Raw genomic sequence first — 288358 nt, forward strand, 5'->3', positions numbered from 1 at the left:
TCTCGGTAGGGCATTCATTTTCAATATTGCTGCTCTGCCAAACCACGAGAAAAGTGGTTTGCTCCAGTTTTTCATGTCTATCGTCAGTTTGTTCAAGATTGGTATGTAATTCTTCATACATAGATCTTGCAATTTGACTGGGAGTTGTATGCCCAGGTAAGTGATTGTGTCTGATTTCCACTGAAAAGGGAAATTTTCTTTACATTGTGCCACAAGCGGTGAAGGTAGGGAAATGTTAAGAGCAAAGGACTTTGAAAAGTTAATTTTGAGATTAGAAATTGAATTAAAGAGGTTGACTTCTTCTAATAGGACTGGTAGCGTGGTGTTCGGGTTTGTGAGGAATAGTAATATGTCATCTGCAAACGCAGAGGGTTTATATTCCTTATTTTTGGTTTTTATGCCTCGAATGTCGGAGTTGTGTCTAATGCTATTTAGGAGAGGTTCCAAAGTCAGAATAAAGAGAATTGGGGACAGGGGGCATCCCTGCCTCATCCCATTGTGGATGGAGAAGGCATTTGACAGGGTATTGTTCACTCTAATCTTTGCCGAAGGGTTGGTATATAGTGATAGGATGAGATTGAGCATGTGTGGGCCAATACCCATAGACTGCTCTATTGTTAAGTATGTGCAGGCAACATATAAAAAAATGTTGTACAATATATGCACATTTTCCCCTGTTTTATCACAGGACTGACAATGCTTCTTGCGATTTTTTTTTTTTTTTTTTTTTAGTGTAGCAGAGGAGGCATCATTGGCTTACTACAGTAGGTGGCTAGATTTCTGGCAGGATCATTGCCTTTAGGAGGCAAAACATATGAAAATGTGCATGCATTGTAGAGATGTATTATGTTTTTAAATTTTGCCCTGGCATACTCTCGAGCATAGGCGTGCGCAGCCTATAGCATTAGGGAGTGCACCCCAAAGCTCAAACACACATGCCTTTCTCTGTAAGCCTCAGCTGCATTGGACAGTGAATGAATGGAAAGTGCTCTCTGCTGAGTGGTTTCCTGTTCATTCACAAACTGAAGCATAGTAAACAGTTTACTTCAGTTATGATTGAACACAGTGAGTGTGTTAACTGTGTTAATTTAGAAAAGGAAGAGGCTGGTAAATTACATTTATTTATTAGAGGAACTTGTATAGCACCATTAATTTATGAAGCGCTTTACACAATTGTACATTCACATCAGTCCCTGCCCTCAAGGAGATTAGTCTAAAGTCCCTAATTCAAATGCATACACATACTAGGGCCAATTTAGACAGAAGTCAATTAACCACTTCAATACAGGGCACTTATACACCTTCCTGCCCAGACCAATTTTCAGCTTTCAGCGCTGTCGCACTTTGATTGACATTTACGCGGTCATGTAAGCAAACTACATTTTTATCATTTTATTCTCACAAATAGAGCTTCCTTTTGGTGGTATTTGATCACTTCTGGGATTTTTATTTTCTGTTAAACAAATAAAAAAAAGACCGAAAATTTTGAAAAAAAAGGGTTTTTTTTGTTTCATTTACAAAACTTTGTAAATAAGTTTTCTTCTTCACTGATGGGCACTGATGGGGCGGCACTGATGAGCACTGATAAGGCGGCACTAATGGGCACAGATGAGGTGGCACTGACGAGGTTTCATTGATGGGCACTGATGATGGGCACTAATGGGGCACTGATAGGTGGCACTGATAGGCGGCATGGATGGGCACTGATAGGCAGGACTGATGGGCACTGATAGGCAGGACTGATGGGCGCCAATCAGTGCCAAACAATGCCTGCCGATCAGTGATGTCCATTGTGGGCACTGATTGGCATCCATTGTGGGCACTTATTGGCATCCCTGGTAGTCTAGAGTGGCATACCTGGTGGTGACATCCCTGGTGGTCCTAGCAGCATCCCTGGTGGTCCAGTGTGGGCATCCTCGGGGGGGGCTGTGCTAATAATCAATCAGCACAGACCCCCCCCTTGTCAGAGTAGCAGCCGATCGGCTCTCCTCTACTCGCATCTGACAGGACATGGCTGGTCACATGGTAAAGAGTCTCCATCAGAGACACTTTACCTAGATCGTTGTTGCGGTGTGTCAGACAGGAGCCGGGGGTGGGGCAAGAGTCCTGCTGTCTGTGTCAATGGCTGCAACAGCAGGACTTGTTTGGGCACTAGATGAGGAGGGGGAGCTAGGAGCGCCACCGGGGGAACCCCAAAAAAGGAGGATCAAGACGCTCTGTGCAAAACCTTTGCACAGAGCAGGTAAGTATGACATGTTTGTTTTTTTTTTTTTTATAAAACGAGCCTTTACAATCACTTTAACCCCTTTGCTTTTTTTTGGTCTAAATGTTAAATGTCCCTTGCATTGAGAAAAGTGATAAACCTTGGAAGAGGGAATTTTGAATGCAGAACTGTGTTTTTTTTCTTGGACTGTCAACCAAACAAATTCATCCCAGAGTTGTTGTCAAGTTAATTGACTCTGCATACTGGCGCTGCTAAACAGAGGCATAGCTAGAACCTTCAGGGCCCTGGTGCAAGAAATCATGAAGAGCCCCCCGAACTCCAACCTGAGCCATTCCCTCCGAGTCCAAAGCCCTTCCAACTGATCCCATGACCCTTTACAGCCCACAGTGGATCCCTTTCACATGTTGTGCAGTCCTTCAGTCTTGGGTTTCGTCATGGTGGCGGAAGGCCAGGGCCCAGTCACAAGTGTGACCTTTGCAACCCTAGTTCAGCCAGTGGTGTCAGTGTGGACTGGGAATGATGTCAGTCAGTAGGGCAGTGGACGTGGTCAGTAGGGCAGTGGACGTGGTCAGTAGGGCAGTGGACGTGGTCAGTAGGGCAGTGGACGTGGTCAGTAGGGCAGTGGACATGGTCAGTAGGGCAGTGGACATGGTCAGTAGGGCAGTGGACATGGTCAGTAGGGCAGTGGACGTGGTCAGCAGAGCAGTGGACGTAGTCTGTAGGGCAGTGGACATGGTCAGTAGAGCAGTGGCTCAGTAGGGCAGTGGATGGGGTCAATAGGGCGGTGGACGTAGTCAGTAGGGTGGTGGACGGGGTCAGTAGGGCGGTGGACGGGGTCAGTAGAGCGGTGGACGGGGTCAGTAGGGCGGTGGACGGGGTCAGTAGGGCAGTGGACATGGTCAGTAGGGCAGAAAATGGGGTCAGTAGTGTTTTTTTTTTTTTTTTTTTTTTTTTTTTTTAACATTTTATTTTATAATATTTATTTTTTATAGTTTTTTTTTTTTTTTTTTTTTTTTTTACAGTTTTTAATGGGAGGGAGGCAGTGGAGGGCAGTGTGGGGGGACAGCATAATGGGAGGGGGGGTAGTATGGGAGGGAGCAGAGTGATAGCAGCACGCCTGGAACACTATACTCACTGGGCAGTGCATTCTTTTACGCTCTGCTGTGACAGAGAGTTTGTGGCTTACTAGGAGCGGCCTGGGGCAGGGAGCTTTTCTCCTACCATTCTGGGGGCAGGAACAGCCTTGAGACAGGAAGTGGGAGCCATGGTGGGTGAGGCGGAGCTGGCGGTCTTGGGTACGGATGACTGCTTGCCTCTTGGCTGGATGGAAGGGAGGGCGGGGCGGCATATAGGAGAAGCAATCTTGCTGCTGTGGCCATTGAAAGACCTGCAGGAGACAGGAGGAGAGCATAGGAGATCAGTTCTCCTATATGCCGCCCCGCCCGCCCTCCTATCCAGCCTGGTGCTAGCTGCATCCAGAGTTTAAAGTCAAGAGGCAAGCAGTATTCTGTACCTAGGACCGCCAGTTCTGCCTCCCAGCTCCGCCCCCCGACTCCGGCTCACACAAGTGTATACAAAACTGACAGGGGAGCCGCACAGGACCACCGCAGTCTGGGGCCAAGTCACGATCGCAACTCTTGCACCCTCTATAGCTATGCCCCTGCTGCTAAACTTGGTCTGGCATTTAAGTTTAAAAAACTCTGGTCACAGAAAGGTTAACGTAACCCTTCTCACTAAAGCTGGCATCATAACTATTGATGGTGCCATAATTTCCAATTTAACAATAACTGCATAGTGCAAGTACCTCCCTGATTGGATAGAAATTGAATGGCCTGTTTAGGTAGGCCCTTGAGCTACACTGTTGTTGATATAGTTAAAGGAGATTTTTTTTTATCTGTTTTATCAGAAGAAAACAATAATTGAGCTGTAAAAAATCAGCATTCCTCCAACTATTTAATGTAGATGGTGCCCAAGTAACTGGGGCCTAAGCCTTAGATGAAATTTATAATAGGTGTCCTTTGTTCCCATCTCACAAAGTTGGGAGGTATGCTATTAATTGGTCTTTGTAAACCTAAGGAGATTGTACAGAAATATCTGTATTGTACAATACAGGACAAAGGCAAAATATTTATAGACCCTGGGTTATGGGCTCGTACCTTCAGGTGATTGGACACTGGCAAAAATGTTGAACACACCCCCTGGGTGTCTTCCCTATAACTCTACCCCCACTCTGTGAGTACTTAGTCTTTTGCTTGTGTCGTAAGGTGGTAGACCTCTTTTTGAGATTCTTCAACTCTTCAGTCATCTCATTCACTATCTTCTAATATCAAAAATAGAAGCTGTGCATTATGATCAGTGCAACCTAAGTAAAACATTTGGAGCTGTACCCAGACCCAAACGGTGTGTGAGGATGGCCTGTAATGTTGCTTTGGGCACTGGAACCTGCACAGGCGCCACTTGTGCTATACAGGTCCAGGGCCCGCGTGTAAGGCGCTCCATCCGACAGACAGGCTATTTGGCCGGCTTCTGTCGGATGAGCATGCATGAAAACCATCAGTCGACTGACTCCCGATCAGCGCACTCAGCCTTCGGTGGAGAGCACTGAACGGAGTGTTCTGGTGGGGGGCTGTCCCCCTGTCGGAACACAAAAGCTTAGCAGGGGAGATTGCTGTACTAACCTTGGATCTACTCTGACCAGAGCTGTCAGGTTTTTTCCCGGGGTGAACGAAAAAAAACTAGTAGTGTGTACCAGCCATTAGTAAGGTTCTTAATTATTTCCTCCTGCCCTTTCACCACAGGGATTTGTAACAGGACGGTCTACACCCAGGTTGCTGTGTACACCTTCTGGACTTACTTATGCTATGTTCTGCATCCTATTCTATGAATACCCTACAGGAGAATAACTTCACCTGTAGCTATTGTGGAAACCAGGTGAAAGGAAGCCAAGGCTAAACCACAGGTGAATGTTCGCTCTACTAAAGACCCAATCAACACTCATAGTCAGAGTTATGATGCTTTCCTTGCACCAGAGCAGGAGCCAATTTGAACATTGGTCTCTGCATTAAATTTTAGCACTAGCTCAAGCATGCAACAAGCATCCTACCTGGCAAAAGCAGAATTTACTGCATCCATGTCACAATTCCTCTGACAACTAATGGACTTAAAGTAGAAGTCTGGAATATAGAACTAACTAAGCCTAAAATAGCTCCCACCGGACTTCTAACTCCTATACAAACTACCCCGTAGAAGGAAGATGCTTATACTTACCTGTTCTCAGGGTGATGCGATCCGGTCACGTGATAAGCTCCCAGTAGTCAGCTTTAGGAAAGAGGAGGGACAACGAAGAAATGCTGTCCCATAGTAAGCCTATGGGTGGCATCACCATCTAGGCCTTTTCCATTTGTTGTTCCACTCTCTCCTCTCCCTGGAAGCTAGTCGCTGGGGAGATCACATGACCAGACTGGAGCACTCTAAGGCTGGCCATAGATTATATAGGCATTTTTAGGCACTGCTGAGTTTTGATTTTCGATCTGCTGACCGCCTTAAATCGGAATTAAACCCTCTTATCCTTTACAACTAAGAAAGCTGATTGTTTGAACTGCAACTGCCATGGTGCTGCGCATGTGATCAGTTAGGGCAGCAGCCATTTGATGGTTTGACAGTTTGGTTGAGGACCCAATCAAACCAAACTGTTTTTTGAAACTGGTAAATCGATGGGTTTAGTTCTGCTTTACGATTTACAGCTGGGGCTTTGGGCTTTAGCAAAATGTCAGCCTCCAGCAAGAAGAACAGAGGCAATGCTGGAGGCAGAACACACTAATTTTGGTAGCATAATTATTCATGTAAAATGTATGTTCTTTGCTAAAGAACGTTATATTTTTTTTCAAGTTGTTATGGGTAAAGTTCTACTTTAAGTTAAAAGGAATTTTGATTCACCTGTAAATTCCATGCCTTGGAGTACAGTACAGAACACAGTCCACACCTCCTCTCCTTGCTTACTCTGCATTGCTTGCTACAAAACAGAGGGCTGAGTGGGGTAGAGTTATAGGGGAAGGAATTCAGTGGGTGTGTCCTCAAAAGATTTGCCAGTGTTTAACCACTATAAGTCTATAACCTAGGGTCTATGAATTCTTTGCCTGTGTCTGTAGTGTACGCCAAGATATGCAACAGGTAAGTCAAAATTCCTTTTTACAATCAGATTGTATAGTGTACAGCCAGCATGATTTTGAACTCTTTCAAAGAAATGTAATCAATGCTCCTGGCATCATAGGATCCATTATTATCTCCTAATTTTTGTATAGTTTTATAATTTTGTGTAATTTGTTTTATAATTTAAGAGAAGGGGCCAGCCACCCTCACCTGACTGCTTATATAATCTTTCCTCAGCATAGCTCCACCTCAGCCTCTAATTAGGAACACTATATTAACCTGTGCATTGCAAGCCAACCTTGCTGATCAACCATTGTGTGTTCAGCTTTCGTGTGCTACTTGCTGTGTCTGCTACGTCTGATGCCAGTTACCGATCTTGGCCTGTTCTCGACTATCTTTGGCGTGTTCTATGTTTATCCTTGTCTGCTAGTCGTCCCGACCTTGGCTTATCCCTTTACTATCCTTGTTGTTCCAGCCTGCTGCTTCCTTCCTCTTTATCTTGTAGTCTAGTGTGAGCTGTGAGACCCTGGGGGCCGCGACCTGGAGCCAGACTGCAGTGCAGTCCATCCTCCCCACTAGAGACTACGGAGTGTCTACTGGACACTACTGGATTCAGGTGACCTGACAGTTTGAATGGCCGTGGACCCGGCTGATGTGCCACTACCCACAGATGATCCGTTGCAGGGCCTAGTTCGCATACTTGAGACCCAGGAATCGATTCAGACCCAGGTGATGCGATTCCTTCAGGATTTGGCCTCCCGTTTTGAACAGGTTTAGACCTCCCTTAGGACCCCCCGATTCAACAACTTCAACGGCTATCTGCTGCCGCACCTATTACGGTCACAGCCACATCCACAAATTCTTTGCATTTACCTGCTCCATCCCGTTACTCTGGGGAACCCAAGGCCTGCAGGGGTTCCTTAGCCAGTGCACAATTCATTTTGAGCTTCAGCTCTAAAACTTCCTGTCCGATTGGGCAAAGGTAGCCTATATTGTATCCCTCCTGTCCGGCGAGGCGTTAGCCTGGGCTGCCCCTCTGTGGGAACTGAATGATCCAGTGGTATCTAGCCTGTCTGACTTCCTGAAACTTTTTTGGAATATCTTCGTGTCTGCTCAGCGGCCAGCGCCCTTTTACGTCTCTGTCAAGAGTCCGCTTCTGTGGGAGAGTACACTCTTCATTTTCGTATTTTGACTGATGAACTGAGCTAGAATAATGAGGCCTTAGTTGCAACCTTTTTACATGGCCTCTCTGATAGAGTGAAGGATGAATTAGCTGGAAGAGCTATTCCTGCTGATCTGGATGGTGTCATCACCTTGTGTAACCAGATCGATGTTCGCTTTCAAGAGAGGACTCTGGAAAAAAGATGCCAGCACTCCCCATTCTTTAGGCAGCCTGAGCTCCCTGTCCCCTCTCTTCATCCCGAGGAGCACCTCCTGCCTGCTGAGGAACCTATGCAGCTGGGCTGGACCAAGTTATCTCCCGAAGAATGCGCTAGGCGCAGAACTCTGGGCCTGTGCCTCTATTGTGGGGTCAAAGGTCATTTTGTGACACTTGCTCTCTTCGTCCGGAAAAACGCTCGGGGCTAATACATCTGGAAAGTGGATTATTGGACCCTGAAATATCACCTTCTTGTCTTCTTCTTTCTGTGTTCCTTCATGTCGGCTCTTCCTCTCATTCGGTCCCGGCATATCTGCATTCCGGAGCCGCTGGCAATTTCATGGACTGGAGAACTGCATCTTCCATGAGGCTTACCCTTTTGCCCCTCACAACGCCATTGGTGGTCTTGGAGATTGATGGTACTGTTCTCCCAGGGGGCCCTATCCGCTTCCAGACTCTCCCTGTTAAGATGTCGGTAGGGACACTCCACCAGGAGTGGATATCCTTCCTTGTCTTACCTAAGGCTTCATCTCCTATCATTTTAGGTCTTCTTTGGTTACGGCTCCATTCTCCACACGTTGACTGGACTTCTGGACAGATCCTGGCTTGGGGTTCCTCCTGTTCCTCTTCCTGCCTACTCAAGGTTGCCCCAAAAGGGAAACTTCCTGTTGCCACCATTCCAGTATCTTCTGCTCTTCCCGCTGTATATAGCGATTTCTGGGATGAGTCCTGCAATAGTCGGGCCGAGGCACTCTCTAGGTCATGTGGCACTCTGGATGAGGAGCCCACCTGTGAACCTGAGCCGATCTTTTACTCCAGTTTGCATAACCATTTACCCTTGCCTGTCCCTAAACTCCCTTGGACGCACAGCCAGGTTAACTTGTCCGCAAGCTCCAAAGTCGCTATGCCCTGTGATGCAATTGAAGTAGTAGCTACACCTGGCAATGCTATTCAGTCGGCCTTTGCACCAGTTATGCCAGCCCAGCCCATGCCCAGTAAGCTTCCTGCCTTTTCCTATTCAGGGCCTTCTGTAACCTGGCCTCACCCTACTACTACGTCCATTCAAACTTGTCTAAGAGGCTCAATCCATCCTTTGGATAGACTGCCTCATTCGGCCAGGTGGGGTTTTCAACCTTCCTTTCTGGACTCTCTGCATTCTGCTTGTGTTTCAGCTATCCAGCTTGACTCTTGTGACACGTCACCTTCTAACCAACCTGGTCACAGGGATCCACTGACCACTGCCCAGTCTGATGGTCTTCTCATGCCCTTACCCATTCCTAAGAATGTTTATAGTCCTCAATAAGTCCTCTTCTCCTCTTCCTACCTCGGTCTCGGTCTCTGAGGATAATCTAAAGTATGAGGTTAGTCAAGTTCTGGATTCCTGGCATTCCTGGCATCTTCAGTACCTCATACATTGGAAGGAGTTTGGTCCTGAGGAGAGGTCTTGGATCATTGCATCTGAGATCTTTGTGCCTCGTCTGTTGAGGAGGTTTTATCTGGAGTTTCCCTTTAAGCCTGGACCCAGGCGGGGGGAGGGGGAGGCCACATAAGAGGGGGGGTATTGTCATGGTTATGCAGTAATCTTTCTCTGTCAGCTTACCTCTCCTCCATGTGTTCACCTTTAGAGGCCAGCCACCCTCACCTGACAGCTTATATAATCTTCCCTCAGCAAAGCTCCACCTCAGCCTCTAATTAGGAACACTATATTAACCTGTGCATTGCAAGCCAACCTTGCTGATCAACCATTGTGTGTTTATCATTCGTGTGCTACTTGCTGTGTTTCCTACGTCTGATTCCAGTTACAGATCTTGGCCTGTTCTTGACTATCCCTGTCTGCTAGTGACCCTGACCTTTGGTGTGTTCTATGTTTATCCTTGTCTGCTAGTCGCCCCGACCTTGGCTTATCCCTTTACTATCCTTGTTGTTCCAGCCTGCTGCTTCCTTCCTCTTTCTCCCATTGTCTACCATGAGCGTGAGCTGTGAGACCCTGGGGGCCGCAACCTGGGGCCAGACTGCAGCGCAGTCCATCCTCCCCACTAGAGGCTCTGGTGAACACCTGCTGGCTTTTAGACTCCATGCCCTGAGGAATCTATGCTCTAGCTCCCAGTGGGATCTGTGTTGATGCTCCAGTAGACCTGCTTCCTGAACCTCCCAGAGTTCAATCTGCAGCAGTCAGTCCTAGGGTCCACTACCTTATCGGTGCACTCCTGACTCCTATGGAGTACATCTGTCACCTGGACCTGGACTCAGGTGACCTGACAGCCTAGAAGAACAGGATGCATGCACAGACTTTTTCTTTCTGAAAAAAAAAAATAATAATAATTGTATTTTGTTTTACTGTAGGTGGTGATTGACTTTACAACTTTTAAAGACATTATAACTGCAATCAATAACTGTGAGGTATGTGCTGTAGATGCAGTGAGTACTCTTTAAAGTGTATGTCCAGCCAAAACATTTTTTGTTAGATTTGGATACAGTTGAGAAGGGTTAGAACTAATTCCTCTCCTGCTGAAATTTTACAAGGCAGGATGTGAAGTGCACTCTTTAACAATCTTCACAGAAGCAATCATGCTTTTTCCCCTCCAAAAAATTTAGTCAGCAGCTTCAAATACTGTAGCTGCTGACTTTTACTATTAAAGCACCTACCTGTCCAGGCATCCAGCGGTGTCCTCACCACGATTCTTGAATTGGCTCTCGGGTGCTGGCGCTATCATCTCGGCTACGGGAAACCGGCAGTAAAGCCTTGCGGCTTCACAGCCGGTTTAATACTGCACATGCGCAAATCACGCTGTACTCTGTGAATGGGCCGGCTGCAGGGGGAAGGATGGGGCCGAACTTACTGCTCACTTCACTGTGGTGAACTCAGCCGAAAGTGGGAGCGGGCACCTGTCAAATTCAGTTACCCTCTCCCCCCTAAAAGGTGCCAAATGTGGCAGCTAAGGGGGGGTGGAGTTCTGTTTTAAGTAGATTAGGGGAAGGTTAGAACACCTCTTAGATTTATAATTTTGTCTTATGTCCCTGTTACTGCTCACTTTCTATTAAAAACTGTTATCACCAGGACAGGAAATGAGGGTACATCACTTTAATGGACCCCTGGATAGCAGTAAAAAACTGACAAAGTAAAATAGTTAGGCTAACATTTACCAAACCGCAGATGAATTATCCTGGTACATGTGACAGTGATTGATTTCAGCACCAGTGAATGTTTTGTGAAATTCAGTGCTTCATAAATACGCCTTTATGTTAACTGGAACTAAACTGTGATAGTTTTGTTAGTATTGGCCAGTAAAATCATTGTGAATGTGTTTGTTGTACATTTGTAAGATGCATTGTGGAACATGATTACTATGTTTGACTGATGTGAATGTACAAAATGTATGTATGGGCAACAATACAAACTATACTTTCTAATTTGTGACTATATTGCATGAAAACAGCATTGAAAACCTATACAATGCACATGCAGACATGCTGGAGAAAACTTGTGTTATGTGTTTTCATAAAACATTTTAACTGTCTTTATCCTCAAAGCCCTTAGCTTGAAAACTCACAAGCAAGAGCCTATGGCTGACCGAAAGTAGAACACACTATTACAATCTGCCATACTGACATGGATAAGTCCTGCTACTGAATGGAGTTTATGAAGTACTGTATCTGACAACACCTTCCTAAACAATGGCAGGTGTCAGAGATCCTGACTATCCTGATAGCCCTGGTTATCCCATAGAAAGTATAACATTTAGAGCATTAATTTTCAAGAAATTTCCAATATCATAAAGTTGGAAATGTTTATTCTATACTGCAGAAAATTCGGGAGGAACCGCTCCCCCCCATTTTTGTAATCCCCTTGACATGGAAAATTATAGATAGGCAACTCCTATCCTCATATTGATTAGTGGTTCCAAATGAGTAATAGCTCCTGCAGTAAGGAACAGACACAAAAGATACACTCCGCACCTTTCAAAATAACTGTTCTGCTTTATTATATCGCAATTGAAGGTTTTTATACACATGATTACGTAGGTATCACATTTATATTGCAATTGTATGTTTATGGTAACAAGGGGCGAAACATAGGCAGACTAATTCTAATCAGGACTCGAAAAAATGCAAACATGTAATGAAAACATTATTAGTGCCGTGTGCACAGTGAGGGCAGTGTGCAATACATACAAAATAGAATACAATTATATACAGAACTTACTAATTTCCTTTACACCCCTCTTACCTTTTTTGCAGAGTATTAAAAAAAACATACTAACATGCTCACATGCCCAGCCAATCCAGCATTGTCCTGCAGTGGTCCACCACTCCACTGCCCTACATAAGTTCCCAGCACTGCCATCTTCCCTTTCTACACTATCAGGAGCTGGCCCTTTCTTCTGGGTTTGGGAAGCCACCCCCAATGATGTACCCTAGGTCTGCCCTCTAGTCACTGTGTGTCGCTGCTCCAACTGCTTTCTGAGATACATAATGGGGATCTCCAAGGAGGCTGCAAGAGCAGGGATACATTATTCTCGTGTAGGTGAGAATAGAGTCAGGGGGTAGAGAAACATTTTAAAAATAGACCTTTTCAAATAGTGCTAGTGGAGGGTTGCAGTGAGGAAAATTTGATTATGGGAATAAAGGTCTGCTTTAAATTGTGCTTAATTTGTTATATATGCATTGAACTTTTCCATTACTCTATGCAGTTATGCAACTTATCTACCAGCAAATAGGAAGTATAGTTAGTTACACTGTATTCACTATTTATCCTATATAAAAACTAAACGCTGACTTTTTGTTCCGTCTTATACAGGTTAGTGCTTTTACCAATGGATTCAAGCTTCTATCGGTGGAGGCAAGTTTTACAGAAAGATTCTTCAACATGCCCCTCGGAGAGAACTCCTCTTCTGACATCCAGGAAGAAGACTCCAACATACAATCTGAATGAGCAACGAGTAGTCTTTGCCAATAATAAGAAATTGGAAAGCGACCGCAAACGAGTTTCCAGATTTTATACTGGAAACAAAATCCAAACAACAAAATACACCATTTTAACCTTTCTGCCTAAAAACCTATTTGAGCAGTTTTACAGGTAAGAAATTAAAAAGTCTGATGCTGCATCTGTACCCCTCCAGCTCTAACACTGAGAACCGAGCGATCTAACACCGCTATGGAGAGAGCGGGAGTGGCCAGCTCAGGCTCTCAGCGGTCCAGGCAAGTGGGCAGATCCCAACTCCATTGTTGCAATCTTGCCCTAGCCTAGCCTGGCTCTGTGACATCAGCCAACAGCGGACTTCAGTCCGCTGTCTGCTGAAAATGGGTCACAGGAGTGCAGAACAAACTGCACTCCTGTGATCCATAGGAGTACAGCCAAACAAACTTTGGCTGTACTTCTCATTTAACTCTGAAAGCTGTGCCCAAAAGAGGCAAACAAAGGACTAGTCACCAATATTGCATATGGCTCCCTCCAGCTGATATTTTCCTCATTACCATGTCTTGTTCTACACTATGCAGGGGTGGCCATCTTGGCAGGGTTTTTTTTTCCTCATGTCAGAAACCCCATTAAGGAGACCTGTAAACAGCACAGTAGTGACATCACAAAATCTCACTCCAAATTTGCAATCCAATCAAAGGCAGCAGTGTTTTAGATGTCATACTTCAGATATACAACTATGAGGCTGTAGGCACAAGAGTGTCTGGGCACCCTCCCACACCAGGAAATGCACTGCTATTTTTCAGGAAGAATACCAGGCAAAAGGTATATTTTAAGGGTACTTCCCCTAGGCATAATTAATATTTCTAGATGTTCATAATAGCATAGCAGACCTTCGCTTTGAGTGTATTTTCACTTTAACCACTTAAAGGACCGCCCGCCATCATTTTACGTCAGCTGTTTGAAGAGGAATACCGTTATGGCAGCAGCTAACTGCCATAACCCCAGTATCCTCTTCATCAGCGGGTGGTCCTCTTTCAGATAAAAGTGGTCTCTGTGGTGGATTGACCACGAGATCACTTTTATCAAGGGCGGGAGAGTGCTCCCCCCCTCCCACCGTTCTGCGGTGGTCTCCACCGCTTACCAGAGACAATCAGGTCCTCTTCCCTGACAGGCATGGAGCCCAGTGAGGGAAAGATGGCCCCCTCTCACCTCCACACCATTGGATGGTGGAAGCAACATCAAACGTTACCTCCACCCAATGGTCTTAAAGGAGAAAAAACATTTTTTGCAAAAAAAAAATTACATTTCATTCTTCTTTTTTTTTTTTTTTTAATTGAATTTTAGTGTAAATGTTAAATATGAGGTCTTTTTGACCCCAGATCTCACATTTTAAGAGGTCCTGTCATGATTTTTTTCTACTACAAGGGATGTTTACATAAAAGTGACCTAAAAAATAAAAAGTAAAAGTAAAATAAATAAGAAAAAATAAATGAAAAATTAAAGAGCCCTGTCCAGCTAAGCTCGCACGCAGAAGCAAATGCACATATAAATGTCGCTCGCACATATGAAAACGGTGTTCAAACCACACATGATCGTTAGAGCGAGAGCAATAATTCTAGCACTAGACCTCCTCTGCAACTCAAAACTGGTAACCTGTAGAAATTTCTAAACGTCGCCTATGGAGATTTTTAAGGGTAAAAGTTTGTCACCATTCCACGAGCGGACGCAATTTTGAACTGTGACATGTTGGGTATCAGTTTACTCGCCATAACATTATCTTTCAGAATATAAAAAAATTGAGCTAAGTTTACTGTTGTCTTATTTTTTTCATTCAAAAAAGTGTATTTTCTCCCCAAAAATTGCACTTGTAAGAGCGCTGCTCAAATGCGACTGCCATTTTATTCTCTAGGGCAGGGGTCATCAACCTTTCTGCAGCCGGCAGAGGGTGCAAGTGGCCGGCATGAGACACCTGGGTGGGCGGTATTGACAGAGCCGGGCGACCGGCATAAGAGGGCTGGGTGGGCGGCATGAGACAGCCAAGCGGCCGGCATATGAGAGCGGTGGATGGAAGAAGCGAGCGGACAAGCAGAGATGACATCACCTCTCTCCACCCCCCGCATCACCACTCTTCCGCCCTCACAGCCGGTGTCCTGTCAGCCTAAGTGTCTGAGGTGCAGCGGGGAGCAGAGAGATGACATCATGTCTCACTGTCCACCCTGCATCACCGCTCTCCTGCCTTTATTCGGAACCCACCACTGCACAGAGCCTGCCTCTGTGCTAAATGGACCAGTGCTGCCACCAATGCAGAGAAAGAAGAAAGAAATGGCTGCACATCCAAAACTTCCGATTGCGTTTTATTTTGCTTCACAAAGATAACACCAGAGACACCAAACTGTGGTCACGTAGACGCGTTTCACACATTCATCTTGTGCTTAATCGTTACAATGACTGAGATAACTGATAGATCTTACATAGACCACCCCAATAGCTACAGGCGTTCTGGGGACGGTAATAATCAGTGATGAGAACACAGCTCGAGCAATCACCAAACCTCAGCCCAAAGAGCATGCGGCTAGAGACAATGCAGTGGTGGCAGGCAGCGAGGCAAGTGACATTCTGCATCTGGTGATGGGCAGCGTGGCAGGTGGCATGGCAAGTGACATTCCGCATATGGTGACAGGCAACATGGCAGGTGGCGTGGCAAGTGACATTCAACATCTGGTGACAGGCAGTGTGGGCAAGTGACATTCCGCATCTGGTGAAAAGTAACGTGGCAGGTGGCATGGCAAGTGACATATTGCCTCTTGTGGCAGGCAGTGTGGCAGGTGGCTGCATCTGGTGGTAGGCGACAGTGGCAAGTGACACACTCAGGGCTCCCACTGATTCTGCATTATGGTGAGTTGAACTGCCCATGAAATATCGTTTACCCCCCGCGTGATCCCCCCGATCCTTGGCACAATTTTCTTCTACGCAGCCGGTCCCCAGTGCCAAAAAAGGTTGGGGATCACTGCTCTAGGGTGTCTGAAAAAACATTGCTGTGCCTGGTCTCTGTAAACAGAGCAGTTTAGCTGAAATGACTGACCCATTCAAAAGTAAACTGTAATGGTTTTGGGTCTACTTCAGTTTTTTTATTCTAAAGTTTATACTTTTTAAAAATAAATGTATATATTTTATTTTATCTTTATCTGATTAAATATAATTATAATAAACACATAAAACAAATGTCTACATTCCCAATCAAACTGCTACATTGCAGAGATTTAAATTTAGTTTATTTATTTTTTTACTACACCTGTGTGCATTCTGCAAAGGCATATAAATATATTATGGTGCTAGTGAACCATGTGCAGTTGTTGATGACTGCCCTGTAAACTGAACAAGTAGAGGCTAACCATGTTAAATGTCAATTACTGTTGTAGTGCACCCCCTAAGGAGCTGCAAGTGAACTGGGATTCCCCAACCTGCACAGCCAGGCTAACCAAATTTCCACAGGCACACTTGAGTCAGAAAACAGTCCAGCACTTTATTTTCTGTATTTTATTGAGGGGATAAAACCTGGATGGGGATTATGGTTATGGGATGCCCGCTTGACTTTACGGACAACTCTTCCTATATACAGCTATATACACTCTTTTTCTTCCTCCAGCACTTCACTTGCTTGCAAAACAGACTCAGCTGGGACACTTTAGTAAATTTAGCAAACCAAAATAAAGCAAGAGCCCTTTACAGGCAGGGACCCCGGGCCCCTTTGGTTGTATAGCAAAGGCCAGCTTACATTCCTTATGGCTACTGATCCTAGCACCACCTCTTCAGGCACTGCCAGCCTGCCTGCAGCTGCCCCTTTCTCTATCCCTCCTGGCTAACTTCTCCACAGTCCTCCAAGACTGACACTCTTCCACAGTCCTCCCAGACCGCACACTCACCAGCCTACCCGGCTGACTTCCCCTGGACGTGCTGACCTGCTCCTGCTGTCCTCACACTTGCTCCTGTGCCTCCAGGGAAGAGGGTAGAGTGTGTAGAGGGTCCCTCCAGCACCTGAGCCCCAGGCCCGAGGTCACCTCCCCCTCTCAGCACTCCTCCTCTATCTTCCACCGACTACCTCTTTGCTGGCCTGACCCATGAATATTTATTAGTTACCGCCCCCTGCCAGTCCACTTACTGGGTATTGGCTGGGGCCCTCATCAATACCACAGGCAGCTGCTCTTAAACTCTGCCCTCTACTTCTGTAAGCTTCTCCAAGGTTCCAGAGAGCATAGGAAGGTACCAGAGATGCTGCCTGATGAGTCATCCAGCCTTCCTGAGTCACTCAGCCCTGACCCAGATTCAACCCAGGCTGGCTGCCAGCCAAGCCAAATTCACCTACTCTAACAGCTATGTACACTAGCACACTAAGCCAGAGGGTGCTGCATTGCAACGCAAAGAGGAGAAATTGTTTTGCAGATATCAGATTATAATCCAATGCGGAACAAGTTCAGTTGAATGTGACCAAATACTAATTGCTATACTATGAGCTGAATAAATGAGAACCTTCACAGATATATTTCCAAAGTCTCTGTTCCCTTATCCATTATAAAACACTGAATAAGTGAAGACCTTGGAATACCACAGGGAAAACCATTGCTTTGAAAATAACTACTACATTTTTCAATCATTCAATCATTCAATCAAAAACACCACCTGTATGATTCATGCGGCATCTAGGACAATGGTATTTGGGTGAGAAGATGAACTTTACCAGAAATGCACTGTACTGTACTGTGTTTAAAGAACATAAAAACACTGTGCTCTAATGCCAAAATCTCATCCCAGCTGTGAAGTGTGGTGGTTTTGGGCCACTTTGCTGCCTCAGCACCTGGACAGCATGCAATCATAGAGGGGACAAAGAATTCAAATATGCATCATTACATTTTACATATAATATTAGGACAGTGGTCTATATTAACTGACATGTAATAGAAGTTGGGGGATGTAAAAAGACTTTGACCTGAAACACAGGAATAGGAGTGATACATGTATGTTTTTTGAATAACCTTCAACTCTGCAGAGATTAACAATGACTTTAATTAAAAAAAAAAAAGATGTTAATGTATACAATCCTCAAAATCGCAACAAAATAAAATAGTATTGTATGAAGGAATTCAATACCATTAAAGCCTGATCATTACATAGCTAGTTTGATAGCGGGCTCTACATTTTTTTTTCAGTCTGGACTACGAATGTTTAAAGTGATTCCAAACTGAAACATTCCCCGATTTAAGGTAAAAGGCTCCCCCCTCCGCCCCTAAACACTAACCTGAGTCCTCTATGGATTCAGCATGGTCCCCTCTGCAGCTCTTCTTTCCCATCCCTCTGTTCTCACAGGCTACACTGCAAGAGTCATAGGTTCCTGCTGCTGTCAATCAAATCCTGTGAAGATGGAGCAAGGAGCATGGCAGAGCCTTTACTGTGTGCATCTTTGAATGTAGACAGCCCAGCTCACGAGTGCACCTGCACGGGTGCCCCAATAACATACAGCTTACTATGGGGGCACTTGAAAGAAAGGAGGAGAGGACAGCTCTGAGAGGGTAACACCAAAGGAGAGGTAAGGGTTTGCCCTGTACAATATTTTTGCACAGAGCAGAGAAGGATACCCTCTTTTTTATTTTAATAACAATTAGCCTTTACAGACACTTTAAAGATGAATTCTGGGTAGATTTTAAATAAATGTGCAGTTATGTATTCATTAAAAATGAAATGGGTTGTCAAATGCAATTTGTGTAAATACCTGAATCTGGCTTGCCATTAGTGTCTTGTAATCTCCAGTACAGCAGAACTAAGACAAGCAGAGGGAGGGGGCTGCATTTTGGGCTAATCCCATGTCCTGCATGCATATGTTCTAGCAAGTAACATGCACAGGGATGAACTGCTGCTGTTCCTTCACTGTCTGCTCACGGAAGATTACATGCCTTATTACTTAAAGTGGTATTCAAGATTTGGTTTAAAAAACAAACCTACCATACTTACCAGCTCTGTGCAATGGTTTTGCGCAGAGCAGCCCCTAGCCTCTTCTTCTCGGGTTCCTCCGCCGACACTCCTGGCTTCTCCCCATTGACCAGTGCCCCAATAGCAAACTGCTTACTATAGAGCTGTGGCTGTGATCGACAGCAGCGGGAGTCCCGGGACAGCCGATGTTCTTGTGCTCATTGCTGGATCGAGAGATGACTCAGGTGAGTATTAGGCCCAGTTCACTCTGATGCAACAATCGCTCCGACTTTTGGAGCAAGGGTTGCATCAGAAGTCTGACCCCATTCTGTGCAATGGAATAGTTCTTTTCGGTGCAACTTGAGATGCTCCGACTTAGAAAAAAGGTTCCTGCACTACTTTTGGTCCGACTTTGGTATGACGAGCATTGACTCTGTTTAGAGCAGAGTTCCACCCAAAAATGGAACTTCCGCTTTAAGGGAGGTGACCCCCTGACATGCCACATTTGGCATGTCATTTTTTTTGGGGAGGAAAGCAGGTACCCTCTTTTCAGAGGGTCCAAGCTCCCTCTTCCTCCCGACGCACCGCAGCACTGTTAGGGAGATCACCTCACCCCCCTCTCTCTTGGCAATCATCTGGGACACGTCAGGTCCCAGATGATTTCCCGGCCAGTCACAGCGTACGGCACAGCTCGCACATGCTCAGTGGGTGCCCACAGTTACAATGCTGGCGCCACAGAGAGGAGGGGGAGACGAATGGTGCTTTGTGCGCCCGCAATGCTGGACCCTGGGACAGGTAATTGTCTGGTTATTAAAAGTCAGCAGCTGCAGTATTTGTAGCTGCTGACTTTTATTTTTTTTTTTTTTTACGCAGTACTCCACTTTAAGAAGTTCCATACAAGTCGTGCGACTTTAAGATCGTGGGCAGTGTGAACCCAAGCTTGGGGGGGGGGGGGGGGGCTGTGGGGGGAGCAGCACACAGTTGGTTTTTATCTTCATGTATAGAATACATGAAAGTAAAAAACCTTCAGCCTTTACAACCACTTTAACTGTAACAGAGAAAAGTGTGGTCGCTATCATGGCTGTATATTCTGACGAGGCTGTTAAAATCTTAGAACTGAGTGGTCAGAATTACAAATCCTCTTGCAGGTTAAGTAGCTGATATGCTGTATTTTTTTTTTTTTTTTTTTTTTTATGCTTTGCTTGATGTTACTATTTCATGAGTCACTGACCAAGAACAAACATGCAGCCAGAGAAATCCAAAACATCCCATCCTACATTTGGGCCAGGTAATTACTAGGAAGTGAGGATCAAGATACATGCTGGACATTTTTTCTGCTGCCTCTAGTGGCTTTGGGCATATTTTCCTGCTTCTAAACACCCTATATATTAACGTATTTGTCCATGCACACATACAGGCATTTAGACATGTTTAGAGGAGGAGCATAGTTTTGGCAGAAAAAATTTTGACTCGCCTAAATGTGTGTAGGCTCATGTAAATGTATCTAAGTGCTAGGTGCATTTAGTACTTGAGCATTAATTAATTTCAGTGGGTAGAATACATGATTATTCTGGCCAATTAAATGAATTAATGCCCAAGTGCTTGACGCACCTAAACGGGTTACATGAGTTTACAGGCGTCAAGTGTTTTTTTCTGCCAAAACTTTGCTGTCAGGAGGAAAGTAGTCTAGAGTTAGCAAAATGTCCAGTGTACATGAGGCCTTAGAGTCAAATAAATGATGGCAAAGTCTAAATTTCTATCCTTACAATTCACTTTAAGCAATTTGTTTCTGTGGATTTGTGTGCAGTGTACCCCAAACATATCAACTCTTTTGTAATTTGCTCTATTGATTAGCCTAGGTCAGATTTTTCATTATGCTACTGTATGCCACTATAATTCTAAAAGGATTACATTGGTAAATAAGATGAACAGTTTTATCTGCATGTTTAAAACTGGTAGCTGTTTTTCTTTTACAGGTCTGCAAACTTGTATTTTCTGCTTCTTGCTATCTTGAATTGGATTCCAGTAATTGAAGTGTTTCATAAAGAGATAACCATGGTGCCGTTGGTCATAGTTCTCCTGGTTATTGCCATTAAAGATGGCGTTGAAGATTACAAAAGATATCGTAATGATAGGAGGATTAATTTGCAAAGAACAACTATATATAATAAGTAAGTTGTACAATGTTGTTGTTATTACAATTTATTTTTAATGTGATCTTCCTCATTTGTACAAAAGTCTGTTGGCTTTTGCTCACATGTAAAAAAAAACCCAAAAAACAGTTCTAGACTGCTTGCAAGTGACATTAGACTGTCAGAGACTGTTCACATGTAATGGGGCTATTAGGATATGTGCGTGACAATGTACACAATTGTCCCATTCATTTCGAAAATGTTCTGTAGACAGCTCAAGTCACACATATTTTCCCAAAAATAGCCTATGTCATTACCCTGTTCTAAAAAAAACAGTTTGGTACCCAGAAAGCAACCCATAGACAGTTCAATGTCTTTCCTTACAGTTAGCGTTGATGGGGGAATCCCTCTCGCAGTGCTATTTGTGTTCTGCCAGTGGGGGGTGTCACGGGGAGCCTTCCCGACCAGCTGCACTGCACACAGTGATTGCTGCCAATGACTATATAATCCAACAGGCAGCTTGTGCCCAAGTCGAATAGCAAATTATACTAAGTAACATGGTCAACAATATCACTCATGTCAACTTGTATTTCCTCATATGCCCTGTGTGTGAGAATGTGTATATGTTTATATATGTGTGTGTGATATATATGTTTGTGTGTGTGTGTGTATATATTTTTAGTGACATACAGCCCTAGGGCATAGTCAGGGGTGGAGTGTATGTGTCAACCAGACTCTTGTGTCTGCTCAGGTTGGCTCCTGTATAGCAATAGATAGGAGGTTAATATCCAGACACACCTGATTAACAAAGTGTTGTAATAGAGGCTGGTGGGTGTGTGTGATTTAGTCTGTGATATGAAACGGCTGAGACTGGGCACTGGCCAAATAGTCCAGTATGCAGCCATAAGGACAAAGGTTTTGTTGCCATTCTGTGTTCTAATAACCCCTGCAGGGTTGGACTTAGTTGTCAGTTTTGTCCTGTGGAGAAATAAATGGGCAAGAAGCATATAAGTGCACTTTGTACTTTCTTCAAGCTATGTTTTGAAGCTGGCCACCATGCATGTTTGTGTGTAGGTTATTTATATTTGTTTATATATATGATTGGTATATCAGGATAAATAAATTATATTTCTTTAGGCCTATTCATGAATGCACCTGTATTTGTCTGGGTGACATTGGATCCTGTGGCTGTGCATCATTCCTGTGCATTGATGAAGTGTCTGCATTCTGGCTATTTGACATTTGATCCCTTTCAGCATTTGATGAAAAAAACATAAATATACTGATCATTAATATGTTATTTTCATCAAATGGCTACATTGGAAGTAATGTATGGGTCTTTAAGTCTATTCATGAATGCACTTGTGTCTGCCCGGGTGACATTGGATCCCATGGCTGTTCCTCATCCTTGCACATTGATCTGTGTATCTGTGGTCTGGCTTGGTGACATTAGGTCCCTTTTGGTATTTGATGAAATGAACATATTAATAGTTTTCATCCACAAACTCATTATGTTATTGTTGAACACTTTATTTATTTGATGAAACACCTTTGAAGATATAATGGATTACCCAGAGGAGGCATTCCTTTGCTAGTAGGGACCATTTTAACATCACAAGCTCTGGTAATAGTTATATTGCACATAAGACGGTGGAACACTTGTTGTGTTTTGAAGTACCTTAACTGTGCAAGAAAAAGGGTTTTCCCTTTCCGATTTTTTGGGGACTATTTGATGTCACATTTATTGTTTGGGGACTATCACTTTTACCTTTTGGATTCTTTGGACTGTTTGATTTATGCACTTACACAATATTTATTTGAATTTATGTCATTGTAATGCATATTGCTTTTAATAGAGTGGCACTTTTTGAATCACAATTAATGGCATCCTAAATGCATCTTGCAGGTGCAGTGCATTTTCGGGCACCAAATTGCTTGGTGCAAAAAGTAGTATGTTGTCTTAGGAAATCAGAAAGAAAGTTCTTAACCCAGCATGTCATAGTTAAAAGTCTTTAAAACCATCTTCAAGCAGCTCAATGCTCCTGTGACTGTAGTTGCAAATATTATTAAGAAGTTTAAGGTCCATGTAAGTGTAGCCAACCTCCCTTGATGTGACCGCAAAAGGTAAATCAACCCCAGATGAAATGGAAGAATAGTTTGAATAGTAGACAAAAAGCCAAGCAAAACTTCCAAAGAGATACTGTACATGCTGAACTCCGAGGTTCAGCATGTACATCAGTGTCTGATCGTAAAATCCATCAGTGGGCTCAAAGGAAGAAGACCATGGGTAACTCCACTTCCAGAGGAAAACATAAAAACATGACAAAACGGAAGCTTTCTGGAAAGTCACAAGCTCTAGGTTCACAGTTGAAAAAAATTAAGTATTCAAAGTAAAGAATACCATACCTAGTTTAAAAGGCTCCATTATGTTTTGGGGCTGGTTTGCCTAATCTGGCAGGAGAGACCTAACCTTAAATCTGTGCAAGGCACAATGAAATCTTAGGACCCTTAAGGAAATCTAAAGTGAAATGTACTGCTCACTTAGTGTCAGAAGGCTCTATCCCTGTCACAGGTCAGGGATCCTCCAACAGTACACAGCTAAGAGCACCCGGAAATGGCTAAAAACAAAGCATTGGTCTGTTCTGAAGTGGCATTCTATGAGCCCTTGCCCAAATCCTATCAAACATCTATGGAAAGAACTAAAATTCTGTCTAGAGAAGGCATCCTTCTCTAAGCTGGAGATGTTTGCTCAAGAACAGTGACCCAAACTACCCCAATGCAGGTACAGAACTCTGATTGAAAGCTACAGAAATTGCTTGTTTGCAGTGATAGCCTCTAAAGGTTGTGCAACAAAATATTTGCTTAAGGGTCCTATCGTTGTCAATTCCATTTTCATTCCTATTATTTAAAATGTTATTTTATATAGTATTTATTATTTAATATATGATTTTCTCAGTATATTATACATTTGTAGTGTGTGTGTAAATAATTACATATATTTTATTTTATATATCATTTATATGTACTGTATATATAAAATGCTTTTTTTTGTGGGAATGTGTGGTAATGGAGGTGTCATTTGTTACTTATATTTTGAACCATGTTGTAATTCTGGATCTCTTTGTGTCCACTTCTCTGCTCAGACCCTAGACTTTGTAGCACTTTAGTGGTTCAGGAAGTGATCTTACTTTCTGAACTTGAAAATAGGTGCAACCACATTTCTATACAATTGTGGATTCCTTTTTTTTAGGCAACACATTCTGAGGTAAGTGTCCTCAATTTTTTAAAGGGGTAGTTATGTGTCCCTGTTTGTAAGATTTCCTCTTTTTCTTGTTACATTGACAGTGCTCACCAAGGGCTTTGGTTATAAAGTTGTAGCTTTAAATACAGTGTACAGTATGTAAAGGATTTTTTTTAGTTTTGGATTTAGTGGTACAGAATTAGACTTTGTCTGTTTTTATTTCTGTCTGTGTCCCCTTTAGTGAAATGTGCTCTCGTTATTTTCCCTGATGACCAGAACATGAAGGGAAATCCAGCATTTTACCCTAGAGCAGAAAATTTGGTAAAATCCCTTCTAGATCCCTCCCTTCTAGATTGCAAGCTCTAACGAGCAGGGCCCTCTGATCCCTCCTGTATTGATTTGTATTTTAAGTGTACTGTCTGCCCTCATGTTGTAAAGTGCTGCGCAAACTGTTGGCGCTATATAAATCCTGTACAATAATAATAATAAAATCCACGAATGGGGACACCTATTCCTGCGAGAACTTTCTAAGATGGGAATTCCATTAAATTTGAATAAAGTTTCCTCCCAGTGTCTGTTGCGTCCACAGGACAGGAAATAGGGAGAAACCTGCCTAGCTGAGTAGAGGCACCATAAAATAACCAGATGAGGGTTTTTAACCCTTCTGTACTTTATTAAAAACTGAAAAAAGGTTTTGACTTTACATACACCTGAAAGAGTATATTTACTTGTAAAACAGCTCAGATCAAGGAATCACAGCAGTAATTTCTTGCCCATGAAGACATTTTGGCTGTTCGACTTACCAGCGTACACTAGAACTGGTTGTACATTTGAATGTAATATATATTTATAGTTGATTTGCCCACAGTGATACTGAGCCTCAGCTGACATAGCAGCATGGAACCTTTCTTTAAGGGATAGAGAAGAGACCAGCATCACCTGGAATTTTAAGTATAAAATCCATAAAACTGATACATGACTTTACCTTTATGCTAGATAAAATTACCGTCACAGGAGGCTCTTTTGTCCGTAATCAATAACTGTAAAAAGGAAATACTTTATATTTGGGACATGTGCCAGTTATGACATTAACAGAGCCTTTTCGGTACTGAACAACTGTCATTAAGATAATCACTTGTCCTTGCAGTAATTTCTTTGCTTTGAAAGTATACTAAAAATATATATTCACAATCTGATTGGATTTTCATAATCAAGTCTGCAAATAATGGCAGGAAATAGACTGTAAAAGTGATTATGACATGCATGTATGCTGCACTGTGCACATTAATACTGAGATCATCAGATATTTTGGTGCTTATGTAGAAAGGGCTCCATTATATTTTTGTTTTATTTTATTTCATACTTCAACTTATTTATAAAAATTGTATTTGACAGCTTTGTTTAAAGTGGTAGTCCGGCAAATTTATTTTTTTTTTAATTTGTTTTGGATTGAGTGGGGAAAGATTTGATGCCTTGTCAGTTGTCAGATTTTAATTGCTGTCTATGCCTGCTTTGGGGTGATGTCTCCTGCTTATGGCTCACTGAGCTCACAGAAAGTGGGGAAAAAAGAGGTTACAATCCTTTCTAGCTACAACCAAAACTAAAGAGAAGTTTTGGCTGGAGTTTTACTTTAACACCTTAATTTTGCCCTTTAGGATACCACTTTTTGATTAATAATCTATAGGTTGTGGTGATAATATTTGCCAAAATTAGTAAGTGTTCTCAAGTTCAGTTCTTTGCATTAGTACTTGTATCTCAACATTTTTATTTACATCGTCAGTTTTAGGACTCTGTTTTGTTTTTATCACTACTTTCAAAAGCTGCTTTACCACTTTTCAACTTTAATGACAATTTCTTATTTGTTTCTTTTTTTATAAATAAGTCCTTTATTGGAGCTTATACTAATCAAAATGTTAAAGTATAACTAAAGGCATGTTTTCAGTTTTTGATAGGAGGAAGAGGAATTAAAATACCTGTCAGGTTTTTATTGCTGTCTGTGCTCCCATTAGCAAAATACAGCCTCTGTTTGTCCTCTTTAGTATTATCACCAAAAGTGAAACTGAAAGAACATGCAAAATTGTGGGTTGTCAGCAGGACAAGAATAGAGGGAAAATCCTTCAAATGGGAACCCTAAGGCTGGGTTCACACATGTCTGGCTGCAGTTTGCAGGCCAGAGTCTGGTGTGGTTTTGTTCACCGGTTCAGGTGCAAATTTTTGCCTGAATCCGCACCTAAACTGGACGCAAAATCGCACAGGACCCTTTTCCGAAATGGACCGTGGCCGCCCCAGACATGTGTGAACTGGTTAAAAATGCATCCGATTCCCAAAAATGTGAACCAAGTCTTAAGGGAGTTGTAAAGTCAGAAGGTTTTTTTTTATCATAATGCATTCTGTGCATTAGGATAAAAAGCCTTCTGTGTGCAGCTGCCGTCCCAGCACCCCCTAATATTTACCTGAGCCCCATCTCTGTCCAGCAATGTGCAAGACTCTCCCTCCTGGTGGGCTGAGACACAGCAGCGGTGCCATTGGCTCGCATTGCTGTCAATCAAAGTCAGTCAGCCAATCAGGAGAGAGAGGGGGCGGGGCCAGGCCTGCAGCTCCATGTCTGAATGGACACAGGAACCTGTGACTTGGCTCGGGTGCCCCCATAACAAGCTGCTTGCTGTGGGGGCACTCGACAGGCAGGAGGGGCCAGGAGCATAGACGAGGCACCCAAAAAGAGAAGGTTTCAGGCTGCTCTGTGGAAATCCACTGCACAGAGAAGGTATATATAGCATATAACATACTTTACAATCACTTTACGCTGTATAGACACTATACAATTTTTGTTGTTCGATTTCCTTTAGATTTACCTTCAACTATGTAGTTCAAGGGCCTACCTGATTGCATACAAATTGAAAGTGTTTAGGTTTGACTTCATATCATCATATGGTTTTTGTAAATCTAAAGGATAAAATCTAAATGGATTTGTATAGTGTGTATCCAGCTTTATTCTGGTGACTGGAATGACAACCAGGAATTTCCTCACTTTAGAGAGATTTCCTCTCACATCCTGTTTTAGCTATGGAACACGAAGAAAAGGGATATCTCCCAAATGGGACACAAAGGGGTTGATTTACTAAAGGGAAAAAGACTGTGCAATTTCCAAAGTGTAGTTGCACTCCGGCGCTACTAGACTTGTTTAACAACTCCACACCAAAAAAATATATATACTCAATATAAACTTATCAAAGATATGTGAAAGCAAAAAATGTAAATCAATAAAAAGAAGTTAGACCATCAGTGATCATTTGTGTCACTGGTCCTCAAAAAGTGTCAAAAGTTTCAGGTGTCTGAATTGTCTGCCGCAATATCACAGTCTGCTAGAAGTCGCTGATCACCACAAATACTAGTAAAAAAATGTAAAAAATAAATTTTAAAAAATCCCTTAGTTTGTAGATGCTATACATTTTGCGCAAACCAATCAATATATGCTTATTGGGATTTAAAAAAAAAAATATATGTAGTAGAATACATACAGTGCCTTGCAAAAGTATTCACCCCCCTTGGCATTTTTCATGTTTTGTTGCCTCACAATCTGGAATGAACATGGATTGTTTAAGGATTTGCATTTTTTATTTACAGAACATGCCCACAACTTTGAAGATTTTTTTATTTTTTTTTTTTATTGTGAAGCAAACAACAAATAGGACAAAATAACAGAAAAAGTCAATGTGCATAACTATTCACCCCCCTAAAGTCAATACTTTGTAGAGCCACCTTTTGCGGCTATCACAGCTCCAAGTCGCTTTGGATAAGTCTCTATGAGCTTGCCACATCTTACCACTGGGATTTTTGCCCATTCCTCCTTGCAAAACTTCTCCAGCTCCTTCAAGTTGGATGGTTTGCACTTGTGAACAGCAATCTTTAAGTGTGGCCACAGATTTTCTATTGGATTGAGGTCTGGGCTTTGACTAGGTCATTCCAACACATTTACATGTTTCCCGTTAAACCACTCAAGTGTTGCTTTAGCAGTGTGTTTGGGGTCATTGTCCTGCTGGAAGATGAACCTCCATCCTAGCCTCAAATCACACACAGAGTGGTACAGGTTTTGCTCAAGAATATCCCTGTATTCAGCACCATCCATCTTTCCCTCAACTCTGACCAGTTTCCCAGTCCCGACTGCTGAAAAACATCCCCACAGCATGATGCTGCCACCACCATGTTTCACAGTGGGGATGGTGTTCTTTGGGTGATGTGATGTGATGTGGTGTGAGCCAGACATAGCGTTTTCTTTGGCCAAAAAGTTACATTTTAGTCTCATCAGACCAGAGCACCTTCCTCCATACATTTTGGGAGTCTCCCACATGCCTTTTCACAAACTCATAATGTGCCATTTTGTTTTTGCTGAAAGTAATGGCTTTCTTCTGGCCACTCTGCCATAAAGCCTAACTCTGTGTAGCGTATGGCTTATTGTCGTCCTATGTACAGATACTCCAGTCTCTGCTGTGGAACTCTGCAGCTCCTCCAGGGTTACCTTAGGTCTCTGTGCTGCCTCTCTGATTAATGCCCTCCTTGCCCAGTCCGTGAGTTTTGGTGTGCAGCCGTCTCTTGGCAGGTTTGCTGTTGTGTCATATTCTTTCCATTTGGATATGATAGATTTGATGGTGCTCCTAGGGATCATTTGGATATTTTTTTATAACCTAACCCTGACTTGTACTTCTCAACAACATTGTCCCTTACTTGTTTGGAGAGTTCCTTGGTCTTCATGGCAGTGTTTGGTTAGTGGTGCCTCTTGCTTAGGTGTTGCAGCCTCTGGGGCCTTTCCAAAAGGTGTGTATATGTAATGACCGGTCATGTGACACTTAGATTGCACATAGGTGGACATCATTTCACTAATTATGTGACTTCTGAAGGTAATTGGTTGCACCAGAGCTTTTTATGGGCTTCATAACAAAGGGGGTGAATACATACGCACATGCCAATTATCAGTTTTTTATTTCTGAAAAAGTTTTATGTATATATTTTTCTAATTTTATTTCACCAACTTAGACTATTGTGTTCTGATCTATCACATATAATTCAGATTAAAAAAACATTGAACTAAAGACTGTAATGTAACAAAATAGGTAAAAAGCCAAGGGGGGTGAGTTTTACATTTTTTATTGGGTATATTTTATAGCAGAAAGTAAAAAAATAGTTTTTTTTTTTTTTTTTTTTTTTTTTTTTCAAAATTGTCAGCCTTTTTTTCAAAACATTTTTTTTTTGTTTGTTTATAGCGCAAAAAATAAAAAATGCAGAGGTAATCAAATACCACCAAAAGAAATCTCTATTTATGGGAAAAAAATTATTTGGGTACAACGTCACACGACCATGCAATTGTCAGTTAAAGTAACGCAGTGCCTTATTGAAAAAAATGGTCATGAAGGGGGATAAATCTTCCGGAGGTCAACTGGTTAATCAAATAACACCAGAGTAAATGTAAAGTCCATTCATTATCCACAAACAGTGCTTGATAGGGTGAATAGGGATGTGACCCAGGGAAATGTCCACCACCTCCAACAGAAGCACACACAGGGGTTGATTTACTAAAGGCAAAAAAACTGTGCACTTTGCAGAGGGCCGTTGCCCTCTGCAAGTGCAATTGCTCCAGCGCTTAGGAAATGAGGTAAGGCTTCACTTTGCAAAGAGTACCCAATCCCGTGCAAGGAAAATTAAAAAAACTGCATTTTTGCTTGCACATGATTGGATGATAGAAGTCAGCAGAGTTTCACCTCATTTACCAAGCTCTGGAGCAACTGCACTTTGCAAAGTGCACAGTCTTTGTCCCTTTAGTAAATCAACCCCACAGCCTCTTACCAGATGGAGTTGAAAATCTAATTCGAAGTGGTCAAAATATTTTTTGCATATGTTTGTGACCAGCAAATTGTGTTAGCAGCTTTTGAATGTAATTAAGTGGGCGCAGGTTGTTTATATATACATGTATACATATGGCCTCATTTTTCTACAGTATATGTCCAGAGAAGAGCAGTCTATGTATGGTATATTAAAAAATAGACAACTAAGCATGTGACACTGCCGCTACTAGACTGGGTGTATTGGAACCATTCCTCCATTAGTAACACAAATCCACATGAAAGCCACAGATGTACCGGAATTAAAATATTCACATTCTATCATGTTGCTCAATAAAATCAAAGGCTAAATTCAATATGAAAAATGAATTGCAGTTCTTGAAAGTGCTGATTTTTATGTGGATTTATGTTCTGAATGCAATCAGATTTTCCTCCTTACATTTCAAACCTGAACTGGATAAAAATACCGTTTGATGAGACTGCAGCCAGAATGATGGGACTCCTACATGTCTTGAGTAATATATGACTGCGCTTAGGATACCCAATAGGTCTGCAGCCTCCCCTAATAGAGCACCCCTAAGGGGTCTCCAACCAAGAGATATATAATAAATGGGGTAATTGGCGCTACCTAGATATAGTACGGTTGTCAACATGAGTATGGGTATGTGTGTGTGGCCTTGTAATAGTGTATAACCTCTTAATACACAATATAAAAATATAAATAATAAATAATGACTATACGTGATAGTGACACACCTAACTAAAAAAATAGTAAAATTGCATATATAACCCGCTAAGCAATACCATACTACAGGTTCTCTTGTGATTTCTTAGTGCTAAAATGACCGTAATGAGGAAAGAGAACCTTATAAATAATAAGCCACATATATAGAAGTATCACCTTATGTGTATCCAAGTATAAATAGAAACTACAACAAAAGTGAAAATGCTGTGAGAGATGAAACCGCAGTAAACGGACATACTATAATTCCGTGACTCTGCTAGTGTGGCATATAGAAGTAAAGTCCATATGTAAACGTGCAAATGATAGTCCATATAGTGTGCATATATTCTTCTTCAAATAATGTGACATAAAACACGAATGGTGACTTTGGTGCTCTCAAAATCTTCTGGTGACTCTGTGCTTCCCCTCCAGGGTCCCCACTCACCGGATCCAGTCACCCCTACAGGGGCACTGCGCGTGTAGATGCAACCACTGCAATTACTCCCCCATAGTTGTTGCGATATCAAGGATGGACTTCCGTCTTCAGGTGGATTATAGTATAATCTGTAGTTGGTTCCTCATAGAAGGAAAGAGATGTGGACTCCCATGGTGTAGTAAATCATTTTGAATTTATTTAAAAAACATCAACGAAAAAATATATAATATAAAAACACTAGGTGCAAAAATATTTTCAAATAAAAGTCCCGAACCAGGCTTGAATAACTGACCAGAAGGTCGTCCACTAAACTATATACATAGTGTGGACAGCTGCTAATGAAGTTCAGGCCTTAAAATTGTTAAACAAGCACTAGGACACACTGTGGAGACAGCAGCGATGCACTGCGCTCCATCTGCGTTCCACTTGCTAGTAAAAACAGGAAATGGCCCTGTCGTACGCATTTCGTCATAGACGTCATCAGCGATGGTGCCAGCACGCCACGCACCAAAACTAAAACTTACTTCAAGACAACGTGTGTGTGTGATTACTGTGGGGTTATTGTCTATATGGATGCTTTTCACTACACATCACAAAGTTGTTGATTATATATATATATATATATATATATATATATATATATATATATATATATATATATATATATATATATATATATATATATATATATATATAATTTTGTTATTATTTTTATCCACTGTCAGTTATATATTCTAGGTTAAATAATAATGCTATTTTTTGGTAACCTGTGTTTTATTTTTAACAGGTAAAAAATGTTTATTGGGAAGTATTATATGCAAATACAAACACTGCAGCATGTTGTTAGCATAATAGTCAACAGGGAAGGCTTGAATACAAACCACCGTAAACAAATGTAAAATCACTGATAAAAGGGTAACACGCAAGACTGAAAAGATATTCCAGTCTGAATAATAACAAACTAATCAAGATCGATTAACACATAGTAAACGGGTGTGTGGAGGAGTATAACATTACACCAGGACATTCCCAAGACTATGGGAAGTCGGAAAAATAAGGTGGTGGAGAGGTAACATAAGTTAGCACTGTCTATAATTTTTTGTACCACTGCACTAGTTAAATTATTTATTATATTTTTTGTTCTGTGTTGTCCTCGGGGTCAAGATTGTGGTCGCTGCAGCACCCACTTACCTTACAGCCATTTCCAGGAACATGTGTATTAGGAATCTTTTTTCTTAAAAATATTCTTTCTTAACCACTTTAATAAAGGGCACTTATACACCTTCCTGCCCAGACCAATTTTCAGCTTTCAGCGCCGTCGCACTTTGAATGACAATTGCGTGGTCATGCTACACTGTGCCCAACTAAATTTTTATCATTTTGTTCCTACAAATAGGGCTTTCTTTTGGTGGTATTTGATCACCTCTGGGATTTTTATTTTCTGCTAAACAAATAAAAACAAAAGACTGAAAATTTTGAAAAAAATTAATTTTTTTTGTTTCTGTTACAAAACCTTATAAATAGGTAGGTTTTCTTCTTCACTGATGGGGCTGCACTGATGGGCACTGATGATGGGTACTAATATGCGGCACTGATATGCATCACTGATGGGTACACATAGGCAGCACTGATGGGCACTGAAAGGCGGCACTGATAGGTGGCACGGATGGGCACTGATAGGTGGCACTGATGTACACTAATGGATGGTACTGATAGGCATCACTGATTGACAGGCATCCATTGTGGGCACTGATTGGCAGGCATTGTGGGCACTGATTGTTATCCCTGGTGGCCATGGGTGGCATACCTGAGGGTGACTAGTGGTGGGCATCCCTGGTGGTCCTGGTGGTGTCCCTGGTGGTCCAGTGTGGGCATCCTGGGAGGGGCTGCGCTGATAAACAATCAGCACAGCCCCCCCCCTGTCAGAGGAGCAGCCAATCGGCTCTCCTCTACTTACGTCTGACAGACGCGAGTGAGGAAAAACCGATCAATAGCTCTTCCTGTTTACACTGTGATCAGCCATGATTGGACACGGCTGATCACGTGGTAAAGAGTCTCTGACAGAGACTCATTACCTAGATCGGTGTTGTTGTGTGTCAGGCTGACACACAGCAACAACGATCGCCGTGATGTGCGCCCCCAGGGGCGCGCATCGGCTTGCTATCCTGGCGACGTCATATGACGTCCGGTCAGGATATCGCAACCATTTTGCCGCCATCATTTTGCTATATGGCGGGCGGCAAGTGGTTAAACTTGTCAACCTAACAGGCACATGCATATTGGCATACAAACAGCATGCATTCCTTTGTGTATAACAGACATCCCCAAATCTACTTTTATCGTTGCAGAATAATTGGCAACCAGAAAAGTCAACATAACCTCTAGCTTAACAGTAGGTGGAAGGATTTTTTTTTCTTTAGCAGTGTTGGTGTGCTTTAGTCTTTCACAAGAAGAAATAGGCTGCTTAACCACCTTCTGACTGGGCCATAGCCGAAAGACGGCTACAGCGCGGTTGGCTTATTCTGGAAGGGCGTCCATTCATTTTGCTTCAGATTCATTCACTAAAGTGGATCTGCACCCATCCCCGCCCTGTTTTTTTTTTTTTTTTTACCCCCGTTTACCTTAACTTGGTATATGCATATTTCAGATACTCACCCACAAAAGATAACCTAAAAGGTAATACAAATGGTTTAGCGTGCTGTGGAATATTTGGAAAAACAAAACACAATCTCATTGTATGACTGACCTTACCAACTCTACTGCACACTACACATCTAATGCAAGTTATTTGTTTCACTTTAACACCTTCCTTCTGTTCGGCCTATAGCGTATTGATGGCTGGGCAGTGGCTTTACCTTTCTGACTAGACATTATATGACATCCTTCAGGATGGGCCACTCGTTCACGCCCCCAGGGCCACAGCATGGTGATCGGTGGTGCGGTGTGTCCCTCGGACACACTGCATCTACGATCATGGTAAAGAGCCTATGACTGTGTCCAATCACAGCTGATCACAGTGTGAATAAGAAATGCTGGTTATCAGCATTCCTCTCCTCGCACTGACCACACATGAGGAGAGCTGATAAGCGGCTTTTCTCAGTGGAGACATCTGCACTGATATCAATCCAGCCCCATCAGTAGTGCCAACCACGATACCCACCAGTGCCCATCAGTGATGCCATTCAGTGCCCATTAGTGTCCATCAGTGCCATCTATCAGTGCGGCCTATCACTGCCACCTATTAGTGCCCATCAGTGCGGTCTATCAACGCCCATAACTGCTGCCTATCAATGCCCATTAGTGCCGCCTATCAGCACCCATTAGTGCTGCATATCAGTGTCCATCAGTGCCCGTCAGTGCAGCCTTATTAGTGCACATCAGTGAAGGAGAAAAACTACTTATTTACAAAAAATTTTAACCGAAACTAAGAAAAACGTTTTTTTTCAAAATTTTTGGTATTTTTCCTGTTTGTTTACCAAAAAATAAAAAACCCATTTATGATTAAATACCACCAGAAGAAAGCTCTATCTGTCTGAAAAAAAATTAAACATTTAGTTTGGGTACAGTGTTGCATGACCACGCAATTGTTATTCAAAGTGCGGCAGCTCTGAAAGCTGAAAATTGGCCTGGGTGGGAAGGGGGTGAAAGTGCCCGGTATTGAAGTGCAAACCTGAAAGGCACATATATACTTTCAGAATCAATTCTCAAATCAAGAATTTTAGCAAAGAAAAAACAATATACTGTATATCTATACTGCATATAGTTAGAAAAATTAGTGAAGAAGCACTCAGGGTCCTGCAGAGGAGGTAGATCAAAACAGCAGTGTTTTTATTGTCAACGTTTCGATGAAGCTGTGTTTAAATCGGTGTACTACACTCAGTCCATCTTTCTCAAGACCTGAGCTTCATCAAAAAAAACATTGACAATAAAAACGCTACAGTTTTGATCTACCTCCTCTGCTAGACCCGTGAGTGCCTCAATACTAGTTATGGAAGTATATGGATTTCTTTGTGGGTGAGCACCTGGATATTTACCTCAAATGTAGAGTGTCATGGCTACTCTCGGGACTGTTTACTGTATATAGTTGTCAGCCAGCAACCGTAAGCTAAGAGTAGTAATTATGTTTTATTTCACATGATCGTGTGCCTGGGTGATTGAATGTTTCACAGAGACTCTAAATCTCTCTGTATAATCACAACTACCATAGAAGTATTTTTGTTACTGCAACCTGAAACTCAAAAAAAAAAAAAAAAAAAAAGCAATAAAACAAAAAAAGGCTATGTATATGGGTGTTTAATGTCAATTGAAGTGTATTACCTTCCTCTGTATTACCTGCAATCTGTAGCTCAACCTGGAGATTTACTTTTACAACATCACTGGGACAGGAAATATAGAGAGAGCTATGTGGTTGACACATACAGCAAAAGTAGGGGAAGGCTAGAAGGTTTTTTTTTTATCAATGTCTCTATTCTTGTAGAGGTTTTTCTAACTTGTTGTCCTGGTCCCAGCATTGTTCCTGGGAGGGAAAGTGGGGGACAATTTCCTTGACAAAATCTCAGAAAGCAATTAAAGTGGAACTTAACTGTATCTCAGCACCACAAACTGAAACTGCTATTTAAATCAATTTTAATGTTCAAAGCAAACTCACCCATCAATCTCATATCTCCATGCTTTATTTTGTTGAAAAATCACTTTGAAAAACACCCCCTAGCATTTCTAGCTGCGGTCATCTTCAGTAAGAGTTAATGATTTCATATAGCATTTACTTACTGCAATCCACTTGCCTTTAGCTTTGAGATGCAGATAGGAGGATGTGCTTAGCTGAGAAAGCTTCTCCTCCTGATGAAAGAAGAAAAATGCCCAGGAAGGCTCCTGGGATGTCTATCATTTTGGCCCAGGCCAGAAACCAGGAAGCAACTGAATACATGTAAAAAAAAAAAAAAAAAAAGGTTTATACAACTAAATATAATATACCTTCCTATTTATTTACTAAGGCTAGCACCATAAGGGTTAATGGTTAATGTTGGTTGAGAAAGTTTTTAGTTCTGCTTTAAGCCCTGACAGGTATTAGAGGTTCTAATCCTTCCCAGCTTTGTCTAGAGCTAAAAAAAATGTATGGCCTTATGTGTATGTAAACAGTATGTAAACATTCTACATACTGTTTGCAAAAAATCACGGTGTAAATACCTATATTTTTTTCGCTTCTGGGAGATGATGTGCTCCGTTTGCGGTGTGTCAATGAGATGTTTGACAACTGGCTCATTCAACTGGTGATTAGGGTGATCAATTCATTCAGTACATTTTGCTTTTGTTTAAATGTATTTTTTTTGTTTGTATTCGGTTTTAGTTTTTCATGATTAACAGAAGTAGAAAGCATTAGCCTTGGATCACACTAGAGCTGCTGCATGATCATGCATTTTTTAGTGCATTTTGTAGTACATTTTTTATGTGCATTTGTGATGTGTTTTTATGCTTTATGCATGTTTTTGTAGGAGATAGGCTGTTAAACACAAAACCCTGCTGAAAACGTACGTGTACAGTATTTTGCAAAAGTGAGTACACCCCTCACATTTTTGTAAATATTTTATTATATCTTTTCATCTGACAACACTGAAGAAATGACACTTTGCTACAATGTAAAGTAGGGAGTGTACAGCTTGTATAACAGTGTAAATTTGCTGTCCCCTCAAAACAACTCAACACACAGCCATTAACCACTTGAGCCCCGGACCATTATGCTGCCTAAGGACCAGAGGTCTTTTTCCAATTTGGCACTGCGTCGCTTTAACTGCTAATTGCGCGGTCATGCAATGCTGTACCCAAACGAAATTTGCATCCTTTTCTTCCCACAAATAGAGCTTTCTTTTGATGGTATTTGATCACCTCTGCGGTTTTTATTTTTTGCGCTATAAACGGAAAAAGACCGAAAATTTTGAAAAAAAATGATATTTTCTACTTTTTGTTATAAAAAAAATCCAATAAACTAAATTTTAGTCATACATTTAGGCCAAAATGTATTCGGCCACATGTCTTTGGTAAAAAAAATGTCAATAAGCGTATATTTATTGGTTTGCGCAAAAGTTATAGCGTCTACAAACTAGGGTACATTTTCTGGAATTTACACAGCTTTTAGTTTATGACTGCCTATGTCATTTCTTGAGGTGCTAAAATGGCAGGGCAGTACAAAACCCCCCCAAATGACCCCATTTTGGAAAGTAGACACCCCAAGGAAATTGCTGAGAGGCATGTTGAACCCATTGAATATTTATTTTTTTTGTCCCAAGTGATTGAAAAATGACAAAAAAAAAAAAAAAAAAAAATATTTACAAAAAGTCGTCACTAAATGATATATTGCTCACACAGGCCATGGGCCTATGTGGAATTGCACCCCAAAATACATTTAGCTGCTTCTCCTGAGTATGGGGATACCACATGTGTGGGACTTTTTGGGAGCCTAGCCGCGTACGGGGCCCCGAAAACCAATCACCGCCTTCAGGATTTCTAAGGGTGTAAATTTTTGCTTTCACTCTTCACTGCCTATCACAGTTTCGGAGGCCATGGAATGCCCAGGTGGCACAAAACCCCCCAAAATGACCCCATTTTGGAAAGTAGACACCCCAAGCTATTTGCTGAGAGGCATATTGAGTCCATGGAATATTTTATATTTTGACACAAGTTGCGGGAAAGTGACACTTTTTTTTTTTTTTTTTTTTTTTTTTTTTCATAAAGTTGTCACTAAATGATATATTGCTCACACAGGCCATGGGCATATGTGGAATTGCACCCCAAAATACATTTAGCTGCTTCTCCTGAGTATGGGGATACCACATGTGTGGGACTTTTTGGGAGCCTAGCCGCGTACGGGGCCCCGAAAACCAATCACTGCCTTCAGGATTTCTAAGGGTGAAAATTTTTGATTTCACTCTTTACTGCCTATCACAGTTTCGGAGGCCATGGAATGCCCAGGTGGCACAAAACCCCCACAAATGACCCCATTTTGGAAAGTAGACACCCCAAGCTATTTGCTGAAAGGCATGGTGAGTAGTTTGCAGCTCTCATTTGTTTTTGAAAATGAAGAAAGACAAGAAAAAACATTTTTTTTTTTCTTTTTTCAATTTTCAAAACTTTGTGACAAAAAGTGAGGTCTGCAAAATACTCACTATACCTCTCAGCAAATAGCTTGGGGTGTCTACTTTCCAAAATGGGGTCATTTGGGGGGGTTTGTGCCACCTGGGCATTCCATGGCCTCCGAAACTGTGATAGGCAGTGAAGAGTGAAATCAAAAATTCACGCCCTTAGAAAGCCTGAAGGCGGTGCTTGGTTTTCGGGGTCCCGTACGCGGCTAGGCTCCCAAAAAGTCTCACACATGTGGTATCCCCGTACTCAGGAGAAGCAGCAGAATGTATTTTGGGGTGTAATTTCACATATTTCCATGGCATGTTTGAGCAATATATCATTTAGTGACAACTTTGTGCAAAAAAAAAAAAAAAAAAAAAAAAAAATTTGTCTCTTTCCCGCAACTTGTGTCGCAATATAAAATATTCCATGGACTCGACATGCCTCTCAGCAAATAGCTTGGGGTGTCTACTTTCCAAAATGGGGTCATTTGGGGGGGTTTTGAACTGTCCTGGCATTTTATGCACAACATTTAGAAGCTTATGTCACACATCACCCACTCTTCTAACCACTTGAAGACAAAGCCCTTTCTGACACTTATTGTTTACATGAAAAAGTTTTTTTTTTTTTGCAAAAAAATTACTTTGAACCCCCAAACATTATATATTTTTTTAAAGCAAATGCCCTACAGATTAAAATGGTGGGTGTTTCATTTTTTTTTTTCACACAGTAATTGCGCAGCGATTTTTCAAACGCATTTTTTGGGGAAAAAACACACTTTTTTTAATTTTAATGCACTAAAACACGCTATATTGCCCAAATGTTTGATGAAATAAAAAAGATGATCTTAGGCCGAGTACATGGATACCAAACATGACATGCTTTAAAATTGCGCACAAACGTGCAGTGGCAACAAAATAAATACATGTTTAAAAGCCTTCAAAAGCCTTTACAGGTTACCACTTTAGATTTACAGAGGAGGTCTACTGGAAAAATTACTGCCCTCGATCTGGCCTTCGCGGTGATACCTCACATGCATGGTGCAATTGCTGTTTATGTTTGACGACAGACCGCCGCTTGCGTTCGCCTTAGCGCGAGAGCAGGGGGCGACAGGGGTGTTTTTTTTTTTTTTTTTCTTTATTATTTTTTTGCTTTTTTAATCTTACTTTTAAACTGTTCCTTTCATATTTTTTTTTTTAATCATTTTTATTGTTATCTCGGGGAATGTAAATATCCCCTATGATAGCAATAGGTAGTGACAGGTACTCTTTTTTGAAAAAATTGTGGTCTATTAGACCCTAGATCTCTCCTCTGCCCTCAAAGCATCTGACCACACCAAGATCGGTGTGATAAAATGCTTCCCCAATTTCCCAATGGCGCTATTTACATCCGGCGAAATCTAAGTCATGAAATACTCGTAGCTTCCGGTTTCTTAGGCCATAGAGATGTTTGGAGCCACTCTGGTCCTTGATCAGCTCTATGGTCAGCTGGCTGAATCACCGGCTGCATTCTCAGGTTCCCTGTTGAGACAGGAGCGCCAGAGAAAAACACGGAAGACGGTGGGGGGGGGGCATTCCCTCCCACGGCTTGTAAAAGCAGTCTAGAGGCTAATTAGCAGCTAGGATTGCTTTTACATGAAAGCCGACCGCTGGCTGAAAAGAATGATACCAAGATGATACCTAAACCTGCAGGCATCATTCTGGTATAACCACTCAAAGTCGTGAATGGCGTACCTGAAGACAAAAAAATGGTTAACAATGGTTAACAATAAAGCACAGTAAAGTGTAAATAATTACACACCTGAAAAACAAACATGATAAAACATAATAACAATAACAATAACAATAAAACATTGCAGAATAGAATACAGTAAAAAAGAGCAGAACAATAGAGAGAGAGAATAGAGAGAGAGAGAACAATAAAACAACAACTATTTTTTTTTATTTCATATTTTTTTTTTTTTTTACACTTTTTTTGTAACTAACTTTTATAACGGTAACCGGTTCCAGGTTCGGGTCTCTCAAAATGCGATGGCATCTTGGGAGACCCTGTGAAAGTGTGCCTAGTCTGTGCAATGCTGTACCCTACGCTAATACTCAACTAGTGAATGGTAGCGTTCAAAACATTCACCAATGCAAAGACCAGGATTGTCAGGACAGGAGGGACAATAATAGCGGGTGTCACGCCTATATCCGCGCTTGCTGCAGACACGACATCTTTTTTGGGGGGTTCGTTGGGTAGGGGTACTCGGGAGGACATAAAAATGCCTCTCATGCAGCCGACTGCATTTGGTTGGGGATGTGAATGGGGGAAGTACGGGCGCTGCAGAAGCGGTGGGTTCCCAATTAGGATTGGTGAATGCAGCAGGAAGGGCACTATGGGCACGATGGGCCTGTGTTTGTCTTTTTGGTGGCAGCGGGACACTACTTGTGCTTGCCACCTCACCAGCTTGAACTGCACTTATGGGACTCGCCACGTCACCACGTGTTACTGCAGTGCTGGTTTGACTACGACCGGGGTGTACTAGGCCGCTGGCGCTTGCCAGTTCACCAAAACGCTACCAAAAAACGTTAGCGATCGCAGGGATCAGGCCTGACTCTGCGAACGCTGCAGTTATGCGTTTAGTGTTTTGTAAGTGTCAGTGATCGATCGATACTGCACTTGGGTGGGCTGGGCCGGGCCGGGCGGAGGGGCAAAACGCAGGTGCTAGCAGGTATCTGGGCTGATCCCGCTAACACTGCGTTTTTGGGAACCCTAAACTGCTGGTGACGCTAGTATAGATCTGATCGGATCAGATATTGATGCGATCAGATACTATACCACTAAGGGAGGTGTACGGTGCGTGCGTGGGTGTTAGCGGTACTGGCGCTAATCTGACGCTGCCTGGGGCTGGTGCTTGCCAGTTCACCAAAACGCTACAAAAAAAACTGTTAGCGATCGCAGGGATCAGGCCTGACTCTGCGAACGCTGCAGTTATGCGTTTAGTGTTTTGTAAGTGTCAGTGATCGATCGATACTGCACTTGGGTGGGCTGGGCTGGGCCGGGCGGAGGGGCAAAACGCAGGTGCTAGCAGGTATCTGGGCTGATTCCGCTAACACTGCGTTTTTGGGAACCCTAAACTGCTGGGGACGCTAGTATAGATCTGATCGGATCAGATATTGATCCGTTCAGATACTATACCACTAAGGGAGGCGTATGCTGCGTGCGTGGGTGTTAGCGGTACTGGCGCTAACCTGACGCCTGGGGCTGGTGCTTGCCAGTTCACCAAAATGCTACCAAAAAAACTGTTAGCGATCGCAGGGATCAGGCCTGACTCTGCGAACGCTGCAGTTATGCGTTTAGTGTTTTGTAAGTGACAGTGATCGATCGATACTGCACTTGGGTGGGCTGGGCGGAGGCACAAAACGCAGGTGCTAGCAGGTATCTGGGCTGATCCCGCTAACACTGCGTTTTTGGGAACCCTAAACTGCTGGGGACGCTAGTATAGATCTGATCGGATCAGATATTGATCCGATCAGATACTATACCACTAAGGGAGGCGTATGCTGCGTGCGTGGGTGTTAGCGGTACTGGCGCTAATCTGACGCTGCCTGGGGCGACGCATATCACCGCCGGGCGATCAGGGGGCTAAACCTTTATTTGGTAATAAACGGCGGGTGCCCTGACACTATAAAAAATAAACAAACTAACCAGCGTCAACCGTAACGGTTATACGGTGATCAGTGGTGAAAGGGTTAACTAGGGGGCAATCAAGGGGTTAAAACATTTATTAGGTAGTATATGGGGGTCCCTGACGCTATAAAACGCTGACGGCGAACCTAAATATTTACCTCACTAACTAGCGTCACCAGCGACACTAATACAGCGATCAGAAAAATGATCGCTTAGCGACACTGGTGACAGGGGGTGATCAAGGGGTTAAAACTTTATTAGGGGGGGTTAGGGGGGTACCCTAGACCTAAAGGGGGGTAATACTCACTGTCCCAACACTGTAACTGTCACAAACTGACACTATGCAGTAATCAGAAAAAAAAAAAAAAAAACTGCTGGTGTCAGTTTGTGACAGGGGGGGGGGGGGGGTGATTGGGGGGGGATCGGGGGGCGATCGGGGGGGGGATCGGGGTGTTTTGTGTGCCTGGCATGTTCTACTGTGCGTGTGTGTGTTGGTGCACTCACATAGATGTCTTCTCTCCTCGGGCCGGAACGGAAAATACCGACCCGAGGGGAGATGACATCACTTCCTTTGCTGCTGTTTAGCATACAGCAGCAAAGGAGTGTTTTCATTGGCCGGCGGCGATCGCGAGGGGGGGGCCACGAACGGATGGTCTCCCCCTCATCACCGATCGCCGCTGGACAAAAGACGACCGCCTCGGGCACCGGGGGGGGGTCCGATCGGACCCCCCACCCGCGGAAGGCAAATCACGTACCCTGTACGTGATTTTGCCTGTCCGTGCCACTTTGCCGACGTACATCGGCGTGAGGCGGTCATCAAGTGGTTAATGTCTAAACCGCTGGCAACAAAAGTGAGTACACCCCTAAGTGAAAATGTCCTAATTGGGCCCAAAGTGTCAATATTTTGTGTGGCCCCCATTATTTTCCAGCACTGCCTTAACCCTCTAGGGCATGGAGTTCACCAGAGCTTCACAGGTTTCCTCTGTAGTCCTCTTGCACTCCTCCATCATGAAATCACAAAGCTGGTGGATGGTGGAGACCTTGCGCACCTCCACCCTCCATTTGAGGAAGTCCCACAGATGCTCAATAGGGTTTGGATCTGGTGACATGCTTAGCCAGTCCATCACCTTTACCCTCAGCTTCTTTAGCAAGGCAGTGGTTGTCTTGGAGGTGTGTTTGGGGTCGTTATCATGTTGGAATACTGCCCTGTGGCCCAGTCTCTGAAGGGAGGACAGTCATGCAGACCAATTTGATGCAGTGTGCGGCGTATGGTCTGAGCACTGACAGGCTGACCCCCCCACCCCTTCAAACTCTGCAGCAATGCTGGCAGCACTCATACGTCTATTTCCCAAAGACAAACTCTTGCTAAGACGATGAGCACGTGCAATCAACTTCTTTGGTCGACCATGGCGAGGCCTGTTCTGAGTGCAACCTGTCCTGTTAAACTGCTGTATGGTCTTGGCCACAGTGCTGCAGCTCAGTTTCAGGGTCTTGGCATCTTCTTATAGCCTAGGCCATCTTTATGTAAAGCAACAATTCTTTTTTTTAGATCCTCAGAGAGTTCTTTGCCATGAGGTGCCATGTTGAACTTCCAGTGACCAGTATAAAAGAGTGAGAGCAATAACACCAAATTTAACACACCTGCTCCCCATTCACACCTGAGACCTTGTAACACTATGACATCAGGGAGGGAAAATGGCTAATTGGGCCCAATTTGGACATTTCCACTTAGGGGTGTACTCACTTTTGTTGCCAGCAGTTTAGACATTAATGGCTGTGTGTTGAGTTATTTTGAGGGGACAGCAAATTTACACTGTTATACAAGCTGTACACTCACTACTTTATATTGTAGCAAAGTGTCATTTCTTCAGTGTTGTCACATGAAAAGATAGAATAAAATATTTACAAAAATGTGTACTCACTTTTGTGAGATACTGTATATATATGTTTTCAGCAGGGATTTGTGTTTAACAGCCTGTCTCCTACAAAAACATGCATAAAGCATAAAAACACATCACAAATGCACATAAAAAATGTGCTACAAAAATGCACTAAAAAATGCATGAACATGCATAAAGTATAAAAACACAGGATTGAGAATCACTGACATACATGACAGCTTCCCAGCACAGGTGCAACCAGCTCTGAGCAGAGCACAGGAGTACATCTGTAAGCCAGATCATAGTTGGCCTTATTTATTCACCAGCTTCCTAAATGGAGAACTGGCATTAATCCTTTGAGACTCTATCACTGTGGCTGCAACAAATTCTTAAAGTGCTGGTAGTAAGAACTCCCTGAATTTGTCTGTAATGTTGCTAACACTGGCCTAAATGATTTCCTGAATTGGGTGTAGATATTTCTTAAGGGTACTACCACTGGAAAGCTTTTATCGTGGGCCATTTTGAATTCTCCTAATTGTATGAAGATTCTAAAGCTTTTAAGTAAATCAGCCTTAGCGCCTGATGTGCACTTCACTTATTTAATTGATCATAGTAAAAAGGAGGAGCAGGAAAATGAAATTAAAAATAAAAAGGGAGACTAGGGAAACTGGTCATGGATAGCTGAAAATAACACACAATCTTTTGTGTAAGTCAGGAAAGTTTAGGTGAGCATTGACAATGTAATGTGATCCTTGTTAAATCCTAGTTTGTACAAATCAATTTGAAACTCAGTGCCTTTCCAGTGGCAAAATGGTAAAACAGGTAATCAACTACAACAGTAACTTGATATTTTCTGCTTAAATGAATTTATGGGACACCTGTTGGCAAAAATTGTACAAGTATCAGACTTTATTAAATCAACCTCCTGAGCATGTGAGGGTAGCATGTTAACCTAAGCGAAGAAGGCATTGCCTTGTTTAAAATGCAAAAAAGTGATAATTTTGTAGCAATGGGAAGTATCTGTTTTCCAACCTGTCTCCATATGGCTGTCAGCTCAAGTTTTAACACTAGCTGTTTTGTGCATCTGTATTATTTCTACGTGCCAGTTGTTAAGCTGGAATCAATTGCCAAGATCCAGCTGATCTGGGAAATGTGTGGCAAAACACTAAGCACGAACTCTGAAGAACAATGGGCATTGCTTTACAGTTTAGTCTTTGTTTTTCTCTGCCTTTGTGACATTTATTTAACTGTATTATCATGCGGTATAAAAATATCAAGCCAAGTGTATGAGGACATCTGCAGTGACTGAATGTAGATATGTAAAGCTACTAAATTAGGGAGATTGGTTTTGGTCACACAGCAATTCTACCTTATGCAGTGTTGATTTCAAATGATACATATGTGTCAACATTGACATGTTATCATGTGTGTGTCTTTAGGCTGACTTCAAACCTTTGTTTCGTGGTGCAACTTTGCTAGGCGACTTTGGTTCAACTTTCAATTCTAGGTAGACCCTCTGAACACTGCTTTAGACCCTTTCCAGCAAACTATGCAGTGAAAAACAGGGATATTTAGTTCACACATCTTGCAATACATGCTTTAAGCTGGCCAACTGCATCAAAGTAATCCCTCTTATGGCCAGTCCTCGAAACCCCCACCTTGTGTCCTCTGATGGACACCATGCCAACATGGGACATCAAGACACAAGGTTGGGGTTTGCTGTCAGTGACCATACCTGAACCTAGTGCCTTTAGTAAATCAACCTTGGGGTTGATTTACTAAAGGCACTTTGAATGATTCAGTTGGTACTTGCCTCATTCGAAGTCCTAAACTTCCCTTTTCCTTCAAACAAATAGGGATGGAGGTGCACTTCTATGTGCACTTCATTTAAAGTCCCAATACACGCCCTGTCGATTTACTAAAGGGAAATCCACTCTGCACTACAGCAAGTGTACTTGGAAGTGCAGTCGCTGTAGATATGAAGGGTAGATCTGAAATGAGGGGAAGCTCTGCTGATTTTATCATCCAATCATGTGCAAGCAAAAACGCTGTTTTCTATTTTACTTGCATATCCCTTAGATCTACAGTGACTGCATTTCCAAGTGGACTTGCAGTCCACTTGGGCGTGCACAGTGGATTTGCCTTTAATAAATAACTCCCAAGGTGCGGGAGAGCTACTAGGTTCAGGTCTGGTCACTGACAGCTCACCCCCACCTTGTGTCTTTATGCCCCTGGTTGGCATGATGTCCACAGTAGCATTTACAGTGGCAAAGCAGCGTAGGACTGGCCAAAACAGGGATTGCTTTGACGCAGTTGTCCACCTTAAAGCTTGTATTGCAATATATGTGAACTAAAAACCCCTGTTTTTCATTGCATAGTTTGCTGGGAATGGTGTAGCAGTGTGCAGAGGGTCCATCCACAATTTGTAGTGTTAATATGTGGTCACATGCCTTTAGTAGCTGATAGTTTAAATACATGTACAAACTATTGGGATTTGAGTATCTTTTCTCTTTGGTGCAACTTTGGCGCAACTTTTAAGCAACTTTAGGGAATGGCTGTGTAATCTTCCTGTAATGTCAGATCCAAATGACATTAATTAAGATGAGGATCAGAATTGGAGGCAACTTCCATTACAATTTATGGGGACAAGTCGGATAGAAGTTGCCTTGAAGTAGTACAGGAACCTTTTCTAAAGTCGGAGCGACTTCAGTAGTGCTAATTAAGACAGTTCTCATTGACTAAAATGTGATTTCACACGTCATGCGACTTGGGGTCTCACAAGTTGGATCCCAAGTGGTGGCAGTGTGAACCGAGCTTAACAGCCGTCAACGACGAACAGCTGTAACAACCCCCTAGAGTATTAGCTACATAAAAGCATGTGGTAACAGGTATTCACACATAGGGGTTGATTTACTAAAGGCCAATAGACTGTGCACCTTGGAAAGTGCAATTGCACTCTGCAAGTGCCGTTGCTCCAGAGCTTAGTAAATGAGGTGAAGCTTCACTTTGCAAAGAATACCCAATCACATGCAAGGAAAATAAAAAAACAGCATTTTTGCTTGCACATGATTGGTTGATGAAAGTCAGCAGAGCTTCTGCTCATTTACTAAACTCTGGAGCAACTGCTCCTGGTGTGTGCAACTGCACTTTCCAAAGTGCACAGTCTTTTTGCCTTTAGTAAATCAACCCCATAGCTGCAGAAAGTGCAAGCATCTAGATCTCATGGTGAGATCAGTAAAATTATAATGGTCATTTTTTTAGGGGATCATTTAAAGGATGCATTACCTGTCTTAAAAGTAATACTACGGATAATTCAAAAAAACAAACATGTTTTACTTATCTGCTCTTTGCAATGGTTTTGCATAGAGCACCCTTGATCCTCCTATTCTCAGGTCCCCCACTGGCGTTCCTGGCTCCTCAACCCACCCCCCTCTCTGAATTCCCCCATAGCAAGCCACTTGCTATGGGGGCACTTGTACATGCTTGCTCCCGAGCCCCACTCTGTGCTTCCATGAGACACAGAAGAGCAGAGCTTGGCTCCACCCCCCGCTCCTTGCTGGCTGTGACATCCTCTGAGCCAGTGAGGAGGCAGAAAGCCAGGAGAGCAGCTGCTTTCACTGGAATAAGAGGAGGCTCAGGTATATATAAAGGGGAGCTGCATACACCTTCAGCCTTTACAACCTTTAATCCATGGTCCCACCAGTTTTCTTCCTTGACATTTTCAGTTGTGATGATTAGTCTCCCTAAGCTCCCCTTCTTGATGTTCTGCAACTGGGTGTGCCATCATCCTTTCTCACCAATGCCATTGTGTACAATCCAATCGCCACCCCTGGTCCTCCATTGCATGCGATGGTGTAGAGCACCCACCTCCAATCAAGCATTTGAGAGATTGGTGCACTGGCTGTTGTTTAAACAGGGGCCAAAGTAAGTAGAGCTCTGTATTAAAACATATTCTTGACAAAACAATCATTATATTCTTCATATGCTGGGGAGGGGAAGGTGACTATTACCACCCCAGAGTTGCACTTTAAAGTGGTTCTAAAGTCTAACAGTTTTTGCCTTAATGCATTCCTTGCCTTAAGGTAAAAATCGGGAAAAAAAACTCCCCACTAACTATTCCACCTATCACCTTCTTCTCCTCCAAACACTTACCTGAGCCTGTTAGCAATCCAGCGCTATCCCGGCTGCAGGTCTTCTTTCTTTTCTTCCTGGTCTCACAGGAGACACTGGCAAGAGCAGGAGCCATAGGCTCTCAGTCAAATCCTGTGAAGAGGCAGCAGGGGGGCTGGGGGGGGTTGTGTGTGTCTATGGATGCACACAGTCCGGCTCAGGCTTGCACCCAAATAGCACACGATTTGCTGAGAGGGCACCCACAGGAAGAAAGAGCAGAAAGCACCATAGGGGGACTCCAGAAGAGAGGGTAAGGGACCACTATTGTGTAATACCATTGCACAGAGCAGATAAGTAAAACATCTTTTTTATTTTAATAAAAAAATTAGGCCTTACAATCAATTTAAGTTAAGAATAATTTGCAAACATACAGTATGCTTTCACAGGGCAACAAAACATATGGATAGTCTTTAATTATGTCAGTTTTTAAAATTCACCATTAATGCATACAAATGTTGGGTTAATGTCCTTTTTTCTTTTGCATAATTGGAAATATGTCCAACCTTTGAACTAATAGAGGTGTGGTATTGTTAAATACCAGTGCTTACAACACAAGACTGTCCGGTGTGAATGTATCATTGTAAAACAACATTGCAAAAGACTGAAAAAAAAATCATTGTCGTTTGTGTCTTTTTTTTTTTTTTTTTTTATATTTTATTTCCTCCTTTTTTTTATTGAATGGTTACTATGGCACTCCACTAAAAGTTACAGTTTAACCAGGGATCAATCTGTTGCATTGAACTGCTCTAGCAAAGCAGTGCATTCTAGAAAAGTAAGCAGTAGTGATCAATGGATGATGACTGTTTGGATTTTATTGCAACCTACCCATTCTGTTCTGTTTCTACAAAATAATTGTTGAAATAGTCGATAGATATATTTAGGGTAAAAGGAACAGATGATTGCAAAGAATCCTGTGAAATGAATTTAATGCACCTTTAAAAAGCACAGCTTATAGACATCAGACAATCAAAGACAAAGAATTTATACATAAATGTTACATGAAGTTTATTTTTTTATTGCCCTCTCATGGTTTCAGTCACCTGATGTAGTACAGCAATTATACATTAAAAAATATTGTTCTGTATTATTATTATACAGGATTAATATAGCGCCAACAGTTTACGCAGCACTTTACAATATAAAAGGGAGACAATACAGTTATAATACAATAAAATACAAGAGGATTAAGAGAACCCTGCTCAGAAGAGTTTACAATCTAATAGGGTAGGTCGGGTGGTATAAAAGGTTGTAACTGTGGGGAATGAGCTGATGGAAGTGGTAAAAGATTAGTTAGAGACGTGATAGGCTTTCCTGAAGAGATGAGTTTCAGGGATCGCCTGAAGGTAGCAAGAGTAGGGGATAGCCGGACAGGTGGAGGTAGCGAGTTCCAGAGGATGGGAGAGGCTCTGGAGAAATCCTGGAGATGAGCATGAGAGGAGGAGACTAGAGAGCTTGAGAGTAGGAGGTCTTGAGAAGATCGGAGAGGACGATTTGGGTGATATTTGGAGACCAGATTGGTGATGTAGCTCGGGGCAGAGTTGTGAATGGCTTTGTATGTTGTGGTTAGTATTTTGAATTTAATTCACTGGGTGATTGGGAGCCAGTGTAGGGATTGGAGAAGAGGGTTGGCAGACACTGAGCGGTTGGTAAGGTGAATAAGTCTGGCAGCAGCATTCATGATAGACTGAAGAGGGGATAGCCTATGGAGAGGCAGGCCAATGAGAAGGGAGTTGCAATAGTCAAGGCGAGAGATAACAAAGGCGTGAATGAGGAGCTTGGCGGTTTCATTTGTTAAAAAGGGGCAAATTTTAGAGATGTTCCAGAGGTGAATCCTACAAACTTTTGACAACAATTGGATTTGAGGCTGAAATGACAAGTCAGAGTCTAGGATTACACCTAGTACCCTGGCGTGAGGGGAGGGACTGATAGTTGCATTGTTGATTTTGACGGAAAGTCACGGAGGGGGGCACGGGCAGGGGGGAATATTAATAGCTCAGTTTTAGAGAGATTTAGTTTAAGGAAGTGGTGCGACATCCATGCTGATATGTCAGTTAGTAAGTTAGTAATGTAAGAGGAGACTGAAGGAGTGAGGTGAGGAATAGACAGATAGATTTGGGTGTCATCGGCGTATAAGTGGTTTTGGAAGCCGTGGGCGGTTATCAAGTGACCAAGGGAGGAGGTGTAGATAGAGAAGAGAAGGGGTCCAAGAACAGATCTGTAGAAGTGGATTACAGCCCAGCCAACATTTTCTACTTGTGATATAACTGCAGTTCCCTATTTTTTGTCCCAGAAGCCTTCATGGTTAAATAATCACGTGCCTGCAAATAGTTGCTCTTTTGTGTTTAAGGCAGAGCCATAACTCAAAACAGTACTGAGCAATACTGCCCAGGCTCCTTGTGTCAGTTAGTGGGTAGATGTTTGGCTCTGGCCATTAGCAGTATCCGATGTGTAACCAAGTTTACCAAGCTGAGTTGTTCCATGTAGGCAGATAAGAGGGGAAGGGCAGAAGAGGTCAAATCTGTATTAGAATTTACAAAATTTAAAGATTTTTTTTTGTTCTGTTTGCAATACTTGTGAAGTTGGAAAAGGTTAGAATATCATAAACAAGCAAATATCTAGCCAAAAACTAAAGACTGAGAGATCTGCTAATTTCCATACAAATACCAGAAAGTCGTTGCCTCACCCTGGCAGCACTTCCTTCTTTGGGGGGATATTCTAATTGGACAGTCATACAATAGTGACATCTAGGTGATCAGAACCAGACCAACAGGACTGCTGTTAGAAATCACGGGGTCGCGTACAGCCTCCCTGACTGGGACCCTCCCCCCCCTCCAAAAATCTCAAATTATATTTTTGCTAAAATGGCACATCTGCTATGCTATGCTTTCGCAGCTGTGGCAGAAGTTATACTGCCATGGAACAAGACCCATTCAAGTAAATAACACTGTTCTGCAGTGCACTAGTGCGGGGTTAAAAAGGTAGTGAGAAAGCAAAAGGCAGGTGATCCAAATGCTGACTGCTCTTAAGAGAGCAAAGGACATTTGAAGTCCTTAGAGTCCTTAAAGCAGAGTTCTCCCAAAAGTGGAACCTCCGCTTATTTGTCTCCTCCCCCCCACTCCAGTGCCACATTTAGCACCTTTCAGGGGGGAGTGGGGAACGGGGACCTGTTTTTGACAGGTGCTCTTCCCCACTTCTAGAGATGGTGCCACAGCGAAGCTCGGCCCCTATTCTTCTTCCTCCGTCACCAGGCCAAATTTGAAAGCGCAGCACACTTCGTGCATGCGCAGTAGGGAACTGGCTGTGAAGCCGAAAGGTTTCCTTACCTGCAACGGTGATGGCTGCACCCGAAATCTGAAGATCGGTTCTGGTGCCAACATCGTGGGCTCCCTGGACAGGTAAGTGTCCATATATTTAACAGTCAGCAGCTGCAGTATTTGTAGCTGCTGACTTTTAATTTTTCGTGAGGTGGACGTTTTATTATCTAAAATTAATTTTTAGAATTTCAAATTTTCTTTTTTGAAACATTTTTTTTTTTTAGATATATTTTTTTTAACTGCCCTGTTGAGTAGGCACTCAGAGGCTTCCGGTTCATTTACAAACTAAAACATAGTAAACCCAATTTACAATTCTTCAGTGATAAATGGACACAGGAATGATCAGTACCAATCGCTCACTGTGTTCATCGAAGGAGTCAGTAAATATGAAATGTTTCACTAACACCCCTTCCTCCCAATCTCCCCCCCCCCTCTCCAGCCTGATACCCCTGCGTGCCTGCAGCTGCTGGTGAGAAAGAAGAGTAGGGAAGCCAACAGTGCTGCAGGGAAGTTGGGACAGGGGTGCCCGACGGCAGGTGGAGGGGGGAGAAGATCCCTAAACCAATTCACCTCCAGGGCAGCCAGAGGGATAAAGAAGAGTATAAACTGGCAGCACTGCAGAGGGATCCATAAAAGTTACAAGTGTCAGCAATAGGGCAGTACAGCCATCCCTCCTGCTCAGCCGGGCTCCCCTTTTCAATTGATGAGGTCCAGGCCCAGTACAGGAGACCCGGTTGTACTGCCTTATTAGTTGTGCTGCAGGTTGGTATTGACTTCCGATGCTTCCATATTGGGAACACTGTTTGTTTTTATCAATCTGTCTATGGACAGACTGATATTGTAATTCCTAAAGAATGTGGAAACAACATTATTTTGCTAGGAATTTCCCACACCAAACCAAAATGATCTTAGCAAATCTCAGTGCCTGACCATTTGACCCACTTCTCTTCACAAGCTTCATAAGTAAAAGGCAGACAGCCTAAAGTGATGCTGACAAACAGGAGATAATTACTGCGAGATAAGAATCCTGATTCCTTTGTCTGCTTACCATTTCTAGCTCTTCAACAAGACTGCTATGTTAATTGAGACACTCATGTAAATCTTTGTGCCAGTTTATTAATCAGATTTTCCAGTCCTGTAAAGCATCTTTGGTATTTGCATCTAGTATGGCTGTGTACTTGTAGGAAGTGGAAATGTTAAAAGTGAAATGGACAGAATAAAGAAGCGTCATATCATTTTAACCTTTTTATCCAGACTAAAGCCGCGTACACACCGGTGGACTTTTCGACCGGACTGGTCCGACGGACTTTCAACTGACTTTTTAATGAACGGACTTGCCTACACACGATCACACCAAAGGCTGACTGATTCGTACATGATGACGTACTCTGGACTAAAATAAGGAAGTTGATAGCCAGTAGCCAATAGCTGCCCTAGCGCCGTTTTTGTCCGTCGGACTAGCATACAGACGAGCGGATTTCTGGGCCGGCGGAGTTACAACGTAAAGATTTGAAGCATGTTCCAAATCTAAAGTCCGTCAGATTTTTGACTGGAAAAGTCCGCTGAAGGTCCTATGAAGCCCACACACAATCGGATTGTCCGCCAGACTCTGTCCGTCGGACCAGTCCGGTCAAAAAGTCTGACCGTGTGTACGCTGCATAAGTATTAACCTATATTACCTGGTGCTCATTAATATAAAGGTTGATCATGATAGCATGCTCCTTGGGAAATGTAATAAAACTCTACTGCATAAATTCCAAAGCTATCTCAACAGATAACCAAAACTTATATTTTGCTATTAAAAAAAAAAAAATTCTGAAAGAACATAAACACACTTAAGAAGTCATTGAATATGTTTAAAGTGAACCTGTGGGCACTAAATACTATTGCACTTATACTGCAAGGAAGGTTATTTTGTTCACACTTGTAGATCACACTGCGACTCTTGGACTTGGAGAGATCAGGTATGTAAATACCCACAATCTAGGCTGCAGAAGATGGCTGGTTATGAGACCCACAATCATGGTAGCTTAGCTGGTATTTGCATAAGAGTATCACTTTAATATCAGTTTTAGAAGCTTGTGGGATTCTGGAACAGCCTTTCTGAACTAGTGTCCTTCCAAAAGTTGTTAGAGGAGTGGTGGAGTGACACCAGAGGAGACATCACTCAGCAGAGTGGATCCCCCCCCCCCCGAACACCATTGTATGGGGGGGGGGGGGGCAGTTCTCCCACAAAGGATCAATGATTTTAGCAGCAGTTTACTGAGGATTTAAAATAATTCAGCATTCCCCCCATTACCAAAGATTACAGCTGAACTCCAGGCAAACTGCTGAAAGTGGATATGAAATATATATAGGGCAGTGATGGCGAACCTTGGCACACCAGATGTTTTGGAACTACATTTCCCATGATGCTCAACTACACTGTAGAGTGCAAGAGCATCATGGGAAATGTAGTTCGAAAACATCTGGGGTGCCAAGGTTCGCCATCACTGATATAGGGTGATAAAATAGAAGCAGTCTGTTGTATAGTAGCGCTACCCCCCGCAGGGGTCATTAGTAACTGGTTCCCCTAATCCTGCACAGTGAGGCAACATGCATTCTCCGCTTGCATCCAAACACAAGAAGTCAGTCCCTTGGCTTTATTTTTATGTTTTATTAGGGTAACAACTTGCATGGAGTCAAGAGATATATGGATGAACAACTTCAAAGGACAACAACAAAAAGGGGACAACTTCCTCCTTCTGTACAAAAAGATCCTGAACTGCTTTCTTTCCTTTCCTTACATTCTTTTCTTTCCTTACTTTCCTTACTTTCTTTTACTTTCTATTCGTGTCAGACTGACCATAATTAAATGTTTCAATTGTTTAAACTGTAGAAATTGCATGTATAATAAGAAAATGTTATATTTTGCTTTAAATATACTGTATGTTTTGCAGAAAATCTATATTGATTCAGATGTTGATCCTTAGAATTTAAGTAAGCGTGGTGCTTCATAGCCAAATCTGAAACTGGTTTGCCTTTGTTTTTTTAGTATGTTATATCATGTTTTCAGTTAGGCCTCATGTACACGGGGCAGTTGAAAACTTCTTCTGAACGCTGGAAACTGACAGCTGATAAATTATGGATTCTCTCGCTGCCTGTATCTTTCTGCCAGTCTCTCTCTCTCTGTGCCCCCTCTCTCTCACTCTCTGTGCCTGTCTCTCTGTGCGTCCCCTCTCTCTCTCTGTGCCTCCCTCTCTCTCTCTCTCTGTGCCTCCCTCTCTTTCTCTCTCTTCTTTCTCTCTCTGTGTCTGTCTCACTCTCTGTGTCTTTCTTTCTCCCTGTGCCTGTCACCCTCTCTCTCTCTCTCTCTCTCTCTCTCTCTCTCTGTGCCTCTCTTTCTCCTGTGCCTGTCACCCTCTCTCTCTCTGTGCCCCCCTCTCTCTCTGTGCTTGTCTTTCTCTCTCGGTCTCTCTCTCTCTTTCTCTCTCCCTGCCTCTCTCTCCCTCTCTCTCTCTGCCTCTTTCTGCCAGTCTCTCTCTCTCTGTATGTCTCTCTCTCTCTCCGTCTCTCTCTCCCTGTCTTTCTATGCCTGTCCCTCTCTGCCTCTCTCCCTCTCCCTCTCCCTCTCTCTACCTGTCTCACTCTCTGCCTCTCTTTCTGCCCCTTCTTTCTGCCCCCTCTCTCTATGCCTCTCTCTCTCTCCCCCGTCTCTCTCTTCCCCCCTCTCTCTCTCTCCCTCTTGCTTTGTGCCCCTCTCTCTCTCTGTGCCTCTCTCTCCCTCTTACTCTGTGTGTGTCTCTATCTCTCTATTTCTCTCCCCTGCCTCTCTCTCTCTCTGCCACTCTCTCTCTTTGCCTGTCTCTCTGCCAGTCTCTTGCTCTCTCTGCACGTCTCTCTCTCCCCGTCTTTCTCTGCCTGGCTCTCTGTCTGCCCCCCTTCTCTCTCTCTATCTATCCCTGTCTCTCTGTCCCCCCTCTCTCTCTCTCCCTCTCTATCTTTGCCTGTCTTTCTGCCAGTCTATCTCTCTGCATGTCTCTCTCTCTCTGCCCCTCTCTCTCCCCCTCTCTCTCCCCTCCCCCTCTCTCTCCCCTCCCCCTCTCTCTCTCTCCATCTCTGCCTCTCTCTCCCTCCCTCTCGCTCTCCCTCCCCCTCTCTCTCCCCCCTCTCTCTTTGCCTGTCTCTTTCTGCCAATCTCTCTGCATGTCTCTCTCTGTCCCCCCTCTCTCTGTCTCTCTGCCTCTCTCTCTCTCCCTCCCTCTCCCCCTCTCTCACTCTCTGTGCCTCTCTCTCTGTCCCCTCTTCTCTCTCTCTCTCTCTCTCTCTCTCTCTCTCTCTCTCTCTCTTCCTCTGCCTCTCTCTTTTTCTGCCTCTCTCTTTCTGCTGCTCTCTCTCCCTCTCTCTCTGCCTTTCTATCTCCCTCCCCCCCCTCTCTCTCTCTCTCTCCCTGCCTCTCTCTGTCTCCCTCTCTCCCTGTCTCTCCCTCTGCCTCTCTCTCCATGCCTCTCTCTGCCTCTCTCTCTCTCTGCCTCTCTCTCTCTGCCTTTTCTCTCTCCCCCTCTCTCTCTGTGTCTCTCCCTGTCTCTCTCTCTCTCTCTCTCTCTCTGCACCTCTCTCTGTCCCTCTCCCTCTTTGCCTGTCTCTCTGCATGTCTCTCTCTCTGTCTTTCTCTCTCTCCCTCTCTCTGCCCCTCTCTCTCTCTCTCTCTGCCCTCTCCCTCTCTCTGCCTGTCTCTCTGCCCTCCCTCTCTCTCCCTCTTTGCCTGTCTCTGCCAGTCACTCTCCCTCTACCCCCTCTCTCCCTCTCCCTGTCTCTTTCTCTGCCGCTATCTGCCTCCCCCCTCTCTCTCTGTCTCTGCCACTCTCTCTCTCTGCCACTCTCTCTCTGCCCCTCTCTCTCTGTCTCTCTCTCTCTTTCTCTGCCTCTCTCTCTCTCTGCCTCCCTCTCACTGCCTTTCTCTCTCTCTCTGCCTCCCTCTCTCCCCCTCTTTTTCTCTGCCTACCTCTCTCTATGCCCCTCTCTCTCTGCCTCTCTCTGCCATCCTTTCTCTGCCTCTCACTCTCTCGCGATCTCTCCCTGCCTATGCCTCTCTCTGTCTCTCTCTGCCTCTCTCCCTGTCTCTCTCTCCCTCTCACTCCCTCTTTCTCTCTGCCTCTCCCCCTCTCTCTGTCTCTCTCTGCCTCTCCCCCCTCTCTTTCTCTCTGCCCCCTCTATCACTCTCTCTGCACCTCTCTCTCCCTCTCTCTTTGCCTGCCTCTGCCTTTCTCTGCCTCTTTCTCCATGTCTCTTTCTCTACCTCTCTCTCTCTCGCTGCCTCTCTCTCTCTTTGTCTGTCTCTGCCAGTCTCTCTCCCTGTCCCCCCTCTCTCTCTCTGCCCCCTCTCTCTATCTCTCTCTCTCCGCCTCTCCCTCTCTCTCTCCCCCTCTATCTTTCTCTGCCTGCCTCTCTGCCTCTCTCTGCCGGTCTCTCTCTCTGCCCCCCCCCTCTCTCTCGCTCTCTCTGTCTCTGCCTCTCTCTTGCTTTCTCTCTCCCTCTGCCTCTCTCTGTCTCTGCCCCCCCCCCCCAAAGGAATAATTGTGTTTTTCCCATATCTCACATGTTCCTCTTAAAGAATGCTTATAAATAAAAACGTGTCTATCAATCTCCATGCCTTTGGCTGTAATTGGCTTCGAAAAGGAACCCACACACTTGTGAAATTAGCAAATTAATTTTTGCTATTGTCTTCCGGCCTCTCCTCCTGGCCAATCAGGACAGAAGGCAGATCTTGAGACTGGATTAGCCGCGAGGAGAAGCTGGGGAAGCCGCGACCTGGATGGGGTAAGTGGGATTTATTTTGAAAAGCACAATAAAATGTGTTATCTTTCTCTTATATATAGTAAATAATAATTCTTAGACCACTTATCTTACCTTCTGCAAGAATCATAGTGGAAAAACAGGTTGAGGATAAAAATATTTCAAAATATTCTAGTATTGATAAATCCATAGACTTGTTGTTCAGGTTATGGCATATAACCTGAGTGGCATATGACTATTGATCACTGCAGCGGTTAAGTGGGAGACATGTGACCACGTCAACCAGGGTATTGATCTTGCCCAGGATTAGTCATACACCTTGTTTATTATAGTTCTATACATGTTTTATGATATTTAAATACACACATGCCATGTACCTCGTAATACGTTATTGCTTCTGTTTGATGAATAGCATCATTACATGATTGATATGACATTGTAAGCTGTTATGTATATTGTCAACTTAACTATCTGTTTTGTACCATGCTATTCTCCTAAAATATAATAGACAGTGATTAAACATAAATAAAAAAGAAAATTACATAAAAGCTGAAACACTTATTTAAATTATACCTGTCATGAGAGAAATATGCTGGTTGCCATTTGCTGACCTCTCTATCCAAAAATGCTAACTATCTGGCACTCACATTAATGCTATGGGGGTTGATTTACTAAAGAAAAAAATGTTTTTTAGTTTTTGTCTGTTTTCCTGGTGAAGAGATTTCTTTTTGGCAGAAAGTAAGAGAAATCTCCCCAATAATAACTCAGACAAACCCAACCCCACTTCCCCACTTCCCCATTTCTCTAACAGAAAATTAAGTTTTTTTCTGAAGTTGGGCTGTATTTATCTTTTTAAATATCAAATAAAAGTTGTAATGCCTTTATGATTAAGGGCTTGCTTACATGTGTGGCACGCACTGAAAAGTGATCTGCAGTTGACTGCTTTTCAGAGGGAAGTGGAGGGTGGTAGAACAGTGGCTGCCAGACATTAATTAGGCGATATTGACTTTTTTTTTTTAAGCAGGCAAACAGGGATTTCAAATGAGAATACCATGGCGCGACTGCAAGCTAAATTCTTGGCTCGTGGTTTTAGCACACTTCCAATCACTTGAATGAGTGTGTGGTGGCCATACTGCCTGCATGCGACCTGTTGAATAAATCTTGCCGCAAGGCAATTATGGCAGTGGGTGCTAACATGACTGCTGGCCATGCTGGGCAGTCGAGTGGGTATGGAATCGGTAGCCCCCCTTAAATGAGAGTCTGCGCTAATGGGTGGGTGGTAGGAGCGTTAGGAAAAGCCCAAAACGGGCTGCTAGAATTCAATGAAAAACACCACATCTGGAGATGTACAGGCTAATAGCAACGAGAAACATAATGTAACAATGGGAGAGCCAACGTAAATTGAAGTGAGATAGTAAACGGAGACATAGAAATATGTATATACATAATACCTATACATACGTGTGTGTGTGTGTGTGTGTGTGTGTATGTGTGTGTGTATATATATATAATATATATATATATATATATATATATATATATATATATATCTACATGTATAGGGGATCTGCAACTGGAACCATCTGCGGTGGTGTACTGCAGCTACACCTTCTGGGGAAAAGAACATCAACACACTAACAGAAGCATTAGCCGGGTAACCTGCATAATTATCACCTTCATAAAGGAAACAATACAGCCACTGGGCAGGTCCTGTACCCCCACTAACCGGTATGAACAGGAACTGGATAGGACAGAGGGAGGCTGGTCTGGAAAACAGTGAGTGTATTGGATGCGAGGGCCCCACCAGGCACTGTCGCACAGGGCTCACAGAGTACTGGCCAATTCTGGCATAGGTGGCCTAGAGATTTCTGTACCTAGGTTTCCCCGCCCGTCATCTGTAATCAACAGCACGCGAGGGGCACCGCCAGCAAAGGAAGATGGTACGAATTAACAGAGGAGGCAGATTAAACAAGTTATAGTATTTATATTTATGCTTATATTGGGCCCCAAGGCATGGCTCAAGAGTTCCATGCCCTGTACTGTAACAGTCCACAGGCATGACTCTGTAAGCAGCCTGCTAGGGTATAGTAAGATACAAACCACTGGTACCCAGAACGTCAGTATAGATCCAAAACCGCATGAGTCAGAGTCTGCAGTCCTCAAAAATCTGCTGGAGGCACCCGGTAGTGTGCGTAAAGTCATAGTGACGCTGACTTACCAGTGATCTGAGTTGCACAGAGTAAGGCTTAAGCAGAAGTCAGGTGGGATCTAGGGGCCTCACGACTAGAGGCATGAGACCAAGGTTGTCGGATCCACTGCAATCTGGGCAAGGGTGGGCCAAGAGCCTCCTGAGTGAGTAGGTAGTCATATCAATTGAGAACATTAACAGCTGGTTTATCTAGCAAACTGAACAGTTCTAGGAGTTGCTCTGGGGAGCAGAGATAGAATTCAGATCCCTGCTTCCGAATAATAAGATGGAAATGGTGGCCCCAGCGGTAAGTGGCCTCTGCATCACGAATCACCTCAAGAAGGGGGTGCACAAGACCCCAGTTTGCCTGGAGATGTCTGGGTAAATCTGGACCAAAGCTCCGTTAAAGTCGATTGGGCCCTTCGACCATGCCAGACGCAGGATCTCCTCCTTGACAGTAAAGAAATGGACTCTGCAGAGGACATCTCGTGGCAAAACCTGAGGACTCCCGACCCTGAGAGGATGAAGATGAGGAAGACGCCCTTGGGCCTGGCACACAATGGACCCTGTCCAGCTCCAGTTCAGAGGTGGGAGGTCTGTCTAGGACCTGATTCAGAATAGTCATCACAGTGAAGCGCAGGTCTGGCCCCATGGTGGCCTCTGGAATGCCTTGAAGCCGCAGATTGTTGCATCTGCTTCGATTCTCCCTGTCATCTAGCCACAGTTGGACTTCTATAAGATGGTGGCAGATAGCCTGGTGCTCACATCAGGGCAGTGATGTGGGTATCAGCAGTAGCGGTGGACGTTTCCAGGTCTATGACCCGCTCTTCCATGGTATCCACCTGCTGGCGAAGATCATGTAGCTCTCGCGTAAGAGCGTTCGCGATCGAGGTCACCATAGCCTGGAGGTCCTGCTTGGTAGGCAGGGCTGCTACAATGTCCCGAAGGGCCCCATCTGGGCGGCTGCACGACCCCAGAGTACACTTCATGTCAGTCTGTAAGTCCAGGTGCGGTATGGCCGGGGATAATATGGGTGAGATAGGCCAATCAGCGGGTAGTTGTGAGTTACCAGCCGCTGCAGCCCCTGCCTGTATATTCCGCTTACTTGTTGTTGCGGCAGTACTCGCCGACGCCATCTTGGTTTGGGCCGTGAGAGACGATATTGCATGCTGTCTCAGGAAATAATGTGTGATTTTGGGCCCCTTCGGTTCCCCGGTATGCAGCGGGTGTTTGCAGTTGCCCGGCATGTAAGAAGGGCTCTCCTGGATCGCTCAGCGGGTATTTCCCATGCAAAGCTTCAAAAATAGCGTCTTCACGCTGCCATCTCTAAGCCATGCCCCCATCTGCATGGTCTTTAGTTGGCTCAACCACCTATTTTTAACCCCCCCCCCCCCCCCCCCATGTGCATGTGGCGTTAAAGTAAGACAAATTTTCACTTCAAGCTTTGCCATTCCACAATTTTACAAAAATATATAAATAGAAAAATGTTACAAAATGTAAATGTTTGCTGTCCTAAAAACAAAAAACGTAATACAGTATGTTAGGATAGACTACAAACACTTCAGGCCCCTGCAGCAATTTGCTGTGGTACATTACCTTATGTGTGCTATTTTACATGTGAATGCGCATTGTGTTGAGGTAACTAATCCATTTAGAATAGGCTGTGCATGCAATTTTTTTTTTTTTATTGCAAGTGCATTGACACCTACTGGTGTTGTGCATCGGAGTGCTTTGCTAAATGAATGGCACCTCACTTAGTGGCATGCATAACAATTATGCATAGTTATTAAGCCAGCCTAAAAGTTATAAGATTTGAGGCTGACACATCCCCCCCAAAAAAAAAAAACTGGCACTCTGTGACTGACTGAAGTTGTTAGTCACTTAAAAATAAATCTAATTGAAATATATTAATAAAATAGATTTATATAATTTTGTTCATATTTTGAAATGCAGTGATTGCATTTAACTTAAATTAATTTAAAGTAATTGCAAAAGTTTGTATGTTGATTTCTTGTTCTGTTGCTTCTCATATCATGTTGAGGAAAAGGTTTACAAAGATCTTTGTTTCTATTAATAAACTGTTCACAGTTCAAAGTGCACTGTCACATGTACAAGACGCTCCCCTCTCCTCTGCTATGTAAAGATTTCATGTGCTTCCTCATTCTGTTTTATAAGTAGGTACATGGCTACCTGCCATTCTATTATCATACACATAGAGACTGCCAATTAGCATACCATTCAGGTGAACAGGTTATCCTGTGATTATAGCCAAGCTGAGAGGATGTAGGACCCAGAGGCAGCTTTTCTACTCTCCTCGGACTAACTGGTTTATGGAGTGACACACAGGTAGCTGAAGTGACGTTTGCAATCAACAGGTGTACTTTGAAAGAAGTGAGAGAAGCAATCATTGGCCGGTGTCCGCAGCACAGGAAAGACCTGTGCTACATATTGGGATTTTGTGGTGGATTTATTTATTTTTTTTAATATGAAGGAGAAAGATAAATCAGGAGAAACCTTCACCAAAGCAGCATGCTGAACCAGGAATCTGCCAGCTGTCCTATCTTAGGAAGACTTTAAAGTTTCACTTTACATTTCCTCCGCATGTAAAACAATGTCTTCTATCATCACTGAGCTCTGGGAGAGGGTGATGAGGGGACGACGGAAAAAGGATGACTCCAAAAGGATCATTAAGTCCAATTTACTTTTTGAAGGCGCCAACTGGAAGGAAAATCCAAACTGCATTTACCAAACCAACAAAATCAAGACCACCAAATACACCTTCCTTTCCTTCATTCCTAAGAACCTGTTTGAACAATTTCACCGTTTTGCCAACATGTACTTTGTTTTAATAGCCGCTCTAAATTTTGTACCGGTGGTCAATGCCTTTCAACCAGCCATAGCCATACTTCCGATTTGCATTATTTTGGCTATTACTGCAATTAAGGATGTATGGGAAGATTTCAGACGATTCAAATCGGACAAGGAGATCAATAACATGCCATGCATGATATATAGCAAGTAAGTCTTTCAAAGCTTCTGATTTTTTTTGGGGGGGGTTTGTATCGAGTTTGTTAATATTCTTTACTGCTAGCTACTGGTCCAATAGAAAGCTACTATTTTGGTACCCTTCAGACACTTATCCAGGGCAGTAGCGTGATGAGATTAGAGTTAGTAGAGCTAGATATGAAATAATATTTCCAGAAAGAGTATACCACAAGTTCAAAACTAGAAAGATTATCAATTATATTTGAAAATCTAGCGGTGCCTTTTCTTTTTTAGGCCTATAACTATAGCAGCCAATGGGACTGTAGTAGGGACCAGTATTACACAATAATCAAATAAGATCATATTAGTATCAATATAGTGTTTCTAAAGTATTTGACTCTTAGGATTTTTTACATCTTTTAATTCTTTTTTTGTTTTTGTATTTAAAAAAAAGAGTATTTGGTAAACAATTATAAAAAAATTAGGGAAGTGTAAGTTTGAATACACAAATTTATTTGTAGTTTGTTGGTTGGTTTAATGCTAGTAGTGTAATGCTGACGCTACAATAAACAAAGCAGTGCAGTGCTAAAACCAAAAACCAAAAGTCCAATTGAAAGTCCCTTTAAATAAAAAAAAAAGTTGGTAGAGAAAGGTTCTCCTCTGTAGTGATATAAGTGCTCAAGATAGTCCATGCAGCACTACACATCCGTGATTCCACCACCGGTTAGCCAAACTGCTCACCTCAGCGTATGGACCCCTGAACTAACAGAAGGGTCAAAACAGCGTTTGGCACTCTCAGTGGATGGGGATGAAGACTTGTATAGGCAAATGGTCCCACGGTAATATAGATGGCACTCAATATTGATGATCATTTCACATGCAATAAAAATGAAAATACATATTGCACACTGCGTGGCTAAAATGATAACATTTATTAAAAGTCGGGTACTCACATACACAGCACTATGCCCTAGTGCTGGGATAAAGGTAAAATAACATCAAAGGATAGCGTCAGTTAGATGGTGGCTGCAGTGATGTCCAAAAACCTCCCGCACGCGTATCGTCCACATCCGGACTTCATCAGCGGTAATCATGGTATGGCGCTATACATTTTATTGATCCTGATTCATATAATGGATACTGAGGAAATTGAGGTCCTCTGGCTTAACGGGTGAGTTCAAGTCTCTCAGATAATCCTAAAGCTCATTTGAACCTCAATAGTATACTTGTTTGTCAACTTGGAAGGTGATTATGCTGACTACATACAAATAAATTGCCCCACATAAATAGCTATTTGACTGTATTTTCCAAAATGCCTGCATATTTTCTTAATCCTAAAATATAGTTTTCAGTTGTTTTTAAGTCGGTTGTTTTGTTTCAGACATAGTGCCCTTCGCTTCCCTGGAATCCACCACAATTTATTTTTTTACCTTGTATTTCAAAGAGATCCAGTCTCTAAAGTAAATCTATCATAAGACAGTTATATAGGCTGCCATTGCTGACCTTCAAACTGCTTGGCTATATATGGTTTTAACTCATATACCCATAGCGAGAAGGAAACAAAGTAGTGTCAGTAAAGTTTAGAAACCTTTTATTTGTGTCTTTATTCCTCATCAGAGACTCTATGCATTGAAGCCAAAGCATCATCAAAGTTAGATGCCGCTTACATATTTGTTATCATGACAGGCTTTCTTTAATGAAAGATTAATCTTTGTCTTTGTAGAAGAGGTGATGATTGATATTGGCATTTGATTGCCAGTTCTTTTCATGTGCTTGTACTTGTAAACTACAGCATGGTGCAATGGAAAAAATACACAACTGTTGTATTGTTTGTTATTGGGCCTTGTAAGGCCCCTTACCCAAGAAGGACTGATTTTTCAGTCTCAAACCATTGATTATTCTGTACCCCTTGCATTAGTTCAAATGGTATTACTTGGTGTTGACATTACATTTATACCAATCTATTTTTCTGAGACCCAGTTGTTTTTCTTGATACATAAACAGCAAAAGTTAGCAACTCTTAAATCAGCGACCACTCTCTTTAAGGGCTCTTTCTCATGGAGCCACTCCACTCAGCAAGGGACTTGTGAGCTGTGGACGGTGCAAATCTGTGATGGCTCTATGGGCGGCCAGATGTAAATAGAGTTCTGTCCGTTTATATCAGGCTAAATTCAATCCATTGCATTTAGGCCTGGAAAAATGGAAAATGATGCAGTCGTTTGTCACTTTTTTTTTTTTTCCAGGAAATGGATGGACTTGGAAGTAGACGAGTGTAAACGGACACGAGTCCAGTTTTATCAGCCTGTCCATAGACCCACGTAGAACTTCCAATCAGGTCCATCTGAAAAATAGACAGCTGGACCTGTTTGGAAAGCCTGTGTTAAAGGGCCTGAACAGTACAAACATTTTCCATATATGTCTCAGAAACCATATGTTCTTTCCCTTTCAAATCTCATGAAGATGAATTAACATATGGTTTCCGGGACATATCTTTGTACTGTAAGGCTCAGTTCACATAAGTGTGATGCGGAAATTCTGCAATTCCACTGCGGGTTCCGCATCGTTCCCGCAAAGTACCCAGGTTCCCGCAAAGTTAATGACACCACCATATCGGTTTGCATATCGCAGTGCAAACTGTCAGTTCGGACATGAATCGGATCGCATGGGTGTGAACACCCATGTGATCCGATTCCAGTGCGGACCAAAAAAAGGGTCCTGCACGACTTTGGTCCCAATGCGATGCAAATTCAGCCATACAACCTGTATGGCTGAATTTGCATCACACAAACATCGCATGTGATTTGCACTGCAGTGCAGTGCGAATCGCATGCAATCTCACACAGCGCACTAGTGTGAACCCAGCCTTGGAGCATGTGATCACTGATAAAGAGTTTACTTTTGCAAGGGGAAGCCGTCCCCGCCGGGAGAAGACAGTGATTATCGCTAGCAGCTATTGCAGCCACTAGCGATAATCACAAGAGAATCCAGCAGGCTTGTTATACCCAATTTGATCAATTTGATCAACTTGGTACATTCAGCCCGCCCAATCTCATCTCTTCAGAGAAGCCTATCTGGCCCCCACCTAACAACTGTACATTTATCTTCTCAATCAGCACATCGCCCACAGTTATTACCTCTTGTATCTCTTGACCTTCCCTCTGGTCAAGAGATACAGGGCCCTCTGATTCCTACTGTATTAAAGTGTATTGTATTTGTACTGTCTACCCTCAAGTTGTAAAGCGATAGTAAACTGTTGTAAACTGTTGTAAACTGTTGGCGCTATATAAATCCTGTATTATAATAATAATAACTGTTCATATTTTCCTGCCGAACCGACCGAGATTCAAATCATGTATGGCCGGCCTTCGTGAGCAAGACAGAGATAACAAATCAAACCTTAAAAGAATGATACAGGTTTTGGCAAGGCTTCATTTTCAGACAGTCTTGAATGTTTGGAGATAGGGCCAGACTGTAGATGTGCTGGTTATATATATAGGTAGTCCTTTCTACTGATATCACAAAGTCTCATGAGTTCATTTTGCTAGTAACTGCCTTAAACTAACAAAGATGGCAAACAGAAAAAGACGTCACTCAACGCAATTGATAGAGCCCTGTTTAGGTTGTCCGTCTGCAGATTAGGCCTAAGTGTCCTTCTGGAATCATGAATGAATCATATGTTTGTATGGTGGAATTCTTTTATCATGATGAAGATCTGTGTCTGCATTCTCATGGCTTATTATCATTTGATAATACTTGAGTATATCACTTAGCTCATAGCTAGCACTATACATTTACGCCTGGATTTTGTAAACCTTTGCGACGTGTTAACACGGTATTAACAACCTGCTAATGTTTTGCAAATGATGGCAGCAACAGTGTGCTGAATGCACTAACAAGAGCTCACCTAGTTATGATGTTCATATTCATATCTTAAAAAAATGTATGTGGCAAAGCAATTCCATTTTCCTTTTTCTGGATAAACTGTAGGAATACTATGTATTGTATGTATGTGATTTTTAAGGCACATCTTAAAATGTTACAAAGGACACAGAAATAAAGACAATAAAACACAAGTAATATTTAAGATGTAATTAGTTATATTACTTAAGGACAAGCTGAAAAAAAAAAAGTCAAATGCAGATTTTGCACTTCAGCTGTTAAAATAGCATAAAATGTCATGCTATCAGGGGTGACAAAGATAATGGCTTTGGATTTGAATAAATTAGCTCTTTTGCTGTGTCTAACAACTTGTTGCTATATGACACATGACTCAAACAGATGAACTTGAACACAATTCATTGCAGTGCATGCAGTAACTAAACAGTCTTGTTTGACATAGCATTATACACCTACAAATATCCTAAGTATTTCAGACAAATGCATTGAGTTTCAAAAGCAGAACACCCCGATTTTCTGCTAATTTATTACAGCAGACATCAGCCTAGTGTGTCAGAGATGAGGCAAGAATTCCAGCATGAAGTCCGCTATGCTAGGCATAACCATAAATAAATATACAGTATGGCGGGCCTCTTGTGCAAAGCAATTACACATACAGAATTTGCATTGTCTATAGCAGTTATTCATACTGAAGCTCTTGTTTTTTCTAGTGTTACAGTTTAATACCTACATAGTTCTAGACGTTGTTGGCAACGCAGACTTGACTCTGATAAAAAAAACTCCTATTCAAACTTGAACAATAATATTTTCAGGCTGTTTTAAAGCATTCTTATGCAGTTGTTTTCTAGTGGATGAGCATTAAAGTGTTTTTCATGTGTTTTTAAAGTTCAGGCATTTTTGAACAGTGGAAATCAGTATCATCTCTAACCCTATGTTTACATCTATGTACTTTTTAGTGCATTTTAGTGCAGTGACACACTACAGTCCATCTAACATGGTTTCTTATGGTACACATTCACATCTATGCATTTTTCAACCAGTGTGTTGGAAAGGGTCAGGGACTTTTTTAGCTGCAGCAGATTGCATTTTGCGTGTAATAGTATTCAATGGAGACCAAAAATGCAAGTGTTGCGTTTTTGTTGCGTATTGCATTCTTTTTTTCACTTTAACACACTGTGTATAGCTGGTACTAAGTAGCAGGCCAGGAAGCTAGACGCTGCAGCTTTAACAACCGATGAGTCATCAGCTGTCAGCGGGGTTACCCGCTGACAGCTGAATCCAAAAAAGGAATTGCCGGCAAAAAAAGAAATCAAATTACAGAAAAAAAAAACTTGCCCCCCCCAATCCATACCAGGCCCTTCGGGTCTGGAGCCAGCATGCAGCCTGGCAAGTCAGGAAAGGGAGGGGACGAGCGAGTGCCCCCTCTCCTGAACCATAGCAGGCGCCGTGCCCTCAACATAGGGGGGGTGGGTTGGGGCAGGGGGTCTCTGGCTGTGGTTGTGAAGAGTCTGCAGGTGGGGGGCTTATTGGAATCTGGAAGCCCCCTTTAACAAGGGGGCCCCCGGATCCCACTCCCCATGTGAATGAGCATAAGGGTAAAACAATGTAGATCCATCGTCAATCACGTCAACCCCCTGCCCCAAAGCACCCCCCCATGTTGAGGGCATGTGGCCTGGTATAGTTCAGGAGGGGTGCGCTCGCACATCCCCCCCCCTTTCCTGACCTGCCGAGCTCAGATAAGGGTCTGGGGGTCCCACGCCATTTAAAAAAAAAAAATTGGCATGGGTTTCCCCTCCAAATCCATACCAGACCTGGAGGGCCTGGTATGGATTGGGGGGGGCGTCATTTTTTTTTTTTTGCCAGCAATTCTTTTTTTTGCATGCAACTGTCAGGAAGGAATCCTGCTGACGGCTTATTACTCATCGGCTGTTAAGGACTTGGCGGCTTCCCGGCCCCCTCCTTAGCAACCAGCTATTTGCAGTGTGTTTAAAGAGGAAAAACAATGCAAATCACAAAATGCATGAAAACTGCATGCAAAAACACATAAAAAAAGGAGGGTTACAAATGCAAAATGCACCTGAAAACCACATCAACCGCATAGTTGTGAACCTAGACTAAAATCCTATGCTGTCATCATCCTTGTATCTGCTTCCTGTTATTTCTGTGGGTATTGGGTGACTTGTGCTATCGGAGCTCTGGAGCCATGTCCACTATGCCAATATCTTTCCAGGCCCTCTATCGCTTGCCACAGTTTTTGTAATAGGCATTACTGGGGTTGTAGAGATTATTATAAGCCCTCGCCGGGTGGATGAAGGTCTCCATCTTCAGCATTGACACTCCTGAATCCTCAATTTTGTTCACAGGCTTAAGAAACCTGTGATTAATCGCTTAGGTGTTAATGGGGACATGGCTTAAAGTATATGTATAGCCAAAGTTTTTTTTTTTTAGATTTCAACAGAGTAAATAAGGGTAAGAATGTCTATCAGGTTTTTATTGTTTGTTTCACCACTGGGGAGATTCACCCTCTTTATTTGTCCTTAATCTGATGGGAAATCCAACATTTTATAGTTGTATCTGCTTACTGATCACATTCACTATTACAGTGGTTGTAGTGATAGAGTTGCAGTTCCCTGTTTCCATGGGTCTAGCCATAGCTGACCCAGCTATGATCATTAACCCTACACTAGTGCATATTTGGCTCTACCAATATTATAAATAGAAACAGAAAGAGCCCACATGGTTCATATGCATTATGAACAAATAAACAACTACAATAAGTTTGTTATCCTTGTAGTCACTTTGTGGTTTATGTTAGCACGTGTGTTTTGTAAGAGGAATAGTAAATGATCCAGGCAAATAGATCATTAGGCTTTAATTGCTCATTTGTCAGCTTTCCAATTCTTTTGAAATAATGTCATCCAGGTTCCTTCATTGTTAAATGAATTTGTCACTAGAATTAGAGGCTGAGTGAGTTGACTCAATGCCATTTGGTGATGTGTACCTTTACTATTTAAAGACTGTATGGCTGCACTGTAAGGAGTATGTAGGAAGAATAATTTATATAGATCTGTGGTCTGGCCCTGTTGAGTGCTGAGGTTCATGCCCCAGATAAGTGAGTGGTGGGGTTAGTCCAGAGGTCAAGTGATCACACTTAATCTTGATTGTTTCCCGTAACGTCCAGCTCAGACAGATAGGAGGAAAGAGTAGTTCCACAGGAAAAGATATCTCCTACCATCATCCTGCTATGTGAAACCTGGGTACCGAATTTGTGGTCGTTTTGGTTCTTTAGTTATAGTTATATATGTTTTAGTTTTGAGATATACAGTGAGTTTTTACGCTGTTATGCTCATGGCTATGTGCAACCAATTGACCGGGGTATGCCCCAATGGCCCTGTTTTGTACCTTTATAATGAAAAATTCCAATAAAAAGAATAAAAAAATGTATTTTTTTTCTTTTTTTCCTAACAATATCTTTTATTTATATGCACAAATAGCATTTACAGAACGCTTCATAGACAAAAAACAATTAGAATACATGCGGCACCAATATACCGTAACTTAAGAGACTTAGGCAATTCGGTTGAAATTCCTAAATATGAAGTACTGTATCTGTGCCCATTTTGTGCTTCAAGTAATATTTGTATGTCTCGGGAATCTAGTCCCTAACGGGACGAAGACCATAGGGTCAGGAGGTACCTGGAAATATTTGCGTTTCAAAGAAAAGGATGGGTTTATTAGGTATCCTTTTTAGACCTGGTATCTACCCCTCTGCAAGGAGGAGGGGTGACAAATGTGGGGTGTTTGTAATGAGCCTGGTGTAAGCTCCATTGTAGTCGAAAATGGTAATGAGTGTAGCGGGGTGGGCGAGTATGTGTGGGAGATAGGCAACTGGGCCATGTATCTCATAGGGGGGGTGGATAAGGGCAGGAGAGAGAAAAGAAAAAGGGAGCGGGGAAGTAGGGGGGGTAAGGAAAGGGGCCCTCTCTGACCCCCCCCCCCCTTGGTTTGTTTATATGTTTTGAGGGAGCCATTATGTAACTCTGACATAGGGGGAGATGGGAGGGTAGGTTAGAAACCAGATTTGGTAGGGACTTGGCGGTCCGTACATATGGGTTTGGGGCACAAGTATGTGTTTGACTTTCTAGTTAGGGGGGTTATTGAGAATGAGGTATTCAGGTGTCGTCTGGAAATGTAACCAGCAGCTCCATTTTTTGGTGAATTTGGTAGGGTTATCTTGGGCAATATGAATTAATTCTTCCGTTTCTGATACTTTTCGGATTCTAGTGAACCATTCTCGAATTGTGGGGGTGTGGGTCGAATTCCAGTGTTTCTTTTTCTTTTTAGTATTTAATATATTCTATTTGTATTTTTACTGCACAGAAGTGAACTATTTTGAAAACAACTGGTGTAATATGAGATTTCAGATCTCTTGACTGGAATGGCTTATTCACTGTATGTCTTTCTACTGATTTATAAATGTGCGGATGGCAGTCAGATCAAAAGCAGGTCAGGTGAAAAACTGGTGAAATATCATCAAAATCAGGTAAAGTGAAAAACCACTACCTGCATCCCAGCAGGACAAATGGAACAGAGGACACAGGGCAGGATGAAGCAGATGTCAATAAAAATCTCAAAAAGCTTCTAATTTCCCCCACCACCAACTAAATAAAAATAGTTTTTGTTGCTGTCTAGAAGGCTCCTCATTAAAGAGATTTCCCTTTCTCCAATGTGTTAAAAAATAGATTTGATTTTATGGTGAACATGTGTTTAGCCCAAACATATTATCTAGTATTGTGTAACCGAGTTTCGTGAAAAATTAAAGTGAAATTGTGATTTTGTGGCATTTTGGGGTCCTGATTTGGTATCTTACAGAGGTCCTGTCACTTTGTCTTTCCCTCCCAACCCACTGTTTTCTGTCCAGTGATCCCTTGCTGCCCCTTTTCAAATGCCCAATGGTTCCAGTTGAGGGAGCCTGTGACCTCCATCCATGTGACAATGGCCGGTCTATCTGCCAGCTGCTAAATCTGAGCACTGTCACATGACAATAGAAGTGATGTCCTTTAAACGCCAATGCCTGGTACCGGCTGGGATGAAAGAAGAAGCAGCAGGGAATTTGCTGCAGAGGTGAATACCAGGGGATTGGGAAGGGGGTGGCTTTCATAGATACTGAATGGCCAAAGTGATAGTTTAGTTTCACCTACCTATCTTTATAGACTAAAACTAAGCTATATAGTTTGCTCGAAATACATGCTTCAATTTTCATAAGCTATTCAATAAATGTGTCCACAAGTTCTGATCATCTGGTAGTGTATGGGTTAATGCACAACCAATAATGAGAAAAACAAAGCAAATAAAAGCAAAGGTGTCTTATCTCTATATCTTCCTACCTGGTTTTATATGAGTAGAAAATGATTGAAAAGAATGAATGTTCAGAAAGAGATGACAGAATGCTTGTTCCTTTCTGTAGTCTGTATACACAATCCTTTTACTCTTCTGACATCTGCTGTCATCCTCTCCTGCTGCTTCAGTACTTTATATATTAATAGTTTATATATGGCACGAGTATCCTTTCCCTTTGCCTATTAGATTTTCAACTCTGAAAAGTAGGTTCTATGTACCTTTATCCAGTTTCCAGACGCCTTTTAAATCCCTGTGTTGCCCGTCTTGCAAAAGAGCTGTGAAGTATTGCAGATGATTTTTGAACCATATAAACATCAATGTAATTATAAAAGCATGAAGAGCGTTTGGCTTGCTCTATAAGTTTATTTCTGTATTATGTGAGATTTCTGACATCAGAATTTGCTGAACGTGTATATCTATCATAACTGAGTTTAATTTTTAATTATTTTGTTAATTAACCGCTTCAGCCCTGGAAGATTTTACCCCCTTCCTGACCAGAGCACTTTTTGTGATTCGGTACTGCGTTACTTTAACTGACAATTGCGCGGTCGTGCAACGTTGCACCCAAACAAAATATGACGTCCTTTTTTCCCCATAAATAGAGCTTTCTTTTGGTGGTATTTGATCGCCTCTTCGTTTTGTTTTTTTTTGCGCTATAAATAAAAAGTGCACCAATTTTGAAAAAAACTCAATATTTTTTACTTTTTGCTATAATGTCCATAACTTTTTTTTCTTCAGTTTAGGCCGATATTTATTCTTCTACATATTTTTGATTAAAAAAAAATCACAATAAGCGTATATTGATTGGTTTGCGCAAAAGTTATAGCGTCTACAAAATAGGGGATAGTTTTATGGCTTTTTTATTATTAATTTTTTTTTTTTTACTAGTAATGGCGGGGATCTGCGATTTTTATCGGGACTGCAACATTATGGCAGACATGTCAGAAAATGTTGACACATTTTTGGGACCATTGGCATTTTTACAGCGATCAATGCTATAAAATTGCATTGATTACTGTAAAAATGTCACTGGCAGCGAAGGGGTTAACCACTAGGGGGCAGTGAAGGGGTTAATTGTATCCTAGTACGTGTTCTAACTGAAGGGGGCATGGGACTGTGAAGGGGAGATGACAGATCGTCTGTTCATACTCTGTAAAAAAGCGTATATTGATTGGTTTGCGCAAAAGTTATAGCGTCTACAAAATAGAGGATAGATTTATAGCATTTTTATTATTATTTTTTTTTTTTACTAGTAATGGTGGCGATCTGCGATTTTTATCATGACTGCAACATTATGGCGGACACATTGGACAATTTTGACACGTTTTTGGGACCATTGGCATTTATACAGCGATCAGTGCTATAAAAATGCATTGATTACTGTAAAAATATCACTGGCAGTGAAGGGGTTAACACTGGGGGCGATCAAGGGGTTAACTGTGTTCCCTGGGAGGTGATTCTAACTGAAGGGGGAGTGGACTGACTAGAGGAAGTGACGGATTGTGGTTCCTAGCTAATAGGAACACATGATCTGTCATTCCTCTCAGAACAAAACACAGATTTATGTGTTTACACACACACTTCCGTGTTCTGTCCCTCCTGCTCGCGATCACGTGCACGCCTGCTATCCTGATACCGCAAGCCGCCATATAGCTACGACGGGTCGCGGGATTGTGTTGGCCTCCCACAGTATAATGACGGCGGCTGGTCGGCAAACAGTTAACCAACATTTTTTTATTATTATTTTTGACATCTACAAGATATGACTGTCCATGTAGCAATCACGTAGATGCAACAACGTCTTTTGATTCCATGTCAGGTGCTTTTATTGTCTAGAATAGTAGGCTACGGCGCCTGCAAATACTGTACACCTAGAATGTGGTCACCCTTATCTTGTGTACAGGAATGTTTACCATAAACAATTCATTTCTATTACCAATGCACTTCACAGCTCTGATATATATGACAAATAGCCCGTTAACTGTGAAACTATTTTGGAAAAATAAACAGGAAATTTGATAAGAACTTACTGGGTAACCTTTTTACTTTCCCACGTATCAAGCTGCAAGACTTTGTATGACTTGAGGCAACCTGGTTATTATGCTTTTCACAGAACACAGTCAATTTTCCACATTTTTCTCAGTACAGCTTTTAATATAGTGAGTGACATGACTGGTGGGAATTACCACTAATACTCCTGCCATTATATGAAATTACAGGTGCTTTGAGTTCTGCCATTTGGTGTTCGAAATTGACTATGTTCCTGGATGCCAGAAGACACATTGCATTCACATTTCACATTTCTGCATAGAGATAGCTTCTGCTTTTGGATATTTGTCAGTGAAAAGATATAGAGCTTGATACAGTAAAATTGCTGTAAAATATTTCTATCTGTGAAATTGGTTTTCAACTTTTTAGATTTTTTTTGTGATTATTTTGAAGGTATGTGCTTCTGTGCATTCTGGTAGGGGTTAAGCAGAAAGATACTGGACCGTGATGTAGAGTATGGATAGGGATCCCTTCTATTCCCAGAAACAATAAGGGGGCTGTTGGGTTGATGTTTAATAAGGTAGAGTCAGGACTGGATTTACTGTAATGTACTATAGAGGTTTCTTCGCTGTAGTTATTAGTGATATCCCTGTACCATGTATGGTTATCCCATAATCAGTTAATTTTCAGCCAAGAAGCTAAATGTGCAGATGAAATGTATATAAAAGCATTTGTACCCACCAAAGGGTTGTTTCTGTCTATCCAGTTCTGCCAGACAGCAGAGCCAGTTTGGTGACCTGACTTTTCGTTGCTGCAAGCAAGTAATTTGGTTCACATCTATTACTCCATCCTTTGAATGGACAGTTAAATTCGCAATAGCAGATTGATGAGTTCTCCTTCTGTCGCCACATTCCTTTACAGCATATTTGCATATACACACCTAACTGGCATCTAGTGATGTTTTTATTTCCTCAGTCTGTGTTCAGCTGTATACCGGATTACAAGAGGCCAATACCAAGTCAAAGCCAGTTCAAGTTGCAATAAAAAAAAAAAAAAAAAAAAAAATTTTATTTATAAAACACTGCATTAATAATGTTTTTATCCTCCTGGAGTTTAGGTTTAATATGCATTGTGCAATTCTGTAATCCCAGGTTGGACCTGCAAAACAAAAAAAATCTTTAATTTAGTCTATAAGTAAAAGTAACAATAAAACAGACAGTTGCCCTTAATATAACCACCTGATGTATAGTTCCCCCATGACTTCAGCATTGACCCCAAGCCAAACCTTTATATACAAGTGTTCACATAGGAGTTACATGTGACCCTCTCAACAACTGCTTCCTCCACTCCAAGCATTTAGTATCAGAGTTTAGTTCAAAAGTTGTTGACAGTCCATACCATCTGTCAATCCTCTTTAGATTTAGTACTTTAAAGTATATGTAAAACCAATACTTTTTTGTATAGTTTTGGACAGAGTTGGGAAGGGTTGGATTTTCTTAACAGGTTTTTTTATTCTGGTCTGTTCCTGCTGGAAAGTCTGGCCCTCCCTATTTGTCCTGATGACCATTGTCACAGAGACAAGAAGTGATAGGAAATCCAAAATGTTATAGTTGCCAAGAGAATAAAAATTAAGGGTTGATTTTCATAAAGGGACAGCTGATCTACCTGACAACTGTCTAAGGATGGAATTCCCCTTATTTTGTAGCAATGTCATTCTATATCCTGTAGCATTTTCCAGACATGTGAAGGGGTATCTCCCCAACAGGACAAAAAAAAAAAAATAATAAACTTCATTGCTCTATCCAAAACAAAAATAGAAAATGTGGGTTTTATGTACACTTTAAACTTAATTTTTCTAAATTTATTCTTTGATAGTAATGAAATGACTTCTATGGTAACATAAAGCTTGTGCACAGGGGATGGCTACAACTAATAATTTCAAGTCAACAAAAAAAAAAAAAAAACACTGCATCTCTTTTTATTGTGCAAATTAAGAATTGAAGACAATAGTTCTATTGGTCACTAAAGCCTTGTACACACATTTAGATTTTCAGATGACTGAACGTCCGATTTTTGTGGCATGCTAGTCTTATGTTGAAAGTGAAGAGGTTACTAACAATAGGAAAATTTTTGTACGACAGAATACAACGTCAGAAGTGATGTAACGTGCTGAATCGTTTTGTATGTATTCTTTCGTTTCTGAGCATGCGTAGTTTTTCATATGAAAACCATACTAATGAAGCAAAAATCGGATTTTGAGTTCACATCCGACAAAAATGTTATAGTCTGCACGTCCAGCTTTTGTCTGACGAAAAAGTGAACTCAGCTGTCGAAAGCACCAAAAGAAACGATCTAAAAATCGTCAGACTGTTCGTCGTACGAATTTTCCCCTCTGATTTTCTTATCGTGTGTGTACGGGCCTTAAAGCGGAGTTCGGCCTAATTTTTTTTTTTTAAGAGTCAGCATCTACAAATACCGCAGCTGCTGACTTTTAAAATATGGACACTTACCTGTCCAGGGCACTTGTGATGTCAGCACCCAAAGTCGATCTGTCCCTCGCCTCCATCTTTGGTAAGGGAGTGAGGAAGTGAAGCCTTAGGGCTTCACAGCCTGGTTCCCTACTGCGCACGCGCGAGTCATGATGCGCGATCCCACTGGTCCCTGCTGTCTTTTGAGACCTGTGTGTCTCCCAGAAGACAAGGGGGGGGGGGGTGGAGGAGGGGCTGGACATGGTGTAGATTTCCGCAGATACTGCGGCTATCTATGCCCGGAAGTGGGGGCAAATACCTGGATTAGACAGGTATCTGCTCCCCTCTCCCCCCCTGAAAGGTGCCAAATGTGACACCGGAGAGGGGGAGGATTCTGAAAAGCGGAAGTTCCATTTGGGCTTCATCTTTGCAGTAATATTTCTTAAGGAGTCACAGAATGTATATAAGATGTTTTATTGATCCTCATATGAAACATGCATTTAGTATGATTACCATTCAATGCCACCAGACCATATTCTAGAATCTATAGTCCTGTAGTATAAATGTAACCACTTTCAGGCCTATAGTGCAACGAAAAGATGTTTCTAGGCTTGATTTAATGCCAACCAGTGGTAGTTAATAGAACCTTTAGAATCAAATCTTGACATGAGCAGAAATAAAACTTCTATCCTGGAAACATTATACTTTCTTAATAATTTGAATTTGTCTAATATTGCAACATACTGTATATCATGAAGAGTCCACAGTTCTTTAAAATTCCAAGTGTAGCTTAGTCTGGATTCACTTCAGTCATAAGTTGTAGATACTCAAAACAGATAACACTTGCAGGTAAATGCATGGAATTTCTAGGTAAGATCTGCCTATTCATATTAATCAGGGTAATCCTCATGTATGATGACATGAATGTCCATGCTAAAAGCTCTAATAAAAGCCTGGATTAGCCTACAAAGGCCTTGTCACAAACACCTGCCACGCCTGCAACTAGAAATACGATACCACACCAAGAGAACCTGTAGGCCCAACACAGCATTTACAAATCAATTAAAGCCTTCCTTGTGTTCATTTAATGTTTGCAGGGATAACAATTTTCCTTTTGTAAGTGTAAATATGTGATTGGTATAAGTAGATGTAAGCTTATAACTTAAATGACATATTGGGTTTTTTTTACGAAAGGCAAATCCACTTTGCACTACAAGTGCAAACTACAAGTGCAAAGTGCACTTGAAATTGCACTGAAAATGCACTTGGAAGTGTAGTCGCTATAAATCTGAGGGGTAGATCTGAAATGAGGGGAAGCTCTGCTGATTTTATTATCCAATAATGTGCAAGCTAAATTGCTGTTTTTAATTTTCCTTGCATGTCCCCCTCAGATCTACAGAGACTGCACTTCCAAGTGCAAAGTGGATTTGCCTTTCATAAATAACCCTCATAGTTTGCTAAAGTGTCATCTATTATACATTATTGCTGTTGTTCATAAAATACTTATTTTCACTTTTTTTTTTTTTCATACTTTCTTGCATCTCAAGACTGGTATACAGCCGTTTAACAGAAACCGGACAAAATTTGTCTTGTGTGTACAGCAGCCTGTCTGGCTTTGTTGAACAGGCATGCTGGAAAACCAGCAGCTGACTGGCATCCACTCTGGGCTCGCAGCCAATGACTGCAGGTGCTGGTCAATGTGTCCTGGTGGGGGGCAGTCCCCCTGTCAGAACACAATAGCACTGCAGGGGTGATCACTGTACTAATATTGCTTGTGTTAGTACAGTGATCTGTCAGTTTGGGCTAAACAAAAACAAACTTATAAGGGTTAATTTACTAAAGGCAAAAAGACTGTGCGCTTTGCACTTGCTTTTCTGACGTCCATCATCCAATCATATTCAAGCAAAAATGCATTTTTTTTTTTCCTTGCATGTGATTGGGTACTCTTTGCAAAAAGAAGCCTTACCTCATTTACTAAGCTCTGGAGCAACTGCACTTGCAGTGGGCAACTGCACTTTGCAAAGTGCACAGTCTATTTGCCTTTAGTAAATCAACCCCATATTGTTTTGAAGTCTGGTGTAATATGAATTTGGCACTAGCCTTAGGCCCCTTTCACACAGTGCAGCACTGTATATTTGCGGTTTTCGTGCAGGCTACCTGCGGTTTCTCATAGACCTCTATAATTCCCTGCATTTTTGGAGCATTTTCTGAAAGTGCATCAAAGATGCAGCATGCAAGACTTTTGATGCGCTTTCGGAAAACTCTTTAAAAAAGACATTCTAGAAGCCTCTGGGGAAAAAGCATCCAAGCAACCTATACTGTACCTCCAGCACCTTCTTGCCCAGGAACTTTGTAAATGCACTGCTATTTGGAACTTCTAAATATTATCCTGACTTTCCTTAGCAACTTTTTATTTTACTGTATTTACCCCTTTAGGGTTTCTTTGCCATTTCATTTAAACATAAAATTAGGTTATGTTATTCCAAATATTTGATATGTAACATTTCACAAGGTGGAGATCTGTTGATTTTAAAATTGTTAGTTTCTTCTCATTAGTTTTTGAAGTGCTGTCAGTTATATAAACTTGGTTAATACCTTGTATAATACCTTGTATTATACATTATATTGTATTGGTTTCTTGGATTGCTTTACCTGTAATTGTTGCATTGTGTGTGTGTGTTTTTTATATTACTACTAAAATGTCCTCAAATTGAGTCAAGATGCCTCTGTAATCCTTGTCCTGCCAATATAAAAAGAAAAATGTGCGCATCAAACATACAAATCCTCATTTAAAGGAAACCTTTCTGATCAGAAACCTTGACACTGCTATTTCTGACATTACATTCTGCAAATGCTAGTTGCCTGGCAATCACACTGACCCTTATGCTTTAATACTTTAAGTCACAAAGGCTGGGTGCACATGAGACATTTTTGCTATGGTGCTCATTGTCCTTGATTGCCCACAAGTATTCATCAGTGATTGCTACACATGCAGTATTAGCGATTATTTACTACATGCTACACCCCATTGTTCCCTATGTGTATCACTGGTGATTAATTACAGGCCGGTCATAGACAATGAACACTGTAGCAAAAATCACCAATGTCAGCCTAGCCTCGGTTCACACCAGAGGCGGCACGACTTGCAGGTCGCCTCACCGAGGCGACCTGCACACGACTGCCTGGGCGACTTGCAAAACGACTTCTGTATAGAAGTCTATGCAAGTCACCCCAAGTCGCCCCCAAAGTCATACAGGAACCTTTTTCTAAGTCGGAGCGACTTGCGTCGCTCCCCTTAGAACGGTTCCATTGTACAGAACAGGAGGCGACTTGTCAGGCGACTAGGTCGCCTGACAAGTCGTCCCTGTGTGAACCGAGGGTAACTCTGAACCAGTATGCAGATATGGAGTTCTGATTTTATTGTGATATTTTTTTTTTCTGCTTTACATATTTGTTCTAAAGCTAGAATATCAAAGAAACAGCCAGTGACTTAGAATTTCCAAGAAGAGGTTCGCAATGACAGCCTCTACATTTATTTTAGAAAAGGTTTACCTTTAATGCTTTGCTTCTTTACTATTACATAATCAAAATGTAATCATTGCAGATGCTTACAGTATATTCCATTTTTATAACGGATGCTTTTTCTTTACTGGGCTACTATGTTTTTGATATGATTTTTCTCCTTTGGTGTTTTTTTCAGCAATGTAAATGGTGGGATCTTTCAATTTCTAAAAAAATATTACCCTGCTAAAATGAAGGAATGTTATAGGAGATTGGGAATACCTAAAGCAATAGTTTTCTCTATGTGACAAAAATATAAGCTGCCTTATTAGCTGAGATGAACATGTCTCCTCTTCGACTCCCTGCAATGCATCAAAACCACTCATGGTAGCTCTGCTAACCATGGGATATAAATCACATCTGAAAACCATTCCCGATCTACAAATTCTATCTGCCTAGTCCTGTCAGATGACATGTGTAGAATTGACAATTTAATAAATGTTAAACTGCCAAGTCTGATTTTCAAGAGCCTTGCATGCTTCCTTATATTTTTACATGGGGTATGTTCACAGTAATGTTTCAACAAAATATGGGAACTAATCCTAAAAGAAAATATGGAACTTTGAGGCCTACATTGCATGTATGCTTATAGCATATATCTGGTGTCCTTGTAAAGAGCAATTCAACTTTGGCATGAAGAAATTTGCAATATCAGCCTTCTACTGTGTGTTTGGAAAGATAAACCCTTGTTCCCATCCAGTGGGGGTTCCAGACAAAAAAAAAACTAATCTTAGCTTGTTTTTCTCCAACATGGACATTGTCAAACATGGACATTGGACATGTATATTGTCAAACAGATATATACCTACTGTCGCAGGACAATATCGCTACTAGGCGCCCTGTCCCGATGATGCTGTGTGCTAGGCTGCATCTCAAGATCACAGCATTACCCTTTTTTGAGTTGCTGAGCATATGTAGTATCTCAAAATAGGGTATTAACTGAGGAGATTGTGGCCACTAATGGGCCATTTGCCATAATTTGGGGTGAGACTGCCCAGAAATTAGGGTAAAATGGGCAGGACCTCCTAGTAGGTGGGCACTTGTAGGCTGTGGGTTGGGGAGAAAGTGTCCTAGGGACTGGGATAAATATGTTAGCATGGCAGGTATATAAACATGAATATGTGTGTACATTGGATCAACATTAGTGAAAGCAAACGCTTCTGGAACGTCTTGATTGATTGATTGATATGATATTTTATGGTAGTGTGTTAATGGCTTCATCAGCCCGTAATTCATATTCCTGTTTAGAGTTAAACCTTCTAAAGATTTTTGCTTCTCAAGGAAATGCAATCCAATGTTATGTTGATTTGAATGTGACAGGAAAGATGGGGACACCCTACACCCACAATCAATCCAGGTGTATGTAAAAACCGAGCAAGAGATGTTAAAGCTCAGATTCCTTAAAAGCAAAAGCGATTCCATCAAGCTCCACCTATACCGAAATATCACACTTGCGCTTGCCAACCGCTGGTCTTTTTGTTATGAGCAGTGATTAGCTGTTCGATTCGTAAGAAATCTGCTACTTTTTATTTTGATGGCAATCAGAATATGTGACTGATTACTCCAGAATTGTTGCAGAAGATGATTGCAAAATGCATGCCATTATCATTATTTTCTTATGATTAATGGTGATCAAATTAGGAGACTCGCAGTTCACAGATTTTTAGATTGTCTACTTTTTATGAATAATATATGTGCCTGGAAAATATTCAGTTTTTGTTGAATTTTATTAAAAAAACACATACACACACACATGCAAATCACTATGTATATGATGCGAGACTTGTACACTAACCATTGCAATGTAACTTCTCGCTGATATGCATGGATGGCCTACATCTTGTTGGTATTTGCAAAAATCACTTGTATAAATGTACTTATACAACAGCACTGATTATTTAGATGGGAGAAAAATATTAGAAACAATGTTTAAAATGTATGAAATCTAAGTTGAAGCCTAATTTTAAACACTTGCAGAAAGTCTCCCTAGACTTAATTAAAGCACAAGCATGATTTTTTTTTCTGAGCTAAAATAACAGAGGAGTGAAGTATAATCTCAGCGGCTGAAATATGAAAGCTGGATGTAATAATGTGATGAAAACAATGTGTGATGTAGATTAATGAATTGTTCTAGTTTTTGATTAAGCTAAAATACTTCTAAAAATAAAATGTCAAAAATGTTAGACCTCTGAGTATTGGGCTGTTAAATTACACAAAGTTTTAATAGGCTTTGGGAACTCTTCCTGGTCTTTTATGAAGCCAGTTGCTTTTAATTCAACATCTTTTAGATGTTTTCTGGGGGTTTAAAGCAGTTTCTTACTCAGTGCTACACGTAAAAGTACTCCTGTCAAAGAAAAGTTATAATATTATAGTTTTTAGGAATATTTTTGTATACTAAAAATGGCAAACTAATTAAAAAAATGATTAAAATACAGGTTAAAGGTGTCCACTCAAAGGAGAGATTTCGGGATTTGGTGATAGAAATAAGGTGTCCTTGTGGTGTCATGCCACCCTCTCCCTTCGGAATTCTCCAAGGGTTATGAATGAGACTTTTGTAAGAGGAACTTAAAGCAAATGATTACATTTTTTATTTAATTTTTATCCCAGAGAGGTGTAAGCTTTAGGAACGAGCTATAGATTTTTAGTATCCATTTAATTCTCAAATTGCAGCTTTATGTGGACCATGGCTTTTAACTTCTGCTTTTAGAAATGTTCTACATAAATACATTTGGACACATGGCTTGGGTGTTATTTTAAAGTGAATGTAAGCAGGTGCTTCCAAGTGGGTTCTGAAGGGTAACAGTTTTCTTTTGCTGTGTTTATGCCTTAAGGTTAACTAGGTCAACCATGTTGCTTATTGCTAATGTATAAATGTTGCAGGTTTCCTCAGGTTGACCTGCTGAGCTGGATGTGCCTGAGAAGGGTTAACACTATTGGCCTGGTTTTTCTGCTCTTTTCAGAAGGTTACCACCCCCTGCAGGTTATATCATATACATAGGAGCTTATTAGTGCCCTTTGAGGTTAATTAGTTGGTTCGGGGAATGTCTGCCAAACTGTAGCTGTTACTGTGTTGGAGTGGACCACCCCTTTAAGGAAGGGGGAGGAGAGCCCAGTCGGGGTTCCAAGTGTGGTCTGGATCTTGTTGATATCTATGGACTTATAGCTGCCAGTCATGGACTTACTGCTTTTTGTAGATTGTTGCCTTTTATGGACTCTTACCTTAAAGCAGAAATTCAGTTATTTTTTCAACTTTCCATCTATTAAATCTTCTGCCCTTGTTGTTTTAATTTTGGATAGTATTTTTTTTTCTGTCAGTAAATACCTTATACAGCCCACTTCCTGTTTCTTGTCTGGTAAAAAGCCTAGGCTTTTGCCATCATGCCCAGCTCTCTCTCTCACTCTCGTGAGAGTTTGCCAGGAAGGGAGTGGGGGTGAGTCATTAGAGGGCCAATGAGAGCTGCAGAGCTGGAGATGTGCCTGTGTGTGTCTGTGTGAATCCAGGAAGTGGACAGGCAGCAGCTTCAGCTGCCCACAGTTAAAATGGATGCAGCCAGACTTAGTGGAGGGAGATTTCTGCAGCATATTTGGCAAGTACAGAATCACAGTATATATAAAATAATATGCAAAGTGAATGCAGGGAAGCTTCAGAATGGCAAAGATAGTTTTATTACAAATTATGTGAGCAAGCCGCAGTTCCTCTTTAAGAAGGACCTTTTATGGATATAGCCATCTGCCTAAGGTACAGTCACTTCATGGGGCACTAGAGAGCTTTGTATAGGAAAGTGCGTGAAAGATGTCTTTGAGAACTGTTACTTGTTATCAAGGAAATGAAGGGGAATATGGCTATGCATATACTCGAATAAAACACTGTTGTGGGAGGAATTTCTTTTGTGCAACACAAACACAATGTAACTGCCTCTTGTTTACAGAACTCCAATATTTGGAGACATTTGTTGAAATTTCCCATTCCAGTTTGCAGATAAACAAGAAAGCCAGGTGAATATAACATTGTCCTTTTCCAGATGAACACATCCTTATGTGAATGGTCATATAGCCTTATGCCATTGTTTATGGCCAGTATACGGAAACTGGTTAGGTATCAGTGAAGGATGGTGAAAGTGTTTCTTCCACCCTTCTGAATGATTACTGCCTATTAATCAATAGGCAAAGCTGTACATGCCTGCTTCTCTTGGTAACCAAATCATTATTACTAGATCAGATGTGTACAACAGGGATTGTTGTACTTGCTCCCTAATTGTTATAGTTGTGTATTTTATTTTATTTGATCTGTTGCTGTGTATAATGGGCAAATATTCTCCTGAGGAATTTGTTATGAAAAATACATATGTTTTGCAAATTGCGAGCACACCAATGTCACAGGCAATGCTGCCGGGCATTCATCCATTTTTCAAGATAATTGGCCTCTGGGTGATTTTCTTGGGTAGTATTTTCATTTTTCCTCTGCACTATGAAGGAACTACTTGTATTAATACATGACAACTTGTGGAAAAGAGCATTACTAGATCAAATAATATTGTAGGACAAAAAAGGTAAATATTTAAAATGTATTATTTAATTTGCTCACTTAATAAAGGATCATGTTTACAGGGTAATGCTTATATTTGATTAGATTATCATTATTCATAAAATATGTATGCAATTAAGGGCACAAGCATTGTATAAAAATGATAAGATGTACAAACTGAATGCTATACTGCAAATATTTATGGCACACACAGCTTTTGTCCTGCTTAAATAGATGACCCCATTCTCTTGAAAGTGTATTACTTTTATGCTACAACTAAAATAAGCATTGTCTTTTTTCAAAGACCATTAAAGTATACTGTATGTAAAACCAGCCAAAAAACTCCCATTTAAAGTGGTTCTAAAAGCAGAAGGTTCTTTTTTTTTTTAATCTTACAGCAGGGTTCCAGCCTGTAAAAAAATAAATAAATAAATAAAGTCAGCATCTACAAATACTGTAGCTGCTGACCTTTAATATAAGGACACTTACCTGTCCAGGTATCCCGTGATGTCGGCACCCCTAGCCAATTTATCAATCAGCTTTGGATGCAGGCGCCAGCATTTTCACTAAGGGAAACAGGAAGTGAAGCCTTGCGGCTTTACAACCTGTTTTCTACTGCGCATGTACAAGTTGCGCTGCACTTTTTGAATGGTCCCGCTGTCTTCTGGGACCTGTGAGTGTCCCCTAGAAGGCAGTGGGGGGGGGGGGGGAGGAGCCAGAAATGTCATAGATCGCCGTGCAGTGTTCTTACCCAGAAGTGGGAACCGGTACCTGGTTTAATAAGGTATCTTCCCCCCGAAAAAAGTGCCAAATGTGGCAGTGGAGGGTGCAAACAAGCAGGTCTTCCCTTTTGGGTGGAACTCCGCTTTAAAGAATGATATGTTTTAAGATAAAAAAAACCTTCTGTGTACGGCAGACCCCCTAATACTTTCCTGTGCCCTATCTCCATCCAGCTATGTTGCACGAGAGACTCGGCTGTCTCTCCCTCCTGATTGGCTGAGACACACAAGCAGGCGCCATTGGCTCCTGCTGCTGTCAATCAAAGTCAGTGAGCCAGTGAGGAGAGAGAGGGGGCCGAGCCGCAGCTCCATGTTTGAATGGACAACACTCTTGTTGTGTTCCTGCATTCTCACCATGTCATACATACTTCAAGGGGAGACTATAAGCGATTGTGCTAATGCTCATTATGTTCCCTGTTGGTGGCATCTGGAAGCTTGAGTAATGCCATGCAGTCAACGCTGGCATGAGTGTCTGTTGGCTGCAAAAGAGCTGGAGGAGATCAGCAGTGTGGAGATGCAAAAATGAAAAAAAAAACAAAAAACAGAAAAAGTGTTTTTTAAAAAAAAAAAAAAAAAAAAAAGGCAGTTCTTTGTTATACAGTGCTTTCACAAACACAATTCTTGCTATTTAGGGTTCAGTCTCTTATTCCCTTTTTATATCTTTCTTTCTCACTATCACACTCTCTAATTTTTTCTCTTTATCGCTAATCCAATTCTCTATTTGTATCTTATTCTCCCTCCATGTATGTATACATCAAAACTGTTGGAGGAGATGGTCATCACCCAGTGTGGAAGTTGTTGATTATCTGATGATACCCAGGGCTATGGGCATTTTCAGTTCTGAGCCGATACCTTGGTGGTACTTTTTTTCATTTTGCCTTGACTGTCATCTCATCTCTACTGACAGTTCAGCTCTTTATTCAGGTCTAGATATGGGCAATTTTTCTTGCTATGGTTAGTGCCTTTGCTCTTGTGTACAATCTTTTATATGTAAACCCCATTATATGTGTTCTACATGGAATTCCTTATAGAAACTGTGTCGCTGGTTGTTGGACCATCCAGCAAGCTATATATAGATATATTGCTTTACAGTTATAGTTCTGTAAAATGTGTCATTGTAGCAAGATGTATTTCTCTGTATTCTGCCAGCATTAAAGTCATTCTGTCACATGCACAGTTAGGCTTTATTATATTAGAATGTTACTAATATAGCTTACCATTTAAAAAAGAAATCAGTTGTTTTTCTGACAGATTTAGCAGTAAATCAGAAAAAATGGATTTAAAATGAAACTTCACTTTTTGAGAACCAAATATATACATATGTACATTATATATAATATACACTGCCATCTATGCCAGCATAAATGTTTTCTAAAATCATGTTTTTTTCAGTTTCGATTCTCCCTGTTATCTACTCCTCATGCTTTGTTGCTGTAGAGCAGGGGTCTCAAACTGGTGGCCCTCCAGCTGTTGCGAAACTACAAGTCCCATCATTGCCTCTGCCTGTGGGAGTCATGCTTGTAACTGTCAGCCTTGCAAAGCCTCATGGGACTTGTAGTTTTGCAACAGCTGGAGGGCCGCCAGTTTGAGACCCCTGCTGTAGAGAATAACACAGCTGGTTTCTTAAAGGGGTTGTAAATCCTCACATATACCCAGGTATTTTAATGTACTTGTAGGGTGCTTAAAAGGACAAAACATGGGGAAATGTTCATTTCAGTTTTTTTTTCTTAGAACACAAATTCAGCCACTGGTGATCATTTTTACATTTTTATTTATTTAGATACGCTTTAATACTTAGTACACCGATTCGCTGTACACACACATTCCAAGTGTTTGTGTTACCTTATGCATAAATGAATGCCCACAAGCTGGTATTTCTGGTAATGATCACCCTTGTGAAGTGTGTCCATAATGTGTAATAACTGTATATCCATGTGCTTGTCAAATATAATGACTGTAATATTAGAAATACCTTTATGGGTGTGGTGTATAGTCATAGACGTGTTCTTGGCAACTATATATACACTTCAGGTAAAATTCCTTAAATAACTCATGCAAGAACTCAAGAATCCAACTGATGACAGAGGTGACATGTACTGGTGTCATACAAAGATTAAAAGTCACTGTGTTTGTACAGTTAATCCTCCTATTGGGGCTAAATATTAGGGTGTTACCACAAAATACACTATTTATATGTCGTAGTTACATTTTTGAGTACCAAGTAAAAGAATACCTGTTTTTTTTTTAAACCTCCAAATCTAGCCAAATCTTTGCTTTAATTTTGGATAGAATTTAGAAGCAATAATACCTCTATAGAGATGGGTCGAACACCCCCCTGCTGTGACAAGCATAGATTTTTGGGTTCTCCTGTAGGCCAGGCCCCACTGCTTCGCCCCTTCCCCCACCAGGTCCACCATTCAACCTCTTATCAAAGTTGTGGGCTCTAGTAGTTTCTGCAACTGAATTTTGGTCACCAACCTCCTGCCACAGCCATACCGCGGGTCTCCCATTCTCTTTTAAGTATTGTCTATATTTTACTTTAAGAAAAACAAAGCATTGAATTTCAGCTTGTAAGTAAGCAGAGCCAGAAAGATAGAAAGGTAGAATTTACCCCACTGATTAAGAAGCCAGACCTTGACTGTGCTCACTATAACCACGCAGAAATATCAGGTATTTCGACCCTTTCGTTTTATTGGTATGCCTTGTATACTTACCCTGTGTTCTTTCATTTCATCTATTTCTTGGAAACTGAAGCCAAACAGAAAGCAGCAATTTAAATTTTTACTAACTCACATCAATGTTCTTTATTATAGCATGTCACAGCAATTACATGAAATGAGGGGTCATTAAACTTTTTATTGAAAACAGCAACTTCCCAATGTTCACATAGTAATTAAATTTAAAAAAAGGGCTTTTGTTCTAGTTGTATTTTCTATCCTCTTATATAGTTTTTTTTTACGTTTTTCTCTGCTATATATACATATTAGTTTCTTTCTCCTTTCAATTACAATGGTCTTATATCTTAGTTACTTTCTCCTATTTCTCTTCCTGTTCACTCCCACTCTGCTCTTTAAGGATGACATTCGAAGCACACGTAAACCTCAGCTGCTGGCTTCGAGCACTTGGACACGGCTGTCTGCTTCCTTTTGTGTTTTGCATCACTTCTGGATAATAGTCATATTGTGTCTTATTTATTTCTGACACACTGTTAAATGTCAACTTGATAAGCGCTAAAAGAGAAAAAAAAAAAAAATCTTATGTCATGTTGATAGTGAAGGTACAAAAAAGTATAGTTGTCAGTCATTTCTATTTGCTAGCTGAAACTTTTTAAAGAAAGTATATTCCACCATTAAAATAAAATGTAATGCAATATTTTTTCAGCACATGCTTTGTTAGAGAAGGCATAAACAGAATTAATCGCCTTCACCTTGTTACAGTAATAGCTGTTTTAGGTAAAAAGGTTGCCATGTGACAAGGAATATAAAGCTGCCAGTTTGTGCTTACTTGTCATACTTTGGCTTCTAAATTAATTTTGCCTTACTTGTAACTTCATGTATGGTGTAGTCTGTGCTTCCTCTCCCTTATTTTTTGTTTACTTCACTTATTTCTTGTTGCACCTTGCAATGTACTGGAAATCTTAAAGCAGCCTTTCTCAACTTTTGTTACCCTGAAGGGACCCTTGAAATAATTTTAAGGTCTTAACTAACCCCTGCTAAAAATTATTAAATTCACACATTTCACAGTAAAATAGCATGATGAGTAAGTTGTTGGAAGTTTTAAATAATGAGAATGTAGCATACCTGAAATATTTGACACCCACCAAAAATAGTCTTGAAATTAATAAAAGTTACAGAGTGTGAAATTTGAGGAATCCCCTTACACCAATCGTGCATGGAATAGTGTTCCCTTACATTGGTGGTCAGTAGAGAAATGCCTTGGCACGTTAGTAGTCAGGCGAGAAATTTCCCACATACAGTACATTGGTAGTTAGTGGAAAAATGCCGCTCTACATTGGTGGTCATTGTAGAAGTGACCGTTACATTTGATGTCAGTGTGAAACTGTCCCCTTACATTTGTTGTCTTTGTAAAGCATGGTGGACACTAGACGTTTCTTAGTTTTTTTTGTTGGTTTAACCTAGCTGGCTGATGTAAAAAGCAAACTGAGAGATACTAACTCGAGCAATGTTAGTGCGGAGATCATCTCAGCTGTGCCTTTGTGTTCTGACAGGAGACACCCCTCCACCCACCCCCCCCGGCAATACACACTGATTGGCACTGGCAGCCATTGGCTGAGAGCACTGATCGGATGCGGACCGGGTGCTGAGTTCCAGCATGCCCATTCGACAGAGGTGTGTTGTAAAACTGGCTTTTGTAGAACACACATGACAGTTTTGGATGCTTTTCAGCCCTTGTTTACAAGGCTTAAAGTGATTATTAAAGGCTTGGTTTTAAAAAAAAATAACAAACATGTTATACTTACATGTTCTGTGCAGCCCCATTCCTCCTCTACCCTGGTCCCCTGTCGGCGCTCCTGTCCCCTCCCTCCTGCTGAGTGCCCCCAGAGCTTGCTCTTTTGCCATTGCTCTGCATGTCCATTCAGACACAGAGCCGTGGCTCGGCCCTGCTCCCTTTCTCTTCCCATTGGATTACTGGCTGTGATTGACAGCAGCGGGAGCCATGGGCACCCTCCCCCGACACAAAGTACAACTAGGACTCCCTAGGAGAACAGAACCGGGACCCCCCAGCACGTGCATCAGGATCGGGAGTAGACCACCCCAGACCCGACCCGCCTCAGGCAGCCCCCAGGTCTCCATCGAGCCGTCCGCTACCTCCAGACGCCCGAGCCACCAGCCTCTTCGGACTGCCTCCAGGACAGGCCTCCTAGCACTGGCCTGCCGCTTCTCTCCCCCCAGCCTTGATCGGCAGACCCGGGCACTCCCCTTCTACCGGACCCCATCTCCACTCTCAGATGGGACCGCAGCGGGAGCCTGAGCATTGGACAGCCTGTGGCTCAGGCCTTACTCGGGCCTAGCTCCAGCCAGCCTGGTGGCCATCTTGGTCCACCTGACGTGGCCACAGCACTTCACCGGTCCTCCAGGAACCCATCCCCAGACTCCCCTGCAGCACTATCCGGGACGCCGGTCCCACCGGACCCCCACCCAGCTTCCGCCCACCAGGGCACCTTTCGCAGCTGTCTTTCAGTCCCCTCTTCTCTAGCCCCTAGACTCGAGGGACAGACCTTGGCTGCAGCCTAGCTCCGGCCTTCGCCAGCCACCCCCTCAGCTCACCCACTTTGGTTCCAGGGGCCCTCCCCACCCTTACACCCTCCTCTGCTACCAGACCACCGTGGGGCACCAAGGGATACAAAAGCCAGGATAAGAGCCAGGATAACCACGTCCCAGGCCTAGCCCCGGAGTCCAGCCCCACCCAGACGCGGCAGCAGAATTGGTAAGTAGTGGCCTAGGTCCCCCAGGCCCCCCTCTGGTCAGTTAGTCCCCCCCGACTATCCCATCCTTCCTTCTCTCGCTCCATCCCTGGTATTCCTGTCAGGTAAGTGACCAGGACACCACTCATAGTAGTTGATCCAGGGTCCCAGGTCCAATCGCCTCTCGGGGGGTCAGGAAGGAATTTGTTTTCCTCTGCTGCAGCAATTGGCCAGCTCAGCTAGGGGTTTTTCGCCTTCCTCTGTATCAACGGGAGGGTAGGCCAGTGGGCCCCCCCCTCCTTAACCACCATCAGTACTTCGCACCTTCACCAAGACCATCGGCTACACCACCCCTTTAGCAGCAGCACCCCCCTGGACCACCATCTACACAGCAACCGCAATCGTCGCTTCATCAGTATCATCATCGAATCAGCATCAACTCTTTTTCTCACCATGTGCAACTTCAAATATTCAGCAGACGCACTCCACAGGCTAAGGAATACCACCTCAACTTTACCAACCTCCATTCAAAAAATACTAAGGAAAGAACAATTACTAAAGACCAACCTACAATCAGCCGTCAAACACAGGAAGTCACCAATCCGACTACAACAATTAACATGCGCCCTGATCAACACCAGATCTGCAGTCAAACACAGACTGGAAGTTCACAACTTCATCACCCAAAACAACTTAGATGGCCTCTTCATCATGGAAAGCTGGCTTACACCCGACTGCAACGCCATCCTAACGGAATTGGTGCCGGAGAACGACAGCATTCTAACTGAGGATAGAAGAGGAAAAAAAGTAGGAGTCCTAGCAATGATCTTCAAATCTCACCTTGCGCTCATCAAACCAACTTCACAGAATGCAGTGCCTTTTGTGGAAACACTCACCCTTCATCTTCAAACATAGTTACATAGTTACATAGTTACATAGTTAGTCAGGTTGAAAAAAGACACAAGTCCATCCAGTTCAACCATAAAAAAAAATAAATATATATATATCGTACAATCCAATAGACCCAATTCTATACCCACAGTTGATCCAGAGGAAAGCAATAAACCCCAGCAGAGCATGCTCCAATTTGCTACAGCAGGGGAAAAAATTCCTTCCTGATCCCCCAAGAGGCAATCGGATTTTCCCTGGATCAACTTTACCTATAAATGCTAGTACCCAGTTATATTATGTACATTTAGGAAAGAATCCAGGACTTTCTTAAAGCAATCTACTGAGCTGGCCAGAACCACCTCTGGCGGGAGTCTATTCCACATTTTCACAGCTCTTACTGTGAAGAAACCTTTCCGCATTTGGAGATGAAATCTCTTTTCCTCCAGTCGTAAAGAGTGCCCCAAGACACCAGTCACATACTACTATGCTACAGACCACCAGGACCGAAGACTAATCTCCTTACACCCTTCACTGAATTCTTCTCAACATACACCCTGAAAACCAAAAACTTTCTGGTACTTGGGCACTTCAACCTCTGGGCAAACTCTACCCAAGACCCCATCGCCACTGCCTGCATTAACCAACTAGAAGAACTTGGTCTGCAGCAACTGATAAATACTCCCACGCATGGTTCAGGACACATTCTGGACCTCATCTTCAAACAAAATATGCACATCAACATATTCGACAATGTACCCCTACCATGGATGGACCACCACGCTATCAAATTTAAAATTGCAACCAACACCACCATCCAAAAACGGAAACACGCAATAACAACACACTGGACCAGATCTCAGAAGAAACTACATTCCGAACTCTTCAAAACCACATTATCAACCAAAATAGCAATGCTAAATCCAAACCACTCAACAGAACAAACTCTCAACTCCTTGAACAAGACATTACTACAAACAGCAGATGAAGTGGCTCCAAAACGTAGAAAACGCATCCGCAAATAGAACCCCGGATGATTTAATGGCACTCTTACTTCACTGAAGCAGGAACATAGAAAAGCCGAAAGAGCCTGGAGAAGAAATTCTACAAAGGAAAACCACACAAACTACATAGCACTCACCAAGAAATATCACATAGCAATCTTCAAGGCAAAAAAAGAACATTTCTCAAACACCATCTCAACGGCCTTAAACCGCCCTCGGGAACTTTTCAAAATAGTCACGCAGACTATGAACCCTACCTGCTTAGAGCCCCCAGCATACTAAACTTAAGAATTCTGTAATGAGTTATCAGATTTTTTCATCGACAAAATTGACAACATTCGGGAAACAATTCAACAGAAAAAACAACCAACCTCATTCAACTAAAGCAAAAAGAGGAAATTGACACGAACATCACACAAGCACCGAACATCTCGCTGATCCCAATCACCACTGACACCACCAAAAACATCATCAGAAGCCTCCGAGACAGCACATCACCAAACTACATCATCCCCAAAAAACTCCTGAAAGAATGTTCCGACATTCTGGCTCCTACTATAACACATGTCATAAATCAATCGTTCAAAGAAGGGATTGTTCCAATCGCCCTCAAGCAAGGCATCATCAAACCCCTCCTAAAGAAACCCAACCTCGACCCTAAAGATCCTAACTACCGCAGACCGGTTACAAGCCTCAACTCCATCTCCAAGACTATGGAAAAAGCAGTAGTACAACAGCTACAACGCCACTTGGACACACACAAACTCTTGGACCCACTGCAATCAGGCTTCCGCCCAGGCCATGGCACAGTAACGGCACTTCTCAAAATATGAGATAACGCCCTCGAAGCAGCAGATGATGGAGAATCATGTCTCTTGGAACTGTTGGACCTCAGTGCAGCGTTCGACACAGTAGACCACAATACCCTACTCATCCGCCTCACAGAAGTAGCTGGAGTCTCAGATTCAGATCTACCATGATTCGCATCCTTCCTACAAAATCGGTTACAGACTGTGAAACCAGCAGCCTTCACCTCTGAAACTCGGGCAATTTCTTGTGGAGTTCCTCAAGGTTCACCCTTATCACCAGTGCTCTTCAACATCTACATCCGTCCACTCCTCCAAATCATTAGAAAATCGGACCTCTGCTTCCACTCATATGATGATGACACCCAACTCTACTTTCGCATCATCGATCAAAAAGACCACTACCAGCGACTAGAAAAATGCCTCACATTGATAGACGACTGGATGACCACAACAACGGATCCAAAACAGAGCTTCTTCTCCTCCACGCAAACCGTAATACAAAAACTAAGAACCTTTGGACACCACCCACCATCCTTGGACAGACCATCTCCCTAAGCACCAAAGCCAAAAGTCTCGGAGTCATCTTTGACTCAGAAATGACGATGGATGCACAAAAAGGATCGGTAATCAGTGGATCTCACCATCTCCTTCGCCTACTACGCAGACTCATCCCCTTCATTTCAGAAGAAGACAAAGCAGCAGTAGTTGGAACAATCATCAATTCCTGGCTCGACTACACAAACTCCCTCTACATAGGAGTGCCTAAATTCCAGATTGCACGCCTACAAGTCATCCAAAACACTGCAGCAAGACTGGTAACAGGAAAAAAACCCTGGGAATCCCTGAGGAGCCTACATTGGCTAACCTTATCACGTTCAAGACCCCTGCCTCACCTATAAATGCACTCAAGGAAACACTTCACAATACCTATGTGAGAAAATAAAACCCTACACACCTAAGCGCAGTCTTCAATCAACTAACCAAAACCTCCTCCTCATTCCCAAGTCCCACTACAAATCAAAGGGAGAACGAAGATTCACAGTCCAAGGACCACCGTTATGGAACGCTCTAACCACGAACATCCGCATGGAAGAAAATCATCGGGCCTTCAGAAAAAAACTCAAGACCCATCTCTTCTAAGAAACAGGACTAACAGCACGGATCAAACGCCTTGAGGCGATTCAGTTCGCATTTGCAGCCAGGGCCGTTTTTAAGGCAGGGCAAAAGGGGCAGCTGCCCAGGGCCCTGTCATTGTTGTGGGGCCCAAAGCAGCTGCCTCATATTTTCCAACTAGGCTGGTTTAAATTCCCTCGTTACTTGAGGTTTTAGTCCCGTGCTGTGTCCCAATATCTCAGTGTGAAGTGCTGCTACTAATTCTGCCCAGCTCTGCCCTTTTGTTGTGTACAGATGACTCACCTGCAGACCCTGTGTTTACATGTAAATTATCGGCATTCATATGTAAATAGCGGCAGCAGGCGGCATTGATATGTATATCATGACCCCTGAGGCCATATCCACAGTAATCTCTAGCAGCAAATCAACAAGCAGAAATTGTGTGCTGTAACCTCTAGCAACTAATCAGTGAGCCATAATGTGTGCTGTAACCTCTAGCAACCAGTCAGTGAGCGGTAATGATACACTGTAACCTCTGGCAACCAATCGCAATCGCTGCCTGGTCTGATTCAGTAAACTGATTTTGAGTCCAGCAGCTATTTATTGTATGTCTCAGAGCAGATGGAAAGAGAAACTGCATGGGGGGGGGGCCCAAGAAAAGTTTTGCCCAGGGTCCAATCAATATTAACCACTTGACCACTGGGCACTTAAACCCCCTTCCTAACCAGACCAATTTTCAGCTTTCGGTGCTCTCACACTTTGAATGACAATTACTCAGTCATACAATACTGTACCCATATGAAATTTTTGTCCTTTTTTTCACACAAATAGAGCTTTCTTTTGGTGGTATTTAATCACCGTTGGGTTTTTTATTTTTTGCGCTATAAAAGAAAAAAGACTGAAAATTTGGTAAAAAAATGAATTTTTCTTTGTTTCTGTTATAAAATTTAGCAAATTAGTAATTTTTCTTTGTAAATTTTGGCCAAAATTTATACTGCTATATATCTTTGGTAAAAATAAGTACAACTTGGTGTATATTATTTGGTCTTTGTGAATGTTAGAGAGTCCAAATGCTATGGTGCCAATATCTGAAAATTGATCACACCTGAAGTGCTGACGGCCTATCTAATTTCTTGAGACCCTAACATGCCAGAAAAGTACAAATACCCCCCAAATGACCCCTATTTGGAAAGAAGACATTCCAAGGTATTTAGAAAGATGCATGGTGAGTTTTTTTGAAATTGTCATCTTTTCATACAAATCTTTGCAAAATCAAGATTTTTTTTTTTCTTTTTTTTTTTTCACAAAATTGTCGTATTAGCAGGTTATTTCTCACACACCGCATATGCATACCACAAATTACACCCCAAAACACATTCTGCTATTACTCCCGAGTATGGCGATACCACATGTGTGAGACTTTTACACAGCGTGGCCACATACAGAGGCCCAACATGCACGGAGCACCTCCAGGCGTTCTGGAGCACCCAGGCCAATTCTTATATTTCTCTCCTACATGTAAAAATAATAATTTATTTGCTAGAAAATTACATAGAACCCCAAAACATTATATATATATATATTTTTTAGCAAAGACCCTAGAGAATACAATGGCGGTTGTTGCAACTTTTTATCTCGCACGGTATTTGCGCAGCAATTTTTCAAACGCTTTTTTTTTGGAAAAAAAACAGTTTTGTGCTTTAAAAAAAAATAAAACCGTAAAGTTAGCCCAATGTTTTTGCATAATGTGAAAGATGAAGTTACGCCGAGTAAATAGATACCTAACATGTCACCCTTCAAAATTGCACACTCTTGTGGAATGGTGCCAAACGTCGCTACTTAAAAATCTCCATAGGTGACTCTTTAAAATTTTTTACTGGTTACATGTTTTGAGTTACAGAGGAGGTCTAGGGCCAAAATTATTGCTCTCGCTCTAACGTTCCCAGTGATGCCTCACATGTGTGGTTTGATCACCGTTTTCATATGTGGGCGGGACTTACGTATGTGTTCGCTTCTGCATGCGAGCACACGAATGTGGGCGCTTTAAACATTTTTTTTTTTTTTTTTATTGTTTATTTTACTTTATTTATTTTAGTTTGACACTTTTTCCCCCCCAAAAAAATTTTTGATCACTTTTATTTCTATTACAGGGAATGTAAACATCCTTGTAATAGGAATATGGCATGACAGGTCCTCTTTACAGTGTCATATGGGGTCAATAAGACCTCACATCTCACCTCTAGGCTGGGAAGCCTGAAATAAAAAAAAAAAAAAAACGATCTTGGCTTCGATCGTAGCGGTGAGTCGGTAGAAGCACCGGAGGGTGGCGGGGAGGGGGGGGCGTCCCCTCTCGCCTCCCGTAAGAACGATCAAGCAGTGTAACAGCCACTATGATCATTCTTATGGTGTAGGGAATCGCCGGCTGAAAAAGCTGATATCTGAATGATGCCTGTAGCTGCACCCATCATTCAGATATCCCCGCTCAAAGTCAAGGACGTCATATGACTGTGGGCGGGAACTGGTTAAAAATTGCGGGGTATTGCAGAGTATTGCGGAGTAGTGCAGAGTATATTGCTGGGTATATTGCAGAGTATTGCTGGGCATATTGCAGAGTATTGCTGGGCATATTGCAGAGTATTGTGGGGTATATTGCAGAGTATTGTGGGGTATATTGCAGAGTATTGCGGGGTATAATGCAGAGTATTGCGGGGTATAATGCAGAGTATTGCGGGGTATAATGCAGAGTATTGCGGGGTATAATGCAGAGTATTGCGGGGTATAATGCAGAGTATTGCGGGGTATAATGCAGAGTATTGCGGGGTATAATGCAGAGTATTGCGGGGTATAATGCAGAGTATTGCGGGGTATAATGCAGAGTATTGCGGGGTATAATGCAGAGTATTGCGGGGTATAATGCAGAGTATTGCGGGGTATTATGCAGAGTATTGCGGGGTATAATGCAGAGTATTGCGGGGTATTTATGCAGAGTATTGCGGGGTATTTATGCAGAGTATTGCGGAGTATTTATGCAGAGTATTGCGGGGTATAATGCAGAGTATTGCGGGGTATAATGCAGAGTATTGCGGGGTATAATGCAGAGTATTGCGGGGTATAATGCAGAGTATTGCGGGGTATAATGCAGAGTATTGCGGGGTATAATGCAGAGTATTGCGGGGTATTTATGCAGAGTATTGCGGGGTATTTATGCAGAGTATTGCGGGGTATTTATGCAGAGTATTGCGGGGTATTTATGCAGAGTATTGCGGGGTATTTATGCAGAGTATTGCGGGGTATTTATGCAGAGTATTGCGGGGTATTTATGCAGAGTATTGCGGGGTATTACGCAGAGTATTGCGGGGTATTACGCAGAGTATTGCGGGGTATTACGCAGAGTATTTCGGGGTATTACGCAGAGTATTGCGGGGTATTACGCAGAGTATTGCAGGGATGGCTGAGCATGGAGGGATGGATGGATGTGACTGCAATTGTCACTGAGCACCGCTGTGGGCACTACACATACAGCCCACAGCGGTGCTGCCATCCGATCCCTCCCCCTCTCCCCTCGCACTGTACAGATCGGTACAGAGAGGGGAGGGAGGAACCGGCGTCATGTCATGACGCCGGTCTGTTGACATGTGATCGCTCCGTCATTTGACGGAACGATCACATGGTAAACGGCCGCGATTAGCGGCCGTTTACCGTGATCCGTGATCCTCTGGACCCGGCGGTCACGGAAGTTCTCGGGTGCGCGCCCCAGGGGGCGCGCGAGAGCAGTATTCTGGGAGGACGTCCCACGGACGTCCACCCAGAACTAGCCGACCGCGCTGCAGCCGTCTTTCGACTATGGCCCGGTCGGCAAGTGGTTAAAGACGGCCCTGTTTGCAGCGCTATACAAATCTTTCATTCATTCATTCACACACTTCTATCTGCCATCTCGGAGAACATGTGAGAAGTTATCAGGCTGATAACAGAGCTAAAGAGCAAGATACAGCTACAGGACTTAGTTCTTTGAAGAGAGATAAGAAAACACTATAGATATATGTGCCTAGCTCAAATTTCATGAATCGGGTTTACATCCACTTTAAGCCTTTAGAAGCACTTCAAGGGCTCATGCCCACTGCAGCTAAAAAAAAAGCTGCTTTTACAGGCATTTGAGCTTTTATTTCTGCTTGAAGAAGCTTGTATTTTTTTGTGTTCTTCTGCACATTTTTATTGAGCTTTTTCAGCCTTCAAGCTTTTTTGAGCATAAGCATTTTTTTTCACAAACCGTCCCCTCGGTTCATTTTTCTTTCTTTGTTAGCCACTTCTTTGAGCTCATTTGAGCTGCAGTGTGCATGAGCCCTTAGAGCACAAACTCATTGTTCGCTGCTCAAGGAATCATTGTAATCTCTAATGGAACCTTAGGGTTCCATTGAACCCTGGTTGAGCATGACTGGTCTAAAAGAACATGCCTCCTGGCATCTGGATTACAATTCATTTGTATGGCATTTGTATTTGCTCACCCTTGAGATAATTCTCTAACATGGTGATCACAGGTACATTCACACTGCCATGCTTAAAAAGTATGTAAACTGAATATTTCATATTTTTGATATGTGCCTGCTGTACCATGTACTTGTCTATGCAGAAGAGCACAATTCTTTAAGCTGTGCTGGGAACTCAGTTTGCACTTCTCCAATGATCAGACTTGTCCTAAAACCCCCCAACCCCGCGCAGCCTTTCACTGGGAAGTTCAGTGTATTGCTGCTGTTTCTCCTTCCCTAGCTGTTATGTGGCTGAGAACAGAGAAAATGTGATCACTTATAAAAAAAGGGGGGAAAAAAGTGTTATTTTTTTATATATTTATATCTATACACAAATATTTTACCTATTCATTTTAAGGCTGTGCTCTAAACACACCCGATGTGGTGTTTTTTAATTGTTTCTTGGAAGGGTAATGCATGCATGATGCAGATGCATTGCGACCACCAGAATGCATATCGGTCAGCATTGGCTTGCACCATCCTTCTGCAAGATGATTAGTACTTTGCAAAGCACTGGATGATTGGATGTAATGTAGCATGTGACTGCCAGTAATCTCAGTGCAAGGTAATTAAAGAATGTTGGTGTGGTTGATTAAACACAGAATTCCAGATGAATTAGGATTTCCATTTGGGGTACTCTGTTCATTGTACAAGCAAGCAGGAATTATTAAAAAAAAGTCTTATTTTGCACTGCATTTGATTACTAAACCATGTTTTATAAATCTGCATAATGTGCAATATTGGATTGTAGCAGGAAGTTTTATGGGTCACTGGGCTGGTGTCTTCAATGTATGCCTCAGAGAAAGCTGAGATTAGATAAATAGAATAAATACATTTAGGGTGTGTTCATACTAGCAGGGAAGAAATGCCTATATATATATATATATATATATATATTAGTTTAAATGTTTAAATGTTTTGCCTTTTATTTCTATTGTTAACTGAATGGGTTGTACAAGGTAAGGGTTCACATATACTTTAAGGCTGGGTTCACATTGGTGCCATGTTAGACATCACATGTGGTCTGCACTGCATGCCTGTGCATCACGTTACATGCGATGTCTGTGCAGTGCAAAACTGCATCGCATTTGCACCAAAATGGTGTCGGAACCTTTTTTATGTCTGCACTGGAATCGGATTGCATGGGGGTTCAGACCCACGTGATCTGATTCCACGGTTCACACTGGGAACCCGCACAGAAATTGATGTGGTTCCCGCATCGCACCAGTGTGAACCCAGCCTAAAGGACAATGGAATGGTAGTAGACAATGGGGTTTATTTACTAAAGCTGGAGAGTGCAAAGTCAGGCTTTACTTTACTTACTTACTGCATAGATAACCAATCAGCTTCTAAGCTCAGCTTGTTCAATTAAGCTTTGGCAATAAAACCTTGAAGCTGATTGGTTTCTATGTAGGAGATTCTGGGATAATTGCTAGTGGCAGGTATCTTCTAATGTCAGCTTTAAGACAGGATTTTTACTTTTAAAACTTACAGGCTTTTTCGGCAGTTTTATTTTCTCAAATATTGAGGCTTTTATCTTATTCTAGTATTATGTTTTAACAGTTGTAATTATTAGCTTGTGCAGGCATTTCTTGTCATCTGAAGTTTCTTTTCTCCCCTGCTAGTATGAACACACCCTAAATGCATCTATTCTATTTATCTAATCTCAGAATTCTCTGACGCATACAGTGAAGACACCAGCCCAGTGACCCATAAAACTTCCTGCTACAATCCAATATTGCACATTATGCAGATTTATTAAACATGGTTTAGTAATCAAATGCAGTGCAAAATAAGACTCTCTTTAAATAATTCCTGCTTGCAAAATGAACAGAGTACCCCAAATGGAAATCCTAGTTCATCTGTTTAATTTAACTTGCCTAAGCTACGTTTCCTATGTTGCAGCATTGTGTAGTACCTTCTTATCTGCTGTGTGTCCATTGTTTTACAGTTTTTGAATTGTTTGTCTAATTTCCAGAGAATGTTCAGTGTATATTTCTCTAGTCCTCATGCTACTACTTTGCTCCTTGTCCTGCTCCTATCTCAACCTGTAGTCTCACATTACTCCTAACTTATCCTTTTCTTTCAGTTGACCTGTTTTGTGCTTATTCAGACTGTCATGTATTAGCCTCTGGCTTTTAGTTTCTGCATGTCATGTTGTCGGTTTGTTTCATAGTCAGTTGCTGTACTTCGTGCATTAGTCTAGGTTACCTTTGTTTATTGTTTGTCTTTGCACCGTTTTAAGTTTACTGCCTAGTTTATACATTTCTTCTCTCCTTGTCAGCCTTGTGTGCTCAATGTTTTAGTCTCTTAGACTCCAGCAATGCTACCTTTTCTAGATCTAGGTGGTATAAAGCCCCGTGCACATGGTACAAAAATTTGATGGAAAAATTCGTACGACGCGCTGTCTGACGATTTTTGGATCGTTAGTACGGTGCTTTCGACAGCCAATTTTTTTTTTTCCTCAGACAAAAGCTGGATATGCAGACTATACATTTTTTGTCTGATGTGAACTCCGCGTCCAATTTTTATTTCATTAGTACAGTTTTCGTATGAAAAAAATCGTAAGAGCGAGACTATGCGTGCTAAGAAATGAAAGAATATATACAAAACTATTCACATTACGTCACTTCTGACATTGTATTCTGTCGTACGAAAACTTTCATTTTGTGAGTAACCTCTTCACTTTCGACATAAGACTAGCATGCCACAAAAAACGGACGTTCGATCATCCAAAAATCTAAGCGTGTGTACAAGACTTTAGTCTATATGTCCTAATCAAGTGTTGGCATGTTCCTATTTAGTAATATGTTTGTTCTAGAGACTTTCTTCCTATACATATCTCTGAGCAGTTTTCTCAGCATCTACTTTGGGTCTTATATTTTCCTAGGTTTGTGTAGGTAGGTCAGATTCTCATGTAGACAGTATATCTGCCATCTAAATACTGGTACATATATTCCCAAAATTGAACTCCGACCAAAACTTTTTTTTGTATAGTATTGCGTAGTGTGAGGAGGGGGTTAAACCCTTGTCCATATATAATTGCAGGACCATCTATTGGTAGATCACTTCCTGTCCTGGTGACCATTTAAGCCTTTATAGTTTTCATCTGAAACAGGAGTAGAGAGGAAATCATATAATGAGAACAAATGTGCTAATGACTGGTTAGTGGTTAGCTAGTTAACATAGCCATGGGTCAGTAATAAGGTGTTGAAGACAAATAGTGTTGGGTTAGGTTTTCGACAATTAGATCTGGTCAGTGCCTTTAAGAGCAGAACACACCAATATTTGGGTGCTCCAAAGGTCATTTTTGCTCTGATGTATAGACCTCTATAAAAAGATATGTACCATTTAACTATCAAAATGATTTTATCCAAACAATAAATGATTACATTGATTTTTTTTTCAAAATGACAAATGCTAAGTAAAACAACACTTGTGGATAAACCATTGTTTTTTTGAATATTATTTTTTCATGGTCTACATAACTGAGAGCATGGCAGGAATGTGCCATTTGCCTACATGCATTGTTCCCCATCTCAGGAAGTTCAGAGGTCTAATGATCTGCAATGTAATACATGAAATCAGAGCATAATCCTACATGGAATGAGAACATAACACTAGAAAGTACATAAACACTAAAAAAGTGTTTGTGCTTAAATTCCAATAATGCATTCACCATAACTCATTTCTTCTTCTAGGGCAGGTTAAAAAATAAAAGGGAGAGACTCGAAAGGGAACAAACTGTGTCAGTCAGCCTCTTTATACATTAAAACTTGTATGCATTGTAACTGCTCCCTGTGTAAAATTTAATCTTTGAGTTTAATCTGTTCTGTTCTATATTTTATCAGTCTATAAAACATGCATATAAAGTACTCCAAAAGCCTATTTTCCGGTCTTCTATTGTTCTACAAATTATAGGTATTTATCAAATTTCCAATGCACTTCTTTATTTGTGAAACAGATGAATGCATTATATGATGTTTTAAACCCATTTACAAGATGCAATCAAATTAGTAATCACTGTAAATGTATCATTTACATATAAATACCCAATTCCACCACAATGTAGGCATTAGAGCAAATTAAATCAAATCCTCTGTAATTTGCTGAATTTACAATAGAACTAAAACTTATGATTAGTTGTATTTATTTTGTAATGGAGTCCTATAATGTAGGTAGATACTCCGTATACGCCTTATAAATACTTTGTTATAAATGAGTCTCACATTTCCCCTTACCATTGACTGAGAACAGCTTTTCTACAGAGAAATAGTGAGGCTTGGACTGTTGGAATTGCTTGTTACTAAACATAGACTTCCCAGCCTGTGTGGTAAATTCTTAGCGTTTCACAGCTCGCTGTCTTCAGAACCAACCCTTGCCTCTGTCCACAGCTGTTCATATTGCAGCTGAGTCTTTTCAGAATCCAGTATACTATACCTAGATCCTATACTTGATCCTTGTTGATCTGTGCAACAGATTTCTAATTCCCCAGATGTTCTCGCACTCCCTCTAGTTCCTAGAGAAAAATGCTACTGAACACTTCCTCTGAGGACCTATCTGTTATTTAAATCTGCTCACTGAGGATCTGTTCCCAGGCTTCTGTACCTACGGTATGATTTCTGTGTCAGTTGTGATACCCATTTATGACCCTTGCTTGTTTCTTCAGGTTATCCACCTGCCATGACCTTTTGTCTGTTTCTTGATGATCCTTGTTATCCATCTGCCCTGTTTTTTTGCCTGTTTAACTACAATCCTGTCTGCTGGATTTATAGTATGCTTTGTTTCTGCCTCCTATCAGCTATTGCCATACCGAGTGCTACAAAGGGCTGCAACCTGGGAGTCACATGTAGCAAAACCCATCATCCCTCGCTAAGTGCTCAAGTGAAGACCTAGCAGTTCCTTAGACCCTGCACCTCGGCCATTTTTATACCACTCTCACACTGAGGCAGTTTTCAGGCAGTTTAGAAATGGCATCTGTAAATCGCCTGAAAACTGCCTCTCATTCTCTGCAATAGGTGATTTCACACCCAGGAGGTGCGCTTGTAGGATGTTCAGAAAAGTCCTGCAAGCAGCATCTTTGGGGCGGGTTGGGAGCGCTGTGTACAGTAATAAGGGGTAATGACTAAGCGCGCACGTGAAGTGTGCAAAAAGCGTCTACCCAGTATTCTGATACCTGTAGTTTTTGGGATGTCCATATAAAAAAGATTTTTTTTTTACAGTGGTGTGCGGCCATTTCTTATTTCAGCGCTGTATACAGCACTCCCAAAATGCCCCTGCCCATTGCATTGAATGGGCAGCGCTTCGGAAGCACCACAACACGGAAGTTTTTAACCTCTTCTTTGGGGTTAAATGCGCCCCACTAGCGGGCGAAAATCAGCGCTTAAACAGCGGTAAAGCGCAGCTAAAACAAGCGACACTTTAACGCGAACGCAGTGTGAAAAGGGTCTTAGGGCCAACATTCACCTTATTGCACAGAGAGGCCACTCACGAAAGACTTTTTTTTTTTTTCAGAAGCCACGTCTTTATGCATGGACTGCGTGATATGACAGGTTTCCTTCTGGTGACAGCAGTGATTCTTGAAATTTAAAAATGTAAATTACTTTTGCATAAAGTAGAGTTGGAGGCAAAACATTTTTTTCATTTTGGATGGAGTAAAGGGTTGGTTATAACCCCTGTCAGTTTTTTGCGATCTGTGTCCCATTGGAGAGACTTTCCTTCATGTCCTGTCCCAAAGACACTCTAGGAAGTGAGCGATAAAAGTGAGAAAAATGCCTGGTAGTCACAAGGGTCCCCCAAAAAAGATTTCTCTATTCCTGTATGGTAAACACTCAAAATCTTAGATTTTCTTTCCTTTCAGTGATAATAGGGACAAATAGAGGGTCCTCTAATGGGGACACAGACAGCAATAAAAACCAGATGTTCTAATTTCTGCCCACCCTTTCTAAAACAAAATAAAATCATATATACTTTTTTGCAGTAGTCTGAAAATATTACCTTAATTTATCTTGATTTTCTCCTGAAAGCAGTGGCCTTCCTTTTATGTGAGGGTGCCTCATAGCTTTAGATCTGCTGTGTGAGAACGCCTCATAGTGGGTATAGCATAATACCCCTATCTCCATCCAAGTTCAATATCCCTAATAAAAACACAAAAACAAAGCTGCAAGGACTGTTTTCTGACTTAAGAGTGCTGTGAAAAATGTTGCGTGCCTGGCTGTGCAAGGTGGGGGATCCCTTATTCACCAGTGGCTCCTGCGAGGGTAGGGCTACATATGTGAGCCTACCCCTGTACTGGCCGATCATCTGGGGGCATTCCCCAATCTTGTAGCAGCTTGTATACAGGCTCATTGTATATTTGCAGTTGTGGGGTGTGGGAAATGCCCTGTCATCGATGATTTGCCCATACAGGTGATCACTTCTTGGTGGGTTTGCACACATTCAATCGGATCCTGGTACTAGCCTTTCTATGCTCATTACTAGTCAGTACTGAAGAAAATATCAGCTGCAGGGGGACCACAGGCAATAATGGTGAACAGTTGTTTGCCCTTTTCCTGTCAGTTTGGGTATAGCTTCAAGATTTCAGTTAATCTTTAACATGTTAAAGCTCATAGGAGATTTTTGCTATTGGATTTTGACATACATTAAATCCCTTATAAAATCTATTTTAGCCATCATACCATTTAAACCTAGGATTGTTTATTTGCATATTTTTTAATGGTTGCTTTTATGATTGTGCAGTAAAAAGGGACATTACCCCTGTTTTAGTTGCTTACAACCTTTACATGTAGTCAGACCAGATTTCTATCACTGCAGCCAGTAGGCACACAGCCTTTAGCACTCAAAGCAACACCCCACTCTGCCAAGATCACCTCTTTTACATAGAACATGTTTTACTGGTCCTAACTTGCTTTAGGATATTGTGACGAAGTGTAAATAGGCTTATATGAGAGGACTGTATTTTTTATTGATGATGTAAAAAAATACTTGGCCTATAAATATAGTGGGAAATGTCACCTCTGTCATTGATTCTTTTCGCCAAAAGGCAGAAACACAGTGCATAGGATGGTCCCAGATAAAACAACTTGGTTTTACCTGCACTTTCCAATGTGCTCTGTTTCTGCTCTTTATTGTTGCATGTATATATGGCCTTTGGAAAAACCTACAGCTTGCAAGGATATTCAGAGCTGCTTTACACTAGAGAAACGTATGGTTTGGTATGGTATGAAATTGAATATTTGATCACAGGCCTACGGTGCCTAATAGTACATCAGTCACTGCATGTAGTTAGCATGTGAACTGCAAATGTTCCTAGAAATTGTGGTAAAAGGTCTGTCAATTACTTTTTAAATCTGTTTTTTTTTTTTTTTTTTTAAACCCAGCTTTAATGTTGACCTGTGCATTGCCTTTGCTTCCTTAAAGCTCCATACAGCTGCCAGGAGCAAAAAGAAAAACCCAGTGTAAAGTACATGTACAATTTGTTTTTTTAACGAATTTCAATAAATTTGTTAATTCAGAAATATTCAAATTAACGAAAACCCATTTAACACATTTTTCCGAATATATTCAGAAATTTAGATATTCGGAAATTCGAAATCAAAAAATCCAAAAACCCAAAAATTTGAAATAATAACTAATAATAACGTCACTATTACTAACTATTAAATTATAGGTATTGAAATTTCCTTTCAAATTTGGCTGTTAGTGAACATAACGAATACTAATTTATCCAACATTACGAATTATCCAAAATAACCAATGCCATATCTAAACGAATAGAATGTAACAAATTAATAATAATGAATACAAATAATAATAAAAACTGTTTATTATTTATTTGTTCTGTTCCATTGATTTAGATGGCATTCGTTATTTGGGATAATTCGAAACTTCTGATAAATTCGTATTCATTACATTCACTAGCAGCCAAATTTTAAAGGAAATTCCAATACCTATAATGTAATAGTTATTATTAGTTATTCTTTATAATTTTTGGATTTTCTTTCTTAATGTCAAATTTACGAATTTACAAATTGCGATCATAATGAATGACCCAAAAACAGAAAACGAATGAAATGAAAACATTTTTCGGCAGTGCACATGTCTAGTGTAAAGTTGGCCATACTCATAAAGATTTCCATAGATGTCCCTCTCCATGCTTAACAGTGTGCATGGATGAATCTCCTTTTGCAAGTTTATTGTATCTGATTGATTGGCTGCAGTTACTGTTTTGGCAGACATTTTTTCACGCAAATACTTTGATTGCTCAGCCGAAGTTTGCCAAGCCAGATGGTGTCAGCAGGACCATGCACGGCTCAAAATTCACTCAATTCATAGCTTAACTTACAAGTTGCTAGAGTCATAGCTTAATTAGGGCTATGGCTTGATTTGTCACTTGGATAGAGCCGCATGCTCCACCATACTCAGAAGTACTAGGTATTCTTTGACTCCTAGTGCTCAACAAAATTGCCAACAAAAGAAAGGGAAGTATACAGTATGTTAATGGGAATGGAGAAAGCTTAGGTTATACAAAGAAGTATCATAATGGAGACCTTTTCTTGTCCTAGTCTTGCTATGGTGATAAACGGTTTAAAGGGGTATTTAATTGTGGATTTTGTCTTTAGGCTTGGAAAACTTGAAATGTCAGTTAAACCAGTTTCATACATTAACTTATATACCTTGTAAAATGACCGATACTTTATGATTCACTGGATGAAAACGCCATGAACTGAAAAAAATGACTGATCTTTATTTCATATCCAGCTTTGTATATAGTTAATATTTGCCAAATTCTTGCTTGTTTGCTAACATGACACTCACATGGCAATTTAAGAACAAATGTGAACAGGAAATGTAACTTTGGGAAATTCCCAACTAACAATAGTAAAACTAATTATGGGATCAATTTCAATGTAATTAATTTTCTACACCGCTGCTGCTTATGTCACTCCTATCATTATATAGCAGGAATGTGTTTCAATATCTTTTTAGAATAGAAATAGAGCTTCAACCAGAGTTCAAAAATGTAAGAATCTATGCCATGGGCAGTACAGTGACTAAGTGGTTAGTACTTCTGCTTAGGAGCACTAGGGTCCTTAGTTCAATTCCCAACCCCAGCACTACCTGCCTGGAGTTTGCATGTTCTTTCTGTACCTGCATGGGTTTCCTCCCATACTCTAAAGCAGGGGTAGGCAACCTCGGCCCCCCAGTTGTTTTGAAACTACAAGTCCCATGAGAAATTGCAAGATCCTAACAATCTCAGGCATGACTCCTAGAGGCAGAGGCATGATGGGATTTGTGGTTTCACCACAGCTGGAGGGCCAAGGTTGCCTACCCCTGCTCTAAAGACATGCTGGTAGGATCCTTGGCTCCTGTCTAAATTGACCCTAGTATGTCTGAATTTGAATTAGGGACCTTAGATTGTAAGCTCCTTAAGGGCAGGGACCGATGTGAATGTGTAATATATGTGAAGCGATGTGCAATTTGACAGCACTATATACTTAAGTACCTGAAATAGATAAAAAATTAAAATACAAAAATTCTATTTTGTTAATGAAGAAGTTTGCTCACTTACTTTTTGGAGTGACCATATAGGCAATGAGGGAACACAGCAATAAAAACCTGGCAGTGGTTCTAAACCATCCCCTTTCCAGAGTTTTGGTTAGAGTTTAACTTTGAAGGCTTTAGTCTATCATCCTGATGAAGTCAGCATGTCTAAATGTTGATTAGAGGTCATTTTGAATTACAATGAACTATATATTTATTCGAGTATTAGTGAGTGAATTTGTGAATTTATAATGTGTTCATCATTTAAAGTTACTCGAATTTTAAGCCAAAAGAACAATGTAAGAGACCATTCTGGGAAAAAATGTCACTATAATTTTTCCTGTTTCTGCTTTAAAGCACCCACAATAGCCAAAGTCTTTTTTTTCTAAGTAATTTCTTCAGCAGCCTAAAATGTGAATTTTTTAATAATTAAAATTTTGCCCGCGATCTTTATCCATGATCTATCTATCTAGCTATACAGTATATCTATATCTATATCTATATCTATATCTATATCTATATATATATATATATATATATATATATATATATATATATATATATATATATATATATATATATATATATATATATATATATATATATATTATAGATATATATCACCAGAGAAACTTGGTAAGCTTGGATATTTGATCACAGGTCTATGGTGCCTAATAGTACATCAGGCACTGCATGTAGTTAGCATGTGAACTGCTAATGCTGTCCTAGAAATTTTTGCAAACATGTTAAAGACTGAAAGGTCTGTCGATGACATATAAAGCCTGTTTTTTTTTTTGTTTTTATAAAGTCCAGCTTTAATCTTGACTTGTACATTGCCCTTGCTTCCTTGAGCCTCCTATCAGCTGCCAGGAGCAAAAGGTAAAACCCAGTGTAAAGCTGGCCCTACTCATAAAGATTTCCATAGATGGCCCTCCCCATGTTTAACAGTGTGCATGGATGAATCTCCTGTTGCAACCTAATTGTATCTGATTGGCTGCAGTTACTCTGATTTGGCAGACATTTTTCCACCCAAATCCTTTGATTTCTCAACCGCAGATTGCCAAGCTAGATGGTGCCAGCAGCACCACCACACTCAAAATTCAGTCAATTCACAGCATAAGTTAAGTCACTGTGTGTGTGTGTGTGTGTGTGTGTCATATACATACATACATACATACATACACTTGTATCCAAACTGCTTCAAGAAAAAAATGTCCACTCTGTGTCACCTGTGATGCCATAGCTGACCTTCATTTGAAATAGCCAGTTGCCTGAAGGAAAAGCCGTTCTTCTCAATTGCACTCTAAATCATTGACCTAAAACAAGTGCACAGCACAAGGACAAAGCTTGTTCTAGTGGACAGCCTCCAAAAAGAACTTAAGCCCTTCGTTTAACAGGATAGCTGGGTAACTAGCATTTTCAGAAAGATAAATCTGCAATGGCAGTCCTCGGGTTTTTTTTCAGCATAGGTTTTTAAAAATAGTATAAATAGTATAAAAATAAGTATTTTTTTAGTTGGTTTTAGAGGAAAACGTTCATACTGTTCTGTTTAGTCTCAAATGTATTTTATTTACCTGTGTATATTGTAAAAAAAGATCTATTGTCTTAAACCCAAATCTTTTCTATATTATTTAGGGATGATAGAAGCTTTGTTGATAAGTATTGGAAGGATGTACGTGTTGGAGACTTTGTCAAGCTGTTTTGTAATGAGATCATCCCAGCGGACATACTGCTTCTCTATTCCTCTGATCAGAATGGGATCTGCCACATCGAAACTGCTAACCTGGATGGAGAGACAAATCTAAAGCAACGACAAGTAGTCAGAGGCTTTTCAAATCAAGTAAGTAAAGCTATGTGCAGATAGCACTTTTCATACCTGTTGCTCAGATCTATGAACAACTTGGAAGCAATACCCAACAACCATATTACATTTTCAATAATGTACTTCATTATAATTTTTGCATGTGCTTTTTTGCATTTGACAGAATAATTGTATTATGTGTAAAGACAGAGTTCTTTGTGTCAAAGGTACTTGTTTGATGTTCCCGATTATTCTTCAGATGTACTAAAAGAGAATAAAACAGGGAGCTTATCAGTTATTGCAGAGAGTTCTGACGTCTATTGTAACACCAAAGTTAACGTACATGTTACTAACCTGTCTTTGTTGTTTTATTGTTATAAACGTTAAGTTCAAAGAACACCACCAGGCAGCAATGCAAATTTGGAAACGTCATTACATGATGAAAGTCCACTTAACGTACATGTTAATAAACATTTTACATAATCCCTTGCAACTATATCCAGCAGGCATTCTGATTTTGCTTTTAGTTGGAAATACATTGTCTAATCACATGGTTGTTCATGAGTGAGGCTATGGTGGATTTGAAGAGTGTGGTGCTGGAATTAGGGAACACTGGCTTTCATTTTCTTTGGCTTTGATTTAAAGTAATTCCAGTGATACCAATAAGAGCTCATTCAGACAAGCCCAGTTGGCTTTGTTGAGAATTTTTGCCTATTGCAATCCCAACAAACAGAAAAGAAAATTTGCCTTATATCCTACTCTTTTTCAGCGCACATCAATGCAGCACGTTGGTGCGAACTGAAAGAGTAGTGTAGGTGGCATTTTTATGCAGCTCATTGGGATATGCTTCAATGCATCACATCATAGAGTTAGGACATTGTCAAGTTCAATGAGGTTTGAAAAAAGTAAACACTGTGGTACACCAGCACATATGCGCAATGCACAGCAGTGGGTGTGTGTTATGAGCACATGCGCACTTATATGCATGGTTACTAGCTGGGTACTAGTTAGGTGTGATAATTTAAAGATTTATTTATATAAACATTAATAATTACCTTTTAATTTGGTGTCCTTTGGCATGTGAACTATACCATTGAATTTTTTATTTATTTTTGGTAAATATTCACTTCAGTTGTACAGTCACGTGAAGAGCAACTTTCTGTATATCTATTTCATCTTCACATGACTGGACAATTGAAGAAAATATTTACACAACTTTGTGAAGATTCTTAGCTCCTTTAGTAAATCGGCCTGATTGTGTGTAAGGGTCAGGATTCTTGGGAGATATAGTGCTGGTGGAGGTTCCTATGTTAATAAGAACTGAGCTCCCAGAAGGTGCCTCTGCAAGAATTTTACAAGCCAAGTGAGTAAAAGAAAGTAATAGAAGCTGTTTCTCAATACAGGAACAAAGTAAATGAAATAATTCTGAAACATCCTCTAGAGGAAAAGTGGGCGGTTTGGGGTTCATGGGTAATCACCCTTTTAAGACCAAAAAGAAACCTGTATCTGTGCAGATGTTACACAAGGTTCCTTGACTGCACAGTCGACAAAAAGTATCTAAAGAAAATGAAAGCTGGACCTGCTATAACTTGAAAATGTTTTCATTGTGAATACACTTCATTTGAATTTCTTATCCTTTGTATGTTAATTTTGTGGTCTCCCTTTATAAGTTTTAGTAAAGTACTAGGTTAATCAAATAAGCACTTTGTGTATAAGGAATTTTAAGGTAACTTCTCCCTTTTGTTGTATGGATAGCACCAAGGTGACTCTGATATTAATTTTTCTTTTGACATTTTGTAAAATTTCTTCTGAGCTGTGAATTTAAAATAGGGTCTAATTCAATCTACTCTTTTGATACTGTTTAACGTTGGAAGAGCGCTATTATGTGCCAGATAAATGCCATCTTCAACACACTAGAGACAGATGTCATTTGCGTTCGAGAAAAAAAAATGCAAAAATAAAACTTTGTAGGCGTTGAACTTTGCATTGAAAAGTTGTCATCGTTACCATTGTGGGATAATTGCTTTTCAAAATGAAAGTCACAGATAGAATTAATACACCGACCGGGTTGAAGGAATGTTGCTTTCTGACAGCAGGTTAACAAATAAGTGCTTCTACGTTCTACCTTTTTCACATTCTTTTAACACATATTTCTTCATTGTTACTTTTAAAGCACATAATCATCTTGAAAGGTTAAGGGAAAAAATCCAGCTTTTTTAACTTCTGCCTTGCACCTTAAATAACAGCATTTGCTGAAATACCTCATGACCGACGTGTTCACCTGCAGACTGCTCCATTGTTTAGTGACACTTATCCTGTGGGTTACATAGTTACTTAGTAGGTGAGGTCGAAAAAAGACATGTCCATCAAGTCCAACCTATGTGTGCGATTATATGTCAGTATTACATTGTATATCCCTGTATGTTGCGGTTGTTCAGGTACTTATCTAATAGTTTCTTGAAACTATTGATGCCCCCGCTGAAACCACCAACTGTGGAAGGGAACTCCACATCCTTGCCACTCTTACAGTAAAGAACCCTCTACGTAGTTTAAGGTTAAACCTCTTTTCTTCTAATTTTAATGAGTGGCCACGAGTCTTGTTAAACTCCCTTCCGCAAAAAAGTTTTATCCCTATTGTGGGGTCACCAGTACGATATTTGTATATAGAAATCATCCCCTCTCAAACGTCTCTTCTCCAGAGATAATAAGTTCAGTGCTCGCAACCTTTCCTCATAATTAATATCCTCCAGGCCCTTTAGCTTTGTTGCCCTTCTTTGCACTCGCTCCATTTCCAGTACATCCTTCCTGAGGACTGGTGCCCAGAACTGGACAGCATACTCTAGGTGCGGCCGGACCAGAGTCTTGTAGAGCGGGAGAATTATCGTTTTATCTTTGGAATTAATCTCCTTTTTAATGCGTGCCAATATTCTGTTTGCTTTGTTTGCAGCAGCTTGGCATTGCATGCCATTGCTGAGCCTATCATCTACTAGGACCCCCAGGTCCTTTTCCATCCTAGATTCCCCCAGAGGTTCTCCCCCAGTGTATAGATTGCATTCATATTTTTGCCACCCAAATGCGTTATTTTACATTTTTCTACATTGAACCTCATTTGCCATGTAGTTGCCCACCCCATTAACTTGTTCAGATCTTTTTGCAAGGTTTCCACATCCTGCAGAGAAGTTATTGCCCTGCTTAGCTTAGTATCCTCTGCAAATACAGAAATTGAACTGTTTACCCCATCCTCCAGGTCGTTTATGAACAAATTAAATAGGATGGGACCCCACTACCCACCCCTGACCATTCCGTGTACTCCCCATTTATCACCACCCTCTGAACTCACACTTGTAGCCAATTTTCAGTCCATGTACTCACCCTATGGTTCATGCCAATGGACCTTATTTTGTACAGTAAACGTTTATGGGGACCTGTGTCAAATACTTTTGCAAAACCCACATACACCACATCTACGGGCCTTCCTTTAGCTAGATGGCAACTCGCCTCCTCATAGAAGGTTAATAGGTTGATTTGCAAGAACGATTCTTCATGAATCCATGCTGATTACTGCTAATGATACCGTTCTCATTACTAAAATCTTGTATATAGTCCCTTATCATCCTCTCCAAGAGTTTACATACTATTGATGTTAGGCTGACTGGTCTGTAATTCCCAGGGATGTATTTTGTGCCCTTTTTACATATTGGTGCTACTTTGGCTTTTTTCCAATCAGCTGGTACCATTCCAGTCAATAGACTGTCAGTAAAAATTAGGAACAATGGTCTGGCAATTACTTGACTGAGTTCCCTAAGTAGCCTCGGGTGCAAGCCATCTGGTCACGGTGATTTATTAATGTTAAGTTTCCCAAGTCTAATTTGAATTCTGTCTGTTAACCATGGAGGTGTTTCCTGTGATGTGTCATGAGGATAAACACTGCAGTTTTGGTTACTGAAGCCCCTCAGTTCCCTCGTGAAGACTGGGGAGAAAAATAAATGTAATACCTTCACCATCCTTTGTAACCAGATGTCCTTCCTCATATGGGGCCAATATGGTTTGTCCTCCCTTTTTTACTGTTTACATAAAGAATTTCTTGGGATTTTTTTGCTCTCCTCAGCTATGTGTCTTTCATGTTCTATCTTAGCTGTCCTTATTGCACCCTTACATTTCTTGTTGCATTCTTTTTAAAGTCTGAATGCTGATGATGATCCCTCAACCTTGTATTTTTTGAAGGCCTTCTCCTTTGCTTTTATATGCATTTTTACATTGGAGTTAAGCCATCCAAGACTTTTGTTCACTCTTTTCGATTTATTACCCAATGGGATGCATTGGCTAATACCCTTATTTAATATACTCTTAAAGCAAACCCATCTCTCCTCTGTATTCTTTGTTCCTAAGATTGTATCCCAATTTATGCCTTCTAGCAAGGTTTGTAGTTTAGGGAAGTTGACTTTTGAAATTCAGTGTCTTTGTATTCCCCTTATGTTTCCTATTTGTGTGATTTATACTGAAGCCAATTTACCTGTGATCGCTGTTACCTAAATTGCCCTGTATTTCCACATCCGTGATCAGGTCTGTATTGTTGGTAATAAAATTGTCCTGCAAGACATTTAGGAACTGGCGAGCCTTGGATGAATGCGTGGTTCCCTCCACCCAGTCTATGTCTGGAAAATTAAAATCTCCCATTATGATAACACTTCCCATCCTTGCTGCTAATCCAATTTGTGATAGATCTGTCTCCCCTTCCTCCCTCAGGTTAGGGGGCCTATAGCATACTCCCAGTATTATTTTCCCCTTAGCGTCATCCCTTTGGAGCTCTACCCATAAGGATTCCACCTCCTCCCTAGCTCCCTTAGTGATGTCATCTATCACATTCACTTGTACATTAATCTTGATATATAGGCATACCCCTCCCCCTTTTTTACCCTCTCTATCCTTGCGCTAAAGGGTATACCCTTGAATGGTTGCCAGCCAATCATGAGAGCTGTTGAATCAGGTCTCTCAAAGTCCCACAAAATCCAAATCCTCCTCGTACAACAGTATCTCTAGTTCACCCATCTTGTCCGCCAGGCTCCTAGCATTGGTAAACATGCCACGTAGTTTAGACCGGTCGCATATTATCCTCTTATTGGGTGTTCCAAGATTGCAACTAGACTTGCTACTATACTTACCTTGGGTTTATGTGCTTTGGTCAACCTACCACTAATGCCCCCAATACTACCCTCTAGAATATGTTCCGCTCTGATTATCTCTACCTCTGGATCCTCGCCCTCGTCGCCTTGTTTAAAAACTCCTCTAACTTTTTGGCCATCTTCATTCCCAGCTGATCTGCACCCTCCTCATTTAGGTGCAGCCCATCCCTTCTATAGTACTGGTTATCAACTGACAAAACGGCCCAGTCCTCCAGGAACCCAAACCCCTCCTTACTACACCAGCTCTTCAGCCACTTGTTTACTTCCCTAATCTCCCTCTGCCTTTCTGTTAGCAGTATAGTCAGTGTTTATCTGGCGCTCCAGATGGAGTAATCCTTAGGGGTATAGTCTGTGGCTGTATTAGCTGGATGGTGGTGTATCCATAGAAAGGGGTATTAAGGGTTAAAAAGGAAGGCAGCCATCCTTCAGAGTGTGTCCAGAACTCTGCAAGATGTATATAAGGAAAAAACAGGGAGGGGGAGGCGGATAAGATTAAAATTAATAGATAGCTCAGAGCTGACTGCTCCTAATAGAAGGAGCAGTCAGCTCCGAGTGCGTAGCCTTTCACCACTGCAACCCTGGTTGACAAGATTCCAGCCATGTCTAAGTCGCCACTGGAGGAGATATGAAATGAGCTCTGAAGCTAGAAGAAGAAAGCAAGTACTGAAGTGTGCCCAGCTGTGTCCCCCCACAATGTGCCCAACAGTCTGTCCCATGTAATGTCCCCTACCCCATGTAATGTCCCCTGCCCCATGTCCCATGTAATGTCCCCTGTCATGTGGCCTGTCCCATGTAATGTTCCCTGTCCCATGTAATGTGCTCTGCCCCATGTAATGTCCCCTGTCATGTGCTCTGCCCCAAGTAATGTGCTCTGCCCCATGTAATGTCCCCTGTCATGTGCTCTGCCCCATGTAATGTGCTCTACCCCATGTAATGTGCCCTGTCACGTGCAATGTGCTCTTCCCCATGTAATGTCCCCTGTTATGTGCCCTGTCCCATGTAATGTGCCCTGCCCCAAGTAATGTCCCCTGTCATGTGCTCTGCCCCATGTAATCAACCCTGCTATGTCCCCTGTCCCATGTAATGTGCTCTGCCCCATGTAATGTGCCCTGTCCCATGTAATGTCCAGTGTCATGTCCCCTGTCTCATGTAATGTCCCCTGTCATGTGCTCTGTCCCATGTAATGTCCCCTGTCCCATGTAATGTCCACTATCATGTCCCTGTCCCATGTAATGTCCCCTGTCATGTCCCCTGTCCCATGTAATGTCCCCTGTCATGTGCTCTGCCTCATGTAATGTGCTCTGTCCCATGTAATGTCCCCTGTCCCATGTAATGTCCTCTGTCATGTCCCCTGTCCCATGTAATGTCCCCTGTCCCATGTAATAGCCCCTGTCAGGTGCTCTGCCCCATGTAATGTCCACTGCCATGTCCCCTGTCCCATTTAATATCCCCTGTCCCATGTAATGTCCCCTGTTATGTGCCCTGTCCCATGTAATGTCCCCTGTCATGTGCCCTGTCCCATGTAATGTCCCCTGTCATGTGCCCTGTCCCATGTAATGTCCCTTGTCATGTGCCCTGTCCCATGTAATGTCCCCTGTCATGTGCTCTGCCACATGTAATGTGTTCTGCCCCATGTAATGTCCCCTGTCCCATGTAATGTCCCCTGTCCCATGTAATGTCCTCTGTCCCATGTAATGTCCTCTGTCATGTGCCCTGTTCCATGTAATGTGCTCTGCCCCATGTAATGTGCCCTGTCCCCTGTCATGTCCCCTGCCCCATGTAACGTCCCCTGTCCCATGTAATTTGCTCTGCCCCATGTAATGTGTCCTGCCCCATGTAATGTCTCTTGTCATGTCCCCTGTCCCATGTAATGTCCCATGTCATGTGCTCTGCCCCATGTAATGACCCCTGAATGGATCAGCTCTGCAGGAAAAGAAAGCACAAGTTTCACATTAAATAGGTACGTTTTAATATTTATTCTTTTATTTAATGCTATTTCTACAAATAATTTTTGTTATCAACAGCTCGCTGATCATACCAATGTTCCGTGAGCTGTAGATGTGAAAATTATTTCAGGGGTTCCTTGAGATCTCAAACTTTTTGTCAGGGGTTCCTCCAAGGTAATAAGGTTGAGAAACACTGAGCTAGAGAGAAATACAATTCTTTGTTGATTTTGTTACAAGATATAGAAATTATTTAACAAGAGAGAAAAAAGTAAACATTCTTATACAATAAATACACAAAACTTTGAGTAAATTGATAGAGCTGAGTCTAGCTTACTGATCAGGACCCAGGTAGGGTCACGGGCGGCACCCAAAGAATTGGGTAATCCCCCCATGGCGGACACGGGAGACACTGTATAGGGTGCAGTTGCTGAAAAATATTGGCATGGAAGTTATAAGCCATAATAAGTGAATTGGTGACACATAAGTGCAGGGGAAAAAATGGGTGCCGAAGGGGGAAAGTGAAGTGGGAAAGGATGGGGGAAAAAAAGGGATGGGTGAACAAGGGATGAGAGAGGAAAAAGGGGAGGGGAAAAAAACACAAAAGAGGGGGGAAGCAGCGGGATGGGAAATGGATGAACAATTATGAAAAAAGGGTGTGAAAAGGGGAAGATAAAGAAGGGTGGGAGGGAAGGGAAGGTGGATGGGGGAAGAAAGGTTAGGATGGGTGGAATGTTGAAGGAGAGGAAAATGAGAAGGGAGGATAACAGATGGAGAGGGGGATAAAAAGGAGCAGTGAGCTGGGGAGTATAATGGAAATTAAAATAACTGAAAGGAAAAGGAGAGTGAAAGGGGAGGGAAAGAAAGAATACAGAAATGTGTGTAGAGAAAAAAGGTGGAAAAAAAGAGGGGGAGTGAAAGGCAGGGGAGAAAAGAAAAAAGAAAAGAAACCGAAAAAAGGGTCGTGAAAGAGGGGGGGGATAGGGGGGAAAAAAGGAAAGCGGGGAGGAGGGAAAGGGTGGGGGGGTTTGGAGAGGGAGGGAAAAAGAAGGGGGAAAAAAAGGAAAGAGGAAAGGGGAGGGGGAGAAGAAAACGGAGAAAATAAAAGTGAAAATATGGTGTGATGTGAAAAAACAAACCTGAAGTGTTAAGAAATTAATGAAAAGAGGGAATGGATTGAGACAAATGAAAGGAAGTGGGGAGAGGGACAACCAAGGACCTTGTGATATGTGAAGGAAGTGAAATAGGTGAAAAAAACGTGAGTGAAAACCTCAAATGCTGAAATATGACCCACCAACTGTATGTCTGGTAGTGTGTACAGCCTGGGGATCAATACAGAGAGTCCAACCCAGAGTCACTGCAATGATGCTGACAGGGGTTTTTCCCCTGATAAATAGAGCACTGAAGCTAATGCCACAGGATGCTTTCCAAACAAGCAACAGCCTAAAAGAGATGTAGAGTGCAGGCATAAGCAAATACACTCCTGCACATATAAGTGGATTGGTAGTGAAGGCAAAACAGCTGAGCTGTGGGGTGTAGCATGAAAGATTTTTTACCTGTCAGATGCTGGGTGGAATGTGGTCCCCGGGTATCAGCTGTCTGCAAAGAAGGCCGCCATAGCTGCAGGTATATAGCATCTCTAATCAGGGGAATGTTGACGCGCCGACAAATGACCAGTCCCGCTCACAGTGCGCACGCATTGACACACACGGAGGGCTGCCGTGGTAATGATGCCGCTATGTGTGGTCACAGCGCGCGCACGTAACCCGCGTCTAGGTGGCTCAATGCCACTAATCAGGGAAAAGGGGGGGTAAACATGGTTGGAGACCCACCCCCCAATGGTAGGACACATGTCCGCTGCTTGGGGGAGGCAACCGCCTCACGCCGTCCTCTTCAAAGGCAGGGCAGACTCAGCCACATAAGTACAATAATATAGGCAATGAGGTAGCAAGGCTGTAGGTTTATTCCAGGCACGGTTGATGTGGAAATCATCAAACAGGCCTATATATAATGAACAGTCAGGCAATTACAATTAGTTTGAATTAATTACAAACACAATCAGTCAACAATCTCACTAATCGGGATCTTACATGAAAGATAGGTCCTAGAAATAGACATGAATGTTCATTAAACATATGTGTTGTATCCTTTATAACATTAGAGCAATCGGCACAGTCATGAGGTGAAAGAGTGGAATAGGATGGGTGAAAGAGGGGGAAGGGGGAAAAAAAGACAGAGAAGGGTAGGGAAAGAAAACAATACAGAAAGAGGGAGAAAGAAGGGGGGGGGGGAAAGAGGTAGGGGAGAAGGGGAAGGGCCGAAATGGAAAAAGAAAGGGGAATTGAGCCATCATAAAGATCAGCAGTTCTACACATCAAACAGGAGAGGGCAAAACCCAACAGATGGAACAAATCGGTGATTATAAATAAGGTTTATATGACAGGGCGTCATTGAGGCCCGCTGGATCAAGAGCATTAAGTCGTTCGATCCAGTGAGTTTCACATCTCAACATAGCTCTGTCCCAATTAATAATGACCTATTAAAGTCATCATTTTAATACTACACTCAGGTCGGCGCCTTCCCCTTCCTGTTTTTTCCCTCTGCCTTTCTGGTGTGGCTCGATGTACCGGTAGTATTCCTGAAAATACTACCTTGGAGGTCCTTTTCCTCAATTTAGCTCCCAAGTCCCTAAAATCGTTCTTTAGGACACTCCATCTGCCTCTGGCTTTGTCATTGGTGCCAACGTGCACAATGACAGCTGGGTCTTCCCCAGCCCCCCCAGTAATCTGTCCACCAGATCCGTGATGTGCCGAACCCGAGCGCCCGGTAGACAACATACAGTTCGGTGCTTCAGGTTTTGTTACAGATCGGACTCTCTGCCCTTCTAAGACTTGAGTCCCCTACCACCAGAATCTGTCTTTCCTTTCCCTTCGCTTCCCCCCCCCATTCTCACTGGAGGAGTTCTTCCCCCGGCAGCTAGGATAGTCCCTCAGCCCCAGCAGTGCTGGTCCCTGACTGGTTTCACCAATGTCACTCAATGGAGCATACTTATTGGGATGCTCCAGCCCTGGATCGGCTTCCCTGGCACTTCTCCCTCTACCCTTCCTGACTGTCACCCATCTACTCTTTCCTAGTGCCTGCACCTCTTTGTCTCCACCCGCCTCTGTGCTGGCCCCTGCTGGTACCTGCCGTTCCTGGCTCTCCTTTAGTATGGAGGGACTTCTCAGTGCTGACAGTTGCTTCCCCAGATTCAGAACCTGGGCTTCCAGGGAAACAATGTGCTTACATTTTACACAGCAGTATTCACCCTCGATCGGATGATCAAGGAACACATACATGCCGCAAGATGTACAATGAGTCACCTCTCCACAACCACCGGGCATCATACCTATTAAATCTAATGAGGATTGGGGATTATGCCCTGTCCAAACTACCTAATAACTAGCTTCCTGACACAAATACTCAGCAAGACAATACACAGGTACTCAACAAGACAATACACAGGCACCCGCAGACCTACGTGCATTCGCAGACATACATGCACTCACAATACACAAGTACACAGTAAACAATACATAAGTACTAACGATCCAAACACAACACTCAGTACTCACACTACACAGGTACCATGACCCCTGTTATAACCTCCTGTTTTCAACTCTGGTTTTTAACTCATCGCTTAGTCCAGTTCCACTTGGTCTAAGTTCCAGCAAGCTCAAAGATGAGCAGGCTCACAATGAGTTCTACAGAAGGTTATATAGGCCTCAAGCACCTGTGACCAATTAACAACTCCCCTTAATTAGTAGGCTGAAGGAAGCAAAGAAAAAAAAAGCTATTTAAAAAATGTCAGAAAAAAGTGTTAAAAAGCTACAAGGAAACGCCCCAAAAAGAACCTAAAAATGCAACCCAGCATTCACCAGTCAAAAAGCAAAACTTGTTCACTCTACACTCAAGGTCCCCACTGTTTAGCTTCCAACCAGCAGTCTGGCCTATGTCATCATCCAACCCCCCTTCCTGTGAGTCCAGAAACACCTTCTGGGGTATATCAGGCAGCTTGGGCTCATAGGACCCCTGGAATGAATATTATACTATGAACATGGTACATGAGGCTAGTAGAAATCAATGTTGTTATCCTAATCAATGTTCCCACTACAAATTGTCCCAGGTCTGCACTTCATATACCAAATGGGCTGCAGGTTGGGCACCAGGGATTTAAACAAATAGTTTACAGGTGAATGCTCTCAAAGTGTTAAACCTAAACATGCTGAGGTTTAATACTATAATCACTTGCGGCCAAATCACGTACCTACTATGTTATTTGACAAATGGTTGACTCTCTTGAAATAGCGGCTAACTAGCCACTTGATTGCTATTAAAGAAACAAAAGTGTGGCGCTATATATCACATCCACAGCCGTGTGTATTACAATAAAAACATATAAAAATAGTGAATACTACCAAAAAATGTATGATCATAAAATGGATAGTGTTAAATAATTAATCAGTGTTGATCACATATAAAGTAAATACACAATAATGCTTAATCATCAGATGTGCCAGTGATTAGTAGAAACCCATGCTGGTTCCGTGAGCCAGACACCAAACAAACCAGATTTGGTGCGACTAAAATTCTGTGAATACCATCTGGCCATGCATCACCCCCTTTGAACTCTGTTGATGTTTTCTTCACTATTTTTCTACACATTTTTTATGGACTTTTAAAGTTTTATGTTTGGTGTCTGGCTCATGGAACCAGCACGGGTTTCTACTAATCACTGGCACATCTGATGATTAAGCATTATTGTGTATTTACTTTATATGTGATCAACACTGATTAATTATTTGACACTATCCATTTTATGATCATACATTTTTTGGTAGTATTCACTATTTTTATATGTTTTTATTGTAATACACACGGCTGTGGATGTGATATATAGCCCCACACTTTTGTTTCTTTTGTTTTTTTTCTGCCTTGAGTCTATAGGTGTGTTGGCTGCTTTTCACTATCTTTCTAAACGTAGCGCTGTACTTAATTTTTATTTTTACTTGATTGCTATTACAAGCAGCAGAAGGGGGACCTCCTCCTCTCCCATCACCTTCCATGGCTTGTTCAGGCTCTCCTGTCTCCCTGAGAGACCTGAGGTACTAACCGACACGTCCGCCGGCTAGTCAGATACCCATATAAAGCAGAGATTGGCTTTCATCGTGTCCCTGGTATGGTAACCAGGAAGCAATGACATGACATCACTTCCAGTTTACTCAGATGTCAACTGCACCATTTTTTTTAAATCAAAAGAATTCAAAAACCCCGGTCTTGGTGTTTTGAATGCTTTCAAGATCAGAGGGGTCCCTCCATAAAGAGTACCTGTCGCGTGCCTATTGCTGTCACAAAGGATGTTTATATTCCTAGTGACGGCAATAAAAGTGATCAAAATTTTTTTCAATTAATAAAAAAAAAAAAATATATATATATATATATATATATATATATATATATATATATTTATATGTATATGCATATACTTCTTCCGGCCCCAAAAGAATTCCTTGTAGTGACAAAACCAGTTGGGCTGAAGTGTCGTTTCCTGTCATCACGTTTAGAAGAGTACACACGGACGCTACTGTGCCTATTATACATACACTGTTTTTCTATCTGCTGGCATGTACAGTAAGTGCATTACTTTTAATAAAAGCCCTGTTCTGATTTTACACTATTGTGGCGTTTATCTCTTGCTGAGGTGTGCAATTTGGTGCGTCCACTTGGAATAAGAGGATTTGTGATTTTCCTACTGAATACCTGGAATGATCCCCTATCTTCCGTATGCTGACTAACAAATGGTGATGGAGCATTTGAGATACAAGTGTCTTCTTTGACCCCCACTAATATATGGTCAGTGCTCTCTGGTAAGAGCACATTCTTAAATTGGTGGTGGTTTATCACAAGGTGGAGGATTTTGTTGGTGATTCAACGATTAAGACACCTGTTCACATATTTTATGTCACGTTGGTGACTTATGGACTGTTATTTTTCTTGTTACACTCTTTATTTGTATTAAGCGCAGCACATTTTTTTATACATGTAGTTATTTATACAGTGTGTGTGTGTTTGTGTATATATATGTATGTGTATATGTGTGTGTGTATATATACAATTTTAAAAAAAATGGAAAGTGCCACTGCCCCCCCATGCTAGCGTACAACAAAGGTATATGAGGTATCTGCGTGAACACCAGATCACGGTCAGTAATTCTAGCACTAGATCCCCTCTGTAAATGCTAACTTGTAAAGGCTTTTAAATCATTGCCTATGGATAGTAAAATGTAAGCCCTTTTCGCCATTGCACGTGCATGGGCAATTTTAAAGAGTGACATGTTTGGCATCAATTTACACGGCATAAAATCATCTTTTAAATTTTACAAAAAAATGGGGTTATGTACCGTATATACTCGAGTATAGGTCGATCCGAGTATAAGTCGAGGCCCTAATTTAGCACAAAAAACTGGGAAAAACGTATTGACCGGAATATAAGACGAGGGTGAGAAATGCAGCAGCTACTGTGGAAAAAGAGGGTCAACAATGCCCATGTGCAGCTGTATACCTCCCTGTGTCCTGTGCACGTGTCCCTGTGTCCTGTGCATGTGTCCCTGTGTATGTGTGCATGTGTCCCTGTGTATGTGTCACCTACCTGTGTCCTGTGCATGTGTCCCTGTGTATGTGTGCATGTGTCACCTACCTGTGTCCTGTGCATGTATCCCTGTGGTGATCTGCATCCTCCGTGTGCCGCTCTGCACCGATCAGCCTGTGATATTACCATTCGGTGTCCATTCTACTGTTTAAAAGCCGCGCCTCCTCCTCGGTCAGCCTAGCAGTCAACCTAGCCTATCACGGACATTCTCTCATCCTCATATCACGGACGAGGATGAGAGAATGTCCGTGATAGGCTGTACACTGACTGCTAGGAAATGGAGTTTTCTGCCTATCACAGACAAGGAGGAGGTGCGGCTTTTGAACAGTGAATGGCCGCCGAATGGTAATATCACATGCTGGCCGCCGTCTGCCTGCATGACATGCTGATCATGCAGACAGATGGCGGTGACAAAAAGTGCCAGAAAAAGCCTGGTCTTCGAGTGGTTAGAGGGGTTGTAAAGTCTAAACTTTTTTTTACCTTAATGTAAGGAATGCATTAAGGTAAAAATGTTTAGGTGTCAGCATCGCCCCCCCCCCAGCCCCCCTCTACTTATCTGAGACCTCATTTGATCCAGCGCTGTGCACGTCTGCAGATCTTTTCTCCCCTCACGTCCTGATCTCACTGGCTTTGCTGGGGCACTGGGAGCCATTGGCACCCAGTGCTGTCAATCAAAGCAAGTGATGAGGGGGCGGAGCCGAGTCCCACTGTCTGTGTCAATGGAGGCAGCAGAGAGACTCAGGTGCGAGCACGCATAAGTGCCCCCATGGGAAGCTGCTTCCCATGAGGGCACTGGCCAGAGAGGAGGGGCCAGGAGTGACGACAGGGGACCCGAAAAGAGGAGGTTTCCGCCCACTCTGTGTGATTCCATAGTGAGTAGGTAAGTATAGACATGTTTGTTATTTTTTTTTTTTTATTTTTTTTTTTTTACCTTTACAACCTCCTTAACCACTTGACGACCGCCTCACGCCGATGTACGTCGGCAAAGTGGCACGGACAGGCAAAATCACGTACATATACGTGATTTGCCTTCCGCGGGTGGGGGGTCCGATCGGACCCCCCCCCGGTGCCCGAGGCGGTCGTCTTTTGTCCAGCGGCGATCGGTGATGAGGGGGAGACCATCCGTTCGTGGCCCCCCCCTCGCGATCGCCGCCGGCCAATGAGAACACTCCTTTGCTGCTGTATGCTAAACAGCAGCAAAGGAAGTGATGTCATCTCCCCTCGGGTCGGTATTTTCCGTTCCGGCCCGAGGAGAGAAGACATCTATGTGAGTGCACAACACACACACACACAGTAGAACATGCCAGGCACACAAAACACCCCGATCCCCCCCCGATCGCCCCCCGATCCCCCCCCAATCACCCCCCCCCCCCCCCGTCACAAACTGACACCAGCAGTTTTTTTTTTTTTTTTTTTTTTTTTTTTTTTTCTGATTACTGCATAGTGTCAGTTTGTGACAGTTACAGTGTTGGGACAGTGAGTATTACCCCCCTTTAGGTCTAGGGTACCCCCCTAACCCCCCCTAATAAAGTTTTAACCCCTTGATCACTCCCTGTCACCAGTGTCGCTAAGCGATCATTTTTCTGATCGCTGTATTAGTGTCGCTGGTGACGCTAGTTAGTGAGGTAAATATTTAGGTTCGCCGTCAGCGTTTTATAGCGTCAGGGACCCCCATATACTACCTAATAAATGTTTTAACCCCTTGATTGCCCCCTAGTTAACCCTTTCACCACTGATCACTGTATAACCGTTACGGATGACGCTGGTTAGTTTGTTTATTTTTTATAGTGTCAGGGCACCCGCCGTTTATTACCGAATAAAGGTTTAGCCCCCTGATCGCCCGGCGGTGATATGCGTCGCCCCAGGCAGCGTCAGATTAGCGCCAGTACCGCTAACACCCACGCATGCAGCATACGCCTCCCTTAGTGGTATAGTATCTGATCGGATCAATATCTGATCCGATCAGATCTATACTAGCGTCCCCAGCAGTTTAGGGTTCCCAAAAACGCAGTGTTAGCGGGATCAGCCCAGATACCTGCTAGCACCTGCGTTTTGTGCCTCCGCCCAGCCCACCCAAGTGCAGTATCGATCGATCACTGTCACTTACAAAACACTAAACGCATAACTGCAGCGTTCGCAGAGTCAGGCCTGATCCCTGCGATCGCTAACAGTTTTTTTGGTAGCATTTTGGTGAACTGGCAAGCACCAGCCCCAGGCGTCAGGTTAGCGCCAGTACCGCTAACACCCACGCACGCAGCATACGCCTCCCTTAGTGGTATAGTATCTGAACGGATCAATATCTGATCCAATCAGATCTATACTAGCGTCCCCAGCAGTTTAGGGTTCCCAAAAACACAGTGTTAGCGGAATCAGCCCAGATACCTGCTAGCACCTGCGTTTTGCCCCTCCGCCCGGCCCAGCCCAGCCCACCCAAGTGCAGTATCGATCGATCACTGACACTTACAAAACACTAAACGCATAACTGCAGCGTTCGCAGAGTCAGGCCTGATCCCTGCGATCGCTAACAGTTTTTTTTGTAGCGTTTTGGTGAACTGGCAAGCACCAGCCCCAGGCAGCGTCAGATTAGCGCCAGTACCGCTAACACCCACGCACGCACCGTACACCTCCCTTAGTGGTATAGTATCTGATCGCATCAATATCTGATCCGATCAGATCTATACTAGCGTCACCAGCAGTTTAGGGTTCCCAAAAACGCAGTGTTAGCGGGATCAGCCCAGATTCCTGCTAGCACCTGCGTTTTGCCCCTCCGCCCGGCCCGGCCCGGCCCAGCCCACCCAAGTGCAGTATCGATCGATCACTGACACTTACAAAACACTAAACGCATAACTGCAGCGTTCGCAGAGTCAGGCCTGATCCCTGCGATCGCTAACGTTTTTTGGTAGCGTTTTGGTGAACTGGCAAGCGCCAGCGGCCTAGTACACCCCGGTCGTAGTCAAACCAGCACTGCAGTAACACGTGGTGAGGTGGCGAGTCCCATAAGTGCAGTTGAAGCTGGTGAGGTGGCAAGCACAAGTAGTGTCCCGCTGCCACCAAAAAGACAAACACAGGCCCGTCGTGCCCATAATGCCCTTCCTGCTGCATTCGCCAATCCTAATTGGGAACCCACCGCTTCTGCAGCGCCCGTACTTCCCCCATTCACATCCCCAACCAAATGCAGTCGGCTGCATGAGAGGCATTTTTATGTCCTCCCGAGTACCCCTACCCAACGAACCCCCAAAAAAGATGTCGTGTCTGCAGCAAGCGCGGATATAGGCGTGACACCCGCTATTATTGTCCCTCCTGTCCTGACAATCCTGGTCTTGCATTGGTGAATGTTTTGAACGCTACCATTCACTAGTTGAGTATTAGCGTAGGGTACAGCATTGCACAGACTAGGCACACTTTCACAGGGTCTCCCAAGATGCCATCGCATTTTGAGAGACCCGAACCTGGAACCGGTTACCGTTATAAAAGTTAGTTACAAAAAAAAGTGTAAAAAAAAAAAAAAATATGAAATAAAAAAAAATAGTTGTTGTTTTATTGTTCTCTCTCTCTCTATTCTCTCTCTCTATTGTTCTGCTCTTTTTTTACTGTATTCTATTCTGCAATGTTTTGTTGTTATTGTTATTGTTATTATGTTTTATCATGTTTGTTTTTCAGGTGTGTAATTATTTACACTTTACTGTGCTTTATTGTTAACCATTGTTAACCATTTTTTTGTCTTCAGGTACGCCATTCACGACTTTGAGTGGTTATACCAGAATGATGCCTGCAGGTTTAGGTATCATCTTGGTATCATTCTTTTCAGCCAGCGGTCGGCTTTCATGTAAAAGCAATCCTAGCGGCTAATTAGCCTCTAGACTGCTTTTACAAGCCGTGGGAGGGAATGCCCCCCCCCCCACCGTCTTCCGTGTTTTTCTCTGGCTCTCCTGTCTCAACAGGGAACCTGAGAATGCAGCCGGTGATTCAGCCAGCTGACCATAGAGCTGATCAGAGACCAGAGTGGCTCCAAACATCTCTATGGCCTAAGAAACCGGAAGCTACGAGTATTTCATGACTTAGATTTCGCCGGATGTAAATAGCGCCATTGGGAAATTGGGGAAGCATTTTATCACACCGATCTTGGTGTGGTCAGATGCTTTGAGGGCAGAGGAGAGATCTAGGGTCTAATAGACCACAATTTTTTCAAAAAAGAGTACCTGTCACTACCTATTGCTATCATAGGGGATATTTACATTCCCCGAGATAACAATAAAAATGATTAAAAAAAAAAATATGAAAGGAACAGTTTAAAAGTAAGATTAAAAAAGCAAAAAAATAATAAAGAAAAAAAAAAAAAAAAAAAAACACCCCTGTCGCCCCCTGCTCTCGCGCTAAGGCGAACGCAAGCGGCGGTCTGTCGTCAAACATAAACAGCAATTGCACCATGCATGTGAGGTATCACCGCGAAGGCCAGATCGAGTGCAGTAATTTTTCCAGTAGACCTCCTCTGTAAATCTAAAGTGGTAACCTGTAAAGGCTTTTGAAGGCTTTTAAACATGTATTTATTTTGTTGCCACTGCACGTTTGTGCGCAATTTTAAAGCATGTCATGTTTGGTATCCATGTACTCGGCCTAAGATCATCTTTTTTATTTCATCAAACATTTGGGCAATATAGCGTGTTTTAGTGCATTAAAATTAAAAAAAGTGTGTTTTTTCCCCAAAAAATGCGTTTGAAAAATCGCTGCGCAATTACTGTGTGAAAAAAAAAAATGAAACACCCACCATTTTAATCTGTAGGGCATTTGCTTTAAAAAAATATATAATGTTTGGGGGTTCAAAGTAATTTTTTTGCAAAAAAAAAAAACTTTTTCATGTAAACAATAAGTGTCAGAAAGGGCTTTGTCTTCAAGTGGTTAGAAGAGTGGGTGATGTGTGACATAAGCTTCTAAATGTTGTGCATAAAATGCCAGGACAGTTCAAAACCCCCCCAAATGACCCCATTTTGGAAAGTAGACACCCCAAGCTATTTGCTGAGAGGCATGTCGAGTCCATGGAATATTTTATATTGCGACACAAGTTGCGGGAAAGAGACAAATTTTTTTTTTTTTTTTTTTGCACAAAGTTGTCACTAAATGATATATTGCTCAAACATGCCATGGAAATATGTGAAATTACACCCCAAAATACATTCTGCTGCTTCTCCTGAGTACGGGGATACCACATGTGTGAGACTTTTTGGGAGCCTAGCCGCGTACGGGACCCCGAAAACCAAGCACCGCCTTCAGGCTTTCTAAGGGCGTGAATTTTTGATTTCACTCTTCACTGCCTATCACAGTTTCGGAGGCCATGGAATGCCCAGGTGGCACAAAACCCCCCCAAATGACCCCATTTTGGAAAGTAGACACCCCAAGCTATTTGCTGAGAGGTATAGTGAGTATTTTGCAGACCTCACTTTTTGTCACAAAGTTTTGAAAATTGAAAAAAGAAAAAAAAAAATGTTTTTTCTTGTCTTTCTTCATTTTCAAAAACAAATGAGAGCTGCAAAATACTCACCATGCCTTTCAGCAAATAGCTTGGGGTGTCTACTTTCCAAAATGGGGTCATTTGGGGGGGTTTTGTGCCACCTGGGCATTCCATGGCCTCCGAAACTGTGATAGGCAGTAAAGAGTGAAATCAAAAATTTTCACCCTTAGAAATCCTGAAGGCAGTGATTGGTTTTCGGGGTCCAGTACGCGGCTAGGCTCCCAAAAAGTCCCACACATGTGGTATCCCCATACTCAGGAGAAGCAGCTAAATGTATTTTGGGGTGCAATTCCACATATGCCCATGGCCTGTGTGAGCAATATATCATTTAGTGACAACTTTATGAAAAAAAAAAAAAAAAAAAGTGTCACTTTCCCGCAACTTGTGTCAAAATATAAAATATTCCATGGACTCAATATGCCTCTCAGCAAATAGCTTGGGGTGTCTACTTTCCAAAATGGGGTCATTTTGGGGGGTTTTGTGCCACCTGGGCATTCCATGGCCTCCGAAACTGTGATAGGCAGTGAAGAGTGAAAGCAAAAATTTACACCCTTAGAAATCCTGAAGGCGGTGATTGGTTTTCGGGGCCCCGTACGCGGCTAGGCTCCCAAAAAGTCCCACACATGTGGTATCCCCATACTCAGGAGAAGCAGCTAAATGTATTTTGGGGTGCAATTCCACATAGGCCCATGGCCTGTGTGAGCAATATATCATTTAGTGACGACTTTTTGTAAATTTTTTTTTTTTTTTTGTCATTTTTCAATCACTTGGGACAAAAAAAATAAATATTCAATGGGTTCAACATGCCTCTCAGCAATTTCCTTGGGGTGTCTACTTTCCAAAATGGGGTCATTTGGGGGGGTTTTGTACTGCCCTGCCATTTTAGCACCTCAAGAAATGACATAGGCAGTCATAAACTAAAAGCTGTGTAAATTACAGAAAATGTACCCTAGTTTGTAGACGCTATAACTTTTGCGCAAACCAATAAATATACGCTTATTGACATTTTTTTTACCAAAGACATGTGGCCGAATACATTTTGGCCTAAATGTATGACTAAAATTGAGTTTATTGGATTTTTTTTAGAACAAAAAGTAGAAAATATCATTTTTTTTCAAAATTTTCGGTCTTTTTCCGTTTATAGCGCAAAAAATAAAAACCGCAGAGGTGATCAAATACCATCAAAAGAAAGCTCTATTTGTGGGAAGAAAAGGACGCAAATTTCGTTTGGGTACAGCATTGCATGACCGCGCAATTAGCAGTTAAAGCGACGCAGTGCCAAATTGGAAAAAGACCTCTGGTCCTTAGGCAGCATAATGGTCCGGGGCTCAAGTGGTTAAGCTCCAGCCAGGTGACTTTGCCTAGGCTGAGATTATGTCATCATTCTGTTGATGGCAAGAAGAAGAATTTTCCCAGTCTATTCTCCCCAGGGATCACGTTGTAACTTTGTAGCAGGTTACAAGGTAAGAGGCTGTAGCAGAGGGCTGTTCAGTGTCATACATTTATAAACAGTGTTAAAAGCTACAAAGAAACCCGGATTTACATTGTGGCATGTTTTAGAGTCTCAGCATAGGAAGTACATGCTGACCCTGGATTTTGCCTAAACAAAATCAATGTCAGGTAGAGTACTGTGATCTCTGTGAACCTATGAGCTAGTACAAAAGGGAAAAATTATAGGAGTGGCAGCATCACATACAAATTGTGTTTACTTTATCTTTTTGTTTTTACACTATACAAATAAAACTGATCATGGGATGCTTTTCATGCATTGATAATACTTGTGTTTAAGTTTATATGTTCTATTTCTAGTAATCAGAGCAATGTAGATGAAGATCTGTTTGATGGATCAAAGCAACAATATATGAATAGCTTAATTAGAACATTAAAATATATTAGAAATTAAATAAACACTAAAATTATGTGAACTTAAACCAATTAAAGTATAATAAATGTAAACACATTCTATAAAATCTTATATAAGCTTTAACATGTTAATGTAATTTCAAAAGTAATTTTTTTAAATTTTGAGATCTGCAGCTTTTATTAAAATAATACCTGGTGAAAACAATTGTTTTATTAAAAAAAAAATAAAAATGCTTGTGTTTATGATAAACAGTGCTTCAGCCCACTAAGGGGTTGATTTACTAAAGGGAAAAAATATTGTGCACTTTGCAAAGTGCAGTTGCTCCAGAGCTTAGTAAATGAGCAGAAGCTATGCTGACTTCTATCATCCAATCATGTGCAAACAAAATGCTGTTTTTTTTCCTTGCGTACGTTTGGGTACTCTTTGCAAAGTGAAGCCTTACCTCATTTACCAAGCTCAGAAGCAACTACATTTGCAGAGGGCAACTGCACTTTGCAAAGTGCACAGTCTATTTTCCTTTAGTAAATCAACCCCTAAACCCTTTAGTTAGGGTTTACCTTTTCTTTAAGTATTTCCTTTTGCCAAAGGTTTTGATCATCTGTCAGGGTTTTCTTTTTATTGGGGAAAATCTTCACCACTTTCTCAGTGACACCCAGGGAATTATTAGATTTGTGAGCTTAGCACATTTTTTTCTGATCAGCTGCATCAACATGCAATACAGGCGTCTGGGAAAGTGAGGCTTTCAGGTGTGTCTAATGGGGGTTTAACCACTTCAGCCCTGGAAGATTTTACCCCCTTCCTGACAAGAGCGTTTTTTTGCGATTCGGCACTGCATCGCTTTAACTGACAATTGCACGGTCGTGCGACTTGGCTCCCAAACAAAATTGACGTCCTTTTTTTTCCCACAAATAGAGCTTTCTTTTGGTGGTGTTTGATCGCTCTGCGATTTTTATTTTTTGCGATATAAACAAAATAAGAGTGACAATTTTGAAAAAAACGCAGTATTTTTTACATTTTGCTATAATAAATACCCCCAAAAAATATATAAAAAAAACCCATTTTTTTCCTCAGTTTAGGCCGATCGTATTCTTCTACATATTTTTGGTAAAAAAAAATCGCAATAAGCGTTTATTGATTGGTTTGCGCAAAAGTTATAGCGTTTACTAAATAGGGGATAGTTTTATGGCATTTTTATTAATAATTTTTTTTTACTAGTAATGGCGGCGATCAGCGATTTTTATTGTGACTGCGACGTTATGGAGGACATGTCGGACATTTTTGACACATTTTTGGGACCATTGTCATTTATACAGCGATCAGTGCGATTAAAAATGCACTGATTACTGTGTAAATGACACTGGCAGTGAAGGGGTTAACCACTAGGGGACGGGGAGGGGTTAAGTATGTCCTAGGGGAGTGATTCTAACTGTAGGGGGGATGGGCTGTGTGTGTAACGTCACTGATCTCTGCTCCGATGACAGGGAGCAGAGATCCAGTGACACTGTCACTGAGCAGAACGGGGAGATGCTGTTTGCATCAGCATCTCTCCGTGAGGCGATCGCAGGTATCCCCGCGGCAATCGAGTCTGCGGGACCCGCGACCCGACTCACGGAGCGGCCGGCGCGCGCACGCAATGGCACAGCTGGGAATTCAAATGGACGTACCTGTAAGTCCATTTGCCCAGCCGTGCCACTCTGCCGATGTACATTGGCGTGCGCCGGTCGGGAACCGGTTAAGGGTATACATAGACATTTGACAAATGCTCAACAGGTCCATCCTTTCTGAGCCAAGCCAGGCAATAATCTAATATATGGAGCACCCATAGGCACTCCGGATAAGGCTAATGGGGGTATAATAGTGATTGGACAACAGCTATTGTTTTCATCCTGATAAGCTGAGTCCGGAGGTGTCTGCAGCAGTTCCCCCCCCCCCCCCCCCTTCCCACCCTGCTCCTTAGGCCCAAACACAAATGGTTACCCAATGCAACCATTTTGGCTAGCAGAGCTCCCTACAGGGAGTTGGGATTGTTTCTAATGTCCACATGCCATCTAATGCCTATGGCCAGCTTAAAGATGACAAAACTGGTCACTGATATACTACCTAAAACCCCATTTAGCTGTCGTGTGTTGGTAGTGATGAGCCACCTTAGAATTTCACTGTCAATCTCAAATTGCCTTACGTAAAATGTATTTCTGTACTTGTTTTTCTACAGTGCTAGGTTGCAGTATGTATTAGTCTCCTGACAACCCACACAAATGTATTTTTAACATACACTGACACTAGTTGTTATGCGGTGTGAAACTACTGTGAATTCTGCCTATTGCAGAGCCGTGCTAGCTACAAATCTTTTCTGCAGCAGACTGAGAATGTCCAGTCTGACATTAAAAAACGTGGAACTAGAAAATATTTAAAAAAAAAAAAGCTTTAAAACTAATCTTAGAAGCTTACTTAACAATTCTGTGTTTTTAACTGGTAAAACACATACTGCACCGCACTAGGAGATCAAAAAAGCTTTCACACCTATTTTTATTACAAGCCCCATTCAACATTTATAACTACAATATACTATATCTGTAACTATAATGTACTTTCCTATCTATTTACTAAGGCTAGCAGCAAAAGGATTAAAGCTGGATAACAGCTGGATAAAAATGATGTTCTTTAGGAAGGAACATGTATGGGACAACAGACAGGAAGGCAGCTTACCAAAAAAGAATACACCAGACACAGAGTTTGGATAATAACTGGCCACGGCCATTTGTTGGTTTAAAAGAGAATATATTTTGAATAAAATTATAATGCTGTAAGTATTTTACACACTCAAAAAAAGCTTAGCCACCACGGCTCAAGCTGTAACATAAATAATTAAAACTTTTAACTTCCCAAATAACTCAACTTCACTTCAACACTTTCCAGACCCAGTCGTTCAAACTCTAGTCCACTTTTATAATATTCACACTGTCCCCCTTGACTTCAAGGTGACACCACCACACAATATTGGCACCACACAATTTTGGGTGGGAGGGTGGGGAGCACCACGGCTGTGCCTTCTGAGGTGAATGAGCTCCCCTTCACGGAACCCCCTTTTTATAGGCAGGCTCAGGGGTTTCTGGAACATTCTGAGGTAAGATTCACATGACCTAACCCTAGTCTGCCATGTGACCTTACTTCAAATCAGGCAATCCTAGCCTGTCTTTCTTCCTGCCTGTATAAACCCTGTCAAGACTCTCATGTGCCCTATAGGCCATGTGACCTCACGTCAGGTCACTAAACCTAAACAAGGCCCCTGTGTGCCTCAGGCACACAAGGGGGAGCCTTGCAACTGCCTTCTGTCGTAATTCCATGAGGAAAGGGGGGTTCTTAGAAACCTCTTCCCCTTTCCTTTCATTCCACATTAATAAGACAGTGTATTACTGGATTTTAAACCATGTGGGCACTTATTTTTTATGTTTTAAATAGCTATACCTGCAAAAGGGGCCAACTTTCATGCTTTACCAAAGTGTTCACTCGCTCACTTGGCTAGGACAAGTTGATATGCAGCATATTAACACCCACTGTGCATTTCCCTCCTTGTTTTATGCTTTGCACATTGTCATTATGGAAGACATCCTGAGAAGAAAATCTAATTAGTTTTATGAGGATAAGATTTCTCACTTGTGATTTATGTGCATAATTTCTTTGTTATTTGCTTGTTCTGTCAGTGCCAATAAGGACATGCCTTTTCTTTTGATACTTTGTAAATTATTTTAGTTGTGTGTGTATAACACTCAGGTACAGCTAATTAGATGCTTCATATTTGATTAGCATGCTGCATTTAACCTTCCTTGCACTCCCATGATGTACTATATCAGATAGAATGAAAGACACAAAAAAATCAGGTAACAGTCTGGTAAATTGTTCTCCATTTAGAAGCAGTGAATCATTTGAGCCAACAGATTTTATGTGGCAATAGTTAAAGTGTAACTTTTAGTTTTGGATAGAGTGGAGAGGGATTACAACCCCTGTCAGCTACTCTATTTGTTCTATTTTTGGTTATAATCGAAAGTGAAAGTAAAAGTAAAAAAAAGGCCAACATTTTGGGTTGACATCAGAACACTAAGGCCCCTTTCATACTGATGGACCAATCTGGTCCACCTGTCAGTTTTCAGGCGGACCCAATCAGACCATCCATAGCTCTCTATGGAGTGGCGGATGTCAGCGGACATGTATCCACTGACACCTGCCGTCATTCGCTAAGAACAGATGGGTGGGGATCTGTTCCCCATCCGTCCAGCGGATTGGATAAACTTCAGATGGAAATTAACAGGCAGTTTGTTTCCATCTGACCACCGCATAGAGAGGAGCGGGCTGTGTCCGTGTCTTCTCTGCATAGCGGAGCGGACACAAACTTGTCATCCGCCTGCTCAGCGGGAATCAGCGGACATATCCCTCGCTGAGCAGGCAGATGCGCTTGGCAGAGTCCACCTCGTCTGCAAGGGGCCTAATAGAGGTGAATACTTCCAATGAGGACGCTTGTTCTGGTGACACGCAGCAATTCCCTCACTTTGGGGGAATTTGTTCTCACTTGTGTTTTTTCTATGGGACAGAAAGTTAAAGCTCTTCAATGGGACACAAAAACTGACAGGTTGTAACCCTCCCTTACTCTATCCAAAATGGGGGAAAAAAACTGTTTTGCCTTTAGTTACACTTTATTCATCCTCATTCTTGACAACTGAAGTTTAGAGGATGATATACTGAGCTGGAAATGCGTGTCTTGGCACAGCCTTGACATATAGAATGTACATGTCAGTGGTCTACTGAAACTGCCCAACACGTTTTGTGTTGGCTTGGATTAACCACTTTAGGACCGGAAGAATTTCCCCCTTAATGACCAGGCCATTTTTTGCGATACGACACTGCGTCGCTGTAACTGACAACTGTGCAGTCGTGCGATGTTGTACCCAAACAAAATTGACATCCTTTTTTTCCCCCACAAATAGAGCTTTCTTTTGGTGGTATTTGATCACCTCTGCGTTTTTCATTTTTTGCTTTATAAACAAAAAAAGAGCGACAATTTTGAAAAAAAAAAAAAACAATATTTTTTACTTTTTGCTATAATACATATCCCAAACAAAATATGTAAAAAAAAATTTCTTCATCAGTTTAGGACGATATATATTCTTCTACATATTTTTGGTAAAATAAAAATCTCAATAAGCGTATATCGATTGGTTTGCGCAAAAGTCATAGCATCTACAAAATAGGGGATAGATTTATGGCATTTTTATTATTATTTTTATTTACTGGCGGCGATCAGCCATTTTTAGCAGGACTGTGACATTGTGATGGACAGATCGGACACTTTTGACGCATTTTTTGGGACCATTGACATTTTATACAGCGATCAGAGCAAAAAATAGTCATCGATTACTGTATAAATGTCACTGGCAGGGAAGGGGTTAACACTAGGGGCAAATCAAGGGGTTAAATGTGTGTCCTAGGGAGTGTTTCTAACTGTGGAGGGATGTGACTCATTGGGGGAGGAGACAGATCGCTGTTCCGATTCTCGTGCCTGTGATCACGGGTGGTCGGCGGTCGCGATGCGCATCGGGACTCCTGCTGAGCAGCGGGCCCGCGCCTGCTATCACCCTTAAAGGTGCCGACGTACACCTACGGCGATTTGCAGACTTGCGTATAATGATGGCGGCTGGTTGGCAAGTGGTTAAAGCTGTATCAAAACCAAAAATGTAATATATTGCAGCTTACCAACCATTAGATGTGGTGGCTGTATTACTTTTATTTTCTAGGCTTTTTCCCTCTGTTTTCATCTGTTGATCTGACCAATAACACACTTCCTGTATTAAAGTGCCCCCACTCTGGGTGAAGGAGCACAGGGGAAACATTTGAATAGCAGCATTCCCAATCTGGGGGCAGGAGAGTGTTGGATGTACTAGCAGATTTAAATACTGATTTAAATTTGAAGCTGAACTCCAGCTCACACTGTAAAAGCAGTTACAGTAACTTTTTTTTTTTCTTTTTGCGATAAAGGTTTTACATTGATAAAACTGATTATTGTAAGCACCCCTGCCTGTGATAAATGGTTTGTCTCATCTCTGTAACTGATACAATCTGCAGAGCTTGTTGTTTTTAAGGCAACAGACTTACTGGCTGGATCACCAGCTGCCGTTTAATAAATGTTTGCTTTTTGGGTTTAATACTGCTTTATACAGAAAACCACTCTCTCTGAGATCCCATTGTCTGGCCTCTATGCCAAGTTAAATGACTGATTTAGAACTGAGACAACTGATGACCTAACAGTTTTGGAATCAACTCCAAAATGTTTAATATGTAAAGCTGAAAAGGAAACAAATAATTAAAGTGGAGTTCCACCCACTTTTACAACTCTTCAGCATCCCTCACTAAACTGTGCACTGTAAACAAATTGGATATTTTTAAATTTTTTTTCTCTTACTGTATATCTGCTTTATTCATTTTTCACTTCCTCCTCCCTGGCCGTGGCCCATTTCCTGTTTGCAATGCCTTCTGGGAAGGGGCGGAAACTTCCTCTGACACTGCCGCTGCTATAAAAACCTGACCTGAAACCTATTACACTGCTTGTGCTGCACTGAGCATGTGCGAGATCTGCAAGGATGAGATCCAGGAAGAAATACAGTCTGGCTTCGGATGCCCACACTTAAGATGGCCACGGCCTGCTGTAAATTTATAAAATAACAAAATACTGCTATAAACTAACAAAACAGACCTTAGTTTACAGACTAACTTTACTAGAATACATTAAGCTTGTGTATTATAGGGGTATTTTTATTTAAAAAGTATCATTTCGGCCGGAACACCACTTTAAGAGTAGCCCATCTGGTAAATTCCAGAATTGACAGATTACCATTTTGTAATCTGCAAAGTCCAGGAACCCAAAGTAATTATTATTAAATTATTCTAGCTTCCTTATACAAAAGCAAGCAGAGGTCTCAGTGGTTGGTTTACTGAACATTAGCAACTACATCAGTATTCCATTATTGCTGTTTGCATAAGCAATAGCAGGATTCATATACCTTAATGTATATAATATTACTTGATATATTGAACCCTGGCTTTTTATGGGGAGCAATGTGGAAGTTGTTTCTTTGTCATAGTAGTTCAGGTATAGGATTGTATTACACTCAACTCGGTCAGATTGTTCTTATGAATCCATTTCACAATATTGCCTTTCACAATGTAATAACTGCAATTCAAGTTAAAGAGACTTTAACGTATATATAACTTCACTTGCACTTTTTATAACATCTCACCTGTGCCTGCTATCGCTTTATGGAATAATTATTTCATTACATTCAGGCTGATACATTTTGTAATCATTTGTACTTCTGGTGTAAGCGAAGTATTCCCATGTTTTTCAACAATCTATTCCATTGTGTATGTTAAGTAAGCATTATTCCAATGAACCACAATCCAATATTATATGGTATAATTGTATAATACATGTCTAATTATCATGCAGCTAAAAACTAAAATTGCACATTAATTAGGCAATATACTGTATCTATAGTTGGATTCAAGGGGTCATAGATAGATAGATATAGGATTTGTATACAAAATAGCATAAGAATATATCAACCAAATGTTTACACACATATTGCAAAAATCATGTGGTGTAGATCCCAACAGTAGTTGTACGTGTAACCTTAAAAATATTGTATAAATAACCCAACATAACAAGAATCGACACTGTCCTTCAAATGATTGATATATTAGTGTTTGTACTTAATGTGATATTTACTGCTAAGTACCGGTAGATAAAGTATAGCATGTCAATTATAGCCTTCCCTGCCTGTAGACTGTTAAAGTGGTTCTAAAGGCTAAAGGTTTTTTAACTTATTGCATTCTCTGCATTAAGGTAAAACAATTCTATGTGCAACAGGATCCCCCCAGCCCCCCCCCCCCCCCTTATACTTACCTGAGCCTGATCTCAATTCAGCTTATGCCCAAGAGCAACAGCTCTCTCCAGTCTCTCCAAGCTGCATTGTCTATGTAGAGAGATACAGGCAGCGTGGCTAGGGATTGAGCCTGCACAAGTGCTGTCACAGAAAGCTTCTTATGGGGGAACTCACCAAAGAGGAGGAACCAGGATCGCCAGCAGAGCACTCCAGAAGAGGAGGATTGGGGCTGCTCTGTGCAAAACCATTGAACTTAGCAGGTAAGTATAACATGTTTATTATTTTAAAAAAAAGGCGTACAATCACTTTAAGTTGCCCAAAGATGAGTCTGGTTTTTTTTTTTGTTTGTTTTTTCAACCAGTGGGTTGAATGAAAAAAGGACACTATTCCCTCGAATCCTCGCTATGTCATTGTATTCTGACAGTGGGGAAACTTCCCTGCCATCAGAATACGCTGATCAGGATTGCAGGCTATAGCCTGCATCACTGGTTGAACACCATTTTTCCACAAGGCGAGTGAACAGAAGTCGACCAGTAGATCGACTTCTGTTCAACCACAGTGCCCATACATGGATCAAAATATGTCCTGTCCCTGCAGAATCAGCCAAATTTTGATCCATATATAGCCAGTTTAATTGAGCTCACCGAGCTGTTTGCAAAATTATTGAATGCGTGTATCCACATAATCCCTGTTTCAAGATGACACACAATGTATTTAGAGTTTAAATTATATTTATTATATATCTATGGTTTTTAGGCAAGCTCAAAGTGAAGGCATTACAGAAGGAAATAGGTATACTGTATGCCATGCAACGTGTACCTTGATCCACACCCAAATGTTTCCTCACTTTTACAGGATATTGCATCATACAAACTTGTAGAGCACACTAGACTACAATAAAATGACAGCACTAAGTCCTATCAGGTTGACATTTTTCCTTTTACATTACCTTACAGGTGTCAAGAATTTGTTTAGCAGTAGAGTTGAATTCTACCTCTATCCTTTATGTAAATGTACTTTATGCATACAATGCTTACCTAAAGATGAATTCCAGATATGGTACGCTGTATATTTTTGCATTGGACCAATGCAACATATATTATATATACCATGCCTGGCCGATGCCCCTGGAAGCTGGAAACCACTGAAATAGACATCACTTTAGAGATCTCCACTTGCCTTCCGGGGTCCCTTGCTGAGCAGCCAGCCTGATGCATTCTGAACACAGTAGGTCAGCTGCTCAGAATGGGTTCCTTCCAGAGAATGTTTTGCTTTTCTTAATGAATGCAAAGCCTTCTTTAGTTGGATGAGGTGGAGAGCAGTGCTAATTTTGACGTCAAATTTCAATTTAGGTTTAGTCATAGTCTTTTGACTAAAATGCCATTTTTAGTTTTAGTTGTATTTTAGTTACCTAAAATCTACATCTATATTTCTCTAGTAAAAAAAAAAAATCTAATAACGTGTTATTATTTATAGTTTTAAGGTTTGAACAATCTACACAGACACAGATGTAACCGTTATAGAATGTCTTTATAAGTAAAACGTCCTTCCGTCACATTTTTTTTCTGTTTTTCATTCATTGACAAAAATTGGATTCGACTTTCCTCAAAGTTTTTGTTAATTGACAAAAATTCTGAGTCATTTTCATTTAGTTTGTCACTGGAAACTGCTGCTGCTGAAAATGATGATGAAAATATTTGACGAGAGGCGGGCAGTGATGTCATGCACTCCACTTTGTCAATTTAGAGAGCATTTTGCATTCATTCAGAAATTCTCAGCACAGGGCCTGAAACCAAGTGGTAATTACTGGAGTATTAGTGTCAGTGATTTCCAGCTCCCAGGAGCATTGGCCATCAGCCAGTTATGGTATATGCATGGTTACATTGGTCCAGGTTGGACCAATGTAACTATGAAAAAATTTACCATACCTGGAATTCATCTTTAACTGCTGCTTTTCCCAGTTGAACTCACTTTCCCATTTCTTCCTTGCTATTTTTCTAGCCACTGCGAATGTAGAGAAATACCTGGAACTTTTGAGTATGGGGACCATCCAAAGCCGGTCATACATGGATCAAAATTCAGCCTGGCCCATTTCAATCCACGTATGGGCAGGGATTTTTGCCACTCTATCACCGCTGCCAGCTATAGCCGACAGCACTGATCAGTGTATTCTAATGGTGGGAAGGTCTCCACACTGTCAGTATAAAATAGTGTAGCAGAAATTATTCCCCACATCGAGTGTTTGGATGGAGGAATCAAGTCAGTCATTTTTCATCAACAAAAGTCCTCAACATAAAAAATGACATATCTATCACCAGCCTTACTCATTCCCCTTCCTACCAAAGTAACAGTTCTGGTGCTTAGTGATTCGCTTTTTACAATGTGGTGCTTACACTAAAGCTTTCTCTCTTTTCTACATTGGAGTGAGAGATATGGAAGTAATGCACTGCCAAAGCACAGTTTCACTTGTGGACTTGTTTTCACAAGCAGAATCCATCCAAAGTTTTCTTTTTTTAAGTTAGTACTACTTTTTCCCAAATTAAGGAGATTTTTCCCTCCCTTCCTGACCTAGGTACTCCAATGACTATAGGCGTTTTGATAACTTTACTATTTCCTGATTCAGCGTTATAATTTCCTTGATCATCCTCATTCTCCTTGTACAGTGGTGATAATGCACTTTTTCACAGTTTTTGTGAATTTTTTTTAGGCGATTTCCCCTCACTTCCTGTATACTCATAAAGAAATGGATAAGAAATACCACTTGCCAAAGCGCACATGCATAACCAATTAAAACAGTACAAAATAACATTTCTTCCACACAAAAGCTGCTGCTATAAGGTTAATTCATCAAATCAAACACACGTCTTAAAGAAAATCTTTAGAGCATTACCAGCGCTCCCCCAGTGTAAAAACACTTTGTGTATATAAATTCAATGTCTAGAAATAAAAATGTTCTTATGTGGTCCACTTTTGTGAATGAAGAACACAGTCTCTAGATGAGTATATTCCATGGGGTTGTACTCCAGTATCAATTACACCTTCACCACACCACGTGTGTCCCACACCCTTCACACTATACACTCACCAGATCCCACTATTATGCATTATCTTTTTAACCACTTGCTGACTGCCACGCGCCAATATATGTCCCCACTTTGGCTATGGATATCGTTGGTATGGCAGCAGCTACAAGATAAAAGTGATCTCTGCTGCTGATTCGCCGCAAGATCACTTTTATCGGTGGCGGGAGGGCCCCCCTGCACCGCTTACCGGAGCCGTCGGCATCGGCGGAGGCGATCGCATCTTTCCCCTGGGCTGACATGGAGACAAGTGAGGGAAAGATGGCCCCCACCCGTCTCCATGACACTGCAGGGCGGAAGCGATGTCAAAACGTCACTTCCGCCCATAGCTCTTAAAGGGCCAATTTATTTATTTTTTTAAATGACAATTTTATATATTTTTTTAATTGCATTTTAGTGTAAATATGAGATCTGAGGTCTTTTTGACCCAAGATCTCATATTCAAGAGGTCCTGTCATGCTTTTTTCTATTACAAGGGATGTTTACATTCCTTGTAATAGGAATAAAGTGACAGATTTTTTTTTTTTTAAAACAGTGTAAAAATAAAAAGTAAAAGGTAAAATAAATAAGAAAAAAACATTTTTAAACGCATCCCGTCCCACCGAGCTCGCGTGCAGAAGCGAACGCATACGTGAGTAGCGGCCGCATATGAAAACCACACATGTGAGGTATCGCCGCAATCGGTAGAGCGAGAGCAATAATTCTAGCCCTGGACCCCCTCTGTAACGCAAAACATGCAACCAGTAGAGTTTTTTAAATGTCGCCTATAGAGATCTTTAAGGGTAAAAGTTTGTCGCCATTCCACGAGCGGGCGCAATTTTGAAGCATGGCACGTTGGGTATCAATTTACTCGGTGTAACATTATCTTTTACAATTTAAAAAAAAATTGGGCTAACTTTACTGTTGTCTTATTTTTTAATAAAAAAAAGTTGATTTTTTTTTAAAAATGTGCTTGTAAGACCGCTGCGCAAATACGGTGTGAGAGAAAGTATTGCAATGACAGCCATTTTATTCTCTAGGACGCTAGAAAAAAAATGCATAATGTTTGGGGGTTCTAAGTAATTTTCTAGCAAAAAAAAACTGTTTTTAACTTGTAACCACATCTAAAAAAGAGGCCCGGTCTTAAAGTGATAGATCCCACACTTTACAGAATACTTGTCCCGGCGTTGCACGTCTCAATTTTTAAGATGCTATTCTGGACCTTCCAGCAAGGAAAAATACTACAGATGTCTCTTTGTTTATGGGATGATGGTCAGCTGTGGTTGCCATAATTATCCCTGTCTGTGCTGTGCAGGCAGATCTTCATTATCCAGTAGATTTGAACATTGTCTGCCCTAACAAAGGGTTAAAGGGCAAAGGCTGGGCTTCTTTAATTGTATGTTAATGAGAACAGACTTGGGCTCACTCTGACATTGACCTTGCAGCCATCCAAAACATCTCCTTCTGAGAAATATCAGTCACCATGCAGAGAATAGACCTGAAATAAATTCTAATCATTCCACACTGCATCCAAATATAATAAGCCTTGACTTTTTCAATTCAACAAAAATGTAATACATTTTTTAAAAACATTTAATCTGTGTAATGCATCTGTCTGCTACCATTTCAGTAAAGGTCTAATAGTTAATGTTCAATTTTATTTTTTATTTTTATTTTTTTTTAATAGGACACTCCATTTGACCCTGAATCCTTTATTTATACTATTGTCTGTGAAAAACCAAATAATAACCTCAGCAAATTCAAAGGCTACATGTGAGTATCTAAAACTTATATGTATTTTTTATCATTTCTGTTCTTTAGGTGGTTATGTAAACTTCCTAATGTAGTTGTTCACTTGCATGGTATGACCTACTAGGTAAATCCAAGTCTTTTGCTTTCTTGGAAGTATTCCTAATTCAGAGATTGTAAACACAGGGGAATCAGCTTTGGCCTCCTATTCCTTCAGATGACATTGACAAAGATTGCAAGAGGCACAGAGAAGCTGCCCTATCTACATTGTCTGTACTGGCATGGCCTATCCTAGCAGACACTAGCTGCCTATAAGGAAATTAAAAGGCAGGTGCACAGCTGGGCCCCATGACATCCCTTGAGCCCTTGGATGGTGCCAACTTTGCCCTGTGGATAATGTGGCTCTGATAGGACTGTATTGATTTTTGAGGCAAGCACCTCTATACATTAACGGATAGTTTTTGATAGCTTGTCATATTTTTTTCCTTCAACATTATTTGAACCCTTTGCCTGGGTATGGATGGGTAAACTCCTCATGGAGCACCTTAAAGTGGTTGTAAACCTCAGTCATAAAATCTGAAGAAAGCACATATATCTGGAGTGTTTATTTATCTCTAGCCAAAGCTCTAAGTCTTGTATCTCTCTGGTGCTTTGTTCTTCTCTTATCAGCATGAGTCACTAATGAGAAGTTTTCTCGACACATGAGATACATTTGTGATGGAGAGGGAGCTCAGCACGGAGCTTGTCCATTCAGAACATGGCTCTCTACCTTCGCTCCTGTTTTCGCTGTGTGGAGAGAGGTTTGTGCATTTCCTGTAATCAGCTCTCACACAGTGTATTTTTCTGCTGATTGCCAAGTTAAAGGTACAACAAAAAATTATGGAAATATTAATGTGCTCCATGTCCTTATTTTTCAAGATGGAAAGGCCTATTTATCTCTTACATGCCTCTAACTTTTCTCCTTAAAGAGGAGGTCCCGGTTTCCCCACAAAAATTAAGTCAACAGCTACATATACTGTAGCTGCTGACTTTTAATATTAGGGCATTTACCTGTCCAGGCATCCAGCGGTGTCCTCACCTGAGCCGATTCTTCAATCAGCTATCGGGTGCTGGTGCCATCTTGACTAATGGAAACCAGTAGCGAAGCCTTGCTTCACAGCCGGTCTCTTACTGCTCATGCGCAAAGCGTGCTGTGCTTTGTGAATGGGTCGCAGTCTTCTAGGACCTGTGCATTGTCCCAGAAGGCTGCAGGGGAAGGGGGGCCAAACTTCCGGCTCAGTTCTGAACTGAACTCGAACTGAACCAGAAGTGGAAGTGGGTGCCTGGCAAAACCAGGTACCCACCCCCCCCCCCTACAAAAAGGTGCCAAATGTGGCAGCGGAGGGGGAGAGGCAGACAAGCGGAGCTACCCCTTTTGGGTGGAGCTTAGCTTTAAGAAAAGGCACTGTTTACTGCTAATCTTTGTAACTTGTAAGAGTATGAGCTCTTTTTGAAATCCAGGTGTGGCAACAACTTTCACTGGGTGGCTACCAAGCATCACAGTGATTTGGTAGATTGGGCTGTGCAATCCAAAACCCCCTTATCTATAGCTTTAATGATAGTTGCTATAAAACCAAGAATCACTCCTAGTAATAATTTCAGATTTTGTAACACCTTTAAAGCCAGTCTGTTTGGATAAAGGAGCCTTTTGAATCTGAAGAAATTCTGAATAACCTTACAATATGGTTATACTGCAGTGGGTTATTAACCATTTCATAACAAAAATGAATTAAATTTCCTCTTGTTACTAATGCCACTTGTCAGTTGCTGAGGAATAAAGGCAACAATCAATCATAATGTAGTCTGATCAGAGGATTGCCTATGTATGAAACGTTTTGCGATGCTGCTTGAAATATGATTGTTTTTTTTTATATCTTTAACCAAACCCCTTTGCTACTTGTTTACTTTCTTACCGTTTTGCTTTTACGTTTATTCCAATCCTCAAACCATGCTCCCAACTTCCCAAGCTGTATTTAAGAGAAAATTGAAGTGTTATGAAAGACAAATCTTTACCAGGTATTGCCTTTCTATAATGGGCCCAGCAAACTGAATTAAGTTTAGCACACTACTACAGGTTCATCTGTTCAAATTGACATCTAAATAGTTGCTAGACATTGGGAATTTCTTTTAATTGATTTTGTTTTAATGGAGAAGCATTTTCTTTTTCAGTCATGTGATTTTTGTACCTGGTCCTCTAATCAAATATTATAATTAAGCAGTAAAGTCAGCAGGTCATAATCAAGTGACATATATTCTATAAACTGGAGAGTTTGTATCTTCCTGCTTCATTACTGTACCAGGCACCATCTGATAGATTTCTTCCCACTGTATACACATACAATACACATACAATTAAACATTAATATCAAAGATAAAAAACAAACTTAATAAAATCAATAAATCACTCCAACAAACAATACACTTAAGCCACTTAGTGAATGATACCATTAATTATGAGCAGAAAATTCTGCCATCAAAGATTACACAAGCTACATTTCACCTTTCACTTGACTGTGGATAAAACTTTTGTGATCCAATCCTTGTTTTTAAGTTGTATTCCATTAAATGCTTTGTAGTTCATCCATAACTGATAATTCAGTTTTTTTTGTATATGCTGGAGGGTTAAACCACCTGACAGTTACTTATATCTCTAAAGCCCCTTTCAGAAGGGTGGACATCAATAGCGAATCCGCCTGCTCATCAGGGATCCTGTCTGCCAATCCCCATTGAGCAGGCAGATGACATGTCCATGTCTGTTTCACTTATGTAGAGTGGACACAGACACAGCCCGCATTCCTCTATGGGCTGTCAGATGTAAGTGGCCCACCTGTCCATTTCCATCTGACTGTCATCTGATCTGATCTGCCAGATGGATGGAGAACAGATCCCCCATCTGTCTGTTCTTAGCGAATAGGATCATATCAGATGTCAGTTAACATCCGCCACTCCATAGAGGGCAATGGATGGTCCAATCGGGTCTGCCTAAATTGGACCGCCCATGTGAAAGGGGCCTAAGGAACTCTGCTGGTGAGATGGGTGTACTTAAGTTCTTGAGTCTGCCCACCTGCTGTGGCATTTACAAAGGGATTCCACTTTTCCCTTTGGGCTTATTTATTTATTTTACCACTGATAAGCAACTAGGGAAGCTGGACCACGCAAAAGTTGGCAGAACCTCCAAAAACTTGCAGGTGGAAATGAACAAAGTGAGGAATTATGGGAATAAAATGTTGCTGTTAAAGTATCCAAATCATTTAAGAAGCCAATATTGACAACTTACATATTTCCTATGAAACTGAACTTAAGGCAAAAAGTTTAATACACAAACAAAAAGAAAAGAAGGTAGCAGTTTTTCCTGCTAAAGTAATTGGAGTTCTATCCATTCAGTTCTGAGATTTACACAGCCCTGCCAGACAGGAGGACAATGGCACGTTCTCTGTTTATAGACTGTAGAAGTAATACAATGGTATCCTCTCTTCCTCTCCAACCTGCTGATTGAACAGTGAAGGAGCAACATCAAACTCCTAAGATCATTCCTCTGCTCTCTACTCCTATTTTCATATTCACTGTCTGCTTATTTGTACGCAATCAACTTATTGACTCTCAGTTTCGCCCCCTTCCCTCTTATAGTCCGTGTGCAGCTGTATAGGAAATTATGAGGCTAATACCCAGTGAAATTAAGAAAGTACATTTAATTATGTTTTAATGAATACAGAGCTGTTCATTTGCATCTTTTATATACCTGCTTTAACTTTCTGTAAGCTATCCCTGCCAATTTCTGTCAAACTAAATTTAGGGAAGTTGATCTTCTATGTTTAATAGGAACTCTTTAATATACTTAAATTGTATTTAAGTGTTTACATATATCTAGAAGTGTCCTGGAAGAGATTAAAGGGAATTTGAGGAATGTATAATGGTAATGTATAAATATAGGAGTTGACACGCCTTACACTTCAATAGCTGAAATTCACTTTAGTCAAAGAAGTACAATTATCTTTTTATTCCACACTTGGTGTGTCAAGTAGATATATGAAATATGCCAAGAAAAAGAAGAGATCTACACAGCTCAAATAAAATAGCTTCAACTATTTCAGTTACTTTGCAGACATAGGCATCCAGTAGATATAGCCTCAACTTTGTAAAGTCTAAACATTTTGTTTTATATGAATATATATATATATATATATATATATATATATATATATATATATATATATATATATAATCTCACAAAAGTGAGTACACCCCTCACATTAGTGAGTGTACAACTTGTATAACAGTGTAATTTTGCTGTCCCCCTCAAAATAACTCAACACACAGCCATTAATGTCTAAACCGCTGGCAACAAAAGTGCGTACACCCCTAAGTGAAAATGTCCAAACTGGGCCCAATTAGCTATTTTCCATCCCCGGTGTCATGTGACTCATTACCGTTACAAGGTCTCAGGTGTGAATGGGTAGCAGGTGTGTTAAATGTGGTTTTATCGCTCTCACTCTCTCATACTGGTCACTGGAGGTTCAACATGGCACCTCATGGCAAAGAACTCTCTGAGGATCTAAAAAAAAGAATAGTTGCTCTACATAAAGATAGCCTAGGCTATAAGAAGATTGTCAGGACCCTGAAACTGAGCTGCAGCACTGTGGCCAAGACCATACAGTGGTTTAACAGGACAGGTTCCACTTAGAATAGGCCTCGTCATGGTCGACCAAAGAGGTTGACTGCACGTGCTCAGCTTCATATCCAGAGGTTGTCTTTGGGAAATAGACATATGAGTGCTGTCAGCATTGCTGCAGAGGTTGAAGGGGTGTGGGGTCAGCCTATCAATGGTCAGACCATACGCCACACACTGCATTAAATTGGTCTGCATTGCTGTTGTCCCAGAAGGAAGCCTCTTCTAAAGATGATGCACAAGAAAGCCCGCAAACAGTTTGCTGAAGACAAGCAGACTAAGGACATGGATTACTGGAACCGTGTCCTGTGGTCTGATGAGACCAAGATGAACTTATTTGGTTCAGATGGTGTCAAGCGTGTATGGTAAGGTCCAGGAGTACAAAGACAAGTTTGTCTTGCCTATAGTCAAGCATGGTGGTGGGAGTGTCATCGTCTGGAACTGCATGAGTGCTGCCGGCACTGGGGGAGCTACAGTTCATTGAGGAAACCATGAATGCCAACATGTACTGTGACATACTGAAGCAGAGCATGATCACCTCCCTTTGGAGACTGGGCTGCAGGGCCGTATTCAAACATAACGACCCCAAACTCACCTCCAAGACAACCACTGCCTTGCTAAAGAAGCTGAGGGTAAAGGTAATGAACTGGCCAAGCATGTCTCCAGACCTAAACCCTATTGAGCATCTGTGAGGCATCCTCAAATGGAAGGTGGAAGAGCGCAAGTTCTCTAAGTGGAAGAGGACAACCTGTGATGCTCTGGTGAACTCCATGCCTATGAGGGTTCAGACAGTGCTTTAAATTTGGCCTTTAAATTCTTTTTGCATCCATTTTAGGGACTTTTGATCTCGTTGGGACACATTTCCTGCCTAACTGAGCCATTGGCCAAAGGTGTGAAAATTTGAGGGGCCACGCCTGCAAAATAATGGTAGCCACACAAAATATTGACACTTTTTGGGCCTTTGGACATTTTCACTTAGGGGTGTACTCACTTTTGTTGCCAGCGGTTTAGACATTAATGGCTGTCTGTTGAGTTATTTTGAGGGGACAGCAAATTTACACTGTTATACAAGCTGTACACTCACTACTTTACCTTGTAGCAAAGGGTCATTTCTCAAGTGTTGTCACATGAAAAGTTATAACAAAATATTTACAAAAATGTGAGGGGTGTACCCACTTTTGTGAGATACTGTGTGTGTGTGTGTGTATGTGTATATATATATATATATATATATATATATATATATATATATATATATATATAACCTCTGATCTGGTTTTAATGCTACTGTATTTGTGACTTCACTGGGGACATTTCAAGTCTCTATTGGTGTAAAAATGAAGGTGTGTTAAGAAAATCTTTCCAAATGAGCAGAAATACTACATTTTATAGTTGATACAGATGTCCCCAATGGAATATTTCCCCTCACCACCTCTTCTGTTGACTACTCTTCAGAAAATTTAAAGCACGCTCTAAACAATCTACTAGATAGTGTGTTAAAGAGACCCTGTCAATTTATAAAAACTTTAAATCAAGTCATATTACAATACTGCAGGAGAGAATAATGATTTGGACATCATCAGGAGAAACCTGACAAATGAATTACAGACAGTTCTTTACTTAGAGGTACATAAGTAGAGATGTGCTTGCATTTGGCACTGGATTCAGTCGGAATCTAGAAGTCAGCTGTCAGTGCCTGGCCAATGAATCAGTGCCAGGCAAATTTCATTGACCTAATATGGCCATGTGGCATATTGTGCTAATGATGCCAAGGATGTCATGAACAATGATTTCCCCTTTTGTGTGCACACTGATTGGCCCAGGAATGATTGTTGCCTTGGTTTGGCCAAATCCAGGTTTGGACTACACTCAAGCTCATAACTATTCGTGAGCATGTTATAAACTTTGGGTCTACTTAGCTTAGACACATTTTTAATAAAGGAGAAAATAATAATTTGATTTTCATCTTGTGCAGGACTCAGACTAATGGGCAGAAAACTGGATTTGGAACCGAAAGCCTTCTTCTGCGGGGATGCACAGTTCGAAACACAGAGGAGGCAATTGGCGTAGTCATTTATGCAGGTAATGTTGCCTTTTGAGGAATCAAATAATTTATGTATGGATATATATTATATCCATCATCAGTTGAAAAAGAAAGTGGAACTTTTGTTATTACAATTTGAATAAGTGTGAAAGTGTTAGAACTTGATAGGCATTCTAGCACTTTTTCCGTTGAGGAAATTCACTATCTCTCTTTGTTGTGGTGACCAATGCCGGGGGCAGAAATCTAAAACATTACAATTGTCAATGGAACAGAAGGGGAGGAAAAACATTTTGGTGCGTGTTGCAGTCAAGGGTATAAGCAGTGTTGTTGAGATTTATTGTGAATGACAACATATCTGCTATGTATGATTAAGAGCTAGAGGTTCTAATTTATTGCAGCAATATGAAATGCTAGCTACTGTAGTCTATGCACTATGTTTTGTTTGTTTTTTTGCACAAAGTAGGAACTAATCTTGTTTAGAATATCCATTGGGAAACTTGCCGTTTCATTTTGATAATTTTTTTTTTAAACATGACGTTGGAGTTTATGCAGTTTTATGGTATTCTTAAAGTGCACCTGTTCCCAGACTATGGACATTGAACTATTAAAATATCCTGTCAAGCTCCTGCTTTCTGTGTTGTGAAAATGTAATTCTTTACAATACTTGTAGAGTATGACTATGCAGAGATAGATAGTATAGATAGTAATAGATGCAGAGATGAACGAGTACTTTTAAAAGTGTTTTTACTGTTTGTTCAGAATATGTAAATCCTTAGTGTACATGATCTGGGCACAGGTTCACTTTAAGATATAGACACTATTGTCTGAAAAATTCATTTTTTTCCCATGTTGTGTTGATACATCTAAATATGACTCCTGTTCCAAATAAAGTCTGGGGACCTTTGGTTTATAGATATAAAACTATGGGTATGTTTCACATTTCTTTAGGGCTTTGTTTGTTGATAGTAGAAAATGCACTTTTGCTTCTTAAAGTTAATTTATCTTGTATTGTAAAAATACAGGTGTAGCAAAATACTGACTGACAAGTGTCTCTTTACTGCCCTTTCCAACTTCAGAGTTAAGCCAGGTACACACGATCATATTATCGGACAAATTTTTGTCCGATTTTTGTTGAATGCTAGTCTCATATCGAAGGAGAAGAGGTTACTCAACATACAAATATTCTCGTACGACTCCAGAAGTGATGTAATGTGTTGAATTGTTTTGTATGTGTTCTTTCGTTTCTGAGCATGTGTAGTCTTGCTCTTATGATTTTTTTCGGACGAAATCTGTACTAATTAAACAAAAATCGGATGTTGTGTTCACATACGACAAACATTTTATAGCCTGCAAATCAATTTTTTGTCGTCTGAAAATTCAGAATCAGCTGTTGAAAACACCATACTAATGATCAGAAAATTGGCAGATCGTTCAGACGAAAATTGATCCTTAAGCTAAGTTTGCATGACTGTTGTTTGCCAATGAAAAGCCTTTTTTTTTGAGATTTGTTTTTCTTTTTTGCCTCTGTAATTTCATACATGGTGCTACAGTTTCTGAGACAGGAGTGGGGGTAGGCAAGCAGATTATGCAGAGGCAAGGAAATGAATCGTTCTTGCGACTTTTCACCTGCTGGTAATTTGTTCAGGTTATGTGATTTGTTGTTAGCTGCTTTCAACTTTGATACTCATTAATAAAAAAAAAAAAAAAAACAAGAAATAAATAAATAGGAATTTTTGGGATTCAAAAGCACATTAGGTATGTGAAATGGATTGTATCCTAGCGCCTGCAGGTGGCTGATGGCTGCTAAAAATCATACCTACTGTTTCCAGACACTTCCCTGAGCGGCTGTCTTCCTGTGCTGTGAAGGGTAAAAGCAGCTGCTGATATTGAGTGAAGTTGCACTGCCTGCCTGCCCCCATCTGCCCTTCATTGCCATGTTCAGATCTTCAACTACTGTGGTCCCGCAATGCATGGAATTCTGTGAATAGATAATGAACTGTTGAATGATAGGATCATCTCCAGCCATTCATAGAATGTAATGCATTGGGGGAGAGTAGTAATATTCATTTTTTTGCATGGCGGGAGGGCAGAAGGAGGCAGGTGAGCGGTGCAACTTTTTTCTGTAGCAGCCATTTCTGTTAATATTCACTGAGTCGGAAGGTAGCTGTTCGGAGCATTATCCATTGGCTTTTAAGGAGACACTACAGGGATAATTTATAGCAATTGCAGGTAATGGGATACACACATGACACATAGCCCTAGTGTGTTTGGTGCTGTATCCGATATATATATATATATATATATAGAGCAGGGGTCTCAAACTGGCGGCCCTCCAGCTGTTGCAAAACTACAAGTCCCATCATGCCTCTGCCTGTGGGAGTCATGCTTGTAACTGTCAGCCTTGCAATGCCTGATGGGACTTGTAGTTTCTCAACAGCTGGAGGGCCACCAGTTTGAGACCCGTGATAGAGAGATCTCTCTCTCTCTCTCTATATCTATAAGGGACGGAAAGTATTCAAACCCCCTTAAATTTTTCACTTTTTGGTATTCAGACCCTTTGCTGTGACACTCAAATATTTAACTCAGGTGCTGTCCATTTCTTCTGATCATCCTTGAGATGGTTCTACACCTTCATTTGAGTCCAGCTGTGTTTGATTATACTGATTGGACTTGATTAGGAAAGCCACACACCTGTCTATATAAGACCTTACAGCTCACAGTGCATGTCAGAGCAAATGAGAATCATGAGGTCAAAGGAACTGCTTGAAGAACTCAGAGACAGAATTGTGGCAAGGCACAGATCTGGCCAAGGTTACAAAAAAATTTCTGCTGCACTTAAGGTTCCTAAGAGCACAGTGGCCTCCATAATCTTTAAATGGAAGACATTTGGGACGACCAGAACCCTTCCTAGAGCTGGCCGTCTGGCCAAACTGAGCTATCGGGGGAGAAGAGCCTTGGTGAGAGAGGTAAAGAAGAACCCAAAGATCACTGTGGCTGAGCTCCCGAGATGCAGTCGGGAGATCTGAGAAAGTTGTAGAAAGTCAACCATCACTGCAGCCCTCCACCAGCTCGGGGCTTTATGGCAGTGTGGCCCGACGGAAGCCTCTCCTCAGTGCAAGACACATGAAAGCCCGCATGGAGTTTGCTAAAAAACACCTGAAGGACTCCAAGATGGTGAGAAATAAGATTCTCTGGTCTGATGAGACCAAGATAGAACTTTTTGGCCTTAATTCTAAGTGGTATGTGTGGAGAAAACTAGGCACTGCTCATCACCTGTCCAATACAGTCCCAACAGTGAAGCATGGTGGTGGCAGCATCATCCTGTGGGGGTGTTTTTCAGCTGCAGGGACAGGACGACTGGTTGCAATCGAGGGAAAGATGAATGCGGCCAAGTACAGGGATATCCTGGACGAAAACCTTCTCCAGAGTGCTCAGGACCTCAGACTAGGCCAAAGGTTTACCTTCCAACAAGACAATGACCCTAAGCACACAGCTAAAGTAAGGAAGGAATGGCTTCACAACAACTCTGTGACTGTTCTTGAATGAATGGCCCAGCCAGAGCCCTGACTTAAACACAATTGAGCATCTCTGGAGAGACCTAAAAATGGCTGTCCACCAACGTTTACCATCCAACCTGACAGAACTGGAGAGGATCTGCAAGGAGGAATGGCAGAGGATCCCCAAATCCAGGTGTGAAAACTTGTTGCATCTTTCCCAAAAAGACTTATGGCTGTATTAGATCAAAAGGGTGCTTCTACTAAATACTGAGCAAAGGGTCTGAATACTTAGGACCATGTGATATTTCAGTTTTTCATTTTTAATAAATCTGCAAAAATGTCAACAGTTCTGTATTTTTCTGTCAATATGGGGTGCTGTGTGTACATTAATGAGGAAAAAAAATGAACTTAAATGATTTTAGCAAATGGCCGCAATATAATAAAGAGTGAAAAATTGAAGGGGGTTTGAATACGTTCCGTCCCCACTGTATATCACAAAAGTGAGTACACCCCTCACATTTTTGTAAATATTTTATTATACCTTTTCATGTGACAAAACTGAAGAAATTACACTTTGTTACAATGTAAAGTAGTGAGTGTACAGCTTGTATAACAGTGTAAATTTGCTGCCCCCTCAAAATAACTCAACACACAGCTATTAATGTCTAAATCGCTGGCAACAAAAGTGAGTACACCCCTACGTGAAAATGTCCAAATTGGGACCAAATAGCCATTTTCCCTCCCGAGTGTCATGCGACTCTTTAGTGGTACAAGGACAAGGTCTTTAACAGGACAGGTTCCACTCAGAACAGGCCTCGCCATGGTCGGCCAAAGAGGTTGAGTGCACATATGTATGAGTGTTGTCAGCATTGCTGCAGAGGTTAAAGGGGTGGGGGGTCAGCCTGTCAGTGCTCAGACCATACGCCCCACACTGCATAAAGCAGTGCTGGAAAATAATGGTGGCCACACAAAATATTGACACTTTGGGCCCAATTTGGACATTTTCACTTAGGGGTGTACTCACTTTTGTTGCCAGCAGTTTTGACATTAATGGCTGTGTATTGAGATATTTTGAGGGGACAGTAAATTTACACTGTTATACAAGCTGTACACTCACTACTTTACCTTGTAGCAAAGTGGAATTTCTTCAGTGTTGTCACATGAAAAAATATAATGAAATATTTACAAAAATTTGAGGGGTGTACTCACTTTTGTGAGACACTGTGTGTGTGTGTATATATATATATATATATATATATATATATATATATATATATATATATATATATATATATATATATATATATATATATATATATATATATACTGATTATGAAAGGACAGGCACATTGTGGGATTGATTTAGGCTCCGTTCACATCTAGGCATTGCTACAGGTGTGTTTTTGGGAGTTTTGGGGAGTTTTTGCAGTGTTTTTGTACTTTGCCAAAAAAAAAAAGCTCATGTACTTTTTTAAATGGCGGGCATCTTGCTTAAGGTGACCGAATGCTCAGATGTGAACAGGGGCTATTAAAATTAATGGGATTTGTCTTGTTGAACGTTTTAAGAGCTGAGGATTAGAGTAGAAAATCACTCAAAAACGCCTAGATGTGAACAGAGTCTTACTAAAACTGGAGAGTACAAAATGCAAAATCTGGTGAAGTTGTGCGTGGAAGCTGATTGGTTTCTGTGATGAGCTGCACCAGTTTAAGTAAATCAACTCTCTTGTGTTTAATTTAAGACCAAGCATGCAAACTGACCACACCAGCACAAATCTGCTTCTGTGCTTGATGTGGTCAGAATTATACGTTTAAGACATGTGAATTATGGTATAGCCAGATAATTCATAGTAAATGGGACTGCAGTGACACAAGTGGCAAAATGTCACATACAATGTTCTTAATAAAGGAATGCATTCATGCAATATCAGTTTTAACATTTACATGCACTGTAAGGGTTTATTAAAAGAAAGAAATCTCTAGTTTAAGTTTTCATATTATCAGCGATTTGATTATCCTGGCTTCCCATCAGTGTCAATATTACCTATTTCTGCTGTAGACAGGTAGCTAAGTGCTGTTCTATAGCCAAGTGAAAATAGTTTTTGACTGAAATTAAAATTGGACAAATGAAACTAGAAATACCTTGCTGAGAATGAGCAGAGTATCTCGTATGCAGTAATGATCACATTTAGTCCACTTGATGAAACACTACAGCATGTCCAGCTGTTTGCTTGAAAATGTAAAAGCGTGGAGGTCAGAGCTGTTTCAGGCTCACTTACCAGTAAATCAGCAATTTACAGCAGGAAACCTTTCTCACAATGAATAGATTTGTACTTGCAGATTATAAAGTGAAATTCCATTGTATAGGTGTGTTTTTCAACTTTGTTCAGAATTGCACAATGTTCACGGAAACCTTTGTCTTAAAGGATAACAGTAATTTTTAAACAATTAGGTCTGTAAAAGTATACTTATTATCCATCTTTTATCAGTCCTGCTCAACTTTGGATTTAAAGGAAATTTACAGCCTTATCAATGTTTTATAGACACACTGTACATGTAAGAGAAATTTACTTAACAAAAATCCTATCAATAAGTGATAACATATTTACTCCCTTGCATGTATGAATTATTAATAATTACATATGTACACGAGGACAGTTACATTTGCATATTAAAAATAGACTCCACTTCCTTCTGAGCAAAGCTACACAGTAGTTTGCAGCTTCTTTTCATGTTGGAAGTCTGAGTCACCTAACTCTTTGAAATCAATGCACTTCCCTATTCATCCTTAAAGCTTGTAATGTAATTAATGAAATGTAATGTAATTAAATTGGAATGGGACATGGGTACCACCCTTGAGCAAAGAGATGGAAATACAATGTGGTAGCCCTGGAAAACGTCTACAAAAGTTTAACGGGATGGTACCTGACAAATATACTCCCTCATCCACCCAGTCCTTTTGCATTTCTAGAGGCTCAATGCTTCATATTTGTCCCAAAGCCATGATCAATGAGAAGTTTACTGCTGTCTTTAAAGCGGTAATAAATCTCAAAAGAAAACCTTTATTTTATTGTATAGTTAAAATAGTATTAAACCCAAAAGGAAACATTTTATTATATTGCAGCTTACCACTTCTTAGATGTGATGGCCGCATTTGTTTTCTTTTTTTTAGGCTTTCTTTTCTTTATTTTTATTGGGTGATCTGCTTAGTAAGTCTGTTGTTTAGTTTTAACAGAACAAGCTATCCTGCAGATGTAGCAGTTAGTGTTGAGACAAGCCATTTACCACTGCTAGGGGTGCTTACAATGATCAGCTTTTATTTATTCTTTTAAAACCTTTATCCCAAAGGGAAAAAAACTGTCGATGTTACTGCTTGTGTGATTGCAGTGTCAGCTGAAGTTTGGCTTCAGTTTGTTAGTATACCTAAATATGCTAGTTTATCTAACCCCCCCTCCCGCCAGACTGACAATGCTATTGTCCCAAGATGGCCCTGTGCTCCTCATCCAGAGTGGAGGCACTCTAATACAAGAGGTGTGTTACTGGCCAGATCACCAGGTGAAAACCGAGGAAAAAAAGACTAAAAAAATAAAATTAACACAGCCACCACATCCGAGGCTTGGTACGCTGCACAATGTATTACATTTTTGGTTTTGGATTTAATACCTCTTTAATGCTACCCCAATTTTTTTTCTAAAAACATGATCTCTATGGGTAGAGTGTTGACTTGATGGGTTTGATTATACTCTACTGCTCCATCTCCAATATGACCTTGGAGATTTATTTTGGTGATGTTTCCCCCAGTGAGTTTTACTTCCCTCTCCCCCTTTTTCCCTGTGGGATCCCTTATTTTTATTTCTTCCTCTGTTTTCCCTCAACCCTTCTACTTTTACTGTCGTCTTCATCCTGCTTTCCATAAACCACAGGCCTATAAAACTTCCCTATAAACACCTTATGAAAAACCATTACAAAGAATTGCTGTAGTGCCCTTACTCCCCATTCGACCAGCTACAATTTCATTTTCATTCCAAAACACTGGAGAATATAAAAGCTAAGGCTGAACAAAATAAACTGAAACAACTCCCCCATCCAAGCATTTGATATGGATGGGGGAATCCGCCCTGCTGTATTCTGATAGTAGGGGGACTCCTCTGCTGTCAGAATACACAAATCAGAGCTGCAACCACTGCTGATTGAGTAGCTTTTATCCAACAGGGCAGCTGAACAGAAGTTCGACTTCCGTTAAAGTGCAGCCACCACACATGGATCGGAATTCACTTCTGAACTGGCCAAATGTCAACCCATCTATGGCCACCTTAAAGCAGAGTTCCACAAAAAGTGTAGCTGCTGACTCTTAATAATCAGAAACTCACCTGTCCCACGGTCCAGCGATGCGGGCTCATGGAGACCACTCCTCTCCCCCTCCTCTCCAAGGCCCTAACACTCTAACTGTGGGCGCCCGGCTGTGGCTTCACAGCCAGGCGCGCATTGCACATGCATGAGCCGCGTTGCGCACTGTGAATTGTGGGGCAAACTTCTGGGACCTGTGACGTGTTCCAGAAGATTGCAGGGAGGGAGGGGGGAGAGGTAAACTTCCTTCCGGCACTGCGGAGACCGGGGAGGAAGTGAGAGCTGGGTGCCCATAAAAACTGGGTATCTGCTCCCCCCCCCAAAAAAACAATGGCATGCCAAATGTGGCATGTCAGGGGGTCACCATCACTTTAAAGCGGAAGATCCTTTTTTGGGTGGAACTCCGCTATAAGTCCGGTCTTTGTAAAACAAAACAATGCTCTCCCTATGTAGCTGATATAAAGACAGAAATTGTAATGCTAATCTACTCTGTCTCTAGAGGCTGAGCTGAAAAGCACTACATTTAAATTGGTGCAATAAAAAAAAATATGCAAGAAAGAGCACATGAAAATATTAGTCACCTTAAAAAACTACTTTGAAGTAAACATTCTCTTTGCAAACTACAAAAGGATTAAAACCAAAAAAAAGTGTCCTTTAATCTGCTTGGTTGTGTTTGCTATTGAAAGACATATACAAGCATAATGGATTTTGGAGTGAGGCTGTGTTTGACTGGCTGAAGGATTAACTATGGAACCCAGCAAAACTAATAAAAGGGAAGAGTTGTCATAAGGACAGTAGAGTGAAGAATCAAGAAAGGAGAGGAGGAAGAAATAACTACTTCCCAACTGCCAGAATTGTATTGTATTTTCTTTGGTTCTCCAAAGGTTTTCACATTTTTAATTTGAGGATCTTCAGAATTTTTTTTATGTATTTGATAGAGGAACTTCTTTTGTATGTTACTTTTAGTTTTCATAACTTCTTTAGCTATGATAACATTAGGTATATGCAGCTCATAAATATGTTAAAAAATTAAAAATAAAAAGCTTTTACAAAGATTTGCAAATCTTGCCATAGAAGTTGTTCTGAAGGGTCAGAATGGTTAATTAATACATTTGATTCTTCTTGATTGCTATGAAACACTGAGCTACATGCTGAGACAGCTATGTAAAATGTGTGCATATATAAATACATTTATTTAAATCCCTGCTATTTCTGTCTTTTTCCCCCCAAGGGCATGAGACCAAAGCAATGTTGAACAACAGCGGTCCACGATACAAGCGCAGCAAAATTGAAAGACGCATGAATATCAATGTCTTCTGCTGTGTGGGCCTTCTTTTCATCATGTGTCTCATTGGAGCTCTAGGTTTGTGGGTTCTTTTCCTATTATAATATGTATCTTCTTTGTTTTATTCCATGGCAAAACTTTTTTTTTAGCTTTTATTAGTCAACAACCTATTTGTTTGGGGACATATGAGCAACAGGCAGAAAGTAGTATGTTAACTCCTGTATGCCAGCTTTCCAAGCATATAAAGCACACATCCCAGTATTTCTGATCTTGGGTTCCAGAAAGACGAAAGGTATGGTCCAATTTTTCAGAGATTAAGCTGCTGTGATTACTGCTAAAAGGATTTCCAGAAAATGGCAAACTGAACATCTTTGACCAACGCACCAGAAGTACTTAGTTCAGGGCTTGCTCAGCTAGCGTACCAATTTAAGTGCTATCATTTCTTGGTTACATTTTTTACAACATTCAGATGAAACTCTGGCAATGTCTGCACATGGCATACTTTTTTCAAAAGTATAAGGTTTCTTCTACTGAAGTGCAGAATATTAGAAACACACAGATATTGCATATACTATTTTATGCAGTAAATGTTTGGCAAATATAAGTAAGTTTGCCCCTTGATCAATTTAGTGATAATATTCCATTGAGCAACCAAAGGTAAATATATACAGTACACATTGTGTTCCCAACCTACCTCTCTACCTCTCAAACTATAATGAATAAAACATAGAATTGTAACCATCATTATACCATGCTTACATTGAGCCCACATGCCCAGTATAGCAAAGAACAATACTCAGGGTGCCATCCATATTAGGACACCAGTTAACATTCATTTTTATCTGAAAAAAATATTTAGTTGTGTTTTTTTTAATTATTATCCTTATACTGCTTTAATGAAAGCTCAAGATCATGAAAGAAAGTAAAAACAAAAAAACTAACAAAAAAAAATGGTTCTCTGCAGATCTAAACATCCATTTGCAAATTAGAGAAACATTTGTGGAAATACCTTCATGATACCACAGTCAATGACATTTTTTTTTTTTTGCAGGGTATGGTATTTGGTATGGAAAGTTTATTATACATCCTCTTTTTGATGTTCCAAATCCTGATGGAGGTTATCTTTCTCCAGCACTTGGTGGTTTCTATATGTTTTTGACCATGATTATCTTGCTGCAGGTAAGTGATCTGTGCTACATATAGGGCTTACATTTGTAGTTGTTTTAAAAGTAACTGTATGACAGTTATAAACCTATTGCTGTGAAGGGTTTATGGAAAGTAAAGTTTTATTGTGTTTTAGAAGCGTCATTTTTTCATAGAGCACTACAAAAAATAGTAAAAAAAATATTGTGATAGAGGAGAGCAGTGTAGGTACCTACCATATTTGCATGAGTACCTAGCCATCCAATTAGGAAAGATTTTAGTGTATTTTAGAAACCGAATGTTTAAAGCTTACTCGTGCTATGAATGGCTTTACATCATCTTCAAAATACCTTAAAACCACTAGTGCTGGCAAAAAAGGGGAAATCCTACCTACTCTGCCCAATACCTTTCTAGTATGTTGTGTTTTTCACTACAGATGCTGTTTAAGGCCTTCTCTGGGTCTCTGTGGCATCATAGTGTAAGGCTGTTTTCATGACTGTGCTATTCAGTATATCAGTAGAAGTGACATCATATTCTCCCATAATGCAGTCTTCATACAGTGGCCGTATAAAAAACGGGCAGGGCTTAACCACTTGAATCCCTAGACCTTTTTTTCACCCCCTAACCTCCCAAAGTATTTTTTTTTTTCATTTCTGAGATGTCTTGTTCAGCACATGCCTTTTAGTATTTTTAGGATACCCGAACATATAATATATGGCTTTTTTTTCAGGACAGATAATACTTAAATTTGCTTAGGTTTGTATAAACATATTTCCTTCGGGATTTTTGGAAAGTGAAACATTTGAAAAAAAAGTTTTTTGTTAATTTTTCCAACCTAACATTTACATATAGTATTTTTTACAACTCCAGATACTTATCCCCCTAAAATAAAAATAAGTGTAATATTGCATTGGTAAAGCTCAAAGTGAACTTGTGTGTTTTACTGTAGAAGAGCTTTAGGCTAACATTCACACAGGCGATTAAACCAGTAGCGCCAGGAATCAGAGATTTCTGCTGCGGCTCTCAGCGGGTAGGTGTAGGACACCAGCCCCGTTCACTATAAGAAGGGGAGGATCAGAGAAGACTGAATCAAACAGCCTTTTTACACAATGCAGAGAATGAACCCCTTAGGTTCCACAGTGAGATCCCCTTCACACTGAGGCAGTTTTCAGGCATTTAGCGCTAGAAATAACCTCTAAAAAGTGCCTAAAAACTGCCTTCCATTCTGTGCAATGAGTGCTTTCACACTCGAGTGGTGCGCTTGTGGGACATTAGGAAAAAATTTAACAAGCTTAAAGCGGAGCGCCGCCGAAAATTTTTTTTTTAAAAGTCAGCAGCTACAAATACTGCAGCTGCTGACTTTTAAAACATGGACACTTACCTGTCCAGGGCGCCCGCGATGTCGGCACCCGAGGCCGAAGCGTCTCTCCGTCCTCGGGTGCTGCCGCCTCCATCTTCGGTAAGGGAATCAGGAAGTGAAGCTGTGCGGCTTCACTTCCCGGTTCCCTACTGCGCATGCGCGAGTCGCGCAGCGCAATACGGATGGTCCCTGCTGCCTCTGGGACCCGTGTGTTTCCCAGCAGGCAGCGGGGAGGGAGCAGGAAATGGCGTAAATAACCGCAGATTCTGCGGCTATCTATGCCGGAAGTGGGTACAGATACCTGTAATATACAGGTATCTGTACCCCCCTCCCCCCTGAAATGTGCCAACTGTGTCACCGGAGGGGGGGAGGAATCTGATGAGTGGAAGTTCCACTTTTGGGTGGCACTCCACTTTAAGTTGGAAGCTGACTGGTTTCCATGCAGAGCTGCTCCAGGGTTTTTCTGCTCTAGTTTTGATACCTTCACACAATGTTTATATTGATCTGCTACAAGGGCTTCTATTGAGTGCTGTGTAACTTATATTGAGTGCTGTGTAACATGATCTGAAGCCCAGGAGCTGATCTTTTCAGCTCCTGGACATAGTGCTGGATGCAGGCTGTCACTGACACTGCCATTTTAAAACCTCTCCTGGGACTCCGGTGATTTTATTTAGATGGAATTTAATGCTGCATGTCTTACTTGGTTCAAGACATGGTTGAATATCACTCTTCAAAAATATCATAAAACCACATCAATTTAAAAAGAGACAATGTGTACCCTTATTTATGCTCTGTTAGAGCACAAACTTTTCTCCAAGATATATGTACACTTTATAGATATATACATGTAATGAGGTAGCATAGTTTGGAACATTATAGGTCCAAAATAGACTCTGCCCCTATCTAACATACCCCAGTCTAAACTCCTTTTCAAATGACATCCCTTCAACAGGATGGTGGATAATTCCAAGGATTTAGGGATAATTGCCAACTGCTTTGCTCTTTTATTTCAATTAGTGGGTTTTGTAATAGGCATTCTCATTAAATTCGAGGTTCTGCACAGTAGAAGGATTGTACTCCTTGTATGGTAAATTACATCAGAATAGTTTTTTAGGCATAGAACACAGACTCTTGTTGATTATTGACTTATCTTTACTTCTAGGAAACTAACAACTACTTATCCTTTTTGTTTTCAAAGATTCTAATTCCTATTTCACTCTACGTGTCCATTGAGCTGGTGAAACTGGGCCAGATTTATTTCATCCATAATGACATTGACTTGTATGATGAGGAGATTGATTTGTCTGTACAGTGTCGGGCATTGAATATCACAGAAGACCTTGGTCAAATCCAGTACATTTTCTCTGACAAAACAGGAACTCTGACAGAGAACAAAATGGTTTTTCGCAGGTGTACAATTGTGGGAAATGAATACTCTCATCAGGAAAATGGTAAGTCTCCTATTTACACATCCAGGCATTAACAAGGAACATTATTAAAATAGGAAGGTACTGCAGAAAATTCACACCTAATCCAGAATGTGTAACTGCATTGACAATTTATCAGTCATAAAAGAAAGAATATGTCCGTTCTTTCCTTTCAAACATCCCAGCAACCAAGGGTCATGGCAACTGGGATAGATAGGGAAAGAGCTAGAGCCTCTGTCCAGTTAAATATGGTGAAGTGTGTGGACAAGACCAGGATTACCAAAATTTAAGCATATGGCACCAACATCTGTCAATATAAGAAACAAGGAAGAGGAGATATGGGACTTTAAATGTGCCAGTTATACAAATCCATATGACGACATTAATTAAAACAAAATATTTATTTAGTTCACATAGAAAAAGGTTAAAAACACTGAAAAAAAACACATTAGCATCCATTTGAAACAAAGGGTGCTAAAAAGTGCTACTCTTGATAAGTTACATTGCTATTTCCACGCTTTTTTTTTTCAACATGTTTCGCCACGAGGCTTCTTCAGAAAGAGGTGTGGTATAGTTGCTACTAAATTAAATTAAATAAAAATGTGTATATATATATATATATCAAAAAACTGTACATAGACATAATTGAACATCTACATATAGGTGTCAAACAAATTTACAACTATATAGAAATTAAGATGCATCACACCATCCAGATACAAGTTCCCAAGAAAAAGCATTCCTACCTTGAAATGATAAAGTAAGGAAACCAAAGAAGGCAAAGTGTTGTGAGTAAGGAGTCTGTTCAAAGCGGCACCATATGCTCAACCAATTATGTTCTGATCGCCTACATACACCAGATCTCCTGCAGAGAGAGGTATATATGTACCGAGAATCCAATTGGTGCACAAATATGTCCTACAAATTAATAAAGCTCATTGAGTGTAATCTATATCACAGGCGTCATTCATTGTCCCTTACTTGTTTGGAGAGTTCCTTGGTCTTCATGGCAGTGTTTGGTTAGTGGTGCCTCTTGGTGTTTCAGCCTCTGGTGTGAAAAGGTGTGTATATGTAGTGATAGATCATGTGACACTTAGATTGCACACAGGTGGTCATCATTTCACTAATTATGTGACTTCTGAAGGTAATTGGTTGCACCAGAGCTTTTTATGTTCTTCATAACAAAGGTAGTGAATTCATACGCACATGCCAATCACCATTTTTTTATTTCTGAAAAATAGTTTTATGTATATATTTTTCTAATTTTACTTCACCAACTTAGACTATCGTGTTCTGATCCATCACATATAATTCAGATTAAAACAATATTAAACTAAACTAAAGGCTGTAATTTAACAAACTAGGTAAAAAGCCAAGGGGGTGAAGGCAGTGTGTGTGTGTGCATATATATATATATATATATACAGTGGGGACGGAAAGTATTCAGACTCCCTTACATTTTTCACTCTTTATTATATTGCAGCCATTTGCTAAAACCATTTAAGTTCTTTTTTTTTACTCATTAATGTACACACAGCACCCCATATTGACAAAAAAACACAGCATTGTTGACATTTTTGCAGATTTATTAAAAAAGAAAAACTGAAATATCACATGGTCCTAAGTATTCAGACCCTTTGCTCAGTATTTAGTAGAAGCAGCCTTTTGATCTAATACAGCCATGAGTCTTTTTGGGAAAGATGCAACAAGTTTTTCACACCTGGATTTGGGGATCCTCTGCCATTCCTCCTTGCAGATCCTCTCCAGTTCTGTCAGGTTGGATGGTAAACGTTGGTGGACAGCCATTTTTAGGTCTCTCCAGAGATGCTCAATTGGGTTTAAGTCAGGGCTCTGGCTGGGCCATTCAAGAACAGTCACGGAGTTGTTGTGAAGCCACTCCTTCGTTATTTTAGCTGTGTGCTTAGGGTCATTGTTTTGTTGGAAGGTAAACCTTCGGCCCAGTCTGAGGTCCTGAGCACTCTGGAGAAGATTTTTGTCCAGGATATCCCTGTACTTGCCCGCATTCATCTTTCCCTCAATTGCAACCAGTCGTCCTGTCCCTGCAGCTGAACAGGACACCCAACACCCCCACAGGATAATGCTGCCACCACCATGCTTCACTGTTGGGACTGTATTGGACAGGTGATGAGCAGTGCCTAGTTTTCTCCACACATACCACTTAGAATTAAGGCCAAAAAGTTCTATCTTGGTCTCATCAGACCACCATCTTGGAGTCCTTCAGATTTTTTTTAGCAAACTCCATGCGGGCTTTCATGTGTCTTGCACTGAGGAGAGGCTTCCGTCGGGCCACTCTGCCATAAAGCCCCGACTGGTGGAGGGCTGCAGTGATGGTTGACTTTCTACAACTTTCTCCCATCTCCCGACTGCATCTCTGGAGCTCAGCCACAGTGATCTTTGGGTTCTACTTTACCTCTCTCACCAAGGCTCTTCTCCCCCGATAGCTCAGTTTGGCCGGACGGCCAGGATTATGGAGGCCACTGTGCTCTTAGGAACCTTAAGTGCAGCAGAAATTTTTTGTAACTTTGGCCAGATCTGTGCCTTGCCACAATTCTGTCTCTGAGCTCTTCAGGCAGTTCCTTTGATCTCATGATTCTCATTTGCTCTGACATGCACTGTGAGCTGTAAGGTCTTATATAGACAGGTGTGTGGCTTTCCTATTCAAGTCCAATCAGTATAATCAAACACAGCTGGACTCAAATGAAGGTGTAGAACCATCTCAAGGATGATCGGAAGAAATGGACAGCACCTGAGTTAAATATATGACTGCCACAGCAAAGGGTCTGAATACTTAGGACCATGTGATATTTCAGTTTTTCTTTTTTAATAAATCTGCAAAAATGTCAACAATTCTGTGTTTTTCTGTCAATATGGGGTGCTGTGTGTACATTAATGAGGAAAAAAATAAACTTAAATGATTTTAGCAAATGGCTGCAATATAACAAAGAGTGAAAAATGTAAGGGGGTCTGAATACTTTCCGTATATATATATATATATATATATATATATATATATATATATACACATTAGTCATATTAATAAGGATAAAAAAGTTTATTCATTGATACATATAATATATTAGTAAAAAAAAAAAAAAAAAAGGGAGAACAGAAAGGGCAATTAAAGGGCCAAGTGCATATTTAAAACACATCACATATGTAGTACGGGATCTGCCAACATGTTTTGCACTAATAGCTGCTTCCTCATGGCTTGATTCTCCGTATGTGAGTCAACAAAATATCTAGTATATATACAAACAGAACAATATTAATCATATTAGAGCATACATTAAAAAACCTGTCTCCTTTGGGGACAAGTTTTTGCATACATGTATTTGAATGTATGCTCTAATATGTAATAATGATTAATTTTGTTATGTTTTTACATATACTAGATATTTTGTTGACTCGCATACGGAGAATCAAGCCTTGAGGAAGCTGCGATTACCGCAAAACATGTTTGCAGATCCCGTACTACATATGTGATACTGCACTTGATGTTTATGTGATGTGTTTTACACATGCACTTTACATAGGCCTTTAGTTGCCGTTTCTGTTCTTCCCTTTTTTTTTTTTTTTTTTACTAATATATTATATGTATATATAATTATATTATATATTATATGTACCAATGAATAAAATTATTTATCCGTATTAATATGACTAGTGTATCTATATGATATTCTAAACATTCAGGGTTTATGAAGTTGATAGACTTGTGTTGTTTTTCAAGCTAACCATGTAACTTCTTTAAGTAAGACTTAACTGAGCCAAATAAGACTCCCCCCAATACCAAAACCTTTTTTTCATAGGTATTTTTCATTGTTTACCTAAACTGTATAGTGCGTATATGATATATTCTCTATTAGAAGATTTAGTATTTCTAGAACAAAGAGCATATGATGTTCAAATATCATGCATGTTACAGTTTTTCTGGTTTTACATAAATTTTCCAAATTTGAATAGACAAATGTATAACAGATGTTTTAAGTATTTATAATGCATCTGTCCCCCTAAGTGTGAAAGACAGTTAAAAAGAAGCTTCTCATAATTGCACTGTGCCTCTTGCTATCAAACAAACTGAAGAGATTAGCTAGAAACCACACTGTCATTTTTACTTTTTTTTCACACAACAACCATACAGAAAAAGCTGTTCACATTTCAGCAATGAATTTAATTAGAGATTTAATGTTAATTTCTTATTCACAGCCAAGCGTCTAGAAACTTACAAAGAAGAGGATTCAGATGATGAGGATTTGGCAAAACTAAGGAATTTGTCCTTGTTTGATCTTGAGGCTGGAAATCAGTCCACCGTGAGACATAAAGGCACACGGGCACTGAGACGGTGCCACAGTGCTCGACCAAATATTCAAGGGCATTTTAGGAAAAAATCAGAAGGACGTTTTGATATTTCACAGGTGGCATTTAGCAGTCCCATTGTAAGTATTTTATTTACATGGATATTTTACTGTTCAGTTCAGCGCTGCATGAATAGATGTGCCTTTTACAGACTGGCCACACACACACTGCTAATTTAAAGTATTCTGCTAAGGTTTCTTTGTGTCCTAACCAGCCACTGTGTTCTGCATGGTACACCTCAGCATTTCTGAATCAAGAAGAAACAAAGTCATCATTATGTCAAGGGTAGGTTGGTAACAAACGCAGTGTTTTTTTATGGGAATTGAGTCCTACATTGCATAGAACTTCTTATGCAGCGTACACACGAGCGGACTTTTCGGCCGGACTGGTCTGACGGACCGAGTCCAGCGGACAATCCGATTGTGTGTGGGCTTCATCGGACCTTCAGCGGACTTTTCGAGTCGAAAATCTGACGGACTTTAGATTTGAAACATGCTTCAAATCTTTCCGACGGACTCGAGTGCGGTCGAAAAATCCACTCGTCTGTATGCTAGTCCGACGAACGAAAACCCACGCTAGGGCAGCTATTGGCTACTGGCTATCAACTTCCTTATTTTAGTCCGGTCGTACGTCATCACGTACGAATCCATTGGACTTTGGTGTGATCGTGTGTAGGCAAGTCTGTTTGTTCAAAAGTCCGTTGGAAGTCCGTCAAAAGTCCATCGGAAAGTCCGTCGGACCAGTCCGGTTGAAAAGTCTGGCCGTGTGTATGCGGCCTCACTCCTTGCTTGGAAAAGTGATAAATGATTTCGTAGCTCCCATTCAAGCGATTCCTTGCTTTTCAGTTAGTCCACAGCTGTTCTTTGGCAAATGGATTTTTTAGCAGAAAAATATCTGTTCAACTTTGGGCCCCAGGGCAAATGTTGTTAGCTTGGGGCTCAATAGATAACATCCTTTGACAACATTGTCATTCCTTATGTAAATGGTGATTAAAAGATTAATCCCATATATGAAAACATTTTCAATCACTCCTTCTTGCAACAGGGCCCTTGGAGTCCTCCCATAGAAATAACGTGTGAAGGTCCCTGATTTTTTTGCTTTCCTTTTATATCACATAAATGTACGGCACTGCTGTACATGATGGACTAGTGAAAAGCCTGAGTAACCTCAGCAGCTGGATCTGTAGCAGCTCTGGGATCTATGAGACCGCCATCACCTAAATCTTTAGTGGCCCGGAAGGAGAGTGAGAGCTGTATTAATTCTGACATGCAAACAAACTCGTTTTTAGGCACCCTAAGGAGAGCCTGCATGATGAGGGTTTGCACCTAAAACTAAAGCCTAGTACATGCCAGTAGTTTTTTTCGTGCAACCCAGCAGGGGTGAATGAAGAAAAACTCACAGCTCAGGAGGATCTGCTGTACTAACTATCCGACGTTAGTATAACAATCTCCCCTGCTGTGTTATTGTGATCTGAGAGGGGGTCGGCCCCCCTGCCAGAACTCTCCAGTCAGCGTTCTCAGACGTTGGTTGAGAGTGCTGATTGGGAGCCAATCAGCAGACCTTTTTCCGTCGTGCCCCTTCGGACCAACTCCAGTACACATAGGCCGAATGTCGTCTGGTTTCTATTGAACCGCCCAATATTCAGGCCTGTGTGTACTAGGTTTAAGGCATGTTTATTGTTCCAAACCTTTTAGAGTTCTCTTGCATGGAGTTGGACTTTAAAAGTACATGCAGCTTCCTAGATTGTATTGACTCCTATATTATATAGTGGCTTGTTCTTCATCACAATAAAACAAAGTGTTGGCAGTCAAGAGCATCTCACCGCTTCGCTGGGCCCTAATAAAGCAGTAATGTCATTGTGCAGGTAGCTCAGTTACATAATCAATCTGCTGATAGTTGGTTTGCAAACAGGATTTGTCCAGTCTTGCTGTCCCTTTTGGCAGTTGCGTTTCCTGTTATTTATGTCCCTGTGTATGGTTTAGATGGAATTACAGGCACATGTGCAATAATTTTCAATAATAACCATTTTGCCTCAGGAATCATTGTTACACACTGAGAGAATAAATATATATTGATTACGGACCACGTTGTTACGAGCGGCAATGCCTGCATAGAATTGTGAAATAAGGAATGAAATACTGTAATTTGTAAGAATGAAATAAGACAGATTCACTACTCGACAAAGCCATTGCTTTCTTGAACAGCTGTTAACAACATCAGTATCCAGCATCATTAAACAGAATCAGTATCTCAGTAACCCTCCTGCAGGATACAAGCAGTTTTTGATAGTAATTCTCTGCCCATTTCCAAAGCTAGTTAAGCCATCAAAATTAAAGTGTAAAATATGGTGTTTGAATTCAAACAAATGGTTGCTTAATTCCTTCCTAGAATTGTTTATTCATTCTACATAGTTCTAACTAATAAATGACTGTATTCTACACAGACTAATGGCCCGTACACATGATCCGAATATCGTACGACCGATCGTACGACCGTTCTCGCTTAATAGTCGCAAATAGAAATTGAATAGCTAAATAAAGTCACGAAAATTCTCGTACGACAGACAAAAAAATCGGAAGTAATGTCATGTGTTGTAATGTATTTGTATTGTATTTTCGGACGACAACTATACTGACTAAACGAAAATCGTACGATCTGGAATAGTACAAGGACATTTTTCGGGTATGTCTGATCGAATAATATTGGATGAACGGTCGTGATCGGCTGTCGAAAGCAGTGTACACACGATCCGAATATCGTACGATCCTTCCTTGGACGACCGTTTTCGTACGATATTCGGATCATGTGTACGGGCCATAAGGGACCTCTCTCAAATATAAGGTGAATATAAAACTGCATTATTGCAAATCTTTTATTATTGCTACAGTAATATCAATTATTAAATTTAATAGCTCATATCACCTCAAATTTAACCCCTTGGAGCCGGCCAATATGTATTCTGCTACAATATTTTTGGTAAAAAATTCCCAGTAAGTGTATATTGATTGGTTTGCGCAAAAGTTATAGCATCTACAAACTATGGGATATTTTTATTTATTATTTTTTTTTACTAGTAATGGCAGTGATCAGCGACTTATAGTGGGACTGCGATATTGCGGCGAACAGTCGGGACACTAACTGACACTTTTGTCACTTTTTGGGGACCAGTGACACTAATACAATACAGTCAGTGCTAAAAATATACACTGTCACTGTACTATTGATACTGACTAGGAAGTGGTTAACATCAGGGCCGATCAAATGGTTAAATGTGTTCCTGGCCAGTGCTTTACTACTGTGGGGAAGGTGCTTGTACTACGAGAAGGCATGGATTGGTGCTCCTGCATAGCAGAGACACAGGATCCATGTCTTCTGTAGTGACAGAACGATGATCTGCCTTGTTTACAAAGACAGACCACCATCCTTCTTGTGTACCGAAGCATCAGTAGGTGCCGGTGGACTTCAAGTCCACTGTACCTGCCAACCATCTCCCGCTGTATCTAATCTGGCGCGTGCCCCCAGACCCGGAAGTGCAAGATCACATACTAAGTAAGAAGAGCTGCCTTACTGCCGTATATATACAGTATACGCTCAGCAATCGGTTAAGGAGTTTAGGATGCTGGGAGGTGGGACAGGGTTTATGATCATGTGACCGCTATGTTTGGAAAGCGCCGATCGCATGTAGCAATGGGAGTTTTCCGTTAGCCACCAGTAACCGTGTAGGGAACGCGCTCTTGGCACGTCTGTATTTACACTAATAAGCACAAATATGCAGCTGCTCAGCGCCAAGGCCCACCTGCCTAGAGGCTGCATATTTGTTTGCAGCCGGTGCCAAGGGGTTAACGAGTATCTGTACTTTTAATAGTACTAATATTGGTTTTCCTTCACTACCAGGGCAATTTTGTTAATGCATGACTACACCTTACTTAAAGACATCCCACCATTTACGCTGCCTAATTATCCCCTTTTTTGGTGTGAGGTACTGGGCAATTATTTTTCAATGCTTGCAGCATCTACAAAGTTGCTGCAAAAGGTGGAGCAGGGACTTAATAAGGCAGCACCATCAGGTACAGTTTTCCATTAGCCTAGGGATTGATTGAAACAGCTGTGTTTTAATTCTTAATTGTTTTTTGTGTGTCTGTCTTGGTCCTGTTTGGGAACATTTCTTCCTGCCCAAAATGCAACTAGAAATTAGTGCAAATCTCTCCAGAATGAAGGAGCTTCCCTCAATGGCAATTTACCCGAAGTAGAAATTCTAGTATTGATTAGAAGAATAGATTTGAAATCAAAGGGTTTTGATTTTTTTGAGGACTTGAGGGTCAACAGTTTCCCCTGTATTTCCCGAAGCTGTACTGCACTACTGGTCAGGTGTGGCGTCAGAAAATATAGAGGGTAAACTTTGCCTTTCCCTTTTGCCGCTTTTTGACATCATAAATTATTCAATATCTGTAGAATTTAGAATTGCGAAAGTACCGTTATTTGGTGGACTTGACCTGTGGTGGAATTTATTATAGACCTAATTGATGAATGTTTGTGCATATCGGTCAGTTTTCTTGCTGTCAGCAAATCTGACATCTGCTTTTTCAAGTTATTCGTTATAAATATCACCCATACATGCAAGAATTCCTGCATAGTTTATTTTCCTGAATTCATTTTACTATTTTTACATCATTCTATAGGACACTCCCTACACCGAGGCCAAATAATATAGATTTTTATCATTTTGTTCTCGATACACTGAATATGCTCCAGCAGTCTCCAGAGAACATTTACAATAAGGCAATAAGGCAATCATAATATATCTTTTAATTAAACCAAGGCTGTATTAATGGGTATAGACTCTTTCCCTTTAAACCTCTAAGCACATGTCTGCGTTCACAAGAATCCTTTTATCTCCATTATGTAATTAAAAGGCTTTCTGTGAATGAATAGCACGTTGCTAAATTAAGTGCTTCTAAGTTAACAAGCCAAAGTCAGACATTTATACAGTGCACAATTGACTATACAAGTCATGTATGAGGAACTACAGCATTTTAACTTGATTAATTATGTATAATGTCATTGTACTGTAACCGTATTTACAAATTAGTTTTATCTTCCACATTGCAGTTCTTTTAATTGTTTGATGGATCGTCGCTAGCGGGTACATCTGGGGCAATATTCATCTTTTTTGGGAAGTTAATAAATTGCTAATGATCTTTTCTTTACCCCTGTGACTAATATTCTAAAAAGCACATTTTCAACTCTTATAAATCCATTATATTGTGTGTGTGTGTGTGTGTGTGTGTGTGTATATATATGCATACAGGCATATACCCCACTTTTAAGTACACATTGGGCTTTATTTACTAAAGCTGGAAAGGGCAAAATGAGCTTCTAACCCCAGCTTGTTCAGTTAAGCTTTGGTAATAAAACATGGAAGCTGATTTGTTTCTATGCAGAAGTGAGCCTGATTTTGCACTTTCCAGCTTTAGTAAATAAACCCCATTGCGTACTTAAAAGTAGCGTATGCCTGTATATATCATTTTTGGGCAAGGAGAACCCTGCCCGATAGTGTTCACTCAGTTCTTAACCACACCCAGATTTTAAATCTTAAACATAGTTTTGCTTGCATACCCAACCTGACCCCTTAAATGGCTGTATGCTTAAACCTCAGCACTGCACTTAATGCTACCAAGCCATAATCTACACACCAAATCCAAGTTATAGTGCAGGTTTATGAGACGTACTGATGAAAACCAATATTTTTGCACTGGTATGCCATTTCTGCTTTCTTTGTAGACACATACAGAAAACTAAAGCACTATGCTGATCCATCAAACATCTGCATTTATGTTTAGTATCTGTAAACATTTTTCACAACACAGTACCATCAGGTTCAAATTTAAAATCTAAAGAAATTCTTTCAGATATTCCATTCATGCACCATTGGTCATTATGTTCATATACAACTATGAGTAAAAAGGTAGTAGTATTGCATTTTGCAGCATATTGTTGTAATCAAATCCATGAACCATAAAACCCACCTATTGCAATAATTTTTTTATAATTCCTTTCGTTTTGTGCCAATGACGTCAGGACAGAAGTTGGGTGAATCTCTCAAAAAGGGATGCAGACTACAATAATACTGTATACTGTATCCAAAAGCTTGAATAATTGCTTTGGTTGGAATTTCAGTTTACACAGATTGTTAACTATATGTGACATTAATAACCCCCTATAATTATATCAAAATTGAAAAGGTGCAAAAAAATGTAAAAATAAATAAATGGTAAATCCAATAATATTGTAATAGTCCACAAAGTCTACAGCTCAATTTTTGATGTTGTGTATATCTCATTAATAAGGGTTGTCCATTTCTATGTCTGTTTCCTCCTAACCATTTGGATAAATACTCATCCTAAGTAGATCATCTTCATTAAAGTCGTTATAAACCACGACTGGTTTAAGAAAATTAATAAATAACACCTGTAAGGCAATTGCATAATGTGCTAATATGCATTGGTGTGTGGAAGAAATATGTATTACTGTACCCGTAAGAAACAGAAATGTGTATTTTCTGCTTATTTATAAAATACTATATTTGCACTTACAACACAATTTTTGCATTCCGGATGTGTTTCTGCATGCACTTTTTTGATGCGTTCCAGTGTGCTTTTCCCCTCCTTTTTTTTCCTCATCTCAATTGAGGACATGTACATTCCAGTGCATTTTTCCGCATTTCAGGTGCGTTCCATACAGAAAAAATGCAACATATTTTACTTTTGTTGACTGCACTGGAATGCACTGTACTGGCGTGAACTAGAGCTATTGGAATGTTAAACACTGTCCATGCATTTTTGATGCAGAATAAAAATGCACTGGACTGCATTTGGTGTGAACTAGCCATTAAGAAGATCAACTCAGAATGAACATGCTTTCTTATTCTGGAAAGCTTCTGCTACTACCAGCTTCTCCTATTTTCTGACTTCCACTTCTAGTAAGTATTGTTTTATAATGCATCACTACAAACTACAAGGCCAATAGTATATAGAAACAAAGACAGACAAATCTGTAAAGGTGTGTAAAAAGTGACACACATGCCTCCAGCAAATGTGACTTCACCTTCACCTTCAGAGAATGACCCCTGAATAAACAGTAGGGTCAAATGAGCTTGTCCCCTTCAGGGGCTAATTCCCAGATGGTACATGGATCTCCTCTGCTAACATCCCTAGAGCATGTAGATACATTCATAGAAAGCAAAAAGACAACCAATAGTGTTCTATGTTTTATGTTTTAATGCTGTCAATATAGAATAACACTTACAAGACAATGCTGACAGGAACGCTTAACAATGCCGACTCGATATTGCCAGTAGGATGGCCGTGGGATTATGTCATGAACATGGCTTTGCCCCCTATATGCATTACGTCCTAAGGCAGAACTTCATCAGTAGGAGCCAATACGTCTACCCGCTGTAAAAATAACACACCCTGCCCCCTCCATGATAACCTGAATAAACAAATGAGTAACAGGTCCCAGAAGCCTCCTGGTGGAGCAAAAGGGGCCAAATGCACTTGAACATGCAAAAATATAGGTTATTTCTTCGGCATTTTGAATCATTAAATATAAAAGAATGCAGTTCAACAAGCCATTAATCTGTATTATTGTGTTTGCTTAATTACAAGTTATAGAACAATGATTTGTTTTATTCTAATTGCACACATGATTTTTCTTTATTTTATTTTTTGCTAAAAGGGCAATTTCTCACAAGGCTATCCCAGTGTTTCAGAGGTACACAATAAAAGTCTGTGTCCAACAATAGCCTTTGCATAGCATAACTAATAATAGAAAGTATACTTTGTGCATTTTTCCACCTGAACTTACACATTGGTAAAAAGAGACGTCTTATGTGATGCATAACAAATGCATGAATAATTATTTGGCTTAGAGATATCTCTAATTGGATGGGTAGGCAGAAAGATTTATATGGCAAGTGAAGCATTACAGAGCGGCAGAAAGCATAGCTGCAAGTGTAAAAATAATAGCCACAACACAATAACTGGGAATCTGTAATTCAAATTATATACAGTATATTTCCTGTTGTAAATTCATAACATCTTGGGACCCTATCAACACACACATTCTCTGAAGGTTTACTTAGAGAAAATAAAATTATGTGAAAAATGAATAAGCAGGTAAGCAAGTTAGATTTTTCTGTATTAGTGCAGAGCAACTGTGCTGTCCAAGTGTAAAATATTTCTGTAGTGTTGGTAAATGTATTAGTGTGTTTTAACAATAGGCCTCATTTATTTTAGTATGCTAAATGAGTGTTCTAGGGTAGTCCTTTGGGTAAAAAAAATAATTAGCAACAAAGGCAAGATTTAGTATTAAACTCCCATTAAGATAGCAAAAACACTAATTTATTCAGGTATACATTTATTAAAGGCCAACGCTAGCTTGGGCACAAAATATAAAAATCCACTCCCACCCTCTTGCATAAATAAAAAAAGCTGTTCCAGTTATACTCTGCACCAATCTCTGGTGCTGCCCCCTACAGAATTGTCAATCCAGCAATGAGGCGGCGGTTATTTTACAGCTTTAATGATGACCAGTGTCATTCAACCCACTTTCTGTGAACACAGGATGTCAACACTTTGTCTCTTGCCCTGGACACATGCCACAGAGAATGGTGCACATCATTACAGGGATTCTGTTCTTCTCACTTTTTGTTGTGAATTTAGCCAGGAAGTGTGGGGAAATCTTTCCTTTGGTACACCGAAAGGAAACAATAACCCAGTAGATCTTTTACCCATTCCATAGTCTTTTGCTTTTTTTCCCCCCATAATAAAGTATATTTTTTTTATATTATCTCTTGAGAATTAAACCCATGGTTTGCTATTTGTTATTTGAAAAACACAAACCAGCCTTGTAAAAATGTATAGTTTAATCCATAAATGTGTATTAACCAACAGTAAAAATACAACTTTTCTGAATCTGAGATATAGCACGCCATGGAATCTCATCAGCAACAACAGCAGAGAATGACTTGAGCATTGGAAAAGATTATTTTTCATCCAGTGCAAACTGGCTTCCTCTGGGTCAGCATTACCCATTTTAATATTGCAATACTAGATGGGATTGTGTCATTCCTTTAATTATCAAATATATAAAAATAACATCTGTTCTAAAAACAAACTGCAAAGCCTGGACAAGTTCCAGAAAAGAGTAATGAAATCTAGTGTAACCAGATGCCAGCTACAGGACAAATGTTACTAATTGGGATATAGTCAGGAAAAATGAACACGGAGTTCATGCAGGAAAAAATTAACATGGAGTTCTTGCAGGAAAAAATTAACACGGAGTTCTTGCAGGAAAAAATGAACACGAAGTTCATGCAGGAAAAGTAAACCGGAATCTGCACACAGAATATTTTTGTCCTGAAATACAAATTTTCCTGCAATATGTTTTGTACTGTGCATCTCCACACACTGGTTATTTTAACAGATCAAGAAGCCAATTTGTTTTCACTGGGAGAAGTTTTAAAAGCTTCATCGGGGAAATAAAAGGGCTTTTATTGTTTATATCTGTTCAACTATGTCTTTGAATGAGGGCAGTCTGAAAGGGATGAGAAAACAGGATTAATTAGTTTTCTTTTCTGTTTCAGGAAAAAGACGTGACCCCAGATCAGATGCTGTTAAAGAAGGTCAGAGAAGCATCAGTCCAAATTGAAACTCTATCTCCCATTAAGGCACAGAGCAGCGCCAGACCTTCAGTTTCTCCGTACACCGATTTTTTCTTAGCGTTAGCCATTTGTAATACAGTAGTTGTCTCCACAGCAACGGAGCCAAGGCAGAGGGTAAGTGCTGGGTGCTTGGCTACATTTGTGCATTATGCTTATTATAAATCCTTCATACTTTTTTCATTTAGGCTGCATTCACATCTGAGCATTCCATGAAAGCGTGCAAAAGCACACAGTTTCATGTAAGTTCATAGAACATGTGAAAAAACATGCATCTTGCTTGTGGTGCCATTCATAGTTAATGGCACTCCAAACACAACAAGCGGACACATGAAGCTCAGCAGCCAAAAAGGTACATGAGCTTTGTCACACATAGGGCATCCCATTGCATTGAATGGACCTATTTATACGTGTAGTGTGAAAAATGCACCAAAAAAGTGATAAATAAGAGAGCAAAAATGTGCATTTATGAGATACTAGGTGTGAACCTAGCCTAAAAGTGACACTAATGATTGTTTGTTATTTAACCTTCATGTCTCTCTATAGGGGAGATTTCCTCTCAGCTACTATCCCTGTGACGCATCCTTGTCATCCAAGCTTGTTTCCAGTATATGTAATTTATACCTATTGAGGATCCAGGGAGCCATAGTGGATTTCTAGAATTAATATATGGAGAGTACAGTTCAAGAAAAGTGGGGCATGAAACTTCAGCTAACACCAATGTCTTATGTGTCACAGGCAGCATAAACTGGGGCAAGGGGACATCTGCTTCTTGGAACATTACAAATAAGATATGTTGGTCTGGTGGCTCTCGAGCTTCCCCCACATTAAGACCTAAAATCAGAAGAGGAACTGGTATAAATGACAGATTATTTGTGATGATGGCATTTTTTTTTATTTAGGGCCCATTTCCACCCTTGTGCTACCGGTAATGCTAATTGCCATGTTGTGGGTGCCATATATTGTGAATTACAGCCCAATGCACCTAAAAAACACAAGTGTGGTGCAGAGCACCACAGTGCAGTACCGTGTAATGTGTGGAGTACTGCAGAAATATGCAGCCTGCCTCATTTGTTGTATGCTTCGTTTGATTCAGCCCATTTATTTTAAATGAACAGTTTAACGTGCTGCGTGTAACATAAGTCAATACGTGACAACATAAGCTTTTGAGGCATTAATGGGCATTTTTACATTTTCATCCAAGTCAGTTTTACACATCAACAGTCATCCCGTTCAGCTTATAAATTAGTTCATCCTTAAAAATGTATCCTTTGCAAACAGCACATGTATGTGAAAAGATGTAGAAAAAAACCTTCATATCCTTTAAGACAGTACCCACATTTAGTTTTACCATGCCCAATAATCAAGGCAGCATCATGCTATACTTTGGTTTATCCCCCAGGCAAAAAGCTCCTCCTCTGGTCGTGGGGTAGGAAGTGAGGGGGCACAGACAACTATTAAACACTTATCAGTGGATGTACTTTTTTCACTTTAACCTACATTAAAACAGATAAGGCTTGATTTCCTCTTTCTTTTAGGACACCTGTATTGCTAAAAAGCATAGACTGTAATTGCTGAGCTCCTTTGGAAATGATTTGCCAGAAATTAAGCTGTTATGCTGATCTAAATTCTTCAATGTAAATGACCCAGAACAAGTATATAAATTAGGAGTTGCAATAATACTCATCATTTACATTTGCATGCTTGCTGTAGGTCAATGATGCAGAAAGTATTGAGGCCAAAGAGTACTGGACAGCTTGCATTTCCACATTATTACTAATAGCATCCCCCTTATTCTTTCGGGAGGTTTCCTTGAACTATTTAGCCAGGGCCTACACAACCCCCCCCCCCCCCACACACACACACTCTTCCCATCAGTCAGTAAGGCTTATGGTCACTATGGTCTATCTTTTTGTGAAATTAAAGATGGTGGAGGGTGTCTTTGACATAAAGTGGTAAATAAAGCTAGGACTGAGATGATCACGATTGACTATTACACATATAGCGCTACCCCTGCAGGAGCCTCTGGTAAGTTGGGCCTATTTATCCCACTTACAGCATACATAGCCAGGCACATAGGACTTTTGGAATACTTCTTCTGTCTCAAAGATCAGTCTAGAGGTTTCTTTTAAGCTTTTTATTAGAACAATAACTTAGATAGGGATAGGGAGCATGGGATACCCTGCAACTGTAGAACAACTTGAGGACTGCCTGGCTTCTGGATGCTCCGTACAAAAATGCAGGCTGTATCTCTTGGCTGTCTTGCACAACTCCTGGCTGTACTGGGCAAACATCTAAGCATTATTGCATGCTCCTGGCTCCACTGCACTTGCTGTGTGTGGGGGGGGGGGGGGTGGCAGAGCACCCCACTGCCCACTGATAACTTCCTTCTGATGCAAACAAAGCTTTCCCAGTACACTTACCAGCTAGCCTGCAAAACAACCAAACTGACCCTGTCTAACAATTCATGTTAAAAACAGAGGCTTTTGTTTGCAAACATTTGCAAATATATGCATAAGCCGCAGTGCCCACATCAAGGCTCCTCTGTATATTGCGGTCCTCACTCTATAATGTTCAGAGTCTCCCAAGTTGGAGCGAACATATAGCAGTGATTAGATTGAGGAAGGTGTACCTGGGGGGAGCCCAACCCTCTTTAAAGGCACAGGGATGCATGGGACACCCAGCAAAAGCACAATGACGGCTGAATGCATCCAATGTGTCCCCTCATCCAATTCAACCAACTCCCTTCTGGCTCTTCTCAGTCTCTGGACAAAGCTCTTTCAGTAGGGCCCCCAGCTAAGCCTAGCTGAGATTTTGATGTCTTCAAAGGCTCTTCTGGCTTCCTCTCGGTTTCTTTCTTCCCTGTGGCAGAGCCCCCTGAACAGGGGTCTCCTCCTGAAGGACTGGACCCAGGAACTCTGAACCAGGCTGCCAGGCTTTAGAATATTTATAGGCTCTCCATCCTCAGGGATTGGAGACTGTCTGACTGTCTGTCCTGCTCTCCCTCCCACTATACTTCTAGAACTCTCTAGAAGACGAGAGGTATTAGCTGAACAGCAGCTTGTGATACACTAATCAACATTACAATTCATTGTTACAGAGGAACTAACTAAATTTACCTAGCAGCCTACTCTGAACTTGAAGGGTGCTACACTCTGATGTTCTAATTTTTATTTCCCTGCGTTGTATTTTTTGCCCTGATAATATTTTGTAACTTCATACAGGCAAAATTATGTTTGCATGCCAGCAAAGAATTGACAAACAAAGGATAAACTTTGCCGCAGTGTAACCTCAAATGTAGCTACTCTACCTCATTATTTGAAAGACTGGATTTGTGAAACAGCTATAAGTAGAAAATTTAGAAATAGAGAATTACACCCAAACATGCTACTCAGCATAGATACCAGATGATGATGCCAAATAACCTTCACTATACTGTAATTATTACAGTGCATTTACTGTACACAAAGAAAGGACTTAAATAATTACCAATTTTGTTGTCTGCCCCTGACTGAAAATCTAGACTTCTAGCATAGAAGAAAAACTCCTTTATCTTGGGAGCCAAACAAGGAGTTATAAATAGCAAAGTATTTCATAAGCAAGTCATAAACCTATGACATTTACAGAAACCAAGGAACTTTACTCAGTAACAGCCATAAATTTGTTTGTTTATACTCCAGTCCTGTCATATTAAAATACATTAAATTATAAAAGGCCTTAAATTGACTGGGACACGGTTATTACTGGAATAAAAAACAAAAAAAAAACAATTAAAACCAAGCTACTGCCAAAACATTTGTCACATCTGTCTGGACAAGAGGTAATTAAAAATCTCCCCAATGGGGAACACAAACAGAAATAATAACCTTACAAACTTAAATTCTTCTCCATATAAACATCAGAGTTATCCAAATGGCTGAAACATTTTCTACCATTTAATTTGGAAACCATATTTAAGTAAACCTACTATGCAAACTAATAGGTTCACTTTACGGGAGGAATAAGGAGTCAGTACTCTTTCTCACTGCCTCAAGCAACCACCAGAGAAATAAGCAGTACTTTTAAGTAAAGGGAAATTAGAGACACACACCATGTTGTGCTTGGTGCCTGAGTAACCAGTTTCCAGGTCTAACTGCTGTCAAGTGGAAAGAAGTGTAAAGTCTGTGCATGTCTCTACCACCTCAGAAAGTTGTAATTCAAAGAAGAAATCTTGCATAGTCTGGCAGTGGATCAAAATGACAGGGGAAAATTATGAGGGTAAATACAGGTTGCTGAGAGAGAAAAGTGTCTGAAGGTTACACACAGAGTATATGCATTACTAAATAGATCATGCAATGGTCTATTTATTATTTACAGGACAGGATGAGTTGAAAGTCACCAGTGATGGTTGATTATTTGAAACAACTTTAGTGAAACATTTTTGAAGTATGGAAAAGTTTTATCAAGACATTAACAAGAAACACAAAAAAAAATAAAAATCATATGCTTTAGTAATGCTGCATGTTATTTAAATGGTGGAAAGAGTCTGTGCAAAAAGGGCTCTTAGTTCATTTGATTGACAGAAGCGCCCAATGTGGTTGTTCAAAGGATAGGCACGAGTCATCTGCTTTTAGTAAAACATCCAATTACTTTATTTCACCAAATAAAACGTGTTTCATGGCTTTAAATTGCCACTTCCTCAGTTCAAGGTGATAAAATTAGTGTCTAGTATCAGCTGGTAGTGAGAACCACAGCTGCCTGCCCAGCTACATGTGATCCACCTAGATGACATCACTGCCACAAACTCTACATTCCACCTGGTGGCCAATAAAGAATATTTCCCAAGTGGATATCACTATCAGCTGTTTTTTTTTTACATTTTGAGACATATGAAACACTTGACATTGGGCGGCACAGTGGTGCAGTGGTAGCACTCTCACCTAGCAGTAAGAAGGGTCACTGGTTCGAATCCCAACCACGACACTACCTGCTTGGAGTTTGCATGTTCTCCCTGTGCCTGCGTGGGTTTCCTCCGGGTGCTCCGGTTTCCTCCCACACTCCAAAGACATGCTGGTAGGTTAATTGGATCCTGTCTAAATTGTCCCTAGTATGTATGAATGTGAGTTAGGGACCTTAGATTGTAAGCCCCTTGAGGGTAGGGACTGATGTGAATGTACAATGTATATGTAAAGCGCTGCGTAAATTGACGGCGCTATATAAGTACCTGAAATAAATAAAATAAATAAATAAATAAATTTTGGCACAAATAATATAATTATTAATATGTTTAATAGGCCTCATTCATATGTGCACATTAATGCATGTGTTTTAGCCTTGTAGCAATGTGCAGTACAATACAATTATTTAAATGCATCATGTGGCTGTGCATATATTCCTTCTTACATGCATTGTATAAACGTGCATACACTCCACATTGTTTTAAAACACACATGTATATGTGTAAAGCTATTGCATCTTTCATTGTTTGGCAGATACCATCTGCACATTTCAGATTACTTTACATTTATTTGATTAATTTACCATTCATTGTGTGTTTTTCCAGGTTACAATGGCTCCATTGCTAAAGCCATCAGCTTCATCTTTAGAGAAGTTTCAGCATCTTTTTCAAAGGCTTAAATTATTAAGGCTAAGTCAGTCTTCGAACACTACTCCATCTAGTTCTGACCCTGCAACGCCATCAAGCTCTAAGAAAAATAAAGTTAGCCCTGACAACATGTCCCGTTCTAGCACTGGAGAAAATGAAAACCAAAGCAGTGGAAAAGATGACTCTTCAACAAGCAAAAACAGCGCCGACAACTGTATCGAGGAGATGATGGCCGCCGTTGCTCCATTCCATATAGAAGATGAATTCTGTTATGAAGCAGAAAGTCCTGACGAGGCTGCACTGGTTCATGCTGCTAGAGCATATAGCTTTACCCTAATGTCCCGCACCCCAGACCAAGTCACAGTGCGACTCCCACAAGGGACACTACTCACATTTGAACTTTTATACACTTTGGGCTTTGACTCTGTCAGAAAAAGAATGTCAGTAATAGTTCGTCATCCAATAACAAGAGAAATTATTGTGTACACTAAAGGAGCAGATTCTGTCATCATGGATATACTGGAAGACCCTGCCAGAGGTATATAAAAGTTCATTTTAAAATGTTACTTAACTGTGGGCAATATGAAATATTATCTGTGGTGAAAGAGGATTCCCATATTTATATATAGTATTTGACCATAGATATTTTCACTTTCATTCAATAATTTTAAGGATCTTTCACTGCAGTTGTCTACTGAACAGAGTTGTTCCATTTACATTTATTCTCCCTAGACTCTCTTTTCATCGGACATATCTCCTGCCACAACCTTACGTCTCTAATTTGGTGATAAAGAATGAAGAAGGCATGGCTGGTACTTTACTCTTAACCACTTGAGCCCCGGACCATTATGCTGCCTAAGGACCAGAGGTCTTTTTCCAATTTGGCACTGCGTCACTTTAACTGCTAATTGCGCGGTCATGCAATGCTGTACCCAAACGAAATTTGCGTCCTTTTCTTCCCACAAATAGAGCTTTCTTTTGATGGTATTTGATCACCTCTGCGGTTTTTATTTTTTGCGCTATAAACGGAAAAAGACCGAAAATTTTGAAAAAAAATGATATTTTCTACTTTTTGTTATAAAAAAAATCCAATAAACTAAATTTTAGTCATACATTTAGGCCAAAATGTATTCGGCCACATGTCTTTGGTAAAAAAAATGTCAATAAGCGTATATTTATTGGTTTACGCAAAAGTTATAGCGTCTACAAACTAGGGTACATTTTCTGTAATTTACACAGCTTTTAGTTTATGACTGCCTATGTCATTTCTTGAGGTGCTAAAATGGCAGGGCAGTACAAAACCCCCCCAAGTGACCCCATTTTGGAAAGTAGACACCCCAAGGAAATTGCTGAGAGGCATGTTGAACCCATTGAATATTTATTTTTTTTGTCCCAAGTGATTGAATAATGACAAAAAAAAAAAAAAATATTTACAAAAAGTTGTCACTAAATGATATATTGCTCACACAGGCCATGGACCTATGTGGAATTGCACCCCAAAATACATTCAGCTGCTTCTCCTGAGTATGGGGATACCACATGTGTGGGACTTTTTGGGAGCCTAGCCGCGTACGGGGCCCCGAAAACCAATCACCACCTTCAGGATTTCTAAGGGTGTAAATTTTTGATTTTACTCCTCACTACCTATCACAGTTTCGGAGGCCATGGAATGCCCAGGTGGCACAAAACCCCCCAAAATGACCCCATTTTGGAAAGTAGACACCCCAAGCTATTTGCTGAGAGGCATATTGAGTCCATGGAATATTTTATATTTTGACACAAGTTGTGGGAAAGTGACACTTTTTTTTTTTTTTTGCATAAAGTTATCACTAAATGATATATTGCTCACACAGGCCATGGGCATATGTGCAATTGCACCCCAAAATACATTTAGCTGCTTCTCCTGAGTATGGGGATACCACATGTGTGGGACTTTTTGGGAGCCTAGCCGCGTACGGGACCCCGAAAACCAATCACCGCCTTCAGGATTTCTAAGGGTGAAAATTTTTGATTTCACTCTTCACTGCCTATCACAGTTTCGGAGGCCATGGAATGCCCAGGTGGCACAAAACCCCCCCAAATGACCCCATTTTGGAAAGTAGACACCCCAAGCTATTTGCTGAGAGGCATGGTGAGTATTTTGCAGCTCTCATTTGTTTTTGAAAATGAAGAAAGACAAGAAAAAACATTTTTTTTTTCTTTTTTCAATTTTCAAAACTTTGTGACAAAAAGTGAGGTCTGCAAAATACTCACTATACCTCTCAGCAAATAGCTTGGGGTGTCTACTTTCCAAAATGGGGTCATTTGGGGGGGGGTTTGTGCCACCTGGGCTTTCCATGGCCTCCGAAACTGTGATAGGCAGTGAAGAGTGAAATCAAAAATTCACGCCCTTAGAAAGCCTGAAGGCGGTGCTTGGTTTTCGGGGTCCCGTACGTGGCTAGGCTCCCAAAAAGTCTCACACATGTGGTATCCCCGTACTCAGGAGAAGCAGCAGAATGTATTTTGGGGTGTAATTTCACATATTCCCATGGCATGTTTTTATGCAATATAACATTTAGTGACAACTTTGTGCAAAAAAAAAAAAAAAAAATGTGTCTCTTTCCCGCAACTTGTGTCGCAATATAAAATATTCCATGGACTCGACATGCCTCTCAGCAAATAGCTTGGGGTGTCTACTTTCCAAAATGGGGTCATTTGGGGGGGTTTTGAACTGTCCTGGCATTTTATGCACAACATTTAGAAGCTTATGTCACACATCACCCACTCTTCTAACCACTTGAAGACAAAGCCCTTTCTGACACTTATTGTTTACATGAAAAAGTTATTTTTTTTTTGCAAAAAAATTACTTTGAACCCCCAAACATTATATATTTTTTTAAAGCAAATGCCCTACAGATTAAAATGGTGGGTGTTTCATTTTTTCTTTTCACACAGTATTTGCGCAGCGATTTTTCAAACGCATTTTTTGGGGAAAAAACACACTTTTTTAAATTTTAATGCACTAAAACACACTATATTGCCCAAATGTTTGATGAAATAAAAAAGATGATCTTAGGCCGAGTACATGGATACCAAACATGACATGCTTTAAAATTGCGCACAAACGTGCAGTGGCAACAAAATAAATACATTTTTAAAAGCCTTTAAAAGCCTTTACAGGTTACCACTTTAGATCTACAGAGGAGGTCTACTGCAAAAATTACTGCCCTCGATCTGACCTTCGCGGTGATACCTCACATGCATGGTGCAATTGCTGTTTACGTTTGACGACAGACCGCCGATTGCGTTCGCCTTAGCGCGAGAGCAGGGGGCGACAGGGGTGCTTTTTTTTTTTTTTTTTTTTTTTTTTTCTTTATTATTTTTCTGCTTTTTTTATCTTATTTTTAAACTGTTCCTTTCATATTTTTTTTTTTTAATCATTTTTATTGTTATCTCGGGGAATGTAAATATCCCCTATGATAGCAATAGGTAGTGACAGGTACTCTTTTTTGAAAAAATTGGGGTCTATTAGACCCTAGATCTCTCCTCTGCCCTCAAAGCATCTGACCACACCAAGATCGGTGTGATAAAATGCTTCCCCAATTTCCCAATGGCGCTATTTACATCCGGCGAAATCTAAGTCATAAAATGCTCGTAGCTTCCGGTTTCTTAGGCCATAGAGATGTTTGGAGCCACTCTGGTCTCTGATCAGCTCTATGGTCAGCTGGCTGAATCACCGGCTGCATTCTCAGGTTCCCTGTTGAGACAGGAGAGCCAGAGAAAAACACGGAAGACGGTGGGGGGGGGCATTCCCTCCCACGGCTTGTAAAAGCAGTCTAGAGGCTAATTAGCCGCTAGGATTGCTTTTACATGAAAGCCGACCGCTGGCTGAAAAGAATGATACCAAGATGATACCTAAACCTGCAGGCATCATTCTGGTATAACCACTCAAAGTCGTGAATGGCGTACCTGAAGACAAAAAAATGGTTAACAATAAAGCACAGTAAACGGTAAAGTATAAAAAATTGCATACCTGAAAAAGCAAACATGATAAAACATAATAACAATAAAACATTGCAGAATAGAATACAGTAAAAAAGAGCAGAACAATAGAGAGAGAATAGAGAGAGAGAGAACAATAAAACGACAACTATTTTTTTTTATTTTATATATATATTTTTTTTTTTACACTTTTTTTGTAACTAACTTTTGTAACTGTAACCGGTTCCAGGTTCGGGTCTCTCAAAATGCGATGGCATCTTGGGAGACCCTGTGAAAGTGTGTCCTAGTCTGTGCAATGCTGTACCCTACGCTAATACTCAACTAGTGAATGGTAGCGTTCAAAACATTCACCAATGCAAAGACCAGGATTGTCAGGACAGGAGGGACAATAATAGCGGGTGTCACGCCTATATCCGCGCTTCCTGCAGACACAACATCTTTTTTGGGGGGGTTCGTTGGGTAGGGGTACTCGGGAGGACATAAAGAAAATGCCTCTCATGCAGCCGACTGCATTTGATTGGGGATGTGAATGGGGGAAGTACGGGCGCTGCAGAAGTGGTGGGTTCCCAATTAGGATTGGCGAATGCAGCAGGAAGGGCACTATGGGCACGACGGGCCTGTGTTTGTCTTCTTGGTGGCAGCGGGACACTACTTGTGCTTGCCACCTCACCAGCTTGAACTGCACTTATGGGACTCGCCACGTCACCAAGTGTTGCTGCAGTGCTGGTTTGACTACGACCGGGGTGTACTAGGCCGCTGGTGCTTGCCAGTTCACCAAAACGCTACCAAAAAAACTGTTAGCGATCGCAGGGATCAAGGCCTGACTCTACGAACGCTGCAGTTATGTGTTTAGTGTTTTGTAAGTGACAGTGATCGATCGATACTGCACTTGGGTGGGCTGGGCTGGGCCGGGCGGAGGGGCAAAACACAGGTGCTAGCAGGTATCTGGGCTGATCCCGCTAACACTGCGTTTTTGGGAACCCTAAACTGCTGGGGACGCTAGTATAGATCTGATCGGATCAGATATTGATCCGTTCAGATACTATACCACTAAGGGAGGTGTATGCTGCGTGCGTGGGTGTTAGCGGTACTGGCGCTAACCTGACGCTGCCTGGGGCTGGTGCTTGCCAGTTCACCAAAACGCTACCAAAAAAACTGTTAGCGATCGCAGGGATCAGGCCTGACTCTGCGAACGCTGCAGTTATGCGTTTAGTGTTTTGTAAGGGACAGTGATCGATCGATACTGCACTTGGGTGGGCCGGGCCGGGCGGAGGGGCAAAACGCAGGTGCTAGCAGGTATCTGGGCTGATCCCGCTAACACTGCGTTTTTGGGAACCCTAAACTGCTGGGGACGCTAGTATAGATCTGATCGGATCAGATATTGATCCGATCAGATACTATACCACTAAGGGAGGTGTACGGTGCGTGCGTGGGTGTTAGCGCTACTGGCGCTAACCTGACGCTGCCTGGTGCTTGCTTGCCAGTTCACCAAAATGCTACCAAAAAAACTGTTAGCGATCGCAGGGATCAGGCCTGACTCTGCGAACGCTGCAGTTATGCGTTTAGTGTTTTGTAAGTGACAGCGATCGATCGATACTGCACTTGGGTGGGCCGGGCGGAGGGGCAAAACGCAGGTGCTAGCGGGTATCTGGGCTGATCCCGCTAACACTGCGTTTTTGGGAACCCTAAACTGCTGGGGACGCTAGTATAGATCTGATCGGATCAGATATTGATCCGATCAGATACTATACCACTAAGGGAGGCGTATGCTGCGTGCGTGGGTGTTAGCGGTACTGGCACTAATCTGACGCTGCCTGGGGCGACGCATATCACCGCCGGGCGATCAGGGGGCTAAACCTTTATTCGGTAATAAACGGCGGGTGCCCTGACACTATAAAAAATAAACGAACTAACCAGCGTCAACCGTAACGTTTATACGGTGATCAGTGGTGAAAGGGTTAACTAGGGGGCAATCAAGGGGTTAAAACATTTATTAGATAGTATATGGGGGTCCCTGACACTATAAAACGCTGACGGCGAACCTAAATATTTACGTCCCTAACTAGCGTCACCAGCGACACTAATACAGCGATCAGAAAAATGATCGCTTAGCAACACTGGTGACAGGGGGTGATCAAGGGGTTAAAACTTTATTAGGGGGGGTTAGGGGGGTACCCTAGACCTAAAGGGGGGTAATACTAACTGTCCCAACACTGTAACTGTCACAAACTGACACTATGCAGTAATCAGAAAAAAAAAAAAAAAACCTGCTGGTGTCAGTTTGTGACAGGGGGGGGGTGATTGGGGGGGGATCGGGGGGCGATCGGGGGGGGGATCGGGGTGTTTTGTATGCCTGGCATGTTCTACTGTGTGTGTAGTGTGTTGTGCACTTACATTGATGTCTTCTCCCCTCGGCGCTGGAACGGAATACCGGGCTGAGGGGAGATGACATCATTTCCTTTGCTGCTGTTTAGCATACAGCAGCAAAGGAATGTTCCCATTGGCCGGCGGCGATCGCGAGGGGGGGGCCACGAACGGATGGCCTCCCCCTCATCTCGGATCGCCGGGGAACAGAATGGGACCGCCTCGGGCGGCGGGGGGGGGTCCGATCGGACCCCGCACCCGCGGAAGGCAAATCACGTACATGTACGTGATTTTGCCTGCCCGTGCCGCTTTGCCGACGTAAATCGGCGTTAGGCGGTCCTTAAGTGGTTAATGAGATGTTCAGTTTTCTGAGAACATCATGGAAGTGGAACTCCCAAGGAAAAGAATGCAGTTTTTCCAGACCTGGAGTGACACAGACGTAGGCGCTAATAAATGAACACAAAGCCGTTTACATAAGCCTGCCTATAGAGCTGCATGGAACGTACAATCAAGTCCACCTGAAAAGCTGACAGGTGGACCTGATCGGAAAGCCTGAGTAAAAGGACCCTTAAAGTGGATGTAAACCTGATTCATGAAATTTGACCTAGGCACATATACTGTATCTGTAGCGTTTTCTTATCTCTCTACAAAGCACTGAATTCCCGTGTGTTTCTCCTGTTCCGTAGCTCTGTTATCAGCATGATAACTTCTGACAAGTTCTCCAAGATGCGAGATAAAAGCAGCCTGAAGTTTGTGTCATGGGAGGTTGCTATAGATTAGCAGAGAGCTTGACTTCTCACAGCAGAGCTCTGCACATTACTTCCTTCCTTTGCCAATGTGGAGTGGGGGTGTGTGTTTTTCCTCCAATCGGCTGTCTTGGCTGTATGCCAATAATCCACTCCCAGTGCTGAACAGGAAGAGAAAATCTCTAACACGATGTGCATTTTCCAAATGATATATAAATCTGAAGACAGCAGATATACATGTAAAACTTATGTAGGGAGATTTGTTTCATCCCTGTGTATCATCTGAGGCTGTTAACTTCACTGGGTATATGTGAGGGTTTACATCCGCTTTAAATTTAAGAAATGCAGCAGTGTCACACCCTTGCCCTTCTGCCTGCTGAACAGAGAAACAAGAAAAAGCAGCAACACATTGAAATTCATCGACTTTGCTCACTCTGCACTCTTTTCCTGTTACCATGTTTCTTATCAGAAAAGGTGCAGGTAACAGGGCCTAATTGTCTCCTAACACTGCTCCTCCTTCAGTCTGTATTTTTACATACAACTAGCTTAATTACCTTAATCTGTCTTGATATCAGTCTGCAGTCATCTCATTTATGATTTTTAAGGAAATCACAAATGCATTCATTTATATTTTTTTACTTCTGCATAGGGTTTGGCTTTAAAACAAATTGAACTTTTAGTTAAATCCACTAAGTAAATTCTAAGTGCATCATTGCTGAATCAGACCTATAACTCTACAGTTAGCAAAGCTCACAACCCCCTGCTGACTAAACAGCAGGTGTGTCCGACTTCTGCAGGTAACCACTGATTACACAGATAGAAAGGGTCCTCCTCTGCAGCATGCTGGCAGGAAACAGGGTTTCTACTCAGGGTGTGGCTTCTTTCTAAAGAAAATGAAACTTAAAATTGTAAATACTTTTTATTTTGATACACTTGGAATGTAATTTGCTTATTTAATCTGATAGTTCAGTTAGGCTTTAAAATAGGTATGCCTAAAAATCCTCCAGGAAAGCTTAAAGTGTTTGTAAACTCTTATATTTCTCTTCTTTGTTCCCTTTTAGTCTGTTAAACATACAATTTAAAATGTTTTGTTATATTTGTTTGATACGTGCAAAAAATAGGTGTTCCTCCAGCCAGAAATCTTGTCAACTTCCTGAGCTCTCTGCCCCTGGACTGTTATCATTTAGTATTGTTCCTTGCTATCTCTATGGACTACAAAATACTTCCTCCTGTTATATAGAAAACAAAGGGGGGTGTTCTGTAGTCCTAACACAGCATTATTTAGTTCTAACACATTCCCTGTCCTAGGGTAACAATGCTGCTTAGTACAGTTGTCAGCCTTGGACAGGAAATTAGTTATTTGTAGAGTTACGAGGTTAAAATAAATGAATAAATGCAGCCAATATATCTAAGAACCGGTAAGTTGCATTACTATAAATGTTTGTTCTTTAGATACACTTTAAGCAGGTTACCACAAATAGTCTACACTAGTCGGCTTAGCTTTTTTCTTTCACAATTTCATCAGGTGAATACATGAAAATTAGATGAAATTTACAAACACTGTATACATATATTAATAGGTTAGCAACATTGATTTATTATTTTGTCATGGAATATTTTTCAGCTAATATAAATGATGAGAAAAAATTGCGGAGAATACAATCAAGAACCCAGAGACACCTGGACTGGTATGCAAGGGATGGCCTGAGAACGCTGTGCATTGCTAAAAAGGCAAGTATTGCATGTATTCCTTTATTTACTTTAGGCTAGGTTCACATCAGTGTGATGTGCCAGAGCACATGTGCTGCTGCATGTCATTACGTGCATTACTATGTGTAGTAGTTGGGCAGCCCATTCATTTGAAATGACGCTCCGACATCAGTTGGTTGCTAAACTATCTAACTAACTAATTTGTTATACCCCTACACAACTCAATGTTAACCATACTGCAGAGTCTGAACCAGCATGAGTATCTGTAAGATTGTGGTATGAGGACAAGATGGGGTTCTTTTTACTGTGTCAGTGGGTCAAATTTGGTGATGTAAATGGGTGACCCCGCCCCCCTCTGACATCACATGATGTCAGAAGAAGGCAGGGTCACCCGTTTAAGTCACCGAGTGGCCCCACCCTCAGCTATTTAACAGCTGTCACCAAGAAGAAGCGTCACTGAGCGGGAGCCTCCCATGGAGGCGGAGCTGTTGCGGCTTTTTTTTTCTTTTTTCAGCTCGTCGGCGGGAAAAAGATTTACATCGTGGGGCATTTTTATTTTTTTATCTTTTAATAAAGGACTTGTCTCAAAGTGTCTCCTGTCTTTTTTACTATTTTTGACACTATTTTTTGTGAAATGGTAGGGGTACAATGTACCTGTTACCAATTCACATAGGGGGGAGGCCGGGATCTGGGGGTCCTCTTGTTAAAGGGGGCTTCCAGATTCTGATAAGCCCCCCGCCCACAGACCCCCACAACCACTGGGCAAGGGCTGTGAAGATGAGGCCCTTGTCCCCATCAACATGGGGACAAGGGGCTTTGGGGGGCTACTCCAAAGTACCCTCCCCATGTTGAGGGTATGTGGCCTGGTACAGTTCAGGAGGGGGGCGGTCTCTTGTCCCCCCTCTGTTCCTGCAGCCTGCCTGGTTGTACGCTCGGATAAGGGTCTGGTATGGATTATGAGGGGGACCCCTACGCCTTTTTTTTTTTGGTGCAGGGGTCTCCTTAAAATCCATACCAGACCTGAAGGGCCTGGTATGAATTTTGGGGGGACCCCCCACGCTATTTTTTTACAATTTTTGGTTCGGGGTTCCACTTAATATTCATACCAGACCCAAAGGGCATGGTAATGGACTGGGGGGGGAACCCATGCCATTTTTTTCAATGAGTTTTATCTATATTGCCAAGACCTGACAATTCATTACAGCCGCGATCAGTTTTAAATGACTTTTTTCCTTTTGCTCTAGTACTGTTCTAAACACGGGAGAACTGTGCCACTTTACAGGCATACTATAGACACCCCCCAGGCATGATATTTAAAGGAATATTTAATTTTTAATGTTTCACTTTAAGCATTATTAAAATCAATGCTCCCGAAAAAATGGTTACATAGTTACAAAGTTACATAGTAGGTGAGGTTGAAAAAAGACACAAGTCTAACCTATGTGTGTGATTATATGTCAGTATATCCCTGTATGTTGTGGTCATTCAGGTGCTTGTCTAATAGTTTCTTGAAACTATTGATGCTCCCCGCTGAGACCACCACCTGTGGAAGGGAATTCCACATCCTTGTCGCCTTATGCTATGTACACATGATAGGATTTTCCGACAACAAAACCGTGGATTTTTTTCCGAAAGATGTTGGTTCAAACTTGTCTTGCATACACACGGTCACACAAATCTTGTCGGAAATTCCGAACGTCAAGAACGCGGTGACGTACAACGAGCCGAGAAAAATGAAGTTCATTAGCCAGTGCAGCTCTTCTGCTTGATTCCGAGCATGCGTGGACTTTTGTGCGTCAGAATTGTGTACACACGCTCGGAATTTCCGACAACAACTCTTGTTGCTGGAAAATTTGAGAACCTGCCCTCAAACATTTGTTGGCGGAAATTCCGACAACAAATGTTCTATGGAGCATACACATGGTCAGACTTTCCGACAACAAGCTCACATCGAACATTTGTTGTCGAAAAATCCTATCGTGTGTACGGCCCACAATAGTGAAGAACCCTCTACGTAGTTTAAGGTTAAACCTCTTTTCTTCTAATTTTAATGAGTGGCCACGAGTCTTGTTAAACTCCCTTCCGTGAAAAAGTTTTATCCCTATTGTGGGGTCACCAGTACTTGCAAATTGAAATCATGTCCTCTCTCAAGCGTCTCTTCTCCAGAGAGAATAAGTTCAGTGCTCACAACCTTTCCTCATAACTAATATCCTCCAGACACTTTATTAGCTTTGTTGCCCTTCTTTGTACTCGCTCCATTCCCATTTCCTGAGGACTGATGCCCAGAACTGGACAGCATACTCTAGGTGCGGCTGGACCAGAGTCTTGTAGAGCGGGAGAATTATCGTTTTATCTCTGTAATTAATCCCCTTTTTAATGCATGCCAATATTTTGTTTGCTTTGTTAGCAGCAGCTTGGCATTGCATGCCATTGCTGAGCCTATCATCTACTAGGATCTCCAGGTCCTTTTCCATCCTAGATTCCTCCAGAGGTTCTCCCCCCAGTGTATAGATTGCATTCATATTTTTGCCACCCAGATGCATTATTTTACATTTTTCTACATTGAACCTCATTTGCCATATAGTTGCCCACCCCATTAATTTGTTCAGATCTTTTTGCAAGGTTTCCACATCCTGCGGAGAAGTTATTGCCCTGCTTAGCTTAGGATAGTCCGCAAATAAAGAGATTGAACTGTTTACCCCATCCTCCAGGTCGTTTATGAACAAATTAAATAGGATTGGTCCCAGCACAGAACCCTGGGGAACCCCACTACCCACCCCTGACCATTCTGAGTACTCCCCATTTATCACCACCCTCTGAACACGCCCTTGTAGCCAGTTTTCAATCCATGTACTCACCCTATGGTCCATGCCAACGCACCTTATTTTGTACAGTAAACGTTTATGGGGAACTGTGTCAAATGCTTTTGCAAAATCCAGATACACCACGTCTACGGGCCTTCCTTTATCTAGATGGCAACTCACCTACTCATAGAAGGTTAATAGATTAGTTTAGCAAGAATGATTCTTCATATGGCCTAAAATTGCGAAGCTGATGGACAACGCAGGCCCTTTCCAACTCACATTCTGGCCTGCAGCGCAAATACACCATTTTCTTCATTCCCTTCCTAACCCTCAGCACTATTCCTGCCAGTTAACCACTTTTGAAGAGCTCTGCTCTGGAAACGACCCTATGCGTCGGGTACTGTCTACAACGTATGCACTACTAAACACACCTCAAGAACAACCACGCTTATCATGCACTGGAAAATGGGAGACAGATATAGGCCGTACCTTCACGACATTACAGATACAGAACATGTTAAGATTTTCCCTCAAGTCATCAATGAGTACCAAAATCCAAGAGACCAACTTTAAGATACTAACAAGATGATATCTGACACCGAGCCGATTACACTTCATCTTCCCTGACACACCAGACAGTTGCAGATGTCAGAGAGATGTAGGGACGATCTTACATATCTTCTGGACCTGCCCTAAGTTAAAAGAATTTTGGACGACAGTCCATACCATGTCCCAAAAATTTACAGATTATGTAATTCCAAATGACCCGGATTCTTTTTATTACATATATCAACTATCCCAGCTAGAGTATACAAAAAATCAGTCTTAAAACATCTCCTCAATGCGGCTAAGTCTTGCATTCCTCTACTCTGGAAACAACAATACCCTCACAGCAAATGAGAAAGGTAGAAGATATAAAAAAAAGGAGGATCTGATCCTAACAGCACACGACAGACACAAGTCCTACACAAAAACGTGGGGACTCTGGGATATGTTTATTTTTTCAGACGAAGGGAAAGCCCTTCTTGAAACATAAGTCACCTGATAACCCCGAGCAGTGAAATGGTACTGCAAACCTGACCCATAGCTATGACTCCCTGTCCCACTTCCCCATTCTATCCACATCCCCCCCAACCTCTAATTCTGCTACCCCTTCCTCCCCTCCCCCATCCCCCCTTTCACTCTTTTCTTTTCATTTCTAGCTATCTACTTTTACTATATCTTGTAAGGAAAATAGAAAATAAGAAAGGGTAGCCCTACCCAATTATGTACCGCTGAAATGTGAATTTTTTTCATTTTCCTCTATAGAATAAGCAGAAACAGACCTACAGGAGGTCTGTGTATTAAGGTACAGAAAAATTCAACTCAAGTAACAATGAAAATCTTGCTTTGTTTTCATAGTACTAAGTTGTTAGAGGCTGTGTCCTCCACTGTTGTTTACTTATGTTGTTACATTGGGGCCTGGACCTTTCTTGAACTTGAATAAAAAAATGATTCTTCATGAATCTATGCTGATTACTGCTAATTATACCGTTTTCATTACTAAAATCTTGTATATATAGTCCCTTATCATCCCCTCCAAGAGCTTGCATACTATTGATGTTAGGCTAACTGGTCTGTAATTGCCAGGGATGTATTTTGGGCTCTTTTAAATATTGGTGCTACATTGCCTATTCTCCAATCCGCTGGTACAATTCCAGTCAGTAGACTGTCAGTAAAAATTAGGAACAATGGTCTGGCAATTACTTCTAAGTTCCCTAAGTATCCTCGGTTGCAGGCCATCCAGTCCAGTAATTTATTAATGTTAAGTTTCCCAAGTCTAATTCTAATTCTGTCCTCTGTTAGCCATGAGGGTGCTTCCTGTGATGTGTCACAAGGATGAACATTGCAGTTTTGGTTACTGAAGCCCCCTGATTCCCTCGTGAAGACTGAGGAGAAGAATAAATTCAATAGCTTCGCCATCTCCCCATCCTTTGTAACCAGATGTCCATCCTCATTCCTTATGGGGCCAATATGGTCTGTCCTCCCTTTTTTACTGTTTACATAGCTGTCCTAATTGCACCCTTACATTCTTTATAAAGTTTGAATGCTGATGATGATCCCTCAACCTTGTATTTTTGAAGGCCTTCTCTTTTGCTTTTATATTAATTTTTACATTGGCGTTAAGCCATCCAGGACCTTTGTTCACTCTTTTAAATTTATTACCCAGTGGGATGCACTGGCTAATGCCCTTATTTAATATGCTCTTAAAGCGGACCCATCTCCCCTCTGTGTTCTTTGGTCGTAAGATTTTATCCCAATTTACATCTTCTAGCAAGGTTTGTAGTTTAGGGAAGTTGGCTCTTTTGAAATTCAGCGTCTTTGTGTTTCCCTTATGTTTCCTATTTGTGTGATTTATACTGAAGCCGATTAACCTGTGATTGCTGTTTCCTAAATTACCCCATATTTCCACATCCGTGATCAGGTCTGTATTGTTGGTAATCAGTAGATGTAGTAATGCTTTATTTCTAGTTGGTGCGTCTACCATCTGACCCATGAAATTGTCCTGCAAGACATTTAGGAACTGGCGAGCCTCAGACGAATGCATAGTTCCCTCCGCCCAGTCTATGTCTGAATAATTAAAATCTCCATTATGATAACACTTCCCATCCTTGCTGCTAATCCAAATTGTGATAGGAGGTACGCCTCCCCCTCCTCCCTCAGGTTAGGGGGCCTATCGCATACTCCCAGTATTATTTTCCCCTTAGCTTCATCCTTTTGTTGCTCTACTCATAAGGATTCCACCTCCTCCCTAGCTCCCTTAGTGATGTCATCTCTCACATTTACTTTTACATTAATCTTGATATACAGGCATATCCCTCCCCCTTTTTTACCCTATCTATCCCTGCTATAAAGGGTATACCCTTGAATGGTTGCAGTCAATCATGAGAGCTGTTGAACCAAGTCTCTGAAATTCCCACAAAATCCAAATTCTCCTCGTACAACAGTATCTCTAGTTCACCCATCTTGTCCGCCAGGCTCCTGGCACTGGTGAACATGCCACATATTTTAGACCGGTTGCATACTATACTCTTATTGGGTGTTCTTAGATTGCAACTAGGACTTGTTACTATATTTACCTAGAGTTTATGTGCTTTAGTCAACCTACCACTAATGCCCCCAATACTACCCTCTGGACTATGTTCTGTGCTGACTATCTCTACCTCTGGAACCCCCCTGTCACCTAGTTTAAAAACCCCTCTAACTTTTTGGCCATCTTTACTCCCAGCACATCTGCACCCTCCTCATTTAGATGTAGTCCGTCCCTTCTATAGTACTGGTGACCGACTGAGAAGTCGGCCCTGTCCTCCAGGAACCCAAACCCCTCCTTACTACACCAGCTCCGAAGCCACTTGTTTACTTCCCTAATCTTCCTCTGCCTTTCTTGCGTGGCTTGATGTATCGATAGTATTCCTGAGAATACTACCTTGGAGGTCCTTTCCCTCAATTTAGCTCCCAAGTCCCTAAAATTGTGCTTTAGGACACTCCATCTGCCTCTGACTTTGTCATTGGTGCCAACATGCACCATGACAGCCGGTTCTTCCCCAGCCCCTCCCAGTAATCTGTCCAGTAGATCCGTGATGTGCTGAACCCGATCGCCTGGTAGACAGCATACAGTTCGGTGCTTCAGGTCTTTGTCGCATATTGCATCTATGTCCTTCTAAGAATTGAGTCCCCTACCACCAGAAACTGTCTATCCTTTCCCTTCTCTTCCCCCCCTCCCACTGGAGGAGTTCTTCCCCTGGCAGCTAGGAGAGTCCCTCAGCTCCAGCAGTGCTGGTCCCTGACTGGTTTCACCAATGTCACTCAATGGAGCGTATTTATTGGCATGCTCCAGCCCAGGATTGGCCTCCCAGGCACTTCCCCCTCTATCCTTTCTGACTGTCACCCATCTACTCTTTTTTGGTGCCTGCACCTTTGTCTCCACCCGCCTCTGTGCTGGCCCCTGCCGGCACCTGCCGAGTACGTTCCCGACTCTCCTTTAGTATGGAGGGTCTTCTCAGTGCTGACAGTTGCTTCCCTAGATTCAGAACCTGGGCTTCCAGGGAAACAATGTGCTTACATTTTGCACAGCAGTATTTGCCCTGGATCAGATAATCAAGGAACGCATACATGCTGCAAGATGTACACCAAGTCGCATCTCCAACACACGCTGGGCATCGTACCTACCAATTTAATGAGGATTGGGGTTATACCCTGTTCTAAATACCTAACAGCTAGCTTCCTAGCTTAAACAATACAATACACAGGTACTCAGCAAGACAATACATAGGTACTTGCAGACCCATGTGCACTCACAGACCCACGTGCACTCATAGACCACTTGCATTTGGCAGCCTTGCTGCTGTTGTTTCTCAGATAATACACCCTGTTTATTTCAAGTTAAACTCTTCTCTCTCTTTTTGCCACATACTATACCTACAGACTATTTTTAAATATTTTGGAAATATGTGGATAGGAAGGGGTTTGGGAAAAGTGGGGTCATAGTTTTGAAGTGTTTCTGTGCCTTTTGTCTTGACTTTTTATTAAACTTTTAAAACAATTCAGTGTGTTACTGGAAAAAAATATATCTAACTACCCTTTTAAACTGGTTTGCCACTGGCCAATATGCACACCATTTTTTGTTTTAAGAGGAAACCCTCCTAAAGTTTTGACATCTGCTGTGGCTGCTGCTTCCACTGGTCAATTCAAGCCTATTACCGCTTGATAAACATTCAGAGAGTACAGGCCAAACTACTTAAAAAAGGCCCTTTTCCATGTAAAAAGAATCAGATTGAAGCAGTGCTATTGGTATATTTAAAAACATCCAAAATATGTGATGACAGATTACAGTGTTGCTGACAGTGTCTGTGACAATCAAACTGTTCCATAACACCATACACAGCTTAAAGGCATCTCTAAAGCATGTAATTTAAAGGATTATTCCTGTGTCACACTTGAAGCTACTATAAAAGGATTCTCTCGGCTCCCTGGATAACAGTAGGAGGCTTTCCACTCTAAAGAATTCAATAGAATTTGCCACAACATTTACTAAACTTGGAGAATTGAGCCTGAGCAGATTGTCCTATTACTAGTGATTAGCTGTTAGAAGCCAAAATCTTTTTAGGGTGCACCCACACCCACTGGGTGCAGTTGAGCTGAACTGTGGCTGAGCTCGATAGTCCTCCCTCCCCACTTTCCCCACTGGTCCACACTCACAGTGGGCTATAAACAAATGCTTCCGGGCAAACTTACATCACCACTACTAACTAGACCACAGCGATCCCTACTTCTTCGCTCTGTCATCTTTAGAGTTATGGTCTTTGGCACAGTGTGAACTCATGCTGAAGCAAACTGTACTGAACCACAAATGAACCCGTGCACAGGACCACCTCTTCCAAGTGGGGCAGAGCACTTATACTACATACATGAACTGGACTAAGGGGATGAACAGCGCCCCGGCTCTGCTAAAACTGACAGCTTGAGTGCAACCTTCATTTCTGAGTAGCATGAAGTCATTTTATCGTGTGTTATTTGTTTTTGATTGAAGGGTAAAAATTCTGTTTGTTTTCACTAAAGACCTGTCTGTTTTTTCTTTCTGTATAGGTGTTAAGTGAGGAAGATTTTGAACGATGGTCAAACTTTCGGGAAGAAGCTGAAGCAGCAATAGATAATAGAGAAGAATTACTTATGGAAACTGCTCAACATTTGGAAACAAACCTCACCCTCCTAGGTTAGACATATGACAACTGGCTTATTTTCTAAGTTAAAGGAAAAAGCAATAATCTTGTTTAAAAAAAATGTAGTAACCTAAAAAAGTCAACATTTTTCTTTTTAACATTTTAAATCTATGAATACAGCAAAGACAATTGCTTGCTGTGGGTTACTGTACTTGACAATGTGTTCTTTGACTTAATAAATAGGTATTAATGAATTTCTATTATATCAATTAGTAAAATATATTATGCCTAAAATTATTATATTCCTGTAAACAGGTGCAACTGGCATAGAGGATCGACTTCAGGAAGGGGTACCAGACACCATAGCTGCCTTGAGAGAAGCTGGTATAAATATCTGGGTGCTGACTGGTGACAAACAAGAAACTGCCGTTAACATTGCCTACTCCTGCCAGCTTCTGGACCAGAGCGATATGGTTTTTACAATCAATACGGAGAGTAAGGTGTGTAAAATGTGTCATTTTTTTATGTAACATAAAATTTAAGACTTTGAAACCCTGACAATTTCCCTAAAAAGTGCTAATTTTAAAGGCTAATTTGCATGGTATTGTCCTAAAAAGGGTTTGGGGACCCGGGTCATGCCCCAGGGGACATGTATCAATGCAAAAAAAGTTTTTTAAAAACGGCAGTTTTTTCGGGAGCAGTGATTTTAATAATGCTTAAAGTCAAACAATAAAAGTGTAATATTCCTTTAAATTTCATACCTGGGGGGTGTCTATAGTATGCCTGTAAAGGAGCGCATGTTTCCCGTGTTTAGAACAGTCTGGCAGCAAAATGACATTTCAAAGGAAAAAATTCATTTAAAACTACTCGCGGCTATTAATGAATTGCCGGTTCGACAATACACATAAAAGTTCATTGATAAAAACATTATGGGAATTCCCCACAGGGGAACCCCGAAACAAAATTAAAAAAAAAACTGTCTGGGGGGTCCCCCTAAATTCCATACCAGGCCCTTCAGGTCTGGTATGGATATTAAGGGGAACCCCGCGCCAAAATTTAAAAAAAAATGACCTAGGGGTCCCCCTCAAAATTCATACCAGACCCTTATCAGAATCTGGAAGCCCCCTTTAACAAGGGGACCCCCAGATCCCGGCCCCCCCCTGTGAAATGGTAAGGGGGTACAAAAATACCCCTACCATTTCTCAAAAAAACTATCAAAAATGTAAAAAATGACGAGACAGTTTTTGACAATTCCTTTATTTAAAGTCTTCTTTTTTCCATCTTCTATCTTCTTTCTTCTATCTTCCTTCGTTTTTTTCCGCCATCTTCTTCTTCCTCCAATCCTCTGCTTCTTTCTCCGGTGTTCTTGTCCGGCATCTCCCTCGGCGGCATCTTCTTCTCTTCATCTTCTTATCTTCATCTTCTTTTCGGGCCGCTCCGCATCCATGATTGGATGGAAGGCTCCCGCTGTGTGACGCTTCTCTCTTCATCTTTTTCTCTTCATCTTTTTCTCTTCATCTTCTTCTCTTCATCTTCTTGTCTTCATCTTCTTCAAGGGATGAGGCCCTTGTCCTCATCAACATGGGGACAAGGTGCTTTGGTGGGCTACCCCAAAGCACCCTCCCAATGTTGAGGGCATGTGGCCTGGTACAGTTCAGGAAGGGGGGCCGCTCTCTCGTCCCCCCTCTTTTCCTGCGGCCTGCCAGGTTGTGTGCTCGGATAAGGGTCTGGTATGGATTTTTGGGGGGACCCCGCGCCAATTTAAAAAAAAATTTTGGCGCGGGGTTCCCCTTAAATTCTATTTTGAGGGGGACCCCTACTTCTTTTTTTTTTTTTTTTATTTTGGCGCAGGGTTCCCCTTAATATCCATAGCAGACCTGAAGGGCCTGGTATGGAATTTAGGGGGACCCCCACGCCAGTTTTTTTAAAAATTTTGGTTCGCGGTTCCCCTGTGGGGAAATCCCATGCAGTTTTTATCAATTAACTTTTATGGGTATTGTTGGACCGGTAATTTATTAATAGCCGCGAGTAGCTTTAAATGACTTTTTTTCCTTTGAAACGTCATTTTGCTGTCAGACTGTTCTAAACACGGGAAACATGCGCCCCTTTACAGGCATACTATAGACACCCCCCAGGTATGAAATTTAAAGGAATATTACACTTTTATTGTTTGACTTTAAGCATTATTAAAATCACTGCTCCCGAAAAAAGGGCGTTTTTAAAACATTTTTTTGCATTGATACATGTCCCCTGGGGGCAGGGACCCAGGTCCTCAAACACTTTTTATGACAATACCATGCATATAAGCCTTTAAAATTAGCACTTTTTGATTTCTCCCATAGACTTTTAAAGGGTGTTCCGCGGCTTTCGAATTTGCCGCGAACACCCCAAATTGTTCGCTGTTCGGCGAACTGGCGAAACGCCGACTCGAAGCTCATCCCTACTTAGCAAATATTTGAAAAAAAAAAATGTTTGACAGGAATGTGTAACTTTAAATGTCAGTGCTAACAAAACCTGTTTTCTTTCATTCATTGCACTGTGACTCAATGCTGTGCCATTGGACGTCATACTATTTCATCAGTACAGAAAGCACTTGACATGTTGAATAGCTGAATGATGATTATGAACAATGTTTTGCCAGTAATTGTCACTTTGCTGAAAAGTACCTACGTATAATTTTTTTTTTTTAAGACTGTTGGACTTGCTGAAATAGATCTGTTGTTTGTGTGCTTGCCTCCTGAGCTAAAACTAGAAGTTATCATGCCCTATAGCAATCATTTTTCAGTGTTGGCTTTTTTGGTTGCCTCTCTAATGCAATAGTAAGCTAACGACTCATGACCCATTGAGAGATGTACAAATACCCTATTCCTCATGATATTTAAAGAGGAACTCCACTCTCTTTGGTTGAGTTTTATTTGAACCCCCTATTACCTGGTCTGCTGGGTGTATATAGTCACCCACCCAGCAATTGCAGCACTGTCCACCTGCACCCCATGGATTGCTGCCGCATGCTGGGTCCCACCATCATGTTCATTATGTCTACAGGATGTCCAATGTCTCTTCCGGGTCCTAGCAGCTGGCCTCCTAATGACACAGTGTCTTTCATGTAGCCCCACAGCCTCCTGGGATGTGTGATGTGGCTATCCCAGGAGGCTTTGTGCGGGGGAGACATCATTCTTGCCCAGACAAGAAAGGCAGGTATTCCCCCCAATAAAAAACATTGTGGCAATTTGATGAAAGGTGGGGGCTTGAGAAGATTGATTTATATAGCCATTATTAAAAGGAAAATGGATGTTCAGGAGCACATTGCTCTATAGTAGGTTGCGCTGGACATTTTGGAGTCCTGTCATTTGCAATATGCAAACAGATTTGAATTTGTATTTCTTTATAGTGATTCCTCTTTAGCAAAATATGTCTACAGTAACGACAGTACTAAAATACAGGGATTGGACATTTTTTAGGCCGATATGCTGCCATTAAAGCTGACAATGCACTTTGAGAATTTTATTTGGTTTCTGAGCAAGACCAATTTCTCTTAATGACTGGCCCTTTTGTCCCCTTCCTGTGCAACATCCTTCGAATCGAAGGAGCTGGGGTGAAAAAACTGTTGGCCAAACTTCTGCTGCATCCAATCATAAGCAGCCACTACTCATTCATTCATCCATTTGAGCTGTATAGTGTGGATGGAGGGTTCTGTTAGATTTTTTTTGCCTTTTTTGCCTTAATTCTGCCTACAGGTTGAGACTATGGGCAGCCTTAAATGTGTCTCTCTCAGATTCAGGTATCCTTTCTGGCACCCAGCTGGTATCTGCACTGTGCTGGGGAATTCAGTAAATCCCCAGAGACAACATGAAGCCAATTGCTTAAATTAAAATTCTGCAGGGTCCAAAAACATATGTGCCCAGTGGAAGGGCAGTGTCGGTGGGTACGTTTTTAAAGGAGGTTAACTATTGAAGTATGTTCCATATACATTACATTTGGAAAGCTTCCTGCAGTCCTTCTACAATGTAATGCAGTTTTTTTTTTTGCTGATACTTCTGTACTATATATCAGCAGATTTTGATCATAGTCACAACAGGGCCTTGCCATTAGAAAGAAGTACAGTGTCCTTGGTTGGAGGACAGAGACAATTCTGAGATGGGCTAAGCATATAGTCTAGTTAAAGAGGCAATTAAACAAAAGCTTAATTTTCTTTAATTTAAATATAATTATGAAGTTCCATTTGCTGATTTTCTTTTTGCCACAATGTGAATTTAACAGTTAACTTTTGTTATCATGAAAATGATGATGCTAATTGAATGGATTAATTTTAATCTGAAGAAGAATGCTTTTGTAAGTTCTCATGGTACTTGTGGCTTTTTCAATGATCTGCTTCCACTTATACATTGCCTTTGTAGAAGGAAATGTCAAGGGGCCAAGCCCAAACCTCAATGGTTTGACACATACCTGTAACATACTTACTGCTGCCAGGGTGGAAAGCTTTTTATAGATGTTGTAAGGTAAACAGTGATTTGGCAAGCCAGGCTTCTGGAGCCACAGCCTAAATAAATAGCAGTCCCTGGAAGGCATGTCAAGTACTTGGCAGTCTCTAATGTGCTGTAACTTAATTGACAGTTCAGTAATGGTGAAAGCATTAAATACACTCTGCAAAGTTCCATTAAACTGACTTCTTTTAAGCAGAAGTCATATTTCATGAGAGGGAGGTATGTGTGCTATGTTTTTTAGTGACGATCTTTACTCATTGTGATTAATGCTAGCAATTTTAAAAGCATGATTTAGCTACTAAAAAATTAAGCTCTAAAAAAAACCTAGGGGACATGCAAGGAAAATAAAAACCAGCAGTTTAGCTTGCACATGATTGGATGATACAATCAGCAGAGCTTCCCCTCATTTCAGAGCTTCCCCTCAGATGTACAGTGACTGCACTTCCAAGTGCAATTTCAAGTGCACTTTGCACTTGTAGTTTGCACTTGTAGTGCAAAGTGGATTTGCCTTTCGTGAATAAACCCCATTAACATCAGTCCCTGGCTGCAATGAGCTTCCAATCTAAAGTCCAAAATTAACTTTCTTACATTAGAGACTATTTGAACAGGACAAATAAAATGCCAGCACGTCTTTGGATTGTGGCGAGAAACCGACACAGGGAGAACATATAAACTTCAACACAGGCATTAGCATGTTGGGGAAATGAACGAGCAACCCCAGTGCCGCTGGTGTGAACCAGCCCTAAGGCCATAGCCATGCTCAGCGTCACAAGCAATATACAATATATTGTCCTAAGTATTGGGACGCCTGCCTTTACATGCACATGAACTGTAATGGCATCCCAGTCCTTAGTCCATAGGGTTCAATAATGAATTGGCCCACCCTTTACAGCTATAACAGCTTCAACTCTTCTGGGAAGGCTGTCCACAAGGTTTAGGAGTGTGTCTATGGGAATGTTTGACCATTCTTCCAAGTGCATTTGTGAGGTCAGGCACTGATGTTGCACGAGAAGGCCAGGCTTACAGTCTCCACTCTAATTCATCCCCAAGGTGTTCTGTTGTGTTGAGGTCAGGACTCTGTCCAGGCCAGTCAAGTTCCTCCACCCCAAACTCACTCATCCATGCCTTTATGGACCTTGCTTCGTGCACTGGTCCAAATCATTTGGTGGAGATGGAATTATGATGTGTGTTTGTTTTTCAAGGGTTGGGCTTGGCCCCTTAGTTCCAGTGAAGAGAACTCTTAAGGCATCATCATACCAAGACATTTTGGACAATTTCATGCTCCCAACTTTGTGGGAACAGTTTGGGGATGGCCCCTTCCTGTTCCAACATGACTGCACATCCAGTGCACAAAGCAAGGCCCATAAAGACATGGATGAGCGAGTTTGGGGTGAAGGAACTTGACTGGCCTGCACAGAGTCCTGACCTCAACCCGATAGAACACCTTTTGCCTGAATTAGAGTAGAGACTGCGAGCCAGGCCTTCTCATCCAACATCAGTGCCTGACCTCACAAATGCACTTCTGGAAGAACGGTAAGCATTGCCATAGACACACTAAACCTTGTGGACAGGCTTCCCAGCCTTCCCAGAAGCTGTTCTAGCTGCAAAGGGTGGGCCAAATAAATTGTTAACCCTACGGACTAAGACTGGGCTGCCATTAAAGGTCATGTGTGTTTAAAGGCAGGCGTCCCAATACTTTTGGCTAGATAGCTTATCTGGCAAGATTTACAATGGTGGTGGAAACCTCCTACACATAAATACTACATTTAGACATCGTTTTAGGATCTGGGAGATGAGACAACTTCTCTACATGAAATAGGCATGCTTGGGATTCAAACCCAGACGCTCAGGGATACTAAGCAGAAGTTCTAACCCCTAAGCCACAGAGTTGACACGTGTGAGAGCCTCCTACTCATAAATACTTCATTTCTTTGGACATACAGGTGATGGAATTACATTACTCAAGAGTTATTCTGCTTAATTTATTCTGTGATATTTGGTGGTTCTCTGTGGGTGAGAGTATAGTGATATTAGTAGAGAATAGTGATATTTTCCTCAAATTTTTGGGAATTACATTTTGCTTTCTGATGTTGGTACACATATCACATTTTTTTGGGCTCAAATTATGATTATTTGGAAATAATAAAATGCACAAAAATTGTGAAGCATTTTAAATTTGCATCAGCAATGGTATTGTTTGTAGATTGTAAAGACACCTGTGTGAGTTTGGGGTAAAGATTGTTGTGAGATGGAGAATAACAAGTAAAGTGACAGATAAAAATATATTTTCCCAAAACATCAAAACATTCCACATTGTAGAATTCTTAAAAACAAAATAGATGAGAGAAAAACAAAACAGAAGCAGCAACATTGTTGCAAGGAACATTTATTTCAGAGAAAGATACTTTCATTTCAACATTAAAAGTATTTATATGGGGAAGTTACAATTGTACCTTTGGAATCAATAGCTAAAACTTGTATTGGACTATAATAGCGCTGATTTTCATTCTCAAAAACGCATTTTAGTCAAGCGCTAATTTTGGTATTTACTATAGTGCCTGGTAAAAAAGACACTGGAGCTAAAATGAGAGCTATTTGCAGGTCTGAGCATGCTCAGTTGTGTTGGCACATAGTTGTACAAAAACGGGGAATTTATCTCTTCTCCGACTTTTAAAGATATTTTAGTGTAGAAATCACCTTTTCACACAGTTTAAAAGCAGATTATCTTTAAATAATATACCGCATATTTCAGTACTATTTAGGCAATTATATTGTGCTCTAAACATTATTTCCATGTGCAATTCTCCAACTTTTAGCAGAGTAAGGATTTGGGTGCTTTTTAGTTTCAGGGAACTATAGTAAATTTGAATACTGTTTTAGTGTGAATTCGCACAATTAGCGCGAATTAGCACCACGGCGCTATAGTAAATGACCCCCACTATGTCTTGTTCTGCACTATGTCTCGATGTGAGAGAGGACATTATGATAGAAGCAGGGTTTTGCTTCCTCTCGTCAGACCCCTACCCCTGCAAATGAAAACAGTGAGCAGCTGAGGCTAGTGATCAGTGGAAAGAGTGCCTTAGATCTACTGTAGATCTACAGCTACAAGGCTATAGGCACATGAGTTCTAAGGAACATTCACACATCAGGGAAATACACAGAGAATAACAGATAAAGGGTACTTTTTAGGCTACTGTTTAGACATAGTTAACATTTCCTAGATATTCCCTATACCATTGCAAGTTTTCAAGTTTACATCCACTTTAATGGTATAATACTTTTTTTTGTAAAAAGGAGTAGTAAGAGCTAATTCCTTTTTTTTTTTTTTTTTTTTGCATTGTAGGAAACCTGTGAGTCAATTATAGACTGTACCTTGGAGGAGATCAAAAATATTTCTCCTGAAAAGAAGAAAAAGCGTCTTTTTAAAAGGCAAAGGTCCCAAACTGCTCCTGAACCAGAAATGGCTAGGCCTGAAGTTGGGCTGGTGATTGACGGAAGGACTTTAAATGTGGTCTTTCAGGGTGGCTTAGAGGCAAAATTTTTGGAGCTGACAAAGCACTGTCGATCTGTTTTGTGCTGTCGTGCTACGCCTCTACAAAAAAGTATGGTTGTCAAACTAGTTCGGGACAAGCTAAATGTCATGACACTTTCCATAGGTAAGTCTTTAACACTTTTTCTTGAAGTAGAGAAAGAAATTCTGTCATTGGTTAGCCTGATTCAGCAGTGGCTAGTACAGGATTCCCTGAAGTGCACCGACTATTTAACATGAGTTCTTTTCTACAAAAAGGCATGGTTTGTGGCTTAACCATCTTAGGTCCAGGCCCTCAAGGTTGCTCCATTGGTGACAGCCAAAGTGCAAGCAGATAACTGAAGCAAAGTACCAAATTGTCAAATCATAGTACAGCTAAAAATCATGGAAAACACAATTTAAACAGGCACTTTTCAGAGTAGAAAGACAACAGACACAAGGGCAGAATCACACAGAAGTGTACAGTAATGTGGCAAGCAAAGACCAAGGGAAATCTTGCTATTTTAGCAGTTAGGCTGAATTACAACAAAAAAATAAGAATGCTCTTACAATAAATGTGTGAAGATTTACCTTAATTATCCCATTATGTGCAGATGAAATGAGTCAGTAACATTGTGTGAATATTATCAAACCATTTAGTAAATCAGTCTCATTGTCAGTGCTTTGATATGTATTGCGGAGCCCAGTCCCATGCACACTTGAGCTTAAAGTGGAAGTCCAGGCTAAAACTAAAATCCCTGCATATATAGCCACCAACATTCTAAAACTAACCTCTCTAGCCCTGAAAAGAAATAATCAGTATACATATCATTTTGGAAGCCACTCAGACCCGATCTCCAGTGGCGGAAGCTCTGATCCCACGCTGAGCTGTCAGCCATGGCTTCTCTGTGTACGTGAGTGCAGAGGACACGTCCGTCAACAGAAGCCCCATAGTAACTCTATGGGTGACATCACTTCCCAATGATTTCACAGCCATTGTTGGCTGTGCCCTCTGCAGAGCTTCTGCTGCTGGAAATCAGGTCGGATCGGCTTCAGAAAAGGTATATATACAGATTTTTTCTTTTCAGGGTTTTTCAGGTTAGTGTTAGAATATTGGTGGCTATAGATGCAGGGATTTTAGTTTTAGCCTGGACTTACACTTTAATTTAGCTGTATTATAATATTAAGCTGGAGGTGGTATAAGCATGCTGCTAACACCAATATACCGGAATCTAACCCAACCATATGCAAACAGGTCCTGTGCCTACCAGTAGGTGGTAAACAGCATCAGTCATTTAGTTACATACAGTTTGTGTTAAGATAATTCTAAACAAACATAATCCATTAAATTGCAGTCTCCACTACACAACATGAAATATAACTATATTGCCCCTTGTGAGACAGTGACTGCACTTAGATGAAATAGGGAAGCCAGCTAGCTGGTCTTTCATGTAGAACCTGACAAACATCTCAATTCTGAACATATTTCTACACCAGTCTTTGCTATTTGAAGAGGCAGTGTATGATTGTAAAAAAGTTTGTATATATTTCAAAATAAACACTGCAGACCATAAGGCTAGGGGCACGGGCCTCCTGTCCTCATTATATGGTCTAAAGAGCATCCAACTTTCCTTTATTCTATATTCAACTTTTTATTATTTTGAGCATCTGTACAACAAACTCTTTCATAGTTGACCTATGACCCAAGTTGCACAGCAGTGGTATTCAGTTACCAAGGAATTATTCATAGCTAGGAAACAAAGTGACCCTTGGCCCTCATGGCACTATTGAAGCAGTAGAGTTTTCATTATTCTCTTTTAAGACTAGACAAAATAATCATGAAATCAAGGAAATCAATATAACATCATCATACTAAAATCTACATGTTTTATTGATAATCATTGTTTTCTAAAATGAAAACTTTCTGCGGCTGAGTACAGTGATATATTTTCATTATTGTAAGTAATAAGAATAAAAAAGTGAAAGCATAAAACCATTATATTTTCATGACTCATCTGATTATTTTTTAACACAGTGTAATAAATGGCTTTAGTTAGGAAATCACACTATTTCAAACAGTACATAATGTGGGTTTTCATTGTTCTCAGCAAATTACTGAACGAATGTTACCAAAAGAATAACAAGTATTAAAACAAGAAATGGGTAATTGTGCAACTTTTTTCACTACTATTATTTTCATTTCTCCAAGGTGATGGTGCCAATGATGTCAGTATGATTCAGGCTGCAGATGTTGGTATTGGGATTTCTGGTCAAGAAGGCATGCAGGTATATTAAAATCTTGATGTATTTTTAATCACTTATTCTACCTGTAGCATCTTTCTTTTGGGATCTGTATGTATTAGTGCATAAAAGATGTTCAGTGGTATTGTTTAGCCAGAAACTAGATTAACAGAAGCAGTTTCAATGAACTGCCATTGCTCCCTCATTGACCATTAATTGTCCTGGAGAAAGTCAAATTGGCTTTTTGGTATTATGAATATGCATATACTAATTTAATAGGAAAATGTCACATATTGATGTGCCTTAATTATTTTTTCCCACAAGGGGTTGTCCATTTTATTCCCCTTGAAATCTTAGTGGTTAAATGATAAAGATGCTTGAAAAAACAGACATTTGTGCTGTAGTCATTGCCTGTTTGTTTTATTTTTTTATTTATTTTTTACGTTTTTTTTTTTTTTGTAAGTTAATGTTTCAATAGAGACAGTGTGGTTGATTTACTAACTGTTCACTTTACAAGAAAATTTTTACTTTGCAAAGGAATTATCCCCAGGGCTTAGTGAATGAAGTAGAGATCTGCAGACTTTTATTATCAATCACATTCAAGTTAAAATATAGTTGTTTTTTTCCTTGCATATGATTGGGATTTTTTTGCAAAGTGAAATTGCACTTGATTCACTAAGCTCTGGATAAAATGTCCTTGCACAGTGTAGCTTCCCTTAAAAAAGGGACCACCTATTTGCCTTTAATAAATCAACCCCAGTAAGTACACCGTTTAAGGTACAAAACCAACAGAACCATTACAACAAGTGTCCTTCCAATAAAAAGACTATTACATATTTTTGTGTGGAGTCCCTGTCATTTTTTTTCTATTCTAAGTTGATTCTTACAGCATAAGCATAAGAAACATATAGCTATATTCTGGGATCTTCAAACAATATAAGGTCAAGTCACAAATACATCTGGTTGTTTGTATTCTCTTTTGTGGGTGGGTAAGATGTCCATGAATGACAAACAGCAGATACAAGTAAAAATACTGCTTGACCAGTGTAAAACACAATAATACAGCGTTAAAGATCAGACAGTTGTCACTGTAAGCTCAATCTTATCTTTATTAATTCAGCAAGACTAGCCTTTCCTTCTAACAGTTTATTGCTTTTAAAATGTGGCAAAAAGGAGAGTATATCCTTCACAGAAAACAGACTGCACTATAGTATGCTGCTTTCCAAAATCTTAATTCTCAAGTACGTTGTACTAAAGACACCTCACTCATCATGAAAACATCTTGCACATCACCTTCAGTCTTAATGTTTGCTATGTGACTTTATAGCTTGTGTCAAGACACTTATTATTATGATTCAAAAATTAAACAAGATGCTTCAGTGTTTTTGTATGAGATCATAGGGTCCTATTTTAAAGTATTCTGCATAGACTTGTTGCCTATAGCTTGAAACCCACTTTAAATCCTGTTATTTAAAATACATATTTAATGACTTCTCTCTTGATTTCAGGCTGTGATGTCCAGCGATTATGCAATATCTCGATTCATGCATCTCAAGAAACTATTACTTGTACATGGTCATTGGTGCTACACTCGGTTGGCAAAAATGGTTATCTATTTCTTCTACAAAAATGTGGTATGTTTTTTTGTCTGTTGGCTTTTTTGCCATTACTTTAATGGCAAAAAATGCATGAAATCAAATCTTAACTGACCATGCACTTAGGTTGTTTGACATTGACCAGTCAAATACTTGAAATGAGGGCTTACTTTGCACAAAAACACATGTTTAATCGCATTGCATCGACATATGTTTTTGATGCACTGCCGTTTTGAAGGTCCTCAATTCAGGTTAGTACAAGATGATCTTCCCATTGCCGCATTTCAGTAATTATCGCAGGGGATGCGTAGAAAGCTATACATAATTTTATAATATTATATTGTGTTATCATTAACACACCCTAAAATTAACAATGAACATCCATTATGGTGTGTTGCACAAAATTTTAAAATATAGATAACATTTTACATTTTCTCATATTCTGATTTATAGCAAGTGCTCTGAATGGTACATTAGCTGTTACAATCTAAATTGGCAGAATCGGTGTATTAAATGTTTGCTCAGAATACAATGATGTGACATACCAATTACCAATACGTGTCTTTTTTTAATGCACTTTAAAAGAGATGGGTGAAAAGCGTAAGATAAGACATTCAGAAATGCTGCAGTTGTATTTGATGTGTGTTAGTGTTACAGAAAGACGAAAAAATAGAGTGCTGAATAGATTCAGCTTGTGGTTACATAAGTAGCTCTTAGCAGCCAATCAGGTATTCTTTTTTAAATGCAATAACTGCTGGAACTTGCCATTTAATGTCATTGACTACTATGTAATTTTTGCTCTGCTACATATAAAATATTTTAATAAAAAAGTTAAATGGCTTCACAACAAACAATTGAATCTGTTCTTAGTTTATATGGGGCTAAGTAACATGGTCACTTTAATGCACTCCTTCAGATATATTTATCTGCTTTTGCTCCGCTGCCATGCTGTTTAGCCACTAGGAGTGAAAGAAAAGCCATGTGTTAGCCCTGGTTCACATTGATGCGATTTGGCATGTGATTCGACATGTCAAATCGCATGTCAAATCAGCGGTAATGGCAGCGTCCAAATCATTGTGACGCCACATTTGTGGCTACGCAACGATTCCCAAAAGTAGTTTCTGTACTACTTTTTGGCGATTTCGAGATATGGCCCAGCTTTCAGTCTCTGCAGCTTTGTTTGCCTGTGAACAAAACTGCATCTGAAGATTGACAGCTCTCTGAAATATTTGGATTGGAGAGAAGCTTTATGAGAGACACCTGTAAGAAATTCCTTCATAATGATGCACACCTGTCTGAGACAACAAGATGAATTTCCTTATTCTTCATCTCTACAGTATGAGTAATCTCATAATATAGCTACTAATTGTTTATAGCATCCATCAAATTAAGTTAGTGCTAACAATTTGCATACATAACACATTATTTATGATGCTTACAGTCAACTCTCACAAACATTGTTAATATAGGAAAATGTACGAAGATTGAACATGAAATGATATTAGCTTATGTCTGTCTTGGCATCCTTTTTTTTTCTTCGATTTTTTTTCATTTTTTTTTTTACTTAAAGTCTCAAAATGCAAATGGTATAATATCTGCATATGAACCAAACTGAATTAATGAACTCCTTGGATGTAACAGTCCAACAATTTTTAAATTGAAAGCAAAAAAAAAAAGAACACTATTTGGTAAATAAGGACATTATATTGTGTCACTGTAATGAGGGAACATCTTAAATAAAGAGATTAAAGTTTAATTTAAAGATTGAATTAAAGTTTAATTTATTTGTGTCTGTCTGTGACTAATACAATTGAAAAATATAATTAATCCTATAATTCATATAATTATTTAATCCGGTAACTTGTAAATGACTTGTGTATAAAATAATGTTCTTCCTTTTTATTTTTAATTGCATAGTTCTGAAAATATTGTGGTTTGTGTCTAAACCCTGAAGGAGAACAGGGTCAACATAAAAAGTTTTTAGATTTAAAATGTATTATATTATGGTCAATACATCTTTTTTTTAAATATGGATAGTGTACGGTGGGTTTGAAGGTTAGGCCAGCTGTATGTGGGAAAAACTTGCATGGTGTGCATGAGCATTTCAAATGCTGTTTTCCCCTTTTTTGTCTTTTTTGCTGCATTTTGGAACATTTTGTAGGACATGAGATTTGGTTATGGATCACAACAAAATGAAAAAGAAGGTTAAAGAACACCAAAAATGCCATAATTGTGTTGTGTTTGTACCATGAGTGTTTTTGTATGACTGGTAGAAACATTAGGTTGTGGTCAGTGTGCAGTGTTGCACAGGGAACACAACTATCACTGTAGTCATTATGATTACTACAGTCATTCACTTTCCAAGCGGCCCATCAGATATGGGAAGTGCATACTTGCATTGTGCCAGGCTGGATAAAGATCATTCGTGGAGTTCAGTTTTAACAAAATTAATGTTAGTTCCTGAAAACTGATTGAGACCACTAAGACCAGAAGGGACCAGGCAGCTATAATTTTCAAAAGCAGACCAGTAATGACAGCTGCAGTATTTCTTTTAGTGTATTTCATTTTTTTTCATGTGTGGAAGTGTGCACATTCATGAGCTCAGGAACACAGTTTAACAAATGCAGCCAGGGACAACATAAGATATGCAACCACCACTTCTACTTCCCTTATTTCATCCTTCAGTTGACCTACTGCTTTCCCCTTTCAATGGCGCTGTACATGTCATGTATCAGTGCTATAAACATCTCTGTGGTTAGAGACTGACATCTAATGGGAAGAGGACAAACTGCATGTTATACTGCAGCCAGTCAATTCTCTCAAATGCTAGTTGCTTGTTCGCATGCTGAATGTCTTTAATTTAGCATTTTGAGTCACTGACCCAGAGCAAGAATGCAGACATAGACTAATTTTCTGACTTTTCCAAACTGCAAACTGATTTTGGCTGTTGGACTACAAAAGTGACAAAGTGGGTCAGTGTAACAGGCAATAGAGATTTCAGAAGGTGGTAAAAAATAGCCGTTTCCATACTTTTCTTATGAAAGATTTACTTTAAATGTAAATATATTAATGTGTTTGTGTTTTTTTTGCCAGGCTTATGTCAACTTACTGTTTTGGTTCCAGTTCTTCTGCGGCTTCTCAGGTGCTACCATGATTGATTACTGGCAGTTGATCTTTTTCAACCTCTTCTTCACTTCTGTACCCCCTCTTGTCTTTGGAGTAATGGACAAGGATGTTTCTGCAGAGACCCTTCTAAGCTTGCCCGAACTTTATAAAAGTGGTCAACGTTCAGAGGTATCATTGAGCTGTTTTATAGAATTCACTTTTGTTTTCCCATGTGTGCTCAGTGACAATGCCTTGAACCTATAGACACAGAGAGACTTTATCACATAAAATTGTATGTGGTTATATGTATACCCTACAAAGAGTTAAATAGTAGAAACTATTGATTTTAGGATTTTAGAAACAAAAAAATGGAGCCACAGATCTGCTGCTGATTGAAAAAAAATGAACAGATTCCCCTCTCTACGCAAGCAATGTGAATGGAGGAATCCTTCCTATTGCGCTACTGTATTCTGACAGCGGGACAACACTGATCAGCAGCTGCAGCCGATTTAATGAAAATTTAGCAACAGCCCCATTCAGGAAGTTTTGATCTGAAACCTAGATAGATCAAAAATTGGCCAGTTTCTGTTGAACCAGCCAAATTTTGATCCAACGATGGCCAGCTTTAGTTAGGGGCTTAAGATGGTACTTAAAATGCTGCCTAGAAATGCACAAAACAATCAGTAAACTCTTTAGTGGAGAACAGTTTTTCCTGATAAAATTTTAAATCTGTAATCATGAATATTTCTTTGTATTACAGTCATACAAGATGTCTACCTTTTGGATTGCTATGCTAGATGCTTTTTACCAGAGTCTTGTTTGCTTCTTTGTCCCCTATTTGGTAAGTCTTATACTCAGTTAATACATTTCAGTGTTTTGGTAGATAAACAATATATTTTGGATTGGATTTAAATTTGCTGAAATATTCTTAAAGCTGATCAGAGACATTTGATAATTTAATATTTACCGGACCATTGATCACTAAAAGTGGTCTTAAGATTGCAGAAAGTATCAAATAAATATCAGCAAACCTAGGAACTTCTAAATAAAGTGATCCTCCACTTCCAAAGAAAATATAAATATATAAAGCAGCTGTTGTAAGATGTCTAAGAATCCAATTAGTGAAATTTAAGTGAAATGACAGCTTGATTAAATATTAAATAGTGTAAATATAAAATATAGTAAAAATGAATGTGCAGTTCCAGAGCAGAGTAGGGACTGGACAGCGAGAAATTACTTTGCTACAGTTGGCCAGCTTAAACGTGCATTGCAATGTACGATTGCGTGAACTAAAAATCCCTGTTTTGTGTAAAGTTTCTTAGAAAGGGTTTATAGCAGTTTGCAGCAGGTTCATTCCGAATTTTTACTATTCATTGCAATCTCAGGAATTACCATTTCCAAAAGCTCCCAGGTATGATTCCATCCTGCTTCTGAATGATAACGTAAAGTACATATTTGAAACAGTGGTATGTATCAAGAGTTACTACCACCACTAGTACTATTATAGTACAGCTAGCATATTGTATGGTCTATTGGTTCAAAATGAACAAATACTGAACTCACTAAACCAGTTAAAATGGACCTATCATTAAAATGCACAGTCAACACAAATTTACAAGCCACATGTAAGCAATACCTAGAGTCTATCGTCTTCAATCAGACAAAACCTATGTGGTCAACTTGCAGTGAGAAAAAAGACCAGCAGGGCACAACATGGTGAAATGCTAATAACCAGGGAGCAGAGGCCACATTAACAATACAAATAGCTGCCCTGAAAATTACATAGGAGTTTTTTTAGTTAAAAAATGTAAGTCATTGAATGCTACATAAAACATGTTTTTAGCATAATTACATCTATTAATAAAATTATTTGCATTATTCATAAAACTATTTGTATTAAGCTGAAAGCTTGACTGGGTTGGTTATATCACAGCCTAACGTTTGTAGGCTGGAATAAAATGCAGCTTTATACAGCAGCCCACATTTCTGTGTAAGAAGCAGGCTTGCTAAGCTTAGTGTACAGTTGTCTGACTCCACAAGATGTACAAAGTTTTCATTATAACTTCAAAGCAGGACTGTCTCCCTTTATTTTGAAAAGTGCTGTGCAAACTGTTGGTGCTATATGAATTGTGTATAATAATAATTGAGCTCACGACAGTCAAAATGCTTTTAGATCACCAGTCCTTCTGGAAGATGCCAGGGTTGCCAAATCCAGACTGGCTGTCTGACCTTGGTAAAACAAACTTGGTGTTCGTCAGGTCCATTGGAACAGATTAAAAATTCAAAGGGATACCATGCATGCTTTCTGGCCACTTTCATTACAGTAAACACATTAGTGATCAGTACTGCTGACACATGGAACCGTTTGGCAGCTGTTTTGCTTTCTCCTAGAGATCTCCTTTAAATACAGGTCAGAAAATCTACAGTTTTTTCCAACCTTCAGAAAATCTTCTTGCTTTAATGGAAACTGCAGTTTTTATCAAGGATGACATACAAGCACGTCAGAAAGCAAAAATAATACCAGTTTATCTCTGTGCTATCAGTACTAAAGAGTGAGAATAACCTTTGCCTCTTTTGACATATCTTTATTGTTTATTGCAATGCCAGGGTTCTCACATCCTCTTTTGCTGCTGCCTGTATTTATATCTATAATGTCACATCTATGCCTCCAAAATATTTAGTATTGGGCAAGAACCTCTTTCTATAAATGTGTATCTTGTGAGAAATTTGTATTTTGTGCTCCACTACTGTTTTTTAATGTATTTATTTTAGAACAGCCAAGATTGATATTTACCTTGACTAATTCCTAATTGAAATGTTTTCTTCATCTTTTTTCAGGCATTTTACAAATCTGATATAGACATTCTTTCATTTGGCATGCCTATCAACACCATAGCCCTTCTTACAATTCTTTTACATCTTGCCATTGAAATAAAAAATTGGGTAAGTTTTACCCTCCAGTTGTAGATTGTAAGTTTTCTTTTCTGTTAAATATAAATATGTTCATGCTGAATGAGAGATGTCATGGTACCACAAACTTGTTTAGAACAGTAGAAATGACCTTACTTATATTTCATTTTCATTTTTTTTATCACAGAAAGTAGTAGTTTTTGGCATTTAACATCCCAATATGGTACTGTATTATAACAAGGGAATTTATTTTCTGTAAGAGATATTCAAATTGAAGAAAGTTAGTTTATAAAGAGTAAAAACTTTTTTTTTTTTTAAGTTTAGTATATAGTTAGGTGGGGTTAAAACCACTATCAGGTTATTTTTTCTGTCTGTGTTATGCCGATTTCCTTTGACTTCCTGTCCTGGAAATGCAAGACGATATGAAAGGAAATCTCCCCAAAGTGACAAGACATTTGTCACCAGAACATAAATCCATTGGATAATTTAAACTCTTTTCGTGTTCTGACAACTTCCCTTTCCCCGACAGCTACATAAAACATAATATAAGGAGGTGAAGGGAGGGGTGGAAGAGCTAGTCCAGCACTGACAGTAATTAGACATTCCAAGAAGAGGAGAGGGTGATGGCATGCAAAGAGGGCGGAGCTGTGCTAGGGAATTGACTCCTCAATAGAACTACAAGCCATCTGCCACAATGTCAAATGGGACTTTTAGTATATTTATTCACAGATCGCTGTGAATGAATGACATGGCGCCCCACACAGATGTACCGATATTAAATGTGATAGCAGCTGCAGGGAGAGGTATCCTTGTCCACTGTCAAAGGGAGTAGAGGGGGCAGTCAGGGTGAGGTGGGACAGAACATGTTACACCATAAATATGGATCTAACATGTAACATGTTCCAAAGGCGAACTTAGCCTTTAAAATATTCACTTTTGTTTGCATTTGCCTGCAATTGTTTTAAGTTGATGAAGGGTCTCTTAGGGCATACACTCCTGTCAAAATTGAAAATTGAAAATTAAACATTGAGATAAATTAAGGAAGCATACAGTAGCCTACCTGCTGAGTGGTTTGGTTTTTCATACAGAAATGGCTGTAGTGCACCAGTGAGCTTCCTCCCTTCTGTCCTTTTCTCCTCTGTGTAATGATTCTGAAAAGCATCTGAAGCTGGAAGACTGTCCTTACTGTCCTTCAGACAAAGAAAACTTAATGTAAAAAAGGAAAAACCACTACTAAGAATTTTCTCAAAGCCACCAATAAAATTCAAAACATCCCTGGAAGTTTGAATGTACAAACATGCAGCACAGGTTTCAATAGAAGTACCACTGTTTTCCATGGCACAATGAGTGCTTAGTCTGCATGGGTTTACAAAGCACTTAGGTAAACAAAAATATAAAGAACCTTTTTGACTTTAACACAGCTGTTGCTTATACTGGATAACACTGATTTTTTCACTTGCTGCCTTGAATTATTCTTTAATTTAACTGAAACTTGTTCTGATGACTTTTTTTTATATTACAGACCATTATGCACTGGATCACAATGATTGGAAGTGTTGTTCTCTACTTTGTTGTTTCATTGGCCTATAGTGCCATTTGTGTTTCATGTGAGTCGCCAAGTCCATACTGGGTCGTGGAAACACAAATGTCTGGAGCCCCTTTCTACATACTCTGCATTATTACACCAGTCATTGCTCTCTTACCAAAGTAAGAATTTGTATAATATTTCCAGTTCACCATTACCTTTCACTTGTGATACTACAAGTATGTAGTTCATGCATAATGTACAATGCATTAATAACACAAGTGTACCTGTCATACCGAGGAGCATTTCTGAGCAGTAGCCATATTGGCAAATATATGCAATCAGGATTAGTAATGCCTCCATCATTATTATTATTATTATTATTATTATTATTATTATTATTATTATAGAAGCTTCAGTAATGTAAATCATACCATTAAGGGTGCATATAACACCTGTGAAACAAATTAAAGTGTTTTACACTACTATATAAAGCAGAATTGTCATCATGAGCAGCAACGAATTATACAGTAGTACCTTGGATTACGAGCATAATTTGTTCCAGAAGCATGCTTGTAATCCAGAGCACTTGATTATCAAAGCAAATTTCCCCATAGGAAGTTGTTTCAGTGTCACTGCTAGTGTATGCAGTACTGTATGTGGCCAGAGGTGGGGGGCTCTGGAGACACAAGTGCCACAGAGTGTCTCTGGTGCTCCCCCACCTCTGGCCACATGCGGTACTGCACACCTCAGAGGCTTGAATCCTGCTCACAAATTGAATCAGGATTTTAAAAAGAAAACGGCTCGTATTGCGAAACGCTCGTAAACCACGTTACTCGCAATCCGAGGTTTTACTGTATATAAAGTGTAAGATCAAATAGTGGACTTGAATGGGATAGTTGAGGTGGCTCTGATGTATAAATAATTCATGAATTCAGATCACAAACACCACTTAGTTATGGACTTCCTGCCAACCAGCTATAGTTAAAAACACTGGTGGTTCAAGAGATTAACTTTTATGGAGTAAAATAAATACTCTCAAGAAATTTGCTTTTCTGCTGCAATATACAGTATACTAAATGTTCACCACTTGAACAAGCATGCTGGTGACTATTTTCCGTGACTGTATAAACAATACACTTTGTCCAATATGTTTGCGTATGACTGATCCCTCACCCCATCTTTCCAATTGTTAGCCCTGTCCTGGCTTTAAGCCTGGGTTCACACTATTGCGAACACAGACATTGCATGTGACTTACACCACATTTCTGTTCCGATCACATGCTATGTCTGTGAATGCGAATTCAGCCATACAGTTGTATGGCTGAACTCACATTGGATTTATACAAAAAAAGGTGTAGGTATTCACACCCATGCGATCCGATTCCTTTACAAATTCGCAGTTCACACTGCGCTCTGCAAACTGATCTGGGGGTGTCATTAACTTTGTATTGATACCCGCAGTGGTTCGCAGAGGGCAGTGTGAACTGCCTGCAAGAGAGATACAATGTGGGAACCAGCACTGGCATCGCACTGGTTCTCTCATGGCAATAGTGTGAACCCAGGTTCAAGGGGACATGCTCTGCATGTCCTTTTGATACAAAGGTCTATATAAGAAGGTGGGCGTGTGCCCACTAGGGAAGGTGGAGGTCACAACTGGTTTGGCACCAGTGTGTGTGTGTGTGTGTGTGTGTGTGTGTGTGTGTGTGTGTATATATATATATATATATATATATATATATATATATATATATATATATATATATATATATATATATATATATATATATATATATTGCATTAGGATATTATGTGGGTTATGGAAATGGCATTTGTTTTTATACTAATGTGATACACAATTTGTTGATTTCTGTCATGCATGTGGTACATCTCATCATGTATTATTGCAATTGATGATATACCGTAGATGTATGGGTATATATCATTTGAAGCACTAGAATAGATTGAGTTATTTACATTTATCATGGCATATTTTATGAATGCACATTTTGTGGGGTGATTTTTTTTTTTTTTTTTTTTTTTTTTTACTTCAAATGCCAGTTATTTAGGGTTAGGTAAAGGTTGCAGCACAAAATTGCCTATAAGAAATGTTGAAGGAGGGCAAAATGTTCAATGTTCATAATTTACAGTAAAAGACCCACCTACCTGTGTCTAGCCTAAGGGCTTATGTCAACGAGCTTTGGGGTTATGTGGATATTAGTTTGACCATTTAGAGACACTTCAGCAACTTCCAGTCAAATGCACCTGTCAAAGAATTCTGAACGATCATTCTGAATTCATTTACAGGTATATTTGACCTGCAGTTGATCTCCTCCTGACCTGCATTTGACCTTCTTCAAGTGTGTTTTGCATTCCTATAGATCTTAATGGCAATGCAAAACCCATTTGAAGCAGATAAAAGCCAGATGACACAGGTACTTAGTAATTCTGACTGAAACATTTTTCTTTACATTAACTATACTGCAACCATTGTATCTCCAAAACAGGTATTTTATCACAGCCCTGCGAGGTACTTGTAAAGTGGCTCCAACTACAGAAGCTCACAAGCTTGATAAATTAAGTAAAGAAGCAAGAGAACTAAAAATACAGGAGTGGAGGGAGAGAAGCCGAAATGTTGCAATGCCATCCGATGCTAGCAATATAACCCTGAATAGCAGTTTACCAGCAACTCCAGAAAGAGTGCTTCACAATGTATGTTCACCCAGTCATGAGGACAGCCTGCACAATTCTCATAGAGGGAAGGACACTCCAAGGTCACATCGGCCAAAGCCTTTGCCCAGTGCTGCTACCCCATGTAAAAGTGCGGCAGATCATTTGAGGGACACAGACAATTTTACTAGAGCCAATCATCGCAGATCGGTTAGCACGGTGACTGTTTGACCCTGGACTTTTTTGGAAAGTCGCACAATTTCCAAAGTGTTTGTACATAATACTCGGCTGCTGGTTAACCCATATTGGGAAAGATAACAGAGGTAGATGCTGCCTTTGTCACTTCAACTGTGAAGTTATTTAGAGACAAATTGGATACAAAGAAGTGACTGCTGAAACATAAACTTTTTTAATCAAATGAAGGAAAACCTAAATCCATCAATCTGTGAACTTTTTTTTATCTACATACATATGTTGTTAGACTAACATTATAAGCTGCTGGCATTGTGCAATTAGTAGTAATGCTACATGGTTCAAAAAATTTGCTGTGATCATATTTCAGCTTAGTTAGTTCTTTCCTTTGTAGTTCTTGATTTACAGAATGCATTTGCAGATACTTTCCCTGTTCTATTAGTACTATTTGTCCCAGTTTTGAGTCTGGTAGTACTTTTATGGGTCTCTCAAAAAATAGTGCAATAAACATATGCTATAATACAATAAACAAATTCTATAATACTGTATGGAGAACAAAGGTGGAACACAGGGTGCTTGGGTGCAAACCTTTTGCACGTATAATGTGCAGGTACTATATATTGTACCTGCAGTAGCCTTCAAGGCCCTCCCTGATTACCAGGCATTTTGACAGGCAAAGCTCCAGCTCTTCCAGACAGTGCAAAAACCTGTCTGACCCTTCTTGCCTCCTGCACAGTCCTATTGGCCCATGAGGTTGCTCATCACAGTGATGGACCAGTATAAATGAAGGATTGCAGGGCAGTAAACTACAACACTACCTTACATAGTTGGAGCTTTTCCTTGCAGAAAAAACAAAGATTGTGGAATTCTGTAAGCACCTCCAGCCAAGTTTAATTTTTAATATGATAACTAGGACCTGCTACAAATGGACACCAACTCAAAGAAAGCTTTTTATAATGATATCTCTGCCATAGAACTACTGTTTACATACACATTCACAGATTAGTTTAGAGCCTAGTTAAGACTACAGCTTTACAAGAACCAAAAATATTAATCTTACCTAGCCAGCAGGGTAGTTGGTAAAGAATGCCTACTTTGCACAAATAATTGTACATGGATTAATAACTTGAATTCTGTTTCTGTTAGTCATGTATTAAGTATTTTATTTAATTTGTTTTTACCTTTTGTACAAACAAAACTTTACATTTATTACTGTGTTCCAGAGTTTACAATAGCTATGATTCTATTATTAATTAAACTGGTCTGGCAAAGTTTTTAGATAAATTTATCAATTTGAACAAACTAATCTTGCATCATACTGGAGCGCATAAGCAAGATTAACCCGTCAGATTCTATTTATTATTATTATTTTTCAAAGACTAATTAAAAGGTTCCGAAAGAAGATTGTTAAAGGAAGCAGCACTTTCTATTCTTCTGTTGTTCCCATTTGTTCCAAACCAAAAGACACAAAGTGCCAATTGTGAGAACTATGCCATTGTTTTCTCTGCAAGCCACACATGCCAAATAACCTTTTAGTGGGTATTTTATTATGAAATTATTTTATCACTCTGAGCCAACAGAAACAATGGCCAAATGTAAGTTTTATATTTATTTTCACTTTGCAATGGCTAATTATATTTATAAAATCCAATGCATTTGTGTAGTTCTTGGTTCCATGTTTATGGTTTTGTAAAATGTATTATTTTTAATATACAAAAATGCTATTGATTAGCAAAAGAAAAGTTGTATGACAAAAACATTTAGATGCCAGTTAGGTAGCAATATCAGAGCTAAGTTTGTTTTTAAAATGTAAAAGTGGCAATACATATTTCGGCCAGTTCAAATTTCGATCCATGTATGGTCTAGCTGGTTGTACACAAGTCAGTCTATTAATCGACTTGTATAACAACCAGCATCTTGTTTTTTTTTAAAACTATCTATATAACGACACAACTGATCAGTGTATTCTGCCAGTAGAATACTATAGCTCAGCAGGAGTTATGTCCCCCATCTGTATCGAATGTGTGGATGAGGAAATTGGCTCATTTTTTTTTTACATTTCACCCACTGGTCGATGTATGGCTAGCCTAAGAGCCCATTCACACAGGGGCAACTTTGGATCTGACTTCAAGTCGCCCCAAGTCGCCCCTAGTCGCCTCAAGTCGCGCTACATGAAAAAATCAATGTAAATGAATGGATCCGTCTTAATGCACACTACTGCAGTCGCTCCGCCTTCAGAAAAGGTTCCTGTACTACTTCAATCCGACTTGAAGGCAACTTGTACCCATTGATTTCAATGGAAGTTGCCTTCAAGTCTGATCACCGTTCATACTGAGGCAACTTTACAGGAAGCAGAAAGGAAACAGAAAGTCATTTCCTCCACTAAACAGCCAGCCCCCTCCTTCTCACACACAGCTGATAAGCTCTGATTGGCCACTTGTAAAGTTCCCTGTCCTGGAGGCGACTTCAAGTTGTGTTGTAAGTTGCCCCAAGTCGTGCTGTGATTCATACTCAAGTCGTGTCCAAGTTGCCTCCCAAAGTCGCGCTGGAAGTCGTGTTGCCCCTGTGTGAATGGGCTCTAAGGCTTTCACTGTTAATTATCTTGTATAGATCATATTTAGCCCCATGAGCTGTGCAAGAGAAATCTTTTGATTATCTCTCGAATATGCAATGCTGCCTATTGTATTCTGACAGCAGGGTACCCATTGCTGTCAGAATACCTGAAATTCAACAGAACAGAGGGACCACTGCTTCTACACAGCATGCTGGCAAGGGACAAGATTTGCTTCTCAGGTTCTGGCTGCTTTCTTAAGAAAATTAACTGTAGCTTTGCACAATTCTTCTTTTGATATGCTTTGAAAAAGTTTAGCTAGATTAAACTGGATGTTCAAAAGGACGTTTACTTTTTTTTTTTTTTTTTTTTTAGTAATATTCCTTGTCTGCCTTGCTCTCTTATTTACTGGCTATTGAAATAGCCAGTAATGCAGAGTAACCATTTACAGTTTGTGAATAAAACTTCAGATCTAGGTTAATACTTTCAAAGAAGATCAGCAAATCTGTCTAATGCCTGACCTCTCAACGTCTGCATCTGAATATTAATTTAGACATTGTATGCATTATAGTCACCTTGATTACTGTGTCTTTACATGCAAGTTAAATTAACTGCCCTTTATTAATCAACATCGTTGGATGTAAGAAAGATAATTAATTGGCATTCTGCGTTTACCACTCAGCATATTTTCTTTAGAGAGAAAGACAGAGATTGGAGGAACTGTGATATTTCTTATTTATTGTTTTATGTAGTTTCTTAGCATCATATCTCATGTTATAGCATGTATATCTCATGTTATCCTAGCTCCTTCATGTTTTCTAACAATTTGTAATAGCCAACTGCCCAGTTGTACGATTACAGCTTTTCTAAATCTAAGATTTAATATTTTTCATTTATGGTGGCAATTTAGGCCACTCTTCATTATTCTCTTAAAATGTACCTATACCTATACTTGAATGTCAACAGTCTTCTTGGAAAGGATAGGTAAAGTGATATAGTTGAAATGTTTATCTTTACTAGAGAATATAAGCACATGATCAAAGGAACTCTGGTAAAAAGTAGAATTGACTAACCTAAACTCCAATCTTCTCCTTCACCATAGATCATTTGACCAATGCCTAGGCTTTTGACATGTGAACAACAATGGAAAGACACTGAAGCAACATTTTTACTTAAATTTTAGTCCTTCTATTACACTCTTTCTATCTAGTCCTGCAAAACTTTTAACATATGCTATGTTCTTGATCTGTGAAGTTTCTGTAGTGATCTTTCCAATCTTCTGTCCTTTCTGTTTAACCAACTCAAATTGTAATGGCCAGCAGTTTGTACTTTGAAAGATGGAGACAATTTAACAGAGGTAGCCTCATTACATTCTTTATAGAAAACATTCTGGTGGGCTTCTTTAAGTAAAGCCCAATTCCGGCATTGAGCATTCTCTTTACAGATCAATGTTAGAATGCTATTGATTGTGGTGGGCTTGAACATTCTCAGCTAATTATCAAACAATGCTTAAAAACCTTTGCCACCACCTTGGTTTTAATAACAGATGGTGCTTCCACATTAAGTTTAGTGATATCAATTCAAAACATGTTTTAGTAATATTTTTTCATTTTTAGAAAGTTATGTAAAGCACACAAGTAACAGCAAAAAATGTAGTGTACTCTCATTCAAGTGAGAGTTTAGATATTCAACTAGTATATTTATGGATGCTGTGGGGTTCTCTAGATGTTGTATCCTCACTAGTCTCAACAACTTTGTTTGCAGAAACAGCTGGAGAGTGCCCAATACTAGAGAAAAACCTATAACTAAGGGTCAGTTAAGTCCAAATTGATATTTCATTTGTTAACCTGCTGGCAGGTTAAATTAATTAGTGATGTATTGCTTAACAGACTCTGAAAGGAAAGTATCTTTAGCATATAGGGATGTGTTTTCTTGATGAGAGGACAAAGATGGTAAATTTGCAGAGGGGATATTTCTTCTAAAACTCCTTAGGTATATAAGAACCAAGTGTATTATCCCACCCTTGTAAGATGGGATGACCTTTTAAAAAAGGTACTTGTTGGCTTTAAGATTTTTCTCTGGGGAATACTGATATGGAAAAACCAATACATTTCACAAACCCTTTCTGATGTAAAGTGTTTACATTTTTGGTGTAAATGTGATGTGCAGCAGGCATTTTCATAATCCTGAAATCAGGAGTTTGAATAAAGTTTAACTAGGATATACAGAATGTAGGTCTTTATTTAATAACATAGTGTGAGTATTACTGGGTTGATAATCTATAATCAACAGTCAATACTTGTATCTTTTGAAAACAGATGTACAGTCACTATAAGTTAGTATCCATAGCTGTTCTTTACACTATGGTAATTGTTATAATGGCCTTTGTGTACAATGGTGCTCCTTTCATTACTTTTTGATCTCCATACTACAAAATCCACTCCAAATTGTATGCTTGGTTTACAGAATTTAGGTTTTACCTTTTCTGTATCTTTTTTTTATCTTAACTGTGTTAATCAGAAACTCAGGGATATGTGTTAATCATAGTTATGTATTTATTTTATTACGTCAGAAAATGTTTCTAATGCATTTTTGTATTGTAATCCTTCCTCACATTACATGTGATTGTTATTACATGTTCAACATTTATTTAACTTAGAATAACATTAAACTTTTCATTTATGTTTTAAACTGTTGTTATTCTTGTGATTGAATGGTCTACATTTTTTTTTTGTTACCAAAGATCAGATGAAAGGGTTAGACTACCCAATACTAATGGAATCTCATATTTCCAGAGGTGAGACTAGTGAAGGTCTTGTCTCTGTATCCTAATGTAGTCACTGGGAACCCAAGCACATGCTTCATTACTCAATACAAAAAATAAAACAATGCATAGAGCTTGTGGGTGGAGCTCTGAACTCAAGTTCAGAGCTCTTGCTACTTGAGGTATTAAAGAGGTAGTAAAAATGTGGGTAGTGTTACATGCAAGCATCAGCATACAACGAAATAGAAAATCTATTGGTGATTTTGGGATTTCATTACCTTACACCGTGCTTTCCAAAACCTGCACTGCAGCACACTATCAGTTTATGTTTAGTGGATATCCATAGTAAATGAACTACTTCAGCCCCGGAAGATTTACCCACTTAATGACCAGGCCATTTTTTGCGATATGGCACTGCATCGCTTTAACTGACAATAGCGTGGTCGTGTGATGCTGTACCCAAACAAAATTTACACTTTTTTTTTTTACCACAAATAGAGCTTTCTTTTGGTGGTATTTTATCACCTCTGCCGTTTTTATTTTTTGCACTATAAACAAAAAAAGACTGACAATTTTGAAAAAAAAAACAATATTTTTTACTTTTTGCTATAATAAATATCCCCCCCCCCCCCCCAAAAAAAAAAAAAATGAATTTCTTCATCAGTTTAGGCCAATATGTATTCTTCTACATATTTTTGGTAGAAAATCACATAAAGCGTATATTGCTTGGTTTGCACAAAAGTTATAGCGTCTACAAAATAGGGGATATATTTATGGCATTTTTATTATCCATTTTTTTTTTTACTAGTAATGGCAGTGATCAGCGATTTTTAGCGGGACTGTGACATTGCAGCAGACAGATTGGACACTTTTGACACTTTTTTTGGGACCAGTGACATTTATACAGCGATCAGTGCTATAAAAATGCACTATTTACTGTATAAATGACACTGGCAAGGGAGGGGGTTAACACTAGGGGGCGATCAAGGGGTTACATGTTCCCTAGGGAGGTATTTCTAACTGTGGGGGGAGTGTACTGACTGGGAGTACAGAGAGATCGCTGTTCCTGATCACTAGAAACAGACAATCTCTCTCTACTCCCCTGTCAGAACAGGGATCTGTTTGTTTACATTGATAGATCCTCGTTCTGCCTCTCTGTGGAGTGATCGCGCGCGCCTGCTATAGCTGTTAAAGGGACCGACGTACAGCTATGACCTGCCGCAGTATAATGATGGTGGCTGGTCGGCAAGCAGTTAACCACTCGAGCTCCAGAAGTTTTCCTTCTTCGTGACCAGGCCATTTTTGCTATTCGGCACTGCGCTACTTTAACTGGTAGTTGCACGGTTTTGCAGTGCTGTACCCAAACAAAGATTATATAATTTTTTCACAGAAACAGAGCATTCTTTTGGTGGTATTTGATCACCACTGGGTTTTTTTATTCTTTGTAATATAGATGAAAAAAGAACAAAAATTTTGAAATATATATATATATATATATATATATATATATATATATATATATATATATATATATAAAATATTATATATTATATAGATTTATTTTTATTTTTTTTTACTTTCTGTTATAAAACATATTAAATAAAAAGAAAATGTATTCATACATTTTGGCCAAAATGTATTCTGTTACATGTCTTTGGTAAAAAAAATCCCAATAAGTGTATATTGATTGGTTTGCATGAAAGTTATAAAGCCTACAAACTATGGGATATATTTTGGAACTTCTATTTTTATTTATTTTTTATTTTTATACTACTAATGGCAGCAATCAGCGACCTATAATGTGATAGTGTGGCGGACAATCTGACACTAACTAAACTGAGGCTGGGGAGAACTGACTAACTGCCACTGCCATCATCGGTTATATGATAAACATGAAAGTGAAATTGCTTGCAAAAGCATGTAAAACAAGAAAATATAAATGAGTTGAAAAAGTGTCCATAGAAGGAGAACATCCATGGAAAACAATTTAATAATTCTCCCTAAAGGATCTCTCTTTGGAAAAGTCCAACCTTAAAGGTTTGCAAAAAATATATCTCCTCCACTGTGCAAAAGATTCCACCACCAAGTGATCAGATCAAAGTTGCCTCTTACCAGATCTGTGGGACCAATTATATTATAAATGGTCATTGCCGCTTGTTATATCCACGTTGAAAGCAATTCCACCATGTCATACCAACAGCTCCCAGCATCGAGGTCACTTTTAAATATAAAATATACAACATTCCATCATGAAGTATGTAAAATCTTTGGCACCTTTATTTATTCTGCAGCTCCAAATGATAAAGAAAGAGGACCTTCCATAAAAAGGTATCGCGCTAGAATTTGTGCTGCTTTGTATGTGTATTATTTAGTGGACTAGCATCAATGTTTTAAAGTGGATGATTTTCTTATTTATTTTGTGACTGAGCATGAATATTATTTATTCCTATATTAATACAATGATCAGTGATACTATACACTGTCACTGTACTAATGACACTGACTGGGAAGGGGTTAGCATCTAGGGCGATCAAGGGGTTAAATGTGTGCCTAACTATGTTTAATGTGTGTAAACAATGCTGCTTTTTACTAGAGATCTTTCAGTTTCTCCCTCCCTCTGTACAGAGCTCTGTGTTGTTTACCAACACAGGGATCTGGGCTTTGATTGCACACAGCCAATCAGCAGGTCCCCACCCACATTGGCCAGGACTTGCTGACAGGCTCCCGCTGTATACAATCAATTAGGAATCTGGAAGCAGGCAGTGATGTACGGATACATCAATTTGCCTACAGCGGCCACTCACCCGCAGGCAGTCTCCAGTTGCTTAATAGCATTACTGAGCCTACTGATTACTACACCTATTCACATGTATGGATATCTGCAAGACATACTGTATATTGTTGGTAGAACTTAAAATGTATGTAAACCCCAAATCTATTTTTCAGTGTGTTTAGCATTAAGTAGCACTGTATGCACTTTTCTGAAAGAGACTCTATTGCCAGACGTTTTTCACAATGATGTTATATACACTGATCAGCCATAACATTATGATCACTGACAGGTAAAGTGAATAACATTGATTATCTTGTTACAATGGTACCTGAAAGTGGGTGGGATATATTGGACAACAAGTGAACATGTTATCCTTGAAGTTGATATGTTGAAAGCAGAAAAATTGGGCATTGCAGTTTGTTGATTATGGGACTGCGTAGCCACATGCTTCTCAGGGTGCTCATGTCTACAGTCAAAATGCCTACAATGGGCATATGATCACCAGAACTGGACCACAGAACAATGGAAGAGGGTGGCCTGGTCTGATAAATTATCAATTTTTTTGTATTATGTGGATGGTCAAGTGCATGTGCATCGCTTATCTGGGGAAGAGATGCAGCATGGTAAGAAGGCAGAGGCAGAGTGATGCTTTGGGCAATGTTCTGCTGGGAAACCCTGGGTCATGCCATTCATGTGGATGCTACTTTGGCATGTGCCACCACCTAAAAATTGTTGCTGCACAAGCACACACCTTCATTGAAATGGTATTTCCTGATAGTAGTGGCCTCTTTCAGCAGGATAATGCACCCTGCAAAAATGGTTCAAGAATGGTTTGAGGAACTAAACAAATTTGGGGACCAAATTTTCCAGGTCTCAATCAAATCGAGCATTTGTGGAAAGTGCTGGAAAAAACAACTCCGATCCAAGTAGGCTCCACTTCGCAACTTACAGAACTTAAAGGTTCTGCTAATTATCTCTTGGTGTCAAAAACCACAGCATACCTTCAGAGGAGTTCATACCTTAAGAAGTCAGGGCAGTTTTAGTGGCAAAAGAGGGACCTACTCCATATTAGGTGGGAGCTCATAATGTTATGGCTGATCGGTGTATGTACATTTAACATATTTCAGGTATGTTATTTACCTGTAAAAGCCTTCCTTGTGTAGACATTCACAGGTCCTGTCATTGCTACTGAGTGATGCAATCTTGTATTGTTGTATGTGTTATCAGCAGCTCCAGCAGACTCTCCTCCACCACCTAATTAAAAGTTTATGTATAGAGGAGAAGGGAGGGTTAGAGGAGCTGGGCCTGTAGAGAAAAATTAGACACTCCAAGAAAAGAAGGAGGCTATGACATGACAGGATGGAGAAACTATGCTAGATAGTTTACCCTTCTTGGAGTAGTGAAATTTGCAAGACGGCTACAGCGCGGACATAATTTGCCGGCAGGGGGTCCATAGATGTCCTCCCGTGCTAGAGCGGTCTGCAGGGCGCGTGAACTCTGTGATCAGCGAGTCTATGAGACTCAGCTGATCACTGATCGGAGTAAGGTGTAGATCCTGACCCCTTACCACGTGATCAGCTGCCAGCCATGGACAGCTGATCATGTGATGTAAACAGAGCCGATAATCAGCTATTTTTTCTCTTCAGCGTGAGGAGAAAGAAAAAAGCCGATCACTGGCGGCTGTGAGAGGGACATCAGTCCCGATCATGGAGCGCCTCTGCAGAGGCTTCTGTGCCACCTACCAGTGCCCACCAGCGCCACCTACCAGTGCCCACAGTACCACCCATCAGTGCCCACAGTGTCACCTATCAGTGCCCCACAGTGTCACCTATAAATGTCACCAATCAGTACCTCATCACCAGTGCTGCCTATCAATACCACCTACCAGTGTCCATCAGTGCCACCTACCAGTGCCTATCAGTGCCCATCAGTGACATCTATCAGTGCCACCCATCAGTGCTGTCTTATCAGTGCCTATCAGTGTCGCCTTATCTGTGCCTATCAGTGCAGCCCATCAGTGCCCATCAGTGCAGCCTCATCAGCGAATATCAATGAAGGAGAAAAATTCCCTGTTTGCAAAATTATATGACAAACTCTGAAACAGACATTTTTGAAAAAAAGCATGTCTTTTTTTGTTTGTTTAGCAAAAAATAAAAACTCAAGTGGTGATTAAATACCACCAAAAGAAAGCTCCATTTGTGCAAAAAAAAATGATAAAAATTTAATTTGAGTACAGTGTAGCATGACCGCGCAATTGTCATTCAAAGTGGGACAGCGCTGAAAGCTAAAAATTGGTCTGGGCAGGAGGGGGGTTTAAGTGCCCAGTAAGCAAGTGGTTAAGCATGTAACATACTTGTTTTTACCTGACATTCTAGGCTGGGAAGCACTGATCTATAAGAAACCAAAGTCAGGATTTTTTTTTTTTTTTTTTAGCAATATACAAGATTGACCTGACCCTCTTGCCACACTACATTTATAGATGATTTTAAAAGCACATAAATAGTTGTCTATCCTCAAGAAATTGCTTATTTGTTCTACCACTGGCAATATGAGTTTAGGGGGCTGATGTTCAGACAGGGCCATCTACGCTAAACACATGCTGAGCTCTGAACCTCACATTCAGCTGAGATAACAGGACTAATGCTATAGAAGAGGATATGAGGACATTTTAAAAAGAAAGAAAGCATATATTTATCTGAAATTGCATTTGGAATGGGTCCTGTTGCTATTTCATATGCTAATAGTGTATCATATGGTTAATCCCTGGGGGGTGTCATATCAGGTGAAATTGTGAAATAAAATTCTGCTGTAGTTTTTAATGCCTTTTATGTTTATTCTTGTAAAACTAATATATATCTTTGTCAGTGGCAGGGAGATGCAACCTGACTAAAATGTTGTGGCTTCCCCAGCTACTGTACGTTATGCATAATTCCCCAATATGGATAAGTCGGAGATGGTTCAAAAAAATAGATACACTACTGAGGGATTTCATCTGGAAAGGGGGTCCCTCTAGGATAAGACTACAAACCCTACAACTGCCATCACAAGAAGGGGGATTAGCGGTGCCTCATCCAAGGGGCTATTTTTTGGCGGCACAGATGCAGCATCTGGTGAGAAGCTCCGGTCCTAACGGCCACAATAGGAGAGAACTGATGATTATGGGAGCACCCCATGGGACAGTGACGGAAGTACTTGAGGCAAACTCCTTTTTGCATAAACCCCCAACGATAAAGTTGATGAAAAAAGTATGGAACACTATCAAGGCCATGAAGGGAATGGGAGGTCTGATGAAATGTACCCCACTGTGGAATAATAAGAACTTAGAGGAATTAAAAGAAATTGGGAAAATAAAATCATGGGAAATGAGAGGGATAAATAAATTATCCCAGTTGTACAATCAAAATACTCTAAAAACATTTGGATCACTCAAGGAGGAATTTGGTATTCCAAACCACTCATATTTTAGTTACCAACAAATCAAACATGCCTTGAGCAGTCAGTTCGGAGAACAAGGGCCAGTTTGGAACAGGTCTATTATATTTCAAAAATTAGATACGCAGGGTGGACATGGGGGGTCCATAGCCGAAATATACCCAGATATATGTAAAAGCATTATAGAAACTCCGGGAAAATTGAAATGTAGAACTAAATGGGAAGAAGATCTGGGACTAATATCAGATGAACAATGGAAAGAGATATTGGTGGGAGGTCACCAGGTTTCAGTCTCACCAGCTCAGAAAGTTTCACAATTAATGCTACTACATAGGACATACTACACCCCTAAAAGGTTATTCAGGTTTGGAGGGAGGAAAGATGACAAATGCCCTAGATGTCAGGAATCGGGGGATCTAATTCACATGTTATGGAAATGCCCAAAGCTATTCCGCTATTGGAATGAAGTGGTGGAAATGTTAAATAAGATCCTCGTTTTAGAACTTAAAATAGAGCCAAAACTTTGCATCTTGGGGGTAGAGGGAAATATAAGTAGAGGAAATTTTAAAATTAAAATAGTAAGAAGATGCCTATTCCAAGCAAGGAAGTTAATAGCTTTAAGATGGCAGGCAAGATCCCCCCCCACGAAGGAAGATTGGGTTAAAACGGTAGTAGAAACAATGTGGAAGGAAAAAGTAGTGTACACGAAGAGAAAGAACCTGAAAGAATTTAAAAGATTATGGAATCCTTGGCTAGAAGAACTAGGATACCCAATGTGAGGGAAACATAAGAGAAGTAGCCTTGTGGTAGCTAAATTAAGTAAGAAATAGTGAGATATGCTTGGGGGGGGGGGAGGGAAGGGGGGATAGGGCGGGAGGAGGGCGGGGAAAATACAAAAGGAGAAAATAAGTAGAGTATACCTTTTCTGCGATAGTAATATGTGTTTATTAATGTATGTATAGTAGATATAAGCAAAACTGGTATGCTTGTTTTTTAAAATTTTTGTATAATGTGGAAAAAGAAAACAATAAAGATTATGGAAAAGAAAAAAATATATATCTTTGTCATGAATTTAAATTCACTGTTGATTTTTATTATTTTCAGGCAGTTGCTAGACTTTGCTTGCAGTTCTCTGACTGTTTCAGCAGGACTGTTAAATCTTGCTGTATGATTTTGTTACATGTGCCTAGAACATTATGCATACAGTATGAACAGGCTAAGTAAATGGTGTTAGTAGGTTCCAATAAAATCTGGGGTCCATTGGGCACACAGTGGAGAACTGTAAACATTATCAAAAAAATGTTGTGGTTTTAAGGGTTAGGATTATTCACCAACAAGAACACACTGATAATAAACCCCTAACACCATTAAATATGTCTTCAAGCACCATACTATAATCCCCAAGCACCTTAAAAAACCCAAAAGCATTATCTCCACCTGTACCATAATGATAATTAGCAGGACCACTCCTATAATAGCAACTACTGTAATATTTTTCTACATCAATTTAGGATATCATTTGAAAGCACTATCATTTTCATCCTTGCGTTAAACTATTAAAATGTATATACACCCTAACAATGAACCTGTCTCATTTGCTCCCTTTTGGTTTGTTAAATATACAATAGAGGCCTTTTGTTATATCTGTTTAAAAAGAGCTGATCTTTCCAGAAATCAAGTGAGCTCTGAAGATTTGTCAAACATTGTTATTAATCCTGTCTAGCTCAACTGTGTGAAATATAGGACATACCCCTGTGCTCTCTGCTGGACTGCTTCAGGTTGGGTTTCATTGTGGGTGGGCATGGAAAAGGAATCCTGGCCAGTAGCACTAATGTAATGTAATGACATGATAATGATGCAGAGGCTGAATCTGGATCTTTAAGTAGCTTTTCTTTCTAAAAGATAATTCAATTAATGTTTGGCTTCATAGACATAGACTTATGGCATTTAACATAGCAGCATAGTAACACATTGCAGAATACAAAGACAATCTAGACAGGAAAGGTATAATACTCTGGTGGGTAGTGATACAACATCAAAGTAGTGACTATATCATGGCTTAATTGTATATTGTAGAAATATAGTGGTTGATTTACTAAAGGCAATTAGACTGTTCACTTTGCAAGGGATTTTTCCCAGAGCTTTGTGATGGAGGTTAAGCTCTGCTGACTTCAACATCCAGCCATAGATGTCTTGTTTTGAAATACTATTTTTTTATTGCCCTTGCATGTGATTGGATATTTTTTGCAGACTGCAATTTCACCACACTCACTAAGCTCTGGGAAAAATTCCCTTGCAAAGTCAACAGCCTATTTGTCTTTAATACATCAACCCCATTGTGATATACCAGAATATTTTCTTTTAGGAATACTTAGGAGTTGGGGGTGTCCATCTGATGTTAACCAACCTGACCAACATTTCTTGAATTTCACATTTGTGACTTATATATGTATGTTTGTATAGGAGGAGGGTAGAATGAACCAGTGATTTCCATCCTGAAAACGCAGGAGTATTGCCTTCCTTGCATAGAAGATTAAAAGCTTGGTGGCTTTGTGTAGCTCCAGACTATTTATGATGTGCTGTAAAGTTTGTATGTTATATTAAGTCCATAGTTCCAGATCAGATAAAGCCTGCAGCTGGATCAAAGTGTGATTGCTCCAGAGTGGCTTAAAGTGAAATAGGTAAACAAGGAAAAGTATTTTTGCCCTTCATATTTTAAGGACAGTAGTCATAGGGATAGTATTGTAATATCAGAGTGTAAGTGAGGACACTGGAACACCAAGTTCCCTAGAGTGGTATAGAACTTTTAGACCAGGGGTCTCCAAACTATTGCCCTGAACTTGTTCAGGAACTACAATTGCCATCATGCCTGATCATGTGTGTGAATGTCAGAGTTTTACAATGCATCATGGGAAGTGTAGTTCCTCAACAGCTGGAGGCCGTCTTTTGGAGATCCCTGGTTTAGACTGTAAAAGGGACTAATGCAATGTTACCAGCATGGCAGCCCAGTAATGCAATTAAAAGTTTAGTAGTGCCAGCAGGAAAGTTGAAGTAGGGAGTTGATAAGTCTTGTTGTGTGGCCACCCTATTTAAAGGAGGATAGAATGTGGTTAATTTTGCCAAGGTTTTAGGAAGATATATAGGCCAATGTTTGAAGATATAGGTGAATTTGGGGGGAAGAACATCCCTTTAAAGTGGTTGTAAAGGTTCAAGACCCCCCAATTCTTACCCGAGCCTGATCTTTCTCCATCGATGTGCATGAGAGCTCCAACTTTCTAGGGACTCTCCCTCCTCGTTTGTTGAGACAGCAGCGGGAGCCATTGGCTCCCACTGCTGTCAATCACAGCCAGTAAGCCAATGAGGAGAGAGAGGGGACGGGCTGAGCCATGGCTCTGTGTGTAAATGGACACGCAGAGCCACGGCTCTTGAACAAGCCTGCTTGAATGCCCCCATTGCAAGCTTTTGCTCTGGGGGAACTCAGCAGTAGAGCACCAGCGATGGACCCAAGAAGAGCAGGATCAGGGCTGCTCTGTGTAAAACTGCACAATGCAGGTAAGTATAACATGTTTGTTATCTTTTTTTTTTTTTTTTTTTTTTTAAGAAAGCTTTTAATATCCATTTAAGTTGATCACGCCTAAAGGTTACATGGGGGTTCCAACTGGTTTTCTGTTGTAGCATGGGAAAGATGTTCTGGTCAGTGTATTCTGTTATGTCGCATGAGATGCTGGTATTTAAATTGATGGACCCAATGGAGGGGGTTATTGGGGACAAGAGCAAGTGGAAAATATTGATTAACCCTGATATATGGTAACCCGGGAAAAAGTCCAGAAACTGTGAAACAATGGGAGGTCAGCTTGCAGAGGCTGTGTAGGGTCATTGAGTTTTTTGGGATATACAGTATGCCTTAAATGCATGCCAAGTCACTTCAGAGTGATCAGTGTTCTAATTGGTAACCCAATATTCCATTAGCATAGTGAGAATTTGGGGCTTGACTTTGAGATCATAGATTCAGAGTCTCAATAGTTTTCATGGCTGATTTGATGGCCTGGAGGTGGTGGTCAATTGGAGTTGTAGAGGGGAATTGTGCCAATATTTGTATGGAGTGTATCCTTTGTAGGAGAGGGTCCAAGGCAAAAGCAAGATCAATGCTACATATAGTTCTGTGTAAGGCTCAGTGTGAATCCTCTGCTCTTTGAATATTTCAATATCTCCAATCATCGGTGAGCTGTTAAATGTCAGCCCATTTGGAGGGTTTTTAGAATACCAGGTTTGTTGGAGTTAATTTTCCCCTGCTGGAGGCATTGGGTCATGTTAAACTCCCCCAGAATAAGAACATTGTTGTTGGTATAGCGGGCCACCAAGGTTGCTACTTTATGGAGCAACTGGATGTTAGCAGAAGGAGGTAGAGAGAATAACTAGTTCTACGCAGTTCACTACAATAAACATTACAATAATATGCAAACAAATTCAGCTGCTGCAAGTAGGTAGGCAGGGCTCCAAGTTAAACAGCCCATAGGTAGGGGTGCACGCCCTGTCACTGCAACAAAAACTGGTATGAAGAAACAAAGAATGGCCGCACTCTCATAAACGATGCAATTTGGATTTACTGGAAAAGTAAAAACATCAACACATAATGGTACATAGACAGGGGACATGGGTAATGCGTTTCACACGACTTGCGTGCTTTGTCAGACCCTTACATGGAATAACCACCTTATTATATAAGGTGGTTATTCCATGGTGGTTATTCCATTCCATATATATTATATATAATTATATATAATATATATATATATATATATATATATATATATATATATATATGTGTCAAAATATCACATGCGATCAATTATCCAGTCAAATGATTAAAATTGTAGTTCCCAACTCTTGTGCTTTTTTCCACACAGGAATACACAATTGTCCAATAATAAGAACAATGACTTCTTAAATCTAAATGGAAAAAATATATATACATATCAAAAAAAATATATATAAAAATGCATGAGGATACATCTTTCCAAAGAAGAAAAAAGAATATACAAATGAGTAAAAAAGAAAAAAAAAACAAGAGGAAAAAACAAAAAGGACATTATAGCAGAAAATTATATAAACACACCAATTGTAATTAATCATAATTAAATGACATAAATAGCCACAAAAAATGTATTAGCCATATATATGCATCAAATTACTCAAAAAAATGTGGTAAGACTAATTCAAAATTGAGGCCCATTGGAATTCTGGTTTGCAAAGGAAAAAAAACAGAAAACCTTGCGTTTGCACAGAAGCCTAAACCTGTCCCCACCCCTTCTAGGGGTGGCGACCTTTTCAATGCCCTGAATCTGTATCAATGAGGTATCCCCCCCCCCCCTCGTGAGCTCTATTAAAATGTCTAGCCACATTGGTGTTATGTTCTTTCTCAGTGTCATAGACATGATCGTGCAAACGATCATGGAGTCCTCTAGTCGTATGATCAACATATTGAACTGCACATGCTTTGCAGGTTATTAAATAAAACACGTTCCTAGTATTACAATTGATAAAGGATTTGTTTATAAAAGAACCTATAACTTGCAGTGGAGCAAAAGTGGTCCCTTTGTTTCACCCGAGGACAACAAGGGCAGCCAGTTTTACCACATTTAAATGTCCCAGTGAAATCCAGCCATGTTCTGGAGCAAATACTGCAACTGAAATCACTCGGAGATAAGGAATTCGCCAAGGAGGGGGCTCATCGTGATACAATTTTAAACTCATTAACCAGGATTTTTTTCCTAGCATTCATCTTCAAATAAAATCAGTATATGACATTCCATGATTCTCCTGATCTTGTTAAATTTCATACTAAATGGGGTAGAAAAGATGAGAGTATTGGATAAACCGGGCCTATTTTTCTTGTGTCAATAAATGTTGTCTAGATGTAGCTCCTAAAATACCTTGAGCCTTATTTAAAGTAGATGTCCATCTTCTCTTGCACCCTCACCCTCCTCACTGCAGACCCTAAGCAACCTCAAAAATTGGCAAACCAGTATCCCACGAGTGATATGGCCAGGGTGTCCAGAGTCAGCCCGGAGGAGGGTGTTCCCTGATAATGGTCTGGAAGTCTGGACCCTATACGATCCTCTATATTAAACAACGTGACGTCAAGAAAATCAATTGACCTGTCGCCCAAATGGCTCGTGAATCGAAGGTTCAAATCATTAGCACTTAAATAGGATAAAAAAAAATCCAAATTCCCCACAGAGCCAGAACAAATGAACAGCAGGTCGTCTGTATACCGACAGTAAAACCTGGTTACTGGGCAAAATGGATTTGTATCTCCCAAAGATGCGTACCCTCTCCCACCAACGCATGTATAGGTTGGCAAGAGAGGGTGAAAAACGAGCCCCCGTGAATGCTCCGCATCTCTGGAGATAAAAGGTACCATCAAATGAAAAAAAATGACGTGTTATGAAGTAACTTAAACACTCCAAAATGTATTCCTGATGTGTAGAGGCATATCCACTGTGTTTGTCCAGAAAATACTCAACCACCCTCAGTCCCAAGGCATAGGGAATGAAAGATTACAGACTGGACACATCACGTGTGATCCATAAGTCCCCTTCCACCCATTTCATTTGATCACACAAATTCAGAAAATGTTTGGTGTCTCTTAGAAACCCAGGCAGCCTCTTCACTATCGGTTGCAACTGGCAATCCACCCAAAGACCCAAATTCTCATTAAGGGGGCCTATCCCTGCCACTAGCAACAGAGAGGGTTTCACCATATCAGGTCAAAATAGTGTAGTTGCCACATCCCTACTATATAATTAAGAAAAAATCCCCCATGAATGGGAATTTTAAGGCAACATACACTTATGTAAGGCAAAAAATTGTTTATTAGATATACATAAAAGTCTACAATCAAATCAGATGATCGATAATAAAAAACATCAAAGTTTGTACAAAATATACATATGAAAAAACAACAAAAACAAAACACAACAATTTACATGAAAAATATGACAAAGAGATAATGATACTCTCCGGTAAATAGTAATCCCCGATACCCGACACGTTTCTGGTTATACACCTTCGTCAGGGGCATAGGATAGAAGTAGATATAGTCATAATTTGTTTTTACTCTAGAAGATAAAAGGACATATCAAAAAAATGGTACGTACAAGAACGGAGTACATACCATGCAAAATGATTTCATAAAGAAAGAATAGATGAAGCAACTATGCCAGTGGGGGTGTAGATGGATGCCAACCAAGCAGTAGTAAGATCTTGGAACAAAAAATTCCCAGTTTATTGTTTGCCTGATGAACAACAGCAAATAGATTCCAGCGATTTAACTAAACTGGTGATAAGAGGACACAGCACCAAAATTAAATAAATAAAAATGAAAAACTTTTTTTCTGTAAAAGCAGAAAAAAAGGAAGAAAGGGAAAAGAGAACACTGCATATGGTGTTTCATTTATGAACATTGAGAAAGATTATTTATTACCAAACGGACTTAAATATAAACCTTCCCACTACGCAAATTGTCACACACCAGGGGTAGTTTATCTTTTAACCTGCCCCTGTGGGTGCTTTTACGTTGGGAAAACCAGGTTAGAGCTACACAAAAGAATGTACAGACTTCTAGAGTAAAAACAAATTATGACTATATCTACTTCTATACTATACCCCTGACGAAGGTGTATAACCAGAAACACGTCGGGTACCGGGATTACTATTTACCGGAGAGTATCATTATCTCTTTGTCATATTTTTCATGTAAATTGATGTGTTTTGTTTGTGTTGTTTTCTCATATGTAGGTATATTTTGTACAAACTTTGATGTTTTTTAATATCGATTATCCCATTTGATCGTAGACTTTTATGTATATCTAATAAACAATTTTTTGCATTACATACGTGTAAGTCCCATTGAAGGGGGATTTTTTCTTAATTATCCCTGCCACTATGGGGGGGACCTGTCAAAGAAGAGAGCCTCTTATGCGTCTTGGGAAGATTGTGAAACACAGAACCATGAACCATGGATTCACCCTCTTTCTCAGAGAGGACACCCAGATGGACCCCCTTATTCACCAATTCACTCAAAATCTTTTTATATGTAGTTGTGGGGTCACTCAACGTCATATAAAGGTTGTTATCTGACAATTGCCTGATAGCCTCCTGATGGTAAGAAATTTAATCCTGAATGACAACCGGACCCCCTTTATCTGAGCTCCAAATGATAATGGAGGAATCCTGACTGAGAGTGGCTCTGTGTGTGAATGGACAAGCAGAGCCACTGCTCTTGAATGAGCCTGATCAGGATAGAATGCATTAAGGTGAAAAACCTTAAGGCTTTACAACCACTTTAAGCTGTAAGGGTACTGCTTAGGTATAAATAACATTTTTCAGTTTCCCTATAACATTATGCATCTTCACTTTTTGAGTAAAGTTCCACTTTAAGGACTTGTTCACACCAGCAGCATGCACAGCCCCTGGTGTGCAATGTGAAGGCAGGTGTGCCAATGCATTAAGTGATGTCATCAGTGTGCGACCTGTTGCTTGGTACCCAGACGAAAGGAGTAAATGGAAGCTGGGGAGCGGTGAGCTGGGGAGTGAACGTCTAACACAGGTTCTGTTGGACTGGAAACAGAACGTCACACTTTTTCCTTTGTTGGCAGATAAAAGAAAAGTGTGGGATATGAAAATAAACAAACACATATACTCACCTGGGTGGGTGCAACATTGGTCCGATGCTGCCACTTCTAAGACCAGGAACTGATCAATCAAACACCGCTGATAGCTCAGTTCTCAATCTTCTGTAGGCTGTAGATGGGGTGGGAGCAGCAAGCTCTCAGCAGCTACTGGTCAGCCATCTGAGTGGATCCCAACATTAAAGTCTGGATCTCTCCAGAGTCTGGACTGGCTGAGTGACATCAACTGACAGCGGCTTTACAGGAGTGCAGAACGAAGTGCACTCCTGTGACCCACAGGAGAAGTAGGGCCAAAAGAGCTTTGGCATACTACCCTTTTCACGCTGTGCTGAAAAAAAAAAAAAAAAAACGACACTACGTACTTTTTTCAGCACACAACCAGCAGTGCGGGGATGTTAACTGCCATGATAGGGAACAAGGTTCTTTGTTTTTGCGTTGATAAGGCAGCCAATACATTCCCATTTTTCTCAGTTAAACCAGCAGGTTGAATGAAAAACCTGATTCCCCCATCCACACATTCAAGGTGGATAAGGGAATCACTCCTGATGAGGTATTGTATTCTAACAGCGAGGAGACCCTGCTGTCAGAATACAATGATCAGTGCTGCTGGACCGGCTGAATTTCAATCCATGTATGGCTGGCATTAGGTTGCCTAGCACAGCCTAGTGCATCTGGTGTGAATGGACCCTAAAAAAGAAAGGTTGATGGATAACTTGAATTTTCCAAAAGACAGATCAGCACAAGCAGTCTTTGTTTCTTTTATATCAAGTTATATTTGGTTGAACGCTTCACTTGTCTCCAGTTTAAAAAAGAAAATTCATGGAGTATCCTGTTTTTCACTTTCTGCCTATCAGGTTCAATCTATGTATACTTTCTATGTAATATGTTCCCCTGTCGATCAGTCATATGCAGTTTGTGGCTGTTTTTTTTTTTTTTTTTGGTGCATTTCAATTTCACTACTACATATTCCATACTCCCTTTTTATAAACATGCTATAATTTCGTGTTCTGTACTGTAGCACTCAAGCCACTGCTGTGCATGATGGGCACAGCAGCTTAGCAGCACTTGCTTTGAGGCCCTTGGACTTCTTGTTACACCCTCCTTACATCTCATCCCATTTTGATTTTCTTGTCTTTGCTTTTCTAGGATTAATATAATTGAAAGTTTAGAGATAATTTCCTTTACAAGGTGTGCTGCTACCACCTAGTGTTCAAAGCCAATAAATGGCATCATTAAGGAAAACTACAATTCTGAGAGTAAAATGGAATGCAATACATCAAAGGAAAATACTTCATATTATGGTAATCACTAATCTGTGGACAGTCATTAAAAAAGCTAAAATAATTTCATTTAAATCCAGAAGAGCTGGAGGACTTTCTATGAATGATATATTTTGATTTATTAACTTTTTGGTGTTTTTTTCCATACTTTGAATTCTCAGTTTTGATGCACAAGAGTTTAAATATATATTAATGTAAATGAGAATTGGTAAAGTTTGTTGATCTATGCAGTTTCCTTAAATTAAGCTACTTACTTTTAAACTGAGGACACTCACAAGACCTGAAGCAAACAGCCCTTACTGTCAGAAATGTACACTGACAGAAGTATTAATGGCAAGGCTAATAAATATTGATTAGAATTTAATAATTATCAATAGCCTGTAGTATAAGTTATTACACTCAAATAATGTAAAACAAATTGTTCAGTAAGAATCAATAAGGACTATAGCTTCAATTGTGAGGAATAATTCATTAGTTCTATTCTGGCATTGAATCAAAAAGGTGTTTGATGGTTTTCATGAAGAATGTTACTCCAATTCTGTATCACTTGTATAGTCAATTTTTCAATAGTTCAAGCCTGGCATTCATTTCCAATAATGGCTGTTCCAATTACACCTCTATTGTGTTAGACTGGGGATAAATCCAGTGGCTTGACAGGGTCTCACTTGTGCCTCTCCCCAGTTGCATAGATTAAAAGAAAGACGTAAATGTATAGTAAATCAGTACAAATTAAAGAAGCAGAATGAATAGGGAAGGTTAAGCTATGATGTTGGACGCCATGAAGATGGCTATACATTAAAAAAATAACAATTTCAGCTGTGAATCAACTGTTTAAAAAGTATGTATTCCAATATTTTTCCTATACGTAACCGACCTTTATCTACGCTAATAATGTGTTTTTTAAAATGTCTACTCTGAATGATCTGTGTTTATTAGCCCTTTAATCACATACAATTCCCAAATGATTTCAGAATGACATTACCTAAATTCAAGGACTCATTTCTAAAGAATAGAACATCAATCATTTTTTTACAAGATCAAACCAATAACCTTACATCCACGCTTCCTTCATATACCCACTGCCAGGTTATTTAACTGACAATTAGGCATACATGATTTATGTCATTAGTCATCCATAGCTGCCCACCATGTTACTCTGGTAATGGGATCTATGTCAGTTCAATATATGATGACCTTAGGTCATGAACCTGCCTGCCTTTGTTCTACAATGTAACTTTTGCCATAAATAGCATAAATAAGACTTTTTTTTGCAGAAGCCAGGTAGAAAAATAGCTGAAGTTCTTTTTTTAAAGCTGAACTCTGGGGACGAGCAATCTTTACCTCTGAATTGGGTCCCCCTCCCCACTGCAAGGGTTTATTGCTCGTTTTGCTTAGGGAATGAGGAATATGGTGATATACTTACCCTATTTTTTGCTCCCGTAGGCTTCCTCCTCTTTGTGCGACCAGTTGCAACTCTCTGACACCATCTTGTACAAAACAGGACCAGTAGTCCTGCATTGCATGGGAGGACACCAGGGGAAAATGCACATCGCAGGAGAGTGAAGGGTGCTGAGGGCATGAGGGATAAGGTAAGTATAACATCTCATGAATTATTCTCTAAGCAAAATAAGCATTTAGCCCTTGCAGTGGGGAGGAGGACTCACTTTCAGGGGGTTTTATTTTCCCTCAAAGTTTCATTGGAGCTTTAATATTTAAAAAAAAATGCTTTAATCTTTTAAAATACAACACTAAAATTTTAATCCCAAAACATGGAAAAGCCAGTTCATTGGAATATTCATAGTGGATAAAGTTAATAGTCATTCTGTTATACATCATATCTATAGGTAGATGATGGGAAGGAAGTAGTTAATAAACATACTGGGGTAAAGCTATTTCCAGTGCTGGCAGGGAGAGAGGGGGGGCAAGGAGAGAGGGGGGGCAAGGAGAGAGGGGGGGCAGGAAGAGAGAGAGGGGGGCAAGGGGAGAGAGGGGAGCAAGGGGAGAGAGGGGAGCAGTGAGAAGGAAAGAGAGGAGGCAGGGGGAGAGATTGAGGGCAGGGAGGGAGGGCTAGGGAGAGAACGGGGGCCAGAAAGAGAGAGGGAGGGAGGAGTAGAGAAAGGGAAATGGGGAGAGAGGGAAGCAGAAAGAGGAGCAGGGAGAGAGAGGGAGAGGGGGGCATAGAGAGAGAGGGAGAGGATGGGGCAGGGAGAGAGGGGCAGAGAGAGGGGGTGGGGAGAGAGAGAGGGGGCAGGGAGAGAGAGAGGGGGCAGGGAGAGAGAGGGAGATGATGGGAGAGAGAGGGAGATGATGGGGCAGAGAGAGGGGGGCGGGGAGAGAGAGGGAGATGATGGGGCAGAGAGATGGGGCAGAGAGAGGGCAGGGAGAGAGAGGGAGAGGAGGGCAGGGAGAGAGAGGGAGAGGATGGGGCAGGGAGAGAGAGGGAGAGAATGGGGCAGAGAGAGGGGGCGGGGAGAGAGAGGGAGATGATGGGGCAGAGAGAGGGGGGCGGGGATAGAGAGGGAGATGATGGGGCAGAGAGAGGGGCAGGGAGAGAGAGGGAGATGATGGGGGTAGAGAGAGGGGGCGGGGAGAGAGAGAAAGAGAGGGGGGCAGGGAGAGAGGGAGATGATGGGGCAGAGAAAGGGGGGCGGGGAGAGAGAGAGAAAGAGAGGAGGGCAGGGAGAGAGAGAGGGGGCGGGGAGAGGGAGAGGGGAGCAGGGAGAGAGGGGGAGAGGATGGGGCAGGGAGAAGGGGGGGCAGGGGGAGAGAGAGGGAGAGGAGGGGCAGAGAGAGGGGGGCGGGGAGAGAGAGAGAGAGAGGGGGGCAGGGAGAGAGAGGGAGCAAGGGGAGAGAGGGGAGCAGGGAGAAGGAGAGAGAGGGGGCAGGGAGAGAGAGGGGGCAGGGAGAGAGAGAGGGGGGCAGGAAGAGAGAAAGAGGGGGCAAGGGGAGAGAGGGGAGCAGGGAGAAGGAAAGAGAGGAGGCAGGGAGAGAGATTGAGGGCAGGGAGGGAGGCAGGGCTAGGGAGAGAGCGGGGGGGCCAGAAAGAGAGAGAGGGAGGGAGGGGTAGAGAAAGGGAAACGGGGAGAGAGGGAAGCAGAAAGAGGAGCAGGGAGGGAAAGAGAGAGAGAGGGGGCAGGGAGAGAGGGGGAGAGGGAGGCAGGGAGAGAGGGGGAGAGGGGGGCAGGGAGAGAGAGGGAGAGAATGGGGCAGGGAGAGGGGGGCAGAGGAAGAGAGAGAGAGGGGGCAGGGAGAGAGAGGGAGATGATGGGGTAGAGAGAGGGGGGCAGGGAGAGAAAGAGAGGGGGGCAGGGAGAGAGAGGGGGGCAGGGAGAGAGAGGGGGGCAGGGAGAGAGAGAGAGAGGGGGCAGGGAGAGAGAGGGAGAGGATGGGGCAGGGAGAGAGAGGGAGAGGATGGGGCAGGGAGAGGGGGGCGGGGAGAGAGAGAAAGGGGGGAGGGAGAGAGAGGGAGATGATGGGGTAGAGAGAGGGGGTGGGGAGAGAGAGAAAGAGAGGGGGTGGGGAGAGAGAAAGAGAGGGGGCAGGGAGAGAGAGGGAGATGATGGGGCAGAGAGAGGGGGGCAGGGAGAGAGAGAAAGAGAGGGGGGCAGGGAGAGAGAGGGAGAGGGGGCAGGGAGAGAGAGGGAGAGGATGGGGCAGAGAGAGGGGGTGGGGAGAGAGAGAGAAAGAGAGGGGGCAGGGAGAGGGGGGCAGGGGGAGAGAGAGGGAGAGGAGGGGCAGAGAGAGGGGGGCGGGGAGAGAGAGGGGGGGCAGGAGAGAGAGAGGGGGGCAAGGGGAGAGAGGGGAGAAGGGAGAAGGAAAGAGAGGAGGCAGGGAGAGAGATTAAGGGCAGGGAGGGAGGGAGGGCTAGGGAGAGAGTGGGGGGCCAGAAAGAGAGAGAGGGAGGGAGAAAGGGAAATGGGGAGAGAGAGGGAAGCAGAAAGAGGAGCATGGAGGGAAAGAGAGGAGGGGCAGGGAGAGAGAGAGAGAGGGGCAGGGTAAGAGAGGGAGAGGGGGGGCAGGGAGAGAGAGGGAGAGGATGGGGCAGGGAGAGCAGGTCAGAGGGGGAGAGAGGGAGAGGAGGGGCAGAGAGGGGGGCGGGGAGAGAGAGAGAGAGAGAGGGGGGCAGGGAGAGAGAGGGAGAGGGGGGCAGGGAGAGAGGGAGAGGGGGGCAGGGAGAGAGAGGGAGAGGGGGCAGGGAGAGAGGGAGAGGATGGGGCAGGGAAAGGGGGGGCAGAGGGAGAGAGGGAGAGGAGGGGCAGAGAGACGGGGCGGGGAGAGAGAGAGGGCAAGGAGAGAGAGGGAGATGATGGGGTAGAGAGAGGGGGCAGGGAGAGAGAGAGAAATAGAGGGGGCAGGGAGAGAGAGGGAGATGATGGGGCAGAGAGAGAGGGGGGCGGGGAGAGAGAAAGAGAGGAGGGCAGGGAGAGAGTGAGGGGGCGGGAGAGGGGGGCAGGGAGAGAGAGGGAGATGATGGGGCAGAGAGAGGGGGGCAGGGGGAGGGAGAGGAGGGGCAGAGAGAGGGGGGCAGGGAGAGAGGGGGCAGGGAGAGAGAGGGAGATGATGGGGTAGAGAGAGGGGGGGCGGGGAGAGAGAGAGAGAGAGAGAGAGGGGGGCAGGGAGGGAGAGGGGGCAGGGAGAGAGAGGGAAAGGATGGGGCAGGGAGAGGGGGGGCAGAGGGAGAGAGGGAGAGGAGGGGCAGAGAGAGGGGGGCGGGGAGAGAGAGAGGGCAGGGAGAGAGAGGGAGATGATGGGGTAAAGAGGGGGGGCGGAGAGAGAGAGAGAAAGAGAGGGGGCAGGGAGAGAGAGAGAAACAGAGGGGGCAGGGAGAGAGAGGGAGATGATGGGGCAGAGAGAGAGGGGGGCGGGGAGAGAGAGAGAGAAAGAGAGGAGGGCAGGGAGAGAGAGGGGGCGGGAGAGGGAGAGGGGGGCAGGGAGAGAGAGGGAGATGATGGGGCAGAGAGAGGGGGGCAGGGAGAGGAGGGGCAGAGAGAGGGGGGCAGGGAGAGAGAGAGAGGGGGGCAGGGAGAGAGAGGGAGATGATGGGGCAGAGAGAGGGGGGCGGGGAGAGAAAGAGAGGGGGGCAGGGAGAGAGGGAGATGATGGGGCAGAGAGAGGGGGGCAGGGGGAGAGAGAGGGAGAGGAAGGCAGAGGGGGGGGCAGGGAGAGACAGAGGGAAGAGTTTGGTCACAGTGACAGTGCTCACTCTTGTGGATGGTCCCCGAAGGCTCACTGTCTGAGTCATGAGCTTCTGTTTCAATGTGGCTGTCGGCTGCTTGTTTAAACTTCTCACACCCAAATCCTCTTCACAGACGCAACACATGGGCAGGAGATGGCAGCAGAGCAGATCTAGCCTCTCCCATTTGTGTGGAGGGAGGGCTGTGCTGGCTGAGCTCTGTAGGAATGTAACAGGGACCCACAGCAGTGTAAGAAGCTCAGGCATGTTGGAGGTTGAGTGGACAGAGCAGTTTAGGGGGAACAGATCTCCTCCATCAAGAACAGTTGCACCCCTTGAGCCGGCTGTCACAGCCAGAGGACAGAGCGATCATCGTGGGAGATGGAACTAATTTCGCAGGGACAGGAACTAATTTCTGCGCCCCTCAAAATGTAGCACTTCCCCCTGCTGAGGGGCTTGCTATGGGGGCATTAGGGTGTACTTGCTCCTGAGCCCCACTCTGTGTGTCCAGCCTCCTCACTGGCTGTGATTTACAGCAGTAAGAGCCAATGACTGCTGTGTCTGAGCCAATGAGGAGGGAGAGAGCTGGGAGAGCAGCTGCTCTCGTTCACATCCCTGGATCGAGATCGGCAGAGGTAAGTATTAGAAGGGGGGATATGGGGGTGCGAGCTGCACACAGATGTTTTTTTTTTTTTTTACCTTCATGTATGTAAAAAGCCTTCAGCCTCTAAAACCAATTTAACTTTATGTCCAGACATCTCCCGATTTAAGGAAATCCCAGCTTCTCACCGGGTTTGGAATACAAACCCTTCACTATTTGTCAACAAAAAGGCCTCACAAATTTTTCCACCCTATGTGATCTGGAAACAGGATGCCCTCTTCTCTGTCATTGCAGAAACTTTCTCCCTCCCTCAATCTCATGCTTTACACTACGCACAATGCGTCAGCTTTATAAAAGACTCATGCAGAGAGGAAAGTATGAGGTTTCAGACATCCATCATGGACCTACTACTCCACAGTGACTCTTATAAAATCTCAGATATAGATAAACCTTTTCTGATAAAGACCACTCCCTCACTTGCTTCCTCATCGGTAGCAAACTGGGGAAAGGACTTTCCTGACTCAGACATAGTGGAAAAGGTTCTTCAAGGGTACAAGAAAACACTTCAGCTGACCCCCAATGAGGTATGGAGAGAAACTCAATTAAAGATTATGCACCGTGCCTACATACCCTTCATCTTGGACAAGACTGTCCAAGGTGCAGCCAATTGCCCCATGTGCCGCCAGCCAAAACCATCACATCACTTTCCCACTGTTTCTGGACATGCCCCTCCATCTCCGCCTTCTGGAACCAAGTCATCTCCTACATCTTCAAAATAACGCTGCTGGTCCCCAACCACCCACCCTACATATAAGGACTGGGCCTTGATCAGTCTCTTACTGGCTAGAAGACTAATGCCCCGTACACACGGTCGGATTTTCCGATGGAAAATGTCCGATCGGAGCGTGTTGTCGGAAATTCCGACCGTGTGTGGGCTCCATCGGACATTTTCCATCGGATTTTCCGACACACAAAGTTGGAGAGCAGGAGATAAAATTTTCCGACAACAAAATCCGATCGCGTCAATTCCGACCTTGTGTGGCCTGTTCCGACGCACAAAGTGCCACGAATGCTCAGAAGAAATTCCGAGACGGGACAGCTCGTTCTGGTAAACTTATGCCCTGTACACACGGTCGGACTTTGTTCGGACATTCCGACAACAAAATCCTAGGATTTTTTCCGACGGATGTTGGCTCAAATTTGTTTTGCCTACACACGGTCACACAAAGTTGTAGGAATTTCTGATCGACAACCACGCGGTCACGTACACCACGTACAACGAGACTAGAAAAGGCCGGTTCAGAACCAAGTGCGGCACCCTTTGGGCTCCTTTTGCTAATCTCGTGTTAGTAAAAGTTTGGTGAGAGACGATTCGCGCTTTTTCAGACTCGTGGCTTTCAGATCGTTTTCTGCCGTTCAGTTTGTGCTTGTGGGTTTGTATCTGCTCTTCAGTGCGTGCAGTCAGTTCGTATTGGAGTTTTCTGTGTGATCTTGCCTGCTCGTTGCTGTTTTTCAGGTCGCTCTTCACAGGCCTTGCTGTTCTTCAGTGCGTTCTGTTACTTCGTTCTGAGCAGCCGACCGTTTTCTAGCCATGTTTCGTATGCGTACTCCTCGTAGAGTTCGTGCTGTGCGGGGGCTTGGTGTTGGGGTCCTGACCTTGACACAAGTCCAGGCCATGAACAGGGTGGGGAGGAGTTCATGGACCAAGAATTGGTTGCTTCAGCGTGACCAGTTCTGTCATATGCCTTTGCTCCGTGAGATCCGTGAGAATAATCCTGATGATTTCAGGAACTTTCTCAGGATGATGGACCCCGTATTTCACCGTTTGTTGGCTTCGCTGACCCCCTATATCAGCAGGCAGGATACCTGCATGAGGCAAGCCATCACTCCGGAGCAGAGGTTGGTCGCTACCTTGTGGTATTTGGCCACAGGGAGAAGTCTGCAGGACTTAAAGTTCTCGACAGGCATCTCCCCCCAGGCTCTGGGGATCATTATCCCAGAGACCTGTTCTGCCATCATACAGGTCCTGCAGAAGGAGTATATGAAGGTAAGATTTTTATGCTTTAATATCACATTTTATTGTATTGAATGTTTGATAATATATTGTATTTCTTTCCTCATTCCCTAATTACCATGATTGTAATATGCTGTGAATGTCCCCTTTGTCCTCATGCATTCTGGATTTTTATGTAATTATTATTTGAGGTCCTTCATACATATTTGCCTTTCAATAACCTCCCCAGCATGGTGTCTCCTGCCCTATATTCACCTCATGTAGTCACTTAACAATGTATTTTATCAGCTCCATAGTAGTGCTTTACCCCAAACACCCCCTAAAATGTTTGGAAATGTTATTTTAGCTTTAAATTCAGGCAGAGTGCCAGAGGCTTTTTTTGTGGTGTCCCCAAATTTTTGGTAACCCTCCCTCCCCCAACTGCTAAGTCAGCTGATCCCAATTCTCTATCCTCAATCATCTATCTGCTGACTTTGCCAAACCCATACACACTATACCCACCTCTTTACTGGTCAGATTTATGGATGAATTCCCTAAAGCATGTAGTGCAAGGGCCTGCCTGTATACTTTCCAATGGTACTGTTTAAAGTTTTTGGATCATATTATTATCTTGATAGTTAATAGCAGAATGTCCAAATGTCCTCAAATGTGTACAGTGTGTATTTCTATCTTTGTATTATGACACTTCTTACCTGTCCAGTGGGCTGCCAATAGTGTAACTAAGGAGGGGCTGTTCCAAGTAATACCCTGTATTTAGGCATTCATCTTTCAATGAAGTGAAGAGGGTTACCTGTCCAAGAGTCCCCCCCCCTATAATGTTAGAAATGGCCCATGAGAGGGGGGGGGGGGGAATATGATAGGTGTACCTTATACTTTGTTGTTGTTAAATTCCCCTTAGTAAATGCTATCTGGAGGTTGCCCCATAGTGTTTGTGTATAATCTGCTTGCCATGTTTCTGTGAAAAAATAGTAATGTTTATTGTTTTTTCCTCAACAGTTTCCTTCAACGCCACAGGAATGGCAGACTGTGGCCTCCCACTTTGCCCAGCGGTGGGACTTTCCTAACTGCGGAGGGGCAATTGATGGGAAACACGTCCACATCGTCCCACCACCCAACTCGGGGTCGTACTATTATAATTACAAGGGGTTTAATAGTACAGTGATGTTGGCGGTGGTGTCGGCTAATTACGAGTTCTTGTATGTGGACGTGGGGAAGAATGGCCGGATGTCCGATGGTGGAGTGATCGCCCAGACGGAGTTCTACAGGCGTCTCCAGAATGGCAGCTTGGACTTGCCAGCTCCAGAGGACAATGTTGAAGGTCTCCCATTTGTGTTCGTTGCTGATGAAGCATTTGCGCTGGGGGACCACCTAATGCGGCCATTCCCGATGAGGACCCTCACCCCGGAACAGAGGGTTTTTAATTACCGGCTGGCCAGAGCCCGAAGAGTGGTGGAGAACACATTTGGAATCCTGGCCAGCCGGTTCCGATTATTTCTGACACCCATCCATATGGCGGAGTATAAACTGAACCATATAATACTTGCCTGCTGTGTTCTCCATAATTTTTTAAGAAAACATTCAGCCAACTATGCTGGCTCAGTTGGGCCTGAGGCCGGAATCCCAAATCCATCAACACTGACGGCGCTTGAAAGTGGCCGTCCTGGCTTGCCCTCCCTGAATGCCTGTGATGTCCGGTTACGCTACCTGGAGTTCTTTGCGGGTAGGGGGGCTATCAATATGCCAGACAATCTGTGACACCTTTTTCAAATAAAAAACAAACAAAAGAAATTCTTGGTGGACATTTACTGCTTGTGTTTGTTTTAGCTGAACCTGACAGAAATGTGTTGAGTGCAGAAAATGTCGTGATTGGGTAACCTTATAAAAAATAGTGTTGGCCGGTACTTCCTAAATGCCAAAACACATTTCACTACAAGTACACTTGCAACTGCACTGAACCTGCACTTGTAGTGCAAAGTGTATTTGCCCTTAGGAAATAACCCCCATTTTTGCATAAAACAGCAATTACATCACCCCAAAAGTGTTGTAGTGTTGAGACAATAATCCACACATTCTTGAGTAACCAACTTTTTTATACCTGCACAATCACATGTGCATTTCCCAAAGGTTTTTAAAACAAACCAACATGTTTGTTGTATAACAATGTTTGCAGTAGCATTATCAAAAATCGAAATGTCCATTTCAGATAAAACAGGCCTGTGTAAAACCAACAAGAAAGCCAAAAAACTTGAACTTACAAAGTTCACATATGGTAAAACCTGAAGGCTATATCAGACATGAGTATTTAGGAACTGGGTTTGATATAGCGTTCAGATGGGGGGAAATCACCCCTGGAAAAGCCAAATTTGGAAGATGCACACCAATTTACGAATGTCAACATGTGCTATCTGCCATCAGGGGGGATCAAGGGACGTGTTTTGGGGGAGCAAGCCCTTCCTCAATGCGACTTTATAATTGAGGAAGGGGTTGCACCCCCAAAACGCGTCCATTGATCTCCCATGATGGCAGATAGCACATGTTAGCACACTGTGTACATCCTCCAAATTTGGCTTTTCTAAACATTGTAAAAATTTTCGTAAGATAAAACAGGTGATTTTGTGGGGTTTAAATTCACCCCAAAACATCAATGATGTTATTATTTTTTTTAATAACATCACTGATTTGTTGCTGGATGTTTTGCAATTGGAGATTACACCCCATGATCTCCCCGATCAGTATCTGGGCACTTTCAGATGTAAAGCGTTCTGGATCACGATCACCTAAAAAGAGATAAAGAACAAAAAAAAGGTCTCAAAAATCTGCCACCATCCATCTCGTTTACCTGAGCCTGTGGTCGCAGACACTCACCTGTTGTGGTGCCAATCTCCACCACATCTTCTTCCTCCTGCTCAGCTTCTTGGGTTGGGATTTCCCCTTCTTCCAGAGGGGGGGGGGGGGTCTCTGGTCTCCTGGGATGAGGGGTGTCCTCCGAGTCTTTTCTCCCCTATGTAAAACAAAAATGGTATAATTAGCACACAGATATTTGATGGCAGAACTAGAAATAGGAAACATTGCTTGGAAGTGGGGTACAATTGTCTATTTTAGCCGAGTTCCAAGATGTATATTTTTTATTGGCCTTTGTCAAGCTGCAATACTTTACCTGTTTGGTACAAGCTTCACAGATGTAGCCCCCCCTATAGTATACACTGGAGCACCTGTGTGGCCCCCCCCTAATAAAAATGGTGTTCTTGTGTCCCACACTAGTGCTCCAGTGTCCAGATGTGAAAACAGCTGCTCAGTGTCCTCTCCTTACACACAATCTAGTTGGCATTTCATTCTAGTAACAAACCCATCTACACAAACAAATATTTGGCATCCAAGTAGGCCCCCAAAAATGTGTGAAAATGCAATGGTGTTCTAGAGGCCGAAAGAAAAATGTTTGATACGAACGAATAATGGGCCCATGAACATTAAAGTTGACCTTTTTAAACGTTACAATTACTAAAAGCATATGGAGCAGAACGAACGGAATAAAGACAGAAAGAATAGGAACACAGCACAACTACTTACTTTTTTGCAGCACTCTCCGGATCTTTCGGTACTGCTCTGGCTCTCTCAACTTCAGGTCCGACCACCGCTTCCTGAGCTGATCTTTTGATCTTCGTACCCCGAAATTCCTCTCAAGACTCCTGACCACTTTCGCCATGATTTTGGCCTTTCGGATATTGGGGTTGGGGTAAGGCCCATATTTTCCGTCATAGTCGGACTTCTTCATGATGTCGACCATCTCCAACATCTCCCCAAACGACATATTTGTGGCCTTAAAACGTCTCCTTCTGGATCGGGATGTGCCTGGATCCGGGCTTTCCTCCTCCTCCTCCTCGTTGATATAATTATCACGCACCTGCTGTAACTCCGCCATCATGCTCTTCCCCCACTGCGCCGAACGAAAAGGGGCGGGGAATACACTAGAAAGAACGTCAGGGGCAGGCGGAGTTACACGCATGCGCAGTGTGTATAAAGCGTAACACGCGTGCGTATTACGTACGATCTGTGAGCGGAGGAAGGAGCATTGGACGCGCCGATCGTAAGAACGAAGGTAAGAGACAAACTTGTGCCTATACTGCTTCTAGATTGAGTCCTATATTGTAACAAGATTAGGAGAGTTTTGTCTGACATTAGGCTTTGTCTTGTGTTGTGTCTTGCAGTGAACATGGATATCTTAATGAGAGATACTGACTTCATGTCAGTATTCATAGATATGCTAAGTGAGCTGCGCTGTCTGTGGGAGATTACCCACCGCCATTTCAAGAACCAAGCAAAGAGGAAGGCAGCACTGGAGCAATTGTGTGAAATTGTGAAGCAGGTGATCCCCACGGCAGACATCACTTATTTAAAGATTTTCATTGGTGGCCTGAGAAGCACATATCTAAGGGAGCGCAAGAAAGTCCTGGATTCACAGAGATCCGGAGCAGCAGATGACATCAATGTCCCCAGGATGTTGTACTACGACAGGCTGCACTTTCTGGCAGGCCAGACTGAACCCAGGCCATCCCTCTCCAGTCTTCCTTCCACGCTTCCTTCCCCCCTGGCTGAGGCTTCTGACGCCCAACCTGGGCCTTCCAGGCCGTATGTGGAGGAGCCCAGATTGAGCCAGGTATAGCATTCCTCAAAATATTTCTGCTTGTCCAATCAATGATGTTAACTAGATGTTAGTTGGGAGTACTAATTTAGGATTGTGATTGATGATGCAAAAACTAAAACCATGTCCCTTTTTCATACACAGGGAAGTCTCAGCCAGGAGGTGGCCGAGCCGGCTGGCTGATATCAAGGTCCCTCCACCCCCCCTGAAAACAGAAAGTGGCAGTAGGACGAGTGCCCTAAAGGAGGCGGCTATAGCATTCTTTTGGAGGGCTACAGAGGTCCTGGGAGCACCACACACCATGCAGGAGAACATTGCTGCATTCATAGCATATAAAATGCAGAGGATGGAGGAGGGCCAAAAAGTAATGTGTGAGGCCTTCATATCAGAGGCTCTGGAGAAAGGTATGAGGGGCCAAATTACACCTCACACACATCTTTGGGATGGTCCTCCTCCTCCTCCTGCAGGTCCTCCTCCTCCTCCTCCCTCTCCTCCAGGTCCTCCCAGTCCTCCTCCAGGTCCTCCCAGTCCTCCTCCTCCAGGTCCTACTCCTCCTCCTGCCACATCTCCAACTGCACAGCCACAGCCCGGAAGGAAGCGTGGAAGGAAGACTAGACAGTGATTGCCCTGGATCCAGTCTGGTCGGCCAAAAAATGCAGCCTCTTGTGGTACCACAGCCTGGGGACACAGATGTCATCTGCTGCTATCCGGATCTCTGGGACTTCTGGACCAGACTGCCCTCCCTTAGATATGGACTCCTCAGGCCACCAATTTTGATGTTGAAGAATTGATGTCTGCCGTGGGGGTCCCAGGCTTCGCTAATTTCTCCTGTTGATCCAGTGTTGCCTTCCTCTTTGGTTCTGATCCCTTAATAAAGGATTTTTGTTTTGAATTGTACTCTCCTATGTGTTTTACTTCAAAAAGGACAGTTGGTTTGTGAGGATTCAGGTACATTTCAAATATACAATGTGAAATGAACAAGGGACACCAACACCAAACAATCTCCTTGAGATTAAATAATAAAAGATATCAATGGTGTTGGGGTAACTTGACACACAAAACACAGACAAAAATATTCTGGAGTAAAAATAAAAATAACATTGAACAAAGATCAGCCTTGGAAAAAATCCAAACATTAAAGAAAAAAAAAGGCTGTGGCTAAAAATAACATTGAACAAAGATCAGCCTTGGAAAAAATCCAAACATTAAAGAAAAAAAAAGGCTTTTCAGCCTTTTTTTTCTTTAATGTTTGGATTTTTTCCAAGGCTGATCTTTGTTCAATGTTATTTTTATTTTTACTCCAGAATATTTTTGGGTGTGTTTTGTGTGTCAAGTTACCCCAACACCATTGATATCTTTTATTATTTAATCTCAAGGAGATTGTTTGGTGTTGGTGTCCCTTGTTCATTTCACATTGTATATTTGAAATGTACCTGAATCCTCACAAACCAACTGTCCTTTTTGAAGTAAAACACATAGAGTATAATTCAAAACAAAAATTCCTTTATTAAGGGATCAGAACCAAACAAAGAGGGAGGCAAAACTGGATCAACATGAGAAATGAGCGAAGCCTGGGACCACCACGGCAGACATCAATTCTTCAACATCAAAATTGGTGGCCTGAGGAGTCCATATGTAAGGGAGGGAAGTCTGGTCCAGAATTTGCAGAGATCTGGATAGCAGCAGATGACATCTGTGTCCCCAGGCTGTGGTACCACAAGAGGCTGCATCTTTTGGCCGACCAGACTGAACCCAGGGCAATCACTGTCTGGTCTTCCTTCCACGCTTCCTTCCGGGCTGTGGCTGTGCAGTTGGAGATGTGGCAGGAGGAGGAGTAGGACCTGGAGGAGGACTGGGAGGACCTGGAGGAGGACTGGGGGGACCTGGAGGAGAGGGAGGAGGAGGAGGAGGACCTGCAGGAGGAGGAGGAGGACCATCCCAAAGGTGTGTCTGAGGTGTCATTTGGCCCCTCATACCTTTCTCAAGAGCCTCCAATATGAGGGCCTCACACATGACTTGTTGGCCCTCCTCCATCCTCTGCATTTTATATGCAATGAAGGCAGCAATGTTCTCCTCCATGGTGTGGGGTGCTTCCAGGACCTCTGTAGCCCTCCAAAAGAATCCTATAGCAGCCTCCTCTAGGGCACTCCTCCTACTGCCATTTTCTCTTTTCAGGGGGGGTGGAGGGACCTGCAGATCAGCCAGCCGGCTCGGCCCGGCCACCTCCTGGCTGAGACTTCCCTGTGTATGAAAAAGGGACATGGTTGTAATGTTTTGCTTCATCAATCCCAATCCTAAATTAGTACTCCCAACTAACATCTAGTTAACATCATTGATTGGACAAGCAGAAATATTTAGAGGAATGCTATACCTGGCTCAATCTGGGCTCCTCCACATGTGGCCTGGAAGGCCCAGGTTGGGCATCAGAAGCCTCAGCCGGGGGGGAAGGAAGCGTGGAAGGAAGACTGGAGAGGGATGGCCTGGGTTCAGTCTGGCCTGCCAGAAAATGCAGCCTGTCATAGTACAACATCCTGGGGACATAGATGTCATCTGCTGCTCCGGATCTCTGTGAATCCAGGACCTTCTTGCGCTCCCTCAGATATGTGCTCCTCAGGCAACCAATTAATATCTTTAAATAGGTGATGACTGCTGTGGGGAACACCTGCTTCACAATTTCACTGCCTTCCTCTTTGCTTGGTTCTTGAAATGGGGTTGTTTAATCTCCCACAGACAGGGCAGCTCCCTTAGCATCTCTAAGAATACTGACATGAAGTCATTATCTTTGAGTAGCATATCCATGTTCACTGCAAGACACAACACAAGACAAAGCCTAATGTCAGACAAAACTCTCCTAATCTTGTTACAATATAGGCCTAAATCTAGAAGCAGTATAGGCACAAGTTTGTCTCTTACCTTCGTTCTTACGATCGGCGCGTCCAATGCTCCTTCCTCCGCTCACAGATCGTACGTAATACGCACGCGTGTTACGCTTTATACACACTGCGCATGCGTGTAACTCCGCCCGCCCCTGACGTTCTTTCTAGTCTATTCCCCGCCCCTTTTCATTCGGCGCAGTGGGTGAAGAGCACATGGCGGAGTTACAGCAGGTGCATGCTAATTCTAGCAACGAGGAGAAGGAGGAGGAAAGCCCGGATCCGGACACGTCCCGATCCAGAAGGAGACGTTTTAAGGCCACAAATATGTCGTTTGGGGAGATGTTGGAGATGGTCGACATCATGAAGAAGTCCGACTATGACGGAAAGTATGGGCCTTACCCCAACCCCAACATCAGAAAGGCCAAGATCATGGCGAAAGTGATCAAAAGCCTTCACAGGAATTTCGGGGTACGAAGATCGAAAGATCAGCTCAGGAAGCGGTGGTCGGACCTGAAGTTGAGAGAGCCAGAGCAGTACCGAAAGATCCGGAGAGTGCTGCAAAAAAGTAAGTAGTTGTGCTGTGTTCCTATTCTTTCTGTCTTTATTACGTTCGTGCTGCTCCATATGCTTTTATTAATTGTAACGTTTAAAAGGGCAACTTTAATGTTCATGGGCCCATTATTCGTTCGTATCAAACATTTTTCTTTCGGCCTCTAGAACACCATTGTTTAGGCCATATGCATTTTCCCACATTTTTTTTTTGGGCCTACTTGGATGCCAAATATTTGTTTGTGTAGATGGGTTTGTTACTAGAATGAAATGCAAACTAGATTGTGTGTAAGGAGAGGACACTGAGCAGCTGTTTTCACATCTGGACACTGGAGCACTAGTGTGGGAACACAAGAACACCATTTTTATTAGGAGGCCACACAGGTGCTCCAGTGTATATTATAGGGGGGGCTACATCTGTGAAGCTTGTACTAAACCGGTAAAGTATTGCAGCTTGACAAAGGGCAATAAAAAAAATACATCTTGGAACTCGGCTAAAATAGACAATTGTACCCCACTTCCAAGCAATGTTTCCTATTTCTAGTTCTGCCATCAAATATCTGTGTGCTAATTATACCATTTTTGTTTTACATAGGGGAGAAAAGACTCGGAGGACACACCTCATCCGAGGAGACCAGAGACCCCCCACCTCTGGAAGAAGGTGAAATACCCCAAACCGAAGCTGAGCAGGAGGAAGAAGAAGATGTGGTGGAGATTGGCACCACAACAGGTGAGTGTCTGCGACCACAGGCTCAGGTAAAAGAGATGGATGGTGGCAGATTTTTGAGACCTGTTTTTTTTTTTTTTTTATCTCTTTTTAGGTGATCGTGATGTGAGGGATAGAGAACGCTTTACTTCAGAAAGTGCCCAGATCCTGATCGGGGAGATCATGGGGTGTAATGCCGAACTGCAAAACATCCAGCAAAAAATCAATGATGTTATTAAAAAAAATAATAACATCATTGATGTTTTGGGGCGAATTTAAAACCCCACAAAATCACTTTTTGTATTGTGGTTCAATCTTTTAAATTTTTTTGCAATGTTTTGAAAAGCCAAATTTAGAGGATGCACACAGTGTGCCAACATGTGCTATCTGCCATCACAGGAGATCAATGGACGCGTTTTGGGGGTGCAACCCCTTCCTCAATTATAAAGTCGCGTTGAGGAAGGGCTTGCTCCCCCAAAACACGTCCCTTGATCCCCCCTGATGGCAGATAGCACATGTTGACATTGGGAAATTTGTGTGCATCTTCCAAATTTGGCTTTTCCAGGGGTGATTTCCCCCATCTGAACGCTATATCAAACCCAGTTGCTAAATACTGATGTCTGATATAGCCTTCAGGTTTTACCTAATGTGAACTTTGTAAGTTCAAGTTTTTTGCCTTTCTTGTTGGTTTTACACAGGCCTGTTTTATCTGAAATGGACATTTCGAATTTTGCTAATGCTACTGCAAAAATTGTTATACAACAAACATGTTGGTTTGTTTTAAAAACCTTTGGTAAATGCACATGTGATTGTGCAGGTATAAAAAAGTGGCTTACTCAAGAATGTGTGGATTATTGTCTCAACACTACAACACTTTTGGGGTGATGTAATAGCTGTTTTATGCAAAAGTGGGGGTTATTTCCTAAGGGCAAATCCTCTTTGCACTACAAGTGCAGTTTCAGTGCAGTTGCAAGTGCACTTGTAGTGAAATGTGTTTTTGCATTTAGGAAATAATAGCCAACAGTGCTTTGTATAAGGTTACCCAATCACGACATTTTCTGCACTCAAAACATTTCTGTCAGGGTCAGCTAAAACAAACACAAGCAGTAAATGTCCACAAAGATTTTCTTTTTTTTTTTTATTTTAAAAAGGCTTCACATATTGTCTGGCATATTGATAGCCCCCCTACTCCAGGTAGCGTAACCGGACATCACGGGCACTCAGGGAGGGCAAGCTAGGACGGCCACTTTCAAGCGCCGTCAGTGTGGTTTGATGTAGGATTCCGGCCTCAGGCCCAACTGAGCCAGCATAGTTGGCCGAATGTTTCCGTAAAAAGTTATGGAGAACAGAGCACGCAAGTATTATATGGTTCAGTTTATACTCCGCCATATGGATAGGTGTCAGAAATAGGCGGAACCGGCTGGCCAGGATTCCAAATGTGTTCTCCACCACTCTTCGGGCTCTGGCCAGCCGGTAATTAAAAACCCTCTGTTCCGGGGTGAGGGTCCTCATCGGGAATGGCCGCATCAGGTGGTCCCCCAGTGCAAATGCTTCATCAGCAACGAACACAAATGGGAGTCCTTCAACATTGTCCTCTGGAGCTGGCAAGTCCAAGCTGCCATTCTGGAGACGCCTGTAGAACTCCGTCTGGGCGATGACTCCACCATCGGACATCCGGCCATTCTTCCCCACGTCCACATACAAGAAGTCGTAATTAGCCGACACCACCGCCAACATCACTATACTATTAAACCCCTTGTAATTATAATAGTACGACCCCGAGTTGGGTGGTGGGACGATGTGGACGTGTTTCCCATCAATTGCCCCATCGCAGTTAGGAAAGTCCCACCGCTGGGCAAAGTGGGAGGCCACAGTCTGCCATTCCTGTGGCGTGGAAGGAAACTGTTGAGGAAAAAACAATAAACATTACTATTTTTACTCTGAAACATGGCAAGCAGATTAGACACAAACATTATGGGGCAACCTCCAGATAGCATTTATTAAGGGAAATTTAACAAGGCCAAAGTATAAGGTACACCTATCATATCCCCCCCCCCCCCCTCATGGGCCATTTCTAACATTATGGGGTGTGTGGAAATCTTGGACAGGTAACCCTCTTCACTTCATTGAGAGATGAATGCCTAAATAATGTGTATTACTTGGAACAGCCCCTCCTTAGTTACACTATTGGCAGCCCACTGGACAGGTAAGAAGTGTCATAATACAAAGATATAAATACACATTGTACACATTTGAGGACATTTGGACATTCTGCTATTACCTATCAAGATAATAATAGGATACAAAAACTTTAAACAGTACCATTGTAAAGTATACAGGCAGGCCCTTGCACTACATGCTTTGGGTAATTCAGCCATAAATCTGACCAGTAAAGAGGTGGGTATAGTGTGTATGGGTTTGGCAAAGTCAGCAGATAGATGATTGAGGATAGATAGAGAATTGGGATCAGCTGACTTAGCAGTTGGGGGAGGGAGGGTTACTACAAATTATTTGGGGACACCACAAAAAAAAGCCTCTGGCACTCTGCCTGAATTTAAATAAAAAATAACATTACCAAACATTTTAGGGGGTGTTTGGGGTAAAGCACTACTATGGAGCTGATAAAATACATTGTTAAGTGACTACATGAGGTGAATATAGGGCCAGGAGACACCATGCTGGGGAGGTTATTGAAGGGCAAATATGTATGAAGGACCTAAAATAATAATTACATAAAAATCCAGCATGCATGAGGACAAACAGGACATTCACAGCATATTACAAGCATGGTAATTAGGGAACGAGGAAAGAAATACAATATATTATCAAACATTAAAGACAATAAAATGTGATATAAAAGGATAAAAATCTTACCTTCATATACTCCTTCTGCAGGACCTGGATGATGGCAGAACAGGTCTCTGGGATGATGATACCCAGAGCCTGGGGGGAGATGTCTGTCGAGAACTTCAAGTCCTGCAGACTTCTCCCTGTGGCCAAATACCACAAGGTAGCGACCAACCTCTGCTCCGGAGTGATGGCTTGCCTCATGCAGGTATCCTGCCTGCTGATATAGGGGGTCAGCGAAGCCAACAAACGGTGAAATACGAGGTCCGTCATCCTGAGAAAGTTCCTGAAATCATCAGGATTATTCTCACGGATCTCACGGAGCAAAGGCATATGAGAGAACTGGTCACGCTGAAGCAACCAATTCTTGGTCCATGAACTCCTCCCCACCCTGTTCATGGACTGGACTTGTGTCAAGGTCAGGACCCCAACACAAAGGCCCCCGCACAGCACGAACTCTACGAGGAGTACGCATACGAAACATGGCTAGAAAACGGTCGGCTGCTCAGAACGAAGTAACAGAACGCACTGAAGAACAGCAAGGCCTGTGAAGAGCGACCTGAAAAACAGCAACGAGCAGGCAAGATCACACAGAAAACTCTGATACGAACTGACTGCACGCACTGAAGAGCAGATACAAACCCACAAGCACAAACTGAACGGTAGAAAACGATCTGAAAGCCACGAGTCTGAAAAAGCGCGAATCGTCTCTCACCAAACTTTTACTAACACGAGATTAGCAAAAGGAGCCCAAAGGGTGCCGCTCTTGGTTCTGAACCGGCCTTTTCTAGTCTTGTCGTACGTGGTGTACGTGACCGCGTGGTTGGCGATCGGAAATTCCGACAACTTTGTGCGACCGTGTGTAGTCAAAACAAGTTTGAGCCAACATCCGTCGGAAAAAATCCTAGGATTTTGTTGTTGGAATGTCCGAACAAAGTCCGACCGTGTGTACGCCCTATAATTCTACAAAACTGGGCCTCTTCTCTTTGCCCACAGATCTCGCAACTTAAAAGGGAGCTTCTAACCTTGCTTCACAGAGACAAACGCAACACCGACTTCAAAAAAGAACTCTCCAACACACGTTTCTACTCAAGATGGTGGGCCTTCATGCAATCAACTCTGTCCCAAGAGGAACTACAGAACTTCGAAAATACTTTATTCGCTTACTATTACCACTCCTGAGGAGGAAGACACTCCCGTTTTTTTTTCCTGTAACTCTCTCGCTACTTAATACTTCAACCGACTGGTGTATACTCACACTCCCCCCCCCCCCCCATTCTATCCACCTTTTTTTTACACTCCCCCCCCCCCCCTTTTTTGTTTTTGATACCAGTAGCTCCCGACTCCCTACTGGTGTATATATATATATATATATAAGTACATATATATATATATATATATATATATATATATATATATATATGTAAAATGTTCAAAAATTTTATATACCAACTATTGTGATACCCTGTATTGCACTTTCTTTCAATAAAAATCTATTGAAAAAAAAAAAAAACAATTTAATTCACATCCACAGTTTTTTTTAAAATTCATATTTATATTTTTTTTTACTGCGGGCTCAAAACATTTTATCTTCTGTTGGGGCAATCATCTTAGGCATGCTCAGTAGGATATCGTACTAAGGCCAGATTTTTCGACAAGAGCCAATTAACCTAGCAGCATGTCTTTGAAATATTTAAGCAAACTGGTGTACCCTGAGAAAACACATGGAAATACAGGGAGAAACTCCATGAGGATAGCATCTTCACCAGGACTCAAGCCAAGGACCCCAGTGCAGAAAGGCAGAAGTGCTAAACATGAAGCCACTGTGCTCCCCTATACACCTATACCCCATAGTAACCTGACAGATACACTATATTGTCAAAAGTATTGGGACACCTGCTTTTACACGCGCATAAACTTGAATGGCATCGCAGTTTTAGTCCGTAGGGTTCAATATTGAGTTGGCCCACCCTTTGCAGCTGTAACCGCTTCAACTCTTCTGGGAAGGCTGTCCACAAGGTTTAGGAGTGTGTCTATGGGAACGTTTCACCATTCTTCCAGAAGCACCTTTGTGGGGTCAAGCAGTGATGTTGGATGAGAAGGCTTGGCTCACAGTCTCCGCTCTACTTCATCCCAAAGTTGTTCTATCGGGTTGAGGTCAGGACTCTGTGCAGGCCAGTCAAGTTCCTTCACCCCAAACTTGCTCACCCATGTCTTTATGGACCTTGCTTTGTGCGCTGGTCCAAAACATTTGGTGGAGGGGGGATTATGGTGGGGGTTGTTTTTCAGGGGTTGGGCTTGGCCCTTTAGTTACAGTGAAGGGAACTCTTAAGGCATCAGCATACCAGAACATTTTGGACAATTTAATTCTCCCAACATTGTGGGAACAGTTTGGGGATGGCCCGTTCCTGTTCCAACATGACTGCGCACCAGTGCACAAAGCAAGGTCCATAAATATATGGATGAGTGAGTTTGGGGTGGAGGAACTTGACTGGCCTTCACAGAGTCCTGACCTCAACTCCATAGAACATCTTTGGGATGAATTAGAGCGGATAGTGCGAGCCAGACCTTCTCGTCCAACATCAGTGCCTGACCTCACAAATGTGTTTCTGGAAGAATGGTGAAACATTCCCACAGACACTCCTAAATCTTGTGGACAGCCTTCCCAGAAGAGCTGAAGCTGTTATAGCTGCAAAGGGTGGGCCAACTAATTGTAAACCCTACAGACTAATGCCACATACACACGATCGGATTTTCAGACAACAAATGTTCGACGGGAGATTGTTGTCGGAAATTCCAACTGTGTGTAGGCTCCATCGGACATTTTTCATCGGAATTTCCTCAAAACAAAATCTGAGATCTGAATCTCAAATTTTCCAACAGCAAAATCTGTTCTCGTAAATTCCGATCGTGTGTACACAATTCCGACGCACAAAGTTCAACGCATGCTCAGAATCAATTATGAAATAGAAGCGCTCGGTCTGGTAAAACTAGTGTTCATAATGGAGATAGCACATTCGTTGTCACGCTGCAAATTTTTAAATCTTTTAATGCAGTGCATTCTCTTCTTCTTTATATTGCTAGAATAATGAAGTTGTTTTGCTGCTGATATTCACACAGAGTTCTCACAAACTGATTTCTTTATTATTTCTCGTGGTCTCCTGAATATGTTTTTTTTTTTTTCGTCAGATCTCCTGCTTTTTTTTTTTTTTTTTTTAGTTAAAATAAACAGGTGGCGGGTGGGATGTCCTAATAGATACGGCACCTCATCCCTGAGAAGTTATATATAGGAAACAGGGAAAATGGGATTATTGCGGTGCCAGAGACAAATTAGAACACAGTTACTATAAAATATATTTTTATTGATGTAGAAATCTAAAAAGTATATATAATTCATACATATACATCATAGACAATTAAATTAGAAACATTTATACACACTACAATTATAGATATTGACCGTCACCAGGGATGTTGAAAGGTGATCAATAGTCAATTCATCCCAACTAGTTTCGCCAATACATTGGCTTCATCAGGGGAATATACAAATTAATACAAAGAGATAAAACCACGTGCCAGACTTCCAGGACACAGAGCGAACGCCACCAAGAAGCCGGGGACAATAGTCAAACTCAACCCTGTAATTGGCTACAAAAGGGTGCCTAGAAAAGCCTGATTGAACGCACAAAATGCATATGGAAATGCGCTGGATAAATTGTGATACAGTGCTTGGGTGTAGAGGTCAAAGAATGTATAAATGACCAAGGAAACATAAAAATGCAAACACCAAAGAAGATAATGGGATGCACAATTTGTGTGGGGTCCCGCCGTTAGAAAAGCTGAGCACGGGAGCCTCACAAACAAGCCTCCGAATGAGTCCAACAGACTTGATTATCTTAATAGAACAAAGCCGAGCCGCAGCGCATATCCAGCAACAAATGAATGTTTTTTGTTTTGTGTGTCAAGTTACCAAAACACCATTATTATCTTGTATTTTTTTACCCTCAAGGAGGTGTGTTGGTGTCCCTTGTTAATTTGACATTGTATTTAAGTAATGTACCTGCCTATTCACAAACAAACTGTCCTTTTTTAAGTAAAACACATAGGCAAGTATTTGTGAATCCAAAATAGCCATTTATAATGGGTTATAATAAAATAAAGAGGAAGGCAACGCTGGAGAAAATTGTGAGATTGGTGAAGCCTTTGTACCCCAGGGCACACATCAACTATTTTACACCCGAAATTGGTAGCATGGGGAGTCCATATAATAATGAGCACAATCCGGTCCCGGATCAGGAACAGCAGCAGATGACATATATGTCCCCAGGCTGTGGTCATACAACAGCCTGCGTCTTTTGTCAGACCAGACTGAACCCAGGCCATCACACTCTTGTCTTCCTTCCATTCTTCCTTCCAAGCTTGCTTCCAGGCTGTGGTTTTGGAGTTGTGGCAGGAGGTGGAGGAGGAGGAGGATGGTCAAACTCATACAGGTGTGTTTTGTTTGTGAATTGGCCCCTCAACCCCTTATTTAGGGACAGATACATAATTTCCTTATGGATGAGGCGTTGGCCCTCCTTCATTTCCTGCATTTTGCATGCAGCCATGGAGGCAAAGGCCTCTTAAAGAGTGGGGATGATTCTGAGGGCAGCATTAGCCTCCCGAATCAGCCCAAGACATAGTTTTATTTTTTTATTCATCAATCACACACAATTTTCAGCTCATGACTGTTGCAAATTGAATGTTAACAAATAGAAAAGACTATCTTTCTGACCCCAGCATTTTTCATTCTTGTCCCAAACATCTTTGGCCACTACTGTCTATTGATATGTAAAACACTTTATTAAATCAGCAATTAGTGATCAATAATAACACAGCCTCTTCCTGGCTGCCACATTCCACGCCTGGCTGAGGCTTTCCTGTGTATGAAAAAGGAACATAGTTTTATTTTTTTATTCATCAATCACACACAATTTTCAGCTCATGACTGTTGCAAGTTGAATGTTAACAAATAGAAAAGACTATCATTCTGACCCCAGCATTTTTCATTCTTGTCCCAAACATTTTTGGCCACTACTGTCTATTGATATGTAAAACACTTTATTAAATCAGCAATTAGTGATCAATAATAACATCTAGTTAACATCATTAATTTTACGACAAGAAATCTGTAGAACAATGCTATACCTGGCTCAAGCTGGGCTCCTCCACTTCTTCCTGGCTGGAAGGCCCAGGTTGGGCAACGGAAGCCTCAGCTGGGGTTGAATGAAGCATGGAAGGAAGAGTGGAAGGAAGGGTTGATTGGCTGACTTCAGTCTGGTCTGATAGAAAACGCAGTCTGTCATAGTACCACAGCCTGGGGACATAAATGGCATCTGCTGCTGCTCCTGATCTCATGGAATACTGGACCTTCTTGCGCTCCCTATTATAAGTGCTCCTCAGCCCATCAATTTTTGCCTTCAAATAGGGGATGGTTGCCATAGGGATCTGTAGCTTCACCAGCAGTTTCTCTAGCGCTGCCTGTCTCTTTTGTTTATGATTATAATGCAGGTGTTTCAACTGCCACAAACAGGGCAGCTCCCTGTACTTGTCTATGAATAGGGGGAGGAAGTTGTGATCATTGAAGCCATCCATTTCCTCGGAAAGACACAACACAAGACAAACCCTAATGTCAGGCTAAACTCTCCTAATCTTGTCCCAATATAGGCCTCAATCTAGAGGCAGTATAGGTCAGTTATGCACCAAGTTAAACTTGTACCTTTGTTAGAACAATCGGCGCTTCCACTACTCCTTTCTCCGCTCACAGATCATATACGTACGACGCACGCGTGTTACGCTTTATATACACTGCACATGTGTGAAACTCCACTCACCCCTGACGCTCTTTTTAGTCTATTCCCTGCCCCATGTCTTTCGGCGCAGTGGGAGAGCACATGGCGGAGAAAGAGCAAGTGCAGGCAGACAGCAGCAACAACGAAAGGCCGGAGCCATGAACGTCCCAATCCTGAAGGAGATTTAAGGCCTCAAATATGTCCTTTATAGAGATGGTGGAGATGGTGGACATCTTGAAGAGGGCCGACTATGATGGGAAGCATGGACCTTACCCAAACCCAAGTGACAGAAAGGCCAAGATCGTGGCTAAAGTTGTGAGAAGTCTGCACAGGAATTTTGGGGTACGACGATCCAAGGATCATTTGAGGAAACACTGGTCAGACCTGAAATTGAGGGAACAGGATCAGTACAGAAAGATCAAGAGAGTTCTTCAAAAAAGTAAATAGTTGTCATGTGTGCCTATTATTATTATTACTTGCATGCTGCTCCATGTGCTTTTCTTTACTGTTGTACAGTTTAATATGGCAGGTTTCAGGTTCGTGGGCACAGTAATCATTCGTAGTAAACATCGTTCGTTCGCCCACTAATACAATGTTCTTGGCAGATCCAGGTTAACTACATTTGTTCAGGCCTATTTATATTAAAAGAAGTGTATGACATTGTTGTCTAGATTGGTTTGTACTAGAGTGAAATGCAAACTTGATTCAGTGTAAGGAGAGGACACTCAGCAGCTGTTTACACATCTAAGCACAGGAGCACTAGTGTGGGACACCAGAACAAACTTTTTTGGGTGTCCCACACAGGTGCTCCAGTGGATACTAGGGGTGTCTCCATGTGTGAAAATTGTACAAAAAAGGTAAGTATTCGACCTTTATAAAGGGAAAAAAATAATGTCTTCAGCTTGGAACTCTGCCAAAAAAGACAATTGTACGACACTTCCAATGTTTCATATTACTATTTCTGGCCTCAAATATCTGTGTGCTAAGTATCCCTTTTTTTTATTCACATAGGGGAGAAAAGACTTGGGACATTTGAGGACACCAGGGACCCCCCATCTCCTAAAGAAAAGCAAATCCCTATACCACAACCAGAAGATGTGGAGGAAGGAGAGGTTTATGAAGTGGGCGAAATAGTGACCACAACAGGTGAGTGTCTGAGACCACAGCTTCAGGTAATAGATGGATGCCTGCATATTTAAAATACATGGAGTGTATTTTTATTTTAGGTGATGTCGATGTTGTAGAAGAAGAATCTTCACGTCCTCATCAGGGGGAGATCATGGTATGCAATCGTGATTTACAGAAGACATCAATGATGTGGAAAAAAGACTCAAAAACATCATTGATGTTTTAGGCAGAATCTAAAACACCCCCAAATTCTTCTAGTTTGTTTGTATTTTTATTATTTTCACACATTTTAAATATTTTTTAGAAAGCCAAATTTTGAAGATGCACACAGTGTGTCAACGTGTGCTATCTGCCATCACGGGATATCAAGGTACGCGTTTTGGGGGTGCAACCCCTTCCTCGCAACTAAAGTAGATGAGAGGAAGGGGTTGCACCCCCGGAACACGTCCATTGATCCCCCATGATGGGAGCTAGCACATGTTGACATTAGGCATGGGATCAGGAGGGAAATCCCCATTTTGACTCTCAAATGTGTGCATCTTCAAAATTTCATCTGATGAAGGCAATATCAACACAGTTTGGACATACTAATGTCTGATATTGCCTTCACTTTGTCAAAGTTGAACTTTGTAAGTTCCTGAGTTGTGTATTGTTTTATGGTTTTAAACATGCCTGTTTTAACACAAAAAGGCTTTTTGTACTGTCAAAAACAAAAATGTTATTACTAAAATATGTTGGTTTGTTCAAAAACCATTTTTTCCTTGTCAAAAGAAGTTTATTGAGTATACAATGTTATAAAGATACATAAAGTAAGTTTACAAGGATCTATAAAGTAAGCTCATTGTTTTACAGTAGGGTTTATATAGGTAAATATCATGAAATTTCAAATATTAAACATTGGGTTCACGTAAACCTAAATTAAAGATATATATCATTTCCTTAGTTACTTTTGTAGGTATTTAAATGATTTATACCTACTATACATATTGTTTACAAGTAGAGTGTATATAGGTCAAATAAATTCTGATAATGAGCTTTAATCGTAAGGAGGAGAAAAGGAAAGAGAAAGAAGAAAAAGGGTTGAAAGGTAGAGGTATGGTCCACAAGGTTGTCCCGCTCATCAGTTTATTATTCTTTTTAGTTCTCTTTGAAGCCTTAGAATGGGTGTCTCTGTAAGTCATTTAATCTGTTACCATGGCAACAGGACAGAGTCATTGAAGTTTGACAGGAACTGTTGTTTTATCCAAGGATGCCAAAGTTTTTCAAATTTTGGAATTTGATTTTGATCGATGGCTACCATCTTAGCATGGGACATTGTATTATTCATTCTGTGAATTGTTTCTGCTAGTACCAATGTAGGAGATTTCCATGCCTTGGCCACTGTTTGTTTTGCAGCCGTTATTAGTTGGATCATAAGTTTGAATTGAGAGAGTGTTAACCATTCCGGTTTTAGATTAAGTAAAGTTAAATATGGATCTGGTTGTATTATTTTTTTAAATATTTTAGATGCAATCACGAAGACTTCCTTCCAGAAGGTTTGGATTACTGGGCACGTCCACCATATGTGTAAATATGTGCCTATTTCTGGGCATCCTCGAAAACAAAGAGCTGAGGTTTTAGGTGAATATTTTGCCACTCTAGCGGGTACAAGGTACCAGCGAGTTAGGACTTTATAATTTGTCTCCAGTGCTAAGATGTTGGGTGAAGATGACTTAGATGTGAGCCATATGTTAGACCAGTCCGTGTCTTCTAAAGTTCGTCCCAGGTCCTCCTCCCACCTCTGAACGTAAGAGGGTCTATTAAGATTTGCTACTCCATATAATTGATTATAAAGTGATGAAATTGTACCTTTAGCAAATGGATCTTTTGTGCAGATTGATTCAAAAATGGATAATTGGGATAATGGTGTATCCCCAAAAACCATTTTTAACGCACATGTGAATGTGCACAGAGTAAAAAGTTTTCTACTCAACAATGTGTTTACACTGAAATGGGGGTTATTTACTAAAGGCAAATCCACTTTGCACTACAAGCGCACTTTCAGTGCAGTTTCAAGTGTACTTTTGCAGTGCACTTGGTGTGCAAAGTGGATTTTCCTTTAGTAAATAACTCCCACAGTGCTTTATACTTTTCCACAATCATGCCATTTTTGTGACTCAGCAAAATTCATTCATGGTGCTGAAAATGATGTATATTTTTAACAGTAATGCATTACATACATTAACAACAAAAACAAGGTGTGTATGTAGCAGACCCACAACATAATAATAGTTCGCTGAAGAAGAGATTGTCACCTCATGTATCAAATAAATTACGTTTGCACTATTGAAGAAAATGGCCAAAAAAAAAGCCCATTGGAGAACCTAGGAGACAGCTAAAAGAAACACAAGCAGTAAATCAAAGGAAATATTATTTCAGTTTAACTAAAAAAAAAAAATTTTAAATCTTTATTAAACATTTTCTGGCATATCAATGGCCCCCCTACCTGTAAATTACTCCATATATTTTATACAGACCTCACGTGCGCTTTGGGGGGGCAAGCACTGAAAACCAGATACAAACCCACAAGCACAAACTGAAGAGCAGTAACGATTGGAAAAGCAAGAGGCTGAAAATCGTGAATTGTCTCTCACCAAACTTCTACTAACGCGAGATAATCACGAGTTTAGCAGAAGGAGCCCAAAGGGTGGCGCACTGGCTATTGAACTTCACTTTTATAGTGCCATCGTACGTGTTGTACGTCACCGCGTTCTTGACATTCGGAAGTTCCGACAAGATTTGTGTGACCATGTGTATGCAAGACAAGTTTGAGCCAATATCCGTCGGAAAAAAAACATGGATTTTGTTGTCGGAATGTGCGATCGTGTGTACGTGGCATTAGACTGGGATGCCATTAAAGTTCATGTGAGTGTAAAGGCAGGTCACCCAGTACTTTTGACAACACAGTGTATCTGCTGCCTGTGTAAGTTACTAAAACAGCAACATAATCAGGACTATCTTAAAAAGAGGCCAAGGGCAAATCTGATGATTATTGTGTTGTGTGGGGCCTAAATATGCACAACAGTATTAAAGTTTACTATTATTCCACAATCCTAAATTTCATTCATTGATAAAGTTGTTCTGCCTGGTTTCACAAATTTCCCCCCCAAAGTACAACTAACTCAGCAAAATCTATTTCAAGGCTCTTTGCTTTTTTTGTACTAATGCCTTATCTAGGTATTTGGTACAGGTGAGTGCTGCAATAAAAATTGAAGCCAGGACGCTAGTAAATTCAAAACTAGATATCAGCCGGGCAAACTAACATTTTCAAAAGCAGACATCAGCAATGGCATCCTCCATATTTCGACAGTTCAGGTTTCCTTTAACTCAGAGGAAAAGAAAAAAAAAAAAAAGTGTTTTCTGGATACATCATGTAAGTTCCAGCTATCAGTTTTTCTAGTAAACATTTGCGAATGATAGCGAGCATTGTCGTCCTGGCCAATTTTACCATTCTTCTCTCCCTCAAGGTTTCATAAATCAACCCTACGTATGGGAAAACAACCTGGAGATTGACAGCTCTCACAAATATTTGGAGTGGTGAGAAAACCCTGGGGACATAAGTGTATTAAATTCTTTCATAATGATGTACAGCTGTCTGATGTAGCCAATTTCTTTGTTACTGCAAGCTTCCTTACGGGTAATCTATATCTAGCCTCTAATTGATTATAGCATCCATTAAATTAGTGTTAACAATTTACATACACAGCACATTATTTATGATGCTCATATTCAACTTTCTCTAACGTTGTTAATGTAGCAAAATGCGTGAAGATGGAACATGAAATTATATGAGCCCATGGTTGTCTTGGAAACCATTTTCAGAATCTTTTTTTTTTTTTTTTTTCTACTTTTTTTTTTTTTTTTTTGCTCAGCACATTGACCAGGTTTAAATTAGACATTTTTATTGTTCAAAGTTTAATAATGCAAATGGTGTGATTACTGCAAATGAACCTAATTTAAATAAATGAGCAGTACAGAAGAAGACGTTCAACAGTTTTGAAATTCAAAGTGAAAAGAAAGATAAAAATACTTTAGCTGCAGACAAAGCTGCAATTCTCTGTGTCATATTTAATAAGAAATCAAGACTTAAAGCAAAGACAAAAAGTAAAATATTTTGTATCTGTCCATAGATATAACTGTTTAATCGAAGAAAACTGCTTCATTAATTTCAAAATACTTCCAGCAACATAAAAAGCTCTGGGATCATAACCATTAACTTGTGAATAACTTTGTCATGTTAATTAGTATTGCAGCTGAAATGGACCAACACAACTGTCTAAAATCTGGATTTTTAGCAGCTAGTAATTAAAGCTGAAGTTTAGCTGAAAAAAAAAATTCCTACAGGTATAGTCACATCATACCTGTAATGAAGTGAAGTATGTCTCATGTTGCACAGGCTGCTGGCTCCTGGATAAATGTTCACTGTAGGGATGCCTGTTCTCTTCCTGTCTCTGAACTTCTTATGCTCAATAAATTCATAAGAAGCACAGTCTGCTAATTCAGGCACCACATCCTAATTCAGAAAATAAAACACAGGAGCAAATGTACAGACTTTACAGTGCCAAAAATAGCCCTAGAAAAAGAAGAAACAAGTTTAAAAACACATTTATTCGATTATTAGGTTAGAATGTCATAAAACACAGTGTATAAACGCAAACAAAATAAATCTCCATCTCCAAGCATGGCACGAATCCCGCCTGGCCCACAATATCATATAATTATACATCATAACACTATAGAAGGCCAGTAGTGCAGGAAGAGGTGCAGTGGTCTCAGTGCATTTCACAACTTGATTGCTACTTCAGCAGACCATGCTAAGACACCCATAAGCCATGTAAGAACAGTGCTGCATCCAATTGAAGAATAACCTTAACAGCCCAGAAAGAAGATAGGAAAGAGGTTATGAAGAGGTGGTGGAACAATGAAGACCTCTCTTTAGAGAACCTTATTAATCATTCACTGGGTCCAAAAGAACCAAGGGGTGTGAACCAGAGACAAATACTAGAGCCGCCATTACTAAAAATGCCAGGGAGCTGCACCACTGTTAAAAACTGCAAAGATGATTCACACGCTAGACAATACCTCCCAGCCGCAATCCATGCAAACAGCACTGTGTGTTTTCTTGGGAGTAGTGGACTTTCAGTGAGCCTCCAAAATCTCCCCTTCTTGAACTCCTAATCCTGAGCATCCGTTCATACCCTTTGATAAGCATACCTACTTTGCGGGCAAATTCACACAAGTATGGACAACTGCTGGAATGCTTTACCTCTCCTGCATCTGCTTAGAAAACAATTTTTTTTTGTGTGTCCTTGTGGTGACAGGCTTTTTACAGAGCAATAAAACACGTCACTGCACTATGTGTGAAATTATCCTTGATGGGTGCCTGTACAGGATCTTTAGTGACATCAGTGGTGGATGATTTTATTAACCTATTATCTTTTTTGAGGACTAACACATGGATAGTCTCTCTGATGCAATTGTTTGCTCCCCCTGCTGTCCCTTGAAGGAATCCTTTTAAGTTCATGTTCTAGTGCATGTTATTGACTCTTATGATAGATACATCCTGTGCTGCTTGAGGAAGCAGATTTCATCTGTGTCTGTACAACCCCTGGCAAAAAGTATGGAATTGCCACTCTTGGAAAATGTTTATTTAATTATGTAAGAAAAATAATAACAGACATGCCTATTTTCATTTAACATTCTGACCTTCTGGCTTTAAGAAACACTTAAAAAAAGATAAAGAAAACTGTAATCAATTGCAACAGTTTTTGCAGATCAAGCAGAGGAACAAATATGGAATCACTCAATTCTGAGGAAAATATTTTGGAATCACCATGTACTTTGCAGTTCTAAAACAAACATCTGCATCCGATTACTGCTAATTAGTCTGCAGTTAAAAAAGAGTGCTTGCACACCTTGGTGAGCTGTTGCACCGACCTGATTGACATGAATCATGGCTCCAAAATGAGAGATGTCAGTTGAAACAAAGGAGAGGATTATAAAACTTCTTCAAGAAGGTAAATCATCATGGAATGTTGCAAAAGATGTTGGCTGTTCCCAGTCAGCTGTGTCTAAGTGCAAATCAAATGGGAAGGTGGTTTAAAGGAGGGTACTGGTAGACCAAGGAAGACATCAAAGCGTCAAGATAGAAAACTTAAGGCAATATGCACAAAAAAACAAATTAGGAACAAATGGTCAGAAACTGAAGTCGATGTCTGTGACTAAACTGTAAGACATTGTCTAAAGGAAATTAGATTTACATACAGAAAAGCCAAACGAAAACCATCAATAACACCTATTCAGAAAAAACAAGGTTACAATGTGCTAAAGAAAAGCAATCATGGACTGTGGATGACTGGATGGAAGTGATATTCAATGATGAATCATGAATCTGCATTGGACAGGGTGATGATGCTGGAACTTTTGTTTGGTGCGGTTCCAATGAAATGTATGAAGACAACTGCCTGAAGAAAACATGCAAATTTCCACAATCATTGATGATATGGATTTGCATGTCAGGTAAAGGTATGGGGGAGAAGGCAGTCATTAAATCTTCAATAAATGCACAAGTTTATATTGAGATTTTGCACACTTTTCTTATACCATCAATTGAAAGGGTGTTTGGTGATGATGACATTTTTCAGGATGATAATGCATCTTGTCATAGGGCAAAAGTCATGAAAACTTTCCTTCAAGAAAGACATATAATATCATAATGACATGGCCTGCAAAATGCTTCGGACTCCAATCCAATTGAAAATCGATGGAGCAAAATAAAGACAATGATCCAAGACAAAGCTCCAACCTGCAAAGCTGATCAGGCTACTGCAATAAGAGAAAGTTGGAGCCAGATTGATGAAGAATACTGTTTGTCATTAGTTAAATCCACACCTCTGAGAATTCAAGCTGTTATAAAAGCCACTAGTGGTGTACTCTAATGTTTTTTTTTTCATGATTTCATAATATTTTCCTCAGAATTGATTCCATATTTTTTTCCTCTGCTGGATCTGCAAAAACAGTTGCAATTGATTATAGTTTTCTTTTATTTTTTTAAGTGTTTCTTAAGACGGGAATGTTAAATGAAAATACTTTTGAGGATGTCTGTAAATTTTTTTTTCTTCTACACAATTACTTTCAATAGTTTTTTATTGAGATATCAACATATGAAAGCAACAAAAATACAGGTAATACTGTTGTGGAACATTTACAGAAGTAGTACCGAAAATATAAAAAACATATCAAAGATAGAGACATCTATTGTGCCCGCATTGGGTCAATGCTAACAATGCCAACTCCGGGAAGGGGGGATAACCACGCCTCCCCAGCACCCTACATGGGATCTGGCTGGAAAGGAAAGGTCCACCCCCCCAGGCAAAGCCAAACATCTATTACCTAGGTATATAGTGTAACAAAAATGGTGCAAAGCATTGAAATAGGAGAGAGGGAAGAGAGCGAAGTGAATTAGAAGTGTCTAGCATGAAAGCTGTGCCTAGACAGTTGGGTGGACTATCAGAGATTAAAGCTATAGTAACATGTGGACATCCAATAGACAGAAGGATTCAGACTAAAGGTCCAAGTATCATCTAATTAGCTTTAGTAACAAGCAGAAAAAACCTCTCTCCTGTAATTTAGGAAAGGGCTGAAGTAGCGTCTCCGGGCAGTAGCCAAGTAGTAGAACATGTAGAGTGATAATTAAAAGTATAGAAGAGGAAAAGAAAGGGAAGAAAAAAGAAAGTGAGGATAGAGAAGGAAGGGGTAAAACATCGTAAGACGGTGCAGTACTCGCTTATCTACAGGGGCCTGGGTGAAAGGGAAGCGGTAGGTGGCAGAGATATGTATCTGGTCCAGGGATTCCAGACAGCATCGTGTTTATCAGCAGTGTCCAAAAGGATGCTAACTGTTTTCTCCTGGGCCATGATCCATGATATATTTCTTTTGACCAAGAGAAAGGATACAGTTGGTCGTTTCCGAGCCCAAGCAATTGTTAGCTTGGTCCCAAGGAAAATAAACATAATAAGTCGTTGGATTAGTTTTGGGGTTTTAGGGCAAGGAAAGTTTAAGAGAGCTAGTTGAGGAGACTTTTGGATGGGTAATCCCATAATTTTCCTAATGATATAAAATATCTTATTCCATAGACCCCTGATTTTGGGGACAGTCCCACCATATGTGTAGCATTGACCCAACATGCCCGCAGTTGCGAAAGCACAAGGGTGAGGCGTTTGGATAGATTTTGGAGAGTTTTAGGGGGACCATGTACCACCTATTAAGGACTTTCATGTTCGCTTCAATTAATGCTATGTTTAGAATGCCCTTAGATGCTGCAGTAGAAACTCTATGCCATTCTTCAATGCTCCAAGTGTGTTGCAAGTCATTTTCCCAGTCTCTCATAAAGAGTGACTTGGCCTCAGCCCTAGCAAGTGATTGGTATATCACCAAAATTCCCCCCCTCTGCTCCACTGCCTGACCACACCACCTTTCATAGTCCATGATCAAAAGTAGAATGGGTTTGGAGAACCGTAGGGACTGGAGAAAGTGTACTATTTGTCGGTATCGAAATCTTTCCGATCTTGGCATGTCGAGTCTACTAATGTAGTGGGCCATAGTGAGAGGTCCCGCAGGGTTAACAAAATGTCCTATCCTATACAACCCCTTATCTAACCACCACTGGAATGCTTTAATGTTCACCCCAGGAGGAAACAGAGGGTTTTGGAAAATGTGTGACAAAGGGTGCCAGTGCGAAATCAGTCGTGAAGTGGTTCTGAGAGAATCCCATAGTACAAGGGAGTGGGATAGTGTAGGGACCATGATGGCAGGTCTAGATTAACCGAGGACCAGAGAAGATAGTCCATAGTATATTGGGGATAGCCTGTCGTTCCATGTGTACCCAGTCAGGGTGTGCAATTTTAGAGTAAATAGTGTAGAGTTGGGAGACTTGTGCTGCCTGATGATACCAGAGAAGGTTAGGCAAACCCACACCTCCCTGATCTCTGCTCCTAAAAAGGGTCCCTTTGGCTACCCTATGCCCCTTCACTCCCCATATAAATTTAATGATTTTAGATTGGAATTTCCGGAGGTGATCCTTGGAGATGGGGATGGGTAGTGATCTAAATAAAGGATGCGTGGGAGTAGGGTCATTTTTACTGAATTGACTCTGCCTAGCCAGGACAGCCCCAGTTTATCCCATCTTCTCACCAAGTTTGTGCTAGAGTGGGGAAAATTAGCAGTATAGAGTTTGTCTATTGACGCCGTGAGGTTGATCCCTAGATAGGGGATCATTGACTCAACCCATCCAAACCGGAAGTTGTCTTTGAGCTGGGCTACTAGGGTTACTGGTAAGTTGATGTTTAGTGCCATAGATTTCGAGTAGTTAACCCTGAGGCCAGAGACTTTGCCGACGTCATCGTGTACCCTGCATAGATTTGATAATGAGGTAAGTGGTAAGGTGATAAAGAGTAACACATCATCATCAAAAAGAGCGCACTTGTGGGTTTGTGGGCCACAATGCACTCCATGTATGTCAGGATTGTCCCGGATAGCGATAGCTAGGGTCTCAATGACCACTGCAAAGATCAGTGGGGACAATGGGCAACCCTGTCTTGTACCATTAAAAATAGGAAAAGGATGTGAGTAATAACCCTGCAGTTTAATTTGTGCTTTCGGACTGGAGTAGAGTGCTCCTATTATATTCATAAAGGAATGACCGAAACCCCATTTTTGCAATATCGGAAACAAGAAAGCCCAGGAGACAAACGCCTTCATGAGATCCAGTGAGAGCAAGAATCCCTACTATGGGGGTCCCTTGTCCCAGCCAGATCCCAGTAGCGGAACTATGTCAATTGCTCTTCTGATCTGATCTGGACCCTGTCTCCCAAGTATAAAGCCCACCTGATCTTTATGAATATATAGGCTAAAAAAGTTAGATATTCTATCTGCTAGAATTTTCATTAGAATTTTTAGGTCATTGTTTATCAATGATATGGGGCGATAATTAGCGGTGCAACTAGTATCCTTGCCTGGTTTTGGTATAACTGTGATGAAGGCTGAATTTAGCGCCTTATTGAGCTGTGCACCAGATCTAAGCTGGTTAAAGAACAGGCCAAATAGGGGGACAGTAGTGGGGCAAAATGTTTGTAATACGGGACTGAAAACCCATCCGGCCTGAGGGCTGAGTCATTTTTAAGGTTCCGAATGACCTGAGAGACTTCCTCTGCTGAGATGGGGATCTCTAAGCTGTCCCTGTGGTGTTCCCGGAGCTTGGGGATCTTCAGTATGCTGAGAAAGGAATCAATCAGGCTGGGCGAGGGTTCTTTCCCATTTTTACTGTAAAAACGGTAGAAATCATGAAAAGCTTCCATGATTTTCTGGGGATTTTGTGATAAGGATTCATTGCTCAATTATATCTTAGGTAAGGTGCGTAACCTTATCTTAGGAGTTAGCCTATGTGCCAACATAGCTCCCAACTTGTCTTTTTGATGATAAAACCTCCCACCATCCCATCGCAATCTTTTTTCGACTATAGTGGTGAGAGCCAAATTAAGAGCCGTGCACGCTGTTTCAAGCCTAGCTGCCGATCCAGGGGTGGGGTTGCGTTTATGTTGTTTGCTTAAATATGAGAATTCCCTTTCCAGCCTGTCTATATCTAGTTTGCAGGCTGAACATTTGGATAAGTTTACCCCGTATGGAGGTTTTGTGTGCCGCCCGCAAAATGGTGGGAGAGATGTTATCAATATCATTGAATAAGAAATATTCCTGAATGTCTTTTTCAATCTCACTGACGTGGGAGGGATTGCTAAGGAGTGAGGCGTTTAATTTCCAAGTGAACCCTTGTTGATGTGCCATCGGTTTGTTTATTATCAGGAGGAGGAAAGAGTGGTCCGACCAGGCACAGTCCTTAATGATTGCTTTGTGGACCAGTGGAGTATGATTTTGCAGAATGAAAAAGTGTTGTATTCTGGCAAAAGTATTGTGGGAGCTGGAATAGTGTGTATAATCCTGAGTCCCAGGGTTAATTTCCCTCCAGGTGTCAACCAAACCCTGGTAGTAAATCTATCTGGCTACATTAAGACTCTGTTTGATGGGACAGACACCATCCTTACCTGGGGGGGTGGGACTTATTCTTTCCTGCATCGAACGCAATGTTAGAGTCTCTGCCATAAAGGACCAGGCCTTCAAGCATTGGAGCTAGGGTGTGGAACAGGGAGTGAAAAAATTTTGATTGGCCTTGATTAGGTGCGTAGTATGAGATTAGGGAGTAAAGCTGGTTATCAATGAGGCCTTTCACGAGTATGAATCTGCCATCAGGGTCCTTAAATTCTGATACTAGTGAGAATTGGGTTTTGTGGGAGAAAAACAGACTCACTCCTTTAGTCTTTCTGTCCGAATTGGCAAAATAGAACGTAGGAAATTTGGCGTGTATGAAGGACAGGGCATAAGATTTTGGGAAGTGTGTTTCTTGAAGGAATAATATGTCAATTTTTTGGTCATGATAGTATTGGAAGATTTTCCGGCGCTTAATAGGGGAGTTAATCCCCTGCACATTGCGTGAAGCAAAGCGCACAGCATGTTTATGAGTAGTGAGATCAGCCATGGAGCAGTTTAGGTTGAGACGCCAGTGATGCCAAATCACCTACCTTCCATCTGATGGGTGGTCTGTGGGAGATATCTGCCATCGAGTCCATTAGAACACATTACTGGGTCCTGCAGGCGAGCGAGACCACACTCGTCACTGAAAAAAAAGGAGATTTAGTATAGGGGAAAGGGTTAAAGAGAGGAAAAAAGTAGTGAGAGTAGAGAGTAGGATCCAGGAATATGGGAGAAATATGTTCACCATATCCCGAGACACAAATATGGTACCCCCAACCAGTGGGGGAGATCCCAACTAGGAGCAGATAAAAAACCTCCGTCTCCGAGTGTAGGAGGAGCATAGGTGCCACTCCGTGCATGGCACCCCCTGAAACATACATACAGGATAAAACAAGCTAAGGTACATTCCCCACATCAACTATAACTTGTAAATTTTCGTGGAAGGATAGGCTCTGGCAGGGTGAGAAACTGAAGGGGTCACAGAGTGGGAAAAACAAAAAGAGTTAATGCTCCCTAAGTCCATTGATGAGTCCTCCCAAGGGATCGAACAACCTGTGGGGTGGGTGAGGTGGAAACCCAGGGAACTCCAAAGTCAATTGCTTTTGTGGGTCAGTGGCCAATGTATTGTTCAGTTATTGATGGTGGAGGATAAGGGACAATAACGCCTTCCAGGGATGAGATCCACATAGGGACTTAGGGAGATTTAAGTCAGAAAGTGTGAAATATTCCCCCTACTCCCGGGGTCCTAACATAACAGGAAGGGTGCATCATATCCCATTGAGAGATCCTGAACTTGGGGCAGTAAAATTCGGGGAGTCCCGGTAATGTTCCTGTTCAGGTCACACAAGAGAGAGTTCCACTGCTGAGAGTAACTGTAACAGTGGACAGATTCCAGCAAGATAGGCCTGAGCCACAGGATATATGGGAGTTCCAAGGAAATAGTTGATGAGTCCAGGTAGGCATGAAAGCCTAAGGGGGCCCATACCCAATAAAGGGATGAGAAGGGAAACAATGGAGTAAGTCTCCAACTCATGTAGCAATGCCTTCCTTGGATTTCTTGTGCTTAGGTTTTTGCCACGTAGAGGTGAGTGGACTAGATGGAGGAGGCTGTTTGCTCAGGCTGGACAGAGATGATTGCATCGTTGAGGTTGGGTCAGTGGGCAGGAGTCCCAGTTTCTGCAGCAAGAGTTCCCCCTCCATGAGCGTCGAGAATCTGAAGGGCTTGCCATTAAATTCAAATTTCAGGCTTAAGGGGAAAAGCCACCAGTATTTAATATTTTTCTGTGTCAGAACCGTCAGGAGGGGTTTGAGTGCTTGCCGTTTTTGGATGGTGAAGGGAGAAATATCAGCATAAACTTGTACTGTATGTTCCATAAGCTGAATTTATGGGATGGTGCGAGCTCTCCTTATGACTTGTTTTTTAACATTGTAGTAGTGAGGTTTTACCACAATGTCACGAGGTAGCCCATCTGATCGAGGGGGGCCAAGGGCTCTGTGGGCCCGATCAAGTTCCAATTTGTGGGCTCGGATGTCAGGTATAAGGCTTTTGATTAGAGAGTGCACTGCTTCTGGAATGTCGGTGAAAGTCTCTGGAAGACCTCTGATCCTAAAATTCAGCCTTCTGGACCTATTTTCCAGGTCATCAATTTTGGCTATGGCCCCCTCCAACTGTATATGCAGTTCTTGGAAACGGTCAGTGTTTTGATTAACCCGGTAAATTGTGGCGTCCATTTTATTTCCAATAAGCTCAATGCGAGAGCCCAGGAGGTGAAGATCTGATTTAATATCTGAGGTGATCTTGGCAGCAGTCTGAGCAAGTCCTTTGTCAAGCATTTCTGCGAATCTTGTAAAGAGCATAGTGATATCGTGGGACTGTGAGGTGGTTTGACCCATATCCTGTAGCTGCACTCCAGGCTGCTACTGTGGGTGACAGGGTCTGATTTATAAGGGATACTGTGGAAGCTGGTGATGCTGGTCCCCCTATCGATGAAAGCATCAGGGCCCCTACACATACCTCCTCATGAAGCGAAGCCCACCAGGAAGAGGAAGCTGGCCTGCCTGTGTGGGAAGCATCATGAGGCAGCCGTTCCACTGCCATCTTAGGTGCCTCAGTGGCTTCTAACAGTGCCGTGAAATAGGCTTTAGGGGTCCGTTACGTCAGTCCAATCTGCCTGTAAAGGAGCCCGTGGGTTGTCTGAGTGTTCCGGTCCCGACAGAGCCTATGGGGGGTGAATGTACCCGCTGCTTGGGGCGCCGAAAGATCAGAACGGGACGGAGCTCTGTGTTCAGGCGTCCATGTCACAGAGTGCCGCTCATGTGCCTTTCTTCTTCTACACAATTAAACAATTGAATAAACATTTTCCAAGAGTGCTGATTCCATACATTTTGCCAGGGGTTGTATAACAGATATTAGGGTTTTGAGATATATGTTATATAAGATATTGACAGAAATTGATAATATATGGGTGAATAGAATACTTTATTAATCCCAAAGAGAAATTGGAAATTGTTGGCAGATTGTAGGCAGATGACTATGGATGCTATAGTGAAAAGATTACAAAAACCTTGGTTTTAAATATCTATTTTAATGTATTTTGAATGGAGTGTCATAGATTTTATATGATTATTTGTGTTTGTGAATTAGAGAGATATATATGCACCTTATGGTCTGGGCAGTATGTCCAAGAGTATATATATATATATATATATATATATACATATACTGTATATATATATATATATATATAGTTATGGTATCCCAGTGGAATTATTTAAAATCCTAAAAGATGATGCTGTTAAAGTGCTGCACTCAATATGCCAATGAATTTGGAAAACTCAACAATGGCTACAGGACTGGAAGAGGTCCATTTACATTCCGATATCAATGAAGGGCTGCACCAAAGGTTGTTTAAACTACTGTATGATCGCACTCATCTCACATGCTAGCAAGGTTATGCTGCAAATTCTACAAGCTAGGCTTCAGCAGCATGTGACCCGAGAGCTACCACAAGTACAATCTGGATTTTGAAAAGGCAGAGGAACTAGAGATCAAATTGCCAACATTCGCTGGATCATGGAGAAAGCAAGGGAGTTCCAGAAGTAGGCCTACTTCTGCTTTATTGACTACAGTAAAGCCCTTGATTGTGGCAAAAACTAAAAGAAATAGGAAAACCTGACCACCTCACCTGTCTTCTGAAAAACCTGTATGCAAGTTAAGAAGCAACAGTTAGAACAGGACATGGAACAACTGACTGGTTCAAACTTGAGAAGGGAGTGTGGCAAAGATGTATATTGTCACCCTACTTATTTAACTTATATGCAGAGTACATCATGCGAAATGCCAGGATCGAGGAATCACAAGCCAGAATTAAGATTGCCGGAAGAAATTATCAACAACCTGAGATATGCAGACGATACTACACTAATGGCAGAAAGTGAAGAACAAATGAAGAGTCTCTTAATGGAGGTAAAAAAGGAGAGCGCAAAAGCTGGCCTGAAATTGCACATTAAGAAAACTAAGATCATGGCAACTGGTCCCATCATTCCTTGGCAAATAGAAGGAGAAGAAATGGAAACAGTGACAAATGTTATCTTCCTAGGCTCCAAGATCATGGCAGATGGTGACTGTAGCCATGAAATTAAGAGAGGCTTGCTTCTTCGGTGGAAAGTAATGGAAAACCTAGACAATATTATAAAAAGCAGAGACATCACCCTACCGCAAAGTGCCATATAGTCAAAGCTATGGTATTTCCAGCAGTAACCTATGGCTGTGAAAGATGGACCATAAGGAAGGCTGAATGCCGAAGAAGTGAGACTTTTTAACTATGGTGTTGGAGAAGACTCTTAAGGGTCCCTTGGACAGCAAGAAGCTCAAACCAGTCAATCTTGAAGGAAATCAGGCCTGAATATTCACTGGCAGGACAGATCCTGAAGTTGAATCTCAAATACTTTGGCACCTAATGTGAAGAGAGGACTCATTGGAAAAGACCCTGATGCTGGGAAACATGGAAGGAAAAAGGAGAAGAGGACGACCGAAAACAAGATGGATTGATTGCATTATCGAAACAATGAACACGAAGTTAAGCAAGCTGCGGGAGTCAGTGAAGGACAGAAAAGCCTGGCATGCTGTGGTCCATGAGGTAAGGAAGAGTTGGACACGACTAAACGACTGAACAACAACAATATTCTAATTTTCTGAGATGCCAAATTTTGGGTTTTCACTAGCTGTAAGCAATAATCATCATAATTAAAAGAAAGAAATGCTTGAAATATATCACTCTGTGTGTAATGCGTCTATATAAAATATGAGTTTCACTTTTTGAATTGATTTACTGAAATAAATTAACTTTTTGACGATATTCTAATTTTATAAGATGCACCCGTATGTCATACAGTATATACTTTATACAGTATATTACAGTATATTAAATATAATATAACAAATGAATAAACTCAGTCAAATGTGCATCATGTGAAATCATTCAAACATGTCTTTTTGCCAGTCCAACAGTTCAGTGAAGAAAACAAAAAAATAGCAAAATGATGAAAATCAAATGTACAGAAAAATTGAAATATCTAAATTTCTCTAAAAATCTGGAGGTCTTAATTTTCCACTTACAGCTTTCAGAGTTTGTAAAACTGTATGGTGTTAATATATTTGTAAATTTTAAATGATGCCTTTTTATGAAATGATGAAAAGGGAAGGTACCCAAAACTGCAAATACTAACAATTTACTCTAAAAATCTGAGCTCATCATTTTTCACAGACCTCCCCCCCCCCTCCCCAAACTATATATTTTCAGAAAGTACATGACCTGTAAAAACAATGTGCTACTGATTTTTTAGGCCTTTCACAAAGAAAACACTAAAATCATTATTGGTGCACACAAACACAACATAACTTAAACATTTCTGCTAAATTCCTAGGACTCGTTCACATGGGGCGTACTAAAGTGTATGCTCATGGAGGGCTGTGTTTACCCACATGGGGATACCCAGGTGTTCCGTGCATCCCCATGCAGGCTGTTCCATTCATGTCAATTGGGATGCAGCGGCTGCATGGGCACAGCCGCTGCTCCCAATTTGACATCCCTGTGGATTCACGACCCCGAACGCAGACAGTATGAGCTCATGCATGAGGACATGCACCCAGATCCACATGGATGTCAATTTGGGAGCAACGGCTGTGTTCATACAAAACTACAGAACACCTGTGCATCGCTGAGCAGGTAAACACGGCCTTGCAGGAGCATATGCTGTAGTATGCCCTGTGTGAACAATGCCTTACTATGATTTTTTTTTTTTATTTGTTTTGATTTCTCTTTTTTACAACTTTATTTTTCAATATTTTGTACTTTTATTTGGGGGGGGGGGGGGGGGGTCATTGGTGTGAGATACCAGAGGTCTAAAGAGATCCCTGATGTCCCTTTTTTCAGACAGAGGAAGGGACTGGGAGCTGCACTGTACTTGAATGAATAGAGAGATTTCTATTCCTTCACACAATTGGAGTATAGTAAACACTGTTTACTATTCTCCAGTGATCAATGGACATATGAGCGATCAGTATTGGTCACTCACTATGTCCATCCAAGGAAAGGAAGAAACATGTTTACCACCCCTCCCCCCCACACTGCTCTCCATCCTGGCAGGACAGTTTCACTTTGCCCAGCAGAAGCTGCAGCCTGTGGGAGGGGGAGGAGGGATAGCCGGCTAGCAGCACAGCACGGAGGGGGCTCCCAGGATCAGGTGAGCATGGGTGGTGACTGGAGGGGGGTTTGGAACAGCCTCAGAGTGCTGGATTTATTTGTTTTACATTGTCGTAGCTTCCCTGAAGCACCTAGCTAGCAAGCCAGCAGGAGGGCACAGAGGGAAGCCATCATCGATCAATGCCGGTGAATGGTGCAGGGTGCTTATCAGTGCCATGGGGACTGGTGCAGGAGGGTAGCGGCAATTGGAGTGGCAGTGGGATGGTAATTTTATCAAATGCAGGGTATGTAGAGGCGGGTGCAGCATCGGCAAAGTTGCAGAGACAGCAGAGGCTGGTGGTGGTGGGGCGGTGTCACTTTTTGGGGGAATAGCTCTGATCAGGGGATTGTCATCTGATGATCAGAGCTA

At 41.3% G+C, this 288358-nt stretch overlaps 1 protein-coding gene across 3 annotated transcripts; it reads left to right on the forward strand.

Moving 5' to 3' along the window:
• Window positions 1–10092: 10092 nt before the first annotated feature.
• On the forward strand, window positions 10093–228010 carry ATP10B (ATPase phospholipid transporting 10B (putative)). Of its 3 annotated transcripts, XM_073620843.1 has the most exons (23): window positions 10093–10151; window positions 12550–12828; window positions 20610–20804; window positions 109660–109864; window positions 143686–143771; window positions 150428–150534; window positions 159569–159700; window positions 160674–160801; window positions 163324–163576; window positions 167780–168009; window positions 177576–177767; window positions 183193–183772; window positions 191950–192056; window positions 200465–200591; window positions 200854–201038; window positions 208366–208678; window positions 210740–210816; window positions 212280–212405; window positions 215460–215660; window positions 216232–216312; window positions 218310–218414; window positions 219904–220088; window positions 222414–228010. In XM_073620843.1, the coding sequence occupies exons 2-23, from the start codon at window positions 12566–12568 to the stop codon at window positions 222805–222807; spliced, it is 4272 nt and encodes a 1423-aa protein (XP_073476944.1). In that variant the 5' UTR covers window positions 10093–10151; window positions 12550–12565; the 3' UTR covers window positions 222808–228010. The 3 variants fall into 3 exon arrangements, with proteins under 3 accessions (XP_073476944.1, XP_073476947.1, XP_073476946.1); XM_073620845.1 differs by lacking the exons at window positions 10093–10151; window positions 12550–12828; window positions 20610–20804 and adding an exon at window positions 61402–62133; XM_073620846.1 differs by lacking the exons at window positions 10093–10151; window positions 12550–12828; window positions 20610–20804; window positions 222414–228010 and adding an exon at window positions 61396–62133 and having other exon boundaries at window positions 219904–220092.
• The last annotated feature ends 60348 nt before the right edge of the window (window positions 228011–288358 follow it).

Source organism: Aquarana catesbeiana, linkage group LG03 (assembly GCF_042186555.1).
Source record: "Aquarana catesbeiana isolate 2022-GZ linkage group LG03, ASM4218655v1, whole genome shotgun sequence".
NCBI lineage: Eukaryota > Metazoa > Chordata > Amphibia > Anura > Ranidae > Aquarana > Aquarana catesbeiana.

What these genes read in the sequence shown, in the direction of transcription:
- ATP10B (XM_073620843.1), top strand. Translation starts at nt 12,566, where the DNA reads ATGGATTCAAGCTTCTATCGGTGGAGGCAAGTTTTACAGAAAGATTCT. An exon ending in CTATTTGAGCAGTTTTACAG is followed by an intron (nt 12,829 to 20,609) that starts GTAAGAAATTAA and finishes TTTCTTTTACAG; the next exon opens with GTCTGCAAACTTGTATTTTC. An exon ending in GTCATTGCTCTCTTACCAAA is followed by an intron (nt 220,089 to 222,413) that starts GTAAGAATTTGT and finishes TCTCCAAAACAG; the next exon opens with GTATTTTATCACAGCCCTGC.